This window comes from Diceros bicornis, chromosome 17 (genome assembly GCF_020826845.1).
Source record: "Diceros bicornis minor isolate mBicDic1 chromosome 17, mDicBic1.mat.cur, whole genome shotgun sequence".
Lineage (NCBI taxonomy): Eukaryota > Metazoa > Chordata > Mammalia > Perissodactyla > Rhinocerotidae > Diceros > Diceros bicornis.
In genome coordinates, this window is record NC_080756.1 from 55146724 (window position 1) to 55429663 (window position 282940).

Sequence of the window (282940 nt, forward strand, 5' to 3'; positions counted from 1 at the left end):
TGAGGTACTAGTTTTCACCATTTTACAAACATGCTGGTGCAGAGTGAGGCACAGGAGGTCTAAGTAACTTGCCCAAAGTCACAGAGCCTCAGGTGGCAGGAGGAGGGTCTCAACCCAATTCGCTAGCGCCCAGCCTGTCCCCCACCCATGGATGACAGGAATGTTGTTAGTCATCCTGCCACTTCCTGGGGACTACAGGAGGTGGGCAGCACCCTCATTTTCCCGGTTTATTTACTCTATGGTGCTTACTGTGTAACATTGGACGTGGTTCTAGCCCAATCTATAACGGACCTAATATAATCCTTGTAAAGAATTTGGGAGCTGGGGACTAGCATATCCTCAGTTTGCAGAGGGAGTAACTAGAGCACAGAAAGGAAAGACCTCGGAGCTGCGAGGCAGAGCTGGAGTTTGCACCCTGGCCGTTGGGCTGCACACCATGCTCTCCACTAGGGCTGCTTCAGAGAAGCTGGGTAACCAGTCAAAGCCATATGGACTTGGTAGCCCAACTCTAAAAGCCCTGACTTCCTGTGCCAGTGTCACCTTCCTGGGGCTGCAGACAGCATAGCAGTGGCCAGGTGGCTCCCATGTTCAGCCTCCAGCAAGTAATCTGGGGCTGGAGCATGGCGAGAAAATGGCCTGGCCCCCTGAGGGGGTCAGCTGGCTTCCTACAGCACCCAGAGGCCTTGGACAGACTTCCTCAGAGGAGCAGGGCCTGGGCATGCCCCTCCCTAAGGGAGGCTTTCAGTCACCTTGGCTCTGGTCGCTGCACGCCAGGCCTTTGGGTGCTCTGAGCAAGATCTATTTTACCTTGGCACTTGCCCAGCTTCCCTCCCCTTTATCCTAGACTCCGGAGTAAGACAAAACAAAGAGTTGATGGGGTATAGTGTACTTTATTGATGGTACATGACACGGTAGGGCTCCCCAAGCCCTCCCCTTCTTCAGGGGGTCTGAGATGGAAACTGGAAGTTGGGAGACTCTCAGTGTGTTAGGGGCTCAAGGTGGGGCAAGGACTCCCAGCAGCTGAGGTCATCTTTCTCTTGCTGGGGTGACTGGTGGTCCAGGGGGCTCTTACTCCTTGGAGGCCATGTGGGCCATAAGGTCCACCACCCTATTGCTGTAGCCAAATTCATTGTCATACCTGGAAGGAGATCAAGAGTTAAGGGGTATTTTCACAAGCCAGCCACCAGAAGGCGCCAGACTCACTCTGTTAAGCATTGTCCCAGACCCCAGCCACATACCAGGAAATGAGCTTGACAAAGTGGTCATTGAGGGCAATGCCAGCCCCAGCATCGAAGGTGGAAGAGTGGGGGTCACTGTTAAAGTCGCAGGAGACAACCTGGGGAACAGAGGGCAAGTATGGGAACCCAATCTTGCTCAATAGGGCCAGGCGGACACCAAGTTCCCTGTCCTATCAGTACCTGGTCCTCAGTGTAGCCCAGGATACCCTTGAGGGGGCCCTCCGATGCCTGCTTCACCACCTTCTTGATTTCATCGTATTTGGCCTAACGAGGTAAAAGTGAGATGATATTCATGTTCCAATCTTGCCACTGTTCTACCAGAGACATAAACCCCCAGCCCCACAAAGCTGTTCCAATCCCTACGTACAGCTTTCTCCAGGCGGCAGGTCAGATCCACAACCGACACGTTGGGGGTGGGGACACGGAAGGCCATGCCAGTGAGCTTCCTGTAGACACAGGGAAGCAGGGTCAGCACCACTCCTGGCTCCCCAGATCCCAGGGCAGAAAAGCAGCAGAGAGACTCACCCATTCAGCTCAGGGATGACCTTGCCCACAGCCTTGGCAGCGCCAGTAGAAGCAGGGATGATGTTCTGGGCAGCCCCTCGGCCATCACGCCACATCTTCCCAGAGGGGCCGTCCACGGTCTTCTGGGTGGCAGTGATGGCATGGACGGTGGTCTGGAAACAGGGAGGGAGTGAAGGTCCCACATAATGCTCAGCATGTCACCCACTCTTCAACCTTCCTCCTCCCCTTAGGAAGAATTAAGGGTTAGAGTGACCCGAGCCAATCCCTTGGAACCCCCTGTGTCCCACAGCCCTAGACTATGTTCTAAGGAAACAGAAGGATCCAATTCTGGGTGAGAAATGAATGTGCTCTGGTCACTTTCTCCACTCATACCATGAGTCCCTCAACGATGCCAAAGTGGTCATGGATGACCTTGGCCAGAGGAGCCAAGCAATTGGTGGTGCAGGAAGCATTGCTGAAAAGAGAGAAAGAGCATTCCATCTTGTAACATGTAGTACTATCTGACCACTCCTTCATTCCCCTCTCAACTCCCCTCCGCCATGCTCACCTGACAATCTTGAGGGAATTGTCATACTTCTCATGGTTCACACCCATCACAAACATGGGGGCATCAGCAGAAGGGGCAGAGATGATGACCCTTTTGGCTCCACCCTTCAAGTGAGCCTGCAGTAGAGGAGGCATTACAAACCCAGGTTCTATCTTTCCAGGTTGAAGCCAGCCCCCTGCCCCCTTTCTGCTACACCAAATCTCAGGGTCAACTCCCCCCTCTTTAGCCTCCCTGCCACTCACCCCAGCCTTCTCCATTGTAGTGAAGACACCAGTGGACTCCACAACGTATTCAGCACCAGCATCACCCCATTTGATGTTGGCGGGATCTCGCCTACAAAGGACGACAAGACAAAGCTCAGGGACATGAGGTACCACGTACCCAAGGTGGTCACCCCATTCTAGTACCTCCCCAAAGGCAGATTTCTTCTTCCTGTTTCGTCTTCCATACTTACTCCTGGAAGATGGTGATGGCCTTTCCATTGATGACAAGCTTCCCGTGCTCAGCCTTGACTGTGCCATGAAACTTGCCATGGGTGGAATCATACTGGAACATGTAGACCTGGAGGAACAAATGAAGGCATCAAAGGACTGTGCTTCAGCCAGGCTCTGCTCCCCATACCAGCTGCATGGGCGGCACTCACCATGTAGTTGAGGTCAATGAAGGGGTCATTGATGGCGACAATATCCACTTTGCCAGAGTTAAAAGCAGCCCTGGTGACCAGGCGCCCAATACGGCCAAATCTGAGGGAGACAAAAGGTGAGAAGGCATGAGGAGGAGGAAGTACAGACTTCTACCCTATCATGTATGTAAGCAGCCCTAGGCCAACTCATCCTCTTTCAGAGGGAAGATGGCCATCCCACCACCAGAGAGCTCCAAGAGGTCTAATTTTATCTTCCTCCAGGCACAGCTTAGTCATAAAGTGAAGGCTCCTATCCTTTCCAAGAGGTGATCAGGCTCACAGACTTGCCCACCCCCTAGCCATCTGAAGTCCTTCAAGGAGAAACAGCAGTGCAGGGTACGCTGCTGCCATCCAAAGTTGGGGCACATGCCTGGCACATGGCATTCATCACCCCAGCTATCTGCCCTGGGAAGGCTTGTTCCTGTCTGGCCCAACTTCAGGCTACACCCTCTCAGGAGCAAGACTGTGCACTCAGCATCACCAAGCTCAAAGGGCAAGAGTAAAGGTCGCAAGTTAACTGGATGAGGAAAGCCCACCCATCTTCCAAGTCCCTCCCACAAAAGGGAAGGAGACAGGGAAAACATGGTTTCTCAAGCCCCTAATCCCTGGGCTCTAATTTGCTAAACTACCCGTCCTTCCTAGCTCTTTTCCAAAAATCAGGAGCAGTAGCAACAGATGTGTGTGGGAGAGAAGGAGGTGGAAGAGAGCAGACTGGTCAGGCCCCCAGCTGCAGAAAGGTCAGGCAGCTATATTTAACCTCAGATTAGGGTGGAGTGGGGATCTGGTTTCTGGAAGATGGAATAGGGAGAAGGGCAGGATTCCCAAGGCTCACAGACACCTAATCCTCCCAGTGACCTTTACGGCCTGGCCTTTGGGGTTGGGTCAGCTCTAGGCATGGATGAAAGAAAGGCGCTTCAGGGAGAGGCCGATGAAGAAAGGGGCTGCTGCTGCAGGAGCCATTTTGTGGTGGAAAATTTCTAACTCCCCATGACTCAGCTCCCCCAACATGGCACTAAGCCACCGCTGCCACAGCTCCCCCCCCCAAAAAAACATGCAAGAGGATCCCCATAAATCCCCGTTTTTGATCCATCAGAGAATCATCTAAGAAAAGCATTATCCCTGAGGGCAAATTCAGCTGGTTGTTTAAGGGATGGTCCAGGGTTAATATGGTCCCAGTTCTGAGGTCCAGCTCTTTTGAAAGCAAGAGCGAGGAAAGCCTTGCCTCACCTACTTTACCGGATAAAGGCGACTCCACCCCATAGAGGCAGGAGTTGGAGGGTTAGTCACAGGCAAGGGAGGAGGAGGAAGACTGAAGAGCTAAGGCAGGTTTCCTAACGGTGGTTCATTCATTTCCTTCCCAGTTGCAACATGGCGGCTGGGTTACCGCAAATGAACCCTCCCACGCTGTGCCTTCTGCATCCCCCTGCTGGGCCTGGGCCTGGCTAGGTGAGGGGAAGGAGGCTGGTGGGGGGAGAGGCTCCTCTCCAGCACATGACCTCGCAGGGCGCGAAAGGAAAAAAGAAGCCCCAGCTAGGAGATTAAGGGGATGGGTCCAAAGCAAGAACTGGGGACTCGTCTGCCCATGGTCGGTGGAGTGGAAGACTCCGGGCAAGCTGTCCCTGCAGGAGTGGAGTTACAGCAAGCGCAACAGCTGGGGGCGGGAGACACGAGGCCCTTTGAGGCGGGAGCCTCTGCCAGGTCTGAGCGCTGACCTTGAGTTCTCCTCGGTGGGGTCGCTCGACCATCCCACCCACCTTCCCCACCCGCTCGCAGAGATCCGGGTAGGGCAAACTGCTGGGGGCCGCAGAACTCAATGCCCCACACCCAGCCCATTCCCGAACTCACCCGTTTACTCCGACCTTCACCATCGTGTCCCGGGGACGCGGCTGCGGGAAGAGGAAGGCGAGCATTAGCACGCGGGGGCGGGAAGCGCTGGAGTCCGGCCGTCGCCCTCCCCGCCGCTCCCCTCCCCCATGCGTCCATTCCCAACCCGCGTTTCCGCACGTCCGGCCCCTGCAATGCGGAGGCCCGGCCGCGCACACCCCGACCCCGCACCGCGCAGCCGAGCTCCTGGCCTGCGCAAGCCCCGCGCCCCTTTCGGAACAGTTCCTGAGCCCTTGGTGGCCCCGCTTTGCCTGTTTTTACCTAGCACTGCGCAAGAAACACGGCTATCCGTGGACCGGGCAGGAACAGAGAGCACAGTCGCACACTGCTGTCCCAATTTATAGAGGCGAGGGAGGGGGGCCGGGGCGTGGCGACGCGGCCCCGCCTCCTGCCGGCCCCCAAGTGCCGGCACTGGGGCGCAGAGGCCTGAGCTACGTGCGCCCGTAAAACCGCGAGTAGCCGGGCCTGCCTTTTTTTTTTTTTTTTGAACCCGCCGGCTCTTCAGATGTGCCCGCACCACGCGTGTGGGCTAGGGACAGAGAGGGGGAGGGGACTGAGACTGGCCCAATGGGGGAGGTGATCGGTGATGGTGCCTAGGACGGGACTGTGGCATGAGGAGACTGTGGACTCGAGGACAGTGGTCCTGGTGAGAACTGAGGATATCCAGGAGCCAGGGAAGTTAAAGTTGCTGCACGGATGAAACGGGAAGATTTTGGGAGCTGGTGGGATGAGGAATTGGAGCCGGAGCCCGGGTCACGTTGGCGGCTGCACACTGCCACCCCCTCCCCCTTCTTTCCAAGGCTGAGGCACTTCTCCTCGAGGCTCTTCGGTAGTGACATAGGAACAGCCAAGTAGAAGGCCGGGGAGGGGCCAATCCGCCTTCTGCGGGGCCCTTCCCAGCCCCCACTTCCTCCTCCCCATCTCCTGGCTCCAGGCCTCTCTGGGCCGGGGGCCTGGGCTGGGCACTGGGCAGTGGGGCCTGGAGAGGAAGGAGGCTCAGGAAGATGTTTGCGGGGGGGAGGGTTTCTGCGCTGAAGGTCACGCTGTCCTGCAGCTCGGGCAGCCTGGAGACCTGATAATTGGGGCAGACAAACCAGGCCCTGTGTGCACCAGATGCTCTCCCCCAGGCCAGGGCCCCAGCGGGAGGACGGATCACTCTTGGGGGCTGGGTGGTGCCTCCCACAAAGTGTCTCCTGGGAAACCCGCGTGCCGCGCCGCCCAGGCTTGGAGACAATGCCCCTTTCACCCCTCCAGCCCAAGGCAGAGAGCGGGACGTGAGGGCGGAAGTCCCTCCCCACTCTGGGACGTGCGGCCCAGCCCTGGAGCCAGGGACTCCCCTTCACTGGCTGCGCCCGCCCGGGGCTGTTGGGGGCAGGGTGAGGAGTCCAGAGTAGGGAAAAAATGGGAGGTCTTGGGTACATGGTGGGAACAGGTCCCCAGCCCCTTCCCACACGTGAGGTAGAGGAGAGGATCCATTCCCCTCCGCGAGGGGTCAGGATGCCTGGCTGTGCCAAGTTTGTGAGCTGAGGTTGGAGAAAGGACTGCTTCTGAGCACGTGAAAGGAGTGAGGGTTTAGAAGGGGGTGGGATGGAATGGACGTTGCCTATCAGCAGGTGCTGGGGGACAGGGATCCTGGGGCCTCTTTGCTGGCCCAGCGTAACCTGAGACCAGCCCCCTTTTCTAACTGACAGGCTAAGTTTAGCCCGCCTGGTGATAACCTTTGCTTAAGAGGCAGAGAGGACGCTGTCGCACACCCAGACTCCAGCCCCAGTCCTTTCCCTTTCTGGGATTGCCCTCCCTCCTTGGGGCCCCAGAGCCACGGCTGTGCCTGTGCCTGTGCCTGGCAGCCATCTGCATGATTGGTGCCCAGGCTTTTCATGAACAGCAAGAACGGGGCCAGAGGGCACCTAACGGTGAGAGGAGATGGGAAGCGCCACACTGCAGAGTCTGCTGAAGTGGACTCAGCTGCTCCTGTTCCATTCCTGCTCAGGCTCCACCAGGACCATTAACCCTTTCCTGACAAGGGCCTTAGGAGCCCCTCCATGTTCCTGCACCACCCAAAGCAAGTGTCTGAGGTACTGTCTTCCCCTTCGCCTCATGCTTGTCATTTTTGATTATTGTTCTCTGCCAAAAAGAGGGAGCTCAGTGCCCAGGAGCACTACTGACGCAGTCTGCTGTTGTCATGACAGCAAAGACACCAGTGTTGTCATGACAGCAGGCTCCCTGCCTCCTGCTCCAGGTGACTCAGCAGAGAAGACGTGGGGAGGTGGAGGGGGTGGACAGCTTCAGGTGGCAGCACAGAGCAGTGCCTGCACCTGGGGGGGCCCGACTTCCTGCAGACCCTGGAACATGGGGAGGAGTCCCTGGGAGACACAGTCTCCAGAGACATTGTCTAGAGCTGGAGGGGATCATGCCCTGACCTTCCATTAGCCTGGCCAGGTCCTCAGAGGTGGGATTAGGGAGCACAAGTGTGGCCGGGGACGGACACACAGAGGATGCCAGCCCTTGGTCTAGAGCAGGGTTTCTCAACCTCAGCACTATTGATGGCCATTTTGGGCTGAATAATTCTTTGTTGCGGGGTCTGTCCCGTGCATTGCAGGATATTTAGCAACATCCCTGGCTTCTACCCACTAGATGCTGGTAGCATCCCTTCCCCCTAGGTTATGACAACAAAAAGTCTCTAGACATTGCCAAATGTCCCCTGGAGGGCAAAATACCCCCCAACTTGAGAGCGCTGATCTGGAGTCTAGACACTGCATAATTCTCCAGAGTGGAGCAGTCCTGTCACTTATGCAGAGGGCCGAGGTCGAGAAGGGAAGGATGAGGCACTGAGGGGCACGAAGCATATCAGATCTTGAGAGGGGCCCCAGGACTCCTTGGCTCTTCTCTTCCTGGACTGATAACCCTCTCTCTGCCACCTGCATCTGGGCTAATGTGAAAGATGAAACAAAGAAACGCTTAGGAAAAATGTCTAAAAGTATATAAAAACATTTATTCATTAGAAAACAAGCAGACTGGCAAACATATATTCCCATGAAAGCAGCTCAACTCGGTTCAGTCAGGCAAGTGTAAGAGAAACGGCTCACATTATAAAGACCACTTATGCATTAAAAAAACAAGGAGACAGGCAAACCAGTATTTTACAAGGAGAATGGAATTCAAGGTCACCCACAAGATTCCCTGCACAGCAGGGATGGGAACAGGCTAGAGGACCCCTAGGACCTGTGCCTGCGAGTCCATGCTCTGCGGATGGGGGTTGTTTTCTTGGGTGTCTCGTCTTCTGTCATCTCTGCTGAAAGCTCTATTCAAAGAATTGGAGGAATTAGAAAAAGCTGAGTCACAAAGATGGTGAAAAGAGATCTCAGAGAACAAATGGGACAGCCCCAGCCCACACTGCAGAAATAAAACCTGAACTGCGCCTGCACAGGGAGGAAAACGCCCTCAAGCGAGCGGGTGGAGACTCTACACAGCAGGACCCCACCAAACCAGCCCCCCCCAAGCTATGTTCCTCCTGGGCTGGGCCAGGAGGGAGCACTGTACCTTCCTCGCTGGACTCATCACTCGAGAAGACAATTCTGGATTTCTTTTTTGAAACTGGCTGCCGGGTGTTTGGATGCCGACGGGTAGTACGGCGGGGCTCAGGTGTGACAAAGTCATTGTCCCAGGCTGCAGGAGCCAGATGCTGGTGCCTAGAGGCTAGAAAAGGCAGACGCATAAGTCCACAGAGAGAAAAAAAGGAGCCTCTCTAAGAAGTGGGCCTGGTCTGGTCTCTCTCCCGTGGGGCTGCCTCACGTACCAGCGGATTGTTTCCTGGCTGATGGGGCTCGCTGGCTACCTCCCTGGCCACTCTCAAGTTCCTCTATTGCATCCAGCCCTCTGGTGTGACAGGCCCGAAGCTTCTGCTCAAATTCATCTAGTATAGCCTAGAGGGAAAAAGAGAGTAAGAGCAGGCCTGGAAATATAGTTATTTCTATGATTAAAAAGAAACAAGGCCATGAAAAGACAAGGAGGAACCTTAAATATACATTACTAAGTGAAAGAACCCAATCCGAGAAGGGCACATGCTGTATGATTCCAACTATACGACATTCTGGGAAAAGGCAAAACCGTTGCAACAGTAAGAAGATCAGTGGTTGCCAGGGGCTGGGGGAGGGAAGGATGAACAGGGGGAGTACAGAGGATTTTTAGGGCAGTGAAACTATTCTGTCTGATACTATATGGTGGACACAGGTCATTACACGTTTGTCTAAATCCACAGAACATACAACACCAGGAGTGAACTCCAGTGTAAACTATGGACTTTGGGTGCTAATGACGTGCCAATGTAGGCTCATCGATTGTAACAAATGTGCCACTCTGGTGGGGGAAGTTGACAATGGGGGAGGCTGTGCATGTGTGGGGGCAGGGGACATATGAGGGAGCTCTATACTTCCCACTCAATTTTGTTTTGAACCTAAAGCTGCTCTAAAAAATAAAGTCTATTAGAAAAAGAGATAAAGAAACAAAGAAGCAGGAATTGGAGACAGAAAGACTGGTCTCAGGTCGCTGTGGTTACTTGGTTGCAATCAAGCTGGGAGGAGTCAGGCAGCACCCTGGGTGGCTCCCAGAGCCTCAGAACACAGCTGCCAGCCCCAGCCGTGTGAACCAGCACTGGGATGCGGCAGGCGCGCTCACCTTGCCCTCAGGCTTGGCCCCACGCCGCAGCTTGCTCACAACCGACAGAAAAGCACTGAAGATGGACTCATCCGACAGTTTATCTCCAAAGCAGTCAAAACTGTCCAGCATCTTTCGGAGGCCTCGCTCTGTGAGGGGCAGCTGTGACACACAGTAGGCCAGGTCCCGGTACTGCCGTTCGGTTCTGTGGATGCAAAAGGCTTTGTGAGGAGCAGCGAGATGCAGGAAGAAAAGGCCCATCCTTCCTCATCGTCCCCCACAGCCCTTGGGGCTCCTCTCAGCACAGAGAACCCTGTAGGCAGGCGGGCGGCATACCGGGCGGTGCGGAAGCGCTGACACAACTTCTCTACCAGCGTCTCAGTCTGCTTGTCCTTGGTGATGTAGGAGAGGAGCTGCCTGCAGGAGGAGAGGTGGATGTGCCATCTCCCAGGGCGGCTCTGTCCCCATCATTAAGACCACCCTGTACCCTCTCCTAGCACCAGCATCTGTCATCTTTTTGCCTTAGAAGAATCTTCTGCCTGCCTCACCATTCCTCTCGTACCCTCCTGAAGAATTTTCACTGTGAATGGAAATTTATAACAAAAACAGCTGCCATCTAGTGATTACTACTATGTGCCTACCACCATGTTAGAACTTTACCCTACTAAATCTTTTCAAGAATGAAGGGGCAAGTATTACTGGTCTCATTTATATAGGAGGAATAGGCACAGAGAGGTTAAGTTATTGCTGAAGGCTATACAGCTAAAAAGTAGCAGAGCTAGAATTCAAATACAGGTTTGTCCGATTCCCAAGCCTGTGCCCCAAGGTCCAGGGAATTATACTTCATGATGGTGTGGAAAGGTTCTTCCTCCACCCCTCCCTCAGGGTCTGACAGGCGGCTGATGATATCTGGAAGGAGATTATAGATGGCGTTGCCCTGTAAGAGAGAGTCATGTTAAAGAGAGGAGGTGACCTATATGGTCCCTCCCTCAGCAGCAAGCCCCGAGTTGCTCGCTGCCTCTCACCTTGTGGGAAAGCTCGTTGAAGAAGTTCTTCGCCAGGGCAGCAATATGAGGCACGGGGTCGATGAGCAGCACAGCCATCTCGCTCACCTGCCCCTTCACCTTCACCATGTCCTTTAGGATCAGGAGGCTCATCACCAGCCCTGCTGTTTTCCGCACTTGCTGAGCTGGGTCCCGGAGGCTAGGAATAAAATCTCAAGTTACTGGGCCCAAAACTGTGGGCTTCACCCGGACACTGGCAGGAAAAGCCCTCAGTAGGGATCTATTACTCCTTCTTCATGTGCCTTTCTAGAAGCAGTTAGAAAGCCGTCTAGAGTTGAAAGCTGGGATTGGGGAAAGAGGCCAAGTTTGTAGCCAAGGCTTTAGACAGTGGCATTAAGCCCTTTGGGGCCATCCTTAGCCAGGGCCTGGACAGGTCAAGTATCAAGTAGATGTTCAAGGAATACAGCTTTAGTGATTCCCATATTGACCTAACTACAGCCTCCCAGGCAGGGAAGAGCTGGCAGGGACTGCTAAAGTGCTGTGCGGAATCACTTACCGAGCATACAGATGAGGTGTCCAGGGGTCCACCAGGTTGGGGAAGCGGATGGCCAGATCCCCAGTAGCAACCATGAGGTTAGACCGGACAATGGGGAGTGAGGACTTTTCTAGCATGGTGAACAGAAGACGAAGCTGGGAGTCACAGAAAGTGGCACTAGGGGCAAGGAGAGGATCATCAGGGAAATCCGTACCATCCCCATCCTCCTTGGGAAGGCAGTACCAAGCCCAGGGCTTACCTGATCATGCAGAACTTGCCCAGAGCAAGTGAAGCAGCTACAGAGAGCTCTGGGTTGCTGTAGAGGCCAGGGTTGTTGCAGACTTTAAGCAGAAGTGGAACGAAGGCAGCCAGTATCTGTTTGCCTGGTGGAAGAACAACTCTAGGTTTGGAACAGGCTCTCTCAGTTGGGGAGAAGGTCACTTAGCAGTTCTTACCATCTAACAGTTCCATCTCACAGATGCTACGGATTAGTTCTGCTTCTGTATCGTCAGCAGTGGCCCCGACCAGCCCCATCTCCTCCTCCATGGTAGTCTCAGAGCCTGTGTTCTAATGGGAAAGAAGCCACAGATCATGGGTGATCAGAGACAACTTTTTGTTAAATTGAAGTATAACTGACACATAATATATTAGTTTCAAGTGCAGCGACAACATTTTTGATTCCAGCCTATACTTCATTTTGCCTGAAAGGATCTGAGGAAAGGTAATTCTGCAAAACCATTCATAGAATTGTCAAATGTGTCTGTAAGAGGAAGGACTCTTGCATTAAACAGGAAAAGAACTAGGTCCCTATATTTATTTTTTGTGAAGAAGATCAGCCCTGAGCTAACATCCATGCTAATCCTCCTCTTTTTGCTGAGGAAGACCGGCCCTGAGCTAACATCTATTGCCAATCCTCCTCCTTTTTTTCCGTTTTTCTCCCCAAAGCCCCAGTAGATAGTTCTATGTCATAGTTGCACATCCTTCTAGTTGCTGTATGTAGGACGCCGCCTCAACATGGCCGGACAAGCGGTGTGTCGGTGTGCGCCTGGGATCCGAACCCGGGCCGCCAGTAGCAGACTGCGTGCACTTAACCGCTAAGCCATGGGGCTGGCCCCCTTATATTTGTTTTTAAATTACCAAAGCATATTCCTACATCTCTTAACTCATCCTCATAGAAGCATATAATTTCCTGTATACTGTAAACAGAGGGATCAGGCCAGACAATGGTTCAAGGTCACAGAGGTCAGACTGTATCCCACTGCTGGAAGGCTCTGTGCCTTATTTGTCTGCAAGACATCACTGCCTCTAATAGAGAGAACAGAGGTCCCCATCAGGTGGGAGGCCCGGTGACCAAGGCTGATGGGAAACGGGGTGGGTGCGTGCATGTTCTAACAACACTGCCCCAGGCAGAGCCTGTATTTTATGCTGAGGTCCTAACTTGATGCTCTGTATTTACATAAAACTTTCCTTCCTCAGGTGACCATGGACAGACTGTTCCATCTTTGTTCTCACTAATCTTTCCCACAGTAGTAGCAGCAAGGAGGCAGTGTCCTCTTCATTTCATTTAATATGAGAGATGCAGAGATCCCCAGAAGGAAATGTGAATGACCAGAGGTCATGGAACAAATCTGGGAAATGAGTAGGACATGAACCCAAACGCCCAGGCACTCCCATTCACCTTCTCCTTTGGATTTTTAGTCTTATGCTCCTGTTCCTCCCGAAGGACTCGGCGCCGACAGAGCTCTCCACTCACAGCCTGTTCCAAATGTACCAGCTGCTGCAGGGCCACATCCCCAGCCAGGGACAGCAGGTTCATCAACAGGAAAGTGGGGAGCATGGGGGTGTCCTCTGGAGGAGGGCGAGAGGGAAGGCAGGGAGAAAAGACATAAGCAAGTGTCACAGGACCCTGCATCCTGTGTTTACTGATCTTCCCCTCGCTTGTGTGCTACACAAACTAGTGAAAAAGCAGGAGACAGGGTGGGAGGATGGTGGTGTGACTGGACCAAAATGAGATAGGAAGTGTGGTGGCAGTGGCTTCTGGCCCGGCAGGGAAAGCAGCAGAAGCTGGCTGGCCCATGGGGCCCGTCGCCCCTCTTGCCCACTTACTCAGGTCCTCCTGGGTGCTGCTCTTCTCCTCCAGCTTCTCCTGGGCCTGCTTTGCACAGCCCTGCAATATTTGGGCACAGATCCCCTCAGGGCCCTCTGCCAGTTGGTAAATGAGGGTCACTGCCACCTCTTTGAATGGGATCCAGAGTGGGTCTGAATGGACAAAGCCTGCATAGAAGAGGGGAGAAGTTGCCCACTGCAGACAAGGACACGATTCTGCTCAAGGCCCTTCGTGAGAGCTCACCTTTTGTGACCATATCCCGCAGTCGCTCAAACAACCTGTGTTCCTGAGGCAGCCGGAAGGGTGGGTGACGTTTGCCCAGAGAAGGCTGTGGGGAACAGGATAGATAGAATGTGAGTGTGTGTTGAGGGTGGATAAGAGGACCCCCACTCTCCTTAGTTTGAGTGTAGCCACCCCACATACCTTTCTCCTGTCAGAGATGTTGGCAATGGCATGGCACACCTGCTGGGCCAGCCTATAGTCCTGTGGAAGCTTCTCCTCCAGCCCTATGCTCACCAGTGTGTCTAAATTGCTTCCCACAATTTCTGGTTTTCCTCTGGGGAAGGAAGCCAGCGAGTTAAAGCTAGTCATGGACAGACCTCTGTGTGGGGGACAATGCCACAGGGAAAGTGTCAGCACCCAATGGCAGGGTTTCGAGAACTGTGGAGCACTAGAGAGGCTCTGACACAGGGCTGGCCCCTTGGATCCCTCTTGCTGAGTACCACTATTTCTGGTAGGCAGTGGGGCTGGTACTATCACTATTTTATTTTCCATTTAGGTAGCCAACTCAGCTGCAGAGCTCAGCTGGGCCTGACTGCTATTACTGAAGGAAAGGGACCCTTCTCAGACCCTTCCTTTCCTCTCTCATCCTCCTGCCGGTCTGGACCTGAGCCTCACCGTGCCATCATCCCAAGAAGCATGATGGAGGAACAGCGCTCCAGAGGAGAGCACGCGACCTTCTCGGTTGCCCGCTCCCACAGCAGCTGGGTCACTGCTGGTCTCAATTCATCCTTCTGCACAAACTCACAGAGCTGAAGAGAAAAGAGAAAGGGCTCAGGCCAAACAATAACAACTCCCCTGCTCCTTGGTCCACTTCTCTGAAGAGAATATTGAGAACCTGAAGTGGGTAAAAGCAAACTTAGGAATGAAAAAGGGACGAGGCGGCTCAAAACGTACAGCAGGGGCTTGGGGAGGTTCTTCCGTCTCTGCTGCTTTTCTACTCGCCTGCCTTCCAAATGACATTTACTAAGATGACATATTCAAACTGACCTTGTGGAGTTCCATGTGCATCTATAGTGCTGACTGCATTCTGGAGATTTCTAGTAGGTTTTCTTGCTGTTACCGTAAACTCAACATGTCTAAACTGGAAGCCACCATCCTTCCTTGCCTTGTCATGTTGCCAACAGCACCAACACCCTCTTAGTCACATATGCTTGAAACTTCAGTCAACTAATGTTTTTGTCTCACTTAGTCCTACCTCTTCTTCGTTTAAAATTTGTCTTCCATTAAGTGCAATTCTATAGTTTTTCCTCCCACCCCCGAGTCCAGCCCCTTGTCATTGCACACCTACAGCAGCCTCCAGGGACCTCCCTGTTCCTAGCCTCTTCTCCACCCAGCCTATATGCAACTGCTGAATCGGTCTCCCAGACACCTATTCCATCATGCCACACCCCTGCTCATCACTTAGAAATAGTGCTCCTTTGCCTGCTGTGGGGGCTGCTGACTGGCAGCCTATGAGGTCTCAGGCCCATTGCCACCAGCAGGAGAGAAATGGGGCTCGCAGCAGCACTCCTCCCAGTGGAAGCTGGTGGTCAGCACCACCTCCACCGTCGGTCCCCATATCCAAATGCTTCAGAGCAGATCTGCCTCACTAAAATGCTGGGGTCCCTAACAAGGTTCAAGTCCCAGATGCTTGAAAGGCATCCAGGGACCTTCACAATCTAGTTTAACCTATATTCCCACCTTTATTATCTTTTCCAGATAACAGTTTTGAGCCAGAACACAGTCTTCCTCATTCTATAACATAGGCATTGTTCTTTCTTGGCTTTCCCTCCTTTCTTTAATTCTCTAAATCCTACTCCTCAAGAGCCAACCTAAGCCCTACCACGTTCAGGAAGCTTCCTTGACCGTTCCCACACACACCCCTCTCTTTCCCACTCTGTGTTCGTCAACATAACACACAAGTTAAGAGTATGTTTTCTGGAACTCTTACTGCCTGACTGAACCTCAAACTTCGCCACTAACTAGCTGTAACCAGCCAAGCTCCTCCAGCTCTCTGTGCCTCAGCTTCCTCACTGTAAAATGTAGGCGATCAGAACGTTACCTCACAGGGTGGCTGTGAGGGTTAAACAAGCTCATATAAGTGCTGAGAACAGTGCCTGGCATATGCTAAGTGTTATCATGGCTATATTACCATTGCTACTCTAACCATCACCTGTGCCACTGATTCTGGCATGTAATTATCTGTCTGCTGCATTGTTCTACAAATAGACAATGTTCTACAGCTACCAAGTAGACTGTTGCTTCCTTTTAAGTTGGGAACTTTAAAGCAAATGATCTTATACTTCCTTATTGGGTTGAGTAAACTGTCGAACACACAGCAGTCACTCACTAATACTTGTTGAATGACTCAAGGGAGAAGAAGTGAGGAGACTTACAATTTCCTCAAGACACTGAATGGTTCGGGCTGAGGCATCCACTAGCAGCAAAGAGAGATTGTGAATCAAAGCCTGGGCCTTGGCTCTGTGGGTGGAGCAGAGATTGGGGGTCATTCAAAGATTGTTAAACTGAACCTGGTAAAGAGGTTATTAGAGCTAATCCTACCACGGTTTCAAATAACTGGGTAGGATGGGCTTCACTGGAAATTCAGCCCCACCCTCAGCCCCATTACAGACCCGCCTATGGATTTAGAACTGCTCTAGAAGGATGTCTCCCCATTCTTTCAGGAGACTAGAACATTGACCTCAGAAAAGTCAGCAAAGGCAAAAGTACATCGCATACCTGGCAGAGTCCCCTTTGGGGTTGAGGTAAAGTTGGCGGTAGGCATTAAGCACAGCTTCCCGGACACCAGGCTCCTTAGACCAGATAAGAGGCAGCATGTGGCGCACCCCAAACAGGGCCTGAGGTACCCCAAATTGGAACACCATCACAAAGAATTCAATCACCTCCTGTACCACTGAAAGGACAGACACAAATGTTACTCATCTGCTTGGCAAAACTGCCCCAATACTCAGAGATAGAACCTTTCTTAACGTAGCAACACGCAAGTGGAGGCCTGCCTCATTTTCCCTGAGAATGTCAACTCTTCCTATAATGCCCTATCATGAGATACTATATGTGTTAAAATATATAAGCTCCATGCGGCAATACAAAGCAAACGAAAATACAGAATCCCTGACTTTTAAAGGACAGGTATCAATAAAATAGGGACAAGACTGGTTTTTCCAACCCCAAGACCCAGTCCTTACAGAAAGGGACTTGGCATACCTGTGGTGGTATTTTCATACATCATCTTGCTGATGATGCCAATGGCCTCTGTAATCTTCCGAGAGAAGCTATAGGCATCCTGCAGATACTGCACCAGCATCTCCTGCTTCACCAGTTCATCTTTTTCCCTGGATTTCTCAGGCTCTGACACATTGGGCTTGTCTCTACAGTCAGTCTGTCCTGGTCCCATGTTCTCTGCAGACCCCTGGGGAGTCTTCTCCTGTGTGGAAGCTGCTGGGCCTAGGAGTTAGAGGATCACAGGATGGGTTTTGTTCAGGGGTATATGGGGAAATCCAACAGCTATAAACATCCCTGGATATTTCTTTCCACAATAGGAAGGTATAAATTTAGAACCTATTCTGAAATATCTTAATTCACTTCTCAAAGAATCCTAAAGTCCTCTAGGGTTTGGAAACACCCTTTCACATCCTGTGACTATCAATCTTAGGCCCATGGGCTGCTTCCATTCAGGAGCAGAAGCATAGGCAACTCCCCTCTGGCCTCTTTCAGCACCAGATTCTGCTTGCCAGTGTCTGGCATAAAGTAAATGGTCCAGAAGTACTAGCTGAAATGTTTTATCTGGTGACTGAAGAAGGAAAGCAATTACCTTTGAAGATAGTTCCCAAGAGATTCAGGAACCTGGTCTTTGACTCCTCTGGGTCCATTTGACTGAAGGGTTCAGACTTCTGGAAGTGGCCTATGGCTTCTCGAGTGAGAATGATGGCCCGTCTGAAAGAGCATAAACCTGTCACCATTTGGCACCTATGCGAGCGTTACTACAGCCTCCTGTAAGGGAGCCTACCTCATGATGCCACCAAAAACCCAGACCCACTGCCCCAAAGAAAAAGTTGAAAAGCACCTACACTAAGGGGTGGAGCTCAAAACACTTCTCCTATTTCTGAAGTGACGAGGCTTTATGACAGTCTTCAAGAAACTCAAATAAGGCTTTTTAAATTAAAAAAGTCACAAACCTACTCCAAACATTTGTTTAAAAACTTTGCTAAGTGAAAGTCTGGAAAAAATAAACTTTCAATAACTGGTTAATTTACAGTACATCTATACAATGGGATTCTACAAGCTATAAAAAAATAATGAAGCAGCTATTTATATATAAATATTAAATAATACTGAGATACACAGTTAAGTGAAAAAAGCAAGGTGGTAGATCAGTGGGTAGAGAATTCTATCACTTGCGTAAAAAGGGGGAAAACAAAGCACACGTTTGTCTGTACATCTATAGGTTATCTTTTAAAGGACACTCAATAAACTACTATTGCTGCTTCCCTGTGGGACAGGGAACTAAGTGCCTGGGAAAAAACACATTTGGAAGGGATTTTTCATGGCATGTCCTTTTTGTAATTTAAAATTTTGTACCATGTGAGTGTACTGTCTTAATTTTTTTAAATTAGATTTCTCCTTTTAAAAAAACCTGTTTTTAAAGTTAAACCATTAAAAAAGTTATTTTAACAAGTTTTGTTTTAACATATGTCTAAATTGGTAATTGGAAGCCAAAACCTCAGTTACTAAGAATTTAACCTAGCATAGATTGTTGAGGATTTCTGAAGGAGGAGTTGACATCTTTAACATGAGAAGAAGCCTTTTCCTAACTGATAGGACAAAATACTAGAATGCTTAGAGAAAGAACAGGCAGTTATAAAACTACAGTCTCTCTTCATGCTTTAGCAAAGAGAGACATAAGGGAGTTAGCCAATGAGCCACCTTCTCTTCAGCCTTTTTGAACAGCCTAATTAGGTAAGAAGTAAACAAATAATTTGTGGCTGAGATTTAAGAACACCTGTTGACAGCTGTAACGGCTTTTGTTGCCAAGCTGCTCTGAAGTTCTAGAGTCACAAAAACACTGGGAGAAATCTTTTCTCTAAGATCAGGCTTCATACTAGGTTGATTTAAAGATTAAAGTAGGATTAAGCAAGGTTGATATTAGCTCACAGAACTTATTTTTTATTTTACTTTTTCACAGAATTTAGAATTAGAAAGCCATTAGAGATCACATGATCCAATCAATTTCTTATTTTACAGGTAATGAAACCGAGGCCCAGAAAATTTAAGTAACTTACTTAAGCTTACACGACTAGAATTATACTTACAGGCATTCTCCTTCAAATAAAGGAGGACTTTTGTCATATTTAATTACAATCTAATATTGTTTACATTTAGTTGTTTTAGTAGTTTCTTTAAACACGTGTAGAAGTAGAAAAACATGCTTAACTGTGGACTATGCATAAATCTGGTGTTCGGACCATAACTACAACGAAAACACCCACCATCATCTGGTGGGGGCAGGCCCAAAGTGCAGTTCATTTTAAAGAAATATTGTTTCTCAAAGGTTGACTCTAAATCTAAACAGGTCATTAGAGAACACGTCACTCTTTCACATACTTGTAACTAGCTTTGGCAAGCAACCGCCGGATGCGTCCTTTCACCTCCTCAGGGGTCTCTGTATTAGCAATTTCCTCAGGAATCTCCTCTTCCTCCTGGGGAAGCTTGAGCAGCTGCTGCAGGGTGGACTCCAGCTCCGGCAGCATGGCTTCCCACTCCTCCTCTGGGTCCAGCACTGCAGCTGAATGAGAAAGTCTCACTGAGACTGACTGCAGGGAGGCGGCTGGTGGGGGAGGACTCCTATGCAGTAACTACTCACAGGTGGCTGCCGTTCGCCTCTGGGCCCTCATCTCTTGTAATTTCTGGGTTTCCTTCTGCAGTGGTCCAGCAAGGTCAGTATCACTAAGCTATCAGGTAAAATGCACATCAGGGTCACCAAGTCACATAACTTCACCCCTGTTTCCATTTAATGACTTGGGTGAACCAAACCTACTTACCTTGCAGGAAAAGGGATTATTGGCGAGAAAACTGGCCAGCAGCTGGATGGCATTTTTACATACTAGCACTGACTTGTCTGCCAGACGTCCCACTGCTAAGGCCACGACTGCCTGGAAACGTGTCAGGGGGAGAGCCTATGTGGGGCAGGAAGAGAAGGATCAGCTCACATCCCACCTCATCCATTCTGCTCAAGATGATCTTGAAGTAAACTCTGAATGAGCTTCCCACTCATTCTAAAGAAACTTTTCTATGGGATATAAAATAGTTGAGTACTCTTTGTAGTAGTTAAGACAGTATAGTTCTTAAATGGAGCGAGGCATCCTTGTCCTTGGTAGAGGAAAATCTTTATTACTGGTAGGAACAACCTGAGTTCTAGACTCTTCTTTGCAACAGATATTTTTCTTCAACATTGGATTCCCTTTTCTTTGGCCTGTACATAGAGGGGTACCACATGTCTTTATCATCTAGAAGGTTGTTCACCTTCTGCTGGACGATTCGGGTGAAGAGTTGCAAAACACGGCTCCGCACAAAGGAGTTGACATCGTGGCCATGGGCTTGCAAGGTGTCCAAGAACTGATCTCTCGTGTCTCGGGCTGCTTCCTCCAGCTGATCACCTTTCAGAACCTGCAGTACCATCTCTGCCATGGCTGCTAGCACAGCATTGCGCATCATGTAATTCTAAGAGAGAGAAATCAAGTCGGTATGAGCCTCTGCACTCCAATACTCTCTCTCCTTTCCTTAAACTCTTGTGCCTGTCCAGGCACACAGAAGGGGCAAGGCCTTTAGTTAAGGTAAGCTTTCTTGTCTTAACTATGACTTTCTCTGGTCAAATGCCTAAGTATTCACCCCCAAGGTCACCGGAAAAAGCTGAATCTCAGGGGGGCCTTGTTTGCTTAGAGAATATAGGGATAAAATAAATAAGAGCCCAAAACAATTTTTCCCCATAAACCTCACCCAGGTAACCATGGTGGGAGCTGAATGTGAAATCACATCTACCCACCAATGCACATTTGAAAAGCATTAATTATCTTTCATCTGAGGTCTCAAGGCCTTTGATCCCTACTAATAAACATCTCCTTCCCACATTTTACTGACAGAGAATGAGACACAGAGAAACAGAAATCAGCCCTAGGGTGACAAGCAAGTCCATGACAGAATCTGATGGAGAATAGGGTTTGGAGTTTTTGCCAGGCCAAGAGCCAGAGAATGGGGTCTTGCACAAGAAGTTCAAGTAAATTAGACTAACGAGTAGACTGTCTTTGTCCTTGATATTCACCTAGGAGTGCTCTGCATCTGTTTGGGAAGCAGCCAGGTTAGCCTTCAGGGATGAGGGAGAATTGAGCGAGACGACATGAGTTGATTTGAGGACGCTCATTGTTTGGGGAAAGCAAGGTGAGCCAGATGGTAGGAAGAGCCTTCATCCTGAGGAACGGATGGGACTCAGAATCACAGCTGAGGCCCTCTCATCAGATTTCAGCTGTGGCACTATTGTCTCCCCCACCAGACCTGATAAAACCAATGTGATATTGAAATGGATTAATAAACGGCTCTTTTTTGTGTGTGTGTGTGTGTGAGGAGATCAGCCCTGTGCTAACATCTGCCAATCCTCCTCTTTTTTTGATGAGCAAGACTGGCCCTGGGCTAACATCCTTGCCCATCTTCCTCCCCTTTAATAATTTTATTTATTTATTTGTTTTTTCCCCCAAAGCCCCAGTAGATAGTTGTATGTCATAGCTGCACATCCTTCTAGTTGCTGTATGTGGGACGTGGCCTCAGCATGGCCAGAGAAGTGGTGCATCGGTGAGCGCCCGGGATCCAAACCTTGGCCGCCAGCAGTGGAGCGCACGCACTTAACCGCTAAGCCACGGGGCCGGCCCCTTCCTCCACTTTATATGGGACGCCGCACAGCATGGCTTGCCAAGCAGTGCATTGGTGCACTCCCGGGATCCGAATCGGCGAACCCTGGGCCGCCGCAGCGGAGCGTACGCACTTCACCGCTTGCACCACTGGGCCGGCCCCTAAACGGCTCTTTATTCAATAAACTTCATCTACTTCTCTACAGGAAGGAATTGCCAGTGATAAGCTTAGCCAACTTGACTTCATGTGAAAGCTACCTTCTTGTTAAGAAACAGCCATTCAACAATAGACTTAAAACCTCCAGAAAAACCTGAGATCCCCAGGGGACCACCTACCTCTCCATCCAGATGATCTATCAAAATGCACATGCTGGACATCAGGATGGCTGGGATGCGTTCTGCTAGTTCTGTCAGGAAGGCTGCAAAGCCCTTTGCCCCTGAAGGGTCCCGACTCAGCTCCTGGGGACACTTCTGTCCAATCTCTCTACACAGGGAAAAAAACACAGGCATAGCAAGGTAACTCAATTATTCAGTTCCCAGTAAGGGACGGTAAGACTGGTATCTAGTATCTGAAGGAATCTAGTGTTGCACAGAGAATATTTCCAATCTTTCTTTATCTTTTCCCTGAAGGAAATGAGAATTAGAAACTTAAAGGAGGAGTCACCTTACAATCTCTCCCACTATGCTCTTCATTCCATAATCAGTTGCCCATAGACTCACGGCCGCTACCAGTACAGATGCCAGGTGTTCAAAGTGCTGCAGCATCTGAATGATCTTCACAGTGGCACCTGCGGAAGTACTAAACATCAGAAATTACCAGCAAAATGAAATAGGTGGGCCAAAGCAGAGGGCTCACTTACTGAGCATATGGTTATAACGTGTCAAGGCTACCCCTAGCAGGCGTGTGATGGCTTCCCGGGTGGGGCGGTTCTTCTGGTGACTAATGGTGGGGTTCTCCAGGAGGCGGTAGCAGCAGCCAGTAACCAAACTGAGAAACGAAGAGAGTGAGATGATGGAATCAGCTATCTGGACTCAATTATACTGGGGCCCTGCCTCATTCATTCTATCTCTACTGTCCCCAAAGTTTTCTTCATTTTATCACCTTCTACACCAAGTTGCTTTGCTTTGCCAACCCCAGATAGGTACTCAGTCCTTCAAGATTATCAATGTTCAACTAGTTGTTATGCCTATACAGACACTGAATATATATATGATAAAATACTGGACAAAGTTACCAATGACTTCTCATTGTTAATAGAGTGGTCAATGCAGTCCTCATCTTTTTTACCCCCTTTGGGTGAGGAAGATTGGCCCTGAGCCAACATCTGTGCCAATCTTCCTCTACTTTGTATGTGGGATGCCGCCACAGCATGGCTTGACAAGTGGTGTGTAGGTCGGTGCCCAGGATCTGAACCCACGAACCCTGGGCCGCCAAAGTGGAGTGTGCTGAACTCAACCACTACGCCACTGGGCTGGCCCAAGGCAGAGCTCATCTTTTTTTTTTTTTTTAATTTTTATTTATTTATTTTTCCCCCAAAGCCCCAGTAGATAGTTGTATGTCATAGCTGCACATCTTTCTAGTTGCTCTATGTGGGACGTGGCCTCAGCATGGCCGGAGAAGCAGTGCGTCGGTGCACACCCGGGATCCGAACCCGGGCCGCCAGTAGCGGAGCGTGCACACTTAACCGCTAAGCCACGGGGCCGGCCCCGCAGAGCTCATCTTAATTGACTTTTCAGCTGCATATGACATGGTCGATCACCCCTTTCTCCTTGAAACATGCTTCATTTGGCTTCCAGGATGCCAGTGTCCCTTCTTAGTTTCTTTGGCTGGTTCCTCTTCATCTCCTCACCCTCTTAATGCTGGAGTGCCCCAGGGTACAGTCCTTGAATTTCTGCTCTCTTCTAGCTACACTTACTGACTTAGTAATCTCATTCAGTCTCATGCTATAAATACCATTTATATAAATACATTCTAGTCCCAAATAGGTACCTCTAGACCAGACCTCTCTCCTGTACCCCCAATTTGCACATTCACCATCTGAATCTGACAACATTGCCTGGATGTCTAATAAGCACATCAAACTCTGCATGTCCAAACAGAACTGTCCCCCCAAAACACGTCCCCACAGCCTTCCCCATATTTCAGTTATTAGCAACTCCACTCTTCCAAATGTTTAGGCCCAAACCCTGGGTGAGTCATACTTGACTGCACTCTCCCTCAAACCTCACACACACTCATCAGCTCATCCTGTAAGCTCTAGCTTAAGAAAAAAAAAGTACAGAATCCAACCATTTCTCCCATCTCCACTGCCACTCTTTGCTCTAAGCTACCATCAATGTCTTGCCCAAGTTATTGCAACAGCCTCCTAACTAGTTTCCCACTTCCCTCTTTTCTCTCCATAGTCTCCACAGCCAGGATGATGCTGTAAAAGTGCAAGTCAGACCACCTCACTGTCCTGCTCAGAACCCTTCAGATGCCCCATTTCACTCTGAGAAAATGCCAAAGTCACCATAATGATCTGCACAGTATGGCTCCCCACTGCCCCCCTGACCTCACAGCCTATCCCTCCCACCCTGTCTCAGCTGCCGTCTCTCTGGCCTCATTGCTATTACTTGTACACACCGGACACACTTCCTCCTCAGGGTCTTTGCACTTGCTGTTTCCTTTCCTTGCTCTTGCTCTGCTTCCAGATATTCTCATGGCTCTCATTACCTCCTCTGGGTCTTTGCTCAAATGTCACTGTCACAAAGAGGTCTTGTGAGAACAGCTGATTTAAAATCACAACCCTCAACCCTCATATACTACTGGTGGGAATGCAAACTGGTGCAGCCACTACGGAAAACAGTATGGAGATTTTTCAAAAAATTAAAAAATGGGGGCCGGCCTGGTGGCATAGTGGTTAAGTTCATGTGCTCTACTTCAGCAGCCTGGGGTTCGCAGGTTTAGATCCTGGGTACAAACCTATGCACCGCTTATCAAGCCATGCTGTGGCAGGTGTCCCACATATAAAGTAGAGGAAGATGGGCATGGATGTTAGCCCAGGGCCAAGCTTCCTCAGCACAAAGAGGAGGATTGGCAACGGATGTTAGCTCAGGGATAGTCTCCTTCACAAAAAAAATAAATAAATAAAAATAGAAATACCATATGATCCAGCTATTCCACTTCTGGGTATTTATCCAAAGAACATAACACTAATTTGAAAAGATATATGCACTCCTATGTTGATTTAAGCAATATTCACAACAGCCAAGACTTGGAAGCAACCTAAGTGCCCATCAATGGATGAATGGGTAAAGAAGATGTGATATTATATATATGCAAAGAAATACTATTCAGCCATACAAAAAGATAAAATCATGCCACTTGCAACAACATAGATGGACCTTAAGGCTATTATGCTAAGTGAAATAAAATCAGATGGAGAAAGACAATTACTGTATGACTTCACTCATATGTGGAAGATAAACAAACAGATACAGAGAACAGATTGCTGGTTACCAGAGGAGGAGGGCGAAAGAGGTAAAGAGGCACATATGTATGGTGACAGTCAGAAACTAGACTCTTGGTGGTGAACATGATGCAGTCTATACAGAAGTTGAAATATGATGATATATACCTGAAATTTATATAATGTTACAAACCAATGTGACCTCAATAAAAATAAAGAATAAAATTACAATTTTCTTCCATCAAACTTCCCATCCCCTCCTCTATTTTCTCCACAGTAATAAACCATAAAACATACTATATATTTTACTTATTTTAAAAATTCTCTTCTGCTCTATAATGTAAACTCTAAGAGGGCAGAAACTTTGTTTCCAGTGGCTATAATGATACCAGCCACGCACCTAGGAGATTCTCAGTAAACATTATTTCATGAATGAATAAATGGGTATTAGAGATGAGAAATTCACAGCAGTTTCTAACATTTCATTATCTACTTCCTAACAACTCAATGTTATGAGTATACTTCTATGTATTACAGAGAACTGAGGCATGAAATGAAGTATTTAAAAGGCATATTCAGCAACAGAGTCCTCATTCCTCACAGTTCAGTATTATCTGCAGCCATCTTAACTACCCACCTGACAAATTCCTCTTCAATTACTGAGTGGTTCCACAGGTGACGAATCTCCAACTGGAGCAACTGTGTTAAAAGCTGAAGAATTGGTTGTCTCTCTTCTTCCCAGTCAAAGCCATGGGCTGCCTTGGCCCGAGATTTCCTACCCTAAACAAAGTTCACGTATACATTTAGAAAAACAGAAGGAAACAAAGAGGGTCAAGATCTGCCAGTCTGAGTGTCCAAAGTATCCAGTATCAAGACCAGGTAGAAGGTAATACAGAAGTGTTACAAGTTGCAAAATATAAAAGAGCTGCTTGTCAGGGAAGGATATGTTGGGATACTTTTGCATGCTTCCTCATAAACCTTAAATATGGGCAGACAGGATTCTCAGACTCACTAGATTCCCTTCTTTCCCAGCAATTCCCTCATCCCTCCAGGCACTTAATAACTGAACCAGGAACTCCAAATTACCTTCCCACCAAGGCCCAGGTCCACAAGACTTGTCTGGCTGCTCATGGTCTCAAAGGATTCCAAGAGGCGGATCAGAGCATAGCAGTTCATTTTGAGGGCATTTAGGTGGGCGCTTCTATCGGATACACTCAAAGTTGTGTCATCCAGGACAGCAGGAAGTTCCTGGGAGTGGCGGGATACCACTGCAAGGGGCAGAATCTGGAGTTGGTTTTGTTCACTTTCCTCATATATCCCAACTTCAAAACACCCAGCACTCGCAGCCATCAGATTACCAAAGATCTGTGTTTCATCTCTCAGTGGCCATAATATAAGCTAAGTCCTTTGGGACCCCTAACCCCATACCCTGACACGCCCTGTCCCCACTCTCTCACTCTAGTTACCAGAAGTTCTCCCTGGCAACTGGAAAAATCACCTCTATTAAAGAGAGGTAATTCAAAAGTAGGAAGAATTTCTTGTTGGTCTGCCCTTACAGCGAACAAACATAACTCTGTATTGCCCACCAAGATTACAGACCTTAACAGGTCAAAGGTCCCCAGGCTTAGCCAAACCAACTGAATCACTACAGCCTTGATATCATCATGTGGCTGATAAAATGTAGGAGACAATAAACAAACAAACACCTTCCATCCCCTTCCCCCTGACCCATAAACACCTTTTATCAGGAATTCCAGAGTGTCTTCCTTGAGGCCAGGATCTATACTTCGAAAGTGACTATGAGGGAAAGAAAGTGTGGGGGTGAGACAAGACACTGCAGAGCCCGTTCTAACAGATCAGATCCAACCTGAAGAATCTAATGCTTAAAAATACATGTGAAATTGCTCAACTGAATAACCCAGTGGCAAATTGGGGTAATGCTCATCAGTGGAGATATCAGCACTCGGAACCAATTATTAGTGAACCTATAATCTGGAATTTCAAGACTAACATGCAAAGTTGGGGCAAATAGCCACCCGTTCTTTTTAAAGTACCAGCCAGGTATTTCACTTACTGTAGAATGCTGTAGACAGTATCAAAATGCTCCAGTATAGCCAGGGGCCCCTGAGCTCGGAAGGCAGCCTGAAATGCTATAAAGATGAAAGAAACTAATTAATACAGAGGGGAGATGCTTTTTTGGCAAATTCTATTCATGGCAGAAAATGGAGTTAACTGCTTTTATTGGTAGAATCTCAAGACGAAGAATTCACATCAGTGAAACCTATTATAACAACAATATCTTACATTTTGTCCTGTTTTACAATTAAAGCCATACTTGGATTTCACCACATCTCTGAGTTAAATAAACCAGACAGTATTATGCCTATTTTATGGGAAAAGAAATTAAGTGTCAGAGTAGTTATGTGACTTGTCCAACTTATAGTAGTTAGTAGTGAACACCAACTCAGGATCTTTTTTTTTTCAATTTTGAAATTACAGAAGTGGCCAGAAACAGTACAGAGTTCCTGTACTTGTCACCCAGATAATGTTAACATCTTATATAAGCATAGTATAAGGATCTATTCTAAACCAAGAAATTAACATTAATTAATTTAATGCTATTAACTAATCTACAGACCTTATTTGAATTTTGCCAGCTGTTATATTTATGACCTTCTTCTGGTCCAGGATCCCATCCACGTTACCACAATGCATTTAGTTGTCATGTCCCCTTAGTCTCCTCCACTCTTTGTCTTTCGTGATCTTGACACTTTTTAGCCAGTTATTCTGTAGAACGTCCTGTAATTTGGGTTTGTCTGATATTTTCTCAGGATCAGAATGAGGTTATGCACTTTTGGCAAGATTACCGTGGAAAGGAGGTGGGGTCCTTCTGAGGGATCACACCAGGAAGTACACGATGTCCATGCCTCATTACTGGTGATGTCAACTTTGATCACCTGGTAGTGTTTGCCAGGTGTCTCCACTGTAAAGTTACTCTTTTCCCCTCTGCAGTTAATAAGTATTTTGTGGGTAGATACTTTGAAACTACGCCGATATCTCATCACATTTTGCCCACTACCTTAAGCATCTATTGAGGATTCTTGCCTGCCATGATTATTACTGCAGTGTTTACTGACGGGTGATTTTTCTATCTCCATCATTCCTTCTACACTTACTAAGAGGAATGCCACTGTAAGGATGAGTACTCCCTTTCCTCTCGTTTATTTATTTATATCAAAATGGACTCATGGATATTTCTTTTATTCTGTGTTTTAATCCATTCCTATTACTATTTATTTTGTTGCTCAAATTGTCCCATACTTGACCACTGGGAGCTCTTCAACTTGGCCTGTGTCCTTCTGACATGCTCCCTTCACTTGTGCACTTACTTTCTTGTACCACAAGATGTTCCAGCTCACCTTGTACTTTCCCTGGCCCTGTCCTGCAATCAACATTCTCAAAGGAGTCCTGGTTCCTTTTATGGAGAACAGTATGTAGAAACCAATTCTAGGCACTAGTTAGACTCACTGCTATTGGATTATCATTGCTTTTAGGCCTTCTCAGGAGAGAAAAACATGTCTGAACACACACACACACACACACATGTACACACAAACATACACACCTCTGTATCTATTTTTATTTCTGTGTATATATTCAAAAACATGAGTTCATTTGTGTATTTGCTTAATCCTAGTATACACATAAAAAAGCAGTTCAGCATTGCTAATCCACATCCCTGTAAAAAATAAATTTACTAACTAGCTTACAATAATTGTGTAAAGTTCTTTTGTATACAGTATATAGTCAAAATGTTGCTTCTCAAAGATGCTTAGGTTAGTTCTTTTCTTCCCCACGCCTTTACTGCGGATTATGTCAAACATTTGCAATACATTTAGGTTCATTTGTTACTACTTATATTACATTTTGAAAACCAAGCATCTTCTAATTCTCAAACTCAGTGGTCTTTTCATCCTGGCTGTACTGCTTCTAGATAAAAACTTCAGTATAGGGCCGGCCCCGTGGCTTAGTGGTTAAGTGCGCGCGCTCCGCTACTGGCGGCCCGGGTTCGGATCCTGGGCACGCACCAACGCACCGCTTCTCCGGCCATGCTGAGGCCGTGTTCCACATACAGCAACTAGCAGGATGTGCAGCTATGACATACAACTATCTACTGGGGCTTTGGGGGAAAAAAACGAGGAGGATTGGCAATAGATGTTAGCTCAGAGCCAGTCTTCCTCAGCAAAAAGAGGAGGATTAGCACGGATGTTAGCTCAGGGCTGATATTCCTCACAAAAAAACCCCAAAAAAAACAAACAAAAAAAACTTCAGTATAAAGAGGAGTAGTCTAATTATGTCTTACAACATGCAAGAGCAGCCAGGCAGTACAGGAGTTAGATAATTTTTGAATTATCTAACTAAAGTTGTATACCTAGCTCTTTCTGTGAGGGAAAGAATTCAAGCAAATTCTTCCTTTCTGCAATACCAGGTTGGTTTGCCTGGCAAGTAAAGCTTGAACCTTGTACTCCATGATCACTGTTGGCGCTGACCTGATCTGTTATAGCGTTACGCTGTCCAACTACAACCTGGTCCTCCACGATTTTTAACAAGCTATTTTATTCCTTCAAGTCCTACTGACTCCCTAGCAGTACACTCATAGCATGTTCGTTTCTTTTTTTATGCTCTTCTTACCCTTTGCCTCTTCCCCTTTAGTACATGACTGCTTTCTACTTTACCAAAAAGAATGAGACCCAAAGCATGGCTCCCTCACGTTATCCTGCCTTCCTAGCAACAAATTATTCTGCTAACATCTTCCCATTCTTAGCTTCAGTCTCAAGTGAAGAGATTTTCTCCTCTAAAGCTAACCTGCCCCACTGCCCCAAAAATGTATCTCCCCTTTCACCTTTGGTTTTATCCTCTCCAGGAACTGCTCTTATCCTGCCAACGTGCTCAGGTCTCCCTTCTTAAAACAAACAAAAATGCTCACTGCCTTTCATTTGACCTTGCTATCATATCCCTTTTAAATTTTGTCTAATCTTTCTCTCAATTTCCTGAAATCTAGTTTCTGAGATTGTCCAACCCAACAAGTGTTCTCTCAAAGATTATCAATTACCTATTTTTTATTACAATGAATGATTCTCTCGGTCCATGTTCCTCTTTAGGTCTCTGAAGCATTGCCCATTGATCTGGTCTAGAGTCATACTGCTTTAGGTTTACATTTGGTTTGAACATTTACTAGGCCAAGCTACCTAGCCTCCTAAGTCTCAGTTTCCTCTTCTGTAAATTGGGAGTAATAACAGATCATACCTCATAAGGCTTTCCAGAATTTTTTGGTAAAGATTAAGTGAGGTAATCCATGGGAAGCAGTCAGAACAATACTTAGCACAAAATGTAACTCAGTATATGTAAGCTATTTACCACTGTTACAAACCTCCTGTAATCTGGAAAATACAGAAAAACGGAAAAGAAAAAGAAATAAGCACTGTTAACATTTGGCTAATTTTTTTCAGTCTATTTTCTGTGTGTTCTGCTTTTTAAAATCTGTATTACAATAAGGATATTATAAAAGCTTTGTAAACAATTGTTAATGGTAGCATAACATTCCATGGAGTGTACATATCTTAATTAACTTACTATTCCTCTATTGTTAGACATTATGATATTTCTAATTTATTTTGTGAGGAAGATCAGCCCTAAGCTAACATCCATGGCAATCCTCCTTTTTGCTGAGCAAGACTGGCCCTGGGATAACACCTGTGCCCATCTTGCTCCACTTTCTGTGGGACGCCGCCACAGCATGGCCTGAGAAGCGGCGAGTGGGTGTGCGGTCGGGATCTGAACCGGGGTGCCAGCAGCGGAGAGCATGCACTTAACCACTCCGCCACAGGGCTGGCCCCTCATATATCTAATTTTTTCCACTAATTAACAACACATTTGCTCCCCTGGCAAACCTGGATTAAATCCAGTTGACTGCTTACTCCATTCACATAACCACACAAATAAAAATGGCTTGAAAAAGACACACAACCATGCTGACCATTCTCCCTTTAAACTCATGACTACTAACCTCGAGTGGGCCCTTAGTATTTCCTGGTAAGCCTATTACAAATTCCCAGGCCTATTCACTTTCCTCTAGGCAATTATTTCACACCTTTCCTCTGCTGATAACATCAAGACCTTCTTCCCCAACTCACCCTCAGTTAAAGGCTTCACTTCTTATCTCACTGAGAAAATAGAACTAGACAGAAGAGAACTTCCAACTGCCCCAAGCTCTATATTTTCCCACACTACCGGCATCTGTGCCCATATACTCTGCCTTCTCTTTTGCTACTATGGATAAACTGTCCATGCTCTCATAAAATACAAAAAAAAAAAAAAAAAAAAGGAAAAGAAAGAAACAAGCACTGTTAACACTTGGCTAATTTTTTCAGTTTATTTTCTATGTATAGTATTTCCACTGCTGAGGTCATATCACCTATTCACTATTTACTAATAAAAGAATCTCCTCTCCCTGTGCACTAGATCACATACTCTTACCTACTAAAGGATATTGCTCCAACAATTGTTCCTTCTCCCTCCAGCATCATCAGCTTTTCCCTCTCTCTGACCATTCCTATTCAGCATATACACACGTAATGCTGCTTAGCTTACCACAAAAATTTTCCCTTGACTCTACTTCCCCCTCTAGCTACCACCCCATTTCTCTGCTTCTCCTTAAAGCAAAACAACAGGTATCTAAGCTCACCATCCCTAATCTTTCTCCTCCCATTGTCTCATAAACCTATTCCAATCAGGCTTTTGTCCCCAGCACGCCTCTGAAACAGTTTCTATCAAGGTTACCAGCAATCGCCACATTGCTAAGTCCAGTATTAACTTCCAGTTGATCTCTCCTTTCCTTTTTGAAATGTTCTCTTAATTTGCCTTCCATTTAGCTCTTTGGTTCACTTTTTGCCTCAGTGACTGGTCCTTAGTTTCCTCTACTGGTTCTTTTTCATCTTCCCAGTCTCTAAATGTTGGACTGTCTCAGGTCTTACATCTTCAAATCGCTTCTCTTCTCCATCTACATTCACTCCAATCTCACAGCTTTAAATGCCTTCCACACACTGAATATTAAACCCCAAATTCTTATCTTCAGCTGGCACCTCTCCCCTGCACTCTACAATCATCTAACCTACAGTCTAAACCTGCTCCTCTCATAGTCTACCCCATCGCAGCAAACAACAACTCCATTCTTCTAGTTGCTCAAGTCAAAAAGCCTTGTAATCCTAGATTCTTCTTTCTCCAACCCTATAAATTCAATCCATCAATAATCTTGTTGGCTCTACTTTCACATATATTCAGAATATATTTTATGATCACCTCTGCTGCTATCACCTCAGTCAAGCTACCTGGTATTATTGTATTAGTCTCTTAATTGGTCTCCCCGCTTCTTCCCTTGCCCCTCCTAGTCTCTGCTCAACTCAGTAGACAGGGATACTTTTAAAACATCACACCATGTCATTCGGTGCTGAAAACCCAACGGCTTTCAAATTCACTCACACTGGAGCTAAAGCGGTCACCATGACCTATCAGGCTCTAGATCAGAGCTTCTCCAACTTAAGTGTGCATCCGAATTACCTTAAAATATGGATTTTCTAATTCAGTAGTTCTGGGGTGGGTCTTCATCCTGCACTTCTTTTTTTTTTTTTTAATTTTATTTTTTTCCCCAAAGGTCCAGTAGATAGTTGTATGTCATAGCTGAACATCCTTCTAGTTGCTGTATGTGGGACACAGCCTCAGCATGGCCAGAGAAGCAGTGTGTCGGTTCGCGCCCGGGATACGAACCAGGGCCGCCAGCAGCGGAGTGCATTCACCTAAACGCTAAACCACGGGGCCGGCCCAATCCTGCACTTCTAATAAGCTCCTAAATCATGATTCTAAGGCTGCTGGTCTGAAGACCACACTTTGAGGAACAAGACTCTAGAATAATCTGCACCACTTCCCACCTGACCTCTTTTTTTCCTAGCCTCCTCCACTCCAACCATACTGGCACTTTCCCATCTCAGGCCTTGGCACTGCTCTTCTGTCTGCTTGGAATGCCATTCCTTGAGAATCTGCACAGTCTTCACTTTTAAGGTCTCTGCTTAAATGTCACCTATCAGCAAGCCTTCTCTAATCATCCAACATAAAATGCCAGTCCCTACCCTGGCACACTGTATCCTTTTTATCTTGATTTATTTTTCTCCTTAGCACTTAAACAACCATCTGACATATTCCATATTTATTAATTACTTGGTGAGAGCCTTGAGAGAAAGAACTTCGTCATCTTGTCTGTTTTGTTTACTGTTGTATCTCCAGTGCCTAGAACACTGCCTGGCAAATAGCATATCATTAGTAAATACTTGTTGCACAAATTAGATTTTATCTTGTATATTTATAGTAGAATTTGTATTTAGGGTTCTAAACACCAAAAGCAAAGCAATTGTCAAAAAAAGAACTCTTAAAGAGAGTGATCATCCATTTAAAAAAATAATGCATTATAATAACTGAACAAGAGTTTGCTATCTTGTACAGCATGTGCAATTGGTGATACACATATCCACACAACATGGAGAGAACAGTTTATCTATGGACATTGTTGGCTGGCCACCCATCAGTCAACCTCCACACTCCAGCTTGTTCCTTGCTTACCAAATGGTGATATGCCCAGGTTTGGGGAGGCTCCTAGGTAATAATCTTGATCAATTTAGCCAATCTGGGTAATTCTATTTCCCTTACCAGTAATTAGTTAGGGAAATAGGCACATGATCCAATTCTGGTTGGGAGGCTTCTGGTAAAGTTTTAAAAAGAGAAAGAAGAAAGGAAAAAGAACAAGATAGGAAATCCCCTTTTCTACCTCTGGACATGAGAGCAAAGAGCTGCCACCTGGCAATCATGATGGGACGGCCAAGAGACAAGCTGGAGTTATATTATCAAGCTGCTGCATTAACCACCCCTTCTTGTTGTAGCAGATAATAAATGCAGTAGGTTATTATCCCTGTCTTTACAGATAAAGAAACCGAGACAAAGAGAATAAGTAACTTGTCCAAGGTCAGAGTGGTAGAGCCAGGATTCAACTTCAGGCAGCTTGGCTCCAGAGTCTTAGTCTCTACTCTATGTACCCCTCCAAAGCAACCTAACGGATACAAGACCATTTCCAATAAGTACAGTGACATTACAGGTCTTGCTGATAATGCATAAACTGTTCTGGGTCATCTATAGGTTTCAACAGGTAATTGCATTGTACATATACTGTACAGTGTTCCAGCTGTACATATACATTATGTTTTTTTGGATTATTGAACACTCTTGGAAACAAGAGATCTAGACTCCAAAAAAGTGTTACCTGAAACAGGTCAGGTCAAGTCCCAGACATTCTGAGAAAGCTATCTTCTCCTATAATTCTTAAATCCACCAGGACTTTATTTTGGCATATGGTAAGAGATAAAGATCTAAAATAATTTTTCACCCCAAAAGTAACCATATACACCAAGACTGTTTACTGAACAACTGAGAGAAGGTAGTCAATGAGTGTACTCTTCCTGTACACAGTGCTAGGGTGAAAACAGTACGGAATAGGAAAGACGTTCCTTGCCCTCATGGAGCTTAGTGGTGTAGTGGAACAGAGAGACGATAAATTACATGTGGGAGGGTTGTTCTGAAGTGCTAGGCACAGCGGCAGCTATGGAGTCTTACCTCTAAGCTGTGAGGGAAGATTTCTGATGGACAGTACCTCTTGAACAACATACTGATTCACTCCTCCACTTTTCAACAATTCCTCCGGGGATAAGGGCAGACGGAACTCAAACAGTTGGGGAGACATCCTTCTCCCACTGGCTCACCTGGCTGGAAACCAGACAGCCAACAGGTCAGGGTCTGTATTTAAGGCCTTTTTACCTGGTCCCATTATTTCACCCCCTCTTCCAACATATAATGCTTTTTCAGTCTTACATCAAGCTGATAACATTATCTTAGAGGATGTGAGATGGACCCTGGAGTAGAATCTAATTTCTAGTTGCAACTCAGCCACTTGGTCATGTCACTTAACCCCCTGGGCCTCATCTGTAAGACAGGATTACTAATCTTTGATTACTTTACAAAGTTGCTTTGAGGATCAAATGAGTCAAGGGGTATGAAAGTGTTTAAAGAACTGTAAAGTGGCATACCAATGCGTTAAGTTAGCATTATTATTTCTGTTTTTATGGGCAAAACTTAAGTATAGAATGTCTCACCTGAGGCCAGAACAGCGGCCCAGCACGGGCTAGTGGGTTTCCTGGCTCCAGATGGGAGGGTATTAACACTTACTGCTTGTTTACTCTTCGCCAGATTTTGCTGGGCTATTTGAATATATCATATCTGATCTAATTCTCCAAACTCCAATCTCATGGAATGCAAAATAATACAAGCCAATTTACAGATAAGGAAATCGAGGCTAAGAAAGGTTTAAGCGATTTGCCCCAATTCCGCTGCAGATGCCAGACATCCTGTTTCTACCACATCGTTCCGCAAGGATACATCCACCAGACCGCCTGCCTCTCGCACGCTGCTACCACCGCGGCCCACTGCCCCGGACCCGATCTTCCCGGCCCTTCATTCCCCGCTCCCCACTAACATCACACCTTACCCGAGAACCTCACCCTCCGTTCCTCCGATTCGGGTTGTGGGGCTGAAACAAACGAGAAAACACGGGGTGCACAGTGCGCACCAATCAGTTAGGCAGCACTCAAGAAGGCAGAGAAACCGGCCAATCCCCGGCAGGCGGAGGCAAAAACCCGTCTCAGAGCCCCGCGCCGCGCGGGCAAAACCGCAAACAGGAGTTCAAAACTCAACGGCCGCAAGGGGGCCAATCGCGACGCTCGCTGCAGAAACAGGCCAATCACAGCGCAGGAGCCGGAAAGCCCGGCGGCGCCGCCGAGGGAGGGGCGGGGCCTAGACTCGGACTCCAGCCCCCCGTCCCCAGCCCCCCTAGTCCTGCGGCTGCCTCCCGCCCACTGGGTCCTCCTCTTCCCCGGTCGGTGGGGAGGCGGCCCGGGCAGTGCCTGCCAGAAATGCCGCGTATCAAGGTGGGCAGTGGTAGTGCCCCTGGGATAGAGACCCACTCAGTCACCCCCAGGACAGGCGGCGAGTCCAGGCCGGGAGTTAGAAGGTTTAGGCTCTAATCCAGGTTCCGCCATCTCGTCTGCTGTGTGACGTCCAGCAGGTCACTTCACTCTGAGCCTCAGATTTCCTCCCCAGTAGAATAGGGCTAATAACAGCTACAGCGCAAAGCTGCTGTGAGGCACAGAGACAGGAAGCTTTGGGTTCCAGGTTCTGGACCCTCATCTCCCTCACAGTTGAGGGATGCCCAAGGAAACAGGAAAGGGTGAGTTTTCTTGAAATTCAGTTTTGAGGCGCCCTGCATAACGACGAGATGAATCCCTGAGCAAGCCTGGCGCTCCAGAGCTTCCGGCGCGGAGGCCGGAAGCGCCTAGGCGGGCGGGTTGGAGGCGTGAGGTGTAGAGGCCTCCGCGAACCGGAACCCGGAGGGTGGGGCTTGTGGTGGGGGAGGCGGGGTCAAGGCGGGCCCTGCGCCCGGAGCTACCTGGGTAAAGCCCAAGATGGCTGCCTCCGTGTAGTACCCGTGTGAGGTCGGCTGGGGCAGTCCCGGTGCTTTCCTTGAAGACTACGTCTGGCCCTCGCTCTTCTGCGCGTGCGGTGTGCTGTTGTAGGGCGGAGACGAGAGCCATGGCAGGGAGCCTCTCTTGGATGGCAGGCAGGGCCTTAAGGGGCTGGGTGCCCCTGGCTTGCAGAAGCTTCTCTCTGGGTAAGTGGCTGATGTGGAAAGACGTCCAGAGAACTGCTTCTCAGTAAGCGGCTCAGATTTATTCCCTTTCTTCCCCATCCCTAGGTGTTCCTGGATTGTTCCATGTAAGGGTCACCCTCCCGCCCCCCAAAGTAGTTGATCGTTGGAACGAGAAGAGGGCCATGTTCGGGGTGTATGACAACGTTGGGATCCTGGGTAAGACTCGACTTCATGGTACAGGATTTCAGAATGGCAATTATGCCGTAGCGACTATCTTTTTTTCACCTGTGTAGGAATGGTACCTTTGTCAGTCGTAAGAGCAAACACTTGTGTGGCTGTTTACGTTGTGTTCTGCACTGTTCTGAGTGCCCTACATGTATTAACTCATTTAATCCTCATAATAACCTTTTCACTTTACAGGTGAGGAAACTGAGGCACAGCGAGGTTAAGTAATTTTTCAAAGCTAGTAAATGGGAGTGTAAGAATTGAACCCCAAGCAGTCTACCTCCAGAGTGTGTTCTCTTGATACTGTAGTGTAATGTGTCTTGTCTGTGGGTGTTGCTCAGGAGGATGCAACTGTGTGTTGAAAGCTTAGCTGGTGGAGGGTGGGTTCTCTCCTCTTGGAGCTAATATGTTCTCTCACATTACACAGGAAACTTTGAAAAGCACCCCAAAGAACTGATCAGGGGCCCCAGATGGCTTCGAGGCTGGAAGGGGAATGAATTGCAGCGTTGTATCCGAAAGAAGAAAATGGTTGGAAATCGGATGTTCATTGATGACCTGCACAACCTTAACAAACGCATCAGCTATCTCTACAAACACTTTAACCGACATGGAAAGTATCGGTAGAAGAGAAAGCTGGGAGCTGTGGAAGAGGCACATCTATCCCCCAGCAGAAGAGGGACAGTACTTTCCCTTAAGAGGAAAGGGATTTGTATGCTCTCTGTAATAAAATGGAGCTTCTTTGGAATCTGTTATCCACACACTTTGTTTTCCTCTAGATGCTGTTTTTACCTGTTCATCTAGACTATGCAGTCTGACCCTTCCCTAAGTCTTAGGTTTGGACTTCACCACTTGCCCTTTGCAGTCTAGCCATACCTATGGCCTTTAAAAAAGATTATTGTTGGCATTTTTGGACATTTGGCCCTTCATGTATAGAAAGTGGTGATTTTTTTTTTCCGCTTTTTCTCCCCAAAGGCCTAGTAGATAGTTGTATGTCATAGTTGCACATCTTTCTAGTTGCTGTATGTGGGAGGCAGCCTCAGCATGGCCGGAGAAGCGGTGCATCGGTGCACGCCCGGGATCCAAACCCAGGCCGCCAGTAGCGGAGCGCACGCACTTAACCGCCAAGCTACGGGGCGGCCCCTGAAAGTGGTAATTTTTTTTTTTTTTTTTTTTTTTTTTTTGTGAGGAGATCAGCCCTGAGCTAACATCCGCCAATCCTCCTCTTTTTTTGCTGAGGAAGACGGCCCTGGGCTAACATCGGTGCCCATCTTCCTCCACTTTTATATGGGACGCCGCCACAGCATGGCTTACCAAGCAGTGCGTCGGTGCGCGCCCGGGATCCGAACCAGCGAACCCCGGGCCGCCGCAGCGGAGCGCGCGCACTTAACCGCTTGCGCCACCGGGCCGGGCCCTGAAAGTGGTAATTTTTAATTGCCCCATAATGCTGTTATGTTAAATGTGCTTTTACAAACCTTTCCATACTGGAATGAAATGTAGTAGAAAAATGGAGTTGTACTTCTGCACTATTCTCATAAAAAAATATTGGGTAACTTTTCTCAGCTGAGAACTGTAGGAAAAACAAAAAAGCATAATATATCCTTCCCATTCCCTCCATATGCTTTTCCAGTTAGGGGTATCAAGTTATATTCTCACATGTACACTTCAATATGAGGCATTAAGGACCATATGAGTGGTTTGAAAGGGTGGTTCCCCAGCCTGACTGATCATCAGAATCATCTGGGTGGTTTAATAATTTCAAAGGCCTGGGCCCTGCCCCCAAAGATTTGTGATCTGTAGAGCTGAGCTGAGTCTTATGCATCTGTGTGTGTTTTTTTAATAATTACAAAAAATGTATCTATACAAACAACACAAAATTTAAAAATTACAAAAGGGTAATCAGATGAAAAGTCTTCTCACGGCCTGTTTTTTTGTGCTTTTCAGAGGCAACTACTCTTACAAGTCTTTTTAATCCTTCTGGACGTACACTATGCATGTGAAGTTTATTAACTATCTCCTTTTAAAAAAAGATTCTGTGCACACTGTTCTGTACCTTTTTCACTTAATATACCTTGGATACTGTTTTATATCCTCACATTATGTACCGTAATGATTTAACTAGTTCCATTTTGATAGACATTTAGATTGTTTCCAGGCTTTTGCTTTTTCAAAGTATGACTCCCTTAAATTTAGGTAATTCTAATTTTAAAAGCAGTCGGGTGAATTTAGCAGTGTGTGGAAAGCACTGATGTGGACAATAAATGACCTAGATAAGAGAATATATTTGGCCTAATCGGGAGAGGCTTCATACAAGAGATTGGATTTCAGTAAGCAGAGAAAGCATTTCCACTGGGGCAGAGACGAGTGATGAGTGGTGTGTGGTGAGAGAACACAGATCTGTTGGGAGGTGGCGAGGTAGATCTAGCTAGAATGAAGTAGGACACTATCTGCTCTTCTGACTTTTAAAAACTTGCTTGGCTGTGAATCAAGTAAGTTTGACATTACCCAATTGAGAGGAGAAAAATGTCGCTGCAATTTCTACAATCGTGTATTGATTAGGGTTAAATTTAGGATGTCTGCAGTGCCTAAAGTAGACTCTCAATAAATATTTGCAGAATGAAATAAGGAAAGTATTTGATGTATTGCTTTTAAAGAAATCTTTTATGTGGGTTAAAAGTGCTATTTGTGTTTCTTGGAGGGTTGATAATGGCTAGTCTCTGGTATAGGCTATTGGTGAATATGGCCTTTGGAATCAGACAGGTCTGGGTATTACTGCTTTGGAAAATGGAAGAAGGAAAGGGAATGCCTTTTAAGGTCCCTTTTCTTTGATTTGTCTGAGGCTCTAACTCATAATATTTTTGCTTTTTGATTTTACTTGGATTTATGTGTCTTTGTGTCTGTCTTCCCCATTAAGTATGCCTCATCCCCACTGAGGGCAGGGACTGTCTTGCCCTTATTTGATAACTGCAGTAATCTAATATCTGGTCTCTGTGTACTGGCTCTTAATAGGCCCTTGATAAATATCTCTAGGAGTCCTTCATTCAACAGCCATTCACTGAAGGCCACCAGTAGGTGCTAGGGATACAAGGAAAAAAAAGATACTACTCCTGCATTTAAAGAATTCTACTTAGTGCAGGAGGCACACAAAGAAGAATAATTATAAAATTCATTATATCATGGCATTTATTTTTTTTATTTTTTATTTTTTTGTGAGGGAGATCAGCCCTGAGCTAGCATCCGTGCTAATCCTCCTCTTTTTGCTGAGGAAGACGGGCTCTGAGCTAACATCTATTGCCAATCCTCCTCCTTTTTTTCTTCCCCGAAGCCCCAGTAGATAGTTGTATGTCATAGTTGCACATCGTTCTAGTTGCTGTATGTGGGACACGGCCTCAGCATGGCCGGAGAAGCGGTGCGTTGGTGCGCGGTGCGAACCCGGGATTCAAACCCGGGCCGCCAGTAGCAGAGCGTGCGCACTTAACCGCTAAGCCACCAGGCCGGCCCCTATCATGGCATTTAAAGCTTGTTAATACCTATATACATAAGTATAGAGAAGAGGGACACATCTCATCCTGGGGGAGCAGGAGTGGGGGTAGGGAAGGCCTTCTGGAGAAGGCCATTACTGAGTTGTCTTAAAGGAGTAGAAGCTAGCAGGTTTTCCAGGCAGATGAAACAGAAACAAAGGTCCAGAGGAGAGAAACAGCATGGTGTGTATGGGAAAGCTGTGAGTGGTATTTATTGGTGGAGCTAAAGTGCATGGCAAAGATAGGGCAGGAGATGGAGGCAAGAGTTAGATTGTGAGGAAGACTCTGAAGAGCTGTTAGGACTTAGCCTGTAGTAAAACGGTGCAGCTACTTTGGAAAACTATTTGGGAGTTCCATAAAAGGTTAAATATAGAGTTACCATAAGACCCAGCTACTCCACTCCTAGATATATATCCAAGAGAATTGAAAACATGTTCACACAAAAACTTGTACACGAATGTTGACAGCAGCATTATTCATAATAGCCAAAAAGAAGAAACAACCCAAATGTTCAACTGATGAATGGATAAACAATATGTGCTATATCCATACAATGGAATACTACTCAGCCATAAAAAGGGTGAAATCTTGCCATTTGTGACAACATGGATGGACCTTGAGGGTACTACACTAAGCAAAATAAGTCAGAGGGAGAAAGTCAGACACCATATGATCTCACTCGTAAATAGAAGATAAAACAACAACAAACAAATACATAGAGACAGAGATTGGATTGATGGTTACCAGAGGGGAAGGAGAGAGGGAGGAAGGTGAAAGGGATGATTAGGCACATGTGTATTGTGATGGATGGTAATTAGTCTTTGGGTGGTGAACATGATGTAATCTATACAGAAATCGAAATATAATGATGTACGCCTGAAATTTATATAATGTTAGAAACCAATGTTACCTCAATAAAAAAGAAAAAGAAAAGCAGGTAAAGAAATATAGTATGAGAAAATTTTCATTTTCACACAATAGGAACCACTTTTAGAGGAGAATACACGTATTTTTTGAAGTAAAAAACAAACAAATTCTTTGGAATATGATACTGCTATGGAGTCTGCCCAAAAGAACCACATCCCTGGCAAATTGATTGCACTTTACTGATGTTACCACATCAATAACCCCAAGAAGATATGAGAGTTAACAAATAATATCATATAATAAGTAATTTGAATTTTTCTAGTAGTTACATTAAAAAAGTAGAAATAAAGTGAAATTAATTTTAATGTTTTAACGCCAAATATTATCATTTCAACATGTAATCATTAGTATAACTATTAATGAGATATTGCATATATTTTTTTAAGCTAAGTTTTAGAAACATGTGCTAATGACTATTGTTTTGGACAGTTCAGCTCCAGAATGTTCTGGGGGAAAAGGAAAAAATTCTTTCTTCACACACACAAAAAAAAAAAGAAAGAAAGAATGAGGTACTGATACATACTAAAACATGGATGAACCTTGAAAACATTGTGGTAAATAAAAGAAGCCAGTCATAAAAGGATACATATTGTACGATTCCATTTTTATGAAATGCCCAGAATAGGCAAATCTACAGAGACAGAAAGTAGGTAAGTTGTTGCCAGGGGATGGGGTAAGGGGTGAGGAATACGAGATGATTGCTAACAGGTGCAGGGGTTCTTTCTGGGGTGATGAAAATGTTCTGGAATTAGTGGTAATGGTTGCACAACCTTGTGAATATAAAAAAACATTTAATTGTATACTAAATGGGTGAATTACATGGTATATGAATTATATCACAATTAAAAGATGGAGTGGAAGACTTGAAGATTTATTTCTAAATTAAGCTTTATTTTTTGAACATCAAAGTAATATGTGCATATAGTTAATCAAAAAGAAGGGAAAGTTGTATGATGAAAACAGCAGTCCCCTGCCTCCCCGCTGTCTACCCTCTAGACTATCTTCCCAGAATGAAAAGCCTTCACTTCTTTGAACGATTCTGTTATTTATCATCATAATTTGAAATAATATTCTCTATTGTTCTGGATGATTTATCAGCTTCCTCTTATGAAAGATGAAAGTTTAGCTCTTCATGATTATCTCAGTCGATATAGAAAAGGGAATTGAAAAATTCAACTCCTATTTATGATTTAAAAGAAAACCTGTTAAACGAGGGACAGAAGCAAATTTCCTAAACTTGGTAAAGATTATGTACTGGAGGTCAACAACAAATATTTAATAAACATATATTCCCATTAAGATCAGCAACAAGACAAGGATGCCCACTATTCCTGCTACGCCTTAATAACTTAGCACTGAAGGTCCTAGTCAATGTTGAAAGAAAGAAAAAGAAAGAAAGAGGAAGAAAGGGAGAAAGGAAGGAAAGAAGGAAAGAAGGAAGGATATGGATATGAAGATTGGAAAGAAAAAGATCAAACTGTGATGATTTACAAATTGTATGATTTTCATTGTCTAGAACAGGAATCTTTAAAATTTAGTGCTGAGTGGAAAAAAGAAACAGAATGAAATTTAAAACATGATATAATTTATGTAAATTAAAAATACACACTTTGCAAAAATACAAAATTATAAGTATCAAATAATTTATAATGTTGTCTATGGTTTGAGAGGGAAATAAGGAAAAAGGGAATAAAAACATGAAACAAGGCAGGTCCTTCTAGGGATAAGTGAAGATCATGCATCATGAATTGAAAAGTATGATTAACTCTCCCTTCTGTACCTGAAGTCCCCCAGAAGAACAGTGTTCTATTTTTGTCTTTAGGGTGATTCATACTCTAATAAACATATATTTATTTACTCCTGTTGGTTTCTTAAACTTTCCAGCATTTATAATGAGTCAAACATTTTAGCACACTCTCAAGTCACTTTTGGTATTCCCACCACCTATCACACGTTTGTGTAATGTACACGTATAATATGTGTATAATGTTTGTTGTTGGCTTTAGGGTATATATGCTAGTTCAAGATAGTTGTATTAGTTTTCTGGGGCTGCAGTAATGAAGTACCACAAGTTGGGTGGCTTAAACAACAGAAATTTATTGCTTCAGTTCTGGAGGCTAGAAGTCTGAGATCAAGGTGTTGGCAGCGTTGCTTCCTTCTGAGGGCTCTGAGAGAGGATGTGTTCCATGCCTCTCGCCTAGCTTCTGGTAGTTTGATGGTTATCTTGAATGTTCCTTGCCTTACAGACATATCAGCCCAATCCCTGCCTTGATGTTAACATGGCATTCTCCCTGTGTGTGTGTGTGCATGTGTGTGTGTCTCCAAATTTCCCCATTTCATAAGGACATGAGTCATACAGGAGTAGGGGCCCACCCTACTCCCTTATGACCTCTTCTTAACTAATTACATTTGCAACAACCCTATTCCCACATAAGGTCACATTCTGAGGTACTGAGGGTTGGGACTTCAACATAAAAATTGTTGGAGGACACAATTCAACCTATAACAATAGCCCTCACTCTCCCCAAGGCATTCTCATGCTTTTGTTGTTGTTAGTTCACGAAATTCATGATTCCTTATAGCTTCTATAGATTCTCCAGGTTTGATTTTGGCAGAGGAAGCCATCTTGTCAGGAAACTGCATTTACACTTCCCAATTCTCTCCTTTCTTATAGCCTCTATCACTCACTCATCCTCATTATGGTTATATCAGCACTTTGGCTTAAATGAGTAGATAGTGTTTACATTATTAGGGCTGTGTTAATATTGTTTGCTGCTGAACCAAGTGGTACACTGTGAGACAGTATGTTTCTTATTTAAAAAACTCTTGGGGCCGGCCGGGTGGCACAAGCTGTTAAGTGTGCGTGCTCTGCTGCGGCGGCCCGGGGTTGGCTGGCTCAGATCCCCGGAGTGCACTGATGTACTGCTTGGCAAGCCGTGCTGTGGTGGTGTCCTATATAAAGTGGAGGAAGATGGGCACAGATGTTAGCCCAGGGCCAGTCTTCCTCAGCAAAAAAAGAGGATTGGCAGATGTTAGCACAGGGCTGATCTTACAAAAAACAAAAAACAAAAACTCTTTATGTCTTTATTGAGATACAATTCACCCAATTCAATGGCTCTTAGTATGTTCAGAGAGTTGTGAATCCATCAACACAATCAATTTTAGAACATTTACATCATTACCCCAAAATCAAACCCCACAACTCTTAGCTGCCACCCTAAATTCCCTGTCCCTCCCAGTTCTAGGCAACCACTAATACAATTTTACTCCCTCTAGATTCTTATTCTGGATATTTCCTCTAAAGGGAATCATACAATATGTGATCCTTTGTGACTGGCTTCTTTAGCTTAGCATAGTGCTTTCAAGGTTCATCCATGTTGTAGCACATATTAGCACTTCATTCCTTTTTATTGCTGAATAATATTCCATTGTATGAAGATACCACATTATATTTGTCCATTTATCAATTGATGGACATTTGGGTTGTTTCTGCTTTTTTGGATATTCTGAATAACGCTGCTGTGAACATTGGTGTACAATGTTTTATGTGGACATTTTCATTTCTCTTGGGTATATACCTAAGAGTGGAATTGCTGAGTCACACAGTAACTCTATATTTAACTGTTAGAGGAACTGCCGGGCTCTTTTCCAAATTGGCTGCATTATTTTGCATTCCCACCAGCAGTGTATAAGGTTATAATTTCTTTATATCCTTGCCAACTCTTGGTACTATCTGTCTTTTTGATTATAGCCAGTCTAGAGGGTATAAAGTGATATCTCATTGTGGCTTTGATTTGTATTTCCCTGATGGCTAATGACGTGGAGTATCTTTCCTTGTACTTATTAGCCATTTGTAAATCTTTTTTGAGAAATGTCTATTTAGATCCTTTGCCAATTTTCAAATTGGGTCATTTGTCTTTTTATTATTGAGTTGGAAGAGTTCTTTATATACTCTAGATGCAAGTACTGTATCAGATATATGATTTGCAAATATTTTCTCCCATTCTGTGGATTAACTTTTTACTTTCTTTTTTTTTTTAAAGATTTTATTTATTTGTTTATTTTCCCCCCAAAGCCCCAGTAGATAGTTGTATATCATAGCTGCACATCCTTCTAGTTGCTGTATGTGGGACACGGCCTCAGCATGGCCGGAGAAGCGGTGCATTGGTGTGCGCCTGGGATCTGAACCCAGGCCGCCAGCAGCGGAGCCCACGCACTTAACCGCTAAGCCACGGGGCCGGCCTTTACTTTCTTAATCATGTTCTTTGGAGCACAAAGCTTTAAATTTTTTGATGCCCTGTTTATTTATTCTTTTGTTGGTTGTGCCTTTGTTGTCATATTTAAGAAAACATTGCCTAATCCAAGGTCATGAAGACATACAGCTATGTTTTCTTTTAAGAGTTTTATAGTTTTAGCTCTTACATTTAGGTCTTTGATACAGTTTGAGTTAATTTTTATGTATGGTGTGAGGTAGGGATCCAATTTCATTCTTTTGCATGTTGATATCCAGTTGTCCCAGCACCATTTGTTTCCCCATTGAATGGTCTTGACACCCTTGTTCAAAATCAGTTGATATAAATGTGAGGTAACTTTTATTTTTTATTGACCTTTTGTTTTTTCTTAAGTTAATAATTACCTCTTTTTTTTTTTTTTGTGAGAAAGATTGGCCCCAAGCTAACATCTGCCAGTCCTCCTCTTTTTGCTGAGGAAGACTGGCCCTGGGCTAACATCTGTGCCCATCTTCCTCCACTTTATATGGGATGCTGCCACAGCATGGCCTGACAAGTGGTGCGTTGGTACACGCCCGGGATGCGAACCGGTGAACCCCGGGCCGCAGCAGCGGAGCGCGCGCACTTAACCACTTGCGCCACCGGGCCGGCCCCACCTCTTTTTCTTTTAAATAATTTTTTATGTATCTAGCTCAGATTTTTTCCATATGTCCCATCAGATCTGTAAAATACTTGTTCATATTATTTCTCAAATATTTAAACATGTCAGAGACTTTATCAGTTTTTTTCCTCTGGAGACTGTTCTGCAGTGTTTTCCATCTTCCTACTTCAGTCACGACAGGTTGTTTCTGGGTCTGTGGCATAGCTTTAATTCCAAGATTTTCTTTTACCACTTTTGTGTGTGGCTCCAGCATCCCATTGCCTAGATCTATTGCCTTTCTCTTTCCTATTTACCAGAGCACATCTGGTAGTAACCTACTTGGAAAGATAGGTAAAAATTTTGACTCCTCACATATCTGAAAGATGTCTACATTCTACCTGTGTCTTTTATTGATTGTTTGGCTGGTGTAGAATTCTGGGTTAATGATCATTTTTCTTCAGAATTTTAAAGGCACTGCCATATTGTCTTCTATCTCCCAATACTGTATTGAGATGCCATTTTGATTCCTGTTCCTTTTTTTCCCTCTCTTTTTGAAAGCTTTTAGGATCTTCTATTCTTCCCTAATATTCTGAGATTTCACAAAGATGTGTCTTGATGTCATTCTTTTTCTTTCATTGTGCTGGGCACATAGCACACTATTTAATCCAGACAGACTTGTTCAATTCAGGAAATTCTTCTTGTATTTCTTTTATAATCTCTCTCCCTCTCTCATACCATGTTTTCTCTTTTTGGAACTCCTATTAATTAGACATTGGAGTATTTGGCTTGATTTTGTAATTTTCTAATTTCCTATCTCTATCTCTGTTGGCTCTTGCTCTTGGTACCTTGTGCCTTATTTGTTTGCAATTTTGACCACAATTTATATTTCTTGGAACTGTATCGGTGGAATTTCCCCAAGGCCTAGATTGAAGATGAGATCATCTGGAAAGGATTTCCATTGCTTCTGCTGGTGCTCGGTGGCACTGTCAACCCAGAACCACTTTAAATTCTTGCCATTTTGTTTTTAGAACCAACGAGGAATTCAGGCAGAAAAGCTGCAGCTTGTGGTTATAAATTCTCCACAAATATTTAAAAGGAAAAAAAAAAAAAGATTTCCAGTAGGCACCTAGGTTCCAGAAAAGCAATTTTCTATGCCCTAGGTGTTTGAGTGTTAGCATATTTTAAATCCACTCTCACAGGAGGATATAGTCCTTTGGGGTTCCAGCTCTATGGTAAGAGCCTTCTATTAGATTTCCAACCTTGGGCAAGCCCTGGACTTTGTCTCCTATTCCACAGCGGCACTCTCTGAGGCCACCACGCCTAAATTCAACTTTTTAGCAAATGCCCTCAAGGCAAAACAGGCTTCAGTGCTCAGCTTACCTCTCTGGTACCAGATTTTACTTAGTTTTTGGTCTTTATATAGTCTTTATTTTCTTGCCAGCTCATAAATACATCTTTTTAAATGACCTTTTAGGCAAAGGACCTAGAATTGTTAACAATTTTGAAAAAGAGTAAAGTGGGAGAATTGATCCTACCCACTGTTAAGCTTTACTGTATAGTTACAGTAATTAAGAAGTGTGTTATTCGTGGAAGGATAGACATATAGATCAATGGAACTGAATAGAGAACCCAGAAATAGACCCGCACAAATATGCCCAACTGATTTTTGAAAAAGGTGCAAAAGCAATTCAATGGAGAAAGGACTGCTTTTTCAACAAATGGTCCGGGAGCAATCAGACATCCATAGACAATAAAATGAACCCCGACCTATACTTCACACCTTACCCAACAATTAACTCAAAATAAATCATAGATTTACATATGAAACATAAAACTATTCAACTTTTAGAAAATAAAATAGGAGAAAATCATCAGGATCTGGGGCTAGGCAAAGAGTTCTTAGACTTAACACCAAAAGTGTGATCCATAAAAGGACAAGTTGATAAGCTGCATCTTAAGAAAACTAAAAACCTTTGATCTATAAAAGATCCTATTAAGAGGATGAAAAGACAAATGATACACAGGGAGACACTACTTATTTGACAAAGAACTTTAGAATATTTAAAGAACTCTCAAAACTCAAAAGTAAAAAAATGAACAATCTTATTAGAAAATGGGCAAAAAACACGAACAGACCTTTCACCAAAGAGAATATACAGATGGCAAATAAACACACTAAAATATTTTGACATTATTAGCCATTAGGGAAATGAAAATTAAAACCACAATGATATATCACTACACACCTATCAGAATGGTTAAAATAAGATATAGTGACAACATCAAATACTGGTGAGGATGTGGAGAAACTGGATCCTTCATACGATACTGGTGGGAATCAAAAATGGTACAGCCACTCTGGAAAATAGTTTGGCAGATTCTTATAAAACTAGGCATGCAATTACCTTACTACTCAGCAATTGAACTCCTGGGCATTTATCCCAGAGAAGCAAAAATTTATATTCACACAAACCTGTACATAAATCTTCATAGCAGCTTTATTTTTAATAGCCCCAAACTGGAATCAGCCCAAATGTCCTTTAACTAGGTAAATTGTTAAAACAATTTGTGGTATATCTACAACATGGAATACTACTTAACGATGAAAACTATTGATACATACAAAAACTTGGATGGATTTCAAGAGCATTATGATGAGTGAAAAAAAGATCCAGTATTAAAAGGTTACATACAATATGATTCCACTTATGTAACATTCTTGATATAAAGTTATAGACATGGAGAACAAATTAGTGGTTGCCAAGGGTTAGGGATGGGGGTGGGTATGGCTATAAAGGGGTTGCACAAGGGAACCTTATAATAATGCAATAGTTCTATTCCCTGACTGTGATGATGGTTACAGGAATCTACACATGTGATAAAACTGCATAAAACTATACATACACATGAATGCACGTAAAACTGACAAAATCTTAATAAGCTCTGTTGGTTGTAACAATGTCAACTTCCTGGTTTTAATACTGTACTGTAGTTATACAAGATGTTACCATTGGGGGGAACTGGGTGAAGGGATATAGGGGAGCCTCCTTGTACTTTTTTTTTTGCCACCTCATGTGAATCTATAATTTTTAAAGTTTTAAAATGCCTTACTTTTAAAAAAGTTCAGTGATTTTAAGTTTTTTTCAGGGGAGAGTTGGTGGGGATACTTAGGTGTTCATACTGCCAGAAACAATTCCTCCCATTCTTTTTGTCTTTGAGGGTTTATAATTTGTTTTCAATTTTTACAAATTGTCATTTTGATGTGGTTTCAGGAGGGCGATGGGGTAAACACGTATGATCAGTCCATTATGTTTCTAAGAGTACTGGCGTAAGGATTTTAAGCCGGGTTGTGACATTTGGATAGATCACCCTGGTGGTTTCTTAGAAGATGGGTATGAGGGAGGGCAAGACTAGAAGCAGAAAATTACATTTCATTGATTTTAAGAGGCTTTTTTTTTCATTTTAATATCTGAATTGGGATGTTTTACTATAACGATTAGCCAGACAGCAGTCATACTGTATTTGTCATACCTACTCATAAGAACCAAAACTTGCCAAATGGGTGTCTGAGGCTTGGAAGAAAATTCCAGAGACAGAAGAGGAACACTCTTAAATGCTACATCACCAAAGCCCTTGATGGCAGGCACAGAGGACTACGTTGTGTGGAAAACCATGGACATCTGAGTCAAAAAATGAATCATTAAGAATCAGCCTCTGAATGCGAAGTTTTAGGAACAGTGTTACCATGTTATTCTTTTCTATTTTCCTTTTTATGCATGCACGAGAGTGAAATACGATAATCTGTATCATATAAACCTACACTTCCAATAAACATAAAGTGAAAATTCTAAGTGTTAAGAAAGCATTGTGTCACAGGTTATTTGCTACCTTTTCTTTTAGCGGGACATAAAATAATGCCGAGTTTCACAGCTGACGGGTCTAGGCAAGGGCTAATAGTCTGAAGTTGGACAGAGATGAGGGGAGAGAATTCCTGAAATACTAAGAAGAAAGATCGACTCGACTTGGTGAATTATTAGAGAAGGGGTAAAGATGAACTGGGAGGAAATCTAGGATGGTTCCAGGTTTCTGGTTTGGGCAACAGAATCGACGTGATAACCTGCTTGAAGGGACAGGAGTCGGTTTGGGGGCAAGTTCAATTCAGGATACACTGCGCGAGGGGCTTGTTGGCTGTGTTGAAGTAGAGATGAACGAAACCTCTGCATCTGCTTTGGTCGGACCGAACCCCGCGCCCGGGACTCGGCCCCGTAAGCCTTGGCTCTGCCTGGATAGGTTCTGTCTCCACAGAGCCGCTTGTCAGGGGCGGGGAGGTAGGGTGTAGCGCCGGCCAGGTCTAGGCGCCAGGGCTGTGCGCAGACCGCCGAACCTCCGCCTCTCCCAGGACTCCGAGTAGCTGCGACCGTGAGCCAGGACCCGCCCACGGCTGTCGGCGGAGGCGGCGTGATTGGCTGGAGCCGCCGGCGCAGGGGCCGTGGGCGGGCCCCGGCTTCAGGGACTGCTGCGATTGGCTGGGAGGCACCAAAAAGGCCTAATCAAACTGTTGGAGCCGCCCTTCCCGAGGGTGGTGTATATTTCCGCCCCGCCCCGTCGCTTAGTTAGACAGGTAAGCAAACTGTAGTTTGTATTGTCGGGATGAGAGAAGAGCTGTGATTGGCCAATTTGCAGGGGCGGGGCGGGCTCGGCCTTAGCGGGCTTCGCTTCGGCATGACGCCTGTCCTGGGTGCCGATTGGGCCGCGGGATGTTAGCGTTCTCCAGGAGGCGTGGCCAGCACTAATAAAGACAGGCACCCGCGCGTCAACCGCAGTCTGTTTCACCGCAGCTGGGACTCGCGGTGGTTGGTGTTGTGCGTGGTTCGGCAGTTCCGTCGACTTCCGCCGCAGCGCTCCCCTCCGCCAGGTGTCTCGCCGCAGCCTCGGGAGAGGAGACGGACCCCTTCTCCCTCTGTCGAAATGTGAGTCGACTCTGCTGTGGGGGCTCGACACCTCTTTGCCAACTCTCACCGCCAGCGCCGGACTCTGCGGGACGGAAAATGGCGCATTGCAGCAGCTGCGGCGACGCGGGGAACTTCCATCGCGCGCCGCCCCCAGACCGGGCCACTCTCGGGGGGGGGGGGCGTACCCCATTCCTGCACCAGCCACAGCCAGAACCCCGCGGGCGGGGCAGGGCCGTGGGGGTCCCACATTCGTTGCACCTCTTTCGCCTGCTGGGCGTCTCATTCCGCTCTCAGTATAGAGGAGTCCGGGAGAAGGCAAAGGTGGGGCATAAAGACATCGGGGAGGGGGCTCGAGGCCCTTTCTCGTCGTCTGATTGAATCTGTACTTAGGGCCTATGGAAAGACAGTTATGGGTGCACCTGCCAGTTAGTTGCTTGGGTTGCCCTGCCATCTCTGGATTTGTGAATGCCCCTCACCCCAGTTGTGGCGTGTACCCCCTCGCCCCCCTTGGCAGTGAGCAGAACTCCGGAAACTTATCTGCCAGCTCTCTGGCGCCAAGTGAGCAGCTCAGAAAGACTCAAGGGCCAGTGGCATGTGGTTCCAAGCAGCCATTCATCTCAGGGCCACCCGTTATAGGAGGAGGTGTTTGCCTGTTATTGAGTCTTAGCCAAGTATTGGGAAGAGAAAGGGAGCTGAGGATCCCCACCTTCCCCCAACACATTCAATTTAGTCTCTGACCATCTTCGACATTACCCCATCCCAAGATCCTGAGGGAGAAATATGGGTAGACAAATGAAGTACTTCCCTGATAGGACCACAATAATGGAGATTTTTCTTTCTTATAACTGCCTGGAGTCCTGGTCTGGTCCTAGATATATTTATGTTGTTTCTCTTAGTGACAAAAAAGGGAAAAGATTTACTTTTGTTACATAAGGGTGATAACTATCCCTGAATATTTTACTGCTGAGTATTCCCAATTCCCAACAAATAGTAAGTGAAATGGTCCCTTCAAATGCTTCATAACCATTTCCCTTTTTCTCTATTTGACTTTTGCAGTTTTGACTGTATATGATATTCTGTGCGTTTTGACCAAGCCCTAGGATTTCATTTGTTTTCCTTTGGGGGAGGGGGATCCATCTCAGCTGACTGGTTCCCAGTAGCACCCATGTGGGATGAATGGAAGGAGATGGAGAAAGCATCACGAGGTCTCTGACCTTAATCTTGTCATTGGTGCCACCATCCTGGACTGCTTCCAAGACCAAACACTGGCTGCTACCTACTCATTGAATGTTCCACCTTCAGTCGGAGAACCAGATTGCTTAGCTCAGTAGTAGCACAAGAGTCTTGTGGCTTCCATGGCTTTGTATCTTTCTTTCGCCTTATTTGTGCCTTAGAAAGAAATGAGAAAGCCATTCCTTAAATGAGGATGAGTCGGGTGTAATCTGCTAGTATAGCCTCTCTGAGGGGTTATTCTCTTATCTTTTTAGACTGAAAGAAATTCACTTAGGGAGAAGGAACTTCTGGGTATTAGTTCTGTTATGAGTAGTCAAGGCGTTTCCTTTCTGGTGACTTGGTGATGGTTTAATCCCTAGAGCATTTGCTCTTGGACTGCTCCTATGAGGTATGTTTTGTGAGATTCTGCTTCTGTTTGAGGAGTTCTTTACAAGGAGTTCTTGTAATTTCTATTCTCCATGAAATTTGAGAGATCTCCCTCCTGCCATTGGGTTCTTCCTTGGGAGAGAAAAATCTCATGCCATAGTTTAGACTTCTAGGAATTCTTTAGGAGGTGAATTTAGCTTCCATGTGTTTGGACATGAAAAGGAGTTTATCATGAAGACCCCACATTAGATTAATCCCTTCGAAGGCTAAGGGAAAGAGAGAATGATCTCTGTGTGTAGTAGTGTAAACCAGGACTTCTCTGGGACATAATGGAACTAGGGGAGTCTCCTGAGACTCAGTGCCAAATCTAGAAAAGGAAGGGACAGAATGTCTATGATGCCTGTACATTGAGGACCATTTCCCATATTTTTGCTTCCTGTCTGTGCTCTTGGAACAGTTTCAGAACTAACACAATTGCTTTGGGACCCAGTTCTAAGTGAAACTCCCATCTTCTCTGCCAAAAACAAAGCAAGTGAACAGTCCTGATTCCCTCCACCTACATAGGCTTAGCCTTTGACTCTCAAGTTGTCCTTATAGCAGCCCCAATATACTAATCATTGTTGAAACATAACCAGTAACTGGATCCCCTTAAGCAGAGTCTGTCAGCTTGCACTTTCTTATTATATTTAGGCTTTGCAAAAAAGAGCTGTTCAGTCCATAGGCTTGTCCCGAGGGTTTAGTCTTCTCTATGAATTTCTCCTAACCTGGATTGGAGGTTTCCAGTCTGACTTTATGTGAAAGGCTTCTGATGGTCAGGGAAATGCCATTTAGGCCAAGGCTGGCACATCTGTCCCTGTAGCTGTTGTCCCAGAAGACATGTTTGAGTTTGGGTCAGAGGGTAGCCCAAACAAGATCTTGATGCCACCCTGGATGTCCCTAAGCCCTGACTAAATGTTGTTACAGGATCTTTCATCTTTTGCTTCTTGCCTCGGTGCTGCATCTCCCTACTTGGCATTGCCAAGGAGCTAGAATCCCTTCTGTTTGCATATAACCTGATCACCAGTGTTTTGGTGGTATGGCACGAGAATGCACGTGGTCCTTTCTTGTCTCGATTACTTTGTGTACTCTGTCCACTTCTCTCCACAGGTCTGCTCCAGCTCAGCCACCCACCGAAGGGGCAGAAGAGACTGCCCCAGGTGGGGGTCCCCCTGGCTCTCCTCCTAATGTGACCAGTAACAGACGACTACAGCAAACCCAGGCACAAGTGGAAGAGGTAGGTGGAGAGCTTTTTCTCTGTGAGTTTCCAAATCATAGAAGTTTAGAAACTTCTCTTTTTCATAGAGGGGTAGTTATAGGCTCTGGGAGGCAAGGCATCCCTTACAGTTACGCAGGGCCAGACTTGTGATTCCTTGGTCATTGTTCTTTCCCCTGTCTCTAGTGGGGATCTTAGCGGCTTTGTTTCTGCTCCCCCCCAGGTGGTGGACATCATGCGTGTGAATGTGGACAAAGTCCTGAAGAGGGACGAGATACTGTCAGAGCTGGATGACCGAGCTGACGCCTTGCAGGTGGGAGCATCAATATTTGAGAGCAGTGCTGCCAAGCTAAAGAGGAAATATTGGTGGAAAAACTGCAAGGTGAATTTTCTTGTCCTCTCCCCCTTCTTTTCCTGAGCCTCAACTCATAGAAGGCAAGAAAACCCTCAGGTTCTATATACCTTCCCTCTAGTGGCACAGGATCTCTGCCCTGCAGAACTCTTAGGGGGAAATGGTGAAAGCCTCCTTGAGGTGCGTTACCCTGATTTGGCCACCAGGGTAGGCTAGAGTATTCAGAATCACTAACTGGGAGCCATGATAGCCTGAGAAATTTGGAAATGGTTAGTCAAGCTGTTTTTCCCCAAAGGACCCCTGGAAAAATTCTCACCTGGCCCTTCCTCAGACACATCCAACATCAACACAATGGCTAGGGCAGATATATATTTAAATACCTGCAGCTTTTAGGAATGAGCTGAACACTTCATGATGAAAATCAACCAATTGACTAAAGATCCCAAGTCTCCACCTCCATTAGAGTTCCTTTCAAAACCTTCAGGCAACAGGAACTAAGCAGAAGGGAGCAAGCTCTAGATGCTCTGGTGTTTCTGAGATGCTCAGCTGTGGTACAGGGGTTACTGTCTGATGGGGAGCATGAAGGTTGGGCCGTCCTCGAGAGGCCTGCAGATCTCCTGGGTGATGTGTGGTTTCTTCCACTGTCCCAAGGATGGAGGAAGTACTGTTCCCACATCTTGATTCCAGGCTCCTTTCTTCCTTCCCTAAATCCAAAGGCGCATTTTTTTGTCATTGTTTCCTCAGATGATGATCATGCTGGGAGCTATCTGTGCCATCGTCGTGGTAGTTATTGTAAGTAAGTATCGCTGAGGTTGCTGGTGGGGTGAAGAGGTGGGAAGGTCCTGGAGTCTTCTCCCAGCCCCGCCTGCCTGGGGAGTGGGGCTGCTCTGACTGAGGTATGGAGATGGCTGCTGTGGGATCATCACCTGGTTCAGGAGGGAGGAAGGGCAAAGACAACGGACTTCCTTGATGGACAAGCCTTCCCTCTGCAAGACGCTGTGGGAAGATGGTCCCTCTTGCTCTGAGGAAGTGGGACTGTGCTGTTTGTCACTGGCTTGGGTCAGAGGGAGACCAGGGGAATGGAACGCCCACCACTGAATGTCTAGTAACTTGATGTAATTTGCCCTCTTGTTTTCTCCTGTCTCTTTCTCTTTTCCATCTGGAACTTCCTGATTGCTGTGTCCAGTCTACTTTTTTACTTGAGAATGTGCCACCCCTTCCCTGTTCTCCATTGCCATCCAAACTCAAGTCCCCTTCCCTCTGCTTGCTCTCTCAACAAACTTCCCCGTCTACCTTCCTCCATCCCAGCCCAAGCTTCTCCACCACCCATTCCTCCTTTTTTGTTGCTTTCATTTGCACTATGTCCCTCAACACTAGAAATGCTGCTCATGGCGCAGTCTTGAAGTAACTACCTGAGGAGCAACAGCTGGCGCCTCCTTGCTACCTCCTTCTTATGTACTCACAAGTTCCCCCAAAGCCAAGGGAAGGGGAAGGAGTGTAGCTGAGGTGACATGCCCAAGAAGTGGCAAGATCAGGGGAGGAGAAGGGTATCGGTGCCTATGGTGTTACCAGGAAAGGCCAGGCTGCTGGAAGGAGGAGGCTGTGAACAGCTGGGAAAATGGCAGCTCACTCAGGGCTGCCCTGGTCACGTGGGGCTCTTCCCCTCTGCCAGGCCTGAAGAGGATCCTGGGGTGGGCCCAAAGTCCAGCTTGGTCTTGGTGCAATACGCTTTTAGAAAGTAAAACCTATTTTTTGGAGTTATTTCTAATCTGTTAGTCCAAGATTTTCTGTGTCTTCAGGGATCTTATGGCCTTTTACTTTTGTTCTCCAGAGACCTGGAAAACAAGTATTAATTCTGAAAATACTGGGACTCTCATTCCCATCCTAGAAGCAGTCCCACAAGCTTGTAACTGGAAGGGGCTGTCTGTTGTCCACATTTTCTGCAGCATTCTGTATTGTTCATGAGAGCACCAAATAATGTGATAAAGCCAAAGTTTGGGACGCTGTTAGTTTTAATTGTTGGCTTAGATAAAGAGGGAATGCCTGTTATAGAGAAACAATGAGTTGAGGGCCTCATTTGAAAATGAGCTCGGAGGAAGCCACTTCTTGCTCTCTTAAGGAGGGTCCTGTTCTTCCATTCCTGTTGATAAGGGAGTGTGAGGGTGCTAGAAGTGAGGATCTTAGACTTGCAGGGTCCTTTCCTCCACACCACCCCCGAGTACTTGCCGGGTAGGGATGAGGCAGGAGGTCCTTCCTGAGGCCCAGCCCATTCCTAATATTTAGAGAAGTCGTGGGCTGGGAGGCGGGACAGTCTGTAGACAGGTATGCTTGTGTATTGCTGTGCTGTTATGGGGCCTTCTCATCTAGAGCCACCTCTCTGTTCTTCCTGCAGTACGTGCCCCTTCTAAACCACCCGTACCCATCTGAATTCCACTTTGCCTCCTTTCCTTTCCTCCTCTTTGCATGGTTTGTGGGTGCGGACAGTGGAGTCTGAGGATGGGAGCTACTCAGCCTGTCTTGGGGGCTACTGCTGGGCTTCAGGACAGGGTGCTGAGTGGGATAGACCGAGGTGTGAGGGGAGGAGGGCAGGCTGGTAACAGAACGGGGACGTCCATGATCCTTTATTCTTCCATCCTCTGGAAGCAAGCAGGAAGAGGCTGCGGCCAGGCTGGGCTGGGTCTGGATGCTCACTTTCCATGCAGCAGCATTTCATCGCACAAAACCATCCTTCCTCTCCCTTCCCCCGTTTCCCACATTCCCTTCGTCCTGCCCCAGGGCAGGACTGAAGAGCTGGAAGAAAGCAGTCAGTGTACCCTCCCAACGGCCCCCCTCGAAGGTCTCCACTCTCCTCTGGGCTCCTCCTTGCCTAATGCAGGGGGTCACCGCTGGAGAAGAACCACCACTGTCCTCGATGTATCCCAAGCCTGGAGCAAATTCACCCTCCTGGCCCACCCAGCCCTGTCATGGGAATTATTTCCTGGGTTTCCATCTCTCTGAGGCTCACCAGAAGTAGTTGGCTTTGTTCTTTTGGGGATGTCAGCCCTTCTACTTTCTTTCTTACCCCTCCCTGTACCCTCTTCTGTGTCTTTGCTGTCCCCCTTCCCTCCCACCTCCCATGTGCATGAGCAGATATGCAACTAAACCCTGGGACTTTGCAGTCAAATGAAGCCGAGCTTCCCATATCCCCTCCTTCTTTGGTTTGCCATGAGATGATGTGGGGTTTCCACTGTGTGTCTGTCATCACCTCGTCGTCTTTTTTCCTAACCCCAATCTCATACTTGTATGGAATGATAACAGTTGTGTTTCCACCAAAGGCATGTGGCATATTTATCAATTTCATGTATTCTGAACAAAGGCAAAAAATACAAATTCCTACCACTAAACTGACTTGGTTGTTGTTTGGGTTGGAGTAACTGAGGAGGGGGAGGGGAAGTGTTGTTTCTTTCTAGTAGTCTGATGTTGCTTTAGGCCGGAAGGGCTGGCTTATGTGTGCTGTGTGGTCTTCTCGAGATTAAAGATCTGTGTGTTGGCAGAGGAAGTGGTCTCCGCTGTCAGCATTCATACCTGAAGCAGCCAGACTCTTCTAGGTGCTGGTGAGAGGAAGCGATGACAGGAAGTTGAGTGGGCATCTCACGCTAACAAACACGGCAGGTTTCCTCAAACATCTCCCATCTACGTCCTTCTAGGTCCTCAGCCTGTACCAGGGGCCATGCCCGGATGAGGCCTCCAGTGAACACGCTCTGTCCCCCGTCCTCCTCATGTACAGTTTTCTGCTGCCAGTTTCCACTGTATTGACCAGGCACATTTTATTTTTATTTTATTTATAATTTCATTTATTTATTTACTTTTTCCCCCAAGGCCCCAGTAGATAGTTGTGTGTCACAGGTACACATCCTTCTAGTTGCTGTATGTGCGACGCGGCCTCAGCATGGCTGGAGAAGCGGTGTGTCGGTGCGCACCCGGGATCTGAACCCGGGTCGCCAGCAGCGGAGCGCACGCACTTAACCGCTAAGCCATGGGGCCGGCCTGACCAGGCACATTTTAGAAATGAACAAGCAGAGAAATCTCTTCCCTGCAGCTCAGGGAGTGAGGAGTCTGTAGGTATCCTGAAATACTCAACACCTGTCTAAGGGAGAACCTTAACTGCAGCTCAAGGTTACACAGAGCAACTGAGAGGGAGCCCCAGGGCTGCCTCTGAGGGCCTTCGTTTCACACCGTGAACACCTTGCAAGTTGGAGTGGCTAGGCTTGGGGGCGGGGCTCAGCTGGCTCCAGTGTGGGGAAAGACAGGACAGTGGAAAAGCTTTGTCTCTGAGGCCACAAGGGGCTTTTATTTGGACAGCTTCAATATTTGGGTGCGGTGGCCCACCCCCTACCCATTTGCCCCACTGTCCCTCACTTGCTCCTTTCTTGATTTCTTCCCGTTTTCCTTTCCTACCGTTGCACCTCAAATCTGGCTCATGTTTTAATCTCCACCCGGACATCCTGCCTTCCTGCCGCCCTCTCACGTCTTCATGTCTTCTCCCTTGGGGGTCAGCCCAGGGACACGATGCGGGAAGGCAGAGGCCCACAGCCAGTGCCCCATGATCTGCACCTCCTTCCTGCCTTTCTTGTGGCCTTTTTGAGCTCTGGGACTTGGTTTAGAGTCCTTCTGGGAGAACGTGACTATTCTTCCTTTTTACTCTGAGGTAGGAGAGTGGCTGCCAAGAGGGCCTCAGATCTTAGTGAGGTAGCTAGGAGAAAACAAGAAGGAACGAGGTTGGTTTCAGTTGGGGTAACCCAAAAGCCGGGGGCTGTAGTGGGGGGGCTGGCTGGAACTCAGGACGCTGGGGCTTCATGCCAGGTCTGGGTGGGGAGGTGGTCAGAGCAGGCTGATCTACACGTGATGTGGGTCGGGGCGGCCGAGGGCAACCAGGCTCTTACCTTGCCATATCTGAAGCCCCAGGAACAACAGTGCAAGAAGGAAGAGGCTGCTGGCAAAAAGGACTCCAAAGGCCATCCTCTTCTCTGTAGGTGAGAGCAGTATCGGCAGGAATCAGTGGGCAGGAGTCCTCTCTGAGCCCACGCCCACAGCGTCCACCCCACAGGAGGGACAGAGGAGTGGGTGTGAGTGAGTCCCTGGTTGAGGAGCTCATATCGAGTGTTCTGCTCTGGGGAACTGGACACACAGTACCACTCGTACTTGCTCAGGGTTGTTGGATGTTGGTGTGTTACTCCACACAGAATAATCTACCTCTTCCCACCGCGGGACAACATTTTTTTTTTTTTTTGAGGAAGATTAGCCCTGAGCTAACATCTGTGGCCAATCCTCCTCTTTTTTGCTGAGGAAGATTGGCCCTGGACTAACATCCATGCCCGTCTTCCTCTACTTTATGTGGGACGCTGCCACAGCATGGCTTTGATGAGCTGTGTGCAGGTGTACCCCCGGGATCCGAACCTGCGAACCCCAGGCTGCCAAAACAGAGCGGGCAAACTTAACCACTGCACCACTGGGCTGGCCCCACAACATCTTTTAATTGCTTTGCAAGAGAGATTTAGGTTAGATTAGTTGTTGGCGGTTAAACTGGAATTTTGTAAATAGCTGGGGAATGATGTGAGCTGAGACAAAACCCCAGTTTTTGGGAAGCTGAGTCTAGTGAGCCACCAGATAATGCCCAGTGCTCCTGGATATTTGCATTTCTAGTGCCGATTCTTTCCTGTTTGAAACCTTGCAACGACATTCTGTGGCTTCAAGATGAAATTCCAGCTTGAAGGCCCATTGTGATCTGCCCTCTAATAGCAGTAGAGGGTTTCAGGCTACAGGGGGGGAATCAGGCTGCCTATCTTTCACATTTTCTCTTTTACCACTTACTTTATCATCTGTAAGTGCCAGTTAGCCATCTCTAAGACAGGAGGCATGGTAATACCTGCGATCATACATCGCAGTGCTTGGGACAGTGTGTGGTTCATTAAAGGCTCCATCAGTGGAATCCCCTGTCAGACCTCCGAGCCACTTCCCCTTTCCCAGACACCCATGGCTCCAGCCTTGCAGTTCCCCAGATTCTCTTTGGGTTGTTCTGTAATCTGGCCTTCACGTGTGCCGTTCTTTCTGTCTTGGGTGCTCCCTTCCCCCTGAGCTAGCTAACTCGGCTTGCATGTCTTCCCTGGCCGTCGTCCCTGACTGCCTGGTCTGTCCCTCCACCAGACTCCTGAGGGCAGGATCAGGAATTACTCAACCCTGATCTCCAGCTCTCGGCACACTGCCTGATACCCTGGACCCTGGGGTGTAACGAAGTCTCGGCATGTGTGGTGGCAGCTGGGGAGGCTGCCACCTTGGGAAAGAAAAAGCTGGGACTGTGCTGTGAAAGTGCTATGGGAAGCAGAACAAGATGAAAGATGAGCTGAGGGTACGAGAGCCGTGAGCCCAAGTATGGAGGTGGGGAAAGGAGGGCATTCCCAGTTACCTGGTGGGGCAACCCAGGTGCTGGCCTCAAGGGGCTCCTCCAAGGAGATGTGGGTGACCTGGCAGGTGTAGGTGGCGCCTGCAGAGCCAGGTTCTGCCATCAGGGAGGAGGAGACGCTATAGGTGCCTGCTGTGCTTTGTCGGAGGCTGGAGAAGGAAGCACCAGAGACTGGGACGGGGGCTCCACCTGGCTCCTCTCGGGTCCACGTCACAGCCACATCCAGAGGATAATAGCCAGTGACGATGCAGATGAGAGTGGGTGTCAGAGCTTTGTTTGCCAAGCTTAGTCGTACTTTGGGGGAAGCTTAAAGAAAGAATGAGGAGTAAGATTCCAGAGGGATCCAGTGGGACAGCAGAGTTGCCTAAAGCCTTCTCTTCCTGCTGAGAATGAGAGGAGATGTGGAGGCTGAAGTTTCCTCCTCAGTGGCATGCCAAGGAGGGTTTGAGGGGCCCACCCTGGATGCAGGCCATCAGGGGGTACATCTTCCACAGGTAATTGAAAAACAATAGTAAAACCAGCTAAAGGCTGGCTTGCTTCTTATCATCACCATAAGCCAGTGATTTTAAAGGATATCAGTGATGAAATACTCCTCCCAGTCAGGGCTGCTCCCTCTGCCCCTCCTTGCTTTGCTGCTGCTCCTCCTTAGGATGTGGTCCAAAAGGGGTGATTGGAGACAGCCAGCCAGGGCAGGGCAGCAGGAGGATCCTGGGCTGGGAAATTTCTTGATGGAATTATCCTGGAGTCTGAGGGGAAACAATCTGATGCCACCTGTGCTTCTAGGTTGGCGATGGCATTTAGGTTGTGGGAATACAGTCTGTCTCTCAGGAAACTGCCCCTGTATTTGGATTCCATTCTGGAAAACACTCCCAACAGGCATATCCCTTCCCCTCGCCCCAGGATGACCGCATCCTGGCCTCACCTTGGACGTGGAGCTGGATGATTTGTTGAGCTTGGTACAGAGTGGTGGTGATCAGGCAAATGTAGGCCCCCTCGTCCTGCAGGGTGAGGCTGGGTAGGGTGAGGGAGGCGTCTCCGGCCATGAGTTGCTGCTCAGGCTCCAGGGTAGCGCCCTCTCGCTTGGCCTGCCCCTGCCCCTCAGTCCAGCTGTACACCAACTGGCCACTGCCCTTATGCTGCAGCCGCCACTCCACGCTGGCGAGGTCCAGTCCTGGGGCCCGGGAAAAGCCACAGTGCAAGGAGGCTGAGGACCCCAGCAGGAAATTCAGGGACGGGGTCCGTGTTGTCACCTGGAACTCAACTGTGGTGAGAAAAAGAGGAGTGATTATGGGCTACTTCCTCCTCGAGGTCACATGATCTCTGAGTTGTGGGCATACACCTGCCCCTGCCTCCTCCCTTGGACAGTGAGGCCAGTTGAGTTCATTTCCCATCAGATGGAACCACAAAGAAATGGGGCTCTGGAAAGGCAGTGTGGCACACATGGAAATCTTAACGGTTTTGGAGGCACTTACCCCTGGATAATCTGAGGAAAGCTATGGACTTCAAACCAGAAAAATACACGTGCAAAATTATGGGTTCCTGTTGACCCCCAGGGGAGAACCACTGGAGTAGCACAGAAAGCTTTGGAACCCAGGTTCTTCCACTTACTAGCTCTGTGACCTTGTGCAAGTCACTTAGTGTTGCCAAGTCATCTGCTTAAGGCAAGGCTGCTGTGAAGACCAAATAGGACTCAGAGTTTAAAAAGCGCACAATGTAGCATTTGTGCCATACGTGCTGAACCTGAATCTAATGAGGAAAACAGACAAATCCAAATGGCGGGGTACTCGACAAGACAGCAGGCCTGGACTCTTCAAAAATGTCAGTGCTCTGAAAGACTGTTCTGGAGTAAAGGAGGCTAAAGGCACAAGACACCTAAATGCAATGCACGATCCTTGTTCGAATCCTGGACTTGAAAAGAACCCCAGAAAGCTATAAAGAACTTTACTGGGGCAACTGGAGAAGTTTGGACTTTATATTTGACATTATTATTGTATTAATTTTAAAGTATCTTATTAAGTACGATGCTCAGTGGTGACCAAGCAGTGGTGGGGGAGGTGGGAACAGACTGCCCTGGAAGGGAGAAGTATTTATTGCTAATATTGTTCAGAATTGCCAGTGTAGGGTAGTGGTGAGAATATGTTCTTAAATTCTCTACACACTGCACTCCCTTATTGCCTGCACCACGGTAACCACTCCCCACCTTGTTTGCTGTGAGGTGAGGGTTTTGTGATTATGAAGGAGAATATCCTTGTCTTTGGTTATAAACTGACACATGCTATACATGAAAGCATTTGGGGTGAAGTGTTGAGATTCTGCAACTGACTTTCAATTAGTTTGGGGGGGAATATATATATATATATATATATATACACACACACATAGAGAAAGAGAATGTGGCAGTGTTAACAATTGGTGAATCTAGGTGAATAGCATACAGGTTTCATTATATTCTTTCACCTGTTTTGTAGGCTTGAAATATCCCAAAATAAGGGGGCAACACCTATCTATGCCAGGACTATGGTTGACACTGGACAGACATGAGGACCCCTCTTTTCCAATGTAGCAGGATAAATACAGGTTCGACCACAGGTAGATTCGAGTGTTCAGGGGCTTTCTAAGGATGGGACAGTAGCCACCTAATCTTCTCTGGACTTGGTCGTCTCCTTTTGGAGGCAAAATATTGGATTCGATGAACTCTGGAGAAATCATCATGTTCCCAATTTCCTCTGCCCTCTGGGATGTGCTGGGTTGGAGAGGGCAAGGACTGGGTTTTACTAATAAGAGATAATGAACAAGTTCTGTGTCCCTCGCTTTGATCTAATCATCTTGAAGCACCAGACCAGGCTGGCTTTTCACTGGGAGAAAACTGGTGCTTGGCCCAAGAAGATTCGTACGGACAGCCTACATGAATAGAGCATCACATGTCTTATTTCCTCAGGCAACCCAGTAGGGGAAAACTATTCCCATTTTGGGTCCTTAGGAAGAAAGGACCAAGGCCTAGGGGACACCTTGAGATGACCGATGTGGATGGAGGTGGACTTGCTCCCTTCTCCTATGCCCCCATCTCTGACGACTTAAGAAAACAAAACTTTCTGTTACTTTTAATTTTTTCACCTGCAGTCTGCACAGTCCCCTGGGGGCTCAAGGGCAGGTTCAGCTTGGGGTGCAAGACAGCCGCATTCTCAGCATCCCTGAGAGTCTTCATCACCATGGAGACACTAGGTCCCCCTCCAGACACCTGCACGTTGGTGATGAACCAAGCTGCTGTCTCAACAGTGGCCTCTTGTCTGGCCTGGAGAAAATAGTGGGAGATCTCACAGGTCACCTCCTTCCCGCTGCAGTCAGCATGGAGCAAGGCCTTGGCTTGGGGGATCTGTACCAGGTTCACTGGGGAGAGAGAAGGGTGGCACAGAGGTCTCATTGGATTGAGAACACCTGGGCCCATGGGAAGTGGGTGCGGGTGTATTTGGGAACTGGGCTGTCCCAGTGGAGGGAGCCCAGAAAGACTGGGACACAGGGTGGAGGGATCTTACCTGAGGCCTCGAAGGTAACAGGTGGGTCATCTTTGGCCAGTGTGCCCCCTTGGAAATCCGTGAAGCCTTCCAGGGAGCCATCATCCAGCACTGGCACCTGCCTCAGCACGAGCAAGGCCTTCACCATGTTCCCACTGCTGGCAAAAACTCCACGCTGCCCACTTTCCTCCACCAAGAAGCAGTCTAAGACCACATCCACTGCCCGCCACTGCCTGTCTGCTGCAGGGAGAAGGCTGGGGTGAGCACTCTCTTGTCCAGAAAGTTACTTCTGTGCTCACCCCCCCCTCCCCAAACTGTGGAGTCCTCAAGGGGCAAAAGTTGTCTTCCAGGGGGCTAGCTATCTCTATATCCCTCTCTTCTCCTGTCATCCCCAAAACCAGCTTTCTGGGAAGCACCTGCTACTCCAGGTACATACTTCTTGGTGTAGGTACATATTTCTTGGTGTGAATTATTTGAACTCTTGGATTTGCCTTGCTCAGAGGGGTTTATGTTTTTACTCTTATTTGCAACTATTGAATGAAAAACTCTCTCTTCAGTCAAAGGGATTCTCAGCAAAAGCAAATAAATGAGCAATAGTGCCACTGGGGGACCAGACAGGACGTTTGTATTGCTAGGGGCGTTGGCAGCCATCTTAGTTTCCCCGCCAGCCCACGAGGTCTCTCTGCTTTCTGCCCTTACAGGTAGCCATCCCCTCCCCCACTCCGGGGTCGCCCCCATGTGATTTCCTCGCCAGGGAACCCCTATCTATTCTGAAGGTGTCCGCTCCCAGGCAGGGGCCCTCCCGTAGCACAGCGGCCCCCCACCACATCCACCGAGGAGGACTCTCTTCATTAGGCCCCTTCCCCACCGAGTTCTTAGCCTCTCTCCCCACCACAGTGGGACCTTACTTTGCCAGCCGCTGAGCCTGTGTTCCGAAGGGCTTGGAAGGCGATTGGAAGCCCTCCCCCCCGCCGGCCCTCCCCACTCACCGGGCGCCGCCGCGGAGAGGGCCAAGCAGAGCAGCAGGCACCAGCCCTCCGCGCCCATGGGGGCTGCTCCCCGGCCCCTCCTCAGCCACCCCCTTCTCCGCAGCCTCCCCGCTTGCAAGGGCCCGGCTGGGAAAGAGGGGCTCTCCAACAGCCCTTGCTGCCCCACAGCTTGTCGCTTTCTCTTCTGTCCTCGGCCTACTTTCGCTTTCACTTTGGGGCAATGTCACCGCGGCTGCCTTTGCCTCTGGGTGAAGCCATTCGTTGCTGGTGCCAGAGACCTGTTTACAGTTCTCCTTTCTCGGGCCCGCCCCTCCCCCCATCCCCTGGTGATTTCAAGACCTCACTTCACCGCATGCACCTGTATGCTCCCCATCGACCGCAAGAAAGTGGAGATAGAAGCACCAGAAAGGGGGGCGGGGAGAGTGAAGCCAGAAGCAGGGTCCCCGGTAACCTGGGGACCTTTCCTCATTTTCTGTGGGTGCCACGCGCACTCGCCCCCGCCTTGGGCGGGCCCGCACACAAGTCTGCACTGGAGAAAGCTCCTCCTTCAGATCCCTGATGGTGAGATGAGGCTGGGCGTGGCCTGCGTGCTGAGGTTGGGATTTCAGAGAGCGAGCTGGAGAGCTGCAGTGTGTGGCAGTCTGTCACTTTATTTTGCCGAGTTTCTAGGTCAGCGAGACAGTACGCGGGGCTTTCATAGGCGGAAGTGTGTTTTCCAACTAGAGCCCCAGCCCTCCTGGGGCACGGGGGTGAAGCCGGGTCGGCCAGGACACACTCGGCCTCCTGCTTCCCACCCTCCACCTCGTTCCCATGTGTCCTCATCGTCGCCCATCTCAGAGAGGCACTTTCTCAAGTCTGCACACAGGAAAGGGTCCGGTCTCATTTCCCCGGATGGCCAGTGGGGTGGGGTGGAGGCTAAGGCTTTGTTGCAGTGATGACCCCCTACTTCTCCGAGCGCTTGCTTTCTCAGGCGTAGGAAGCTGGCTCTGGTTTTCGGTAATCCTCCTGGATGGGGAAGGCGCCGCCCTCTTCCTCCCTGGGGCAGCTGTAAGGAAGAGGCTCTGCAGGCGCCACTGGACTTTCTCCTTTGTCTGCAAAAGGAGAATCAGATGAATCTTGGCCGCGGTGGGGGAGGGGTGAAGGGAGAAGAGATAAGCAAAGGAGGGGCAGCTGGGGCGGGGGGTGCTGTCGCGAGGGCAGCAGCTAAGAGGAGAGGAAGAGCAGGTGGGAAACCAGCGTTGGTAAGGATGGAGCTAGGGAGGCTTCCACGAGGTTCCAGGCATGGGTGGCAGAGCTGAGATGGTGGGGTGCGGTGCAGGGACAGGATTGGAGACCTGTATTTTGTCTCTTACTTAGTCGGTATTTTCTTTGTTGATAGAGGAACAGGGCTCCGACCACGGTGAAAGCAAGAAACATTCCAGAGAAGATCACAAAGATGCGGATGCATTCTGAGTTGCACAGAGACCTTTGGGCTGTGATAAGCCGGGGCCATGCAAGAGCTTTTGGGGAGGGCCTAGCCCTTGACTCCCCTCAGCCCAGCACTCCTCTCTCCTCTCCCCCATCTTCCTCCCCCACCCCCACCATTGGACCCATTCCTTTCCTAATCCCTAGACTCTGCTTCTCCCTCTTCTTCTTACCCCTACCCCTAGGAGCTTTCTGGCTGGCTTCCCTCCTGTACTATCCTGTATGCTTTCTCTCTGGGGGTGGGGAATGGGGAGAAAACTCACGTGGCCAGTGGGTGGAGAGAGCTGGGGCAGTCAGCTGCCTGAAGTCAGCCAGAGTCTGCACATGCCGAACAGTTCTGGCCTCTGGCATCTCTGGAAAACCATAGACAGGGTGAACAGCAGCAGGGAAACCCATAGGGCACAAGGTTGGGCTGAAGGCCGAAGAGGCCTAAGAGGCGCTGGAAGGGATGGGAAGGCAGACAGGCTGACCAGACAACTTATGTGGGCGTGGGTGCTCTATGGGGGTGCTGGTTGGGGTGTGACCTTTACCCCCGTGACTGCACAAGGGGTTGCCTGGAACTTACTTTTGGCGTAAGGTAAGTGGGTGGGTTGTGGGTGTGGGCTTGGGCCCTGAGATGGACGAGGGGTCAGCGAGGGGTTTGCAGGAGGATCACACTCGGTACACTCCTTGTCTTTGCACTGCCAGCCCTTGGGGCAGGCACACTCGGCGTTGGTGCTGAGGGTGCAGTTTCGAATGAGAAGACCTGGGGACAGAGGGGAGCCCGAGGAACTCAGATGCTCAGGCCTCAGAGACCTGCAGGGTCTCCCCCAGCCGCCATCCCAGGCCCACCTCCAGGGACGTGCTGCCCTTTCCACTCCCACCCCCTCCACACGGAGGCCTGCCTCTCCATCACTGTCACCCAGTGCCTTTGCCATTATTATTATTGTCATTAAAGAAAAAACTTGGACCTTTTAGGAAATTCTTGGTTCAGAAATAGGAACTATGAAAAGCGGAAACAGCTTACATGATTTTCTCTTACTGATCCTTTAATAATTTCTTATCGAAGTATAATATACTTACAGAAAGATACACACGTCCTAAATGTGAAGCTTGAGAAGTGCTACAAATTGGACTCCCAGGTGTAACCACCACCAGATCAAGAAACAAGATGACCGGCAATGTTCTCTTCCAGTCACTAGCCCCCCAAGAAGAGCCACTCGCCTGACTTCCTAACACTACAAGTCAGTTTTGCCTATTTTTGTGCAATAGACGTGGAATCATGCGTGTGTGGCTCATTCGTGTCTGGCTGCTTTTACTCAACTGTTTATGAGATTCATGCGTATTGACGAGTGTAACTACAGATTCGTTCATTCTCATGTTGTATCATACTCCATTGTATGATTATACCATGGTTTATTGATCCATTCTACGGTTAATGGGCATTTGGGTAGTTTCCAGTTTTGAGCAGTTAGGAATAGTGTTGCTGTGGTCCCTGATAGGTTTTTGACTTTACTAGAGAGTTACTTGATTACTGACAGTCTTTGCCTTTAAAGTGTACATTTTATTCAAGTGTAGAGGTCAGGTGCTGGTGGCTGCCCCTCAGTTCCGCTGGGGGAGGTGGGTGTGAGGGGCACTGGGCTGGGCTGGGCTCACAGCAGGTTGGGGATGAGAAGAGGAGAGTGGTTTTGGGGAAGGCAGCAGCACCTGGAGGTGGGCCAGGATCGAGTGGGAGCCTCATGGGCTTAGGGCAGCGCGCACACGGGGCCCCAGGGAGAGGAGCCCTGACAGGTGGAAGAGGGGTGCAGAAAGGGAGGTTGGAGGATGCCAACGACTACTATCAACTCCTAATGATTTCTTCAGCGAATGCCTTTTGTCAGGAAAGGGAGAGGGACACAAATTCCTTCTTCCCATCCGTATGCCCCTATGGCCTCTTCTTTCTGAATTCTGACTCGTAACTGCTGCTAGAATTTGGTTTCCTTGTGGCTTACCAGGAATTGTGAGCCAACCGGGACAAGGATCTGCAAGGGAGGAACAGTGATGCGGGGAGTGAACGGTGGTGGTGGAGAGGGGAAGAGGTAGGCAAAGGTGAAGAAGATGGAGGAGGGGAGATCGTGAGTGTCTCTGCCCAGAGGGAAGGTAGGGGTTAAAGAGGCTGGGATTGGTTGAAATGCCGTTGTTTTCCATGATGAGTATCCAGAGACCTCGGAGTTCTCTTCGCTGTGTATAGGCTGTGCACAAAATTCCAAGCTGGTTTCAGGCACTTCTCCATCTTACAGATGGGAGTACTGAGGTCCAGAGAGGGCCAGACTCATTCAGCCTCCTCCCCCTCACCTCACCTCTGGCTGCTATTCCCCTGGAGCCCTGCAGTTAGGTGCTCCCTGAGTGCTTTGGGGATCTATGGGCTGAGTCTCACAGAGAAGGATCACGGACTGGGCTGGTCTGGAACATAGCGAAGGGAGTGAGGACTGCTCAGTATTGGGAAAAGGCCTTCTGGTGGGGCCTGCAGAATGAGTGGGGGAGCTTCGATTAAGGAAATTCCAGCCCTGCTGAGGTTGCTGCCAAGAAGAGAAAAGCGTCCATTAACAATCCTATTTTTAAGTGGACTGAGGAAGACTTCTTGTGTATTTAAGATGTTGCTCATTTGCAATGGCAAAACCTTTTATTTAGTTAGTTTTTAAAGAATACAGTATAAAGAGGCCTAGTGAGACCAAGTGCGTTTACGGGTGCGTAGTGTAGTAGTTAAGTTAAATAGTCCTCAAAAGTGTCCTGCTGGAGAACATTTGTTCAAAGGGGCCATTTTAAAGTCTGCTACTCTAGTATACTGGGACATAATTTCTGAAATTCTAGCTAAAATGGAGAAGTAATAAAAGAATTCATAACACAGCTGCAGATATTACACTTCTTAATTTAAAAAAAGATGAAATTACAAAATAAATAGAATCACAGGCCACATACATATTCATTTTCCTAAATTGGCTTTTGTGCAAAAAAAGGGTTGTTACCCACTGGCTGGTATTGTTATTTCCTTAGAAAGATGTATTCCAAGTTCCAAACAAATGTGCGCTTTAGACACAACCAGTTCATCGGTGGGGGTCGCTCAGCTGAAATCTGGGTCCTAGAGCCACTTACCCCTCTTTATTATCTTGATCCTAGCCGTAGACCCATTCTCAGCAGTACCTCCAGTCCTGCTTACCCCTTTCCTGAAACACTAGAGTTCTCCCCACAGCAGTACGTGCCCCGCCCAGGGCGCCCCAGTTCCCAGCATTGGCTCCACTGTGTAGCCTTGAAGTGACTGAAGCTCCCACTCCCTCTCCTCTTTGCTTCTCCTCACCCAGCTGTGCCACCTTGCTCCCCCGAATGCTTGCCCGTCTCACCAGAGTGACAGTGCCGACAGCTCTCACAGTGGGGCCGGGCGTGGTGGTCTGGTGAGAAGGAGACCCCTGGTGTACACGGATGACACTGAGTAGCCTTTCTGTGTTGGTCACAGTTCTTCACGAGGAACGTTCCTGTGAGCAGATGTCCAGGGTCAAGGCCCAAGGAAGGCCGTTTCTCCACCCTCTTCGAGGTGGTGCTTCTGGGGCACTGCAGGATTCCTCTCCTTGCTCAAGCTCAGACTCCCTCTCTGCTTCCCTCCACCCCAAACCCGGTCCTGTCTCCCGCACTCAGCTCGCCCCTAGCAAGGCCGCCTGTCTTACCTGGCTCACACATTGGGCAGCACAGTTCTCCCGGAGCCCGGTAGTGCCTCTCTGGACAGCTCTTGGGGGCTGGGGTAGCTGAGAGCCCCACCAGGGTCCCCAGAACCCACAGCCAGCAGGGCGGTGGCCGGGCCATGGCTCCTGCCCAGAGAGCTCTTCCTGTGCTCCGGCTGCCCACTGCTGGCCTCTCTGGACTGGCACCTCCCCAGCGGGGTGCTGGTGGCACTTCTTTGCTCCTCCTGGGCAGCAGCTGCAGGTGGCAAGCCGATCTTTGATGGCAGTTGAAACTCTATTGTGGCTGTTTTTTTTCTCACAGCAGCAACCTCCACCCCCTCCCCCTTTTCCGTGTGCTGGGTGCTGGGTGCTGCGGAGAGTACTAAAGGGCAAACTCTTCAGAAGACCTGCTGCTCTTCAAAGACGCCCCCTCCAATGCGCCAGCCTCTCCTCATGGTCTCTCTTGTGCTCCTGAAGAACTGAACCCATCTCTGCTTGCCTCTTTTACAGAATGTTAGATGTGCACGGTCACTCGCCTCTCCTGTTCATGTACTTGTTCACAGGATGCCCACGTTGCCCCCCTGTTCACAGCTTACAAGCTAGTCTACACGTCCCCTCGCCCATCCCCACATCTCTTCTTTACGGAAGCAGTTTAGAGAAAAAGGGGAACCAAAAGTTTTGGTCCACAAACTTTTATCTGAAACTCTTGAGGTCAGGTAAGCTTTAGAATTCAGAATTTTTCAGATTTGGGGAAGAAACTAGCACCACAAGACACCCTCAGAGGGCTGGGGTAGCACTCACAATCAAGCACATTTCTGCTGCAAAACTATTGAATGTTTAAGTGGAGTGAAGGATAACTAAAACTAGCCTTGCATCAACTGAGGTCTGGTTTTATGGCCAAAAGAGTTTGCTACGGAATTGTTGGGAATTGCAAACAAGGGACTTAAAACTGTGTCTCTCCTCTGCTGGACTCTGCTACATATGATCTCATTTCATCTTCCTGCCAGCCTGTGATACAAGTATCACTCACTCCCACTTGGCTTTCCCTCCTCACCTACCACCATCTTTATCCTCCTCTCCCCACCTCTGGCTGTGTCAGTCCATCCCTGGTGTCCTGGAGCACCCGGGGCATCTCCTCTCCCAGCCTTGGGCACTTGGGATTAAAGGTTGATTCCTATGGGTCATCTCTTCTGTATTTCCGAGGTTTTCCCAGGAAGACTGATTTGGGGATGCTGGAAATAGCTGGACTTTTCCCTCTAAGTCCTGGGCACACGTGGGTCAGACATCTTCTGCTTCCTCTTTCCCTAGGCACTGAGGGGTCGGGGGCCTTCTTTCTCCAGGCCAGTTTTCATTCAGGGGCTTTGTAGTTGTTTCCACACTGCTCATAAAATGTCACACCCCTGTGATCTCACCTGCTAGGTCTGTTCTCTGTCTCACTCTTCCGTTTCCTTTCTCTTCATTTTTTCCATCCTCCTGCTTTCCCCCTACCCCCTCTCCTCTTCAGGAGGGTCCTCTCAAGTGGGAAGCCACACATGGGTGTGATGTGAAGAGTTACTTACGCAAAACCGTCCTTTCCACTATCTGGCAGGGTGCCTGAATTCCCACTCAGCACGGGGGTCTGAGGATTTTCCTGTCACGAACAGCCCTGTCGGGTGCCCAGATTGTGGTCAATATCTTTACTGTTACTCTTGAACCTCAAGGTGGGCCCGGGGTGTTTGGGCCCTGTGGGGATGGATGAGACCCTAGAGGAACAATGAGGTTGGGACCTTTAGGGAGAAACTTGCCGAAAGGGGAATCAGAGGACACCGAGAGGACTAACAACTTTGGCTGGACCCTGAGATGCCCTCCCATGTGAGGCCTGCATTCTCTGTGCCAAGGCCCATCTCCCTCCTTCTACTCATCACTTCTCATGGGGGAGAGGGCAGGAGCAGGTCTGCCTGGCTCTCCTGGAGTACCCCTGGCCAGGAGGAGGAAAGCCAGGTTTCCAGACCTTACTCTTCTCTGGGCAAATGGAGTGACCTCATCTCCTACCTTCTGTGCTGTTTGCATCAACTTCTGGTGAGCCTTGGCCTGTCCTAGGCTGGATCCCTGGACAGTCCCTTCCTCTTGTCTCCAGGCCATGTGCATACAACCTGCTGACCTCTCCCTCGAAATCTTCTACCACCGCTTTCTCTTTTGGGGTTCAGCTTCTCCCCACACTGGCTGGTGCAGAGACACATGGTCTCTTCTCAACAGCTCCCTCCTTTGCTTGCATCTCCAGAGACAGGCCCACAGAAGCCCTTCTCTTTTGATGACTTTCATTACTTTTGAGAGGGCCTGACCAAACCCTCAGTCTGGACCAGTGACTGTAGCCTGGATGTCAGCTGGGTCACTCTGCTCCTGAATATCTAGAAAAGATACTCCTTGCCTTCCAGTCAGGGCAGGTCCCGGGCAGAGTGAGGAGGAGGCGGGGTTGTCAACTGGCACAAATTCCAGTGGGTTATGGTCACTTCTGGTTCTGATTCCTCTTTCAGCTGAAGACCTGTTCTTACCTCTTTGCTCCTGGCTGGTCCCTTACCTCTGTTCTGCCACAGGACCCAAATTTGGGACAGAGGCTTTCCTCCAAACCAACTGTAAATGGAAGGCTGTTAGGGGTGGCAAAGCTGTTACTGAAGCTTTATATATCCTAAGGGTACAACTTAAAATTGCATTTTGGATGTTCTTGTTCTTAATGGTCCTTCCCATCCCAGAGATTTGTCAGTGCTCTAGCTACCCTACAAAGCAGTGAGGGCACTGACCATCTTGCTGACACCTCTCTCTCCTCCTCCTTCCTTTTTCTGTCACAGACTGCCTTTCAGAAATTTTCTGTCAGGCAGCATACCTCGTCTCTCTTCAGCCCTGAATCCTAAACTCAATCTTGGCCCCTTATAACTCTATAACCAGTTAAAGTACTCAGGGGATCTAAACTCTCCAAGGTCTTTCTTTAGAAGGAAGATTTGTTATATTACATAGATGTTAGAAATCACTGTTCTTGAGCCTTATCAACCAAGCCCCTCAGTTTTTCTCGCCTTCTTCGTCCCCCACTCCATTCCTTCTTCTTCTGCTCCTAGTTTCTTTGATGACTCCCACCCGTGCCCCCACCCGCCACCCTTTAGACCCTCTTTCCCAGTGAGCATTTGAGAGACCAACTGGGCAGGACAGTGGGGTGAGCTGGTTAATGAGGGTCTGGGTACTCACATTCCAGTTCTGTAATTTGCATTCCTGGGACTCCTCGGTCTGGGTGACACAGGGGACTGACCAACTGTGGGCGTTTCTTCCAACCTCTGACCACTTTTGAGTATCTCAGCCCCAGCTCCTAGTGTCTCCTAGCACATAAGGCACTCAGTAAGTATTAGATGGTCCAGGCGCAGCCTTGTTCCTTGACAGTTCTATTCGCAATTATAAAATTAAAATTTCAGGGGGCCCAAGGCCCATTGACCTCCTAAATGCCACTCCTCATTCATCTGACAAGTATTTGTTGCACATCCATTCTGTTCCAGGTACCAGCTAAGTAATGGGACACAAAGATGAAAAAAAAAGCACATGGTTTCTGCCCTCATGGAGTTGACACACCAGTGAGAGAGTCAGACCTTGATCAAATAATCTCAAAAACAAATGTCAAATTATTAGTCATGGTCATTATTGCAGCACCATGGAGGGGAGAGTCAGGGTGCAACAGAGGTGCCTGTCCCCTAATAGGGGGACTTGAGGGCTAGGGAGTGCTTCAGCCAGGAAGCAAAGTCTAACTGAGATATGTGGGCGCTGACAGCTCCCCCCTTGTTTCTTCCTTTGGTTTGGGTTTCTAGACACCACCCTATCCTCCTTCCTTTGACCACTGCTCTTCTTCCATCGATGGTAGTTTGTCTTTTCTTATACACAGAAGATATAAAATAGAGATGATCTGTTCCTTGAAAGCTTGGTAGAATTTATGCATGTGTGTATTTTGAGTGTAGTTTTTCACTACTGATTTAATTCAAGTTTTCAATTTCTTTTAGAGTCAGTTTTGGTAGGTTATATTTTTATGGGAGATTATCTATTTAATGTGTTTCAGATTTATGGGCATAAATGTTTAAAATCACCACTAGGTCTGTAATTATTTTCCGTTTTTCATTCTCAATATTGTTTATTTGTTATTTCTTTATTTCTTCTTGATGTAGTTTGCCAGAAATATGTCTAATTTGTTAATTTATGCTTCAAAGAACCACTTTTTGATTTTGTTGTTTCCCTGTTTGTTTTCTTTTTCATTTTATACACTGGTCTAATTTTTTAAATTATTTCCTTCCTTTTACTTTCCTTGAGTTTATTCTGCCATTCTTTTTCTAACTTCTTGAATTGGATGCTTGGTTCATTAATTTAAATTTTTCTTTTCTAACATATGCATTTTAGGCTATAAACGTCCCTCTAAGAACTACTTTAGCTACATCTCACAAGTTTGGCTATATTGTGTTTTCATTATTGTCAGTTTGTTATTTTTTCCATTATTATTTATTTTTGACCTATATATTATTTATAAGTACATTAAAAAATTTCCAGACTTATGAGGTTTAAAATTTTTCCTTTTTATTAATTTTAATTTTATTTTGTGTGGTCAGAGAATGTCATCTGTTTGTGTAATACGGTAGCAGAATGTTGACCACCCCAATGGTGTCTGTAGCCCTGGAATTGAATATGTTATGTTACATGGCAAAAGAGAATTAAAGTTCTAGATGAAATCAAGGTTGCTGATCAGTTGACCTTGAGATGGGGAGATTATCCTGCATTATCCTGTGGACCCAGTGTAATAGCAATGGTCCTTATAAGTAGAAGAGACAGGCAGAAAAGAAAGAACCAGAGAGGCATCAGCATAAGAAGGATTCAGCCTGATGCTGCTGACTTCGAAGATGGAAGAAGAGGGCCATGAGCTGTGGGTTGTGGGAAGCCTCCAGAAGCTTGGAAGAGTGAGGAAACCGATTCTCCCCTGGAATCTCCAGGAAGAAACACAGCTTGCTGACACTTTGATTTTAGCCTAGGGAGACCCACTTCAGACTTCTGACCTACAAAACTCTGATAGTAAATTTGGGTTCTTTTCAGGCACTAAGTTTGTGGTAATTTGTTACAACAGCCATGGAAAACTAATACGTATAGATGCTCTGGCATTTGTTTTGAGATTTACTATGTGGCCTAGTATGTGGCTGTAAATGTCCCATATGTAGTTGAAAAAAATGTATATTTCTAATTCAGTCATCTCCAAACTTTGTTGATTTTGTACTTCATCGATAAAATGGTTTTGAGCGTGTATCCTCAAATATATACAATATTTTTAAGTAAATTATATTCATAGATTATGTATTTAAATATAAATTCTAGGGCCGGCCCTGTGGCTTAGCGGTTAAGTGCTTGTGCTGCGCTGCTGGCGGCACGGGTTCAGATCCTGGGGGCGCACCAACGCACCGCTTCTCCGGCCATGCTGAGGCCGCGTCCCACATACAGCAACTAGAAGGATGTGCAGCTATGACATACAACTATCCACTGGGGCTTTGGGGGAAAAAATAAATAAATTAAAAAAATAATAAATATAAATTCTATGTAAGTATATATAGATATTTAAAAAAGATAAGATAAAATTACAGTTACATATAAAATATAAAAAAGATGAGATAAAGTTGGGGAAAACAATATTTAAAGATAATATTATTTTTACTTATTTACAACATAAAAGACCTTTTCACTTTCACTAAAATATTAATATATAAAAAAATTTTATACAATATAACAATATTTAGTAATATATTTAGTAAAAGCAATGTGATTTAATGTGTTTCATTATTTTTAAAATATCATGCTTCAATTTTTTATATATAGTGACTAATTGGTCTGGGTCTAAGTTCAAATATTTGGTTTTGGTGACTGACTTAGATGGAAAAGGTGCTCCAGGTCAGACTGTTTCAGGTGTGTTTTCTAATTTTGAACCACCAGTCCTTCAACCAGGCTCCGTCTGTTGGGATAGTCAGTGGCCCAGGTCGAGGGCATGTCAAAGCGGTTTTGTAGTTCATTTTATCAGACACTCAAGGGATATAACTGACCAGAGACCCATTTCTATGTTATTTTCTCAGAAGCAGAGGAGGTTTCCAAACCATGTGGATCATATAAATTTGTACCCTAAACCTGGGTGGGCACAGGCTCATGCTTATAAATTTTCAAAACAATGTTTTCTCCACGCAGGAGGCAGACAGAGACAGACAAGCTTCCTTGTTGAGGCTCTATGTTGGTGAGTGGGTTTTCCTAGATTTCTGTTAAAGTTTTCTAGCTTTATGTGGAAGGTAAATTTTCTAGTAGGGCCCAAGGTCTTCTCTTCGGGACCTATGTGGGCATGAAAACCTCAGCCCCAGGTGACGTGAGCCCTCCATTGGCTGCTCATGTGCTCACCCCAGCAATTTCCAGTTCTGCCTCTCTGGCCTCTGGCATTTCCCTTTCTTTGTTGAGAGCTTAACTCTTCATGTAAAAGAACGTCACGTAGCTTTTGTTGCAGGAGCTGGAAGTCCCATCGTCACAGGTGCTGGTGTGGCCCTCTCCTCCCTGAACACTCTCTCTTCTTTAGGGCTTGTCGTCATGATTTTATGATAATATGGCTTAAAGAATTAATTTTGGTTTAAGGTCAAGCTAATTTCTGAAATCAGATATTCTGTAAATTGACACTTATAAGGTTTGAGTGCTAACTACTGAGGTTTTCTGACTGTCAGTCAGGTAGCCAGCGAGGGGCAAAACCAGTAAAAATGGAAATTCTCAAAGACACCAGGGCAAGGGGGGAGACCATGAGGGTCCTGGGCCCCAAACCCACTGAGTGGGGAGGATCCCGGGCAGGTGGAGAGAGCATGGCTCTCAGAATCACACAGATTGGTGGTCCAAAAGCATTTCTGCCAGTTATTACTTGGATCGTCTCGGGCAAGTCCCAGAGCCCCTCTGAACTGAGTCTGCGTCTACTTGGGGATAGTGTCACGTACCGTGCAGCACGTTGAGAGCTTTAAGCATAACAATATAAATGAAATGCCTAGCCTCCTTTGAGTACTCAATAAATGTTCATTCTTTCCTTCTCTTTCTTGGTGTTTGAGGCTGCAAGTCCCAAGAAATGGGGCTGAAGGAACAGCTGGTTACCCTGGGAACGAAACCAAAGGAGCGTGAAAGAGGCAGAACAACCTGCTGAACTGAACAAGCTGTGCATGTGCAGCATGTCTGCTCCATGTATTATTCCTGCTCAGGCGGTCTTCATGATACAGAGAAGGGATTTTGTAAGGGTGTGGGGGCCGATGCCCCTCACAGCGGGCTCCTGGGCCCTGGCATTCCTATTTGCCCTTTTTCTGAGTGATTCCTCTTGACCACCCAAATGAGTGAAGGCTGTACACACAACCAGTCTAGTGATCTTCCTGAGGGGGAGGCAACTCCATGATTTCCCCAAACTTTCACCAAGTCTAAAGCACTGAGAGTCTGATGAGTAATTTGATGCCTTCATTTCCCGTTCTGGCCTATGGGAGTGTCATCTGAGCCCTATCTCTTAGGGCCAGTTCACTTTCCTGTACTGTCTGGTACTGTACTGTCCAGCCAAAGCTGGATTGTTAAATTTTCAAGACTTTTGTGAGCTGGTTACACATTGGTAGTTTGAAATTGGCCGTGGTGGGTATACGTACAACCGTGTAAATCAGCAAATGTTACAAATCAAGTGTTCTCCAACCCAGAGAGCTGCCTGTTAAAAATTCACCACCACATCACTTCTACTGGCTCACTAAGGCTGGGCAGTAATTGTCTTTAGTCCTTTTTTGGATTCTAAGGAGGCAGAGTTCTCTCCTATCTGGGCCCCAGGCCCTCTCCTTCTGGCTTCTAGATAGAACTATTCACGGTGAGCTTCTGTCTTGCTACCCAACTAGCTTAGGATCCCAAACTAGGAGAGCTGGAAGCAAGTTTTCTGATCCTGTGGGTCTACTCCCTCCTTTACAGATCTCAGAGCCGCTGGCCCAGGAGGCGAAATGACTTGCTCTTTGTGGCAGAGTTGGGAGAGAATCCAGGTCTCCTGGATCCCAGTCCACTGCTGACTATAGCACATACAGAGCTGGAACATATTGGGTGCTCAGTGTCTGTATGGGACTGAATTTATACTTGACAATACCTTCTGAACTCAGCCTGCAGACAAGTCTCAGAAGCCCTTCCTGTACTTTCTGCTTCCTATCTCACAGAGACTGTTCTCTACCCTTTTGCTCTGTGAAACCATTCCAATTTCTTTTTTTTGCTTTTCTTTTTCTCAATTGAAATTTAATTATACAAGTAATACATTCATATCATTTCTTTATAGAAAATTAAACCAGTAAAATCCATCAATTCCACCAGTAGTTATCGGCACTAAGAATTCTTGCATACCTGCCCCGGGAGACGGGTACAAGAATGTTCAAGCACCACTATTTGTAACAGCAAAAGAAAAAAAGAAAAGAACCAATAGGTCCATAAATGGTAGATTGAATAATAAATTGCAGCATATTCACCCAACGGAATATTCACTCAATGGAACACTTTAAAGGAATGAAAATGAATGACCTACATGCAGCCACATCCACTAATATGGATAAGTCTCAAAAACATTACATTGCACAACAGTGTGAATGTACTTAATGCCTCTGAATTGTATGCTTAAAAATGATTAAAATGGTAAATTTCATGTTATGTATATTTTACCACAATAAAAACTAACACATAAATAAAACCATAATATTGAGCAATATTGAGTGAAAGAAGCAAGCCACAGAAAAGTACATGAGTAAGATTCCATATGTATATGAAGTACAAAAATAGGCAAAAAACAAGTTGTGGTTCCTGGATATCCACATAGATGGTAGAACTAGAAGGAAAAGAGTGGTGGATGCAGTCTAGAGCTGTTCCCCTTGTTGGGGAGGAAGGGCACGATCAGAAGGCTCCTAAGGTTCTGCTAATGTTCTGATCTTAGCATAGGTTTTCATATTGTTATTTCTATATACTATTTTGTATATTTGATATAGTTCACTATAAAACTTTTAAAAATATAAATTATATATATATTTATATAAATAAGTAAATAAAATGTCTGGTAAAATCAACTATGAAACCACTTAGAAGGGACGTGCCCTCTACCTGGGCCACTGAGTATCCCAACAGAAAAAACCTTGTTGATGCACTCACAGTTTAAACTTAGAAAACACACCTGAAACAGTCTGACCTGGAGCACCTTTTCCATCTAAGTCAGTCACTAAAACCAAATATTTGAACTTAGACCCAGATCTACTAGTTACTATATATAAAGTATTGAAGCATGATATTTAAAAAATAATGAAACACATTAAATCACATTGCTCTTACTAAATATTGTTATATTGTATAAAATTTTGTTATATATTAATATTTTAGTGCAAGTGAAAAGATCTTTTATGTTGTAAATAAGTAAAAATAATATTATCTTTAAATAGTTTTCCCCAACTTTATCTCAGCTTTTTTTTTTTTTTTTTGGTGAGGAAGATTGGCCCTGAACTAACATCTGTGCCCATCTTCCTCTATTTTATGTGGGACGCCTACCTCAGCATGGCTTGATAAGCGGTGCGTAGGTCCATGCCCAGGAGCCGAACCTGCGAACCCCGGGTGGCCGAAGCGGAGTGTGCAATCTTAACCACTATATCACCGGGCTGGCCCCAATCTCATCCTTTTTTTTTTTTTTTTTTATAATTTTATTTATTTATTTTTTCCCCCAAAGCCCCAGTGGACAGTTGTATGTCACAGCTGCATATCCTTCCAGTTGCTGTACATGGGACGCGGCCTCAGCATGGCCAGAGAAGCGGTGCATCGCTGCGTGCCCGGGATCTGAACCCGGGTTGCCAGCAGCGGAGTGTGCGCACTCAACCACCAAGCCACGGGGCCGGCCCAGTCTCATCCTTTTTAATTTAAAAAATTAGATGGCCCGCCCCGTGGCGTAGTGGTTAAGTTTGCATACTCCGCCTCAGCAGCGTGGGGTTCGCAAATTCAGATCCCACACCATACACTGCTCATCAAGCCATGCTGTGGAGGCATCCCACGTACAAAATAGAGGAAGACGAGCACAGATGTTCGCTCAGGGCCAATCTTCCTCACCAAAAAAAAAAAAAAACCCCACAAAAAAAGAAAAAAAATTAGAAGTGAAAATGGAAAAAAAATTGAACAATTATAGATAAGACTCAAATTCCCTTTGATCAACCTTTCTTCCCCACCCCGGCCCTGGTTCTCTCCCTGCCTCCTCAGAGGTAATTGTCGTTTCAGATTAGCAAGTATTCTTCCAGAATTTTCTCTAAACAAACAAATGAATTATATGTGTATGTTTTTTATTATTTTAGGAACGTTCTTGGCCAAAAATGAGGGAAGATCCCTTCCCCTTGTTAGGCTGTATGTTAATAAACAGGTTCTTTTTATACAGCAGGGAATGAAAGTTCAGAGCCCCCGAGACAGACATCTATCAGTAAAAAATCAGATGGATTTTCCTGCAAAGTCTCTTTTATTTTCTACTTAAAATGTTGTTAAGCAATAATCAAATATTTCTCACTCTGATCTCAGTCCTCCTACTAAGGACCCTCTGCTTGAACTTCTTAGAGCAGGGAAGACCCCCCGTCTCAGGAGAGGTGGGCAAAAAGCCTCAGGTACAGAATGTGACCACTGCTTCTCCCTGGTGAGGGGCTTCCCCCCTCTATTACACCTGATGTGACTGACAGTGAGGACACCCAATTCTAACTTTCCCTTTCTTATCTGGGGCATGGTGGGTTACCTCTCTTCTCTAAGGGAAATACTACACAAGCCTGCAGTAATTCTCCTGACACAGAGTAAGAAGTGAAGCCTAAAAAACGAACCCTGCATCAGTTCTCTCCACTCGTTAAAAAAATGCACTCTTCGAAATGAAACAGCCTAAGCCTGGCAATTCCATGTTCTTCTTGTGTTGCTTTTTTTTTTCTTTTTAGGTGAGGAAGATTGGCCCTGAGCTAACATCTGTTGCCAATCTTCCTCTTTTTGCCTGAGGAAGATTCATCTTGAGCTAACATCTGTGCCAGTCTTCCTCTATTTTGTATGTGAGTCACCGCGACAGCATGGCTCCTGATGAGCGGTGTAGGTCTGTGCTTGGGAACTGAATCTGAGCTGCTGAAGAGGAGCATGCTGCACTTAACCACTAGGCCACAGGGGCTGGCCCTTTGTGTTGCTTTTTAAAGTCCATCTTTTTCCAGATAAAGAGAGGATTGTTAATTGGCCTAGCATCTCAGGCTGCCAGGCAGAATTCTCCAAGGACCCCAGCACACTTATGTTCTGAGTTTTATTTTGTTTTTTCATAAATGATATATAGTATTCTATATCCTTCTAGAATTTGTTTTTTGCTTTTTAAGTCTGATAATATGTCTTGGAGATCATTTTTTGTTATACATCTAGAACGACTCCTTTTGTTAAATAGAGAATGGATGTGCATAGGCTTTTTAGCCATTCTCCTATTCATGAATACTTAGATTTTTCCCCAACATTTCATTATTACAAATGGTGTCACATAAACATCTTTTCCTTTCCTGTGCATGTGGGAGTGTCTCTTTCAGATAAATACTGGGCACTGGAATCGCTGAGTCATAGGATATGCCCATTTTTCACTTTTATAGACACTGGCAAGTTGCCCTCCAAAATGGCTCTGCCAATTCACACGCCCACCAGCAGTGGAATGAGGGCACGTATTTCCTCACATCCGGCTAGCCTTTCGTATTAGCAAACCATTTTTGACCATCTAATTGGGGGAAAATGCCGTCTCATTGTCCTTTCAGCATCCATTCCTCTGATTACCAGTGAGGCCGAGCATCTCTCTGTGGCCACTGGCTGTTTGTATTTCTCCTTTCTTGACTAATGTCTTTTTATCCTTGCATCACCACCAGTGTGCTAAAGTCCACTCTTGGCTCTTTCCTACAAAAATCCTCTGTTTTGTAACCCAACCTGCAGGGCCTCTGCCAATCCTGTGGATCCCTTCAGAGGTTTGCCATCTGCGCAAGGGGCTGAGTAAAGCTCTTTGTGGTAGGGGAGAGGTCATTCCTGCCCCCTCTTACAAACCTCAGGAGACTTCAGACCTTCGCGGAGATGGTATCCCTTATCTCATTTGTAAGATGGCACTTGGGATTTGGGTGACCTAGACCCCAATTCTCAGCACTAGATGCCTCCCTAAGACTACACTGACCTCCAGCCCAGACTGAAGCACTCCTTGGTACATGTTGACTCTTTTTAAATTGAGATAAAAATTCAACATTTTAACCATTTTATAATGTACAATTCAGTGGTTTTTAGCATTTTCACAAAGTTGTGCAAATATCACCACTATCTAATTTCAGAACATACCCATCTCCCCTAAAAGAAACCTCATACCTATTAGCAGTCAGTCCCACTTCCCCCTATCCCCCCACCCCCTCGCCACTAATCTATTTTCTATCTCTATGGATTTGCCTATACTTGATGTTTCATATAAACGGAGTCATAGAATATGTGGCATTTGTGTCTGGCTTCTTTCACTTTAGCATAATATCTTCAAGGTTTGTCCATGTTGTAGCATGTATCATTAGTACTTCATTCTTTTTTGTGTGTGTGAGGAAGATCAGCCCTGAGCTAACATCTGATGCCAATATTTCTCTTTTTGCCGAGGAAGATTGGCCCTGGGCTAACATCCATGCCTATCTTCCTCTACTTTATATGGGATGCCGCTGCAGCGTGGCTTGACAAGTGGTGCGTCGGTGTGTGTCCGGGATCTGAACCCGGGTCGCCAACAGTGGAGCGCATGCACTTAACCCCTACACCACTGGGCTGGCCTCAGTACTTCCTTCTTTTTTATGGCTGAATAATATTCCATTGTATGGATATATCACAATTTGTTTATCTATTTATCAGTTGATGGACATTTGGGTTATTTCCACTTTTTGGCTATTATGAATAATGCTGCTATCAACATTCATGTGCAAGTTTTTTGTGAACATGTTTTTTGAATTCTCTTGGGTATATACTTATGAGTGGAATTGCTGGGTCATATGGTAACTCTCTGTTTAACTTCTTGAGAAACTGAGAAACTATTTTCCACAGCACCATTTTACATTCCCACCAGTGGTACATGGAGGTTCCAGTGGCTCTACATGCTTACCAACATATGTTAATTTCCATTAAAAAATTATAGCCACCCTAGTTGGTATGAAGTGGTATCTCATTGTGGTTTTGATTTGCATTTCCCTAAGACTAATGATGCTGAACATCTTTTCATGTGCTTATTGGCCATTTGTATATCTTCTTTGAGAAATGCCTATTCAAATCCTTTGCTCATGTTTAAATTGGATTATTTGTCTTTTTTGTTGATTTGTAAGAGTTCTTTATGTATTCTGGATACTAGACCCTTATTGGATAATATGATTTGCAAATATTTTCTCTATGCTATGGGGTATTTTTTCACTTTCTTGATAGTGTCCTTTGATATAAACAATTTTTTAAATTTTGATAAAGTCCAATTTATCTATTTTTTCTTTTGTTGCTTGTGATTTTGGTGTCATATTTAAGAAATTTTTGCCTAACCCAAGGTCACACAGATTTACACCTGATTCTTTCTAACAGTTTTATAATTTTAGCTCTTACATTTATTTCTTTGATCTATTTTGAATTATTTTTTTCAATTATTTATTTATTTATTTTTTTCCCCCAAAGCCCCAGTAGATAGTTGTATGTCATAGCTGCACATCCTTCTAGTTGCTGTATGTGGGACGCGGCCTCAGCATGGCTGGAGAAGCGGTGAGTCGGTGCACGCCTAGGATCCAAACCTGGGCCGCCAGCAGCGGAGCGTGCGCACTTAACCGCTAAGCCACGGGGCCGGCCCTATTTTGAATTAATTTTTGTATATGATTTGAGATAGGGGTCCAACTTCATTCTTTTGCCTGTGGATATGCATTGTCTCAGCATTGTTTGTTGAAAAGACTGTTCTTTTCACATTGAATGGTCTTGGCACCCTTGTCAAAGTCAATTGACCATAGATGTATGGATTGATTTCTGGACTAGTCTATTCCATTGATCTATATGTTTGTCCTTAGGCCAGTACCACACTATTTTGATTACTGTAGCTTTGTAGTAAGTTTTGAAATGAGGGAGTGTGAGACCTCCAGCTTTGTTCTTTTTCAAGATAATTTTGGCTATTCTGTGTCCCTTGCATTTCCATATGAATTTTAGGATTAGCTTGCCTATTTCTGTAAAACAAGGGAGTTTGGATTTTGATAGGGATTGTATTGGCTCTGTAGATGAATCTGGGGAGTACTGTCATCTTAACAGTAGTAAGTCTTCCAATCCATGAACACGGGATATTTTTCCATTTATTTAGGTCTTCTTTAATGTCTTTCAACTACAACGTTTTGTAGTTTTCATTGTACAAGTCTTGTACTTTCTTCATTAAATTTATTCCTAAGTATTTTAGCCAGCCCTGGTGGTTAAGATTCCGTGTTCTCACTGCTGCAACCTGGGTTGGTTTCCTGGTCAGGGAACCACACTACCTGTCTGTCAGTTGTCATACTGTGGCGGCTGCGTGTTGATGTGATCCTGTAAGCTATGCTACTAGTATTTCAAATACCAGCAGGATCACCCATGGTGGACAGGTTTTAGTAGAGCTTCCAGACTGTACAGACTAGGAAAAAGGACACGGCCACCCACTTCCAAAAAATTGGCCATGAAAACCGTATGAATAGCAGCAGAGCATTGTTTGATATGGTGCCAGAAGGTGAGAGGATGGCACAAAAAGATTAGGCAGGGTTCAGCTCTGCTGTACACAGGGTGGCTAGGAGTCAGAATCAACTTGACGGAACTAAGAACTAAGTATTTTATTCTTTTTTGATGTTGTTGTAAATGGAATTGTTTTCTTAGTTTCATTTTCAAATTGTTCATTGTTCATGTAACACGTTGACTTTCAAAGGAGGCAGTTGTTTTCTCCACAGAATTGGAAGTTGATGCCTTGGGGTGTGGGTGTGTTGCTATTACACCCAGTGGGCTATTGCTTGGGCTTACCTGTGACTTATCTGAAGTCACAGATGGAGAGTTTGATTCTGTGACGCAAAGGGAACATATCTGACTCATCTTTCCCACACTCCCTTTGCTTCTGACGTCTCCCTCGACTGGGAGAGGAAGACAGTGGGTTAGTGCCAGGGGCCTCCCCCTCTCTCCCAGCTGCTTCCGATGAACCTTCTCTCCTTCAGGGCTTTTGGGGGCACCTCCAAAGGCATTCCTGAAGGGCAAGGGCTGTGGCAAGGGCTTCTCTCTTACCTACAGTTTGGGCCAGAATCCTGCCTCCTTTGATGGGCATGTTGCCCCATAGATGAATGTTAAAGGTGACAGGCACAGGCATGGTCCTGGAGGCTGGTGGAGTCAGAGGAGTCTGAGGAGGGAGTATAAGGATCAACCAGATGCTGAAAATCTGGGAAGTGGAGGACCATTCAAGGTAAATCTGTGCTGCCTGGACCATGTCCGAGGCCATTTCTGTGCTTGATCGCTTGCTAGCTGGGCCAGTTGCTCAAGCTGTGGTCTGTTTCCACTGTAACATGGGGGTGGTGATGCTTACCTCACAGGGTGGTTGTCAGCAGTTAAATGTTGTAACATAGGGGAACACCCTGCACAGGCCTTGATGCAGAAGGTGCCAGTAAATGTTCCTTGGAGTATGAATTGATCATCAAGCTCCTTTCCTTCTTGGGGTTGGGGCAGTATGAGAGCTCAGGAATCCTGAAGTGGCACAGAGCTCATAGTAGAATGGAAAGAGTGGAGAATTCCAGCAGGAGGAGGTAAATGGGAGGCATATGGGACAAAGCTCACCTTAACTAGAGCTTGGAGTTCGCAATGAGAGCTTTAGGATGGGCCATGGAAGCTTCTGGGGCTGAGGAGACCCCATCACATTTTCACGCCAAAGGAATGGGACAGGCTGGCTAGGGGCAGCTGCAAGAAGCAGGATATTGCAAATTTGTGTGTTTTGATATTAAAGGGCACAGGAAAAAGTCTATGCATAGTTACTAGAATTTTAAGCAAATATTAGTTTATGAAAGTAATCAATTTCAAAATCTAGTTTTCTTTATGCTAAGTTCAAATTACAAATTTTATTATTCCAGTTTGAATCTAATAAAAATTTGAAAATCTTACTAATTGCTTTTCTTTAATTTCAACCTATAGATTTTTTTTCTTTTTGGTGAGGAAGATTAGCCCTGAGCTAACATCTGTTGCCAATCCTCCTCTTTTTGCTGGGGAAGATTGGCCCTGGGCTAACATCCATGCCCATCTTCCTCCATTTTATATGTGGGATGCCTGCCACAGCATGGCCTGACAAGAGGTGCGTAGTTCCGCGCCGGGGATCTGAACCTGTGAACCCTGGGCCGCCAAAGCAGAGCATGCAAACTTAACCACTATGCCACCAGGCTGGCCCCTCAACCTATAGATTTTGTTTGACTATTTATAATATAGTAAAACAAAGACAATGGTCTTGACTTTTGGGGGGCATTTTTTTATTGTGCTAAAATACGTATAACAAAATTTGCCATCATAACCATTAAATATGTTTACATTGTTGTGCAACCGTCACCACCATCCATCCCCGTAACTCTTTTCATCTTGTTGATAAATAAATGACAAGCAATAGGATATATTGGAGTGTATGAGGAAGCAATTTGGTGTAAAACTAATTTGGCCTGAACTTGTTTTTCCAAAAGGGCCTGATGTGGCCATTGAGCATGCATTGTATGTCTGCTTTAAGTATTTACTATGTCCCAAAGACAAGAACAATGCCCGTAAAGATAAGGATGTAACTGCCCCCACATTGGCATTTCCTTGAGGATAAGCATCTCTCCCTAAACTAAGGATTGATTGCTGGCCTGTCCTGTGACCACCCAGCTGCTACCTGCTGTGTTCATCAATTGCTGTGTGAAATACTGTGCCAGCAAAGCAATCTCATGACCATTGTAAAAGAGACAATCCAATCATATGTGATATGTCCTCTTTGATGGTATATAACCACTCTGTACACCACCACTTCTTTGGAGTGCTCCATTCCTTTGTGAAAGGACTCTCCTGGGCTATATGGTCCTCAGGTCTGGCTCATAATAAACTCACCCCAATTTTGATTTATAGATTGGTTATGGATTATTTGCATTGATATTGTAAAACTGAAACTCTTATATTCATTAAACAAAAATTCCCCATTACCCCTTCCCCCCAGCCCCTGGCAACTACAATTCTACTTTCTGTCTTTATGATTTTGACTAGTCTAAGTACCTCATGTAAGTGGAATCATACAGTATTTGTCTTTTTGTGACTGGCTTACTTCACTTAGCATAATGCCCTCAAGATTCATCCATGTTGTAGCATATTGCAGAATTTTCTTCCTTTTTAAGGCTGAATAATATTCTGTTATACGTAAATACCACATTTTGCGTATCCATTCATCTGTCAATGGGCATTTGGGTTGCTTCCACATTTTAGCTACTGTTTAATACTGCTATAAACGTGGGTGTACAAATATCTCTTTGAGACCGTGCTTTCAATTCTTTTGGGTATGTATCCAGAAGTGGAATTGCTGGATCATGTGGTAATTCTGTTTTTAATGTAAGGAAATGCCATACTGTTTTCCACAGTGGCTGTACCAGTTTACATTCCCACCAACAGTGCACAAGATTTCCAATTTCTCCAAATCCTTGCCAACACTTGTTTTCTGTTTTTTTGATAGTAGCCATCCTAATGGGTGTGAGGTGGTATCTCATTGTAGTTTTGATTTGCATTTCCCTAATGATTAGTGATGTTGAGCATCTTTTCATGTGCTTATTGGCCGTTTGTCTACCTTCTTTGGAGAAATGTCTATTCAAGTCCTTTACCCATTTGTGAGTCAAGTTGTTTTTTTTTTGTTATTGAGTTATTGGAGTTCTCTGTATATTCTGGATATTAATCCCTTATCAGATATGTGATTTGCAAATATTTTCTCCCATTCTGTGGGCTGCCCTTTTACTCTGTTGATAGTGTCCTTTGATACACAAAATTTAAAAATTTTCATCAAGTCCGATGTGTTTATTTCTTCTTTTGTTATCTGTGCTTTTGATGTCATATCTAAGAAATTATTGCCAAATCCAATGTTGTGAAGATTTTGTCCTATGTTTTCTTCTAAGAGTTTTATTGTTTTAGGTCTTACATTTAGGTCCTCGATCCATTTTGAATTAATTTTTGTATATGGTGTAAGGGTCCGACTTCATTCTTTTCCGTGTGGATATCCAGTTTTCCCAGCAGAATTTGTTGAAAAGACTGTCCTTTCCCCATTGAATGGTCTTGGCACCCTTGTCAAAATCATTTGACTATATATGCAAAGGTTTATTTCTGGGCTCTCTATTCTGTTCCATTGGTCTATATATTTGCCTTTATGCCAATACCAGACTGTAGCTTTGTGGTAAGTTTTGAAATCAGGAAGTATGAGTCCTCTAGTTTTGTTCTTCTTTTTCAAAATTGTTTTGTCTATCTGGAGTCCCTTGAGATTCTATATGAATTTTAGTATGGGTTTTTCTATCTCTGCAAACAGTGTCATTGGGATTTTGATAGAAATTGCATTGAATTTTTAGATTGCTTTGGGTAGTATTGACATTTTAACAATACTAAGTCTTCTAATCCATGAACATGGGATGTGTTTCCATTTATTTATGTCTTCTTTAATTTCTTTCAGCAGTGTTTTATAGTTTTCATTGTACAAGTCTTTCATCTCATTGATTAATTCCTAAGTATTTTATTCTTTTTGTTGCTATTATAAATGAAATTGTTTTTATAGTTTCCTTTTCAAATTGTTCATTGTTTCTGTACAGTAATGCAACTGAGTTTTGTGTGTTGACTGTGTTAAGGTGGTTTCCTTCTTTTTTTTTTTTAATATATATTTTTTTCTGTTTATTGCAGTAACATTGGTTTATAACATTGTATAAATTTCAGGTGTACATCATTATACTTCTATTTCTGCATAGATTACATCATGTTCACCACCCAAATACTAATTACAACCTGTCACCACACCCATGTGCCGAATTATCCCTTTCGCCCTCCTCCCTCCCCCCTTCCCCTCTGGTAACCATCAATCCAATCTCTGTCTCTATGTGTTTGTTTAAACCAATGTTACTGCAATAAACAAAAAATTGAAAGAAAAAAAAAAAAAGAAAGGTGGTTTCCTTCTATTCCTAGTTTGTTGAGTGTTTTTATCATGAAAGGTGTTGAATTTTGTCAAATGCTTTTCCTGCATCAATTGAGATGGTCATGTGGTTTTTTTCCTTCATTGATGTGGTATATTACATTGATTGATTTTCATGTTGAATGATCTTTGCATTCCAGGAATAAATCCCACCTGGTCATGATGTACAATGCTTTTAATATTCTGCTGAATTCTGTTTGCTAGTATTTTGTTGAGGATTTTTGCATCAATGTTTGTAAGGGATATTAGTCTGCAGTTTTCTTTTAATTTCTTTGTCTGGCTTTGGTGTCAGGGTAATGTTGGCCTCATAAAATGAGGAAGTGTTCCCTCCTCTTCGTTGTTTAGAAAAGTTTGAGAAGGATTAATATTAGTTTTTCTTTAAATGTTTGGTAGAGTTCATCAGTGAAGTCATCAGGTCCAGGGCTTTTCATTTTTTGGGAGATTTTTGGTTACTGATTCAATCTCCTTGCAGTCACATGCCACATAATGATGTTTTGGTCAACGACGGACCGCATATATGATGGTGGCCCCATGAGATTAGTACCATATAGCCTAGGTATGTAGTTGGCTATACCATCTAGGTTTGTATAAGTATACTCTATGAGGTTCGCATAACCACAAAATCACCTAACGATGCATTTCTCAGAACGTACCCCTGTTGTTAAATCATGCATGACTGCATTAGTTATAGGTCTATTCAGATTTTCTATTTCTTCATGATTTAGTCTTGATAGGTTTTGTGTTTCTAAGAATTTGTTCATTTTATCTAGGTTATCCAATTTGTTGGTGTACAGTTGTTCATAGTACTCTCTTATAATCCTTATTATTTCTGTGGAATAGGTAGTAATGTCTCCACTTTCATTTCTGATTTTAGTAATTTGAGTCTTCTCTCTTTTTCTCTTAGTCCATGTAACTAAAGGTTTGTCAATGTTGCTGATCTTTTCAAGGAATGAACTTTTGGTTTCACTGATTTTCTCTATTGTTTTTCTGTTCTCTATTTTGTTTATCTCTGCTCTAATCTTTATTATTTCCTTCCTTCTGCTAGCTTTGGGTTTAGTTTGTTCTTCTTTTTCTAGTTCCTTAAGTTGTATAGTTAGGTTGTTGATTTGAAATTTTTCTTGTTTTTTTTTAATGTAAGCATTTATAGCTATAAATTTCCCCCTTAATACCACATTTGCTGCATCCCAAAAGTTTTGGTATGCTGTGTTTTCACTTGCATTTGTCTCTAAGTATTTTCTAATTTCCCTTGTGATTTCTTCTTTGATACACTGGTTGTTTAAAAGTGTGTTGTTTAATTTCCACAATTTTGTGAATTTTCCAGTTTTCCTTTTGGTATTGATTTCTAACTTCATCCTGTTGTAGTCAGAGAAGACACTTTGTATAATATCTATCTTTAAACTCTATTGAGACTTAATTTGTGGCCTAACATATAGTCTATCCTGGAAAATGTTCTGTGTGTACTTGAGAAGAATGTATATACTGTTGTTGGATATTCTGCATATGTCTATTAGATCTAGTTGGTTTATTGTGTTGTTTAAGTCCTCTATTTCCTTACTTATCTTCTGTCTGGTTGTTCTACCCATTATTGTGAGTATGGTATTGAAGTCTCCAACTATTATTGTAGAACTGTCTATTTCTCCCTTCAGTTCTATCATTTTTTGCTTCATATATGTTGGTCTGTCATTAGGTGTGTATTTGTAATTGTTATATCTTCTTGCTATATTGAACTTTTTATTGATATATAATGTCCTTCTTTGTCCCTTGTAACCTTTTTTGATTTAAAGTCTATTTTGTATGGTATTAGTATAGCCACCCCTGCTCTCTTTTGATTACTATTTGCTTGGAGTATCTTTTTGCATTCTTTCACTTTCAACCTGTTTGTGTCTTTGGATCTCAAGTGAGTCTCTTGTAGACAGCATATAGTTGGATCATGTGTTTTTATCCATTTTGCCAATCTCTATCTTTTGATAGGAGAGTTTAATTTATTTACAATTAAAGTAATTACTGATAAGGAGGGACTTAGTTCTGTCATCGTGCTATTTGTTTTCTGTGTGACTTATAGCTTTTTTTGTCTCTCATTTCCTTCATTCCTGTCTTCTTTTGTGTTTAGTTGATTTTTGTAGTGAAATGTTTAAATTCCTTTTTCATTTCCTTTTGTGTATATTCAATGGCTATTTTCTTTGTAGTTACCATGGAGATTACATGTAACATCCTAAAGTTATAACACTCTAGTTTGAATTTACCCTAGCTTAACTTAAATAACACATAAAAACTCTGCTCTTTTAGAGCTCCATCTCCACCCCCTTTCAGTTGTTAATGTCACAGAATTACATTTTATACATTGTGTGCCCCAAAACAAATAAATAATTCTTTTAAATGTGTTAGTCTCTTAAATTATGTAGAAAACAAGATTTGGAGTCACAAACCAAAGTTACAGTAATACTAGCTTTTACACTAATAATTCTTTTTTTTCTTTAAATATATTAGTCTCTTAAATCATATAGAAAAGAAAAAGTGCAGTTACAAACCTCTCTTATGATAATACTAGCTTTTATAATTGCCCACATATTTACTTTTATTGAGATCTTTATTTCTCCTTGTGGCTTTGAGTTACTGTCTAGGGTCCTTTCATTTCACCTTGCAAGACTCCCTTGAGCATTTCTTGCAGTGCAGGTCTACTGGTCATGAACTTCTTCAGCTTAATTTGGGAAATGTCTTACTTTCTTTCTCATTTTCAAAGGACACTTTTACCATATATAGGATTTGTGGTTGATAGCTTTTTTCTTTTAGCACTCTGAATGTATTGGCTCCCTGTCTTCTGGCCTCCAAATCTTCTGATGAGAAATCTGCTGATAATCTTATTGAGCATGCCTCTTATGTGACAATTCACTTCTTTCTTGCTGCTTTCAGGATTCTTTCTTTGTTTTTGCCTTTTGAAAGTTTGATTATAATGTGTAGGTCTTTTTGAGTTCAACTTACTTGGAGTTTGTTGAGCTTCTTAGATGTTTATACTCATGTCTTTCATCAAATCTGGAAATTTTTCAGCCCTTATTTCTTCAAATATTCTCTCTGCCCCTTTCTCTCTCTCTCGGCCTTCTGGGACTCCTGTGATGTGTATGTTGGTCATTTTGATGGTATCTCACAGGTCCCTTAGGCTCTGTTTGCTTTTCTTCAATCGTTTTTTTTTTTTTCTGTTCCTCAAACTTGGTAATTTCCATTGCCTTTTCTTCAAGTTTTCTCACTCTTTCTTCTGCCTGCTCAAATCTGCCTTTGAATCCCTCTAGTGAAATTTTCATTTCAGGTGTTGTACTTTTCAGCTCCAGAATTTCTTTTTCGTTTCTTTTTAGGTTTTCTATCTCTTTATTGATATTTTCATTTTGTTCACACATCATTTTCTTGCTTTCTCCACATCTTCCTTTAGTTCTTTGAGCATCTTGAAAACACTTGTTTTAAAGTCTTTGTTGAGTAGATCTGCCATTAGGTCTTTTTCAGGAAAGTTTCTGTTGATCTATTTTTTTCCTCTGAACGGGCTGTACTTTCCTGTGTCTTTGTAAGCCTTGTGATTTTTTGTTGAATACTGGACATTTGAACCTAATAATGTGGTAACTCTGGGAATCAGATTCTCCTGCCTCCTCAGGGGTTGCTGTTTTTTGTTGTTGTTTTTGGTTTTGATTGTTGTAGGCTGTCTCTGTGCTGAGGATCAGTCAGAAGTGTAAACTTAAGGTCTTTTCAGGTCTCTTATGAGCCTTTCCCTGGGCATACATTGTCACTTTCTAATTTCCCCCATATATGCAGTTGATTTTGAGTGTCTTAGTCTTTAATGTCTGGCTCCTGAAAGGGGAAAAAGTGAAAAGTAAAAAAGGGGATAAAAAGGGCACCAGCTCTTTAAGTGCCCTGGAAGTCTTTTTAGCCACAGGGGAGGGCCTTACAACAGTTGGGGAGGTTCAACAACAATGGCCGCCTGCCTCTTTGTCTGCCCTTCTGTGATCAGAAGCAGCAGTCACCCATCAGAGCACAGATTGCCAATATTTAGAAGACAGGGTGATATTTGCCCTGGCTCCTCCAAGCTGTGTGCAGGCTGCTCTAGAAACATGTTTACAGCTGTCTGCCGCATGGCTGGGGTTAGGGGACGGGTAGCTGCTACTGTGCTAATAGCTGAAATTGACCAACATTAACCATAATTTACTATTCAACTTTTCCCTTGGAAGTTGCAAGCCTTCAACAGACTCTAGAGTTCCTTAAAATAGTTACATCAGACAGATTCTGCCAGTGCAGTTGTTGTCTAGGAGGGGAGCCAGATGCTCCCTATTCCACCATCTTTCTAGAATCCTCCCAGTAATCTTCACTTTTTAAAATTAGCATTTGATTAACTTAAGTTGAACAATTTAAATTCTATTAACAATCAATTCCCTTTACAACTATAGTCCACTGAATTCCTTTAAATATTTTAAATTGCGTACCTAAATTTCACATATTTGATTTTCTTTTTAAGTGCTTAGATGCATGAGTGGACAGGCTTAAGACTCTAACAAGAAAAAAAACTTCCTAAATACTTTCTGTAAGTCTAATAAACGTTTGGATATAGTGAATCATAAGTCCCTCAAACATTATAATTTTGTTTACAGTCAACACTTTTTTATACCCTTCAACATAGAATCATTAATTGAAAATCAATTACACATTTTTAATAGAATAATGAGGCTAATCTTATAGCTCTACTATGTTAACTTCTTTTAAGCATTACAAAAACTTTAAATACCAATATACACAGATTGTCCCAATGATTAAAACTTATTTGAAACTTAGCATGAGTTTGATTTGCTCCATCACTTTTTTTTGTGGGGAAGATCAGCCCTGAGCTAACATCCATGCTAATCCTCCTCTTTTTGCTGAGGAAGACTGGCCCTGAGCTAACATCTATTGCCAATCCTCCTCCTTTTTTCCCCCCCTTTTTCTCCCCAAAGCCCCAGTAGATAGTTGTATGTCATAGTTGCACATCCTTCTAGTTGCTGTATGTGGGACGCTGCCTCAGCATGGCCAGACAAGCGGTGCGTCGGTGCACGCCCGGGATCCGAACCTGGGCCGCCAGTAGAGGAGCGCGCGCATTTAACCGCTAAGCCATGGGGCCGGCTCCTGCTCCATCACTTTTGATTTGTGTCGTTTAAGGTTTGGTCAGAGAAGCAAAACCACCATGAGTGATATGGATTAAGGAACTGGTGAAGCAGTTGCCTTTGTGTCTGTGGTGGGCGTGAGATCACCATAGGTCAGTGGGGGAGAAGTGCTGAATATATAGTGGGGAAGAACAAGGCCACAGGTATCTGTATCTGTCCCTTCCCACCTCTATTCTTGATGATTTGGGTTGTCTGCAGAAGGACCTGGCACCCTTTGCCATGGAGATGCACACACGCCTGGCCCAGCATTTGGAGAAGCTGAAGGAGGAGATCTGAGAGGAGCTAGAGGCCCTGCAGGACTGGCTGCTACCCATGCTGACAAAGTGAACCAGCAGAGCAGCGGTGATGTGTGTGAACTGCAGCAGCCTCTAGCACCCCACACTGACCTTCAGAGCACAGTGGCTGCTGCTTCAATTCTGCCTTTCTACCTTTCAAATCTCACACGTTTCTCTTGTGACCAACCCTAACTTGGAACCATACAGGGAGGGAATTCTGAGAAATGTGGTTTCATTTTAGCTAAGCTGATGTAGTACAACCTTCCTGGAGTTAAAAGGACACCTGTCCACTAAGGAACAGTTTTACTATCTCGAGTGGACAATGTGTGGACATGATTGTGATTACCATCTCAAGAAGGGTAAAGTTGTCTATTTGTTAGAGACTTGAGGCTAGGATGCCCGACTGGGGCCCACATACATCTAGGTGAGTCTTCTCAATTGAGTACACTAAATTCCCTTAAATGTTTTAAGCTCTATTTATAAATTTAATATTTTTGATTTTGTCTAAGTCCATACCCTTTTGATGGGTTTAGATTTGCAGCCTACCTTCTGGATCCAAACTGCACCCTCACTGGAGTCCATGACAGTCTGGGCTCCTCACCCAAGCTGCAGCTGCTCTTGGTAACTCTTCCCTTTGGCCTAAGTGAATACTGATCCTTTCCTTATTCTTCTTGTGTGAGTGAGTCACACCCCTAGAGATGTTTTAATGACATCTCATGGGCATCTGCATACCTCTGCATGCTCTGCTCACAACCCTGACATCACATGAATGACTCTGAGCACTGGGTGAGGACCCTGCAGGCCCCCAGGAGTAACTTCGGGGAATGAAGAGCAGAAGTGTGTGTGTGCCGTTCGCCCAGGATCCGGATCTTCACAATTCAAATTACACATCCAGGGCAGACCTGGGGAGAAATGTGGGGTTCAGAGTCACCTCTAGGGAAAGGACTGAAGCCAGCAAGAACCATACACAAACTTTGCACTAAAAAGAGTGACAAGGCCGCCTGGGTGACACTGAGTGTGGGTAGAAGGGACTCATGGGCCAATTGTAAAACCAGGAGCTTCCAGCTTCCACAGGAGCTTTTCTGCTCTCCCTAGTCACCCTCTGTTTGAGCTGAGGCAGGATGCTCCTTGTCTCATCTGTCTGGGCTTTGGGTGCCCCCTTGTGGCGGAATAGTGATTCTGGTCTTCAGAGGGTCTCATGACCTCTCAGGAACCCAATCTTCTGGCTCCAAAGCTGTTACTGTTAAAACTTAAGGGCAGAGGTGCCAGGTGTCTGACACCCCCCCCCCCCACAAAGCTCTCCTGTGTCTGCAGAGCAGGCTGAGTGTTAGCAGGTCCTACGGATTTGGGGAAGCCCCTAAGGGAGGGCCATTGATAAGGGCAGAGGGACTCAATCCCGAGGACACCAGTTTGTGGCTGAGGAATTTGTCTTTAGTATAATCCAAAAGGATGCACCAGAGAATTATCTGATCTTAAAAGCCCCTGCACTTTGCAGCCTATTTTAGTCCAGACTCTAGACCAGTGGTTCTTAGATTTTTGGGGGTAAAGGGGATCCTCTGAGAACCTGAGGAAAGATGTTGATCTTCCTTTAGAAAATGTACATGTACACAAGATTGTGAATAGAATTTCAGGGAGATAGTGGACTCTTTGAGGATCCAGGGATCCCTATAGTTTGTAAAAGCCTCTCCTCTAGACCTCTGCTTCTATTAGTGTCTCAGAGGCTTGTTGCCCTTGAATAGATTTGCTGCCCTTCTGAGGAGAGTGACGATGTCCACTTAAGGAAGAGATCTCTGGAGAGGGAGGAAGGACTCAGGGTAAAATTTCTTCTCATGAGAGAAGTAATATGAGCCTCAAAGAGGCTAAAAAGCTGAGAGCCACCCCCATGCGTGGTGGTTAAGTTCAGTGTGTTCTGCTTCAGCGGCCTGGGTTCGCAGATTCGGTTCCCAGGCGTGGACCTACACCACTCGTCAGCAGCCATGCTGTGGCAGTGACCCGCACACAACATAGAGGAAGATTGGCACAGATGTTAGCTCAGGGCGAACCTTCCTCAAGCAAAAAGAGGAAGATTGGCCAGTGGATGTTAGCTCAGGGCAAATGTTCCTCAGCAAAAAAAAAACCACACAAAAAAGAGGAAGATTGGCAACAGATGTTAGCTCAAGGTGAGTCTTCCTCAGCAAAAAAAAAAAAGAAAAAAGAAAAAAAGAGGCTAAAAAGGTGCCTTGTGTTGAGAAACAGATGTTCCTTTTGTGAAAATATCCAAGAAAGACAAATAACAAAAATAGGAAATTCACATAATGAGATGAAAAGCAGACTACTCTCTGCAAGGGTTTCCTAAAGGAATTCCTCTTTTTTTTTTTTTTGTGAGGAAGATCAGCCCTGAGCTAACACCCATGCTAATCCTCCTCTTTTTGCTGAGGAAGACCGGCCCTGAGCTAACATCCATTGCCACTCCTCCTCCTTTTTTTCCCCAAAGCCCCAGTAGATAGTTGTATGTCATAGTTGCACATCCGTCTAGTTGCTGTATGTGGGACGAGGCCTCAGCATGGCCGGAGAAGCGGTGTGTCGGTGCGCGCCCGGATCCGAACCCCGGCCACCAGTAGCGGAGCATGCGCACTTAACCACTAAGCCACGGGGCCGGCCCTAAAGGAATTCCTCTTAAACTCTATTTTAGATGGTCTCAAATGTCTCTGAAAGGTTTCCAGAGGCAAGGCAAAATATCTAAGAGATTCAAAAAACTTATACTGGTCTACCTCTAGAAGAAAACGTAAAAACACATTGATCCATGTCCGTTTAAGACACCTTTAAAATCCCTTTAAAGGGATTTTCTTTTGTTTGGGTGCTATTCATTTGCTCACTGAATATTTACTTAATGCATATTAGAAAAGAGAATTTTAGAGGTGGCAGGAACTTCAGGCATCTCTTATTCTGATTTCTTTATTCTCAAACAAGCAACATGAGGACCAGAGAGGTAAAATGCCGCTCATGCATTCCTTCATGCACTCATTCAAGTTTATCGATCGCTTCCTATGTGTCAGGAACTGGGCTTTGTATGCTGAATAAAGGAGGAAAAACACTGAGAATAATCTAATGGGGTAGAAAGGTATGTAGATAAACAACCATAATTCAGTAAAGATGATTGCTTTAATGGAGGCTGTTCGAAAAGCAGAGGAAGCTTAGCAGAAAAATCAACTATGCCTGCGACGATAAGATGACATCACAGAGGAGGGAGCATTTGAGCTGTGACTTGGTGATGAGTAGGGGTTTGCTAGGTGGGCTAGCTGTGTTTGTTCCAGGCTTCAGAAATGGTATGCAGGTTGGTCAATGCAGTATGGTGCCAGGCCAGGGGATAAATGGGAGCTGAAATCCAGCCTGCACTCCACTGGGAGGAAGAGGCTCCTTTTCCTAATTGGCACAGAGGCGCAGTGTGGGCTATCAGTCCTGAGATGCGGGCAAAGGCATAGAAATGGACCAAGAGCAAGGTGTGTTTTGAGAACCATTAGTTCACAACTGCTAGTGTAAAAGCACAGAGTGAGAGATGATGAGCCTGAACTGGTGAGTGAGGCCAGGTCGTGAAGGGCTTTGTGACCATAACACTAGTAGGGGTAATGTCGGGAATGGATCCAGGTGCCTTCCTTCCAGACCATTACTCTTTCTGCAGCACCAAATTGCCTCTAACTAGGTGCTGAGCTCTGCACTGGGTGCTGGTGAAGATACAGGCCTTGCCCCCGGGGGTTGCAATCAGGGAAGAGTGGGAGACCTGTGGACAAAGAGTGATAATAGTAAAATGTGATAAGAAACCAATAGAAAGAGAAGAAGGAGCACAGGGCACAAACTCAGCCCCGGAGTGACTTGCCTCAGGTCACGTGCTGTTAGCCAGGATTCAAGGTCAGGGCTGTCTGACTTCAAAGCCTTAAAAATGCCCACACTCTTCACCTTGACAGTCCTGCTCTACGAATCTGTCGCGGGGAAATAAAGGAAGAAGTGTGCAAAGATTTAGCTATAAGGACGGTCGGTGGAACATTTTTTATAACAGCAAACATTTTTTTTTTTAAAAAGGAAACAATCTAAATGTATAACAATAAAAGACTGCGTAAGTGTATTGCGTTAAAAATTATGGAATATCGGGGGCCAGCCAGGTGGTGTAGTGGTTAAGTTCGTGTGCTCCACTTTGGCGGCCCGGGGTTCACGGCTTTGGGTCCCGGGCACGGACCTGCACACCGCTCATCAAGCCATGCTGCAGTGGCGTCCCATATACAAAATAGAGGGAGATGGGCACAGATGTTAGCTCAGGGCGAATCTTCCTCAAGCAAAAGGAGGAAGATTGGCAACAGATGTTAGCTCAAGGACAATCTTCCTCACAAAAAAAATAAAATAAAAATTATGGAATATAAAATAGCTATTAAAATGATGTTTTAAAAGTAAATTTATTAATAGGAAAAAAGCTTCAATATGTTCTTGAATGAAATAAGCCCATTAAACCACATACTGCATAATGCAGTTTTTATAAGTGTATAGAAGAATTTGTACCTGGTAGGGCATAGTAGAGATTAACATAGAGATGTGATGATGGGTGACTTTCATTTTATACTTTTTGCTAACCTGAATCTTCTAATGTTTTCCTGTAATGAATAGGTCTCACTTATGCAATAACAAATAAAATTACAAGAGAGGATTTACCAAGAGTTTCTATCTCCTCTGGAAGATCGGGACACCTGTTAGGATTAAATAAGATAAAGCATTTAAACATTCAGCCCAGGGCCTGGCATATAGTTAAGCATCATTCAATATTAGCGACTGATGCTACTGTAATAGCCACAACATCATCTACACGACTACTCTAATTACTAGACCTGTTACAACAACGGTACAGCTCCTACGCCATCACTATCACTGGCTCTGGTTCAGGGCCGGGGCTTGAAACCACAGAAGGGACAGGCTGGGGCTGTGATTTTGGTTTTCAAGACACAGTCCAAGATAAGAGGCTTTGCTCCAGCAGTGACGTTTTGATGGGAGGCAAAGTTAGAGATTAGAAAGTGAAGTAGAGACTCAGTTATCAGGCCAGCTCCTGGCCTTGCTGATGTCAGGTTGAGTGCCAGAGTGCTGGGCTGGAGCTGAAAGTGCCTCCGCTTCAGGTCGGGGCAGCCTTGGGCCGAAGGCCTGGGCATGGGAGCGGGGCTGCGGAGGCTGGGAACTCCTCAGAGAGCCTCATAATGTGCCTCACTATTATTGCCACGAAGGCCTAGTCACCCTTGCCTTTGTCTGTATTGCATCTGAACACATACCAATTGAGAATCCTGCTCCTCCTCTCTTGAGTCCGCCCCAGTGAAAATCTTGCCCACCAGAAAAGATCACCCTGACTCTTTGTACCACTTCATCTAAACTCTTACCCAGCTGAGGGTTCTTCCAAAGCCAGACCTTATCCAATCTTATCATCACTTCCCAAGTCTGCAATCAGTTGGTAGTGCTCTCTGAACTCTTTATCTTCTCCTTCTGAAATTGTCTACCACTCCACAGCATCTTAGCCCAAGTCCAACTCTTGGCTGTTTAATTGATTTAACAGGATCTCTAACTCTTAATACCTCACAGATAGATGATTATGCATTCTCCATCTCTGATAACATTTTCCAGGAAGATTTGCAGTGTGGTAGGATGCAGAAGCACCTGAAAAGAGCTTGACTTTTTTTTTTTTTTTTTAAAGAAGCTGACATTTGTTTTGAAGTGTAACTTACGTACAATAAAACACAAATTTTAAGTGTATAGTTTGGTGAATTTTGACAATTGTATACAACCATGTTACCACCATTTCAATCAAGTTATGGAATATTTCCATCACCCTCGGAAGTTCCTTTGTGTCCATTTTCCAATCTATCTCCCCCACCCCCCAAATACAGCCATTGTTCTAATTTTTATCACCATAGATTAGTTTGCCTGTTCTAGAATTTCATGTAAATGGAATCACTATTTTTGTCTAACTTCTTTTGCCCAACATAATGTTTCTGAGATTCATCCATGTTGTTGCCTGTACTTATAGTTAATTTCTTTTTATTGTTGATTGTATTCCGTTGTGTGACTATATGACAATTTGTCTATTCACTTGGTTGTGGAAATGTAGGTTATTTCCAGTTTTGGGCTAATATTAATAAAACTACTGTGAACATTCTTAGACAAGTACTTTGGATATATGTTATTATTTCCCTTGGGTAGGAGTAGAATAGCTTGGTCATAAGGTAGGTGTATATTTAGCATTTTAAGAAACTCCCAAAGAGTTTTCCAAAGCAGTTGTAACATTTTAAACTTGCACCAGCAATTTATTAGAGTTCCAGTTGCTCCGCATACTTGCTAATATTTGGCGTTGTAAGCGTTTTGAATTTTAGCCATTCTGATGGGCGTACAGTGGTATCTCACTGAGAGACCCTTGGGTTGTTTAGAAGTATTTTGCTTAATTTCCAAATATTTGGGGATTTTTTTGAAAGCTTTTTATTACTTATTTCCAATTTAATTCTGTTGAGGTCAGAGAAAATAATCTTTTAAATTCAGTCCTTTCAAATGATTGAGATTTGCTTAAAGACCTACCTATGATATATTTTGGTGAATGTTCTATGTACATTGAAAAGAATGTGTAGTCTGCTCTTGTTGGGTAGAGTGTTCTATGAACGTACATTAGGTCAAATTGGTTGATAGTGTTGTTCAAGTGTTCTATATCCTTCCTGAATTTTTATCTACATAGTCTGTCATTTACTGAGAGAGGAATTTAAAGCTCTCCAACTATGACTGTTTATTTCTTCCTTAGTATTTTTGTTTCATTTATCTTGAAGCTCTGTTTTAAGGTGTGTACACATTTGGTATTATTAATTCTTAATTATTAATACTTAATTAATTCTTTTTAGTGAATCAACTTTTTTTATCCTTATGAAATGACCTTTTAAAAAAAAACTCTCTAATACTTATTTTGAAACTGACTTTCTTATGCTTAATGTGTACATGGTATATATTTTTCCATCCTTTTTCTGTCAACCGGTCTGTGTCTTGATATTTAGAGTGTGTCTCTTACAATTAGCATATAATTGGGCCTTGCTTTTTAAAAATCCAGTCTGACAATCTTTTACATGGAATATTTAATCCATTTACATTTAATACAGTTATCAAAATGGTGGGCTTTAAGTCCACCATCTTGTTTTCTAAATGTGCCCTCTGCAGTACTGCCCTTAAACAGAAGCAAGGCTGTCCAGGGCCCACACCTCAGGGGGCTCCATGCTTTGAAGTGCCTTCCTCAAAAATTTCTAAGTCCTCCTCCAGTGCCTTGGACCAGCCAGCCTGGCAGTGCCATCTGGGCAGGATGTCTCCAGACCAGACCTGGTCCTGTGTGGGTCCTTGACACCAGAATGGTGCTGAGATACTGGTTTTGAGTGGTTTTCACGTTGGACATAGAACAAGTTCAGGGGTCTGGAATGTTGATACAGCTCACTGCCAAACCTTGGGCTTGAGTCATATGTGTGGGCCTGTGCATTGGCTCTTCTCTGTCTGTATTAATATTGCGCTGTTGCCTCTACTCTGTAGCGCTCAAGGGGGCAGAAGTGTGGGCAGGCATCCTGCACCCTATGTCACCTCCCATACTCCAAGGGCAGTCAACCCACCCCTTTCGTAGGCTCTGAACTATGGGTCCTCTCTTGTCTCCAGTTGATATGGTGACATTGTGTGCTTCTGGGTCAGTCTATTTTTTGGTAACAGCTTAGAGATATAGTTCACATATCATACAATTCACCCATTTGAAGTGCACAATTTATTGGTGTTTAGTATATTCGGAGTTTTGCAACCATCACCACAATTTTAGAACATTTTGGTCATCCCCAAAAGAAAGCCTGTGGCCATTAGCAGTCACTCCATATTTCCCCCATGTCCCCAGCCCTAGGCATTAATCTACTTTCTGTCTTTATGGATTTGCTTATTGTGGACATTTCATATAAATGAGATCATATGATATGTGGTCCTTAATGACTGGCTCCTTTCACTTAGCATAATGCTTTCATGGTTCATCCATATTGTACCATATATCAATACTTCATTCCTTTTTATTGTCAAATAATATCCCATTGTATGACTATACCACATAAAATATTTTTAAAAACAGTTTTTACAGATATAATTCATATACCATGCAATTCACCCATTTAGCATGTACAATTCAATGGTTTTTCGTATAGTCATAGAGTCGTGCAACCACCACCACAATCAATTTTAGAACATTTTCATCATTACCCCAAAAAGAAGCACCGTGCCCCTTAGCTATCACTCCTCATTTTCCCTCAAACTCTCCTAGCCCTGAGCAACAGCCAATTTACTTTCTGTCTCTATGGATTTGCTTGTCTCAACATTTCATATAGATGGAATCTTACAATATGTGGTCCTTTGTGACTGGCTTCTTTGACTTAGCATAATGTTTTCAAGGTTCATCCAAACTTCATCCAAGGAATGAAGTTGTACTTCATTCCTTTGTGTTGCTAAACAATACTCAATTGCATGGATATACCACATTTTATTTATCTGTTTATCAGTTGATGGGCATCTGGGTTGTTTCCACTTTTTGGCTATTATGAATAATGCTGCTATTAACATTCTTGTACAATTCTTTTGTGTGGACATATGTTTTTATTTCTCTTAGGTGTATACCTAGGAGCAGGATTGTTGGGTCATGTGGTAACTTCATGTTTAACCTTTTTAGGAACTGCTAGACTGTTTTCCAAAATGGCTGACATATTACATTCTCACCAGCAGTGTTTGAGGTTTCCAGTTTCTCTACATCCTCACCAACACTTGTTATTGTCTGTCTTTATTATAGCCATCCTAGTCAATGGTATCTCATTGTGTCTTTACTTGCATTTCTCTGATGTCTAATGATGTTGAACATCTTTTCATGTGCTTGTTGGCCATTTGTATATCTTCTTTGGAGAAATGTCTGTTCAAGGCCTTTACCCATTTTTTAATTGGGTTGTTTGTCCTTTTATTACCATGTTGTAAGGGTTCTTTATATATTCTAGATACTAGTCCCTTATCAGATGTATGATTTTCAAATATTTACTCCCATTTTGTGGGTTATCTTTTTACTTTCTTGATGGTGTCCTTTGAAGCACAAACATTTTTAATTTTGATGAAGTCTGATTTATGTTATTTTCTCTTTTGTTGCTTGTGCTTTTGTTGTCATACCTAAGAAACTATTGCCTGTCTAAGGGGTAATGTGGATTACCCTTACATTCCTTCTAAGAGTTTTATAGTTTTATCTCTTGCATTTAGGTATTTTATCCACTTTGAGTTAATTTTTGTATATGGAGTAAGATGGGGTCGAACCTCATTCTTTTGCATGTTGAAATCCTGTTATCGCAGCACCATTTATTGAAAAGACTGTTTTTTCCCATTTGAATTATTTTGTCATCCTTGTCAGTCCTGGTCAGTCTTAAACCAGGACTGATGAGGGATGGCTGTTCCTTGTGTGACTGGCTCCTCGGAGTCTTGCTTCATAGTTCAGGAGTCAGCCAAGGATTTGAAGGAGTTTGTATGCTGATTTTGGGAATCTCCTCTTGTTCCTTCTTTCCTGAGAGTGCCCTTCAATTCCAGCTGATCTGACAGCGCCAAACTCTGACTCCTTAATAAGATTGCTGATTTCTTCTTGAGCTCTATCTATACCCCCCGCATTGTACCTCATAAAAACCTGTAAAAGCCAAATAAATATGAATCTCACTCAACATGTTTTCCTTCTTTTAAGCACTAAATCTCTTCCAGTTTCTGCCCTTTTGGTCACTCTCCAAAGTCTTCAAACAACTGTTTTTTATATTTTGTTTGGTATATATATATATTATTATTTTTTTTCCAATACAAGCTACTCTGCCATTATCAGAACACATCTGATCTTTCAACCTTGTCAGACTTTAGCTAGTCTGTGTACAAGAATATTGAAGGGCCAGCTGTTTTCTGGACTTTCTAGTCCAGTAAATTCTGGCAGAGCCTAAATATTAAAGAGAAATCAGTTCATTCATTCATCCTTCTAACACTCATAGATTCACTAAGCACGTCTGAGGCATTAGGCACTATGCTGGGAACAGGACTCTGTGAGATGTGATTCCTGCCGTCAAGAAGCTTACAGTCTAGTGAACAAACAAGCAAACATTGGTGTAGTGTTTAACAGTTATGAAGCATGTGTTCTGTCACATTTAATCCTCATTGCAACTCTGTTATTTCCCCCACTTTACAGAAGTGGAAACTCTTTGACCACAACCTCTGACTCTTGCCCAACCTCTCCTGCTATGCCTGGTCTTCACGCAGGACCGCCATTCCACTGCCTCCACCGCTTGGTTTTCAGCCATCAGCTCCTTCCATTTTCACTTCCCTTTCTGTCCATCTTAGATCTGACAGTCGACTACTATTTCTGTCACTATTGTGTCGATATTATAAAATCCCTTGCCTCTCTGACCTTTAATCACACCTTTGTGGAAACACTCCAATCCTGGATGAACTGAACTAGTTCCTTCTCCATGTGTGAAACTGGGTCTCTGAGTACCACTGGGCAGTCTCACATGTCAGCATAGATTCGTACTTCAAGTTCATGGTCACCAAGTGTGCCCTCAACACTGCCTGGCGATCCTGCTACACCTTCTGGCCAACCTGCTCTTTCCCTTTATGCAATAAGTATTCATACTTCCTCTATTCAAACTTACAAGTCCTACCGCATCCTCTTGCTCTCAACAGATGACTTGGCATCCATCTTCACCAAAAAACTAAACACCACCAAATTTACAAATACACCTGCGTTTGCACCTATCCTCACTCCTTTCCCTCCTTTACAATGGACAAAGGTCCCTCCTCCTCCTGTCTAAGGCCAATTCCTCCACACTGCTCTAAACCCTGTTTCTTGCAGCCTGCTCAGGATTCGTACGCTGTTGATTATTCCCTCCCTTCCGAGGCTTCAACCTCTTCTTGTCTTCTGGCTCCTTCTCCAAAGCTTTTAAATATGCTCAAGTTTCTCCTCATCTTAGAAAAATGCCTTCCACTCAATATTGTTAAGATGTCGTTTCTTCCCAACTTGATCTGTAGATTCAGTGCAATCCCAATCAAAATCCCAGCAAGTTATTTTGTGTATATTGGCAAACTGATTCTAAAGTTTATGTGAGAGGTAAAAAGACCCAGAATAGTCAATTCTGGGAAGAATAAAGTCAGAGGACTGACACTACCTGAACTGCAAGACTTACTATAAAGCTACCGTAATCAAGATAGTATGGGATGGGCAAAAGAATACACAGATAGGTAAATGGAATAGAATAGTGAGCTCAGAAATAGACCCACACAAATATAGTCAACTGATTTTTGGCAAAGGAGCAAAGGCAATTCAGTGAAGAGAGGATAGTCTTTTTAACAAATGATGCTGGAACAACTGGATATCCACGGGCAAAAAAATAAGTCTGTGTACAAGAATATGTACTGTGTAAAAGTCTGTGTACAAGAATACAAGAATGATTCCTTCTTCTTACATTTAGAAGACCTAAATGTAAAATGTAAAACTATAAAACTGCTAGAAGATAATATAGGAGAAAATCTAGGTGACCTTGGTTTAGCAATGACTTTTTAAATACAACACCAGAAGTACTATCCATGAAAGAAAAAATTGATAAATGAGACTCCATTAAAATAAAAAATTTCTGTTTTGTTAAGAGAATGGAATAGACTGTGAGAAAATGTTGGCAAGACACAAGTCTAATAAAGGACGTGTATTAAAAATATACAAAGAACTCTTAAAACCCAACAATAAGAAAACAAACAACCCAATTTAAAAATGGCCCAAAAAAAAAATGGGCAAAAGGATCTGAACAGATACCTCATCAAAGAAGATATAGAAATGACAAGCATATGAAAAGATGCTCAACATCGTTGGTCATTAGGGAATTGCGAATTAAAACGGGATACTACTACATACCTATTTGAATGGCTAAAATTCAAAACATTGACAACACTAATCGCTGGTGAGTTATATGGAGCAACAGGAACTCTTATTCATTGCTGGTGGGAATACCAAATGGTATAGCCACTTTGGAAGACAATTTGGCAATTCCTTACAAAGCTAAACATAGTCTCACCATATGATCCAGCAATTGCATACCTTGATATTTACCCAAATGAGTTGAAAACTTGTCTACACAAAAACCTGCACATGTATATTTTAGCAGCTTTATTCATAATTGCCAAAACTTGAAAGTAACCAAGATATCCTTCTATAGGATAAATAGACTATGGTACATGTAGACAATGAAATATTATTCTGCAATAAAAAGAAATGAGCTATTGAACCACAAAAATACATGGAGGAACCCTAAATGCATATTGCTAAGTGAAAGAAGCCAATTGGAAAGGCTACATAGTGTATGATTCCAACTATATGACATTCTGGAAAAAGTAAAACTATAGAGACTGTAAAAAGATCAGGGGTTGGCAGCGGTTTGGGGAGAGAGAGGGATGAGTAGGTGAATCACGGGGAATTTTTAGGGCAGTGAAACTACTCTATATGATACTATCATGATAGATACATGACATTATACATTTGTCAAAACCCATAGAACTGTACAATGTAAAGAGTGAACTCTAAGGTAAACTATGGACTTTAGTTAGTAATGATGTATCAGTATTGGTTCATTAATTGCAAGAAATGTACCACATTAATGCAAAATGTTAATAGTAGGGGAAACTGTGTGTGTGTGGAGGAGGAGAAAGAGTATATGGAAACTCTGTACTTTCTGTGCAATTTTTCTGTAAACCTAAGCTCTAAGAAGTAAAGTCTATTAATTAAAACAAAACAAAACAAAAACTGTCTTTCCTAAATTCCATGTCCCCCTCCAGCTATTGTCATTTCTCTCCTCCCATAATAGCCAAGCTTCTTGAGTTTGTCTAAGTAATATAGAAAATAATAATGTACGTTTATCAAGTGCTCACTATATGTGCTAAACAATTTTTAAAAAATTTTTATTTATTTATTTTTATTGCGGTACCATTGGTTTATAACATTATATAAATTTCAGGTGTACATCATTTTATTTCGATTTCTGTGTAGATTACATCATGTTCACCACCCAAAGACTAATTACAGTCTATCACCACACATGTGCCTAATCATCCCTTTCGCCCCCCTCTTCCCCTCTGGTAACCACCAATCCAATATCTGTCTCTATGTGATTGTTTGTTATTGTTTTTATCTTCTACTTATGAGTGAGATCATACAGTATTTGACTTTCTCCCTCTTACTTATTTCGCTTAGCATAATACCCTCAAGGTCCATCCCTGTTGTCACAAATGGCTGGATTTTATCGTTTCCTATACCACATCTTCTTTATCCATTTGTCCCTTGATGGGCACTTAGGTTGCTTCCAAGCCTGGCTATTGTGAATATTGCTGCAATGAACATAGAGGTGCATATATCTTTATGCATTCATGTCTTCATGTTCTTTGGATAAATACCCAGCAGCGGAATAGCTGGATCGTATGGTAGTTCTATTCTTAATTTTTTGAAGAATCTCCTTACTGTTTTACATAATGGCTGCACCAGTTTTCACTCCTACCAGCAGCATATGAGGGTTCCCTTCTCTCCACATCCTCTCCAACACTTGTTGTTTCCTGTCTTGTTAATTATAGCCATTCTGATGGGCGTGAGGTGATATCTCATTATAGTTTTGATTTGTGTTTTCCTGACAGTTGATGATGTTGAACATCTTTTCATGTGTCTGTTGGCCATCTGTGTATCTTCTTTGGAGAAATGTCTGTTCATGTCTTTTGCCCATTTTTAAATTGGGTTGTTAGTTTTTTTGTTGTTGAGATGTATGAGTTCTTTATATATTTTGGGTATTAATTCCTTATCAGATATGTGGTTTGCAAATATCTTCTCCCAATTGTTAGGTTGTCTTTTCGTTTTGTTGATGGTTTCCTTTGCTGTGCAGAAGCTTTTTGGTTTGATGTAGTCCCATTTGTTTATTTTTTCTATTGTTTCCCGTGCCTAGTCGGACATGGTACTTGAAAATACGTTGCTAAGACTGATGTCAAAGAGCATACTGCCTATGTTTTCTTCTAGAAGTTTCATGGTTTCAGGTCTCACATTCAAGTCTTTAATCCATTTTGAGTTGATTTTTGTGTATGCTGTAAGATAATGGTCTACCTTCATTTTTTTGCATGTTGCTGTCCGGTTGTCCCAACATCATTTATTGAAGAGACTTTCCTTTTTCCATTGTATGTTCTTGGCTCCCTTGTCGAAAATTAGCTGTTCATAGATCTGTGGGTTTATTTCTTGGCTCTCGATTCTGTTCCATTGATCTGTGTGTCTGTTTTTGTGCCAGTACCATGCTGTTTTGGTTACTATAGCTTTGTAGTATATTTTGAAATCAGGGAGTGTGATACCTCCAGCTTTGTTCTTTTTTCTCAGGATCCCTTTTGCTACTCAGGGTCTTTTGTTGTTCCATATAAATTTTAGGATTCTTTGTTCTATTTCTGTTAAAAATGTCATTGGAAATTTGATAGGGATTGTATTGAATCTAGAGATTGCTTTAGGAAGTATGGACATTTTAACTATATTAATTCTTCCAATCCAAGAGCATGGAATATCTTTCCATTTCTTTGTGTCGTCTTCAATTTCTTTCAACAATGTTTTATAGTTTTCAGTGTAGAGATCTTTCACCTCTTTGGTTAAGTGTATTTCTAGGTATTTTATTCTTTGTGTTGCAATTGTAAATGGGATTGTATTCTTAATTTCTCTTTCTGCTACTTCATTGTTAGTGTGTAGAAACACAACTGATTTTTTATGTTGATTTTGTATCCTGCAACTTTACTGTATTTATTTATTTATGAAAGTTTTTTTGTGGATTCTTTAGGGTTTTCTATATATAAAATCATGTCATCTGCAAATAGTGACAGTTTCACTTCTTCCTTTCCAATTTGGATCCACTTTATTTCTTTTTCTTGCCTATTGCTCTGGCTAGGTCTTCCAACACTATGTTAAATAGAAGTGGTGAGAGTGGGCAACCTTGTCTGGTTCCTGTTCTTAGAGGGATAGCTTTCAGTTTTTCTCCATTTAAAATGATATTAGCTGTGGGTTTTCATATATGGCCTTTATTGTGCTGAGGTACTTTCCTTCTATACCCATTTTATTCAGAGTTTTTACCATAAATGGATGCTGTATCCTGTCAAATGCTTTCTCTGCGTCTATTGAGATGATCATGTGATTTTTATTCTTCATTTTGTTAATGTGGTGTATCACATTGATTGATTCGTGGCTGTTGAACCATCCCTGCATCCCTGGAATAAATCCCACTTGATCATGGTATATGATCTTTTTAATGTATTGTTGTATTTGATTTGCTAGTATTTTTTTGAGGATTTTTGCATCGATGTTCATCAGTGATATTGGCCTGTAATTTTCTTTTTCTGTGGTGTCCTTGTCTGGTTTTGGTATCAGGGTAATGTTGGCTTCATAGAATGAGTTAGGAAGCTTCCCCTCCTCTTCAAATTTTTGGAAGAGTTTGAGAAGGATAGGTATTAAGACTTCTTTGAATGTTTGGTAGAATTCTGGTCCTGGACTTTTATTTTTGGGGAGGTTTTTTGATTACTATTTTGATCTCCTTACCAGTGATTGGTCTATTCAAATTCTGTATTTCTTCTTGATTCAGTTTTGGAAGGTTGTATGATTCTAAGAATTTATCCATTTCTTCTAGATTATCCAATTTGTTGGCATATAGTTTTTCATAATATTTTCATATAATCTTTTGTATTTCTGAGGTGTCTATTGTAATTTCTCCTCTTTCATTTCTGATTTTACTTATTTGAGCCTTTTCTCTTTTTTTCTTGGTGAGTCTAGCTAAAGGTTTGTTAATTTTGTTTATCTTTTCAAAGAACCAGCTCTTGGTTTCATTGATTTTTTTTCTATTGTTCTTTTAGTCTCTATTTCATTTATTTCTGCTCTGATTTTTATTATTTCTCTCTTTCTACTGATTTTGAGCTTTGTTTGTTCTTTTTCCAGTTTCTTTAGGTATACTGTTAGATTGTTTATTTGATATTTTTCTTGTTTGTTGAGGTAGGCCTGTATTGCTATAAACTTCCCCCTTAGAACCGCTTTTCCTATATCCCTTAAATTCTGGCATGTCATATTTTCATTTTCATTTGTCTCCAGGTATTTTTTGATTTCTCCTTTGATTTCTTCGTTGACCCAGTCGTTGTTAAGTAGCATTTTTTTTAATCTCCATATATTTGTGGCATTTCTGATTTTCTTCCTGTAGGTGATTTCTAGTTTCATACCGTTGTGGTCAGAAAAGATGCTTGGTGTTATTTCAATCTTCTTAAATTTATTGAGACTTGTTTTGTGGCCTAAGATGTGATCAGTCCTGGAGAATGTTCCATGTGCATTTGAAAAGAATGTGTATTCTTCAGTTTTTGGATGGAGTGTTCTATAGATATCTACTAAGTCCATCTGGTCTAGTGTGTCTTTTAAGGCCAATGTTTCCGTATTGTTCTGTTTGGATGATCTATCCGTTAGTGTATGTGGGGTGTTAAAGTCCCCTACTATTATTGTGTGACTGTCTATTTCTCTTTTTATGTCTGTTAATAATTGCTTTATGTATTTAGGTGCTCCTACGTTGGGTGCATAGATATTTGCAAGTGTTATATCTTCTTGTTGGATTGTTCCCTTGATCATTATGTAATGCCCTTCTTTGTCTCTTTTTACAGTTTTTGTCTTAAAGTCTATTTTGTCTGAAATGAGTATTGCTACTCCAGCTTTCTTTTCATTGCCATTTGCATGGAGTATTTTTTTTCCACCCCTTCACTTTCAGTTTGTGAGTGTCTTTAGGTCTGAAGTGTGTCTCTTGTATACAGCATATGTGTGGGTCTTGTTTTTTTATCCAAGCAGCCACCCTTTGCCTTTTGATTGGAGCATTTAGTCCATTGACATTTAATGTAGCTATTGATAAGTATGTACTCATTGCCATTTTGTTAATTTTTTTCTGGATGTTTTAGTAATTCTCTGTTACTTTCTTTTTCTCTTGCCCTTGGCTTTTGTGATTTGATGGCTTTCTTTAGTATTATGTTTGGGTTCCTTTCTCTTAGTTTTTTTTGTGTATTTATTATAGGTTTCTGGTTTGTGATTACCGTAAGTTTCATATATAATAACCTACTTTATAGCAATCTATATTAAGTTGATGATCTCTTTAGTTTGACCTCTTTCTACAAGCTCTACTCTTTTACTCCCCTCCTCCCACATTTTATGTTTTTGACATCGTATCTATCCTCTTTTTTGTGCGTTTGTATCTGTTACCCTCTTATCATGGAAATAGATAATTTTTTCCTATTTATGTTCTTCTCTTTCCCCCTTAAATGAGTCCCTTTAGCATTTCTTGTAGGACTGGTTTCTTGGTGATAAACTTCTTTAATTTTTGCTTGTCTGGGAAACTCTTTATCTCTCCTTCCATTCTGAACGATAACCTTGCCAAGTAGAGTATTCTTGGCTGTAGGTTTTTCCCTTTTAGCACTTTAAATATATTGTGCTACTCTCTTCTAGCCTGTAAGGTTTCTGCTGAGAAGTCAGCTGATAGCCTTATGGGGTTTCCTTTGTATGTAACTTGTCTTTCTATTGCAGCTTTTAGGCTTCTCTCTTTATCTTTAGTTCTGGACATTTTAATTATGATGCGTCTTGGTGTGGGCCTCTTTGGGTTTATCTTTTTTGGTGCTCTCTGTGCTTCCTGTACCTGGATGTCTGTTTCCTTCCTTAGCTTGGGAAAGTTTTCAGCTATTATTTCTTCAAATAGATTCTCTGCCCCTTTGTCTCTCTCTTCTCCTTCTGAGACACCTATAACATGGATGTTAGTGCACTTGATGTTGTCCCAGATGTTCCTTAGACTGTCCTCACTCCTTTTAATTCTTTTTCCTTTTATCTTTATGGGTGATTTCTTTTAGTCTTTCATCCCACTGGCTGATCTATTCTTCTGTTTCCTCTACTCTGCTTTTGAGTCCCTCTAGTGAGTTTTTCATTTCCAGTATTGTATTCTTCATTTCTGATTTGTTCTTTTTTATATTTTCCATTTCTTTGTTGATGTTCTCACTGAGTTCATCCATTCTTCTCCCAAGATCAATGAGCATCCTTATGACCCTTTGTTTGAACTCTTTGTCAGGTAGATTGCTCACTTCTGTTTTGTTTAGTTCTTTCTCTGGGGTTTTGTCCTGTTCCCTTACTTGGAACATATTCCTTTGCCTCCTCATTTTGCTTCTTTCTCTGTGCTTGTATCTATATGTTAGGTAGGTCAGCCACATCTCCTGATCTTGGAGAGGTGACCTTATGTAACAGATGCTTTATGAGGCCCAGCAGCATGCTTCCCTCTTCTCACCAGTTCCAAATGTTCCAGGAGTGCCCCCGTGTGGGCTACCTGTGTCCTTCTGTTGTGGCAGGGTTGCTCTTGCTGTAGGTACCCAGGGAGGCTGAGCTATCCCCCTGGCTGGCTGGTTGTAATGCTCAGCTGCGTGTGGCTGCTATGGACCCTTCTTTCTCTTTATCGCATGTGGGGGGCCCCAGCACACTTGGCTGCAATGTCTAATAGCACATTCCTGTTGCAGTTTTTCTGTTAGGTGCATGGCTGGTTGTTAGGCTCAGGAGCTTACAATTGCTGTAGACCTCAGGCCTAAACGCTCTTGTCAGCTCTCTCAGGATTGCAGCTGGGTGGGGCTGGCCCCAGGTGGGGGAGCACCCAATTGTTTCAGGTTGGGCCAGTCCCCTATATGGCTATTTGAGAAGCACAAGTCTTCTGCAGCTGACAAGCCCCACAGCCCACAGAGCCACATACACTGTCAACACAGTCCCGCCCTGTGTGCACGCCCCAACCCCCTGAAGCAGACCCAGTCACCCCATGGCAGATGCCCCATACACTCCACCAATGCCCCACACACTCTACCCGCTCCTGGTGCACAACCTGCCCTGCAGAGGTGGACCCACTCACCCAGCTGCAGAGAATCCAGGCACCTAGCCTATGTAGGCCCACAAGTTTCCCAAGGGCTTGTTGGGTGGGGCCAGTCTCCAGGGTGGGCTGCCTGCCCTGGCAGAGCTGGATTAAATCGGTGCTCTAGTGGGTGGGGCAAACCCTGGGCTGAGAGACCAGCAGCAGAACTCCAATGGTGTCTGCCAGTGGCTGTGTCAGCATGCCTGCACCAGGTCACAGCAATGGCTACCGCCAGTGTCTCAGTCACTGGAGAGGTCTCACCTCACTGAGATGCACCCAGGGCCTTTCTGGTGAGTCTCTTTTCACCAGAGGACTGTGCACCTTTCTTTCTTGTGGTTTTAGGTTGCTTTCTGAAATGGGTGAATTTGTGTGTGGGCCCTTTAAGAGCTGGCTTTTTTTTTTTTCTTATGTCTGATAGCTTTTCTGGGGGTATTCCCCGTTGTTGTTAGTAGCTAGCAAGGCCAGATATTATGACACTTGTTTTGGTTGTGCTGGGTCCAAAAAATGCTTATAGGGGCAATGCTCCCCCACTCAGATCCCCTACTCCTCCAGGGAAGGCTGCGTACCTTTGGATTGCTCGCAGGCGGCTGTGAGTGCTGCAGCTTGCGAAGGTGGCTTTTTTTCTCTCCAGAAGGGAATTTCTGTCTCTTCCACCTCAGTCAGCACTGTGGCTTGTTGCAGGGGTTCCTCTTATCTGGTTTTCAGTTCTCTCTCAGGGGTAATTGTTCCAAAAGTAGTTGTAAGTCTGTTGTGTCCATGGGAGGAGGTTCCGAGTCCCCCTACACTGCCATCTTGACACCAATGGTTGTGCTAAACACTTTATGTAGATTGTGGTATTTACTCCTCACGACAGTCTTATTGCATTGGTATTATTTTTATAGATTTGGACCTTGAGGTGTAAAAAGTTTGAGTAACTTGACCAACTTCACATTGTTAGTAAGAAGTGGAACCAGTATTTGAGGACAGGCTGCTGGATCTTAGAGATGGTGCTCTTAAATCACTCTACTCAAGGGCTCCATTTTCTCTCCAAGGTCTCAACATGGCATAGCTCTCTGGGCACCATTATACTGTAGTTTGTGTAAATGGTGCCTCCTGGAGCATAATTTGAAAGGTGTCTTTTTTTTTTTTTTTTTTATTGATGTTTTAATGGTTTCTAACATTGTGAAATTTTGGGTTGTACATTTTTGTTTGTCCATCACCCCATATATGACTCCCTTCACCCCTTGTGCCCACCCCCCACCGCCACTGCCCGGGTAACCACAGTCCAGTTTTCTCTGTCCATGTGTTGGTTTATATTCCACATATGATTGAGATCATACAGTGTTTGTCTTTCTCTTTCTGGCTTATTTCACTTAACATAATACGCTCCAGGCCCATCCATGTTGTTGCAAATGGGACGATTTTGTCTTTTTTTATGGCTGAGTAGTATTCCATTGTATATATATACCACATTTTCTTAATCCAATCGTCAGTCGAGGGACACTTAGGTTGCTTCCACTTCTTGGCTATGGTGAATAATGCTGCAATGAACATAGGGGTGCATAAGCCTCTTTGGATTGTTGATTTCAGGTGCGTTGGATAGATTCCCAGTAGTGGGATGGCTGGATCATAGGGCATCTCTATTTTTAATTCTTTGAGGAATCTCCATACCGTTTTCCATAGAGGCTGCACCAATTTGCATTCCCACCAGCTGTGTATGAGGGTTCCTGTTTCTCCACATCCTCTCCAACATTTGTTGTTTTTTGTCTTGGTGATTATAGCCATTCTAACGGGCATGAGGTGGTATCTTAGTATTGTTTTGATTTGCATTTCCCTGATGATTAGTGATGTTGAGCATCTTTTCATGTGCCTATTGACCATCTGTATATCTTCCTTGGAGAAGTGTCTGTTCATTTCCTCTGCCCATTTTTTGATCGGGTTGTTTGTTTTTTTGTTGTTCAATTGTGTGAGTTCTTTATATATTATGGAGATCAACCCCTTGTCAGATGTATGTTTTGCAAATATTCTCTCCCAGCTGGTTGGTTGTTTGTTCATCTTGATTCTGGTTTCATTTGTCTTATAAAAGCTCTTTAATCTGATAAAGTCCCACTTGTTTATTTTTTCTTTAGTTTCCCTAGTCTGGGTAGGCATGTCATCCGAAAAGATTCCTTTAAACCCAATGTCAAATAGTGTGTTGCCTATATTTTCTTCTATGAGTTTTATAGTTTCAGGTCTCACCTTCAGGTCTTTGATCCATTTTGAGTTAATTTTTGTGAATGGCGATAGCACATGGTCCACTTTCATTCTTTTGCATGTGGCTGTCCAGTTTTCCCAACACCATTTATTGAAGAGACTTTCCTGAAAGGTGTCTTTTATAGTTGCGACATGTGGTAGCCCTGCTTACCTCTCACCCAGCCTTTGTCTCACTCCATCCCATCTCTTCATTGCATTTGCTCTTGCTAAGGTCAATGACTACATTTTATTAAATCCAATGGGCACTTTTCAATCTTCATCTTATTTGAGCTCTCAGCAGCATTTGACATAGTTGACCATAGTTGACTCCCCTCTTAAAACACTTTTTTCCAGACATCGTATTTCCTTGGTTTCTTCCTATTTCTTTGACTGTTTCTTTTCAGTCTCCTTTGCCAGCTCTTCCTTCTCTATTTGACCATTAAATGTGAGAGTTCCACAGGGTCTTGTCTTAGGCCCTCTTGTCTTGTCACCCTCATGTACTCTATAGGTGTATATGCTTCAGTTGTCATCCATATATCCAGGATTCCCAAATTTATGTCTTCAGTCTCTTCAGCACCAACATTCGATTGTCTCACAGGTACCTCATACTCACATACTCAAAACCGACTCACATACTCAAAACTGAATCCTTCAGGTCCTTTGCCATACTTAACCCAAACCTGTTCGTGTGTGAAATATACATCCTAGCAGAACGTTGCGTAAGTGTGAATGGATAGTTTAATGAATAATTATAATGTGAAATGATTATGTAATTACCACCTACATCAAGAAATGGGGCATTATTGGAAGCTCAGAAGTCATCTGTGTGTCCATCTCCAATCATAATCAGCTTCCTCTTTCCTAGAGCAATGACTACGTGGTCTTTGGTGATAATAATTTCTTTGCTTTTTGTTATATTAGTTTCACCACTTTTGTATGCATCCTTAAACAACATAATTTAGTTTTTCAAACTTTATGAATGAAATCACATTGTATGTTTTCTTTTCTGTCTTGCTTCTTTTTCTCAACAAAATGTTTATGAGATTCACACTTACTGCCATGTTTCACTATAGTTCATCCATTTTTACTACTATATAGCATTCTGTTGTGTGACTATACCATTGCTTATGATGGTGAACACTGGGTTTATTTCCAGTGTTTGGAACTGGAATTATGAACTCTGCTTCTATTGACCCTATTGTGCATGCGTCCTAGTAGTTGTATTCATGCATCTTTCTTTTACTAGATAATGCAAACTGCTTTCCAAAGCGAATGAACCAATTTACACTTCCTGGGCAGTACATGGTAGTTCCAGTTGCTCCACACTTATCAACAGCAGTACTATGTACTGTCAGAGTTTTGAATTTTTGTCAATCTGGTGGAAGTGCTTTTATTTGTATTTCTCTGGTGTCTAATGAGGCTGAGCACCTTTTTATGCCATTTGGATTACCTTTCTGGTGAGGTGAGAGTTTAAGCTTTTGCCACCAATATGTCTGAATTCTCATTGTCTCGTAAATTTTTTTCTGGGTAATTCTTTACTGTCTTGTCATCATTCTGGTGCTTTTCCCATGATTTTAAAAAACAATCCATTACTTTTAATTGCCTTCAGCCAGAGGTTTGCACTGAAAAACCTAGTCTGTTATTACCGGAAACTGAAAGTTTTCTTTAAAAAAGTATTTTTAATGAAATATTTCTGGCATATAAAAAAGTGTGGATAATAATATAACTAATCACACATGCAACTATGAATCAGCTTAAAAAATGAAACATTGCTTGTAAAATTGAGGCTCTTTGTATATCTGTTTCCCCTCTCTTTTCCTCCAGAAGTAGCTAATATCTTGAATTTGGTTTCATGATTTCCATGCATATTTTAATAGTTTTTCTACAAATATCTCTATAATCTATATATGATATTTTTCCTGTTTCTTAATTTCATATAAATGGTATTAAATTGTATACATCTTTTTACCAACTGGCTTTTTTTTCTTTTTTGGCACCTCTCTCTCTCTCATATGCCGTATATCAACATGGGTAAATTTCAAATATGTATGTATACATATATTATATATATGTATATGTATATATATAAATACAATATAATAGTAAAAATTAAAGAACTAAAACTACAAGTATCAACTAAAACCAAAGCTACATGTATCAACATGTTGATACATGTAGCTTTAGTTCTTTCATTTTTACTGTTGTATTGTATTTATATTACATTGTATAAATATATCCCAATGTATATATTCATTCTGTTGATGGAGGTTTATATGGTTTTCACTTTTTAAACTATCACAAAACAATTCCCAAATCAACATTCTTGCATATGTTACTTTGTGCATGTGAACAAGAGTTTCTTTAGATTATATACCTAGAAATGAAATGTGCATCATATGTAAGAATGTGTATCTTCTGTTTTCCAAGAGATGGCCAAATTGCTCTCCAGAATGGTTTTATATTCCCATTAGCAATGCATGAGAGCTCTGGTTGCTCCAAATCCTTGCCATATTTAGTTTCATCAGATTTCTTAATCTTTACTAAATCTGATATGTGTTAAATAGTATATTGTTATTTTAATATGTATTTTCATGACTACTGGTGAGGTTGAGCATCTTTTCAAAATATTTTTTTGGCATTGGGTTTCTTTTCTTTTTCTTTTTTTTTTTTCTTCACTGAGGAAGACTGGCCCTGGGCTAACATCTGTGCCCATCTTCCTCCACTTTATATGGGGCGCTGCCACAGCATGGCTTGCCAAACGGTGCGTCGGTGTGCACTTGGGATCTGAACCGGTGAACCCCGGGCCACCGCAGTGGAGCGTGTGCACTTAACCACTTGTGCTACCGGGCCAGCCCCTGGGTTTCTTCATTAGTGAGTTGCCGGTCCGTATTCTTTATTTTTTTTTAATAATTATTTTATTGAGGTCACATTGGTGTATAATATTGTGTAATTTCAGATGTACATTATTATATATGAGTTTCTGTATAGACTGCATCATGCTCACCACCAATAGTCTAATTTTTAGGCATCACCATACATATGTGCCCCTCTACCCCTTTTGCCTTCCCCCCACCCCCTTCCCCTCTGGTAACCATTAATCTGTTCTCTTTATCCATTTGTTTATCTTCCACATATGAGTGAACTGGTGCATGTTCTTTGCCTGTTTTTCTGTCAGATTGTTTGTCTTTTTCTTACTAATGTATTTTTTTTAACATTCTGGATAGTAATTCTTTGTCAGTTATATGAATTGTAAATAATCTTCTCCCAGTCTGTCCTTTGTTTATAGTGTCTTTCAATGGACAGAAGTTTTACATTTTAATATAATCAAACTTATTAATCCTTCATAGTTTTCTAGTTCAGTAAGTGACAGCACCACCCACTCAGTTGCTCAAACCAGAAATCTGGGAGTCATCCTTGTCCCCTGCCTTTCCCTTACTTCCCACATCCAATGAGTTAGCAAGTTCTATTTATTCTATTTCCCAAATAACTCGGATAACACATTGTTCTTTTCATCCCCACTGCTGCCAGCCTTGCCCGGATGACCATCATCTCCTTCACCGTGACAGCAGTGCGCTCCTCCCGATGTTGCCACACCCTTCCTCCCTTGCTAACACCTAATCCATTCTCCCCACTGAAGTCAGAGTAACATTTTAAAGTTACATATCTGATCGTTTCATACCTCTGCTTAAAACCCTTTAGTGGACTTCTGATCCAAACTGAAATCCTGGCAAGAGTGTTGCTCCCATCTGTACAACAAGAAAATAGCTGGAAAAACTGCACGAGTGACTTTTCTGGATCTCATCAGAGAATTGCGGTCATAGGACAAACAATTAACCTGGAATCTAGAGAGAGACAGGCACCTACAGGGGGAAACAGGGTCTGAGCATTTGCTTACTTGAGAAAGAGGATTAAAATAGAAATTTTTAGCAAATTAATAAAGGCCTGCAGATTAATAAAGCTGCAGACATAGAGAGGTTTGCACTCTCTTTCAGGCTTTTCTTTCAGGAACCCCACCAATCACCTACAGGAAGATAGGAGATATGGAGGAGGATTCTGAGAAAGCCCCCCACCTCCAACCTCTGTGGTGCTGGCTGGGTGCAGGGAACAGATAGCAGCTGCTGTCAAAATTCCACCTCTCCAGGACAAGCTGTAAGAGGAAGGTCATCAAACCCCTAGGCTGAGGGCACTGATGGAACCCACTGAAATTGGGGGAGGGGAACAGGAGAAAAAAAGAAGCTCTTCCCTTGAGGGAGGACAGGAATACTTGCGAGCCCAGCAGTCCATCTGAAGGAGAGGCAGAAACACTTGTGAAGGCCACAACTCCAAGATCCAGATTCATAGTGTCTACCTAAGACTGCAGCTTAATCATAACACCATAAAACACATATCCTCCTCCACTTCCCACCATCACATTAACAGGCTTCCAGTCAAAGTAACAGTGGGATACACCTGAGAGAGCTTGCAAGACACAGACTCTCTCTGGAACAGCACAAAGGCAAGATGCAAAACCAAGGGGGGAGACAAAAACAAGGTATCACTAGAGGAGCTTGAAGTCCCCAGTGCACTGCAGGTAACCATAGTGAGAGCAAACTTCAAACCCAGCCCATCTCCCGACTAGGTGAACAGAAACTCCCACACTAAAGGGCTGGCAGAAGGAAAGGAATGCTCGTCTTCAAGCACAAAAAATATTTACACAAAAAATATTACAAATATTTACTGTGTAATACAGCACATCTAGCTTTCAACAAAAAATTGCAAGGCATATAAAAAGGAAAGATAAGACACAGTCTGAAGAGACAAAGAATCATTGGAATCTGTCTCAGATATGACATCAGATGTGGAATTTAAAACAATTATGATTAATATGTTAAAGGCTTTAATGGAAAAGGTAGACAACCTGCTAAGACTGGATGGATAATTTCAGCAGGGGAAACTATAAGAATCAAATGGAAATGCCTGAAATAAAAACATGATGATAGAAATGAAGAATGCCTTTGACAGGCTCATCAGACTCAATATAGACTCAATATAGTCAAGGAAAGAATCAGTCAACTTGAATATAAGTCTATAGAAATTACCCAAACTGAAATGCAAAGGAGAAAAGAATGGAAAAAGAAGTAAAGAAGAGAGCATCCAAGAATACCAAATGGTTTAACCTGCATATAACTGGAATTATGGAAGGAGAAGAAAGAAAGAATAGGGCAGGAGAAATGTTTGAAGAAATAATGGCTTAGAATTACACAAAATTAGTGACAGGCACCAAACTACAGATCCAGAAACCTCAGAAAACACCAAGCAGGATAAATACCAAAACAACAACAACAATGCCCCTCCCCAGACCCCACATTTAGGCATATCATGTTCAAACTGCTGAAAACCAAAGAGAAAGAAAATCTTGAAGGTAGCTAGAGGGAAAAACACATAATTTACAGGGGAACCAGGATAAAAATTACAGGAGACGTCTAGTCAGAAAACATGTAGGCAAGAAGAAAATGGGGTAAAATCTATAAAGCACTGGAAAAAAATACTGCCAACCCCAAATTCTATACCCAGCAAAAATATCCTTCAGAAATGAAGGAGAAATTGAGAGTTTATCAGATCAGGGCTGGCCCGGTGGCATAGCGGTTAAGTACGCGCACTCTGCTTCGGCAGCCTGGGGTTTGCTGGTTCGGATCCTGGGCACGGACCTACACACCACTCATCAAGCCATGCTGAGGCAGCGTCCCACAAAGAGCAACTAGAAGGATGTACAACTGTGACATACAACTGTCTACTGGGGCTTTGGGGGGAAAAAAGGAAAAAAAGGAGGAAGATTGGCAACAGATGTTAGCTCAGGGCCAATCTCCCTCAAAAAAAAAAAATAAAGAGTTTATCAGATAAACAAAAACAGGAAATTCATTGCCAGAGACCTACTCTACAATAAATGTTAAATGTTCTTTAGGAAGAAGAAATACTATAAAAGCCAGAAACTTGGATCTATACAAAGAAATGAAGAGCATCAGAAATGGAATAAATGAAGATAAATATAATAATTTTTCTTATTTTTAATTGCTGTAAAAGATAACTGAATGTTTAAAGCGATGATAGTAACAATTATTGTGTGATTATAGCATATGTAAAAGTGAAATATATGACAACAGTGGCAGGAGGGATGGGAGTTATACTACACATGAAGTAGTATAATACTATTTGAAGGTAGACTCAAGTGCTTGCTTCAGCTTGCACATATACTAAAAATTGAAGGTGGACTCAAGTATTTAAAAATGTATATTTCAAACCCTAAGACAACCACTAAAAATGTTAAAAAAAAAAGGTATAGATAGTAAGTCAATGGAGGAGATAAAATGGAATAAGAAAAAAAATGTTTAATTAAACCCAGAGAATGCAGAAAAAGAGGAAAAAAGAAAAAAAGGATAAATGGAACAAATAGAAAACAGCAAGCAAGATGGCATGTTTTAATCTGACTCTATCAATAATCACTTTAAATGTGAATTGTCTAAACATACCGGTTGAAGGCAGAGATAGATTACATTAGAAAGCAAGACCCAGCTATATGCTGTCTACAAGAAATTCACTTTAAATATAAAGTGTTCAATAGGTTTAAAATAAAAGAATGATGAAAGATTTACATGAAAACACTAACTAAAAGAGGGGCCGGCCCGGTGGCATAGTGATTAAGTTTGCACGTTCTGCTTTGGCGGCCCGGGGTTTACCAGTTCGGATCCTGGGCGTGGACCTACTCACTGCTCATCTAGCCATGCTGTGGCAGTATCCAACATAGAAGAGCTACAACTCTACAACTATGATACACAGCTATGTACTGGGGCTTTGGGGAGGAAAAAGAAAAAAAAAACAAAAGCAGGAGTTTGGCAACAGATGTTAGCGCACGGCCAATCTTCCTCAAAAACAAAACAAAACAAAACACTAACTAAAAGAAAGTTGGAGTGGCTATATTAATTTCAGATAAAGTAGACTTCAGAACAAGAACAGATCAGGGATAAAGTGGGATATAACATATTGATAAAGGGGTCATTTCTCCAAGAAGACATAATAATCTTAAACGTATATGCACCTAACGATAGAGCTTCAAAATACATGAGGCAAAACTAATAGATCTAAAGAAGAAATGGAAAAATTCACAATTATAATAGAAACTTCAACACCTTTCTCTCAGTAACTGACAGCACAGGTAAGCAGAAAATCAGTTAGGATGTAGATACTGGAACAACACCATCAACCAACTTGACCTAGCTGACATTTATAGAACACTTCCCCCACAGCAGCACAATACACATTTTTCTTAGATGCATATGGAACATTAACCAAGATAAAACATATTCTGGGCCATAAAACAAACCTTAACACATTTAAAATGATATAAGTCATACAAAATATCTTCTCAGATCATAACAGAATCATAGAAAAATATCTGGAAAGTCCTCTGATATTTGGAAGCTAAACCACACACTTCTAGATCACGTATGGGTCAAAGGGAAATCTTTGAACAAAATGAAAATGAAATGAAAATACAACATATTGAAATTTGTGGAATGCAGTAAAGCAGTGCTTTGAGGGAAATTTATAGCATTAAACACATATATTAGAAAAGAAAAAAGATCTAAAATCAATAAACAAAGTTCCCACCTTAAGAGAGAGAAGAGTGAATTAAATCTAAAACAAACAGAAGGAAAGAAAAAAAGATTAGGGTAGATCAATCAATTAATAAAAAACAATAAAGAAAAATCAATTAAACCAAAAGCTGGCTCTTTGAAAAGATCAGTAATCTTGATGAACCTCTATCGAGGCTGACCGATGGAAAAAAAAAGAGAGGAGAGAGGGAGAAGACACAAATTACCAATAACAGCAACGAAAGGGGAATAATCACTACTGATCCCACAGATGTAATAAAGGAATACCAGGAACAGCTTTATGGCTGTTTAGGGCCATACATTTGATAACTTAGATGAAATGGACTGATTCTTTGAAAGACACAAACTAGTAAAACTCACTCAATTGGAAACAGGTAACCTAAAAGAAATTGAATTTGTAGTTAAAAATATTCTGATTAATATAACTCCAGGCTGAGATTATTTCACAGATAAATTATACTAAACACTTAAGAAGAAGGAAGTAGTACCAATTCTATAGACTCTCTTTCAGAAAATAAAAGAGAGAACACTTCCTACCTAATTTTATGCAGCTAGCATTGTTATAATACCAAAATCAGAAAAAGATATTACAAGAAAAGAAAACTACAGAGACCAATGATCCTTATGAACATAGATGCAGAATTCCTCAACAAAATATCAGCAAATCAAATCCAGTAATGTATTAAAAGGATAATACACCATGACCAAGTGAAATTTATCCCAGGAATGCAAGATTGGTTAAACACCCAAAAATCAATCAATGTAATACATCATATTAACAGACCAAATAGGAAAAACAGTAATATTATCATCTCAATAGATGCTGAAAAAGCATTTGACAAAATTCAACATTCATTCATATAAAAACTTTCAGCAAACTAAGAATAGAGGGGAACTTCCTTAATCGAATAAAGAATATTTATGAACAACCTACAGATAACATCAAACCTAATGGTGACACACTGAATGAAGATTGGGAACAAGACAAGGATGCTTTCTCTCACCACTCCTGTGATGTAACAAGAAATATATATTTGGTCTCTGCTTCCAGTTCCTGACACAGATCTCTTAAAACCCTTGCAATCTCCTGAGTGATAGGGCTGCTAGGAGCATCTTTTGTTCTAATATTTGGTCTTTGGTTCCTGACACAGGGCTCCTAAAACCCTTGGAATTTCCTGGGTGGTAGAAGTGTCTTTTGTTCTAATGAGGTGACTCTTGGTGGGCTCCTGGATAGCTTCAGGATGAGAACTGGTCACCAGAAAGACTAAGCCATGATTAGAAGCTTGGAACTTTCAGCCATACCCACACATCCTCCAGGAAGGGGAGTGGGTCTGGAGATTGAGTTACTAATCGGTCATGCCTACATGATGAAGCCTCCATGAAAATCCCTAAACTATGGGATTCAGAGAGCTTCCAGGTTGGTAAATGCATCCATGAGCTGGGAGGGTGGTGCACCCCAAGCTCCATGGGAACAGAAGCTCCTGTGCTCAGGACTCTTCCAAACCTCACCCTATATCCCTCTTTATCTGGCTGCTCATTTGTATCCTTTATAATAAACCTATAGCAGCAAGTAAAGTGTTTCCCTGAGTTCTGTAAGCTTATAGCAAATTATCGAACCTAAGGATTGAGTCATGAGAACCCTTGATTTGTAGACAAGTTAAACAGAAGTGTGGGTAACCTGCTAACTCTGGGTAGTTAGTGTCAAAATTGAGTTAAATTTAAGGACACCCGGTTGCTGTCTGCAGAGAATTGGAGAATTTCTTGGTGTGGAAAACCCATACCTTCAGTGTTAGAAGTGTTGTGAGTAGAAACAGCCTGTTAATTGGTGTCAGAGAAGTGGGATTTGCTAAAACAGCCCTGACTCGCAGAACGTGTGGTTTAGGAAGAGAAAGTAAGAAAGGGTCGGGGATGAGGAACCTTTGATCGCTGAATGGCTACCTAGTCACTCGTGGTCTGAAACTGCAGCTGTGCTGCAATCAGTTACCAGTGGAATTTAGAAGTGGTGGTGGACCTGCTTCCCAAGGAGCTGGCTCATTGGATACATATAGAAATGCAAAATAATAAGAAGCATGCTAAATACAAAGTCCCTTGGTTACTGTTATCAGTAACAGTTAAAGTGAAAGTAAAAGAAAGTGCTGAGTTGGACCTTGAAGCTGGACCAAGCTCAGATTTAGGTCTGTCTGAGCTTCGGCCACTAGTCTCAAAGCTACTCGCAAAGGAAAAATTATGCCAGGACAACACAAAGTCCCTCTAAGGCCTCTGGTCACCAAGAAGGTAGTCAATATGGGGGAAGGACAAAACCAAGAAACTACTGAAACCAGGGAGTCTAGTGTGAAGGAGTTGTCTCGTTTTGTAGATTGGTATCATCAGCTTCCTGAAGGACCTTTACTGAAATGGATTGTAATTAATCAATTTAGGGGCTGTGTCTTTGGTTTGGAATGCTGCAGAGTGGAAGGGAATGTTTGAGTTGATACAGGACCCACAGTTCACTATTGAACAATCACAGATGGCTGTACAGGATCCAGAAATACGCAGGAGGTTTTCCCAAGGGAACGGCCAGCCTGGTGAACTGGATGAAAGCCACTGTAAAGTGTGTTTATCCTGAGAAGAGGGACTACCCAGCTCTTCCTATAAACACCGAGAGGAACACCCCAGATGAAGCAGCTGATATGCTTCATATACAAGGCATGCAATACTGGCTCTATGATGACTGGGATATGCACCCTGAATGTGCCCATTACCCAGGTTTTGGTAAATGCTGTGATTAATGGAGCCCTTTTGTATGGGCACCCCATATAACCTTATTGCTGCAAAATTGAACAACAATCCCAGAAGCCTTATCAGACTTGCTGTCTCAGCTTCCTTGTATGGTTCTTACTGGTACCAAGGCAATTAAAGTAATTAACAAGAAAAAGCAGAGAGATAGAGGGGAGCGTCAAGGGACTGTCCCAGCAGGGTAGAAGTCTTTAGATGGTTATTGTGAAATGGGATGAATGATGGTGGACTTCAATGGTGTTGAAACAAAGGTGTTGATACAGCCCTATTGAAGGTTGGGTGGACTAATGGGACCCCCTGCTGGTCCCCTAAAATTAAAAGGCCCCAAATAAGTCTGTTCCATTTACTCCAGTTTGTAAAAATTTAAAAAGCTGGAAGGCAAAGATTACGATGAGAACTGTGTTCGGTGATGGTTAGATAGTTTAATCAAGGTAAAGATTGACCTAGAGGCTGGGGTCTTCTTGGCTCCACCCCTGGCTGGGAATCCAAGGCTATGTGCACATGTGTGGGTAAAATGGCTGGGGGTCCGGGGAAAGAGATTTTCTGGGACTCCTTGACACAGGAGCCCAATGCACTGTGATTCCATAACCTGTGGGTGAAGTCTCATGGGGCTAAGATTAGATTAGGAGGATGTGCAGATGCAACAGTTGATGGAATTAAGATGACAGTTTGGATGAAAATTGGGATTTCTGAACAAACTTTATGTGAAGTGGTCACATCTCTTTTACCTGAATGTATTATTGGATGGATATTATGTCCTACTGGGGATTACTTCTCGTACCTAACATTGTAAAAAGAAGATATGTTAAGTCCATCCTCAGGCCAGTCTTGATTGGACATGCTAAATGGGAACGACTAGAGCTGCCTGAGCCCACACAGGTGGTTAATTTAAAACGACATAGAATATCTGGTGGGCAAAAGAGATTATCACTTTTTTTTTTTATGTTATGAAGTGTTTTTTTTTTCAGTTTTATTGAGATATAATTGACATACAGCACTATGTAGGTTTAAAGTGTACTGCATAATCGATACTGGCTCAATATAGGGTTGACATAGGGAAGCCATATTGTAGAGGGGAAACCATGTTGTGAGTTGGAATGACCTCTGACTAACTCTGGACTTTATGGCCCCTCTCAATTGTTATAAGTTGATACCTTTGTTCTTTTGAGTTCCTTAGGAATGTGATGTGATGACCCCCAGGTAGAGAGTCTATGCTAATAGCCATCATCAACGACAACTGAAAGATCAGGGTATAGGGTGTTGCTCCAGTCTCTGATGCATATCAAATAAAACAAAGGACTGCCAGGAACCAAGACCAGATGGATGCCCCCACCCTGAGACCAGATGCCTCCACCCAGTGATCAGATGGATGCCCCCACCCTGGGACCAGATGCCTCCCCCACTTGGAGACCAGCCCTCAATATAACTGGCCTGTAGTCTTTGTGCTGTAAGATGGTTCTTTGAGACGTTAGTCAGCCATCTTCCCCCTTGCTAGCAAACTGTAATAAATTGCCCTTTCTTTTTCACCATCTTGTCTCTTGACAATTGGCTGTTGTCTCGTGGCGAGCAGATCATGCCCTTTGTGCAGTAACATAATGACTTGACTTACATATATTGTAAAATGATTACCACAATAAGTTTAGTTAACATCCATCATCTCATACAGATACAAAAGAAAAGAGGAAAAAGATGTTTTTTTTTCTTGTGATGAGAACTTTTAGGGTCTTCTCTTTTAACAATTTTCAAATATACCAAATAGCAGTGTTAACTAGAGTCATCATGTTGTACATTACATCTCCAGTACTGATTTAGGAAGTTTGTGCCTTTTGACAACCTTCATCCAATTCCCCTACCCCTACCCCCTGCTTCTGGTAACCACAAATCTGATCTCTTTTTCTATGAGATTTTTTAGATTCCACATATAAATGAAGTAATACAGTATTTGCCTTTCTCTGTCTGACTTATTTCAATTAGCACAATGCCCTCAAGATCCATCCATGTTGTTGCAAATGGCAGAATTTCCTTCTTATTTATGGCTGAGTAATATTTCATTGTATATATTTACTACATTTTCTTTATCCATTCACCCATTGATGGACAACTTAGGTTGTTTCCATGCCTTGGCTAATACGAATAATGCTGCTATGAATGTGGGGGTGCAGATATCTCTTTGACATAGTGTTTTTGTTTCCTTTGGATATAGTCCCAGAAGTGAAATTGCTGGATCATTTGGTAGTTCTATTTTTAATTTTTAAAGGAACTTCCATATTGTTTTCCATAGTGGCTGTACCAATTTACAATCCCACCAAAAGTGCATAAGGGTTCCCTTTTCTCCACATCCTCTCTGGCATTTGTTATCTCTCATCTTTTTGATGATAGCCATTCTAACAGATGTGAGGTGATACCTCATTGTGGTTTTGATTTGCATTTCCCTAATGACTAGTGATACTGAACATCTTTTCATGTAGCTGTTGGTCATTTGTGTATCTTGTTTGGAAAAATGTCTGTTCAGGTCCTTTGCCATATTTTAAGTGGATTATTTGTTTTTATGCTATTGAGTTGTATTAGTTCTTTATATATTTTGGATATTAACCCCTTATCAGATACATGATTTGCAAATATTTTTTCCATTTCATAGGTTGTCTTTTCATTTTGTTGATGGTTCCTTTGCTGTGCAGAAGCTTTTTAGTTTGATGTAGTTCCACTTGTTTACTTTTGATTTTGTTGCTTGTGCTTCAGGTGTCACATCCAAAAAATCATTACCAAGACTCATGTCAAGGAGCTTTTTTCCTATGTTTTCCTCTAGGAGTTTTATGGTTTCCAGTCTCACATTTAAGTTTTTAATCTATTTTGAGTTAATTTTTGTGAGAGTTTAAGATAGGGATCTAGTTTAATTCTTTTACACGTGAGTATCCAATTTTCCCAGCACCTTTTATTAAAGATACTATCTTTTCCCCATTGAGTATTCTTGGCTTTTTTGTCAAATATTAGTTGACCATATATGCATGGGTTTATTTCTGGGCTCTCGATTCTGTTCCATTGATCTATTTGTCTGTTTTTATGTCAGTACCGTACTGTTTTGATTACTATGGCTTTATAATATAGCTTGACATCAGGAAATGTGATGCCTCCCACTTTGTTCTTCTTTCTCAGCATTGCTTTGTTTATTTGGGGTCTTTTTTTTAAAATTGAGGTATAATTGACTTATAAAATTTTATTAGTTTCAGGTGTACAATATGATGATTTTTATATTTATATATATTATGAAATCATTACCACAATAAGTCTAGTTAACATCCATCACCATATCTAGTAACAAAATTATTTTATTGTGATGAGAACTTTTTAGATCTACTCTCTTAGCTACTTTCAAATATATATTACAGTATTATTAACCATAGTCACCATGCTGTACATTACATCCCCAGGATGTATTTATTTTATAACTGGAAGTTTGTACCTTTTGACCCCCTTCACCCATTTCTCCCACTCCCCACCCCCTGCCACCAATCTGTTCTCTAGATCCATGAGCTCACATTTTTTTTTTTTGTAGATTTCACGTATAAGTGAGATCATACAGTCTTCTCTGTCTGACTTATTTCACTTAACATAATGCCCTCAAGGTCCATCTAATATTCGGAGTCTTTTGTGGATCCATATAAATTTTAGGATTGTTTTTTCTACTTCTGTAAAAAATGCCATTGGATTCTTGATACAGATTGCATTGAATCTATAAAATGGCTTTGGGTAGTATGGACATTTTTACAATACTAATTCTTCCAATCCGTGAACCTGGGATACCTTTCCATTTATTTGTGTCGTCTTCAATTTCTTTCATCAATGTCTTGTGAGATTACCACTTTAATTAACGACATACTAGAAGCTAGAGTGCTGGTACTGATGAATGCTCTGTACAATAGCCCTGTGTGGCCTGTGAAAAAGGCAGATGGCTCACGGAGACTAGCAGTAGACTACTGAGGCTTAAATAAAGTCATATCACCCATAGCCTTAGCAGTTCTGGACATGCTTTCAACAATACTACAAAAAATACAACAGGCTAAGGGAGACTGGTACTCAGTGATTGATCTTACAAATGCTTTCTTCTCTGTCTCAATATGGGTAAAGAGACAACCGCAGTTTGCCTTCACATGGTAAGGATCCCAATTTACATTTACTGTGCTTCCACAGAGTTATCTGCACTCACCAGCTTACTGTCATAACTTGGTCAGAAGGGATTTGGACTTGATACAGGTCCCGAGTGTAATAATGCACTATACTGATGACATGATGGTAATATGGGAAACTGAAGAGCGGGCTAGGACTGATTTGAATGCAGTGGTGACTCACATAACCAACTGAGGCTGGTTAATAAATCCAGCATAGATCCAAGGGCCTGCCCAAATAATAAAATTATTAGGAATATCCTGTGCAGGAGCCACTTGGGATATTCCACAAGCAACTAAAAATAAATTGCTGTCGCTACCCACCCTTAGAACCAAACAAGAAGCCCAACATTTGGTTGGCTTATTTGAATTTTGGAGAATGCATATTCCACACCTGGCTGTATTGCTAGCTCCTATCTATAAGCTTCTATATCAATACCTGAAAGAAAGCCATATTTGAGTGGGGAGCTGAACAAAAGCAGGCTATGCTGGAATTACAAAAAGCAGTAACTCTCTCAGTGCGTTTGGGCCCTTGTGATCCCCACTCAGATATGATTTTAGAAGTGTCTGGCACTCGCACTCATGCAGACTAGAGTTTAGGGCTACAGCCTGTGAGCACCTGCCAGAGGCAACCATTGAGATTTTGGCCCAGAAACCTAGATGCTGCTGCCCAGTGAACACTATTTGAGAGACAGTTACTAGCTTGCTATCAGGCATTAATTGAGACTGTCTCAGTGATTGGAAGACATAAAATAGTCACGAAACCTGAGATACTCATAATGTCTTGGGTGATGTCAGAGAAACGTCTAACAAGGAAGGCAGTGCCCAGAAGAGTTCCACAGTAAAGTGGAAATGGTTTATGCAGGAGTGTGCTACCAGGGGAATGCAAGGAGGCAGCCACCATATCCATGAGCAGGTAGCCTCTTTTCCTCTATGACTGACTTTGGAACCACCTGAGGAGCTGCTGGAACCCATTGCCACGTGGACAGTGCCCTATGAATAGCTCTCAATTGACCAACAAAGAGCCGCTTGGTGTATGGATGGTAGTTCCAAATGAATGGACAGTATTCTGTTTGGAAAGCCACCAATTAAGATGTTGGATGGAAAGACTGATTGAAGAAGGTCTTCTCTTAAAGGGCTGAATTACGTGCTGTTTTCTGGCAGTGATGAAAGAATTGAACAATGGTAAAAGCCCCTATGTTTGGGTTTTTACAGACTCATGGGGCAGTAGCCAATGGCCTGGCCATATGGTCAAAGGAGATGGGTAATGGAAAACTGGACTATTAAGGGGATGCCTGTATGGGACGTAGCCCTGTGGAACTCACTCTGGGAATTTAGGGGGTGCATTAAAGTAGGACATGTCAATGCCTTCCAGACTCAGAAAGTGATTGGAACCGCCAAGTGGACCTTTCAGTGCACTTCCTCAAGGCAGCCACCTGGGGGCGCTGCAGCAATGCAGAAATGGGCTGAATCTAAACACATTCCTCTTGCACTCTCTGAGGCACAAAAGACCAACAAGAACTGTTCTGTCAAGAAGAGGGAGAGAGACTGCAGATGGCTCTGGGAAAAATACCCTGGGAGGAAGACCCTGCACATAGCTGACAAGTGGATTACATTGGACCAATGCTGGTAGCCTTGGGGGGCTATAAATGGGTCCTAACAGGAATAGATGCTTACTCTGGACTGGGCTTTGCATACTTGGTGGTAGATGCAAATGCTCAAAATACTATTAAGGATTGTACAGAAGATACTGTACCAATTTGGGCCACTGAATTACATTTCTTCAGACCAAGGGATGCACTTCATGGCCCATAGTGTCCAACGGTGGGCAAGGAGATACACATCAAACGACAACTCATGCTGTCTATCATCCTCAGAGTAATGGTCTAGTAGATAATTGGAACAGGTAGTTGAAACATTTGCTATCTAAAATGGAGGGAGGTAAAGGCATGAGCGGCTGGCTTATGCGCCTTCCTGAGAGGAGGACTAAGGGAGCGACCACACTGGATAGAGTCCTCCAATTTTCTGGGGGATCTGAGGCAGAGGGAGTGGGGGAGGATGCTGGTGCGACTATACAATTGTCCCCCACATCACTGCAACTTTTTTTTTCTTATCTGATGCAGTGGTCCCAGGACCAGGGATGCAACTGCAGGTGCCGAGAGCAGGGATGATTCCTAAGCAAGAAACTAACTCAGAATTCCGAAGGGCCTGATGGGGTGGATTGTGACTTCACCCCGTTTGGCAAAGTCGGGGCTGACTGAATGCTGCTGTGTTGCCTAGTGGTTGAAATAGCCCACTAGTTCTGCACCTGTGTCACCAGCCCTATATGAGTGGGAGTGGACTGAGGGGGAGGCACTTGCTAGACTAGCATCGCTGCCAGCAATGTGGACCAGTATAGTGGCTGAACCTAATGTTCCTTCCAAAGGTGGAAATGTTTGGGTAAAAATAAATGAAGAGAAGGAGAAATAATAGCTGAGGGTAAAGGAATGATAAGTGGATTATGAAATGAGGGAAATCCAACATAGTATTAATACTTTAGGAGGCTCAGAGCAAGAGAATAATATTATCTCTAAGCACAATTATACCAGATGCATGAAAGGCTGAAGCTGTATGTTTGCTGAGACAATCCCTGCTTTGTAACCTGACACGGTCAAATGGCAGCCTGCAAACGCGAATGTCATTGCTCTGGGAGACATTCTGCTGATACGACATGGTTGTGAACTAGACCAACTGTTAATGACTAAAGGGAACTCTAGTAATGTGCTAGTTATCTTTTAACTCCTATTTTTCAGGCTACATCTATTGCAAAGGATGTTATTGGGGAAGGACATTCTGAGAACTGCTTCCTACTGGGACTTCACACCATGTGGTGTACAGCTCCCAACACACTGATGGCTCTGTGACTTTAAATCTTGATCAAATGCTTAGAAAGGTCCCTGGTTATAATGCACAGAATATAATGGCAGCATGCCCAACATGCCCCAGTGTGCTGTGCACAAACACATATCACCCTTGTTTTTGTGGATGGAAAGCTATTAAGCAAAACAGGGAAGAACGATGTGTCTCTGATGGGATTGAAGCAGTGGGCATCACACGGTAGATGGTAGATGCAAGTTCCCCCCGGGGAATGGCCCCACACTGAGACAAGGAAGGCTGTGGGAGGCTCTGGGGCATAGTCAAACTGAACTACATCTAGGTGTGACTATGACTCATCTAACTCCAGAATGGGGGACCCAACATTTTTGGGTGCAAAATGTGTATCCTAACTGTACTCGAGCTGTTAGTATACAACAAAAGCAACAACATGCATAGGGATTAAACAACACTGGCCCACAAGACAGAAAAGGGCCTTCAGGGAGATAGGTGCTGGTCTAGGTATCCTAGGACAGCTGAATTTGCTTTTTTTTTTTTTTTGCTGAGGAAGATTCGCCTGAGCTAACATCCGTTATCAATCCTCCTCTTTTTTTGCTTGAGGAAGATTAACCTTGTGCTAACATCAGTGCCAATCTTACTCTATTTTTTTGTATGTGGCATACTTCCACAGCATGGCTGATGAGTGGTGTAGGTCCGTGCCTGGGATCCGAACCCACAAACCCAGGCTGCCAAAGCAGAGTGCGCGGAACTTCAACCACTTGGCCGCTGGGCTGGGTTCTGAATTTGCTTTTAATGAGGAGCAGCATTCAGAGGAAAAAGATATATTTACTAGACTAGGCAGATTAGAAAGAGTTCTCTTCAGGAGGAAGGCAAATGATGGGAGTCAACCTGGGAAGACAGTGAGTCTTTAGCAAAGTGGGTCAGGCCAACTGAACAAATAATGCAGGATAATGCTAGAACGCGGCGTTGGGAAAGGGCTGTACCCTGACCCAACGGGGTCTCTCAACTATTTTAATACAGATGGAGGTTAAAGTGGCCATGGGGCATTGGCCCTCGATCCTAGCTGCTGAGGCTCAAGGGGCACACCTGGGGGAATTTTATGGCCTTGCAAACTTATGGAAATTCTCTGGGGGCACTTGTTTCACCCCACAATAGGTGAAAATAAAACATATCCTATAAGTATAGTTAGTAGGGATAGAAACTATCCTAAATGACACTCATGGAATAGAGACCAGTCTCAGACAAGCCTGTGAGATGAGGCCTGGTGATTGGCTTTGTCCCCAATTTCTTGGAACCCAGAAATAACCAAATCATGGCCAATTGTGACGACACCTGTTCTTAATGATATCTGCTATATGGGCAAAAGTAGATTCTGTTGGGAAGGCAAAGCAAATACCTCTGTAATTCTTACTGGTTTGGTCTGTGATGAAACGGAATTGTACGATGATCATACTGTAGTATGGTGTAATCCTGGTGGTGTTGGTAAGATTCAACTGCCTCATGTAAATGTCTTTTATGATAATATTAATATTGATGATCTAATGCATTGGGAGATTGAATTAAAGCCTCCTCAGGATGTAATATCCATGGAAAATTATTGGCCTGAGGAAGAACTAGATCTAGCTAACCATCAGCTAATTTCTGTGCTAAATAATTCTGCATAGCTTATCAGAAGGTATAAATAGCAGTAGATCAAGGGGGAAATAGAGTAACCAAATTAGTACAAGAATATAAAAATGTATGTAATTGTGTATGTAACATATTAGTATTTTTTCATCTATCCCTACTCCACACTGGCTTCTCCAAATGTTAGGCATATTCATGTTGGTACTACTGCTATTTTTGTTCTATAAATGCTATACCAAATGTAAATGCTCTGACAGGTGTGATCATTTTGCTGTCAGGAGTCTGTGGCCAGAACTCCTATTCAATATCATACTGGAAGCCTTAGCTGGTGTAATAAGGCATGAAAAGAAATAAAAGGCATACAGATTGGAAAGTAAGAAATAAAACTGTCTTTGTTTGAAGATGATATGATTGTCTATGTAAAATCCCAAAGAATCTACAAAAAGGTTCCTTGAACTAATAAGTAAGTTTAGCAGGGTCATAGGATACAAGGCCAATATACAAAAGTCAATCATATTTCCATATATCAGCAATAGACAATTGAAATTTTAAAAATATAATTTATAATAGTCCCCCCTACCCCCAGGAAGTACTTAGATGTAATTATAACAAACTATGTGCAGGATCTGTGTGCTGAAAACTACCAAGCACTGATGACAGAAATCTACAAGGATGTTAAATAAATGCAGAGAGATATGTGGTCATGGATTGGAACACGTAATACTGCAAAGATGTTAATTCTCTCCAGTTTGACTTGTAGATTCAATGCATCCTCAACCAAAATCACAGCAGGCTTTTTGTTTTTTGGGTAGAAATCAGCAAGCAGATTCTAAAATTTACATGGGAAAAGAAAGGGAACTGAAAGGGACTAAAAAAAGAACAATAGTGGAAGAAATTACACTACCCAATTTCAAGACTTATTAGGAAGCTACAGTAATCAAGACAAGTGTAGTATTAGCAAAAGGATAGACACATAGGCCAATGGAGCCAATAGAGAGCCCAGAAATAAACCACACAAATATTATCAACTGATTTTTGACAAGGATGCAAAGGCAATTCAACGGAGAAAGAACAGTCTTTCAACAAATGGTGCTGGAACAATTGGACATTTATATGCAAAAACAAAAAACAAAACAAAAAACTTCAACACATACCTCATACTTACACAAAAAATGATGACTCGTAAGCTTAAATGTAAAAAGTAAAACTGTAAAACATCTAGAAGAAAACACAGGAGAAAATCTGTGTGTCCTTGGGTTTGGGGATAACTTTTCAGATACTACGTCAAAAACACAATCCCTAAAAGAAAAAATTGATGAATTGGACCTTATCAAAATGAAAAACTTTTGCTCTGTTGAGAGAATGAGTAGACAAACCACAGTCTAGGAGAAAATATTTGCAAATCCCATATCTGATAAGGACTTGTATCCAGAATACATAAAGAATTCTTAAAACTGAATAAATACTGAATAAGGAAGCAAACGACCCAATTTAAAAGTTGGCAAAAGATCTAAAAAGACACTTGCAAAGAAGCTATATGGATGGCAAAAAGGCACATGAAGAGATGGTCAACATCTTTTGTCATTAGAGAAGTGCAAATTAAAATTACAATAAGGTACCACTGTTCACCTACTAGAATTGCTGGAATCAACAACAAAACACCACCAAACCCTGTGGAGCCACAGGAACTCTCATTGCTGGTGGAAAAGCAAAATGGGATAGTCACTTTGCAAGACAGTGTGGCAGTTTCTAATCATGAGAAAACATCAAACAAACCCAAACTGAAGGACATTCTATAAAAAACTGATTAGTACTCTTTAAAACTGCCAAGGTCATAAAAAATAAGGAAAGACAGAAACTGTCACAGATCAGAGAAGACTGAAGGCTCATGACCACTAAATACAATGTAGTATCCTAGATTGCATCCTGGAACAGAAAAAAGATGTTAGGGAAAAAACTGGTGAAATTCAAATAAAGTCCATGGTTTAGTTAATTAGTATTTCAACAATGTTAGTTTTTTGGTTTTGACTAATGTATCATGGTTGTGTAAGATATTAAAATAAGGAAAGCTGGGCCGAGGATATACCAAAACTCTCTGTACTACCTTTGCAACTTTTCTGTAATTCTAAAATTATTCCAAAGTGAAAAATTTATTAAGAAAAGAAACCCTGCAGTGAGAAATATACCCATTAAAGTGGCTAGTATTAAGATGACTGATAATACCAAGTTTTGCTGACTATGAGAAGCAATGGAACTTGCATGCATTTTAGGTAGGATTGTAAATTCCTTCCATCATTTTAGAAATGTTTTAGCAGTATTTATTAAAGCTATACATATTTCTGCCTTATGATTTAGAAATTCCACTTCTAGGTCTATACTCAAGAGAAATGAGTTCACACATCTATAAAAAGACATATACAAGAATGTTTGTAGTAATATTCATAATTGCTGAAAACTTGAAACAACTCTTAAATTGGAAAGAAGCAGGAGAATGATAAATAAATTTAGGTATATTCCTATAGTGGAACACTACATAGCAAAATTAAAAAAAAAAACCAAACTACTGATACTAGCAACAGCAAGGATACGTCTCAAAAATATGACACTGATCAAAAGAAGCTAGAAAAAAAGGAGTTACTACAGCATGATTCCATTTGTATGTAGTTCAAGTGTAGGCAAAACTAATTGATGAGGGTAAGTCATAAGTAAATAGTGGATATCTCTGTTAGATATCATGTATCTCAGATATCCTATATATCTCCCAGAATATAAACTGAGACTCAAGCAGTAAGGATTATTGAGTGGGGAGGGGCATGAAGTCTTCTTCCAGGGTACTGAAAATGTTCTATATCTTCTGGGATGGCAACATGGGTCTATACATATGTAACAATTCTTCAGGCTGTACACTTAAGATCGGTACACTTTACACACTGTACTCGTGGTCTAGTGGTTAACACTCAGCACTCTCACCGTCATGGCCCAGGTTTGTTTCCCAGTCAGGGAATCACACCGCCAGTCTGTATGTGGTGGCTGCACGTTGCTGTGATGCTGAAAGCTCTGCCACCAGCATATGCTGGTATTTCAAATACCAGCAGGATCACCCATGGTGGACAGGTTTCAGCAGAGCTTCCAGACTAGACAGACTAGGAAGAAGGACCTAGCTACCCACTTCCGAAAACACTGGCCGTGAAAATCCTATGAATAGCAGCGGAGCATTGTCTGATATAGCGCCAGAAGGAGAGAGGATGGCGCAAAAAGACGGGGCAGGGTTCTGCTCTGCTGTATGCAGGAGTCGGAATCGACTTGATGACACTAACAACAAACATACTTTACTATGTGTATGTTATGACTTAATAAAATGTGAATTAAAAAAGAATAAAAACAACAATGGGAAAAAAAAACTTAAGTGATTTCCTGTTGCTCTGAGGGTAAAGTTCAAAATCCCTATTGTCATTTACAAGTCTAAATGATCTGCTTCCTACCTACTTCTCCAGCTTCATCTCTCTATTCCCAAGCTCCAGCCAAACTATTCTTTCTATCACAGGGCCTTTGCGCATACCATTCCCTCCAACAGGAGAGCTCTTCTTTCCTTCCCCTCTTCGCTTAGCTACCCTTAATTATTCTTCAGGCCACATCTTAAATTTCCTCATGGAATCGTTTCCTGATCTTCAAGCTTAGATTAGATCTCTGACTATATATTGTGTTTCTCCTATAGTGCTTATCTTACTGTAATTATTTTTCAAGCTTCAGACGGTAAGGTAGCAGGTCTGTCTTGCTTGTTGTTGTATCTTCAGATGCCCAGTATGTAGTAAATATTCATTTAATATTTACTGAATGCTAATTTTGAAAGTGAGACTTAGATTACTTTAACAAAATGAGTAGTCCAGGGCCGCAGAGTATGAGCTGGGACCCAAGCCCATCAACAAATCCTGTTGACTCTATGTCCAAGGTATATCCCCAAGCCATCTACCTTTCCCCATCTCCCTATTGCAGTAGCCTTCTACCTCAACTCTCTGCTTCCATTCTTTATTCATTATCCATTGGATTATTATAAATAATAACCCACCACTATCTAGTCTCCATAGAGCAGCCAGATTGATGTTTTTTTACCATGAAAAGAGATTGTGCCTGTCCCTTGCTTAAAACCTTCCAATGGCTTCACTGCACTTAGAATATAACCAAACTCCTTACCTTGGCTTATGAAACCCTGTGTGATCTGACTTTCTGACTCCATCTGGAACCACTTTCCCCCTCACCCACCAGATTCTACCCTAGACTTGTAGACTCCTAATTCCTCTGATGTCCCAAGTTCCTAGGGCTTTTGCACTAGCTGTTGCCTCTGTCTGGAACATTCTTCCTCTTGCTCTTCCTGGGACTGGTTCCTTCTGGTTATTCAGCTCAGATGTCACCTCCTCAGGAAGGACTTCCATGACCACTCAAACTACAGTAGCTATTTAGTTACTATCACTTTCCCTATTTCACTTTTCAGCATAATACTTATTGTTCCTTGCTTATTTTCACTATGTGCCTCATCTCATGAGAGCAAGAACTTCGTCTCTTAGCTCTGTATCTTTGACAGCTAGAATAGTGCTTAGCACACAGTAGGTGCTCAGTAGGTAAATACCTGAGATTTAATGAATGAATGAATCCCTCAATTCCTGAGCTATTTCCAACATCACAGTTGCCGTCCCAGCTGTTGGCAACTACAGGTCGTTGAATCAGGTTTCTCCAGAGTCCGCTTAGAGTTGTGCTGCCCAGTACAGTAGCCATCAGCCACATGTAGCTATTTAAATATGAAATTAAATTAAATTTAAAATCGCCCATTGTGCTAATCACATTTCAAGTGTTCGTTAGCCACATGTGGTTAGCGCCTACCATATTGGACAGTACAGAGAATAATTTTTATCATTACAGAAAATTCTGCTGGACAAGCTTTTATAAATAGGACTAATCCTCAAGGGAGGCTTTAGGCCTCAAGGATGACAGTAATTGCCTTTGGGGTCTTGTTGCTCTGGAATGGCTTCTGCATAAATCATCCTGTTTGACTGAACAAGCCACTTTATCAAACAGGTGTTTTGAGGGTCACTTTGTAATTTGAGGATCTCAGAGGTATACTACTTGGAACTAGTAACTCTTTTCATAATAAGCACCTAAAAATGAACAGATGCCTAGAAGAAGATCTGTTAACATAGAACTATACAACTCTGTGCTGAGCGGAAGTGTGGGTGAGGGTGTGTTAACAATGGGTAGGGAAGTGAGAGGTGGGCAGTTCTGGATAGTAAACCAAATTAACTCTAAGGTATAATTCCTTTAGGATGGACGGTTATACCAGAAATGCCTTCAGCTATGAGGAACATGAAGCAGAGCAATATTATAGGCCAAGATCACTTAGGAAAATCTGAAATAAAATATTAGCAAACAGAATCTCAGAAGTACATTAAAAGAAGAATACACCAAGATCAAGTGTGGTTTATTCCAGGAAGGTAAAGATAGTTTGATATTAGGAAACTGATTTATGTAATCATCAGATCGACAGATTTCAGGAGAAAAATACTGTAATCGTCTCTGCAGATGCTTCAAAGACGTTTGTTTTCCTCTCATAAAAATTCAGCATCCATTGTTAATTTAAGAACTCAGTGAAATAGTAAGAAATGGATATTTCCTTAGCATAATGAAATAAATATATATCTATTTCAACTCCTGCTTAATGGGGAAATACTAAAAATATTTTCATTAAAATCAGGATCAAGACAGCGATGTCCATTAATACTATTACTATTTAACATTGTTCTGGAGTCACTAGGTGATGCATTTAGACAAGATTAAAATATATTAGAAGTCTAAAAATTAGCAGAGATTAATTTCATGTTATTGATAGGTGATAACCTAAGAGAATCAACTGAAAAACTCTTATAGATGATAAGAGAATTCAGTAGGTGGCTGGGTAAAAAAATTGAAAGACAGAAAAGATCCTATTTCTATAGCATTTCCAAAGATAAAACATCTAGGAATGAACTTAACAAGAAATATTCAAGATCTATATTTAAAAAACATTAAACATTAAAATACTACTGAAGGACACAAAAGGAATCAACAAATAGGAAGGTAAACCATGTTCCTGAAGGGAAGACCAGCACCAGGGAGATGTCACTTCTCCGTAACTAATCTATAAATTTGATGCAATCTCAACACAAGTACCAATAGGAATTTTTGGGGGGTACTAGATAGGCTGATCTTAAAGTCCATGTGGAAAAAGAAATAAGAAAATATAGTTAAGAAATTTTTGAAAAAGAAGATTAAAAGGAGCCCTAATAGGGCCGGCCCCGTGGCTTAGTGGTTAAGTGCGCACGCTCTGCTACTGGCGGCCCGGGGTTCAGATCCTGGGCGCGCACCGACACACCACTTCTCCAGCCATGCTGAGGCCGCGTCCCACATGCAGCAACTAGAAGGATGTGCAACTATGACATACAACTATCTACTGGGGCTTTGGGGGAAAAAAAGGAGGAGGATTGGCAATAGATGTTAGCTCAGAGCCGGTCTTCTTCAGCAAAAAGAGGAGGATTGGCAACAGATGTTAGCTCAGGGCTGATCTTCCTCATAGAAAAAGAAAAAAAAGACAGATCACAGGAAGAGAATTGAAAATCCAGAAGTGAATTCAAATTCATGAATGAATTTGGTTTATGATAAATGGTAGTGTTTCAAATTAGTGAAGAAAAAATCATTGTTCAATAGATGATTTTGGGAATAACAAGACAACATTTGGAAATTGTTCAATAGAAAAATAGTAAGAGAGATGAACAGTTAGTGGAAAATAAATTACAAATGACTCTTTAACATATGAAAATGTTCACTCACAATAAGAAATGCAAATAAAGATTACACTGAGATAGGGGGCCGGCCTGGTGGTGCAAGTGGTTAAGTGCGTGTGCTCCGCTTCGGTGGCCCGGGGTTCCCAGGTTTGGATCCCGGGTGTGCACTGATGCACCACTTGTCAAGCCATGCTGTGGCGGCGTCCCATATAAAGCAGAGGAAGATGGGCACGGATCTTAGCTCAGGGCCAGTCTTCCTCAAGAAAAAAGGGGAGGATTGGCATCAGATGTTAGCTCAGGGCTAGTCCTCCTCACCAAAAAAAAAAAAAAAAAAAAAATTACAGCGAGATAACATTTTTCACCTTTCAGATTGGCAAAGATCAAAACGTTTGATAGCACACCAAAGTTGGTGTTTGTGTGTGGAAATGGAAACTCTTAAAAATTGCTGATATTCAATCTCTATGGAGGGCAATTTGGTGATATTTATCAAAATAAAATATATGTACCTTTTGACCTCTAATTTTATTTCTAGCAAATGTTTTGGTAGCAATGCTCCCACATGTTCAAAATGACATAGATTATTCTTTTTTTTTTTTTTTTTTGTGAGGGAGATCAGCCCTGAGCTAACATCCGTGCCAATCCTTCTCGTTTTTTTTCTCCTTCCCCAAAGCCCCAGTGGATAGTTGTATGTCGTAGTTGCACATCCTTCTAGTTGCTGTATGTGGGACGTGGCCTCAGCATGGCAGGAGAAGCGGTGTGCCGGTGCGCGCCCGGGATCCGAACCTGGGCCGCCAGTAGCAGAGCCCGCGCACTTAACCGCTAAGCCACGGGGCCGGCCCGACATAGATTATTCTTAGAATTGTTTTTAATAGTAAACATTGGAAATGAACTAAAAATCCTCAAAGGGATCTAGTTAAATGGTGCAGCCATATAATGTGATACTCTGCAGATATAAAAATTAAGGATGAAGTTTTTCGATACTGATATGGAATTATGGCCAAGCTATTTTGGTAAATGAAAAAGGCAAGGGGAAGAATATACAGAAAACGTGTTATTGTTTGTGGAAAAAAGGAGGAGAGGAATATATGTGTGTATATTTGCTTGAATATGCATAAATTACCTCTGGGAAAGCAGCAGAAACAGTGACAGTGGTGGTTCCAGGGAGGGGACCTTGGTAGTTGAGGGACAGGAGTAAAAGAGAGACATTTCACCATTTACTCTTTGATACTTTTTGGATTTTGAGCTGTGTGAATAAATTACCTACCCAAAAAGAGGCAATAAATAAAGTTAAAACTAAAAAAGAAAAGGAAAATTTGACTTACTGTGATTTACACAAATGGGGGTTTGTTTCTCTCTCATAGAAAGAAGCCCCAAAGTAGGTGCTTACCGACTGTTGGTTCAGCTGCTCAATGGTGTCTCATGAACTTGGTTCTTTCTTTTCTTCCAGGACCTCCATCCTCAGAGAATTGGCTTTTTATCTTCATGGCTGTTTCTTCATGATAGCAAGATGGCTGCCATAGCTCAGGCCTCATGTCTTCACATAAACATCCCCCCAAAAAGAAAGAATGGACAAAGAAAATCAAAAACTTTCTTCTAATGGTGCTTTTTGTCCTGGGAAGGAAAACTTCCCTGTATATGTCGTTGGCCAGAAGTGGATCCCACGCCCATCCTAGACCAATTCCTGGCAAAGAGGAATGGGTTACTGGCCCCTGGGATTGGGGTAGGGGCCTCCCCTCCTGATATCACAGAGTCTCTGTCCTAGTACAGAAATGGGGTTCTTTTTTTTTTTTTAAAGTATTTTATTTATTTATTTATTTATTTTCCCCCAAAGCCCCAGTAGATAGTTTTATGTCATAGCTGCACATCCTTCTAGTTGCTGTATGTGGGACGCGGCCTCAGCATGGCCGGAGAAGCGGTGCGTTGGTGCGCGCCTGGGATCCGAACCCGGGCCGCCAGCAGCGGAGCGCGTGCACTTAACCGCTAAGCCACAGGGCCGGCCCAGAAATGGAGTTCTATTCCCATGAAAGGTGCAGAAGTCTGGTGGGTAGGTGGCAGAAAGTGTCCATCACAGCTGTCAATGTGAACTGCTTCATCTTTTGAAAAGAGAAATTCTTAATTACCCCAGACTACATACTCCTACATCTCCCACTGCTACTCCTCTATGCCCATCTCTCTCATGGACTGCTGCCTTAGCCTCCCCGCTGTCCTCCCGGCACCCATGTGGAAATTGGTTGGACTCAGTATTGGCTTTCTCCTCCACGTGCTATAGGAGTGGAGTTCTCAAAAATATATGAAAGACTAGCTGGATGTGGACTTAATTATCCCGTTATTAACTACTATTGTGTCTGGTTCCATCTTTTGAAGACAACAGTCAAGAGGCTGTCTTCATTGATTTTCCATCAACTTTCATTCGAGACAGGAGCTCCTCTCCATATAAATTGTGCTCTGTTGATGTGTCTTGGAGCGTGTGTTAACTCAACAGTGGCAAATAAGCCTGCGCAGAGTGCTGGGGTGATGTGTCCTCCAAAACTCATCTGTTGAAGTCCTGACTCCCAGAACCTCAGAACGTGACTGTATTTGGAGACAGGGCCTTTAAAGAGATAATTAAAGTGAGGTCATTAGGGTGGGCCCTAATCCAGTATGACTGGTGTCCTTGTAGGAAGAGAACATAGACGCACACGGAGGGAAGGCCACGTGAAGACAGGGAGTAGACAGCCATCTACATGCCCAGGAGAGAGGCCTCAGAGGAAACCAACCCTGCCGACACCTTGATCTCGGACTTCTAGCCTCCAGCACTGTGAGAAAATAATTTTGTGTTGTTGAAACCACCTAGCCTGCAGTACTTTGTTACGGCGACCCTAGCAAATCAGTGCAGGCAGATACAATCCTAAATTTGAATGGTGTCACAGAGGACTATGCCTTAGCACCATTTCTTTAAAAAATTTTTCTTCCTTTTATTTTGTCAAAAAATGTATAAAATTTGTTTTTTATATTAACACACTGGGACACATTAAGAATTCACGTTGTGTGGCTCTGACATACTGCAAGAGCGGGAGGATTTAACTCTGTCTACAGATGCAGCTCACCGTTATTCACTTCTCAGAAAAGAAAGCTAGATCTAACCCCTTCACCGTCAACCTTAAATAACCCATTGGCTTGGCTGGATCAGACGACTCCTGGAGTATGTGTTTTGTCGCCACGTTCTCTGGATGAGCCCCAGCAACAGACTCCTTAACATGAGACCCAGATGGTGGCCTTTTATGGAAGGAGCAGTCTGCTGGCTGCAGCTCCCCTCACAATCCTTCAAGCCAAGATTGTCTCTACCGGGCAGCGTGGGGGCCCAAACGTTTACTAATAAGAGAGCTTGAGAAGATTTCAAGTTCTTTTTGGGAAAAAATAAAATAAAACAAAAAGAAATAAATGAAGCAAAGATCACGAACGTTCCTTCTGAGTTGAAGGAGGCTGACCCAGATCCCTTCATCAACAGAATGCGAACTCAGCCTCTCACGCTTGATGTCTAAAGTGCGTATTTTTCCTTTCAACCAACCTTGCAGAACACTTTTTCACTTTACATTGTGGCTGGGGGTTTGAGGTTTGACTGAGACTTAGTGCCTGTGGGACATCCAGGTGATGATGATTTGAGAAAACCAGCCCAGGTGCTGGCCCGGTGGCGTAGTGGTTAAGTTCGTGAGTTCCGCTTTGGCGGCCTGGGGTTTGCTGGTTCGGATCCTGGGCGCGAACCTACTCACTACTCATCAAGCCATGCTGTGGCGTCATCCCACATAGAAGAGCTACAACTCTACAACTATGATCTACAACTATGTACTGGGGCTTTGGGGAGAAAAAAGAAAAAGAGGAAGATTGGCAACAGATGTTAGCTCAGGGCCAATCTTCCTCAAAAAGAAAAGAAAAAGAAAACCAGCCCATTTTACCTGTTTGAAGAAATTCTGTAAGGGTGTGGCATGTGAAGTTTTTACCCACGAGGCTTCTAGAGCCAGACTGACTGGGTGCAAATCCAAACTTTGCCATTTGCAGCTGAATTGTGCCTCAGTTTCCTCATTGTTAAATGAGAATAGTAACAGGAGCTCCCTCATGGGGGTGTCACGAGGATTACATCAGTTAACGTTGTGAAGCCTTCAGAACGCCGCCTGGCACGTTGTCGCGATGGCTGGCTAATATTGTTATTGAATACATGAATGAATTACGTGTTCCAGCCCCCCATAGAAATACCTTCGTGGGATTATATTTTCATGTTTTGACCTTTGCCTTTGACATTGCCTCAGTGGAATAGGGTTTCTACATAAATCCCAAGAAAATCAATGATCTAGGTCTCAATCTCCTCTTTATTTGCAGGTGGTTACAATTTATAAATATACTCGCCATTTTCCTCCCCCTCCAAAGCTCTGCCTATACCTGGTAACCCGACCCAAATCCCCAGTTTTTAGTGACTCCCCTTCCTCTCTAGGAACTCTAGTCCTCATGTGACTCCATCTTCATACAGGGTCTACCTCAGTCCACGTGAAGGGCGGGCCCTCAAATGGCCTCTGAAGCTTGGGGATGAGCACCACGAATCCATTAGAGGTCCTGGTGACGTCCTTGCAAGTGACCATGCGGCTGGCTCCCTTCTGTGCCATGCCTAGGGTGCAGAGTGCCATGGTGGGCAGCAGTCAGCGTCGTATGCCCTGTCCGTGCCTGAAGCTGAGCTGGTGCAGCCCCAGTGGGCAGGGGGTCTGCAATGAAGTCTCAGGCCTGCTCAGGCGGTGGTGAGAGTCCTGTGGTCGGCACTGCACCCAGCCAGTGCTTGGCCTTGCTCTCTGAGGCCTGGCCCCAGGCCCTGGCCTCCCCAGGCCCTCTGTCAATCCTGTGTGGATCAGGCAGCCTCGGGGAGAAGGTGTTCTTACACCTCCCTTCTCCTGGCTTTTCCCAGACACCATCAGGCAGGGGTGACAAGTTGGGTCCTTGGCCCTGTTAGAGGGCGTGGCACCCCAGTGTCTCTGTCTCAGCCAGGTGCCAAGCTTTGCCATCTTCCTGGTAGGGCGTAGAGAGCCCGAGAGGGCCAGGGGTACCCTCTTCGGGGATGGGGTACGGAGGCTCGGGGGGAACTGGCGGGTCTCCAGGGCCCCGTGCTCCCCCCAGCACTGGCCCATTGTAGATGTAGATGTTGCCAGTGACAGTCACAGACCCGCCGGTGACATGAATGCCATTGGTACCTGTGGAAAGGGAGGCAGAGTGAGAAGGGCGAGGGGGCACTGTTGAGAAAGAAAGGCCTGTGTGCCCCCAGCACCAGACCCCCTGCTTCCCGAATGCCCCTGTTCTTCCGCCTTCTCCCCTTCCCTCTCTGTCTCTGCTCCCATTTGCTACTGGTTTCTTGAGTTCTGCGTTCATTTCTCTGTCTCTGGCTTTTTCAATCTCTTCCTTCTCTCTAGTTGGGACACTCCGGCTAGCTGTTGGAGTCTCTGTCTTGTCTCTGTTTTCATCTTCTCATTTCCATCTTGCTCGCACTCTCTCTCCCTGCCAGCCGTCCCTCCCACCCTTCCCCACCCCTCTTCTCCCTGCCACCTGCCCCAGACTCACCGTGGGCCACCTGGCCTTGCTCTGGGAGCTCAGCCTCCAGCTCCCTGGCCTGGGCCAGAGGACTCTGCTGTTGTAGCACGTCTTCTTCCAAAGGTGGGGTCGTTGGGGGGAGCCCGGCCAGGGCTGGGGACAAGTCTCCAGAGGTGGGCAGAAGTGGCTCTACCAGGTCAGGGAAATGGGGGCTGACCCTTGGAGGATCCCAGCTTCCATCAGGAGCGTTAGATTCCTCTCCCTGAAGGAGAGAGGCAGAGAACCAAGCAATGACGTGGGCCTCAGGCCCATCTTTCTTTAATTCCCACGCCCCACAACACACTTAGGTAGCTCATTGCCCTTCTCTACTCCTCATCATTCTCCCTGCCTCAGGGCCTTTGCATCTGATGTTCCTTCTTCCTGGAGCACTCTCCCCTGGATATCCTGATGGCTGGCTCCTTCATTTCTTCAGCTCTCTGCTCAAATATCAGCTTATCAGAGAGGCCCTCTCTGTCCACTCTGTCTAAGATAACATACCCCATCCTCTGCCATTGTCACTCACTGTCCCCCTACTCTGCTTTATTGAGCAGTTATCACCACCTGATACATATTTGTTTAATGTTATTCTTGCTCCACTGGCATGTGAGTCCAGGAGAGTGGGTCCTTTGTTTTGCTCACTGCCATATCCACAGTGCCAGAACAGTGGCTGGCACACGGTGTGCTCGATAAATGATTAGGTGAATGAATGAAGGAATGTTGAAGCCTGCACGCTCTTTTCCTGCCTACCTCATCTGGTTCACCCACCCCCTCTGCCCCGCTGCCTCCCCCTCCTGCCCGCCCCCCGCTGCCTTCTCAACCTTCCCCGTTACCTCTGGATGCCTCTTGAGCAGGGATCCTGCAATGGAAAATTGGAAAATGAAATGGGTATGGGGCCTCTGGCAGGCCTCAGACACCCAGGCTTTCACCCTCCACACCCCACCACGATGTGTTGCTGCCCACCTGGGGGGCCCAGAAGGAACAGGCTACCAATACCCTTATCTCCAGCCTCAGAATGGGGGGCTTGATGGAGACACTGTCTATGTTGGGGGCAGGCATTGGGAGTCTTGAGGGTGTGGGGGGCCAGAAAGGTTGGCATCGGGGAAACTGAATATTCCCTCTAGCCTCCCTCTCCCATCGAGGTGGGGACAGATGCCCAGGCCTGCAGCCGGCTCCTTCCTACCTAGCTTTCTGCAGAGAGAGGGGTGGCTCTTCCAGGTGCAGGCGAGGACGGTGGTGAGGAACAGAAAGGAGACCAGTGGCAGCAGGATGGCCAGCACCAGCATAGTTCCTGCTGGGACAGCAGACAGGAGGGGGCATGATGACCCAGAGAAGGGCAGAGGGGAAGGGAGTTAAGGGACAGCTTTCCAGTTCTCTGGGCAACTCAGACAGAGGAAACTCAGCTTTTCCCTTCCAGTCCCACTGCAGTTCCTAAAGGCAGAATTACGGAAACTTCCCTTGGGTTACAGAGAAGGGGAACCAAGCTGGACTTGGGGAGGACCTCCTGACAGCCAGGATAAACTCTGTCCTGGATGGAGGTGTTTGGGGGTGATGCAGGTGCCCCCTCACTTAGAGACCAGGATGGGGATGGGGGCAGTCTCGTGGGTGAGGACAGGAGCTTGGACTGGTGGTTTTCAAGGGCTGGAAGTGGGAGGGGGAGGCAGTACAGGGAGGGTGGGGCTTGGGGTTGTAAGTAGACTCAGGCCACAGGGTAGAGCCATGTTTCTATGGATGTGCCCATCTTACAGAGAGGCCACCGTAGACGCTGAGATTGCCCCTCTGTACCTGTGGGGGTGTTTACAGGGGTGGGAGAGTGCGGGAGCCTCGCTTCTGAACTCTGCCTGTGGCTGCCTGGGAGAGGTTGCAAGGTCTCCACCCCCTTGCTCAGGGCAGGCTCCAGAGGGGAAGGGAAAGGGAGGCTGGGAGTTTGGTTTATCAGGCCCTGATACGTAGCAGTGGATAATTTCTGTCCTTCTATGGGCCTCAGTGCTGCCATCGATAGCATGGAGTCTACAGTGGCATCAACTACGCCCGAGGAAGGTGGGGAAGACTTGCACATCTGCATACTGGGAGTTTGCCCTTTCTGATACACATAACTCTGTGTTCTAAGAGAGGACAGAATGGGAGGCCTGGGGAAAATGGGACCTGGAGTCTTGGGCCCCTGGGTTCCTGCCCAGCTGTGTGACTTCTTAAGTCATTTCACCTCTTTGAGCATCAGTTTTTCATATATAACTCGAGGAGGTTAGCTTACATACTCTCTATAATGCCAATCAGATTTGATACATAGTTAAAAATCAATAAGAGGAAATGGGAAAATATTTATGATAGAGTTGAATGAAAAATCAGGTTACAGAACATTCAAATGACTCCTCTTTTAGAAAAAAAATGACATGTGTAGACATACATAGAAAAATGGGAGGATATGTTCAAAAATGTTGATTGGATATGCTAGATGACAGTGCTGTGGGTGACTTTGAGTTTTGTTTATCTGAATTTTCTAACTTTCTCCAGCAAGCATGTACCATGTCATGGGCTTCGGAGTAAGAAAGACATGAGTACAGGTCTTCATAACACCAGTTACCATGTGGGCAAGTCATGTAACCTCTCTGAGCCTCGGTGCCCTCATCCAGTTAGCGAGGGTAACAGAACCACTTCATAGGATCATTAGGAAGATTAAATTAGTCAGTGAATGTCAAGTGTTCACAGAGTGCCTGACACACCAGCTCTCAATAAATGGAAGCTACGGTTATAAATATTTGGTAATTTAAAAAAGTTAATCAAATAAACTCTCCCCCAATTAATAATGGTTACAGTCATTGGAAATATCCTGTAATAGTCTATTAGGCGAGGAAATCAATAACCCTACAGAAAAGGCCAAGAAAGAGTCCAGTGTGGAATCATCTCTCTAACAATGAAAGTGTATAATCCAATAAAGAGTTATTCAGTCTACTAAAATGGATTATGTGATGGTGGCATGTCCAAAATGATGACAATGATTTCAGTTACAATTACATCTCAGTGCAAGACTGTTCCTCAGCACAATATTATATATAATTATAAGTTATATGTATGATATATAACTTAAAAAGTGTGTGGGTGTGTTTGTAAGTAAACTGGCTTAGAGATATTCCAATTTCTCTTTAAGGAACTTTTCTTCTTGCCCCAATTCTGAGAGGGAAGGATTCGTCTTTTCCCCATTTTCTTAGAAGGTTGGAATTAAGGCATTTTCCTAGACGCCCCCTCCCACTGCCCCTCAGCCCTGGTCCCTCACCTGGCAACTCGGGGTTCTCTGACGGATTTCTGCAGCTGGTGTCAAACTGGGCGGTGCCTGGAGCTGCCTCCACCAGGCCCCGGTCCTCACACCTGTGGAGGAAAGGGAGGCAGGCCCAACTCAAGTGGGCTCATGGCTGGAAGTGGCGAGGCAGATCCCAGGGAATTGAGCACCGGGGTGGGGTTGTCAGCAGCCGGGGCTTCTGGGAGGGAGGGAGGATCATGGAGGGGGCACACTCACCTGGTATGGGGCTGGCAACGGGCGCTGGGGGAGGAGGTGTTCTGGAAGTACCCTGCCTTACAGGGAACACAGTTGCTGTTAGCCTCCCCGACTTCATCTGGCAGGAGAAAGGCAAGGCCAGCCAGAGTGAGTGGGCAAAGGAGCCTCTTGCCCAGCTGTGAGCTTCCTTTACGCCCACTGGATGGCCATCCCCGCTCGCCCACCCCATTCTGTAGCTGGCACCTTCCTGACCTCGCCATTGCCCGAGCTCCTCCAGTGCTGAGAGGAGCCCCCCTGAGCCCCTGCACTCGTCCCAGTTCCATTTCTCTGCAGCTCCCTTCTGTGAGCCTTTCACAGGGAGTGAGAAGAGGCACTTTATGCCAAAGGGAACTACATGGGGGCTCACCATGGACACAGTACCATGCTCCCTGCCCTCATTCAAAATCACCCCCACCCAGCCTCCTTCCTGCCCTCTGCCCTCAGTGACCTCTGACCTTTGGGTTCGGCTTCAGTGCCAGGTGGGCAGTCAGAGAGTGGCTCGCAGTGTACACACTCAAAGTTCCAAAGGACGCAAAATGTTCCTGGCTGGCAGCGGCACTGAGTTTTCTGTTTGCTAGTGCAAGGAGCAGTCTCCTCGAAGCCCAGCACTGGTGGGAGAGGGGAGAGCTCAGAGGAGGGGCTGGGCTCCAGGAGATCCCGGCCCGCCCCAGGCACACCCCACTCACTCTGGTCACAGGGCCGGCACAGCTGGCAGATGAAGAGATGGTTCCAGTGCTCGTTGTAGGAATTTTCGGGGCATGTGGCACAAGCTGTGTCCTGGCCATGGCTACATTCAGCTGAGACATGCGTGCCTAGAATGTGAGTGGGGCAGCGGGAGTGTCAGGGGACTGGAGTTCTTACCGTCCCCTCTGCCGCTTGCTGTGTGACGCTGGGCCTGTCCCTCTCGGTGCCTACATAGGAGCAATTCTCATTCCCCTTCTCTGCCAGCCAGTTTTCCTGGGAGATGGTGTCCATCCTCCCTCTGAGGCAGCGAGGTGGACTGGAGTCCCCTACAACCCCCCTCCCCTGTCCAGGCCTCCTCGGGACGTTGCTTCTCACCTGGGGGGCAGCGGGAGCAGCAGACCTGATGCTTGATCTCGTAGTATTCCTTTTCCTGGTCCCGGCAGGTTTGGTTCTCTGTGTGGTATGGGGGCACCTTCAAGGGGAGATGGAGGTGGGGGGAGAATTATTCAGGGGTCACTTGGGGAGGGCAGAGGGACTAGAGAGAGAGCTGCACAGACCCCTCTTCCCTACCCAAGCTTGGCCCCACCCACCTGCACGGGCCCTTCCCTCACCAGTCGGGGCTGGGATGCTGCCAGGACACCGCAGAGGCCCAGTATGAGTGGCCCCCAGGCCAGGCCGCAGGGGGAGGCGGCCCACGGCAAGCGCATGGCGGCCAGTCGGCCAGTCGACCAGATGGGTGGAGGCCCGGGAGGAAGGTGGGAGGCCTGGACGTCCTGGGCAGTGGTGGCAGCAGCCTCCCGAGCCCAGGGGCTGGGACACGGGACTGGCCGACGTGCCCCCGGGGGCCGGAGCCGCCGGGCCTGGCCTGGCCTCCGGGGCTCCAGCGCCGGGCTCAGGAAGTGGGAGTGGAGCGAGCCGGCCACGGGGCGGGGACAGGGAGCGCTGGGAGCTGAGGCCGGCTGTCGCAACCGGGAAGAGGAACAGGCTTGGCTGCCCCGACGCAGGGCGGGAGGGGGCGGCCGGGAAAGCACGTGAGGGCAGCAGGGCCGGAACCGGGCCTCCTCCCTTCTTCGGAAGCCTGACTGGGAGAGGAGGATGGCCGGGCCAGGCCGGGCCCAGCGGGCAGGAAAGGGCAGCAGAGCCAGTGGACAGTCCTCAGATGGGCCTCCCAGAGCCCAGCTGGGGCACAGCTGACCTGGGAACAGATGGAGTTTGAGACAGAGCAATATTCAGCCAGGCGTCAGATCTGAAAAATGGAGAGGGCTGGGCCTGACAAACATGGAGAGTGTGGAGAGCCACAGAGACCCACGCAGACAGCCAGAGAAGCCACATCTGGGAACCAGAAGTCCCAGTTGGCAGACTATCTGAACTCGCGGGTTCCTGTGCTGTTGTGTGATTTTTTAAAATAGGCTACAAAGCAATGACAAGCCAGCCAGCCCTCCCCTCCCCTGATCCAACCCAGTCCACACATCAGTGGATACAGGTCACCTACAAGACACTCCAGAGGGTGCGGCAGCCCCTGCTCCCCTGTCCTTAGAGAATGGGAAGGACGTGCAGACTGAGTTTCCCACGAGTAGGGGCCAGCTGGGCGGATTTGGGCAGCCACAGCCCTCAGTCCTAGCTTCCTCAGCCGGGAGCCTTTGAATCCTTCTGAACTGGAGGGAGCTGAGAGCCCATCGAGTCCAGCCTCCTCTCTTTAAGGATAAGAGGACTGAGGCTCAGCGTGCCATGGAGAGACCAGGACTCTGGGGGGCTTAGTCTGGTTCCTGCCCCCTTTCTTCCTACCATTTCCCTGCAACCCATTAACAACCCCCCCCCCAACACACACACCCTCGGTGACTTGCAGTTGCCTGCTCCCCCTGCCCCCTTATGCCAGGCTCTCTGGTCTCCAAGTTCCTGTGCTCTTGGCTAACTCCCACCTTTCCCTGAGGTTCACTTGGGCTCCGGGAAGCACCCCCACCCCAGGCTGCACAGCACCCCCGCGACTGCTCTCTGTGACTCCTGCTTATCGTCTGCCGCCCCAGCAGGCTGTGTGTGAGCTCTGCAATGGTCTGGACTGAATCTTTAAGTCGGGGTTCCCAGTGCTTAGCACAGAGTCTGGCACATACGACATGCCCAGTACATATTTACAGAGTAAACGAATGATGCCTTGCTCACGTGACATAGCCAGTCCCTGGCAGAACCAACCTAGAGTTCAGGTCTCCTGATTTCTGGGTCCCAGCTCATTCCAGCAACCACACTGCCTCCTTGTGACTCAGGGGTGCCTCCTTTGGCTTGAGGGGCCAACTTACTCTCCTGAGAAAGGTCACCTGGACACTGGTCCCCACCTCCTCCCTGGAGGGCCCTGTTCAGCACTCGTCCTTACCCTGGTTGGTCTGACTGGCTGGACAGGCTCTTGGTGGAGGAGCTGGGAAGTCCTGGTGCAGGAGTGCGCCCGGGGAGGAGGGTGAAGGGGCCGGCCTCACCTTTAGACATTTCACTCTCCTCCCCTGGTGCAGGCCTAGGACCTGTGCTCTGCTGGCAAATGTTTATACGGGTGGTCCAAGGCCACTTGGAAAGGGAAGAAATACCAGAACAGCACGCACTGCTCAGGGCTGCAGCTCTTTCCAGGTCAAGGGAATTGGGGGCTGGGATGGAACTCACCACTGAGCATTTAAATGCGTAAAAGTATGTGTGTGTAGTGGCCTTAGATCCCTTTTTCTCTTTTTATTCTTTATTATGGAAATTCACACATAACATATAATATACAAAAGGAGAGAAAATAGTATTGTGAACTCCCATGTACTCATTACCCAGCTTCAACTCAAGGCCAGTCTTGAGTTGAACAACCCTCCCCCCATGCATCTAATCTCCCCTTAATTATTTTGAAGCAAATTGCAGACATGTATCATTTCATTTGAAAATATTTCAGAATTTTACTCTGATAGGAACTCTTTTTCTTTTAATTGAGGTATAACATATAAACAATCAAGTGCATAAGGTACACTAATCTTATGTATACAGATAAATGAATTTTCACCTTTGTATATTCCTATCTCCCCAGGACATTTCCTGCACCCCAAAAGGTTCCTGCATGCCCTTTCTAGTCAAAGATCCTTGTTTCACAGGTAGGCACTATTTCAGATCCTTTTTAACTCCAGCTGGCTGAACTATATCCTTCTTTCTGCTGCCAGTCTTATGGTGTTCACTTCAGCCTTCAAGCACTCTCTGGGTCCTAAGGAAAGAGCCCTAAGAGCTGGACTTTAATCCTGGCCCCATCATTTCATCTCTGTGGGCCTCTTTTTTATGTGCCAGTCAACTGCTGGTTTGCTTGCAGATCTGTTTTCCACCCTGCCCCTGCTCTGCTCTGTAGCACTACAGGGAACTACATTTCCCAGGCTCCTCTTCCCCTTGGCTTCTGGGTAGGTTCATGCAGTAGGAAGACAGGTGGGTGGAGGACAGGTAGGTGGGAAGAGGGAAAAAGCCGGGCTATTTCTCCCCTCTTTGCTTTCTGACACCTGCAGTTGGTTGTGTTTCTTCCTTCCCTCCTTCCACAATCCTGTCTCCTACCAGGCAGTCCCCACTATTTAGTTCCTGCCAAACAGCTCTGGAGACTTCCGGGTCTATAATGCTACATTACCCTGCTGTCTTTCCCACCCTAGAGATGGTAGCTGCTTCCTGCTCTGCTATTTTCTGGGTGTCTTCACTGTCTCCTGTTGGCTTCTCAGCTCTTCCATCACCCACGTACCAATTCTCTGTGTTAAATTTCTTCCATTTGAAAGACTCAGAGTGTTTCCTGTCTCCCAGCTAGACCATGATTGACAAGTCTTATCAATAAGTAGTTATTATAATGCCTTCCCAACCTTCTCCAGGAGGATGAAGGGAGAGCCATAGGGGTGAGGAATCTACGAATTCTTTGCGGGCAGGCCGTTGTCTCTGCTTATTTCCTTTCCTGTTCTTCACCAGCTTCCTTAAAGTTTGACTGATTTCCACTGGGCAACACAAGACCCAGCTGAGTGCCCCATAGACTCCCTGAATGTGTGGGAATGGGCTCTCCTCCCAGGCCTTCTTCACAGGGAATTGCTGAGAGATCCTTCTTCCCAGAGGCCCATGAAGGATCCAAAAAGGGGGTTGGTGAGAATGAATTCTTCTAAATATTCTTTTTTTTCTCTCCTCTTCCTCACACTGCTCTTAGCGAACTGGTGCCCTTGGAAAGGGTCTGGTTAACACTGACGAATGTGGAACTGATGAGGGTTGTCTTTCCCCAGAGAGTTTGTACTTTCACTGGGGACGATCCCTTAGCCCAGGGGTCTCAGCTGGGGTGACTTCCCCCCAGGAGACTGTTGGCACTATCTGGAGGAGTTTTGATTATTACAATTCACGGGGTACCATTGGCATCTGGTCAGTAGAGGCCAGGGATTGGAAGAGGAATCCTGCCTTTGCCCAAAGGAATAAACTTCCAGTGGTGAACTTCTAAGCATCCTGCCGGTGACTGGACTAGGAGTGGCAGGGAGGGATTTTCTGGTACGTCATTTTAGGTTAAGGAGAAATTCATACAATATAAGTGCAGGAAAAAGGACCACTTTTTCCACAGTGGGTAGCCCAGTGTGGAGAGGCTGATTAGTTCTAAGTGGTAAGAATAAAGTGACTGACTTTGAGTGACTCATTTTTACCCTAGAAAGGATAGAAACTAAAATGGAAAAAGTGAAGGAAATTTAGATAAATTAATAGACCACAAATTAATGGGTTATCAGAGGAAATTAGGATGTTTGATGTTTTGGGGATGTTTTCTCATAGCATATCAGTCTCTGTCAAAGATAAACCTTGGTCTTACCCAAGATGCCAATTCTGCTGTCTTCTCAGAGTGGGTCAACACATAGGGACCACTACACAGTGGAGCAACCAAGATGAATAAGGCTAGTGCCTGTCCTCAGAGAACTCATAATATGGTCCATGCATATGTAAATGCACACACACACACACACACACACACACCAGGATAATAGTACACAGCTGTAAGTGCTGCCATGGAGTACACAAGGCTCTCTCTGGTGGGGTGGAGGACAAAGTGATTACTTCCATCGTCTCCTGTTCCCTAGAGAGCATGAGGCAGGAATACCCTTCAAACTCATAACCCTCATCCCAGTGCAGACCCTCTGGTTTCCCTTCTCTCCCTGTAGCCTCTGCACATTTTATGGCCACACCACAGGGTTAGAGGATGGCTGGTGTTGGAAGGGGGAAGGCAGCCTTGCGTGGGAAGGAAAGGCTGGGGCTCTGGGAGAGGCTGGGGGGGCTTCCAAGACAAAGTCTCAAGGCGCTGGATCTCCCACAGAGCCAGGCTCCACTTCTCTGGACCTGAGGGGAGCAGCGTTGCACTTGGAAAGGGAGGCTCAGCTCTCAGTCTGGCGCTGCCTGTAACCCCTGGGTGACTATGGGCAAGTCACTTTGCCTCTCTGGCTTCAGTTCCCACATGCGTTAAACAAGGGGCCGGATGCAGAGTCAGCTGGAAAGGGCCTTTGTGATTGTCTCGGCGGTCTTACCCACCCGCTCCTGCCCTTTCATTTCTCAGATGAGAGCACTGAAAAGGGCCCAGAGAGGTAAAGTGCCTTTTTCAAAGTAACATAGTGTAAAAGCAAAAATGGAAGTCATAGAATATCTATAACATGGTCCTATTTATGAAAAAACCAATGAATTTTGTCCAATAAATTTTGTTTTTAAAAAATACACGTAAGTCTATAAAAGCACACAAAAAGATACAGATGGATACATGGATTACAGTGGCTCCCTGTGGGCCAAGGGGTGGGAGAGGAATGGGATGAAGGGAGGCTTTTATTGTTCTGCATACTTCTGTATTGCTGGAAAATTGTATGGTGACAAAAATGTATTTGAGTATCATTTCTGCACTATAAAAGATAATATTTAATATGGAGCTCTGACAAAAGTACAGGTCTCAGATTTCTGTTTTTCTCACAACAACAAGCTTGCTCTGGCCTATTCCAGATCTAGAATGCTGCTGTCTCTAGGCACGGGCTGCCACCCCGGCAGCGGGTACAGGGAGACCATGTCCTCGAGCTCGGTCCAGGCCAGCCTGGCAATTCTTCTCACAGAGCCCTTGAGGTGAAAACTCTTTGCCATGCTGCCTTAAGCCAGTGACTGGATTTCAGGTACCAACCAGCAAATAGAAAAGGCAGAGAGGTGCTCCTCAGAACCTTCCAGATCAAACGGGCAGGGTGCTGCGTGCCCCGTGTGTAGGTAGGATCGTCCCTTTTTTAAGCACCTGGCTCAAGGGAGAAGGGAGCTTCTAGGGGTGTCTGCATTCTGTGGGAAGGTGGGGACAATGTCGAGAGCTTCTCTCGGAGCCAGGGAGATAACCCAGGCCCCAGATTGCTGATGAATCTGTGGATTCTGCGTGTGAGTGCATGAACCTTTCTGGCTTTCACAACCAGGTGCAGGGGAGACCCGATTCCCCATGCGTCTGTGGCTGGTGTGTCTCGGAAATAAATGGCAAAAGACCTAAATAGACAAACCCAGAGAAGAAGAATTCTGATTCTGTTTTTCACTCTGCTGTTATTGTTTTGTGTCCTCAGAAAACTGGCTTATCTTTGTGGAGGGTCTGTTTCTTCATCTGGAAAATGAAGAAGCCAGCCTGTCCCTTCCCAGGGGAGGTGTCCCAGCAGGTGTCAAGGGAGGCAGTGGGACTGGGCTTGGAATCCTGGTTGACTCCAGCTCTCACTTTAAGAGGCCACGAGAGACAGCCCAGAGAGGAAGCCACGAGACCGGTTTGTACCCTGAGCCTGGAGTACCTTGCTGCCCTCTCTGCCAGGTAAACTCTTTGTTGTTCTTCGAGACTCAGCTGAGATGCCACCTTCTCCAGGAAGTCTTCTTGAGTCACCTCGAGGTGAGTGCCTCTCCCTCCCTCCCCACCCAGGCTCCCTCAGCAGTTGGTTCTTATTTCTGCCACTAGAATCTTTATCTTATTGTACTGCAGGCCTGTCTTCTGCCACGTCTACATCAGTGCTCAGGCTGGGCCTGTGTCTGCACATCACAGGGACGCCCATGCCTGCTCCGCCGAGGAGGCGGGAGAAGCCAGTGAACACACTAGGGCTGCCTCCTGCGGGATCCACAAGTGGCAGACTTCCTGCCGACACATGCAGGGTGGGGGCTGTGTGGATGGGTCTCCTGTCCTGTGCCTTGCTGGGCCCTCTTTTTGGGCCTGATTCTCTGAACCTCCGCTCCCTGCTTGCTCACTGCTTGGCACTTCTCTTTTCATCCTCTTGTTGGATTAAGTTTGGGACAGAGATTTTGGAGGAAAAACACAGCCCCTACTAATGAGCTTTTCCTTCCTTCCAGGGTGGTGTCGACTTGGGCCACGCCCACCCTCTTCCTCCCGGTCATCTAGCACTGCCCTCACCCCTCCCTGCCCCCTCAGTGCCTGCTGTCCCTGGTGCTCCCTGGGCTCCGGGTCTGTGCCCAAGTGCCCTGTGCTGCCTCTCCGGTGCCCACATTCCTGCAACCCCGTGACCACAACAGAGGACATGACACATTCCTGGCCTAGCAGCCAATGGTGTAAAACAGAACAGAATGTCCCAGGGCCCCGCCCAGCCCCTAGCTTCACCTGGGCCCCTCCCTGGCCTGGACAAGGTAAGGGGTAGTGGTAAGGAGTCAAGTGGGAAGTGGATGGACGGGGCCAGGAAGTGTCCCCACTTTAGTGAGCAGGGAGGAAGCTTGCAGACACCCCTTCTCCTTCCTCTCCAAGATCTGGGAGTGAGGCTGACCCAGGGGTGCCCTTGGAGGGATTCTGCAGGGAGGGGATCCAGCTCTTGGAGGCTCACTTGGGGCTCTCTCTCCTGCTCTGCTGCCTGGGAGGAGAGAGTCCTTTGGGGCTGGCTCCTTCCTCCTCACTCTCCTCTCTCTGCCTCTCCTCCCCATATGCCCTCTTCCATCCCCCTCTCCCAGTTGTTCACCTGTCCTCCTCCACCAAGCTCCCTTTTTTTGCCTTCTCCTTCCTCCTGGTCCCCCTACCTTAGCCTCACCCATCCTGGCTTGTTCTTTTTCCTTGTTTTGCCCTCCTGGCATTGTGTTCAGGATCCTTCTCCTTGTTCAAGATCTCTGGCCTTCACCTGCCATTCTGTCTCCCAGTATCCTTGCCTGTCAGTTCTGCATCACTCCCCAGCCCCTTCTCTAGTTTCCCTTCAGGCCCCCTCTCCGGCCCCAGCACTCTCTGGTCACCTGCCCTCAGGAGCCCTCCTCCCTTTGGAGAACGCTCAGCTCTGACTCCTCCTCTGCCCCTCCCCCTGCCCTGCTCACCTTTAATTGAGATGCTAATGAGGCTTCAGCTGCTTCCATCCCCGGCTGGCGGGCGGCCGGGCTCCCTGGCCCGGACGCTGCACCTGTCAGGTGAGGGGGAGGAGAGGCCCGGCTGCCAGATTCAACTGGAAAAGAACCAGTCCCAGTCCAGCCACACCTGGGAGTGGGGAGCAGGAGGCAGCCCAGACCTCCTGGAGCCCTGCAGTCCTGGGACAGAGAGCGAGTCCGGACACAGCCCGAGGCCAGGGCCAGAGACAGGAGGAGAGAGCCCAGACTGAGAGGGGTAAAGGTGGGGAGGAAGAGGAAGAGAGGCAGGATCAGAGAGCCTGGCACACAGAGAGGAGACACAAAAGGAAGAACAGATCCCAGAAAGAGACCCAAAGAGATGCAGAAGGCAGAGAGAGAGAGAGGGAGAGGCAGAGACTAAGACACGGAGATCCTGGAGGAAGAGACCCAAAGAAAGAGACTGACCAAACAGGGCAGAGACTGACTGCTGTGGAGACAGAAAGGGAGGTGCTAGGAGGGAACCCAAAAGTAGCCTTATCAGGGAAGCAGAGGAGAGGTCACTCCAGGGAAGCCCAGCTCCAGCTCTTCTGGCCCCAACTCCAGCAGGTCAGCTGGCCTCTGGGAAGGTGGAGGGAGGGAGGAGTGGGAGAAAGTGGGCTCAGGGTGGGATGCGGGCATGGCCAGGAGCAGCCTCACTCTGGGTTCAAGATGACGATGGAGGAGGGCAACCCCACGGAGAGCCAAGAACTCAGCCCTGACCCTCAACCTCCACAACACCCCCAAGGACTCATGAAGGGAGACAAGCATGAGGAGCAGGGGCTGGGCTCTGAACCCACGGCCCCCCAGCAGCCCACAGAGGAGGAGGAGGCCCTGATTGAGTTCCACCGCTCCTACCGAGAGCTCTTTGAGTTCTTCTGCAACCACACCACCATCCATGGCGCCATCCGCCTGGTATGCTCCCAGCACAACCGCATGAAGACGGCCTTCTGGGCTGTGCTCTGGCTCTGCACCTTCGGCATGATGTACTGGCAGTTCGGCCTGCTGTTCGGAGAGTACTTCAGCTACCCCGTCAGCCTCAACATCAACCTCAACTCGGACAAGCTCGTCTTCCCTGCAGTTACCGTCTGCACCCTCAATCCCTACAGGTCAGTTGGTCCCTCCGTCACTTCCTGGGTGCCCAGAAGGGTAGTATGGAGGGTTCAGAGGTGCCCACTGGGCAGGCAGACCTCAGACCCAGGGGTAGGAGGCGACAATCCTGTCCGCAGGCAGACCTCCCTTTGGGCAAGATAGGGGGCCCCCACTCAATGGACTGGCGGCTCTGCCCAGTGGAACCTTCCTAGTGCTGTGGTTGTTGAACCAGCAAGCCCCTTCTTCCTCCCTCCCATCCCCCCCCCAAATCCCTCCACAAGTGGAAGAGAGTGCTGATGAGGTCAAGATGCTGATAACTCCACAAGGGCAGGGTAGAGATCATCCCCATCTCTTCCCTGGAGCAAGAGGAGAGCAAAGAACAGGCCTCCTCCGCCTCAAGGGAAGAGCCTGGTGGAAAGTTGAGGCCACTGAAGGGGCTGTGGCAGTGGGTGGTGGCAGGGGAATTAGTTTTGGAGAAAGCAAAGTCGGGGGTGGTGGCAAAGCAGTCCATGAGCCTTGAAGCTGGAGGTGGAGAGTTACAGAGCCAGAGGAGAACAGGACAGAATAGAAAGCAGCCCTTGTCAAGCTGTTTCCCCAAAGAGCCAGGTGACCCCTGCTGGGCTGCACAGCTCACCTGTCCAGGTGCCTGACTTAAGTGCTTGGGTGTGTCCTGAAGTTTTGGGTTTCATCACTGCTCTCTGCCAATTTTTGGTCCGGAAGCCAGAGGGAGTGGTAACTGTGGAGAGGAAAGGAGGTCAGGGCTGGGTGTTTATATATACCTTTTCTGTGTTCCCTTAGTCAGGCAATACCGTGGGAACACCTGTGGCCCGCCAGACACGATGCTAGGCACCTGGCAAATGGGCTCATTAATAATTCATACAGTATCTATGGGAGGCCAAGTACTTGGCTGGGTATTGAAAGATAAAGTCAGATGGAAGAGATAGGCATGTAAACAAGTAACTGCAGCACGCTGTGGTAAGTATCATAAAAGTCATGTGAGTTACAGTCTCTGCCCTCAAGGAGTGTAAGATTTATGAGCACATGTGTGTGTGATTGCATGAGTGTGTATGAGCAAACATATGGGGTATGTGTGAGAAGAGGGATGACTGGGTTGGTCATATATTGGGGGTGGAGGCCCCCATTCTGTCTGTCGTGTCCAGAGGTGCGTCATGGACTAATAAGGGTTGGGAGGTCCTGTCCTGCTGAGAAAAACTGCCAGCCCATCTCATGGATTAGTCTCCATACGATGCCCGGGGCAAGGGGCCCTTTACTCAGAAGGTGCTTCATGCACCAGACTCTGCTAAGTACCCTGCAGCATCTCCCTTGATCCTCCCAACCATCCTCCAAGGCAGGTACTATTATTATCCCTATTTGGCACTTGAGGAAACTGAGGCAGAGAGAGACAGGTCACAAGGTCACAGAGATAGTGACTAGCTGTGACTCATCCTCTGTTTGCCTGATCCCAAACTCCTGCCTCTTCTTAAAACCCAAGACGTGGGGCGTGGAATCAATGGAGTTTCCAGTCAGATGTTTACATCTCATTTCTGGGTTCTTGTCCATTCCTCTCCTTGGCCTCCTTTCTCTTCCCCTGGTGCCCTCGGGCTTTGTTCCTCTTCTTCCTGACCTCCCATCCCTGCAGCTCCCAGGCCCTAATATTTCCCCCACCTCCCCCCACCCTCACCTCCTCGGGCCATGGTGGAGGGGAGGGACACTGGGCTCACCAGCCAGCAGGGAGGGAGGGACAACAGGCAGTATAGTAGGCTGTCAATAAATATTTGCGGTTGAAAGATGTGAGTGGGAGATGGAGAGGGCAGGGGGCAACCTGTTGAGGCCTGTGTGTTTTCTAAGGTTCTGCTGGGTGCAGGGCCCTGGACAGTCCAGGAAAAAGCCCTGGGGAATGGAAACCAGAGGCCCTGCCTCCAGGGGCCTGCAGGTGGGGAGACAGGTGTCCACTCAGAAAGAATCCCTCCTGAATGGAGGGCTGTGCAGGACTCACTGAGGGGAGCACCTGAAGGGAGGTGAGTCCGGGAAGCCTCCCCGAGCAGGGGAAGGATGCTGAGCACCTACTGTGTGCTTGAGCCTGTGCTGGGTGCTTTATACGCAAGATCTCATTGAATCCCGACAAGTCTAGGAGGTGGGCATTATTATTATTTCCGTTTTGCAGATGAGGACATGGAGGTGAAATAATTTGAGCAAGGTCACACAGCAAGTAATAAAAAAAAAACAACAATAGTAGCCAACACTTACATAGTACTTAATATGTGCCAAACATAAGTTAAATTTTTATATTAAATTATTTAATCCTCACAGCAGAACTCTGAAGTAGATACCAGTGTTACTTTCATTTTATAGATGAGGAAAGTGAGGCCCAGGGAGGTTAAGTAACTTGCCCAAGTTCACACAGGTAGCAGCTGGTGAATCTGGGATTCACCCCCCACCTTGGAGCCAGGGTACCCCAGATTAGCAGCCGAGTCACAAACAAAGTGTGTTTGATTTCAAAGTGTGTTCTCCCATTGCACTTTAAAGGAGGGGCCAGGCAAAGGCATCCAGGGTTGCAGGGGGGAGGGGTTGGGGTGGGGGATGGGGGGTTGGGGTGGGGGTGGTGGGAGGCCATGGGAATAGCAGCAGTAAGAGGAGGGGTACTTGTCAGGGTGCAGGAGGGAGGCTTCCAGGGTTGTTGGTTCCTGTTCCAGGAGAGAGGCAAGGGTGGCTGGACAGGTTAATGCGGCCTGGCGGGTGGTGACCTGAGTGTGAATCACGGGGGGCCAGCTGCTGGCTGGCAGCAGGTGCAGGAGGCAGAGGGCGATGAGTGACTCCTACAGGGGAAGCAGTGGGGAGGTGGAAATCAGCAGACAGATAGAGGAGCTGGCAAGATAACTGGAATGAGGTGGTCAGACCAAGGACGCCTGCCTGCTGGCAGCTGGGCCCGGCCAGCAGAGGGGGAGGAAGAAGAAGGAGGTGTTGGGTTCCAGGCTGCTTTGTAACTTCCAGGAGAAGAGACAAGGGTTGGAGGAAGATGGGCACGGATGTTAGCCCAGGGCCAGTCTTCCTCAGCAAAAAAAAAGAGGAGGATAGGCATGGATGTTAGCTCAGGGCTGATCTTCCTCACAAAAAAAAAAAAAAAAGAAGGTACAAGGGCTGAAGACCTTCCACACTAAGCAAGGGAGTGCTATGAATCCAGTGTGAAGGGTCAGCCACCGCAGTCCCTTTCTTTCTGGTCAACAAAGGGTTTTTCTTTCACCCAAGGGAGAGGGCCAGTCACATCCACATCCACAGAAAACAGAGCCGGAAAAGAATATACTTTTCATCCAATCCCAGGAGGGATCTAGGCTGGATCTGAGGAAGAACTTGGGTTCTTAAACAACAAAGGAGGTCATGGAATCTTCCTTCCCAGAGGTGGCAGAGCGGGGAGCACTGCAGCAGTAGGGTGAAGGAGAGGGGCAATTCCCCAGAGAGAGAGGCTGCATGGAGGAAGGGGGGCTCTCAGCCAGGCTGTTTGTCCCTAACCCTGGTGGGGAGACCCTGTGCTCCCTGCAGGATCTGGACACTAGGCCTGGCAGGGACAGAGAGCCCGCACTCTTAGAGCTGACCCCTACCCCCCACGCAGTGATGGACTCTTTCTTGTGTCAGGAACCTCACTACCTCTGTGGCAGCTGTTGTTGGAAAGGTCTTCCTTAGGGAAAGCTGCAGTTTACCTCATCATAACCTCTACCCTTTGGTCCTGGTTCTGTCTCTTTGAAGCAACTCTAAAGACATCTCCTTCTTGACCCAACGGCCTTCAGTCCAGGTGCGCCCTATGACAGCAGTAACTGCCTTGCTGCTTGCAAAGTCCACTCTCACATTCTGATCTCATAACAAGCTTGTTAGATAAGGAGTCAGATGAGAAAACAGAGGCTCTGGGAACCTAAAGGCTTTGCAGAGGTCACCCAGCTGTTAAGTGGAGGAGTCAGAGCTGCAGTCTGGTCATAGGCTCCACTCTTGTTAAGACCACAAAGTCACATGGTAGATAAGGGGCAGGCAGTGCTCCTGTGTCTCCTTAGCTTTTTCTTCTCCAATAATAGTCGTAATAACAGTAACGATAATGAGAACAACAGCAGCAGTTGTACAGCACCTACATTGCCAGGTATTTTTCTCACTACTTTTCATATATTCACTCATTTAATCCTCCTAACAACCCTAGTACTATTAACACTCCCATTCGACAGGTGACGGAGCAGAGGCACAGAGAAGATAAGTACCTTCTCTAAGGCTAACATCTAAAAAGTGGCAAGGCTAGGAGGTGAGCCTGGAGAGCTGATTAGAGTGGTTCCTGTCACTTTTCCTTAGATGAGATGGTTTAGAACTCTTACCACCTTGGCTCTCTGTCCTCTGAACACTCATTGCTGTATGAACATCTGTTGCTCTTAAAATATCACAGCCAGGACTGAATTCCACATGTGATCTGAGAGCTTGGAACCTACTCTAGAGGGGCTGACTCTGTCCTCGGGGGGGCTCACAGGTGAGAGGCTGCTGGCAGGGCCCCTGCCTATGAACACATCGTGGGGCAGGCTGAGCTCATAGGGCCACATGTGGAGGGACTACACTGGGGCTGTGTGTTCATAGCCCCCTGGGAGACAGGTTGGAGGTGCTGAGAGTGGAGGAGAACAGAGCTGAAGAGGGTCCAAAGCAAAGGAAGTCAAGGCTTCTAGGTGGTCCCTGGAAGAAGGAGGGAGCAGGGTAGGTCCCCCGATGCACACTGGCAGGGGAAGAAGCTGGTGAGTTTCCAGCTCTGCCTAGTACTTCCAGAATGCTGATTGAGAATGCTCTACTAGGGGTCTCCAGGTGGGTGGGGTGGGGGCCTGCGCAAATCCCATGCTACCTGCCTGGTGAGCATGGGCTCTTCTGTGAGAGGAGGCAAGGGGAAAGAGGGAGGGAGGATAAGGAGACACAGACTGGAAGAGAGCAGACGTGTCAGCCTCCAAATCTCCCAGTGTCCCTGCCCCTGACAGTCTGTCCTGAACAGAGAAGAGGGGCTGGAGGGGAGATGGCCAGTTTTGGGGAAAGGAGATTTTGCTGCCCAATCTTGAGTGCTTCCAAGCCCAGAGGCAGAAGTAGTGGAGAAAGCAGGGGCCACGGAGTCAGACAGGTCTGGGTTTAGATCTTGGCTCCAGTACTTTCTAGCTGAGTGACGTTGCAGGAGTTGCCTAAGGGATAGGCCTCAGTTTCCTCAACTGTGAAATGGAGATAGTAATGCCCGCCCGATTGAATTGTGCAAGGGTTCACCCACCCACCAGTGTAGGGCTGCCTGCCAGAGAAGATGGGAGTGAAGGTAGTGACCATGATCTGGGTAGGAGGTCAAGGTTAGAAGGGCTAGACTGTCTTGCTGAAGCCCCTGCTGGCGTTTTTTTATCCCTTCTCCAGCCCTGGTCTCCTCTTGCCAGGGCCCTCCTGCTTGCAAAACAAGATCTGTTGTCATTAGTGGGGTTACCCAGTGGTCAATTCTTGTAGCTCTAGGTGTCAACTGAAAGGGAGGGAGAGATTTCTTTTCTGAAGGGGTAATATGGGAATACTTCCTGCCTTAAGCCAAAAAAAGGGAGAGAAACAGACCTTGGGGAGTGAGGACATTCTGTATGGAGCCTGGCCTCTTCTGGAGGCCTTGTCACAGGTAGGAGGTAGAGGGGGTGGTCATCAGAGGCCTCTCTGGAAGAGGCAGGAGGGAGTTGAATGAGAGGAGAGCCACTGAGGGGAGAGCCTGACCTAGGGACAGCCTGGGACCCAATAGGGAAGAGTGATGTGGCTAGAGAAACATAGACAGCTTGGAGCCGGTGATGAGAATGAGGGAGGGGTAGGAGGCAGAGGAGGGGCACAGAGGGACTTGAGACAGCTTGGGGGTGGTGGTGGAAAGGGAGGCCCAGCCTAGTGTGGTGGCTCATGTTGTGGAAATACTCCAGACAAGTTGGGGGACCTGGATTCTTCCTTTGTGACCGTGAGAAAGACACTTCAGTCTCCTGGGCTTCAGGCTCCTGTCTGTGTCTTCCTGATATTCGATGACCTCTTCACTTTGTGTCACTCAGTGTTTTCTCATTTAACCCTCTATGAGCTTCATGCAGTAGGCAGATCTAGTGTAATGCCCATTTTTCAGACGAGGAAACTGAGGGGAAGATTCAGAAAGGTTGGATTGTTTACCAACATTACACAGCTAGAAAGTGTGCTGCCGATTCGGGCTCTGGTGCTCTTTCTGGGGCACTTCGACCTAAAACAGCTGGAGCTTGCAGGGACAGAATGGAGGGTAGTGTGATGGTTAGACTGCTTTCTGACTCATTTCCTGGCCATGTGACCTTGAGCAAGTCACCATGCCTCAGGTTTTTCACCTGTATTTCACCTGTAAAAGCGTTACCTACCAGTGGCTAACAGCTGAATTACACTGAGGATTAAGTTAAATAACGCACCTTCTAATACCACAGTGCCAGGCTCATACTAAGTGCTCAGGTAACACTAGCTATTATTGTCATTCTTTTAATGACCAATAACAAACAAGTCTCGTGGAATGTCACACACACCTTCAACCTGAGCTCCATTTCTCCTGTGAGGGGATGAGGGCCAGCTGGAGCTGATTTGATGCCCATGGCCCAGCCAGCTAGCCTTTCTGGAGGCAGATAGAAATGGAGCCGAGTGCAGGAGGGCTGTGAGAATGTGGACTGGACAGTGGTTAACGTAGCTGCACTTTACAACCCCGGGAGGCTCTCGTAAAAACAACCTTGCTTGGGCCCCACTCCAGACCCGCTAAACCTGAATCTCTCCAGTGAGGCCCTGCACTGGTATTTGACTTTTTCTTTAATTGAGGTATAATTTACATACAATAAAATACACAAATCTTAGGTGCTTCTTGAGGTTTGACAATTGAGATACGGAACATTTCCATCACCTGGTGTCCCTCTGTAGTCAATTCCTCTCCCTCTCCCACTCTCACTTTCTGACTTCCATCACCATCAATGAGATTTGTCTGTGCTTTGACTTCATGTAAATGGAATCATACAATATGAATTTTCTTGTATGTGTGTCTGGCTTATTTTACTCAACTTAATGTTTCTGAAATTCTTCCATGTTTTTTGCCTATATCAGTCCCCCCTTTTTTTTTTTTTTGTGAGGAGGACCAGCCCTGAGCTAACATCCGATGCCCATCCTCCTCTTTTTTTGCTGAGGAAGACTGGCCCTGGGCTAATACCCGTGCCCATCTTCCTCCACGTTATAAGGGACGCCGCCACAGCATGGCCTGACAAGCGGTGTGTTGTTCCGCGCCCAGGATGCAAACCAGCGAACCCTGGCTGCCACAGCAGAGTGCGCACTTAACCGCTTGCGCCACCGGGCCGGCCCCTATATCAGTCCCTTTTTATTGCTGAGTGGTATTGATGGACATTTGGGTTGCTTCCAGCTTTTTGGCTATTACGAATATAACTACTATGAACATTCATGTACAAGTCTTTATGTTTTCATTGCTCTTCGGTAAATAGTTAGGAGTGGAATTGGGTAAAACATCCAGGAGTAAAATTGCTGGGTCATAAGGTAGATGTATATTAACTTTATAAGAAATTACTAAATGATCCTTCAAATCCGTTATGCCATTTTAGGCTCCCACCAGCAGCAATTCTAGTTGCTCCACATTTTCACCAACATTTGATGTTGTTGGTCTTTTAGTATTAGCCTAATGGACGTTAAATGGTACCTCATTATGGTTTAAATTTGCATTTCCCAGCGGACTAATTATGTTGAGCAGCTTTTCATGTGTTTGGTGACCATTTGTTTATTTTTTGGGTTCATTTTTAAAACAAATTTTTTTATTGTTGATTTGTAAGAGGTCTTTGTATTTCAGAATTTCTTCCTTAGATATTTTTTAGTCCAAGAAATTTTGCCTACCCCAAGGTCATGAAGGTATCTTTATGTTTTCTTCTAGAGTCTTTATGGTTCTGAATTTTATATTTAGGGCTATGATCCGTTTTGACTTGATTTTTGTGCATGGGCTAAGGTAGAGGTTGAGGTTCATTTCTTTTTTTCCATACAGTATCCAGTTGTTCCAGCACCATCTGTTAAAAAAAATTATTTTCCTCATTGAATTGAATTGGTGCTTTGGTCAAAAATCAGTTGACCATATATGTGTGAGTTTATTTCTGCACTCTTCCTGTTCCATTGATCTATTGTCTATCCTGACGTAAGCACTACACTGTTTTGGTCACTGTGGCTTTATAGTAAATCTTAAAGTCATGTAGAGTAAGTACTCCAATTTTGCTTTTCTTTTCCAAAGTTGTTTTGGCCATCCTCGATTCTTTGCATTTCCATATCAATCTTAGAATCAGCCTATCAATTCATCAAAAATGTCTGCTGAAATTTCGATAGAGATTGTATTTAATCTAAAGATCAAATTGGGAGATATCTTAAATATATCGAGTTTGCAATCCATGAACATATGTAATTCTCCTTTTATTTTGGTCTTTGATTTGTTTTAGCAGGATTTTCAGCGTAGAGGTTTTGCACATCTTTCATTAGATTTATTCCTAGTATTTCATGTTGCTTATGCTATTTAATATGGTGTTTTGTGATTTAATCTTCCAGTTTTTTGTTGCTAGTATGTAGAACTACAATTAATTTTTGTATATTGGTTTTGTATCCTGCAACCTTGTTTTATTTATTAGTTCTAGGTGTTTGTTTTGTTTTGGTAGATGCTACCCTTAAGGCCCTTTGCTCTGGACTTCCCTAATAGGCCCTGTATTGAGAAGAAGGAATGTGACGATTTATACTGGGCAGTGTTTAACTTACATTGTTGGGCCCCACCCGAAACATTAAAACTGAGTCTTTTGGTGGGAGGATTGAGGGGGCAGGGGAGTGTCCAGCCTCGGGTATTTTTAAAGTTCCTCGGGAGATTCTAGAAGTGCAGTTGAGAACCCCTGATTTAGAAGGTGCCGGGTGGCAGACAGGCCCAAAGTCCACCCCTGCCTGAGGGGGTCAGGAAGGGATGACCTGCGTCGCGGGGGCCGTGGAGTGTCCGGGCCCAGGCCGAGGCCACCCCCTCCTGCCTTGGGAAAGGGCAGACAAGTTCCGGGTTCCCTCCTAGGCCAGGGCGAGTGGGAGGAAAGAGCGCCTCACAGACAGGCGCCTCCCGCCTCTCCCTTACATAAACAGGCGGCAATAAATGCTGTCACCGCCGGGCTCACTGTCGCCTCCACTTCCCCCGCGGACACACCTGTCTACACCCCTCTCTCCCCCAGATAGCCCACGAGACACCACAGCTATTCCCCGCAGGCTTCTCCGGATGAACCGACCTCCCCGGTTACGGACGAGGAAACTGAGGCCCAGAGGGGCCAGGGATTCCCGCTAGGCCCCCCTAGTCCGACCCTATTCCCATCGCCCCTCCCAGGTACTCGAAAATTAAAGATGAACTGGAGGAACTGGACCGCATCACAGAGCAGACGCTCTACGACCTGTACAAATACAACTCCTCCAACACCCTCGTGGAACATCCCCGCGGCCGTCGCGACCTCAGGGAGACCCTGCCGCACCCCCTGCAGCGCCTGCGGGGCCCGGCCCCGCCTCAAGAAGCCCGCAGAGCCCGCAGCGCGGCCTCCAGCGTGCGGGACAACAACCCCCAAGTCAACAGGAAGGACTGGAAGATCGGCTTCCAACTGGTAAGGCCCCGCCCCGGCCCGAGGGCCCCGCCCCGCCCCCTCGCCCCGCCCCCTCGCCCCGCCCACTCTCGGGACTCCGCTCTCTTTCCGGACCCGCCTCTGCTGCCTAGCGATAGGAGGCGGGACCTCGTCGGCTTGCTGGCTAAATAAATAAATTAATTAATTAAATAAATGAATTGTGAACAATAAGATTGAACAACATCTCTTTGTGCTTCAGCTTGTGGGGTCTCCCTGCTGGGGGCCCCCGTGGGAGCGTGTAAGCGGCGGGAAGTCACATCTGTCGTGGGAAATGCACCTTTCTGAATTCCAGTCCCCACTGCTGGGACGCAGTCGGGGTCCTGCAGTGTGATGGGGAACTGAGGCTCTGCTGGCCTAAGACAGAGAATAAGGAGACACTAAAGGGGAAACTTGAAAAAATTGTTTTAAGGTTTAATTTTTTTAAAACTTAAATAAAAGGGAGAGTAAGAGGAAGTGGGAGAGAAGAGAGGGAAGAAGAAACGCCGTCTTTAGTGAGAGTGGGCCATGCTCAGGAGACCGGAGTTCCCGTCTCAGCTCTCTTGCTGGGAGGAACCTTCATCCCTCAGTCTTCCCGACAGTGAAAAGGGGAGAAGAATCCTTGCTCCACGCTCCTGAAGAGGCTGTAAAATGACATGCAGTGCGTGCACCTCCTCCCTGGCCTGCTGCTCCCTTAATCCCATGCTCTCCTCGGGGCTTCTCTTTCTCTCTGCCTTCTGTCCTTCCCGGCTCCTGGCTCCTCACCAGTCTATCAGTCCTCAGGACCCCAGACCACTCATTCCTTGACCTTGACCCCACCCCGCTGCCTTGACCTCCTCTGCTGCCAGCCCTCTGATGCTCTGTTCTCTGTGTCCAGTGCAACCAGAACAAATCGGACTGCTTCTACCAGACATACTCATCAGGGGTGGATGCAGTGAGGGAGTGGTACCGCTTCCACTACATCAACATTCTTTCGCGACTGCCTGCGGACACCTCTCTATCCCTAGAGGAGGACGAAGTGGACAACTTCATCTTCGCCTGCCGCTTCAATCAAGTCTCCTGCAACCAGGCGTGAGTCCATCCTGCCTGGCGTGTGCTCCCCACGGCTCTCCTTCCCTGGGTCAGCCTGAGGCCCAGCGTGGGTGGCACCCAGGAAATCCTTGTTCACTAAATAAATGCCCGTGGGGAGGAGGGGGCAGCATTGACCTCAGGTCCAAACCTCAGCCCCAGGAATCACCCTTCAGGACTTCTGCTGCTCCCTGAGGGGCTGGGTCTGAATGAGGCAGCTTGGTATGAGAAACCAAGGGCTAGAAGGATGGTTTTCTGTCTTTCAAAGGCCTCTTTCTCACTAGCATCAAACTCAAAAGTGCCTGGAAGACCATCTGGTCCCATACTCCCCTTTCTCAGATGAGGTGGGCAGTAGTGGTGTGGTGGAAACAGCATGGACTGAGTGAGATACTAAACCTGAGTTCCTGCTCTGGCTCTATTACTTCCTGGCCACATGACCCTGGGCATTTCACATCACTCTCCAGGGACTGTTTGTAAAACGGTGAAAAAATGAGATTCATTCAATGTTCATTCAACAAATATTTTTGACTGTCTGGGCTATGTGCCAGTCACTGTTCTAGGCATGTGGAATACCTCAAAAAGGAAAATATATATAATCCTTGCCCTGTTGGCACTTTTACTCCAGTGATAAAGAAGATGATTACACCCATCTCCAAGTGCATGAGATAACAAATGGGAGGGTACTTGGTAAACCGCCATGAATGATGGGTCTCTTGTACTCAGTGACCTGCTCTATGCCACCAGACCAGCCCTAGCTAAGGATTCTTCCCACTCTACCGCACTGCCCGCTAGGCATTCTTTGTGTCACGACTCCTGTCATAATGTCATTGCAAAGAGGTCATAGCAGCTTGCAGCTCTCTGAGGGCTGGGAGAGACTAGGAGTGAGGGAGGTTCCCTCTGTAGCCCTGGCCCCTCCTACCCCTGCCTTCCTCTCCCTACTCCTGCTCCTCGATTTTCAGGCGCTGTCTGCCTGCTTCTGCCTGGCTGAGGAAGGGTGCTGAGGCAGCGTCTCTACTCTGCAGGGAGCCCTTCCCTCCCGTGTCGCTGCAGACTGGTGTCAGGGCCTTGTGTCCCCTGCTTCTGCGCCACCCCTCACCTGGCACACACACTTTGCCTGGCACACAATTTGGTTCCTGTCTCTAGTCTTCGTGTTTGAGGACAGCAGCCACCAGCCGGGAAGAGAGACAGTACCTGCACTGGAGCCGCGGTCAGCCCACATCTGCCACCGAGTCTAAATGTCACTTCCCACCGTCCTCTCACTCTGCCTGCCTCTTGTCCTACCTCCCCATCAACGGAAAGTCCATCAGCTCAGTCTTGCCGCTTGGGTCACTTCCTTAGCTCAGAGCCTCATCATTTCTCTCCTGGGTTATTCTAACCCACCTGCACCACGTGTTTTCTGTCTCTAAATCCTCCCCTCGTTCTGCAGCCACAGGAAGCTTCAGACTTCACTGTTCTTACTCCACTTCACTGCATGTAACTGTTCCAGTTAGTCCTGTTTAATGTCCCCCAGTGTCTCTCCCGGCCTGCAGAATCAAGTCAACGCTCTTTGTCTTGACTTCCTCACCTCTCTCCTCCCCCATGGCCAACACTGTTTCTCCTTCTCTCTGTAATCTGTTCTTCAATAACAGCTTTATTGAGATATAATTCACATACCATAAAATTCATTCTTTTAATATATACAGTTCAGTAGTTTTTAGTGTATTCACAGAATTGTGCAAGTTACCACTATCTAATTTTAGAACATTGTCCTCACCCCCAAAAGAAGCCCTGTATCCATTAGCAGTCGCTCCCTCTTCCCTCCCCTCCTCCAAGCCCTGGGAACCACTAATCTACTTCTGTCTCTATGGATTGCTTATTGTGGACATTTCATATAAATAGAATCATACAATATGCGGTCTTTTGTGTCTGGCTTCTCTCACCCAGCATGTTTTCAAGGTTCGTCCATATTGCAGCATGTATCAGTCAAACTACATTCCTTTTATGGCTGAATAATATTCCATTGTATGGATATGCCACATTTTACTTACCTGTTCCTCAGTTGATGGACATTTGGGTTGTTTCTACTTTTTGGCTATTGTGAATAATGCTGCTATCAACATTCCTGTACAAGTTTCTGAATGGATGTATGTTTTCATTTCTCTTAGGTATGTACCTAGGAATGGGATTGCCGGGTCATATAGTAATTCTATATTTATCATTTTGAGGAACCACCAGACTGTTTTCCAAGTGGCTGCACCATTTTACATTCCCCACAGCAGTGTATGAGGGGTGCAGATTCTCTACATCCTCCACTTGTTATTGTCTGTCTTTCTGACTTGAGCCATCTTGATGAATCCCTATAATCTTAATAGTAAATTTATATAGCTCTTACTAAGTGCTAAGCACTGTTCTAAGTGTAATTTATCCTCATAACTCCCCTGTGAAGTAAGTACCAATATTATCCCCACTTTACAGATGAGGAAACTGCAGTACAGCGAGATTAAGTAACGTGGTTGGTCCCCCAGCTAATACTTGTTAGAGCTAGGATCCAGATAGAAGTAGTTTAGCTCTGGAGTCTGTGCTCTTAACCACCATGTTATACCGCTTCTCTTATAGTCTCATAATATGCTTAATGTATATCTCTTTGTATGTGTTTTTGCAAAATGTGTACGTAATGTGTACATAGTGTTGTGTTATATATCTCATTTCACCTTTTACTTTTTTTACTAAGCTCTATGTTTGTAAGACTCATCCCTGTCACTCCATCGAATCCATTGATTCCACCTGCTGTAAACAGCCCATGGTGTGCATCCCCCACATTGCCCCTGTGCCCTCTCCCGCTGAGCAGGGCTCACAGGCCGCTCAGGACTGGCCTCTGCTCCCTTCCGTAGCCTCTTCTTCCATCTCTCCCTGAAAGCAGCCTCTGCTCTGGAAATGCTGGCTTCCTAGCACTTCCCAGAATGTGCACCAGTATTTCACACTCTGCCTCTGTTTGTCAAGGCCAGTGGAGTCTTCCAGTTCATCTAGTTCCAATCTCCTCATTTTACAGATGAAGAGAATAAGCTTAGAAAAAATGACTTGCTCAAGGCCATACAATCAGAACCCCGCTCATTCCTGCCCTGGGATCTGATCTTCTTCCCCTCAGCTCCACGTTCTCACTGGTCTCACTCCCTCCTCTACTCTGTTCCCTTCCATTTCTCCATTTCATTCATTCAACAGATATTTATTAGCTATCTCCTACATGCCAAGAACTATGCGGTTAACCCAGAGATGATACAGAGATGAGTGAGATGTGGCTCCTTTCCTCGAGGAGATCACAATCCAAATGGGGAACTAAGATTTAGACGTGTAAGAAGCTAGGGACACTGCAAGAGTTTTCATAATGCAACATAGTGACACGAAAGAGGTTACAAGGCCAGTGAGGTCAGGTGCCCTGGTGGGAGGAGCCTGGGCTAGAAGGTAGATGACTTGGGCTTGAGTCCAGAGTTCATTATCACTGTGTGACCTCGGGCAGCTACTTGACCTCTCTGAGCCCCAGCTTCCTCTTCTGTGATGTGGGGATGATGCCCTCACAGGCTGTTGGTTGGAGTGACTGAAGTGGCATGGGTGAAGCTCCCAGTGCTGTGTCAGCACATAGCAGATGATCAGGAAACAAGCGTGCTGACAGTCTCACTGTCCCTGACCCCTACACTTTCCTCTCTCACTCTATTCTCTCTCTCTCCTGGATAGGAATTACTCTCACTTCCACCACCCGATGTATGGGAACTGCTACACTTTCAATGACAAGAACAACTCCAACCTCTGGATGTCTTCTATGCCTGGGATCAACAACGGTGAGCAACTCCTCATTCCCTCAGTCCTCAACCTCTGCCTCAGCCCTTCCCACAGCCCTGCACCCACATCCTAGAGACGCTGTGTGCTCTGGGCCTCACCACAACATGCCCACCTCTGTCCTGGGAGGAGTCCTCTCTGTTCTTTCTCCCCCATGGGCACCGCATTGTCCGTTCCAGGCGTGATGGGATCCTTCCTGCCTGCCCTCAGAATCCAGCTCATCTGTGCAATTCCTGGCCTTGCTCCCCTTGCAGCATTAGAGACTAGGCAGGGTGGGAGGGAGGGTTTCCATCCCCTAACGCTTCTCCAAGACCTTTCCCCTACTCTACTCCCCCAGGTCTGTCCCTGACGCTGCGCACAGAGCAGAATGACTTCATCCCCCTGCTGTCCACAGTGACTGGGGCCAGGGTAATGGTCCACGGGCAGGATGAGCCTGCCTTTATGGATGATGGCGGCTTTAACTTGCGGCCTGGTGTGGAGACCTCCATCAGCATGAGGAAGGCAAGGACACTGCCTGAGGGAGGAGAGCCCCAGATTGCAGAGGGGCAGGGAGAGGGCATGGGAGGTGGACTTGACAGCCAGAAGACTGTGGAGGGAGGTCATGCAGACTGGGCTTTGAGCACGCGGATGACTTGAGGAGCAGAAATCGGGGGCGGGGGGCTGGCAGAGGGGCATCAGGAAGTAGGGACCTGAAGAGTGGACCTTGGGTGACAGTGCTGAGAAGAGGTTCAAGACATGCTTAGGAGTCCAGGGGATGCCTGGGGCCCAGTGTCCTTGAAAGTAGCACAGGGATGGGTGTTTGGGCCACTGGGGGCATGTTTTGAAATGGTGAGGCAGACAGGAGAGGCTGGCAGGGTAGGAGATACAACCTGGGACTGAAAGAAGACAGAGGATTCAGGAAGAGGTCTGGGCCACTTGCTCTGACCTCTGACCTCTGACTTCTTGGCGTGTGTGGGTTCACAGGAAGCCCTGGACAGACTTGGGGGCAACTATGGTGACTGCACCAAGAATGGCAGCGACATCCCTGTACAGAACCTTTACCAGTCCAAGTATACACAGCAGGTGAGGCCAGCCGGTTTCTATGGCAGCCATCTCCCAGGCCTACACTGTTGGTCAGTCAAAGCTGGAGGGCGTGTGAGTGTGTGTGTGTGTGGGGGGAGGACCAGTGGAAAGAGGGATGGAGGCTCAGGGCAGAGAATTGTTTGTCCTTCCCTTACCTGACTCTTCTGGGCTGTGTGGGGGAGGGCAGGCCTGAACCCCCTTCCCCTTCACTCTCCTCTCCTCCAGGTGTGCATTCACTCCTGCTTCCAGGAGAGCATGATCAAGGAGTGTGGCTGTGCCTACATCTTCTATCCGCGGCCCCCGGGTGTGGAGTTCTGTGACTACAGGAAGCATAATTCCTGGGGTGAGACTCCAGGGAGTCCCGGGCCTGCCCCATCTGACCCCAGGACTTTCCCAGAGCCCTCTCCTCTCAGCACCCCGTCTGTGGGGCGGCTTCTGGCTCCCGCTGGCCCTGACTAACTCTCCCTCTCTCTCATTTTCCAGTCCTCGGACTTGCCTCTCTCGGTTTCCTTTCACTCTCTGTCTCTCTCCTCCATCTCTGTTCCTCCATCAGAGCTTCTCTCTCTCTCTGTTTTGGCCTCTGTGTGTCTGTAAAGGAATGGCCTCATTTAAAAATAACTTCGGCAGGAGGAAGGAAGAGCACGTGAGGAAAACCTCCCGTGCTCTACAGTCTGCCTGCTGAGGTTTCAGTGCACGCTCTGTATTAGCCTCTGGTCTTGCTCCTCAGGGCCCGGTGAGCACAAGACAGCTCGCTGGGTGCAGGAAGAAGATATGAGAAGTTATATGCATCTATCTCATTCCCTGACATCTTCCATTTTATGTGTTTTATAATGTACATATGTATCAATTCATTAGTAGCTCATATGTAATTTATAAACCAAATATATATATGAGAGTTGTTTAAGAATTTTTTACCTACAGGAGGGCACAATCAAAAAAGTTTGGAGAGCACTGGATTCACTTCCTTATCCTGGTCTGGAAGCGACAAATCCCTTTTCCTTGTCACAATGGCTGAGTCATTCAGCAGGGAAGCTGTGTACGAGGAAGCTGAGAGAGAGAGAAAATCCCAAGCTAGAGATTAGAGAATGTGGGGCTGGCGTTCCTGGTGCGCATCCTCTGATCTGGCGCATCTGACCAGGCCCCCGGGCTCCTCCTCCCGGGCTCCCCCAGGCCCAGCGTGCCCAGAGGAGGTGGGCACGGGCTACTGCTGGAGGAGATGAGCCTTCACGCCTCTCAGGGGATATGGCAGGGGCACTGCGGGCCCCAGAGTTTAGTGTCTGCCGGTCTTGGCTCTGTCTGTGATCTTTTCTGCCTCCTTTCTTCCCTGGGTCTGCTCCTCACAGCTCTCTCCCCTGCCTGTGCTTTGCAATCGTGGCCTCCCGGTTCCTGTCTCGCTGACCTTAGAAGATCATAGCGCATCAGAGCTGGAGGGAAACTCAGAGGCCATGTGGCCTCACCTTCTCCTTTCTCAGATGAGCAAGCCGAGGCCCAGAGGGAAGACGTGACGTCCCAGGACATGCACAGCCGGGTCGCCCGGCCCGCTGCTTCCCCTGCTCCCAAACAATGATTGCTAAGTGGTGCTGAGTTTGAAGATTGGTGACGGAAAAATAACAATGCTGATTCCTGAGAAGCTGTGAGGATGAGGGAGAGGAACTAAGACAAAAAACACAGTCTGCAGTTTCCTGAGGACTGCTTACTCCCCAGAGAAAAGCGTCCAGCTGCTTCCCATTCTTCCTAATTAAAGATCCCCAGCCCTGGTAGATGGAGGAATTTGGGTCAGAAACAGAGAAGGACTTCCGGACTGGGTGACTAAAAGTAGCAAGAATGACAAAATAACCTTAGAATTTGGGAAATAGGGGAGAGGGGGGATCCATAATTCTTTTTTTTTTTTTCTGGTAACAGCTTTGTTGAGATAATTCATATCCCATATAATTCACCCATTTAAAGTGTGCAATTCAATTTTAATATAGTTTTAGTTTTTAATCTAGTCACAGAGTTGTGCAACAATTGCCACAATTTTAGGATATTTTGATCACTCCAAAAAGAAATTTTGTACCCATTAGTACTACCCATTCCCTGCACCCATGGGCCCTATCCCTTCTCCATCTCCCTAACTGACCCTGGCAACCACTAATCTACTTTCTGTCTGTATAGCTTTGCCTATTCTGGACATTTCATATGAATGGAATCATACAATATGTGGTCCTTTGCGACTGGCTTCTTTTATTTAGCATGATAATGTTAAGGTTCATCCACCTTGTAGCATGTATCAGTACTTCACTCCTTATTATGGCTGAATAATATTCCATTGTACAGCTATACCACATTTTGTTAATACATTCATCAGTTGATGGACATTTGGGTTGTTTCCACTTTTAGGCTATTGTGAATAATGCTTCTGTTACATTTGTGTGAACATATGTTTTCAGTTCTCTTGAGTATATACCTAGGAGTGGCATTGCTGGGTCATATGGTAACTTGATGTTTAACATTTTGACAAACTGCCAGACTATTTTCCAAAGTGACTGTACCATTTTACATTCCCAGCAGCAATGTATGAGGGTACCAGTTTTCTCCACATCCTCACTAACACTTATTATTGTCTTTTTTTATTATAGCCATCCTAGTGGGTGTGAAGTGGTATCTCATTGTGGTTTAATCTCTTTATTCTTACACAACAATTGTTCCCATTTTTCTTTTTGATTTTAAAATTTTTGTCCATATCCTACACATCTTTACATAGGAGTATCCTGTTTTACTTTATTTTCCTCACTTAGCTTAATTTCTTAAATATTTCTTGGTGCTGGCACTCAGGAGGCATCTCTAATGCTACATAATACTCTTGGGTGGGTGCCCAGGGATCTTGGGAGACCTCTTGGGTGTGGGGTGGAGAAGGTTGAAGTGCCCTAGGGAAACGGGCACCTCTCTGCACCCACAGGCTACTGTTACTATAAGCTCCAGGATGCCTTCTCCTCAGACCGCCTGGGCTGTTTCACCAAGTGCCGGAAGCCATGCATGTGAGTGTCCCCTTCCCCTGGGGCGCAGGTTGGGCAACTGGCTGCTTGGCTGGTAGAATATGGGATACTCAGCTAAGCCTTTGAGTGGGAGAGCCCCACCCCATCACTGAACACCTTTCCCCATCCCCAGTGTGACCAGCTACCAGCTCTCTGCCGGTTATTCACGATGGCCCTCAGTCACATCCCAGGTAAAGTGGGGGAGGGATGGGGGATGTATGTGCGTGGCAAGTGTGTGTGTGTGTGTGTGTAATGCTGTGGTCTTCTCTGGGTGTATGTGTATGGGTGTGTAAGCCTGAAGACTATGAGGGTGACCCCATTGACACCCCTGTTCTTTCCCAGGACTGGATCTTCCGGATGCTCTCCCTACAGAACAATTACACCATCAACAACAAAAGGTCAGTCCCGGGAAAGGAATCCTTGGGAGGGAAAAGGAACTGGAGAGTGGAATTGCTGCAGTTGTTTGGAGGAGGGTGTTTGAGAGGGTCCCAGAAGTTAATCGTCTGCCATTTCTTCCCGCCCTCTCCCTTACTCCAAAGAAATGGAGTTGCCAAACTCAACATCTTCTTCGAGGAGCTAAACTACAAAACCAGTTCTGAGTCTCCCTCTGTCACGGTATGTCCTGCCTCACTGAGCCTGTGATCCTCTTGGGGGTCTTAGGGGGGTGGCTGTCAGAGAAAATAAGGGGTTGCCTCTGTGGGGCCGGAAGGGTCTGGGCCTTGATGATAGGGGACCAGAGAAAGGGGAGGAGGCCGGGGTGAGGTTGGAGGGTTGGAAGAAGGGGAGCTCTGCTGAGGGATGATGTCTCTGGGGGCAGTGGGAGGGAAGGGTGTGCCAGATGGGTATGCCTTGGACAGAAGGAGTCCAGGGGGCCACCAAGAGGCTGAGAGGGGTGAGTGAGGGCCTCAGGTAAGGAGGGATGGGGCATCCCTGCTGGAGCCCACCTAGGGCCCTCTGCAGTGGTCAGTGTGCCTCTCTCCCTTACAGATGGTCACCCTTCTGTCCAACCTGGGCAGCCAGTGGAGCCTGTGGTTCGGCTCCTCGGTGCTGTCGGTGGTGGAGATGGCCGAGCTCATCTTTGACCTCCTGGTCATCACATGCCTCATGCTGCTCCGGAGGTTCCGAAGCCGATACTGGTCTCCAGGCCGAGGGCGCAGGGGTGCCCAGGAGGTGGCCTCCACTCCAGCTTCCTCCCTCCCCTCCCATTTCTGCCCATACCCTGCATCCCCCTCCTCATCCCCACCAGGCCCTGCTGCCTCCCCGGCCTTGACAGCCCCTCCACCTGCCTATGCCACCCTGAGCCCCTGCCCATCTCGTTCCGGCTCGGTGGGGGCCAGCTCCACTGCCTGTACTCCCAGGGAGCCCTGAGGGGGAAGGAGAATGTCCGCCTGGAAGGCAGGCGCTTCCCCTGTGGGAGGCGACCAGCCTTGACAGGATTAAAGAATGTCTTGGGCTTCCTCTCATAGCTGCCCAACTGCCTTTGGTCTGGGGGAGGGAAGCAGGATGATGAGGGGCCACATGTTCTCCCTGCCTGGAGAACAGGGGCCAAGGAAGCTGCCCAGAATTGACCTGGCTCCTGCCCTGTAGCCCCTGGTCCTGCCTCTAGAACACTCTGGTTTCCCCTCCCAAGTGCAGACAAGAAAAGTCTCCTTTTCCCTTGGATCAGCCAAGCCAAACTTGGACCTTTGACAAGGAACTTTCCTAGGAAACAACTGATGATTAGAACAAAACAAACAAGGGCAGACAAAGGCACGCGCAGGTCTCCTACCCAGAGAGGACTGAAGCCAGCCCCACACTGGCCTGGCCACACTGCTTTCCAGTGACACAGACATATGCTCCTTTTCTTGAACTTGGGTGGGGAACCCCACCCGAAAGCCCCCCTGGTTAGTTCTTGGGCAGTTCTCCCTCCCTGACACCCCAGGGCAGGGGCTGGAGCAGAGCAATGTAGTAAAGGCTTGGCCATTCCCGGTCGGCCCCAGGACTCTTCTAGCCTCATCTACCCCATGCCCGCACAGAGCCACACCCCAGTGCCTCTCCCCTGTGTCTTTCATTCTTCTGCATATTTGCTCAAACTATTTCCTCAGCTGGAAGTTTCCCCTACCATCTGCTGGAGAACTCCTATGCATCCCTTAGAACCCTGATCAGACACCACTACTCCTTTGAAAGCTTCTGCCCCATCCTGTCTTCTCCGGAATTGATCACTCCCTTCTCCTCTGGGCTCATGTAGCACACCATAACATCTACTGGAGTGTTGATGTTGCATTACACTTTCTTGTTCATTTGTGTCTGCCTCCTCAACTAGACTGTGAGCTCCTTGTAGTCAGGGACTGAGTCTTGTTCATTTATGTATCCTCAGGGTCTAGCCCAGTGTCCCGCTTGGAGCAAGTAGGCCGGTATTCAATAAATGTTTTTTGCATAAAGAATGTCTGGAGACCTGCATGAGGGCACAGTGAAGGGGGTAGGGAGTGGACACAAGTTCCTAGGTCACTGCCCAAGTTCCTGGGAGGTCTCAGGGTGGGGGGAGTGGAGAGACTCCCATACCCCTAGGCTTCACTATGGAGGTGAGCATTCTTCAGGGGCCTTAGGAGAGACAGACTGTCCTGCTAGCTCCTCCATGGGCGTGGCTGAGCATCTCCTATGGACCCATCACCATGTTAGGGTGGGAGGGCGAAGACATGGTGCCGTTCTGCCCCCAGGAGACCTACCAGGCAGTGCTTGGGATGACTTGCCCCCGTCCACTGTCTGAACTTCCTTTTCCTTCCCAACTTTAGTTACCGTCATCAGTAATCCTCCTCTTCAGTCGCTGAGTACCACTCACCACCCAGCTGCAACATAATGTCCTCATCTGCCCACCTCCCCATCTACTGCCCGGTAGTGGTGGAGGAGAATGAGACCCGGGCCAGACAGAGTCTGAGGTTCTTCTGGAACCTCAAAGCCTCATATATTCTCATTCTTGCATCATCACAGAGAGAGCAGCAGCAAGACTCCTCCCAGCTTTCAGTAAAGGAGAAATTGAGGGATGTCTGAGTGGAATCCCTGTTTCTTCTCCCACTCCACTATCAGACATGGAACCCAGAAGTTACTCTTCCTCATCGTCTTTGGGGACCCACGCCCTGCTGCCTTGGTCTTACTCCCCTCAATTATAATCTGCCTGTCCGGAGGAGCCAAGCGAATCTTGGGGAGAGAGGAGGAGATGGTGAAGGGAATGGGGAGGTAGAAAAGGGTGTGATCAGGAACTGACGTGATGACTTCTTACTTCCCTTTCCTGGACTCCAGCTGATGAGGGGAAAACAGTGGTGTCACAACAGGCTCCTCTGTCAGAGCCCCCAGGTTCAGCCTGCCCTTGTCTGCTCTTGGCCACAGCCTAAACTCGGTCTTGCCCACCTCATCCCCAGCTCCCTCTCCTCTGGTGGGGTGGGCAGGACCTGTGGACAGAGCTGGATCTATTATGGATGACAGCAGTCAGCTACACCACCCTTCCGCCCCCTCCCTCCCTCTGCCCCCAACCCATGCTGGAGTTTCTCCTGGCTTGCTGCATTCCCACCTTCTTTCCATCCCTTATCTATGCGTTACCCTGGAGGTTTTTTTTTTTTAAGCTTTAAAAATAGTTTAATTCCTCCTTCACAAACACACGAGCCTCCTGACCATTATGTAAGGCACCACAAATTAAATAAAAACTTATGTTAGAATATATTTGTCTTACATGATTCAAGATAAAGTGGGTTTTAGAAGCAAACGGATGCCACTTAGGGGGCTTGGGAGGGGATTAGGGGAGGTATCAGGATTGGGGGGGGGTCACGCGTTTTTCTACAGTGTTTATTGAAATAGGCAGTAATCAGCACAGTGTACATCATATGAGCAGTCATGCAAAATTAGCACATCCAGGAGAGGTTGTGCTGTGTCTCATAGTTTCTCTCTGGGGTTATCAGAGTTAAATATTATTCTTCCTAGATAAGAAAGGGTTTACATTGTCTCCTTTTCCTCATGGGGGTTAGCAGGAGAACCCAGGTGTCCTTCTAGGACCCACCTTGTCTCCCTGTGACACATGGAGTCGGAATGACAGCCAGGGCTAGGGCCCACGTCACCCCAACTTGGAGTTCAGTGCCCTTTTGATCGCTCTCTGCTGCTGTGGGGTGTGGTGACATGCGAGGGGGAGAGGGATGTCCCTGCTGTCTGAAGCTCTTTTCTCCTCGTCCTTTGCTCCACAGCCCTAACAGCCAGTTCCATCGTCCCCTAGCTTGCCACTCTTCTAGTTCTCCATCTCTCCATTCTCATCCTCACCATATGACTTCTTCCCCTAGAGGGATTCATGTTCTTGTTCTCACCTCCTCCATGAGACTAGTTAGCTTTTCATCTTTCTAGATCTACCCACCTCTCATCATCTTTTCTTGTTTTTAAACAAAACTTTATTGAACAATTTAATACCACATTTCTCAAAACTTTAAACTTACTGAGTAAATAAGCATTTATCCTAAACAACGAAAGAAATTCTCCTTTTGTGCCAGACTATCTATGTGTAATGGCTTTGACAGTTGGCACACACTATTAAAAATCCCTTATAACATTAAAAATAGGACATTGGAAGTTATTATTAATTCGAACTATTAATATTGCTACCACTTATTGAATGCTTAATATGTGGCAAATACTTGCTAAACATTTTACATGCATTTAATCATCAATGCATAGGATGTGAGGGGTAGGTTTCCCACTTTTTAGTTGAGAAGCCTGTGGCTCTCCTTGCTTCTTCACATTGGAAATGGGGCACCTGACTCTTGCACTTGATTCTAATGACACTGCTTCTTCAAGAGCTCTGCTTTGGGCCCACTCATACTGTACTTGGAGCCTCCCTGTGTTGGAGGAGAGCTCCTTCCACTGCGAGTCCAGCTTCTTCAGAAGCTGGAAGATGGAGTGCAGTGAAGTCAGCCAGAGGTGGGGGCAGCCAAGCTCCATTCTCATCCAAAGATGCTCTACCTTTGGGATCAAAGAGGGGAGGCCAGGAAGAGCCAGGGAGAGTGAACCCTCTGGAGTGGGGATCAGCAGTGGATCAAGGGGAGAAGGGTCCATGAGCTCTGATTCCAAGTCACAAAGCCCTAGGACCCCACTCCTCTCGGGTCTCCCTGCACTTCCAGCAACCTTAGCAGCTGAAGGACGTCGGCCTGGGCTGGGTATAGGGAAGGTCATTGTGCCCAGAGGATGTTCGGGTGACCATTGTACTCTTGTTGTGAGATTCATCTGGGAGATGTCCTGCACAATAAGGGTGACATAAAATACCCAAAAAGCCCAGGGCATGGGGGTCTGACTCAAATGGACAGATGGAAAAATGGCAATGTGTCTATCATAGCAAAATGGGCCCTAGACCTGAAGTTGGGGGTCCGGGTCTCAGCTGGCTCTGTGGGGAACATGCCGAGGGTGTCTTTGGGCCTCAGGTTCTCATCTATAAACAAGGGAGCTGAGCAGATTGTCTGTAAATCAATTAGGATTGATGTATCAGAGTATTTGGGAAAGGGGCACTGGGAATGTACTAGCAACACCTGATGGAGGTATCTGTAATTTCCAAAGCGTTTTCACAGATATGATCTCATTGATCCTCACGACATCAATTTCCCAGTCCCTGGGCTAGGCATTGTTCCTCTCGTTTAATAAAGAGGAACGAGGCTAAGCGGAGGTTGTCCGTGCCGAGGTTCAACTATTGTTTGGAGGCTGAGCCGGGATCCGCAGCTGAGCCCCAGGGGGAGACTGGAGGAGAACCAGACTGGGAGCAGGTGTCAGGGCCCCTGTCAGGGCAGAAAACTAGGGTTAGGATTTACTCTGAGGATTGGGTTGGAGGGGTAAATTCCCAAGAAAGTGCGAGATTAGGGTGTCAGTGGTGAACTCTGGGGAAAGGCAGAGTTACTAAGGCACAGTGAGTACTCATCCCGCAACAGCACTTATCTTCCCGTCTCGTCTCAGTAAATCCTCCCGGCAACCCTGGGACACAGGATCTCTCCATTTTGAAAAGTGGAAAACAGGCTCAGGGTTTAGGTTGTCTGTCCAAGACCACTCAGCTAAAAAGTGGAAGAATCTGAACGGGAACCCAGGGAATTCGACTCCCTGGATCTTCCTGTGCTGAGCATTTGGGAAAGGCCCGGTGAGAGGGGGAGGGAGGGCGTTCATGGCATCTTGGTGTTTGGCTGGGAGTGGTCTGGTTGGTGGGTCGGCACACGGCACACGGCAGCTGGATCCGGGACTCCAGCGCCTCTGACTGAGCCACAAAGGGTTAAAGAACCTTCGCCCCCTCCTCCCGCCTCCTCCCGCCTCCTCCCACAGCTCTTCCTGTCCCGCTGTTGCAACACCCCTTCTGCACTCTCCTCTCCCCTCCCACCTCCTTTCTCCTCCTCTTTGCTTTAATGTTTCGGAGTTCTTCGGAACTGCGTCGGACTCAGGCTCCACTTCTGGCCTTCGGGGTTTGCGGTCCCTGGGACCAGGCCGTGATCTCCACAACTGTCTCAACCTTCAACCCCCTACCCAAGGTCCAGGCTCCTCTTGGGACCTCCAGACCCGCACATCCTGGGACTCTGTTGCCGCCGCTGCCGGCCGCTGCCGCCACTGCTTGAGCCCCGATGGGGGAGTGAGAGGCCACTGCTGGCCCGACATGGGCCTCCCCACCGTGCCTGGCCTGCTGCTGCCACTGGTGAGACCAGGGACAAAGGGTGGAGTGGGCTGGTGGGCGAAGGGCACCGTGGGGCAGGAGTGGGCCTCCGCCAGGAGAGGGCTGAGGCCTGGCCTGGCCTGGCCTCGGCCTCAGGCCTGCGTGGTCTAATCTCAAACTCTGCCAGAAGTTCAGGTCTGTCCATTCATCTGCCTGCCCTGGGTCAGGGGCACGGGAGAAGTTTGAAAGGCAGGGAGGAAAAGCCAGCCCCGGCCTCTGACAGCCAAGGAAGTTGGCTGGGGCTGGGGGTGTCTGGGAGTGTAGGGACAGGTGAGCGGTCGAGGGTGGGGCAGTTTGTAGGAAAAGGAAAGGAGTGGAAGAAGGAACGTTGGTCCTCTCAGAGTCCAGATGATTCAGGATTCTGTCCGTTTGGTCAGCTGGCTGGCCCGGGAGTATGTTGAGCTGTGGAGAGGGGAGGCTGCCCGTGGCTCTGGCTGAGCAGACTCTGTTGGGGGAAGGAGTTGGATGCTGGTGAAGTGGGGGAAACTGAGTCTGGGAGAGGTGTTGGGTTGGTGGGGTAGGTTTGAGATGCTGTGTGGTGGGGGGTATTTGGGAGTGGATGGGAAACTGGATGGGGGCAGGGCAACCCAGTGGAGAGCGTCCCCAGTGCCCTCCCCAGGCCCAGGCCTCCCACCTGGGGGCATTCTTCACCCTCTGCCTCTGGCTCAGCTTCTAGGCAGGTGGCCTCTGGTGGCCTGACCCTCTCTAGGTAGCTAGCACCATCTCCACCTTGTCAGTGTCCCTGTGCCTGCCCTCCAGCCCCCTCCCCACAGTCCTAAACGACAATCCCTCTGTTTCTTCTACAGCTCAGTTTGGGGAAGTTGGTAGAAAGTTGTTTTCGTCACTGGAAAATGTCCCTGTCTCTTGCCTCAGCATTGTTTCCATGTTCCTTGATCTCCCCCAGTCTCCTGGAGTCACACTGTGCAGATACCTGGAGCCCCCTTTCCCCGCCTAGTTGGGTGGACTTTCCCCGGCCTGTGTTGGCCAGTTTCCTCTGGGTCCCTTCCCCTCCCTGGCCCACCCGCCGCTTCCCCAGCTCTCCTCTCCTCTCCTCTCCTCTCCTCTCCTCTCCTCAGGGTCTTACACTTTCTCTCCTAATCATTTCTTCCTTTTCTGTCAGGCCCCTCAATAGTCTCCTTAGACTTCTCAGTCTCCTTTTAGAAACCCTTTCTCTCTAGTTCCCCCCTCCACCTCTCTTCTCTGCTCCAGTCCACGTTTCTAGCCCCTAATTCCCCACGCAGCACCTCTCTCTCTCACGGTCTCACTATGCTTCTTCCTCTCCCACCTCCTGTCTCCCCAGTCTCATCTTCTCTTCCCTTCTCTCAAGGCTGTCCTTCTCCCAGCCCCCCAGTCCGGCTGCCCTGTCATCTTACTTTCGTTCTCTCTTCGGGGGGTAGATCACTTGGATTCAAACCCTGGCTCCCTCACATACTAGCTGCCTGAACTTGAGCCGGTTATGTAACCTCTCCAGGCCTTGGTTTCTTTATCTCTAAAATGGACATAATAGTCATAAGCTCATAATGTTGTTTTCAAGATTAGATAGACTGATATATATTAAGTATTCAGTTATATTAAGCGCCTGCTCTGTGCTGGTGTTACAGCAGTGAACCAGATCTCTGCCCTCATGGAGTTTACATTCTAGTAGAGGAACAGGGGTATAGCTAACAGAAAGCACACGATAAACATGAGCTTTTGTATTGTTAGTATTAGCAGTGTTCGCAGTAATTAGTCGGTGGCTACTGTGTTTGGAGAACAGAGGGTACAGGTAGGCTGAAGATAAAGGAAAGAGCCTAGGGGCTGGGCTGATCCAACCCAGGTGGGGTTATGGCTGCCAAGGGACAGAAGCTCAGTCTGGAGCTAGAGGGGAAACAGGAGGCAGGCAGTGTCTGGGTAAGTCTGCACATGAGCTTTCAATTTCTAGTACCAGTGGGTACTAGAGAGCACACAGTATGTATGTGTGTGTATGTTGGGGGGGAGGTGGGGAAGTATACAGCAGAGACTGTGACAAAGCAAATGGGATTTTGCTGCTCTTAAAGAACTCACAGTCTAGGAGCCAAGATAGCTTACAGCAAAACATGATTTCAGAACAACCTGGAGGAAAATATCCACAAAAGCATTGTGATGTGGTGCCCATCGATGGAACATTGATGGGAGGCAGAACTGGAAAGAGGAATAAGCACAGTCCAGCTGCCTTTTCTTGCTTGTGGGATCTCGGCTGTAGTGCTCAGTTCCAGGAAATCCATGCACTTTCCCAGGCCAATTCAGGAGTCCTTCGCCACACGGAGGAGTCCCTGCATACATCGCAGAGCCTACAATTGACTGTCTCTGACCCAACTGAGAACTCTTGAGAGCATGGGCAGTGTGTTCATCTCTGCATCCCTGGCAGCCATACAGGACCTTGCGCATAGACTGTGCTCCTTAACTATTTGTTGAATGAATGAAGGAACAAGGGATTTGGTCAGATGGGATGAGGGGGAAGAGCCTCATAGAAAAGTGGATTTGGAGCTGATATTTGAAGTCCTTGACTCGCAGGTGGTTAGAAAGAAGGGAGACAGGTTTGAGGGAGAGTAGAGAATGGAGAGATGGGATTTTGTGTTGGGGTTGGTGGTGATGGCAGGAAGCTGAATACCTTGGCTGGAGTGGAAGGACCATGTTGGGGAACAAGAATAAATGAGAATGAGAAAATTGCGGGGCCGGCCCCGTGGCATAGTGGTTAAGTTCGCGCGTTCTGCTTCGGCGTCCTGCGGTTCGCTGGTTCAGATCCTGGGCGAGGACCTATGCACCACTTATCAAGCCATGCTGAGGCGGCATCCCATATAGAAGACCTGCAACTCTACAACTATGGTACACAACTATGTACTGGGGCATTGGGGAGAAAAAAGAAAAAAGAGGAAGATTGGCAACAGATGTTAGCATAGGGCCAATCTTCCTCAAAAAAACAAAAAAAACCCCACACACACAAAAAAGAGAGAGAATGAGAAAATTGGAGGGAGTGGGGGAGGGGATGAAGAAAGAATCTTGAAAGTGGTCCCAGGTGGAGGAATTCATTCATTCATTCAGAACGATTCTCTGAGGGCCCGCTGCACCGGGAATGTGTTCAGAATGGCAGTGAGGTTGCTCTGCAAGTACTTGTTCAGGGAAGAGGTGACCCTTGGAAATGGTGTTCGAAGTCAGGCCCTGGAGAGGAAGATTCCCACAAATGTGGGTGCAAGTTGAAGCCTGAACACAGATAACAAAGTGTGTAGGATGGATTGGAGCAGAAAAGAGGCAGGGCAATTGGCTGGAAGACAGTTGCAATAATCCAGGTGTGAGGCAACCTGTGGAAATGAAGAGGTCTGAGAGATCACACAGGAAGAACTGGCAAGATGAACTGATAGACAGATGGCAGCAGGGGTAGGGACGGGGGCCCTGAGGAGAGAAGGGTGGCAAAGTTCTCGACATTGGTGCTGAGCATTTGGTGGCGTGACATTTGTCTAGGCCAGGAGATTGATAAATTTAGTTTGGGGCCTGTTAAGGGTCCGGGGAATAGCCAAGAGGAATGTGCATCTAACAGGCTAGAGCAGATGTTCTCAAACTCTTATCTGCCTCCGTATCATTCATATGTGCCGCATTCACTCATCAGTGATTCTCAAAAGGAGAGGAACACTTGTCAGAATCTCCAGTGAGGGTGTGTGATGTGGGTGGGAAGGAGGGAGGATAGTTTGAGAACTCTCCCCTGGAGACAAATGTATTCCTACAGGGGAGCACTGACTCCCTACTTCCCTCATTGGCTTCCATGGGAGAGGGAGACAGGTCAGTCATTAGATCGACCAACCAATCCATGTTTATTTTGCTTCTCTAGTTCCGGTTGCTGAGAAGATACCCAGAAGGATAAGACACTATCTCTGACCAACACATTCTTTCTGATCTCTCATCTTCGAGTTTATGGTCTCTTTGGGGAGATCATATCTACTCACCCAAGATAATTATATTATGATAACAACACAAAGTAGATATAGTTAACTTATGTTATTAAAGTTCACAGGGGGCTGAGAGTCTAATGAGCTTGGGTAGGGGAAGTGTCATTAATGGAGGGCTTCAGGGGAGGGAGGAGGGATCTCAGCTGGGCTGTTGGAGGACAAGCTGTCATTAGCGCCCCAAACACTATGACATTAAGGGAACAAACACATTTTAATTTAGTGAACAGATTAATGCGGCGAAGGGAACAGCTAAGCCATCCCGTGAGGTGGCTGGGTCGGAGTTAGACCACAGGGTCCTCTCAGCATCTCCGCCCCACTCTGCAGCCCCAGCACAGGAAGTCACACTTGAAAGCCTCCCCAGGCGGAAGTTGTGGAGGAGTTGGAGGGGTGCTGGGCCACCCCCTCAACTGTCTCTCCACAGGCACCCCCCAGTTTCCTGCCCTTCCCCTGCTCCAGGAGACAGGCACTGAGCTGGGGGCTGGGCGCTTAGAGCTCACCTGTTTTTGCTGCAAGATGCAGGTTGGCTGCTAAGGACCAAGCTCATGGGAGCCAGCTGGTGCCAAGAAATGGTGGCTACTGCGGGGGAGCCCGAGGGTCTTGGCTCCTAGGGATCAGAGTGGGCTGGCTGGGGCACTGCTGAGGGTCCTGAGAGACCTGGGAAATAGTGCTGGTTGTCTTACATCCCTTCTTGCTTGCTCCCTCATTCCTGGAAGTGGGTGTTCAGGGCTCTGGAGTTTTTCCTGTGCTGCCAGTGGGCTTGGGGGAGGGCCTGTGGAGACTCCGAACTGGCCTTATTTCCTAAGGATTGTCTGGGGACCCCAGGGAGGTCCCCAAACCCAACGCCACTGGCCAGAACCAGCCAGGCTGTGGGAATGCAGTGAACCCCGGGTGGGAGGGCAGCCTTGGTTTGCTTCCTTCTGGAACTGGGGAGTGTCAGGGCGCTCCTTCGAGAACCCAGGGAATGGGTTTATCTGTAGGGGACTGGTTGAACTGGAAGGAGGAGCCAGGGCGGGGCCTAGTCTAAAGGAAGGATGCTGAGGAGTGAGAAGGAGCTGAGTGGCCCTCAGGGAGGGTTGGGTAGTGACCTGATGGGAGGAAGCCAGGGGTCGGCAGAGACTTCCCTTTGGGATGGAATGGGAGAGGGAGCCATTTCCCGAAATACACAGGCCAAGTGGGACAGGGGTTCATTGCCTGGCTCTTATGAGAAGAAGGGGGAGGAAAGGGGTTCTGACTGGAGGGAGAGAGGGGTCCATAGGAGGAAGGGATCAGATGGGGTCCCAATTGCTGGCCAGTCCCTTCAGTCGTTCTGCTGACTCATGACCCTTGAGGAGCTGGGGAAGCGGGCCGGTTCCCTCTCCCCTCCCCTGGATTCCCTCCCTCCCTCTGGCCTGAGTCACTGGGCGGAGCTGCTGGGAAAAGATTTCCCTTTCCCGGATCCGACTTAACCCCCAAAGTGCTGGAGAGGGAGGAGGACTCATGCCCTGAGAAGGCCCCTCTCCTCCCTCTGGGAAGCTTTGTCCTCACCGGCCAGCCTCCCTGAAAAGCTCCCCCCGAGTCTGTCCCGGAACTGGAGCCCCCCAGTTCTTCTTCCTGACTGTCTCTGCGCGTTGGCTTTGCTCCAAGCCCCCTGGACAGATTCCGAGTGCCAGTGAGCTTAGGTGCTGTGAGCTCTTCTTCGGGGAAAGGAACCACACTTTCAGGTTTGGGAAGTTCTTCCCATAACCAGCCCAAACTCTTCCTGCTGCCCTGGATGCTCCAGTCCTGTTCTCAGGGGAGATGGCACAGTGCTGCAGCAGGCCAGGGAAGCCTGAGGCCCTCTGAGTCATGGAGCGTGCCCCTCCCGGGTTGTTGCTGTGTTTCTGAGTGTGGCTTCCCCTGTTCGTGGCTGAGGCTTCTGGGCTGCTGCAGCGTCTCCCAGCGGCTGACTCAGGGTGTCACCTGCCTGCCTGCCTGCTCTGAAGACATGTGGAGCTGTTGCGGCTGCAGGGGGCTGTTGCAGGGGGGCTGTGGGCTACAGGGCCCTCCTGTCCTGGGCTGGGGATTCTGTGATCTCACTAGTCTGTTGTTGCTCCCCACTATTTAACATACTTTGCCGACATCCTCTTATCTTTACATAAAGCAGCTCTTTATAGCAGAGGAAAAAAAATCAAGGCCCAGGGAAAGCCAGAAAGAGGCTGGTAGGAGGTCAAAGGGCAAAGTCTGGGTTGGAGCTCAGCACTGACTCCTGGCTTTGTTGTCCCTGCCTCTGAAGCCAGGCCTGGGCAAGGGACTCAGGTGCTGTGGGCTTGGCCGGAGGCTGTAGAACATGCCTTCCAGAATGCCCCGACCAGATCCCCCCAATGTGCAAAGGGCCTCTGGGCTCCCTGGCACACCCTCAGCTCCTGACGTGACGGTCTTGGAGCCAGATCATCAGCCTCTGCCCAGCTCTAGTTGCCTGTAACCTACCTGCCTCTGCCCACCCTGCCCCCACCTAAACTTTGTCACCCACCCACCCCATCCCTGATCCTGAACTTTCCCTTTTACTCCCCTCACCATCCACCCTGGCCAACCTGGGGTATCTATGCAGATTCAGTGGTGGAAGGGGACACAGCAGTGTGGAGTGTGAGGGTGGGATCCGGAGTGAGGTTCTGATACAAATGTACAAAGAAACTTCCTTTGCTTCTCCCACTCCCCAGGAACAGTGCCCACAGGAACATCACTCACCTCCACCCCAATCTGACTTTATAGAAAAACTTTTTACTGGTATAACATATAGTACATGAAAGGGCACAGATCCTAATCACTCACCTCCGTGAACGTTCCCTAAGTGAACGCACTGTGAACACAGCCTCCAGGGGAGAAACACTACCCGGTCTTGAGGGCTGCTTGTTGGGAAGAAGGGTCGTAATTGAGGTAACCTGCCAGTTCTCAACCAAAAACACATTTCTGGAACATCTGCCCTGCGTCCAGCACTATTAGCTGCTACGCGGAAATAGGATAAGATACAGCCGGGGCCTGGGGTCTACTAGCCTTGACTTGGAGGGACAAAAATGAGCACACAGGACAATTAGAGAACAATTAAGCACCAGCTCTCCCGGTGCCAAGCGTCTGAGCCTGGAGGAAGGACCAAGTGTGAGCAGGCTGGGGAGAACGTTCCCCTGAGGAAGGACTGAGCTGGGAAGGTGTTAGATTTGCTGCCTCTGAGGCTCCCACCCCTCCCTCTCCTGATGGGGTCTCCTCTATCTGATTCTTCCCCAGGCGCTCCTGGCTCTGTCGGTGGAAATACACCCCTCAGGGGTTACTGGACTGGTCCCTCCCCTCAGGGACAGGGAGAAGAGAGACAGTCTGTGTCCCCAGGGAAAATACAGCCACCCTCGAAATAGTTCCATTTGCTGTACCAAGTGCCACAAAGGTACGAGAAAGTGGTAACGGTTGAGTCTTCTCGGTTATGGGGCCCTGCTTCTTCCTTTGCTTTTTCTAGATGTTCTAGAACCTGGGGTCCCTGACCCCAAGTCTCCTGACTTTGCTGCCTCTCCTGGGCTGGGATTTTCTCCCTCCTTTCCTCTCCCAGAGACTTCCGGGAGGCGGTCGTGGCTGTTGCATGGGGCTCCTTTCTTGAACTCTCAGCTGCAGCCTAACCCTGACCCCTGATCACAGGGACCTACCTGCACAATGACTGTCCCGGCCCGGGGCTGGACACGGACTGCAGGGAGTGCGAAAACGGCACCTTCACTGCCTCAGAGAACCACCTCAGACAGTGCCTCAGCTGCTCCAAGTGCCGGAAGGGTGAGTCTCTGGCGGGGGCTCTAGACAGACCGAGTCCAGTGGGTGTTAAGAGAGGTGTGTGCCTGTCTACACGGGGGTGGGAGGGGGTATGCAGATCTGTGCTGGTGGTGTGGGCAGGAATGCGTGTGCATATGTGAGTCCACGGGTGTGAGCATGTGATACAGAGGCACACACACTGTGGTGATGGTGGGGCTCACACCCCGTCTGCTCTCCTCACCAGAAATGTACCAGGTGGAGATTTCCTCTTGCACGGTGGACCGGGACACCGTGTGCGGCTGCAGGAAGAACCAGTACCGGAATTACTGGAGCGAAACTCTTTTCCAGTGCCTGAACTGCAGCCTCTGCCTCAACGGCACGGTGCATCTCTCCTGTGAGCACGGCTCTCCTGACCTCTGCCCTCCCCCCCCGCAGGGATGGGCCCTGGCCCAGGAGGAAGGTCACCACCTTTCTGCACCCCTGCCCCATGAGGCAGCACCTCCTTTTCTTCCCACCCCTGCCGTCTGTGGACCACCTCCACGCTGGCGACTCCCCCACCCCCACTGGTCCTCAGGGGGCGGGGCAGTCCTCCTTTAGCTGTGCTGCCTTCTCCCCACAGGCCAGGAGAGACAGAACACCGTCTGCACTTGTCACACCGGGTTCTTTCTGAGAGGGAATGAGTGCGTGTCCTGTGTTAAGTGAGTATCTCTGCCAGCTGCCGGTCACCAGATCGGGGGGCGTGGGGTGGGATGGGCAGCTGTGGGTGAGAGCCACCAGCAGGGCAAGCGAGACACCCCAGGTGCTCTGGCTCCTACGGGCTGTTTGAACGGGAGACACTTCATGTCAAGACACCAGACAGTCCTTCTCCCTCCCCCCAACTTGTTCATCAAATCTTAAGAAGTCTTTGAGGACAGAGGCTCAAACCCCAAGGACCTGCAGTTCTAACTTAGACATTTAGATTCTTGGGGGACAGGGTCCCCTTGATTCTAGGATACACACTTTTACATCTCTGAAATCAGAGTGCATCTTACAACAACTGACAATGTATCATGGTTTACCTGGCAGCCGTGCATGTATAGCTTGTAAATAATGGTGCCTCTTATTGTTGATGGCATCTTAGGTTGGATGCACTATGATTTTCCCTCCCTGCTCCCTTTGACCAGGCCTCCTTACTCCTCTGGCTCCACAGAGGTTGTTCTTGCATACTTGCTTGCAAAGAAGAAACTCTGAGGGATCTAAAGTTGAACTGACTTGGGTTTAAATCTCAGCCTACCCACTTACTGGCTGTGTGACCTTGGGCAAGTTATTTAACATCTCTGAACCTTAGGTTTCTTATCTTAAAGCAAAGATAATCACATCCACTTGGTGAAGTTGTAAGAACCACAAAAAATAGCTACGAAGTATCTGATAGGAAACTATTTTCTTTTTCCCACTAAGTTTCGCCTCTTCTTGAGAGAGCTTTTACCCTCATTCCCTGCAGTTCTCACCATGAGCTGGTGAGATGGGCAAAGATGCCTTTTGCTGCTTCCAGGGTCCTGCCGAGAACTCACCTTCTCAAGTTCCGCCTAGGCCCCGATTTAGTTCTGTTCATTCTGTGCTGCTCAGCAACAGCTCCCAACATGGGCAGGTGTGCTTTTTCTAGAGTACTCTCTGGCTGCCCCCAGCAGTATGTATTTTTAAACTTTTCACACGAATGTTTGACCCATCTCTCAAAGTCAGGGATTGTCACTAGCAGTGTCACGTCAAGAAAGAGCTCTCTATCAAACCTCTCTTTGCTACAGGATTCTCCTCAGTGAAACAACGATAAAATACCAATTGAGTGACAACTACCATTTATCAAGTTCTTACTATGCCAGGCATAATTATCTCACTTCGTGCTCCATCCTGACAGGTGGGCAGGATCCCTATTTTACTGAGGAGGAAACTGAGGTGTCCAGGTTAAATGACTTGTATGAGCCACACTATCAGCCAGTGAGTGGGCTGGAATATATACCTGACTGCTTTGACTCTTTTTCTGTACAGCCTCTTCAAGATCAATTCCAGTTCTAAAATGAAATGGTTCTGTCTTTTACTTATGTTTCATTCCTCTACATCAATTCCCAAGATAGGTATAATTTCCATTATATCCAGATATAGCTAAAATAGTGGTGAAGCAAAGAATTTCCAACAATATAGGTTTTTTTTTTCTTTCTTTCCCCTGTGTTCTTCCCATGGGAGGGCCCCTATTCACCTGTGCTCTCTCTTCTTTTAGCTGTAAGAAAGACACGGAGTGCACGAAGTTGTGCCCATCCCCAACCCAAAGTGTGAAGGGCCGACAGGACCCAGGTGAAGAGAAATAACCCGGTGCCCGTGCTCACCTGCCCTCTCCCAATCCCGGCCCCTCTGCCCACCCATCAGGCCCTGCCACCTCCCGCAGCCCCTCTCCTCTCACCACGATCTGCTTTGTCTCCAGGCACCACAGTGCTGTTGCCCCTAGTGATCTTCCTTGGGCTTTGCCTCTTATCCCTCCTTTTCATCGGTTTAATGTGCCGCTACCGACGGTGGAAGCCCAAGCTCCACTCCATTGGTGAGTGGGGCCTTTGGGAGGCAAAGGGGTGCGGGTGGGGATGTGGGAGGAGGTTGGGCAGGAAAGATGGACAAGCATGGAGGGAAATGAGGAGCGTCCCCTTGGTTCGCTGCCCAGGACTCTGTTGGCAGGAGGTGGCCCTGATGGCTTCTGAGAGGTCATACTGCATCAGTAGTTCTCTTGTCCCTGGGGCCACTTAGGCCCTGAAGCATGTCACCACAAGTCCCCACAGCCAGCCGCACTAAGGGCACCAGGGCTGAGAGAGGAAGTGAAATTTGTGACGCTTTGTTCCTTTTTTCTCAGTTTGTGGGAAATCGACACCTGTAAAAGAGGTAAGATGAAACCAGGGAACTACCCCCAATCTTCCCTGACTGTCCATTATAATCTTGTAATACCCACATCACCTGGAATCACCCTTCACCCTTGGGCTCCCCTAACTCCCTCTAGCCCAAACCCCCATCCAGAATAAAGAGGGCCTGGCTGTTTTTCCTCTTCCCTACTAATGCTGTGCCTTCTCCCTTTCAGGGGGAGCCCGAGCCCCTGGCCTCAACCTCAAGCTTCAGTCCCACCACGGGCTTCAGTCCCACCACGGGCTTCGGTCCCACCACGGGCTACAGTCCCATGGCCGGCTACAGTCCCATCTCCAGCTCCACCTTCACCCCCAGTCCCACCTTCACCCCCAGTCCCAATTTCACTCCTGGTGACTGGCGCAACTTCAGCGCTGCATCACCCCCCAGAGAGATGGCTCCACCCTACCAGGGGGCTGGCCCCATCCTCACAGCAGCTCCAGTCTCCACCCCCATCCCCACCCCTCTTCAGAAGTGGGAGGACTGCGCTCACGCGCAGCGCCCAGACAGTGAGTTCCTCGCAGCGAATCCCAGCTTGGGGTGCGGGTGGGCGGAGCTCCTAGAGGGCTAGGGGCGCAGGTGGGCGGAGCTCCTAGAGCGCGCGTGCGCGGGGAGCGTGGCGGGCCGCGGGAAGAGGAGAGAAGCGGAGCAGGGTGGGGCGGCCCTCGGGCAGCGCTGGAGGCTTACCACCGCGCTTCCCCGCAGCCGACCCGGCCACGCTGTACGCCGTGGTGGACGGTGTGCCCCCGTCGCGCTGGAAGGAGTTCGTGCGGCGGCTGGGGCTGAGCGAGCATGAGATCGAGCGGCTGGAGCTGCAGAACGGGCGCTGCCTGCGCGAGGCGCACTACAGCATGCTGGCGGCCTGGCGGCGGCGCACGCCGCGGCGCCAAGCCACGCTGGAGCTGCTGGGCAGCGTGCTCCGCGACATGGACCTGCTCGGCTGCCTGGAGGACATCGAGGAGGCGCTGTGTGGCCCCGCCTCCCTCTCGCCCGCGCCCCGCCTTCCCCGATGAGGCCACGCCCCCGCCCCCTTGGCAGGGGGCTGCCCAGAGGACAGCTGCTTTCTGCCCCCGGGCAGTCCGGAAGGACGGTGCAAGATGCCCTCTGGACCCCCTTATTTCTGGAGAAGAAGGATCTTGGAGGGGCAGGCGTGAGCTGGCAGCCACTTCCTTGGTGCTACTCCCTCAGTGTACATAGCTTTTCTCAGCTGCCTGAGGGTCAGCCGTGTTTGTGTGTGTGTGTGTGTGTGTGTGTGTGTGTGGTGGGGGGGGTGCGTGTGTGGTGGTGAGAGAGGCGTGGGGTGTGTGTTCTCGTGAGAGAGGCTGAGTGTGCCAGGGTTGTGGGGGTAAAAGGCGCCATGCCTCACTGCCCATTTTGGGTTTGGAAAACCCAGCAAGGATGCTTAGGGGCCCCTGGTTGGTCCCTGAGCGTTTTTCACAGCAGATAAGCAATCTTTGTATCAATTATATTACACTATAGAAACTTGGCACCCCTTTGTCCCCTGCCTGGACAAGCACAGAGTAAGCGGAACTGTCCAAAGGCAGGGGCAAGCACAGAAGGATGGGGCCTCCGGCTGGAGCTGTGGACTTTTGTAAATACACTAAACCCTGGAATTAAAGCTCTGCTCTTGGAGGCAGTGGTCTTCCTGAGTGGTGGGAGTGGGAGGCTGGGGTAGAGACCTGAGTCCTGATGGGTGGGATGGGAAAAGCCCTGAGGTTGGGCCAGATACCCCACCACCAGGATGCCAGCTGACAGAGGAGTAACCTGTGCTGGTTCTGTGACCCCCCGCACTGCCCCCCCCAGATTCTCTTTCTTCCCACCCTCATCTAGTGATGGCTGGGCAGTCATTTTTATGCACAACTTTATGTCAGGCTCCGGTGTTTTTATGGTACATAAATGTACAGCTCTTGACCCCAAAGTCCTCAGAGCAGGAAAGCAGGGTGCCTGGGCCAGGCTTCTTAGTGGGAAGTGTAGTCCTTGAGGTAGAGTCCAGGGGTGGGGGTGGTGACCAGCACTTTTGGGGAGAGATTTCCTCCAGGAGAAATGCCAAAGGTCCTGAATGTTCCTCACACCTCTCTGAAAAGAAAGGAGGTGGGTATTAGGTAAAGTCAGAAGTGGGGTGAAGGTGAGGCTAAGGGCCCTTCCCTGCCAAGGCCCTGCTCTGGTACTGCTCTCCTTCTCTACTGACCCCCTCCCCACCGACCTCCTACTCTGGGACCCTTCCCGCTCCACACCAGCTTTCCCCTCTGCTCCCTCCCATGCCACCTTCCCTCTAGCACTTACGATGTGGACAGTGGCGTGTCCAGCTGTATGATGTGGGATCCACGCATCCTCTGCAGTTGGGCCCGAGTCAGCTTCCGAGGCCTGCTGTCCCCAGGCTCGGGGACACCCTCAATCCTTTGGCTGGCCAGTTCCTCCCGGATCTCTCTGAGCATGTCCTCAGCACGGAGAGGGCGGTGGGAGTGGGTGCAGCCAGGTCCTAGGAAGAGGGGCCCCTCTTCTTCCTCATCCGCTGAGGACTCCCAGGGGCTTCCCCCGGCAGAGTCAGTGTGGGTTGGGGAGGGCGGGAGCTGCCCCCGAAGTCGGGCCCTATGCAAGGTTTCCACTACCACATTCCCTCCCACCAAGGTCCCATTTTCTGCCTCAGACCAGGTGGGTGCGTCTCCCCTGGGAGGACTGCCTTCTCTTTGGGTATCTTCCTCCGGCAGATCAGGGGCACTTCGGCGTTGGGGAGCTTGGGGGTGAGGAGGCTGGGGGCGCAGAGGAACATCTCGGAGGTCCAGGGTGGAGAAGGTAAGGCGAGGGTCCCGCCGGAAGGCCCGCGAGCGTAGTCGGCTCAGTGGGGAGTGGGACTCCTCGGGGGAGCCTGAGATCAGAGTGCCATAGCCAGAGTCAGAGGTATCATCTGGTCCCGAGGGAGCGTCTTCATCCATGTCTTCTGTCACCACTAGGTGGGGGATGATGCTCAAGAACTCAGGAGTCCTACAATGAATAGTGAGTGGTAGGAGTCAGGTGCTGAAGGGTCAAGTTCAAGTCCGGGAAGTCTCCCTTGATCACTCCGTCCAGAAATGGCCCCTCCTCCAAACTTATTTCAGTCTCACCCTTTATACTGCACTGAGGTTGTTTTTCTCATCTCGCTGGCTAGACTGGAGGCTCCTCTAAGGCATTTAAGCCGTAGGCCTTGGTCCCTGCAGGGCCTTGTATCAAGTAGGCACTCAGGTGTTTGCTGAGGGGTTCCTGAGGTTATCTGCCAGAGGATCTGTTTTCTCCTTAACCGTGCTGCTGAACAGCTGTGTTATTCTGGACCCTCTCATGCTCTCTGCGGTTTTGGACTAGCCGAATCCTGCAGCTGTGACATTGTGCAAATCTGTACTGGCCTTCAGTCTCCATTCCTGGCCTGGGGATCCTGCTGCTCTCAGGGAGTTCACGTCTCTTGTGCCTGTTTCCTTCACGCTGTGCCAACCTTAGGCTGGCTGACCCCTTAGGCTGTCCCATGCGGCCCTTCGCTCGGCTGGTGGCAACCTGTTCTACTCCATCCTGTAGCCTGGGTTCCTCAGTCTATTCCCAATCCCCCCAAAAGCTGTATTGCCATTTCTCAGCCTTGTGGGTTCCTCTTTTCTCCCTCCCTGCCTGCAGCCCCCCTACTTTGGGAGCCCCTGTGGTCCCTGTGGGTCTTACCTCCCCTCTGCACTGCTCTGAGAGCCCTCTGGGGAAGGCGTGGAGGGCCTGGTGCCTGGGGACTCCTGGTCCCTGTCCCGATAGAGGGCCAGGAGCTCCCTCTTCTGTTGGACGTATTCCTCTGCCTTCAGCTTTTGCAGGGTGACCTGGGGTGGGGATACTTTCATTAAGAGCTCTCACTTATTGAGCACTTGCTGTATGCTGGGCACCATGCTAAGTGCTTTACATACATTATCTTATTTAATCTTCACAACAACCCTGTGAGGCAGACATTATTTTTTACTCCTACTTTACTACTGAGAAATGGAAACTGAGGTTATGTAACTGCCAAGGTCATGCAGTAGGAAAATGGGATGGAGCCAGGATTTGAACTCTGAGCTGGTCCTGGGGGTGGGTGGGGTGAATAGAGGGCGTCTTTTCCTACCTGTACAGTTCTTCCTGCTTCTCATGTCCCTTTGGCAAGCTCTGTATCCAGTCTGTCCCCTCTTTCAGGAAGCCCTCCCTGATTGGTAGTGATGGTGGTATAAGTGCTGGGCCCTCAGGTTACTCTTTCTCCTACTACCAGCTTGGGCAGGGGCAGGCTCTGTCCTGGGCTAAGGACTCTGCTGCCCTTCAGAGATGAAAGCAAGACCGTCCCAAGTGGAATGGAAAGAGGATACAATATACAGTTATGTGTTGCTTAATGACGGGGATACATTCTAAGAAATGCGTCGTTAGGCGATTTTGTCATTGTGCGAACATTATAGAGTGAACTTACACAAACCGGTACACAAACCGGTAGACAGTATAGCCTACTACACACCTAGGCTATATGATACTAATCTTATGGGACCACTGTCGTATATGCGGTCTGTCATTGACCGAGACGTTATGTGGCACGTGACTGTATTTTCTGTCTTTCTCCCTCAACATTTTCGTACCGGCGGCATCAGAATAAAATAGTGACATCTGAGAAGTGGTTTATAAAGCCCCTCCACATGCACCCGGTCATTTGATATACACCATCACCCTGCGGGGGGTGGAAAGCATGGCTATTAGCCCATTTTACAGACGAGAAAACAAGAGAGATGAAGGGACTTGCTCAAGGTCGCACAAGCTGAGAGAAGCAGACCTGGGTCTGCCTTTACTGTGAGTCCTAGTTCAGCAACTATGCTGTTTTTCAAGGGCGACTTTGAAGGGTAAGCGTTCCTACAGGACAACATTCACTGGGGGAGGAGGAGGGGGAGGGAAGGCAGCAGAACCGGAGGAGATTCAGGTCCCAGGCAGAGGCTTGGCAGAAGGGAGGTGGTGGTGGGCAGGCAGACATCAGTACTCACTGGAGTGGCCGTATTGTTGTTAAAACATTGAAGTACTTCCACGCTGGTAAGCAAAGGTCTGCTGTCGGAGCCTCCACTTCCCTTCCCCAGGACTACCGCGTCCCCCAAGATCCAGCAGCTAGAGGGAGAACATCTGGCACAGCAGGGGACCTAGGACCCCCCCCCCCACAATGCTCCACTCTGATTGATTTGATGCCCATGCCATATTGCTTATTAAATATTTTGAATATCTCCCCAGCTTGAGGTATATGAACCAGCAACTTGTGAGCTCCTGGACCTTCCCAAAGCCCGAATACAGGGGGGTAGCGGGGTCAGGACAAGAGACATGGATGTGGAGAAATGGATGAACAGGGGTAGGAAAATGACATTAAGCTTATATTTCCAACTCTCCTTGCCCTGGCTCTCCAGTCACAGTCTGGTGACTGGAGTCACCAGTGCAAAGATTCTTAGCAGTCTCATCAGACTGGGTCTGTGGGCCAGAGCAAGGGGTGATGGTGCCTGGGGGCAGGAAACCAGCACAGGCCAGATCCTGTGACCTCCTCCCTCATCCCCAGACCTCATCTCCCAGCTGTGCGTGAGGAGTGTAGAGAGGAAGTAGGAGAAAGCAGGGCAGGAGAGGCCAGGGCGGGGCTGGGGCAGCCTGCTGGTCCTGCTGAGATGTAGTGCCCTTTTGCCCACATAATCCAAGTTCAAGTTTGTGTTTTGGATATCCAGGATAGGGATGGTGTGTGGAAGAAAAGAACTGGAAGGAAGTGGGGGTTGTCCATAAGGAATATCTAATACCAGCATCTCTGCCAAACTTGCCCCTGGCCCCACCGGGGGGAAGAAGCAGGGAGGTGGGGGAACCTCAGGTACCAGGGGGTGGGGCTGTCTGAAGTGCCCCCCAGCCACCCCAAAGCCTCCCAGAAACCCTGGGAGGATTTTCTCAGCTTGGGTAAGATGAGAGACATGTTGGGGGCAGGGTGGGAGAGGAAGAGGAAATTGGGGCCTGAGCCAGAATGTGACACCCCTACAAAGCTGGGAAAAGGAAGGGAGGGCTTCCCCAGCACGATTCTTCTTCCTCTGCCCTGGTGGAGAACTGAAGTCTTGAGAGGAAATGCCTCCCCTCCCGCTGCCTCTGGAGCGGCTCCCAGATTCACCCACTCTCCTCCCAAAGTCCCCCGATATGGACTAAAGCCCATCTCTTGAAGGTGGCACAGACTCTCTGAGCAGCAGATGCTGAGGCATTTCCCCAGCCAGAATTGGCCCTGCCAAGGCCCCACCGACCAGCCCTTTCTTCTACTGATGACAATAACAAACATTTATGGAGCGTCCATTAAGTGCTGGGCCTGGTCCCAAGCAGCTGACAAACATAATTCTCCCGTCTATACCGCATGGTGGTTCCCATCATCACTGCAATTCCCCAGATGTGGACCGGGCTTAGATAAGTGAACTAACTCCTGCAAGAACACAGACAACAACTGAGAGCTGGGCTGGGGCGTGCCCTCGGAGCCTGGCTCTTTCCCTCTCGTTTCTTGGCCTCCGCCTCTGATAGCTTTCTGTTCCCGTCACTGGTTCCTTTTCCTCTTCCCAGCCCCTAAATATGGGCATTTCCCAAGATTCAGTCTCTCTCCCCTTGAGAAACTCATTTTCTCTAAAAGCTTAAGCCATCTTGGCCAGACCCGCGAGGAATAAATCTACATCTACGTTTCTGTAAGGGGCAGAAAAAACAGTGTGACCCCTGGGGGCTGCTCTCTCAGGGGACCACTGGATTTTCTACTGTGCTCTTCAGTTTACAAAGACTGATGGCAATAGAGAGAAGTATTCCCCAAGAATCTGGTGTGAGACAAAAGCAGGACAAACTAATTTCAAGGTTTCAGGGTTCTTTGCTTTGCAAAGGGAGGCGAGGAGATTGTGCCCTGCGTGGTAATGGATCAGAAATGACTTCCTTACCTCTCCTAGCCAGGAGTAGGACTGGGGGGGGCTACACTAGTTTGCATAATAAAATACCAGCAATTTTTAGTGGTCTCCTGGGGGTTCTAAAGGGAGAAGTGTCGGGGGGAGGGGGCGTCATGGGACTGGGGACAAAAGGAAGAGGAGAAAAGTTCTGATGCTGTGGCTGGTAAAGAAAGGAGTCTGCCTGTCAGTAAGGGCCCCCACCTGCTGTCCTGGGGAGGCGGGGGGCTTCAGGAACCCTGAGGCTTGTTTCCAGTTTTGTCCTCTGCTTCCCACTTTCGAAGCCTCAGTACAACTCGATTAACCACTAGAGTGGTGCCAGTTGCCAGCCAGTCTGGCCTTGTGGAAACTGCGTTTGGGCTGGAGAGACTAGTGTGGAGAAAAGGTGCCTGCCACGCAGAGAGAGGGGACTGTGAGCGGGCCTGAAGCAGGGGTCAGGGCACATGGGAGACCACTCTTGTCACAAAGACCACCTCCACTCCCCACTCCTGTGCCCTACCTCTGGCTTCCTGAGAACTGTCACCATCTTGTTTGGGTATTCAAAGAAGTGGCAGCCCCGCAGGACTGGAGGACACAAGATCTTGAGGTTCCATCTTTCATCCTTATTTCTTTTTTTTTATGGAAAAAACCTCATATTTATTTTCTATTACCCTAATTCAGAATTTTTAATACAGTGTTTAAACCAAGACTAAGCTCTGGTTTTCCTTTTCTCAGATAAGCTCTCCACATTTTGATACGATATCATAGATAAGATTGTGGGAAGAAGGCTTAAAATTATTTAAAGAACAAGACTATTTTCACACTTTCTCAGAAGTTTCAGAAGACCTAATAACCTAAAGTGCTAATCGACAAATCATTGTTATCTATTCATTAAAGCGAGCCCTACGAGAACAATTAATTTGATTTAAACTCTTTAAAAATAATGAAGTTGCATTGTTTAGAAATAGTCTACACTAAGATTTCTTTCCTTGTTCAAATGCCTTTTCCTTCCTTTTTTAAAAAATTAAGGTGTAATTGACATACAACATTATATTAGTTTCAGGTGTACAATGTAATGATTTGATATTGCTATATTACGAAATGATCACAACAAGTCTAGTTAACGTCAGTCACCATATATTGCTACCAATTTTTTTTTCCTGTGATGAGAACTTTTAAGATCTACGCTCTTAGATCTGAACTCCAGATCTCTTTCCATATTTCCAAAAGCCCCTAAGATGTCTCCACTGGGCTGTCTCCCACCGCCTCATTTCCTAAGTGCTTCTGTTTAAAATTAAATATCACCACCCTAGCTCCACTCCTCCCAGGAAGCAACAACCAAACAAATAGGTTTCTCTTCCTAATAATTTCACTTCTGTCAGGGGTGCCTCTGCCAAGGCTGTCTTTCTGTCAGGAACCTCGGGACGTAAATCATCCTTTGTCCCTGCGGACCTGAGTTACTGAGCATTTACTGAGAGCTGGCACCATGCTGCCTGTTTAATCTGAATGATTCCTTTGACTCTTCCGTATGAGGCAAGGACTTTTATTATGTATATCCATTTTCAGGTGAAGAAATGGAAGCTCAGGGAGGCCACATAACTCACCCCAGGTCACCCAGGTAGTAAGAGGTAGAACTGGTGTCTGAACTGATATTTTCATGCATTCCGTCAGTATAGGCTTTTAACCAGAGTCTCCCTAAGGTTCTCCTGTCTCTTCCTTCTTCTTTAGCTCCTTTCTTCTCCATTTTTTTTCCTTTTTTTTTTGCAACATGTCCCTAAAGCCAGGGCACTAAACCTCAGTGTTTCACAGCCACACTAGTACAGTAAATCTCCTGCCACCAATCTCTCCCTCCCCCAGCCCACCTATCACTCTGCCACCTGACAATTCAAGATAGAACACACTGATCTCACCATGGCACGCCCTTGCTCAAGAATCTATGGTGGCTCTCTCTTGTCAACCCAATTCAGTTCAGTCTCATCCAGTCCACACTATTCTGTAGCTCTTGGGGTCCTGCAGAACCTGGCCTCTCATCACTCGCTCACACAAACCCTTTGCTCCAGACTCAGACAGACATGGTCACTGTCCCCAAATAAATCCAGTCCAACTGCCCCCTTGAGTCTTCCGCTTATGGTCTTCCCCATCCTTAAAAGTCCAACTCAAATCTCCACTCTCCTTTGGCCATTCTGCTCCTCTATTGGGTTGAATAATGGCCCCAGAAAGACATGTCTAGGTCCTAACCCCAGAACCTGTGAATGTGACCTTATTTGGATAAAGGGTCTTTGTACATGTGCAAAGATCCTAAGTTAAGGATCTCAAGATGAGCTCATGTTGGATTTAGGGTAAGCTCTAAATCTAATGACTGGTGTCTTCATAAGAGACAGGAGAGGGAGACTTGAACACAGAGACATACAGAGAGGAAGGACATGTGAAGACAGAGGCAGAGAGTGGAGTGATGCTGTCACAGCTAAAGGACACCTGGAGCCACCAGAAGCTGGAGGAGGCAATGACAGATTCTTCCCTAGAGCCTTGGAGAGAAAGTGTGGCCCTGCTGACACCTTGATTTCCAACATCTGGCCTCCAGAACTGCGAAAGAATAAGTTTCTGTTGCTTTAAGCCCAAGTTTGTGGTAACCAATAAAGCTGCGTTTGGATCTCTCTTGGTTTGAAGTCCTCTAGCTTTTATCACATACATCTGCCTACGTCACTCCCCTGTTTAACACCTTCACTGGCTCTGTGTCATCTATAGGACAAAGTTCAAGTTCCTTGTATGGCATGCAGAGATGGGCATGATCTGGCGGCGTCTACTTCCTAGCCTCTCTGCTGCTATGCCTGCCCTTTTGCTCTATGCCCTAGAAATACGAGCTACTAGGCTAGTTGTTCTCTCAACACACAACTGTTTCATATTTCTGACCTTTGCACATTCTGCTTCTCCATTTGGAATACTTTCCCACCCACTCTTGTTGATGTGCTCTTAGATATCCCACAAACGGTGCTCAGACAATAGCTCCTCTGTGAAGGCTTCTCAGTGTACCCTCCCTCTGCACCATCCCTTTCGAAGCAACCCACCAGACAGAATGAAATACTCCCTTCTTGGTCCTAGTTCCATTCTGTGTACACATTTCTATTATTTGTATACTCATTTGTCTACCTAGGCAGCAGTGCATATTCCTCAAGGGCAAGAATGGTGTCTTATTCTTTCTGATTGCCTAGCACCTAGCACGTGCCTGCACCCAGCAAGGGCCCCATTAATGTCTGTTGAATGGAAGATGAAGTGTAGAAGTTAATTGTTTCAGGGTATAATTGTTTAGGGGATGCTGTCTTGGGCTCTCCCAGTGACTAGCATACTAACTTGCCAAAGCCTTTCTTCCATGGATGGTCAAGGCTGCGTCTCTCTCTTGAGGGCGCGCCTAAGGGGCTGGAGGTCCAGGCTGAACCTGCATGGAGCCCAGCCTCTCCTCCTATTCCCCTTGTGCTCCTATTTCTGAGCTCCAGGGGCCCATACCTTCCTTCCTCAGGCCTGTTTTTCACATACCTGGGCCTGCTGGGTCTTCTCTAGCCACTGGGCACGGTCTGTGGCACTGGGACAGTGCACTATGAGGGCACTGGAGACACACTGGAATTCACTGAGATGGATCACCAGGAAGCTGCCTGGGTGGAGGAGAAGATCTGCTTCAAGGGCTGGACCTTATTTGATCCCCATCCCGCCTCCTCCTTCCACTTGCCAAGAGGCAAGGAGAAGGAAAAGGTCTCTGCAGGAGACATACTAGGGTCTCGGAGTGGTTGGCACACAAGCTTCTCCAGCATGAGTGGGGGGCGGATAACCTTGGCTTTATCTGCCTTGCGTTGGTGCTTGGTCACCAGGAGCACGTCAGAGAAGAGGAACAGGTACACGTCCAGCTGGGGGCATGCATAGGAGAAAGAGATAAGGGTCAGCTGAGCAGCGGGAAGGGCTTGACAGGGATGGGGCTCAGGCGCGGGTGTGCGTGCACATGTGCACAGGGACAAGTGCAGAACTGTGGAATGCTAGAGTTGGAAGGGGTGTCAATTTGGCCCCATCTCTCACTTTACAGGCAAGGAAAGTGGCTGACTCAGGGACACGCAAACAACCAGAGCTTAGCCAGAACCACGTCCTCTTCCCAATACACGCACAGACCCACAGTCTGTGTATGTGGTCACAGTATGTGACCCACAGTCACATACCTCTTCTCCCATTTCCAACTTTTCTGACTCTTATCCTGTCTCCCATTACCTCCCTCTTCTTTCTCTGCAGTTCATCTCCGCTCCTCCTCACATCTCCCTCACCTTTCCTTCTCGCCCCTCCTTTACTCGGACGGGTCCCTCCAGCAACAGCTGCCTGGTGTGCTCAGGAGCAACTCCCAGCATGGGCAATGTCAGGTCCAGGGTGGAGAATGGACGCAGGTTCTGAGAGACACAGATAGAAGAGGATCAGGGGACTGGGTGGGGTTTGTCTCTACCTGTCAGCCAAGGTGGTTCTTGGTTCTGTCACCAGCACCTTCTCTTCCCATCCTTCCCCATCTTGGACGGAGAGGGAGCATCCCAGTGCCTCCTTTTCACTCTTTTGAACTCTGTCCCTTGGATTCTCACACCCTCTGTGGCACCTCTGCCCCTTCCCTTCCAGGCTTCTGCTTCATCCGTTTGCCTGGGGACCCTGCTTTCCGAGCCCCTTCCCTCTGCCCTCTCTCACCTTCTCCACCTCCTCACTGGACGGCTCCAGCACCTCATAGGGCCCAATGCGTTGGGCTGCGGCCACCAAACTCTCCTGCTCTTCGCCCTGGCGGACCTGCTTATTGACGTGTCGCAGGAATGACTCCACAGCTGCAATCTGGGTGAGGGTGGGGGTTGGAAGAAGGAACAGCTCAGCTCCTCACCCTGTCCATCCCACCAATCACCGACAGCCACAGCATTCTAACCTAGGCGGCCAGTCAGTGCCACACTGTGACACACGTACGAGGAAAGAGACCCACAAGAGTTCCTGGAGATCAGTTCCCACGCAGCCCCCAACTCCCAAGGGCACTGCCAGGCCCCCTACCATGGCATGCAGGGCCTCTTGGGCTCGCGCCTCGGGGGTCCTCTTTAGCACGGCCTGGAGCAGCAGTGGGTACTTGGTGATGCGCTGGTGGGGCTTGATGAGCAAGTCACCCAGCGTCTGCCTCCCCGAGCGCTTGTGCTTCTCACACCACTGCCAGGGAAGGTGGGCAGGGGGTCAGGGCTCTGCAAGCTTCCTCCTGCCCCACCGTAGTGATGAACTCAGCCTTGGAACCAGTAGAGATCAGGGATGACCTGGCTGTCTAAGTTCCCATCCCCCTTCCCTGCAGCCCCCTCCTACCTGCACGAAGGTGTGGAAGAGTGGGTTGTTGTCTTGCTGCTCCCTGGCGTAAGCCATGGTCTGCTTTACTCGCAGGCAGTACTGGACGTAGGGCTGAAACCGCTGGCTGAACTGGAGGGACAGATACGGAGGGCGAGGAGCAGGCAGGGGGAAGAAGGTCATGAGATACAGGCTCCAGCTGCAGAACACAGGGAGCAGGGAAGGGAGAGAGCCTCTCATAGACCCTTAATCCAGCCCCTGCCAACCCCCACCTCCCATGATGGCTCTCCTCCTTGACTTCTGGCCCCCTCCTCTGGATTCCAAGGAGGACTGCAGGTTCTGAGACGTCCCCCCACTGCTGATCTCTGAGCTCCCACCCACAGCCCCTGCTGTGCCCTGCTGCTCTGGACTTACTCCCACCATCAATAATTCAGCCGGAATGTTTTCAGGACACTGCAGATCCCATTTCACCCAGGTGGTGGGGTGGTTACCTGGGGCTTGCCCAGAAGCCCTGCTCCTGTGGAAGGGGGCCACCTAAGGCTCAAGGGAGACTGTCCTCACCTCTCTACCCCATTCCAACTTAGCAAGGCCCACATTTTCCTGGTTGGGTACAACTGTGGAAGAAAGTCTGATCCTAGGCCTCTTGCTTTCTTGTATCACACTTCCCCATGCTCCAGGTGCCCCTGTGCCCTTTCCACCTCCTCCTCCCACCTCCTAGGGGACGCCTCATTGAGGTCTCATTCTTGCTTCCAGCTGTTTATCAAAGGATCTCCGTCCAAGAAGGAAGATTTTATAGTTGCCAAGAGCTTAGATGTAACTCTTCCCTGAAATAGCTGCATTATCATTTCATAAGGGTCTCCAGAAGCCCAGAGAGCCTTTGGAACAGAGGTCATACTTGTGGAATGAAGGGTAGGAGGTGAGGTGATATTTGGGTGAGGGGCTGTGCCCTTGGACCCTCAAGTCATGGAAGGATTCCAGCCGCATAGGCATGCCCTGCATATAGGACCCCACTGGGGGCTCTCCCAGTCCTGCCCCATCCACACACAGCCCTCCACCATGCCTCACCATCAGAAAGCCATTCTGCAGGCTGACAGGGTCCAGAGGCTGGCCCGAGGCTCGAGTCTCCTCCAGGGTAGGCCCCAGTACCTCTTCCCAAAAGCTGTGGTGGGCTCGAATCAGGCTGGGGACATTTCCAAACAGGGTCTCAGCTGACACCTGGAGGAGGGAGCCAGACTTAGCCACATGCCTTGGCAGGTCACCATCAGGCAGCCCTGGCCATGGACAAGTGAGACCACTAAGCTTGGATGGGGGTCGGGTCCGGGGGGCAGCGGTCTGCTTGGAGCAGGAAGGGGAGTAGGGAGGGCAGGGGGTGTCCTAGAAAATGGAGCAGTGGAAATTCAGATTGGGCAGCCTGGAGGGCTCCCTGTGACCCCACCCCCACTCCCCGGGCTCAGAGCTGGGATGTACCAGACACTCCTCCTGAGCACCCACTCACCTCATTCAGCAGTCCCACTCGCTGCAAGTTCAGCAAACCGGCAGCTAGGAGCTGGATGCGGGGAGAGACGAGGGTCTCAGCACCTGACCTCCTCCTCTTGGGACCCCAGCCCAGCCCTTCAACACATTCCCATCCCCAACTTCAGTACTGCTAACCTCTCTCCCAAGATCCCCAGGTCTCAAATCAGGGGCACCTCTTTGTATCCTTCCCCTCCCCCCCCAGCAACCCTGCCCTTTCTGGTCTGGGAGAACGGGGGATAATGCGGGGGACAGGGGAGATGGCTGAGGGTAGGGCCAGAGCTGGGTGGGAGGCTCACATCCGTCATGATCTTGAGCTTTCGCACGTAGATCAGCTCGGTGGTCAGTAGCTCCCACAGCGCTTCCTGCTGGTGGCAGAGCTCCCGGCTCATGTCCTGGGGCGGGGAGAGGGCTGGTTCAGTGGGGGAACGATGACAAGAACAGCAGCTACCATTTCTTAAATGCTACTCGCTCTACTTCATAGATGACCTTTTAATCCTCAAACCAGTCCTCCAATGTGTAGGCGGTGTTATCCCTATTTTACAGATGAGGCGACCGAGGCTCAGAGAGGTCTGCTGTCTTGACCAAGGTCTCACTAGTAAGTGGCAGAGCCAGGATTTGAACCCAGAGCAGGATATCCCCAAATGCTTCCCCTACATGACCCCACTTCCCGAGGCCTTTCCCTCGGGAGGAGGCAGAGGTGAGACGCGAGTGTGTGTGTGTCTGTAACACCATGCGGACAGACACTGTGTTACAGGCCCACCTTGTGCCCAGGCACCAGCTCCTTCCAGGACTTCTCCATGGTCAGGCTGCTGTCGCGGCCCTCTCCTATCTCCCAGTGCCGCCGGTCCTCAGGGGGCAGGCGGGGCATCCCAAACATGCTGAACGTATGCAGCCTCACCTCCAGCTCGTGGGCCTTGGTGACTTCCTGGAGGAGCCAAGAAGGGGATCAGCCCTGGCCACATGCTGGGCACCCAGGCCACCTGGCCAGGGAGGGCTGTGTGCATGTGTGTGTGCATGTGTGTGTGCGTGTGTGTGTGTGTGTGTGTGTCTGGGAATGGGAGGTGGCAAACAGCACTGCATGTGAGTGGGGACATGGAAGCCTGGGGGACAGGGATCGGCCTTGGCTGGGATTACAGGGGAAAGGGTGTTGCTGGAACAGGGATGGAGAGGCACCCTGGTCTGCAGAAATGTCCCTGGACAGAGGGGTCTGACCTAGGATCCCTGACCAGAAAGGTCCCTTCCAGAGGTGTCCTGAGACAGAACCCTTCAGAGGGACCTTCAGGTGGAGACCAGAACAGGACTCAGGGAACCAGTGGTCTCAGGCCACATTTTGACATTTGCCCATGAAATACACATTTTTATGAGGCGGCATGACAGAGACGTACCCCTGAGAGCTAAATCTGGCTTCCTGGAGGGGCTGCCCGTGATCTCAGCTTGGATCCTCTGTGGAGGATGTCACAGCTCAGGTGCGAGCATGGGGATGAAGGACAGGGACTCCTTACCTTGAGTTTGGGGGAGTGAGGTGGGCCAGCCCCAAAATAGACTCCATGCCTCTTCTCGGGCTCTGGTTCTCGCAGCCTCATGGGAGACAGGCCTCGGGCTTGGCCGGAACCCTTGGTGAAGGGGACATAGTCCTGGAGGCGTCGGCGACTGAGATCCTGGGGGAGGAGCGGGGGCAGTTCTGGGGTGCCTCCCTTCCCCTAGAAGTCCCAGAGAGCTGGTGGAGGCCAGGCTTGGCTCTAGCTGGCGTCCCCCACCCCTGCAAGTTGGGCTGGCTCACCTCTCCCCTCAAACCAGTTTGGTGTGGAGCCACTCCTGCCCTGAGTCACAGAGGCTGCTGCCAGAGAGGCCTAGTGACTTGGGCAAAGACATGCCAACCTGACTCCCCGGGGGCAGAAGCAGGCCCTCCTCCAGAGCAGCAGCACAGGCACGCACATGCCTGGGCTCTGGCGGGTATACCCCCATGCCTGCCCACTCACACGTGTGCTCCCTGTACCAGGGCTTGCATGCACAACGCACGGTGCACACTGCGCTCTGGGTCCCTCACAGCTTCCCGTATCTGTGAACAGCCTCCCTCACACGTGGGGACGAGAGTACACACATGTGCGGCCTCCCCCCCAGGGGCATGCAGCCTGTGTCCTAGCCAGTGGGACTGGCTACCCTTCCATGTGAGAAGTTGAGGCCACGGCCACAAGTCTCCTCCCAGGCAGGCCTGGTCACATTCCTTGACCTGCCTGTGGCCTGACTTACCCCACATACTTCCCAGTCTCCCTTCCCGCCCTCAGCCTGGGAGAGTCCCCAGCTGTCTTCCCAGTCTCCCAGTGCCAAATCCTCCTCCAGTAAGGCAGGGGATACCCCCAGCCGGAAGCACAACTCTCCTCAAGGTGGAGGGAAGCCTGGAGGCTGAGGGAAAGACCGCTAGGCCTCCACACCCCTTTCCTTGGTCAGCATTGGAGGTGGGCCAGGAGGGTGGAGCTGGGGTGCAGCCCCACACCCCTCCCCTACTTGTACAGTAGGGACACCCTGAACCTTTGCTCTTCCTCCAGCCCTGACTCAGAGGGAGGCAATTCTCAGGGACCCCACACGCTCCTCCCAAGTAGAGGCGGGAGTCTGGGAGGTGCCAACCTCAGGGTTTGGTGACCTTCCCCCCAGCTCCGTGCCTCAGACTTGTTTAACAGCAGCTGTCTGAGAGCCTGGCTTCTCCTGGCTCTCTGCCTCGCCTGCCCCAGCTGTCTGGGATGGGTGTAGAGTCCTGGGAGCCTGGCCCAGCACCACCCTCCTCCCACTCATAAGCCAGGAGAGAAGGTAGGGGTGAGGGATAGGAATAGAGCAGCCCACGAACCTGTAAGGGGACAGAGACTTGCAAGCCTGGATATCCTCCTTCCTGCCCCACCCAGGTCTTTTGGGGCACAGCCTGGACTCACCAGCACGAGGCCTCCTCGGGGACAGAGACTGCCAGCAGCACTCTGGGTGGAGGCCCGATGCCGGCCCCCATAGGTCTCAATGCGGGAGGCCACAAGTCCTTGGAGGGGACCCTCATCTGCAAGACGAAAGGCCTGCATCCCTTTTCTCCTGGGTCACCTCCAAAGGGTCATAACTCCAATGTCCAGAAGAGAGGGGTCCCTTGAGGCTGCAAAGAGAAAATACAGGGATGGAAGGGCCAGCCTTGATCAGTGGGTGGCACCAGGCTGGAGATCAAGGCCATGGGGATGGGGAGGGAAAGAGGATGGAGTGGGAGAGGAGGGGGCCAAGGGCTTGGTCTCTTGTTGGGGAAGCATGGCGGCCTCATCTATGACTTGGTGGGGGTGGGGTATGCCCCCATATGCTGGGTAGAAAGCCCCTTGGAGCTATACCTCCTCCCTCAAACGTGCGCCTATTTGGGGTGCAACCTCCCACACTGGCCTCATAGGGTGCTGGAGTCCTAAGAATAGCTGGGAGCAAGGGTCACAGACAGGTCTCCAGCTTCCTGGAGGCCCCCTGGGAGGATTCCCCTTGCACCTAGCTACACCATCCCCTTCCGCATAGTAGCGTGGGGAAAAGCTGTAGGGAGGCCTGGAGGCAGGGGGCTGGAGACTGCTGGACCTGCCACCTGTTTTTGTACAGCTTGCAAGCTAAGAATGCTTTTTACATGTTTAAATAGTTGAAAAAAATCAAAAGAAGAATAATATTTCACAACACATGAAAATTATATGAAATTCACATTCAGTGTCCATAAATAAAGTTTTATTGGAACATGGCCACACTTATTTACAATTGTCTGTGACTGCTTTCCTGCTAGTTGTGACAGAGACAGTAAAGTCTTCAAAGTCTGCTACATTTACTATCTGGCCCGTACTGATGTTTGCCTGCCCCTTCCCTGGACCCTCCTGGCCACAGACAAGGAGGTGAGGGAGGGACAGCTGTCAGGCCGCTGGCTTAGAGATGGGCCAAGTGGAAGTAGGCTATGCTTCGTCTTCTCCAGCCTCTGGGAACACCTCCGCGGAGCTGGCAGCCCACTGTGGGGCTCCATCCCTTCCCCCTAACCCTGGGTAGGGGACCCACCCTCCGAGTGGGCAGGGCCAGGAGAGGAGAGGCCTCCAGCAGGTGCTGGTCCCCTCCAGGTGGCCCCGAGGCCCTTGCCCAGCCCTCCTCTTACGGTTTCTCTGATTTATGAGCAGCAGAGGAAAACGTTCATTGCCTCCCAGGCTCCCTTCCAAAAATCCTCTCTCCAAGGGCTGTCTTCCTCTCCCTCTTCCTACCCATCGTCCTTTTTGGCTTTGACTCGGGCTGCGCTTCCTCTCTCGACCCCCGCCCGGTGCCCCGCCCCCGTCCGCCCGGCCCTCCCGCCGCTCACCTGTGCGCGCAGGTGTCCGGGCGCCCACGGCCCGCGCTGCCGGCTTCCGCCCGCGGGGCTCCCGGTGGCCGACCGCTCCCGCAGCGATGCCAGCCCCGCTGCCGGCCTGGGACCGAGCGGCCCGCGGGACCGAGCAGCGCGGGGACGGGCCGGGAGGGAAGGTGGAGGGAGAGGCGGGGACGCTGGCTGGCACCGCCCACTCACGGCGGGCACCCGACCGGCCGCGCAGTGCGGACGTCTGTGGGGCCCTGGGGACCCAGGGGCCCCTACCCGGGACGCGGCCACCACCCTTCCCCCGCAAGGAGAGCCCACTTGGCAGGACCCTCTCCCCCTATTTCCTTCGCCCCTGAACTCACCACCCAGCCGGTCCGGGCGGATGGGCTGGAACCGCCTGGCGCCCTCCCCTCCCGGCCAGACCCCCGAGGGGCCAGAGTAATAAAGCAGAAATGCGAGGCTGGGCGCCGCCGCAGGAAGAGGGGAGGGCAATGACCGAGTGATCTGGGGCAGGTGCCCACCTCGCTTTCTGCGTGCGGTGGGTGACCGGCTATCCCCGCCTCCCCTTGCCTGTCTTCCTCCTTCAACCAGGCAGGGGAGCAGGACAGCCAGCAGAAGGGGTGTGGGGCACAGGTGTCCCCTCCCCCCGTCCCCCCGCGGGCATTCACACCGCTCTCTGCCCTCGGAGTCCAAAGTGTGACCCTTATCTCTCCCTTGCCTGCCCTGGCCGTCCGGTGGAAGGCTGGACTTTGCCTTTGCTCCAGGGATGGCGCCTGGTGCCAGGCTGAGGCCTGACCCAACGCTTCTCCCATTACCTAGGACTGGGGATGGGAGAGCAGGGGTATCAGATGGGGCACCCTCACCCTTCACTGGCAAACGGGCACACTCCAGGCTTCACAAGGGCGGTCCCAGCACCATCAGCCGCTGCTAAAATAGACACTGTTCAAGAAAGGGCACTTGCTGGGCGTTCCATGAAAGGATCACATTTTCACATCCCCAAATCATGACACATCCTCCAACAGAAACGCTACATATTGGGAATCAGAAGTGTCCATGGATGTGTGGTCTTCAAAATCTTACCATCAGGAAGCGCAAGACGGTGTAATGGGGGTGGGGCAGGCCTGAGTGCCCTCCCCTCCTGTGGTCTCCCCTCACCCCATATCAGCATGCAGTGATTGATACAACTCCTTACATTTGTAGAGCACTCTGAAATTCACAAAACACTTTTAAAAGCATAATCCCATTGTATCCCTAGGGGAGAGGGTCTCCATTCTCCTCTCCTGTCTGGCATATTAAACACAGAAATGATCCGAAGTGTCCTAGTCCTCGCTCTGGCTCCGGTGACTCTGCTTTGTTTGGGAGAGGAATCTTTATCATTTGATTGTTTCTGATTTTGTCCGCCCTCCTGGTATTTGCCCTCCAATAATTTCTTTTTCTGAGCTTGCTGTTACATGATTGCTCTGTTAGTTCAGAAGAGTTCTTTGTACGTCTAACGCTCTACATCCTACCTCCTGCTTCCTGCCTCCCAGTAGAGTGGGATCAGTTTTAGGGAGAGAAATTGAGTGGGGCAGGAATGCAGTGGCGAGAAGCACTTTCCTCTTCCCGATATCAGGGGGTGTGTGTGTGTGTGAGTGAATGAGTGTATGAGGGGGAGAGGGAAGGGGAGGGGGAGGGGAGGGGGAGGGGGAGGGGAAGAGGGAGCGATCCACGATCCAGGGATGGCAAGAGCAGTCATGAGGGAAAGAGAGCTAATAAACCAGGAGATGGGGGGCCAGCCCAGTGGCGCAGCGGTCAATTGCGCGCTTCAGGACCGGGGTTCACAGGTTCGGATCCCAGGCGCGCACCGACGCACCATTTGTCAAGTCATGCTGTGGCGGCGTCCCATATAAAGTAGAGGAAGATGGGCATGGATGTTAGACCAGGGCCAGTCTTCCTCAGTAAAAAAAAAAAAAAAAGAGGAGGATTGGCATCGGATGTTAGCTCAGGGCCAATCTTCGTCACAAAAATAAATAAATAAACCAGGAGATGGTGATTACTGGCAGTATTAAATGACACCCCAGAGATATTAGTATTAAATGACACCCCAGAGAGAGCCGGTGCCAAGGGCCCCTAGCTTATCCTCCCAATGTCTCCCAGAAAGAGGAGAAAGGAGGAGTAAGGGGGAGATTGAAATTGAGAGAACATCAGAGACAAGCCTGGACTTAACGGCCTCTGGGGTGAGCTGGTTAGACTGGCCCAGTGGACAGGAGGAAAGTTAACCCTTTCACTCCTCTCCAGGCTGAGATCCAATCTCCACCCACCACTGCCGCAGGGCCTGTCTTCAGCCTGTCTGGGAGGAGAGGTTCCCAGGGAAAGCTGGAGTCTAAGAGCTGGAGGTGTGGCCTGGAGAGCGCGGGCTGGGAGGCGGGACTCCTGTGTTCTGTTCTGTTCCGGCCTTGTCGTCAGATGGTTGCTCTCACAACCTCTGTTTTCCCTGGCTCCTTCATGCTGTGGAGAGAAGACGCCTGCGACAGGCTGAGAGGGGACACAGCTCAGGGAGCTGAATGAAGCCTGAAGAGTTGGGAGGCTGGAGGGCTGGCCTCTGCTGAGTGGCACTGGGGACCCCTTGGCCCTTGGCCCAGAGAGGGACACCTGGATACTTGTCCTTCTTCCTGGCTGGCCCCAGACTTTCCTCACATCTCTAGCTTGAGTCCCATCTCTCCCCCATGCCTCAGTTTCTCCCCTAGTGCAGATACCCCTCATCAGGCCCCTGGCTTGTCTGCCCAAGATAGGAGCTCTGCGGATCAAAAGCCTCTGTCTGATACATCATGAGGGCAACATTCTGGGGCTGACATAGGGGGCCCCAAGTCCCTTCTCCCCTCCCTCATAGGCAAGAAGTTCAGGGAGACTCACCTGAGCCCTGAGCTCTGCCCGGGCCACACCTTTCAGGGCCAGGAGGGAGGCCGTCTGGGTTAATGAGATGCTAGCAGGCTCTAGCAACAGGAGGCAGCTGACGGGGTGTGTCTTCCTCGCCCCAGAGTAGGGGAGACATGGGGAAGTTGAGGGCTGGAGTAGGGAGGCACCAGGTCATGTGAGGCAGATAAAACCAGGAGGCCAGGCCACTGGGCACAGCTGCCAGTACCTTAGAACAGTGTTCATCTGTGCAACGTACTAGGAATATACAGACTATATATTTCTAGCATGAGGAATTGTCCTAATCCTACTATAACAGTCCCTGACTTCTGGGAGATTACAGACTAATGGGGAGTCAGACAGACTAATGGTGAACAGAACACTGATATATGTTACACATATAAGGAAGGAGCCAGGACCTGTGGGAACACTTTGGAGGGACTAATAACAATATAAGGAAGCCAGGGAAGGCTTCACAGAGGAGGTAAACTTTGTGCTGGGACTTTAAGGATGAGTAGGAGTTTGCTGGGCCCTGAAGGAGGAAAGGGCATTTCTGGAGGAGGGAACAGCATGAGCCAAGACAGAGATGTATTTAAAAAGAAAGGGGGAGGGCCAGCCCCGTGGCTTGGTGGTTAAGTGCACGCACTCCACTACTGGCGGCCCGGGTTCGGATCCCGGGCGCGCACCGATGCACCACTTGTCGGGCCATGCTGAGGCGGTGTCCCACATACAGCAACTAGAAGGATGTGCAACTATGACATACAACTATCTACTGGGGCTTTGGGGGAAAAAAGGAGGATGATTGGCAATGGATGTTAGCTCAGAGCCAGTCTTCCTCAGAAAAATAAATAAATAATAAGAAAGGGGGAAAGGGCAGGCTTTCCCAAGGGCCTCCTGAGAGTCTGCCCGGAGGGCTTCCTGGGCACATCCCACCCTCCAAGCAGCCGATCTCTGGGGGGCAGTTTAGGAGGACAAACTGTCTTCCTGGTGTTCAAGGACCTCCCAGTATGACCCTGAGTCTACTTTCCACCTTCACGGGCTACTCGCCTCCTCCACCCCTGGAGGTGGCCATTCTCTGGATCTGCCCCAGCCTCCCTGATTCCATGCCTTTGCTCAGGCACTCCTCTCAGCTGGCATAACATCTTTGACCCTTGTCCTCCCGTCTCCACTTCTACCTCCCTCACGGTCCTCCACAGGGACTGCTGCCTTCAGGAAACTTTTCTTGATAATCCCCAACCAGAGCGATCACTTTCTGCTGTCAACTGCCTGGGCCACTACGTTTCTTTAAAAGGCACCACTCTTATTCTGCCCACTACTGTTGCTATTTGTGTGGAAGCCCCTAGCATAGGGGCTGGCACAAGACTGGCAGCCGGTGCTTGTGGAGTTGAACCACATTGACTTGCTAGTGAGCCCGGATAGGACTGACCCGTAGGCAGACTCGCCAACTCTGTCATCTCTTGACCTCTGCCCAGAGGAGCAGCCTTTGGTTTTAGACACCTGGAATTCTTCCGGAACTTCAGTTCGGCATTCCTGCTTCATTACTATAGTTTCAACATTTGCTTGGTGCTCCTTCTGAAGGTTCCTGATCCCTTGGGACAAACACGCTGTGTAAGTTTTACCTTGCATGCCACTTGTGATGGATTAGTAATGGTTTCCCTAGAATATTATGTTAAGAAGGATTCTGTGGATGATGGGGGGGTGGTGCTCAGAAGAAAGAACGCTGAGATGGCTTAGCAATGTCTGCCTTGGGGGCAGGAGGGGCTCCTTCTGCCTTAGTGTGAAGAGGTTAGTTTATTAGATGTTTTTCCAACATATTAAGCCAAGACTGTGAGAGTGTGGGCTTTTGCCTGAGGAAAGCTGAGGAAGAGCTGAGGGGAGAAAGTGAGTAGAAGAGGAGCTGAGGGCTCCAAAGGTAGATTGACCTTCTTGGGATTTCCTGGGGCAGACCTTGGCATCAAGTGTCTGAATGTCCAGGTCTGTGCTCTGACTATGTTCCCTCCTGCTCTTGACATGATCAGTGGGCAGAGGAACTGTGGAATCTTAGCCAGACCAATAGGGCCTTCATGGCTCAGGATCCCTGGAAGGTTCCTTAGCAGACGTGGCTAGGGCTATGACAGTGAGTCCCTCGCCTGTGCGAATGTTCCCTACTTCTCTCTCCTCCTAGGCAGCTCAGGCCTTCAAGAATGGCAAGCAAGAATCAAAAGTGAATAATCTCTAGAGGCATTTTATTTCATGTCTTTCTACCTTCGCCCCATTGCACCTGGGGGCCATGGTCTCTCCTAGTGACATCCCCTGGAAATGCAATTAGATTTGACTTGGTTGTGGGGGCCAAGTGTGGACAGGCCCCCAAGCCCTGGCTTTTCCCAGTTGAATGGGAGACATGTGGTCTTGCAACCCAACGTTCCTCCCCATGCAGGAATGCTGGCTAATGTCCTTGGCAGATGTCCTCGCCTCTGTCCCCTCCAGCAATGCTGCTCCCAGAGTCTGTGCCTTTGTTCAAGTGGCTTTGACCAGTGAGATAATGGTCATTCCCTTCAAGCCTCCTTCCTCCAAGTGGTCATTTGATTTCCTTCCTTAGGTCTGTGTTGACACTGGTTCTCCACCTCCTCAGCCTGAGCACGTGTAGTTAAGAATTTTAAGGCTCCAGGTCAGTCCTTGCAAATGTTTTCAAAACTAGAACATCCATTATGGTCAACTTCTACTTGCTCTGTAGCCTTTGTCACTTAGTCCAGGGTCACAGTCATCCTTTGCTTGCAGCATGTGTATTTTGAGGCTCATTTGCCCAGGGTGACTGACTGTCTGGGCCCCTCATTATGACACGTGTCGCCCAGCCCAGGAAGATGGGCAGACATTTTACTCTTAGAGCAGATGCTAGCCCAACAGTCCTAAATCATTATTTCGAATTTAATTTGACAACCCTGACTTTCAGGAAGTTCTTTCTCATCTCTGACCCAAATACCTCCAGCTCAAGCTTAAAGTAATTTCCTCATGTTCCAGGGAATACCCTTCTCTGTAACATGAACTCCTCTTTGGATAATTGAACCACAATTATCCAGAACCACAATCTGGACCCTGTCATTTTAGCAGGATCCAGAATCCCTGGATCCTTTCCCCATCCTTCAGAGACCCACGTTCTCAGTTTGGGTTCATATGGGCGGGCACCTAGGTCTCAGGAACCATCCTGTGTGCCAGGCATGGTGCTGGATGCTCAGTGTAGACTAATCAACATTCTCTTTACTACAACCCAATGGAGCAGGTCCTATTGGTATTATCCCATTTGATAGATGCAAGACTGAATCTCAGAGGTGAAGTAACTCGGCAAAGGTCACAAAGCCAGCATGTGGAACAAGCTGGGATCCAATCCCCAAGTCTACCGAGGCTTCAGAGCAGGCATTTGGTCCAACTACTAGCCTCCAAATAGGAGACCCCTGTGAGCATTTAGGAGATGTCTTCCTCTGAGCTCACTCCCATTTATGCTGGTCTCTACCCTAATTTTGCATTAATCCTTTCCGTCTGCCTAAATGACCTTCAGTCGTGGCCTTATATGCGCTTTATTGCTCTTGGTTTAATGTCGGTGTCTTTGTTCAAAGGCAAGCCCTTCACAGAGGCTTTTGGGACAGGCGGACTTGATTTCTCTGTCTCCATCCTTGTATGTAAACTGAGGATAATAATACCACATTTTAGGATCATTATAATAATAACAGCTAACTTTTCAATAAAGCAATTACCATGTGCAAGGCACGATTAAGCAGTTGACACGATTTATTTCATTTAATCATCACAAAAACCCCTCTAGGAGTTAGATATTATCTTCCCATAACAGATGAGGAAACAGACTCAGCAAGGTTCCAAAACACCTGCAAGACGGAGAAGTCAGCCAGCAGAAAAGCCGGGATTTGAACTCAAATCTTTCTCCCTCCAAACCCTGCCCCTTTCACCACTATCCTAGAGGAGAAGGAACGGTTGTTGTGTGTAAGCCTGCCACAGGGCAAGAAAACCAAAGAAAGCTGACTGCCGTGTTTCGATCCCAAAGGTCCTCTCAGCATTCAAAGAGACAGAAATCTAACTCACAGCCTTGAGAAGTGATGCTGGGCTTTGCTCAAGGCTGTTGTCTGGGAGCACAGGGTCCCGCGGCTTACCACACAGCAACATTTCCTTAAAAATGCGTCTTCACACATCACTCCCTGTCCCCAAAATATCACTCTTCAGAGCATCTGTCCAAACCTCTCCCCTTCTCTTCCATCTCCTTCCAGCCCCTCTTCCTGATCTCTCCCTCCCGTGGCTCCATCCCCTTCCTTTATAAAGCCAGCTATGCTTGTCATCCCTTTGGCAGCTCTGTCCGCTCTTCTGCCCAGTAAAACCAAAGATTTTTCCGGGAACCCACCTTGCTCAAAAGGTGGGTAGTAAACTATAAGAACTGAATATGATTGTCCTTGGCACGCTGGGCACTCAGTGCGCGTCCAGGGCAGACAGAAGGAGACCCTAAGGAGCTGAGGAGACCACTGAGAGGGGATTTAGAAGACCACTTTTCTCATGGGTCCCCTTGACCTCTCTGTTCTCCTTCCCCTCCATCAGTGCCTGGGGGAGGGAGAAGAATTGGAGTTATTTGTCCCTTCTTACTCACTGACTCAACTCTGCACATCCTGCAAGACGCAGATCACTCCCCGCCCGAACCTCCTGACCTCTCCAGGCCATGGTTTGTCTGGCCTTTATTGTTAGCAAACTTTCCGTGGTGGGTGTCTCATCTCCTTAACTAGTCTGGAAGCACCTTAAGAGTAGGACTTGGGCCGGCCCCGTGGCTTAGCAGTTAAGTGCGTGCGCTCCACTACTGGCGGCCCGGGTTTGGATCCCAGGCGCGCACCGACGCATCACTTCTCCTGCCATGCTGAGGCCGCGTCCCACATACAGCAACTAGAAGGATGTGCAACTATGACATACAACTATCTACTGGGGCTTTGGGGGAAAAAAAAGGAGGAGGATTGGCAATAGATGTTAGCGCAGAGCCTGTCTTCCTCAGCAAAAGGAGGAGGATTAGCACAGATGTTAGCTCAGGGCTGATCTTCCTCGCACACACAAAAAATAATAAATAAAAAATCTATTAAAAAAAAAAAGAGTAGGACTTGTCCCTCCACCGTGCCCATCAAGGTGCTGGGCACACTAATTGATGGAACATGAATAGATACTAACCAAAGATTTGGTAGAGAGGTGACTGCGGGATAATGGTTAAGAGTGAAGTCTCTGGAATGTGCATCCTGGCTCCATCATTGTGGTAGATCACCCTGGGTTCTCCTGCCTCTGTGGATCTATGCCACCTGGGACCATCCTCCACACTGACTCTGGGCTTGCTTGGCCTGGTGATTTGCTTTGGCCAATAGAGTGGAAGAAGTGACGATGTACTAGCTCCAATCTTAGGCCTCAAAAGGCTTTGTGCGCTTTCATTCTCTCTTAGAACCTTCCCACCATCATGAGAACAGGCCCAGGATAGCCTTCTGGAGGACGAGGGGCCACATGGAGGAGACCCAAGTCATCCCAGATGAGGCCTTCCTAGGCCAGGCAAAGGAAAGCTGCCCCCTGGCCACAAATGCATGAGTGAGCCCAGCTGAAGTCAGCCTTGCCTGGCCCAAATCAGCAGAACCTCCTAGCTGACCTATAGACTCATGAACAAAAGTAAATAATTATTATCAGCCTGTTATTAGAGGTTTTGTGGATGTTTGTTGTGCAGCATTAATGTGGCAATAGATAACTGATACAAACATTTACCAACTCTGTGACATTGGGAAAGCTATTTAATGTCTAGGTATCTCAAATTCTTTGTAAAGTGGAGTTGTAGTGGACGCTGCTGACAGCCTGCAGCTGAGTTCCTCTTCCAGAGATTGCCTCAGCTGAAGAGCTGCTCACCAAGGTTCTGGCGCCTTCCCTGGGGCAGCCTGCATCCAACGGCCGGCTGATGTGGAAGTAGAAGGGTCTGGCCCCCTTGTTCCAACTGGGACCTCTGCAGGGCTATCCTAGCTCTGGAGCTGCCTGTGGGATCTGCTAAGGCCTTTGTTGTGACTGCATCATCTCCCTCCTTCTCCCTCGGCCCAGTCCTGCTTCCTTTCTCCACCAGAGGGATTGAATCCAAGAGTGCTTCTAATAAACCTCTTCCATTCATATCTCCATCTTGGAGTCTGATTTCCCGGATCTCCCCTGTGAGAGGGGATGCAAGTGACCACATGGCAAGTTCTGGCCAATGGGATGAAAGCAAAAGACTCACATGGCAGTTTCCTGAATGTTCCTTAAGACTGGTGTCTTCAAACTTTGTACTTGTTAGCACTACCATAAGAATTTTGGAAAGCTATATACATCCTTGCATATTTTTTTAGATCTAAAACTTTTCTTTATAGTTTTAAACGTAAGTTTTAGCATATTATCAATATTAACATTTAAAAATAAAACTATTCACTTTTATTTTCACTTTTTATTTAAAAAATTAAAATTTATAAAAAATTTGCAAAATAATATAGTGATTTCTTGTATACTTTTTTCCTAGATTCATCAGTTATTAAAATTTTGCCCCATTTTCTCTCTCCTACACTCTCTCTACGTATCATTAGAATTATTATTAGTGTAAAATTGATCAAAACATAAATATATATATATATATATTTGTGTGTGTGTGTGTGTGTGTGTGAGGAAGATCAGCCTTGAGCTAATATCCATGCTAATCCTCCTCTTTTTGCTGAGGAAGACTGGCTCTGAGCTAACATCTATTACCAATCCTCCTCCTTTTTTTTCCCCCAAAGCCCCAGCAGATAGTTGTATGTTATAGTTGCACATCCTTCTAGTTGCTGTATGTGGGACGCGGCCTCAGCATGGCCGGAGAAGCGGTGCGTTGGTGCGCGCCTGGGATCCAAACCCGGGCCGCCAGTAGCAGAGCACGTGCACTTAACCACTAAGCCATGGGGCCGGCCCCTATAAATATATTTTAAAAAGAAAAATTTTACTGGAATTGTGTTTCCCTGATGGGACAGGCGGAGCTTCCCCTCGATTTCCCGAAATTCTTCAGAGAGGCAGCAGAGTGCAGTTCAGCTCAGTGTGCAGTCAGGCAGCTTTGATTTGAATCCAGGTTCTGCCACTTATTAGTTGTGTGGTCTTGGGCAAGTTATTTAATCTCTCTGTGCCTCAAAATCTTCATCATAATAGTATCTATCTCATATAGTCCTGGTGAGGACCAAATAAGCTAATATTATAAACAGCTTAGAACATTTCCTGATATATTATAAGCACAATTTGTGTTTATGATATAAATAGAATGCATCAATGGGCAAATAATTATTTATTGTTAGAAAAACTAGAGTTCAGAGCAAATTAACAGGAGATTCTATCGCTAGTAAGTTGGAGTCTTACAAATGATGCATTGATTGCTGTTAAATGCATTATTTGCAGGAGAATCACATCACATTGTTAAATTAATCTAATAAGGACATAGTAGGAATGTTCTTGGAATGGTAGGAATAAGCCATGAGCCAAAAAGTGATTGATGATTGACAGCAAGCAGGACACATGTACCCAAATTAAAAAAAAAAGAATGTGACTTTCCATTATCCAACAATTTGGAGGCAAAAGTTAAGGAAAAATTTTTTTCTACAAGTCAACAAATGTTTACAAAAATATAAAACACTATAGTACCTCTGATATATGTTCCTCTTATTTAAAGACGTCGTGTTCATCTGTTGTAAGTAAACGTGAAACTTTTCACTTCCTCCTCTTTGAAGTGAGGTATTTCCTCCTCATGCAGATATGCAAAGGAGACCAGACCCAGGCAGGACCCCTGAGGGTGCTGGCCAAGCTCTTTCTCCCGCCCTGAGAACCAGCGAGGGCACGGACGGCGTCACAGCAGATCGGCGTTGCCCAGATGCTTTTTAAGAATCACGAATAGGGGCTGGCTCCGTGGCTTAGTGGTTAAGTGCGCGCGCTCTGCTACTGGCGGCCCGGGTTCGGATCCCTGGCGCGCACCGACGCACTGCTTCTCTGGCCATGCTGAGGCCACATCCCACATAGAGCAACTAGAAGGATGTGCAACTATGACATACAACTATCTACTGGGGCTTTGGGGGGGAAAAAAAGGAGGAGGATTGGCAATAAATGTTAGCTCAGAGCCGGTCTTCCTTAGCAAAAAAGGAGGAGGATTGACATGGATGTTAGCGCAGTGCTGATCTTCCTCACAAAAAAAAAAAAAAAGAATCATGAATATTTTTAAGATAAATAGATAAGCCATGAAGCTCTGCCCTGAGTTTGTCACCTGCATGATATCAGGTACCATCGCCTTCAGTATTTCACTGCTTTGCACTCAAGGGATTCTTCCTCAGGAATCAGGCATTCTTGGACTATTTGGGGCGTATGGAAACATACTGCGATCACTCCTGCTGCCCCATTCTATGATGTATCTGAATCCAGAACATCTCAACATGGGCCAAAATATCTTCTTTTTAATTTCACATTGTGCCCATAACAAAAATATAAACATGACAGAGAAGACATGAAGACCTGCCACAGGTTTGGGGTGATTTGATGAAAAGAGGATTCACCAAAACCTACGTTGTGGTGTCTTCTTGCTTGGGGCCACGACGCTTTCACCCTCCAAGCATTACATGTTAATAAAATTCGGGAGTGGAGAGGGGCTGAGGCCTACCTACAGTGTTGGACAATGGCACAGATTAGTTTTTAACATCTGCCTCCTCTATTAGACAAAATTATTTTCAGTAGTAATCATGAAATGAAATGATTACATTTCACGTTTGCCCTTACCAAACAAAAACAGTCCAATTTGCGATTTGTCCTCCATTTCAGTATTTTAGGCACAAATAGGAAATCCAAGTAGACAGAAGTACAATAACTCGATTTCCTTCGTTTTTATAATCATATTGCTGACATTGTGTCCTTTGAATCCACTGTTTCAACGCAGAGATGTGTGCTTCCCAGGGACAGAGGCCCAAGCTGCGTGAAGGGAGCTCAGAGGCTTCCAAAGGAGGGGCCCTCACAGCCTCACTCTGGAAAGGGGCACATGGGGCCAAGTCGGCGGGATCCAGGGGCTCACTGTATAATGGGAGTTTCCCAGATTAAATTCTACGTAGAATATAAAGTTTCTTAAAGGATAAGTTATAAAAATAGGTCAATTTGAAGTTTACGTATCTATTATTGAAAGTCAATGGTAACCAAGACGTAGAACTTAGACCAAAAAAATATTTTTTCAGGGAGGAATATTTTATCACTGTTGTTTAGATGTGCTGGCCGAGGTGATAATAAAGAGCAGCCGGCTTCTGGTTGATTACTGTTTTAAAATTCTCTACAGACAGTGCACCCTATTGCCTGTCCTTGTTGGGGGCTGTGGGGACAGTCCCTGCTATTCTGCTCTTGCACACTTTTGATAAGAGGTCTAACTTTCTTTTATAAAGTGGTACAACGGTGGCTCATGTCAACGGACGGGGGGACAAGAGCTGACAGATGCCTTGACTGAAGGCAGGAGTATCTTAGGAAGAGGGCTATAGGGAATTTGACTTGGTGGAAACTGATTGCCTTCCAACTGTGCTGAGTACTCCTTGGCAGATTTAACGGCCTCTTCACTTGTTCCTGTCTCCATCCTGCTGTCTGGAACTCAGATGCTGCCGTCTCGGACCACGAGGCTGAGGGACTCACCCTAGGGCTGGCAGACTGGGAAGGAGCCTGGGACCCTGTGGAATCCATGGAGAGCACCCTGTATCTCCAGACTTTACTGGTGTGAGAGAGAAATAAGATTCCATCTTTTGGGGTGACTTCCAGGGATCAGAGAAGGCCCTGACATTTAAAAGGCCTGAGATCTAAAGGATGAATAGGTGTTTTCTGAGTAAAAAGAAGAGGTAAGAGAATTTCAGGGAGTAGGAAGCTCAGGTAGGAAAGTCAAGAGCCAAAAGACGGCAGGGTGAGTCTGAGCTTCAAAGAAGCTCAGGACGGGGGAGCTAAGCATTCAAAGGATCTTGGGGGTCTTGAGAAGGAACTCCAGAAGAATGGCAAATGATTTATCTGTGCTTGTTAGCATTACCTAATATCACAGTCCGGGAGCTCTGCTGTTCCAGGAAGTTCTCAGAGGCCAAACCAAGAAATCCAGGGCCGAGGCCTTCCCAGGGTTGCCCCAGGCAACTTCTGTTAGTAAAGAATCCTGTTTACTACTATCTGACTCATGGACACCTGTGGTTTCTATGGTTGCCACCAACAATGAAGCATAAATCCATTCCCAGAGGGTGGGGTCTCAGGGTGGGGCTGCCCTCTCCCTTTTCTGATTCGGAACCCAGCAGAACTTCCCAGCCTATAGCAGAGGTGATGTGGGGACAAAGTATCTTTGTCTGTAGAATCTCAGGTGTGGGTTTCCTTGCGAGGGGATGAGAGAGAGGCTGGGGCAAGGAGCCGAGTGAGGTTAAAGGGACAAGTCTCTGCAGACGGGCCTAGGGGTACGTGCAGTGTGTGAGAGAGAACTATCAGGCTCCAAATTGATCAGAAGCCCCGCTCTTTCCAAATAATTATGGCAGGACCCCAGGAAATGGAGAGAGAGACAGAGAACCTTGGGGCACAGAAGGGTTAGAGCAAGATTTGGGGGACCTGGCTACTTTCCTCACCAGGGCCAAGTGGGGTATGTGCCCCAAGATGGTGTGTTGGGGGTCGATAAGCCAGATTTACAAGTGCAAATCTAGAGGGACCAGGATGTTTGACAAATGGAACACAAAGAAACCAAAAGAAAGGGAACCCAAGGGACAGATGGCTTTTTAAAAGATTATCTCACCCTATTTTTGTTGCCGTTGAGTTGATTCCGACATCTAGTGACCCAGAACTCTGCCTGGTCTTTTTGACTATCCTCCCACCTTCCAGTGCTATATCAGACAATGCTCCGCTGTTATTCACAGGGTTTTCATGGCCAGTTTTTTCAGAGTGTGGCCAGGTCCGTCTTCCTCACTTGTTTTACTCTGGAAGCTCTGCTGAGAGCTGTCCACTACAGGTGACCCTGCTGGTATTTGAAATAGCGGTGGCATAGCTTTCAGCATCACAGCAACATGCAGCCACCACAGTATGACAACCGACAGATGGGTGGTGTGGTTCCCTGACCGGGAAATGAACCCACACAGGGGCAGTGAGAGTGCCAAATCTTAACCACTAGACCACCAGTGCTGGTTATCTCATCTTATCATTTGCACAAAGCCTTACAGGTTACAAAACACTTGTGCATGCATTTTCCCATTTGCTTTTCACAGAAGCCCTGTGAGGAAGCCAGAGCAGGAAATATCAATCTATTCTAAAATGGGGAGACCAAGGCTTACAGAGGTTGACAAATATAGCCAAGGTCAAAACCAGGACAAAATCGAGAACTCGTGGCTGACAGTCCAGCACTTTTTCTGCTAAATCAGTGTTTCTCAAACTTGAGCATCCATGGACCATTTTAATGGGTGTCTGGTACATGCAAGGTGCCAAAAATTTTGATAAATTTTAAATTGTTGCAAATTTTAAAATAATGCAAGAAAACATTTAAAAAGTAACAACAATGGTTTTGTTTTAAATCAATGAGAAAGATATTATTTGTAATCTTCACTAAAGCATTTATATTCAGCTTGATGTCATAGCTCAAGTCCTGTATCTAGTCAGTTTTTTTCCTAACTATCTCTACTAAATTAGGAAAACTTAAGGACTAACATCAAGTGCTTCACCAGACAGTCTTGGGTACGCAGATGAAATGTGAACTCAGAATTGTGGGGAGCATTCTCTGTGGAGATGGTTTGCCTAACTACCAGGACCTAAGTCTGCAAGCATATTATGCTCAAAAGTTGGAGGATTGACTGTTTTAACCTGGAAGGTGGGTGCAAATGGATTCCTCATCCAATCCTTTGCGTTATTCAGCTTTGGAAGGTACTACTTCCTGTCCTGATGTAGAATTTCACGTGCGTTTTTTTTTCTTTCTGAGGACTATGTGCCCTGAGCTAACATCTGTGCCAATCTTCCTCTATTTTATATGTGGGTTGCCGCCACAGCATGGCGGCTGACAAATGATGTAGGTCTGAGCCTGGGAACCTGGACCTGGGCTGCCAAAGCAGAGCCTGTGGAACTTAACCACTACGCCATGGGGCTGACCACCCTTTTCTTTGTTTTTTTTTCTTTTAAAGACTTTGTTTAATAGGTCCCACATTTTTTTTCCATATATATATATATATATATATATTTTTTTTTTTTTTGCAAGGATGATTGGCCCTGAGCTAACTTCCGATGCCAATCTTCCTCTTTTTGCCGAGGAAGATTGGCCCTGGGCTAACATCTGTGCCCATCGTCCTCTACCTTATATGGGACACCACCACAGCATGGCTTGGCAAGCAGTGTGTCGGTCCTCTACGGGGATCCGAACCCCGGGCCACTGCAGTGGAGTACGTGCCCTTAACCACTACGCCACCGGGCTGGCCCCACCCTTTTTTTTTTATTGTGGTAAAATATGCATAACATAAAGTTTACCATTTTATCAAAGTGGTTTTAAAATATACCCAATAATATGTTTTTTATTTCTTTCTCAAAAACAATTAAATTTTGGGAAATAGTAAAACTTTGATGATGCAGCTGTGCCAGAGTTCTAGCTTTAAGAAATCCTGATATTTTATCCCCAATATTAAAACTGTGAAATTTTGTCCTGAGTGATATGTTCTGATATATCACTGAGGTACACTACTTGAGCAAATCATTTGCAACTGGAGAAATGCTCTCTATTAGCACTATCAATGTCATGAAGTGTCACCCACGTTTCAAAAACTCATGTAATGGGAAGGAAAAAGTAAAACTTTCTTTATTTGCAGATGACATGATCTTACATACAGAAAACCCTAAAGAATTTACCAAAAAAGAAAATGATTAGAGCTAATAAATAAGTTCAGCAAAGTTGAAAGATATCTGATCAATATACAAAAATCAGTTACATTTTTATACATTAGCGATGAACAACCTAAAGTGAAATCAAGAAAACAATTCCATTTATAATTGCATCAAAAAGAATAAAACACTTAGGAATAAATTTAACCAAAGAAGTGGAAGACTTGTACACTATGAAACACTGTTGAAAGAAATTAAAGAAATTCTAAATAAATCTAAGGACATCCCCTGTTCATTGCCTGGAAAACTTAATATTGTTAAGATGGCAATACTCTCCACAGTGATCTACAGATTCAATGAAATTCCTATCACATCTGCTTTATTTATTTATTTATTTATTTATTTATTTATTTATTTATATATTTATTTTCACAAATGGGCAAGTTGATCCTAAATTACATATAGAAATGCAAGGGACCAAGAATAACCAAAACAATCTTGAAAAAAGAAGAACAAAGTTGGAGGACTCACACTTCCCACTTTCAAAACTTACTGTAAAACTACAGTAATCAAGGCAGTGCGGTACTGGCACAAGGATAGACATAGATCAATGGAAGAGAATTGAGAGTCCAGAAATAAACCCGTACATTTATGGTCAATGATTTTTGACAAGGGTGCTAAGACCATTCATGGGGGAAAGAATAGCTTTTTCAGCAAATGATGCTGGGACAACTAGATATCCACATGCAAAACAGTGAATTTGGACCCTTGCTTCATATCATACACAAAACTTAATTCAAAATAGATCAAAGACCTAAATGTAAGAGGTAAAACTATAAAACTTTTAGAAGGAAACATATGTAAAAGTCTGCATGACCTTGGATTATGCAATGGTTTCTTAGATACGACACCAAAAGCACAAGGAATCAAAGACAACGATAGATACAGTGAACTTCATCAAAATTAAAAACTTTTGTGGGTCAAAGGACACTAGCAAGAAAGTGGAAAGACAACCCACAGAATGGGAGAAAATATTTACAAATCATATATCTGGTAGGGGTCTAGTGTCCAGAGTATATGAAGAACTCTTACAACTCAACAATAAAAAGATAACCCAATTGAAAAATGGGCAAAGGATTTAAATAGACATTTCTCCAAAGAAGATATAAAAATGGCCAAAAAACACATGAAAAGACGCTTAACATCCTTAGTTCCTAGGGAAATGCAAATCAAACCCAGAATGGGATATCACTTCACACCCACTAGGATAGTTAAAACAAAAAAAAAGCGGGGGGCAGGGGCTGGAATAACAAGTGTCGGTGAGAATGTAGGGAAATTGGAACCCTCATACATTGCTGCTAGGGAGGTAAAATGGTTCAGCTGCTGTGAAAAACAGTTTGGCAGTTTCCAAAAGATTAAATATAGAATTACCATATGACCCAGCAATTTCATTCCTAGGTACATACCCGAGAGAACTGAAAACATATGTTTACACAAAAACTCTTCCATGAATGTTCATAGCAGCATTATTCATAATGGCCAAAAAGCAGAAACCACCCCACGTCCATCAACTGATGAATGGATTAACAAAACGTGGTGTATCCACACAACGGAACGTTATTCAGCCATAGAGTCAGAGTGAAGTACTGACACAGCTACAACATGATGAACCTTGAAAACATTGTGCCAAGTGAAAGAAGCCACACACAAAAGGTATTATATGATTCCATTGATATAAAGTGCCCAGAACAGGCAAGTCCATAGAGACAGAAAGTTAATCCACAGGTGCCAGGGGATGGAGGGAGGAAGGGAATTTGGACTAAGCGCTCATAGGTACGGGGTTTCTTTTTGGGGTGATAGAAATGTTCTAGAATTAGATAGTGGTGATGGTTACACAACATAGTGAATATACTAAAAACCACTGAAGTGTACACCTCAAAATGGTGAATTTTATGCTATGTAATTACATCTCAATCAAAATGGTAAAACAAAACAACAAAATTTATGTGAGCACCTTTGCTCTCTAGAGTCAGTGAACTTTGCAGGGGTTGAGGGAAGGACGCAGTTTCTTGTAATTGCTGCCAATTCTACATGAACACATTGAAAAGAATGTATGCTTAGTGACTGCAATTTGAATCATGGTGAAAATATTTTCTATTTCCTTCAACACTGAATTGGGTTCAGGAAGTTTACTGAGAACTGTCAGTCATTCTCTGTGAAGTAAACAGTGTTTGAACTGGCATTCATGTGATGATGATCATCATCATAATAATTAACCTTTATTGAGTACTTTCTATATGCCAGACATTGCCCTAAATCCTTTCTATGTATTTCTTCACTAACCATTGCCGCAAATGTATCAAATAGGTATTATTATTATTACTATCACTGTCATTCCCAATTTTCAGAGAGAAAAACTAAAGCAGAGAGAGGGACAACCTCTTTTATTAGAATTTCAACTCCCTGCCTTCTTGCTCCCAAAGCCAGTGTTTCATCTGTATTGATTCCAATGTGTCTTTTTCGCTCACAAAATAATCTCTAATAACACAAAATATTTTTCTCTAGTAGTAGGGAATTTTAGAGACAAGCAGAACAAAAATTCATTGACTACTTTGCCATCATATATGTTTTCCCCCTTCTAAAAGCTATCTCACAGTCTGTATAAGAGGATTTTAGCCAACCGTAAAGAGAACTGAATGCCAGCACGCATGCATGAAGGTGGTTGCTTGCCGTTGTTATGTGTCATCCGACAGTGACATTTGATAAAACTGCCTTCTAAGTATTGATGTCATGAACGTCACTCATGGTGTGTCTGTCTTCTCTGTCGTGGTGTGACTTGTACCTGTATTTGTTCTGAGGAGTGAGGGCAACTTTGAGTCACGTGCTATATTCTTGGTACCTTTCTCTGTCTTTGGCACAAAATTAAATTTTTCTTCTGGGAAATGCTGTTTTATGCTTCTTGTGGAAAAAAATCAGTAGGCTCTGACTGTGACCAATACAAAATCTCTGATGACTTTGAGCCAGGATTTGACATTTCGCAGCTGATAATGCCTTGGGGACAAGAGATGACTAGTCAATAAAACTCAATTTCCAGATAACCTTTGTGGTAGTTCCTATTTGCAGGTTTTTTTTTTTTGCTTATCGTGCAAAATAATCACTCTTCCATTTTCCTTCATCCCCGGTACCTATAGACATATCCCCCCTAAAATCCTGTTGCCTGTTTATGGATGACACTGTTCTGAGTTGTCAGATCTCTATTTCTATTTTCATTGCTATTTTGTCTTTCTTTCTTTTTTTTTTGGTGAGGAAGATTGGTCCTGAGTTAACATCTGTTGCCAGTCTTCTTTTTTTTGCTGAGGAAGATTGTCCCTGAGGTAACATCCGTGCCCATCTTCCTCGGGATGCTGCCACAACATGGGTTGATGAGTGGTGTGTAGGTCCACGCCCAGAATCCGAACCTGTGAACCCTGGGCCGCCAAAGCAGAGCGGGCGAACTTACCCACTACGCCACCGGGCCGGCCCCTTCATAGCCATTTTTATGAGTCAATGAAGCACTTTTGAGCCATTAATGACTTTTTGTAATTTGGGGATATAACATAGCACAACAGTATGAACACATAAAGCACATTTTAAAACACAAACAAAAACATAGGTATGACAGGAAAATAAGATTAGCCAAGGTAAACTGCCCCCTTTAATTAAAGGAGTCCTGAAAACTTTGAGTGCAATAATTATTAAGAATGTAATAATTATTAACACAACGAGACTTCTGTGATAGCCACAATCAGTGTCATATTTCAAATCTATAAAACACGGGGAACAAAATCGTTGATCACTTTTTCCCTTGAAACTACCAGGCTGCCTGAGGACCCATTGATAAAACTGCCCTTGGAAACATTTCACTGCTCCAAGAGATTTTAAATTCCTAAGAGGACGGCTGTGAGGAAGATGACTGAAGGACAGATAGGCGGACAGAGGCCATCTGAAGTGTGGAGGGACTTTCCCACAGAATCCTGCCTTTCCTCCTCTGGCCTGGGAGTCCTATGCCATAGCTAAAGCCCACCACCAGAGGGCACTGTAGAACCAGGGATGCCAGCCTTGGACGAGGTGGGTCTGTTTAGAGTTCTTATTCTCCTCCAGGCATTCTTGAACAGCTACCCAACCCTCGGTTCTTTAACCATATTAATTTTCTTTTTTCCCCTTATATTCACAGTTCTTAACCTGGTGACTGTGGTCAGGCTTCTGATGGTCAGTGAACATCTAGAATTTATATGTAAAATATGCATGCCTGTGATTAGCTGCATTTTTCTATCTAGAGGGAGGTTTCATAGTTTTAACCAACCTCTCAAAGGGATTTGTGACCTCCCCACCCCCAAAAGCAATAGCATCCTCTTGAAGGTGTAGAATACAATGAGATTAGGTACTAATACCACTGCTTTCTACATCTTCAAGCACTTGATACGTGTTATTTAACATAATCCTCAAAACTACCTTGCAAGATAGCCCCATAAAGAACTGAAGTTGAAAGAGGTGAAAGCACTTTGCCCAGTCACACAACTACTAAGTGGCAAGGCTGTGATCTAACTCCAGCAATGGCTGACTCTCACTGTGCTGTTGCTACAATGAGAAAACAGTGAGAAACTCATTCGTTGATCAGCAAAGATGTAGGAGATACTGAGTGTGGTCCAGCCATGTGCTGGGTTCCGGGGTCGGAGGGGGGAGTGAAGAAGCCTTGCTTCCTGCCTGCTGGAGCTCAGGCCTGAAGACGGTGGCGGTGGTGATGGTCATGTTAGTGGGAAATGGACGGTAAACAAATAAGCATGTAATTGCAAATTGACAAAAGTACTCTGAAGGAAATAGACAGGGGACGGTGACACAGAAAAATGGGGAAATCTACAGATAGGCTGGCCAAGGAAGGCCTGTCTGAGGAAATGGCATGTGAGCTTAGACTAAAGGATGACAGAGCCTGCCGTGGGGACAGGTGGAGACAGAACTTTCCAGGAAGGGAGAGCCTGGCCTGTGTATTCATTTGAGAGGCAGCCGGTGGCTAAGCAGGGGACCAGGAGCAGAGGTGAGGGTGACAGGGAAGCAGAAGTCATTGGGGCTTTCTAGGCAAGGTAAGGAATTCAGATGTTACTCTCAGAGACGTAGGGAGCCATGGCAGGGTTTAAAGTAGGGGAGAAACACCGGCTAATTTATGTCTTTCTTATTTTATTTTCAACTGTAAAAATAAACACATAACATAAAATTTTCCATCTTAACCCTTTTCTCAGTTTACAGTTCCAGTAGTAAGTACATTCACATTGTTGTGCAATCAATTTCCAGAACTTTTTAAATTTTGCATGACTAAAACTCTATACCCATTAAACAACAACTCCCCATCCCACCCTGCCAGCCCCAGACTGGCTTATTTTACTTAGCATAACGTCCTCAGGAGTCATCTATGTTGTAGCATGTGTCATAATTTCCTTCCTTTGAAGGTGGAATAATATTTCATTGTGTATACATACCACACTTTTCTTATCCCATCATCTCTTGATGGACACTTGAGTTGCTTCCACCTCTTGGCTATTGTGAATAATGCTGCTATGAACATGGGTGTACAAACATCTCTTTAAGATCCTGCTTTCCATTGTTTCACTTTTCTTTTTTTTTCTCATTTTTTTATTGATGTTTTAATAGTTTTTAACATTGTGAAATTTTGGGTTGTACATTTTTATTTGTCCATCACCATGTATATGTCTCCCTTCACCCCTTGTGCCCACCCCCCACCCCCATTGCCCCTAGTAACCACAATACAGTTTTCTCTGTCCATGTGTTGGTTTATATTCCACATATGAGTGAGATCATACAGTGTTTGTCTTTCTCCTTCTGGCTTACTTCACTTAACATAATGCCTTCCAGGCCCATCCATGTTGTTGCAAATGGGACGATTTTGTCTTTTTCTATGGCTGAGTAGTATTCCATTGTATATATATACCACATTTTCTTGATCCAATCGTCAGTCGAGGGACACTTATGTTGCTTCCACTTCTTGGCCATAGTGAATAATGCTGCAATGAACATAGGGGTGCATAAGCCTCTTTGGATTGTTGATTTCAGGTGCGTTGGATAGATTCCCAGTAGTGGGATAGCTGGATCATAGGGCATCTCTATTTTTAATTCTTTGAGGAATCTCCATATCGTTTTCCATAGAGACTGCACCAGTTTGCATTCTCACCAGCTGTGTATGAGGGTTCCTGTTTCTCCACATCCTCTCCAACACTTGTTGTTTTTTGTCTTGGTGATTATAGCCATTCTAACGGGCGTGAGGTGATATCTTAGTGTTGTTTTGATTTGCATTTCCCTGATGATTAGTGATGTTGAACATCTTTTCATGTGCCTATTGGCCATCTGTATATCTTCTTTGGAGAAGTATCTGTTCATTTCCTCTGCCCGTTTTTTGATCGGCTTGTTTGTTTTTTTTTTGTTAGTTGTGTGAGTTCTTTATATATTATGGAGATCAACCCCTTGTCAGATGTATGTTTTGCAAATATTCTCTCCCAGCTGGTGGGTTGTCTGTTCATCTTGATTCTGGTTTCGTTTGTCTTGTAGAAGTTCTTTAATCTGATAAAGTCCCACTTGTTTATTTTTTCTTTAGTTTCTCTAGTCTGGGTAGGCATGTCATGCGAAAAGATTCCTTTATGACCAATGTCAAATAGTGTGTTGCCTATATTTTCTTCTATGAGTTTTATAGTTTTAGGTCTCACCTTCAGGTCTGTGATCCATTTTGAGTTAATTTTTGTGACTGGCGATAGCAGATGGTCCACTTTCATTCTTTTGCATGTGGCTGTCCAGTTTTCCCAACACCATTTATTTATTTTTATTTATTTATTTTTTATTTTTTTAATTTTTTGTTTATTGCAGTAACATTGGTTTATAACATTGTATAAGTTTCAGGTGTACATCATTATACTTCTATTTCTGCATAGATTACATCATGTTCACCACCCAAATACTAACTACAACCCATCACCACACACGTGTGGCAAATTATCCCTTTTGCCCTCCTCCCTCCCCCCTTCCCCTCTGGTAACCACCAATCCAATCTCTGTCTCTATGTCTTTGTTTATTGTTGTTATTATCTACTATTTAATGAAGGAAATCATACTGTATTTGACCTTCTCCCTCTGACTTATTTTACTTTGCATAATACCCTCAATGTCCATCCATGTTGTCACAAATGGCTGGATTTCATCGTTTCTTATGGCTGAGTAGTATTCCATTGTGTATATATACCACAGCTTCTTTATCCATTCATCCCTTGATGGGCACTTAGGTTGCTTCCAAGTCTTGGCTATTGTGAATAATGCTGCAATGAACACAGGGGTGCGTGTATCCTTACCCATTGGTGTTTTCAAGTTCTTTGGATAAATACCCAGCAGTGGAATACCTGGATCACATGGTAGTTCTATCCTTGATTTTTTGAGGAATCTCCATACTGTTTTCCATAGTGGCTACACCAGTTTGCACTCCCACCAGCAGTGTATGAGAGTTCCCTTCTCTCCACATCCTCTCCAACACATGTTGTTTCCTGTCTTGTTAATTATAGCCATTCTGACGGGCGTGAGGTGATATCTCATTGTAGTTTTGATTTGCATTTCCCTGATAGTTAATGATTTTGAACATCTTTTCATGTGTCCGTTGGCCATCTGTGTATCTTCTTTGGAGAAATGTCTGTTCAGGTCTTTGGCCCATTTTTTAATTGGGTTGGTAGTTTTTTTGTTGTTGAGGTGCATGAGTTCTTTATATATTTTGGAGATTAAGCCCTTATCAGATGTATGGTTTGCAAATATCGTCTCCCAATTGTTAGGTTGTCTTTTCGTTTTGTTGATGGTTTCCTTTGCTGTGCAGAAGCTTTTTAGTTTGATGTAGTCCCATTTGTTTATTTTTTCTATTGTTTCTCTTGCCCGGTCAGACATGGTGCTTGAAAATATGTTGCTAAGACTGATGTCGAAGAGCGTACTGCCTATGTTTTCTTCTAGAAGTTTCACAGTTTCAGGTCTTACATTCAAGTCTTTAATCCATTTGGAGTTAATTTTTGCGTATGGTGTAAGGTAAGGGTCTACTTTTATTTTTTTGCATGTGGCTATCCAGTTTTCCCAACACCATTTGTTGAAGAGACTTTCTTTTCTCCATTGTCTGCTCTTGGCTCCTTTGTCAAAGATTAGCTGTCCATAGATGTGTGGGTTTATTTCTGGGCTTTCGATTCTATTCCATTGATCTGTGTGTCTGTTTTTGTGCCAGTACCATGCTGTTTTGGTTACTATAGCTTCGTAGTATATTTTGAAATCAGGGAGTGTGATAGCTCCAGCTTTATTCTTTTTTCTCAGGATTCCTTTAGCTATTCGGGGTCTTTTGTTTTTCCATATAAATTTTAGGATTCTTTGTTCTATTTCTGTGAAAAATGTTGTTGGAACTTTGATAGGGATTGCATTGAATCTATAGATGGCTTTAGGAAGTATGGACATCTTAACTATGTTAATTCTTCCAATCCAAGAGCACAGAATATCTTTCCATTTCTTTGTGTCTTCTTCAATTTCTTTCAGCAATGTTTTATAGTTTTCCATGTACAGCTCTTTCACCTCTTTGGTTAAGTTTATTCCTAGGTATTTTATTCTTTTTGTTGCAATTGTAAATGGGATGGTATTCTTAATTTCTCTTTCTGCTACTTCGTTGTTAGTGTATAGAAATGCAACTGATTTTTGTATGTTGATTATGTATCCTGCAACTTTACCATATTCGTTTATTACTTCTAAAAGTTTTCTGGTGGATTCTTTAGGGTTTTCTATATATAAAATCATGTCATCTGCAAATAGTGAGAGTTTCACTTCTTCCTTTCCAATTTGGATCCCTTTTATTTCTTTCTCTTGCCTGATTGCTCTGGCTAGGACTTCCAGTACTATGTTAAATAGGAGTGGTGACAGTGGGCATCCTTGTGTGGTTCCTGTTCTTAGAGGGATAGCTTTCAGTTTTTCACCATTGAGGATGATATTAGCTGTGGGTTTCTCACATATGGTCTTTATTATGTTGAGGTACTTTCCTTCTATCCCCATTTTATTCAGAGTTTTTATCATAAATGGATGCTGTATCTTGTCAAATGCTTTCTCTGCATCTATTGAAATGATCATGTGATTTTTATTCTTCATTTTATTAATGTGGTGTATCACATTGATTGATTTGCGAATGTTAAACCATCCCTGCGTACCTGGAATAAATCCCACTTGATCATGGTGTATAATCTTTTTAACGTATTGTTGTATGCGATTTGCTAGTATTTTGTTGAGGATTTTTGCATCGATATTCATCAGTGATATTGGCCTGTAATTTTCTTTTTTTTCTGTTGTCCTTGTCTGGTTTTGGTATCAGGGTAATATTGGCTTCATAGAATGAGTTAGGGAGCTTCCCCCCCTCCTCAATTTTTTGGAAGAGTTTAAGAAGGATAGGTATTAAGTCTTCTTTGAATGTTTGGTAGAATTCACCAGGGAAGCTGTCTGGTCCTGGACTTTTATTTTTGGGCAGGTTTTTGATTACTGTTTTGATCTCCTTACTGGTGATTGGTCTATTCAGATTCTCTACTTCTTCTTGATCCAGTTTTGGAAGGTTGTATGATTCTAAGAATTTATCAATTTCTTCCAGATTGTCGAATTGGTTGGCATATAGCTTTCCATAGTATTCTTATAATCTTTTGTATTTCTGAGGTGTCTGTTGTAATTTCTCCTCTTTCATTTCTGATTTTACTTATTTGTGCCTTCTCTCTTTTTTTCTTGGTGAGTCTAGCTAAAAGTTTGTCAATTTTGTTTATCTTTTCAAAGAACCAGCTCTTGGTTTTATTAATTTTTTCTATTGTATTTTTGGTCTCTATTTCATTTATTTCTGCTCTGACTTTTATTATTTCCCTTCTTCTACTGATTTTGGGCTTTGTTTGTTCTTCTTTTTCCAGTTCCTTTAGGTGCATTGTTAGATTGTTTATTTGAGATTTTTCTTGTTTGTTGAGATAGGCCTGTATTGCTATAAACTTCCCTCTTAGAACCGCTTTTGCTGTATCCCATAAATTCTGGTATGTCGTATTTTCATTTTCATTTGTCTCCAGGTATTTTTTGATTTCTTCTTTGATTTCTTCGTTGACCCAGTCGTTGTTCAGGAGCATTTTTTTTAATCTCCATGTATTTGTGGCTTTTCTGATTTTCTTCCTGTAGTGGATTTCTAGTTTCATACCATTGTGGTCAGAAAAGATGCTTGGTATTATTTCAATCTTCTTAAATTTATTGAGACTTGTTTTGTGGCCTAGTATGTGGTCAATCCTGGAGAATGTTCCATGTGCATTTGAAAAGAATGTGTATTATTCTGTTTTTGGATGGAATGCTCTGTATACATCTACTAGGTCCGTCTGTTCTAGTGTATCATTTAAGGCCAATGTTTCCTTATTGATCTTCTGTTTGGATGATCTATCCGTTGGTGTAAGTGGAGTGTTAAAGTACCCTACTATTATTGTGTTACTGTCTATTTCTGTTCTTATGTCTGTTAATAATTGCTTTATATATTAGGTGCACCTACATTGGGTGCGTAGATATTTACAAGTGTTATATCCTCTTGTTGGATTGTTCCCTTGATCATTATGTAATGCCCTTCTTTGTCTCTTTTTACAGTTTTTGTTTTAAAGTCTATTTTGTCTGATATGAGTACTGCTACCCCAGCTTTCTTTTCATTGCCATTTGCATAGAGTATCTTTTTCCATCGCTGCACTTTCAGTTTGTGAGTGTATTTAGGTCTGAAGTGTGTCTCTTGTATGCAGCATATATATGGGTCTTGTTTTTTTATCCAATCAGCCACCCTATGCCTTTTACTTGGAGCATTTAGTCCATTGACGTTTAAAGTAGCTATTGATAAGTATGTACTTACTGCCATTTTTTAACTTTTTTTTTCTGTGTTTTAGTAGTCCTTCTCTGTTCCTTTCTTCTTCTATACAGAATTGATGGTCTCTTTAGTTTGACCTCTGTCTGAAAGCTCTACTCTTTAACTCCCCTCCCTCCCTCCTTTTATGTTTTTGATATCTTATCTAACCTCCTTTTTGTGCATTTGTATCCATTACCGTCTTATCATGGAAATAGATAATTTTTCCTATTTGTGGTCTTCTCTTTTCCCCTTAAATCAGTCCCTTTAACATTTCTTGTAGCAGTGGTTTCTTGGTGACAAACTCCTTTAACTTTTGCTTGTCTGGGAAATTTTTGATCTCTCCTTCCATTTTGAATGATAACCTTGCTGGGTAGCGTATTCTTGGCTGTAAGTTTTTTCCTTTTAGCACTTTAAATATATCATGCCATTCTCTTCTAGCCTGTAAGGTTTCTGCTGAGAAGTCAGCTGATAGCCTTATGGGGTTTCCTTTGTATGTAACTTGACTTTCTCTTGCAGCTTTTAGGATTCTCTCTTTATCTTGAATTCTGGACATTTTGATTATGATGTGTCTTAGTGTGGACCTCTTTGGGTTTATCTTGTTTCGTGCTCTCTGTGATTCCTGTACCTGGATGTCTGTTTCCTTCCTTAGGTTAGGGAAGTTTTCATCTATTATTTCTTGAAATGGATTCTCTGCCCCTTTGTCTTGCTCTTCTCCTTCTGGGACATCTATAACACGGATGTTAGTGTGCTTGATGTTGTCCCAGAGGTCCCTTAGACTGTCCTCACTCTTTTTAATTCTTTTCTCTTTTACCTGTTCAGCTTGGGTGATTTCTTCTAGTCTTTCATCAAGTTCACAGGTCCATTCTTCTGTATCCTCTACTCTGCTTTTGAGTCCCTCTAATGAATTTTTCATTTCCAGTATTGTCTTCTTCATTTCTGATTGGTTCTTTTTTATATCTTCCATTTCTTTGTTGACATTCTCACTGAGTTCACCTATTCTTCTCCCAAGATCAGTGAGCATCCTTAACACTCTTTGTTTGAACTCTCTGTCAGGTAAGTTGTTCATTTCTGTTTCACTTAGTTCTTTTTCTGGGGTTTTGTCCTGTTCCCTTACTTGGAATGTATTCCTTTGCCTCCTCATTTTGCCTCTTTCCCTGTGCTTGTGTCTACGTATTAGGTAGGTCAGCTATGTCTCCTGCTCTTGGATAGGTGACCTTATGTAAGTGATGGCTTAGGAGGCTTCCAGTGTGCTTCCCTCAGTTCTTAATGTTCCAGGGGTGACCCCTATGTGGGCTACGTGTGTCCTTCTGTTGTGGCCTGTTTACTCTCCCTGTAGGTGCCCAGGGAGGCCGAGTTATGCTCCTGGCCAGCTGTTGTAAAGCTCAGCTGCTTGTAGTTATTGTGGGCCCTTCAGTCTCTTTATCAGGTGTGGGGAGCCCCAGCACAGTTGGCTGCAAGTTCTAATACCACATTTGTGTTGCAGTATTTCTTTTAAGTGAGTAGGTCCCCAGTGTGGCAGCTTGTTAGGCTCAGGGCCTTACAATTGCTATAAGCCTCCAGCCTTTAGGTCTCTTGTCAGCTCTCTGAGGATTGCAGTTGGGTGGGGCTGGCCTCAGGCACAGGGGAACCCAATTGTTTCAGGCTTTGGAAGGTGGGGCAAACCCCCTATGTGGGTCTTTGAGAAGCACAAGCCTTCTGCAGCTGACAAGCCCCACCACCCACAGGTCCACACACACAGTCAACACAGTCCTGCCCCGTGTGTGCACCCCGACCTCCCAAAGCGGACCCAGTCTCTCCACGGCGGGAGCCCCACACACTCCACCACCGCCCCACACTCTCCACCCGCTCCTTGTGCACGCCCTGCCCCACTGAAGTTGGCTCAGTTGCCAGGCTGCAGAGAATCCCGTCACCAATGTATGCAGGCCCACAAGTTGCCTGAGGGCTTGTTGTTGGGTGGGGCCAGTCTCTGGGGTGGGCTGCCTGCCCTGGCTGAGCTGAATTAAATCGGTGCTCTAGTGGGTGGGGCAGACCTGGGCTAGCAGGCCCCAGGGAGAACTCCAATGGCGTCTGTGTCAGCACGCCCACACCAGGCCACAACAATGGCCGCCGCCACTGTCTCAGTCCTTGGAGAGGTCTCACCTCTCACCGAGATGCACACAGGGCCTATTAGGTGAGTCTCTTTTCACCAAAGCACTGTGCACCCTTCTTTCTGGTGATTTTAGGTTGCTTTCTGAAACAGGTGAGTTTGCGTGTGGGCCCTTTAAGAGCTGGTTTTAATGTCTTTGTGAACCAGCTTTTCTGGGGTTTCCCCAATGTGTTAGTAGCAGGCAAAGTCAGATATTATGCCACTCATCTCGATTGTGCTGGGTCCACAAAATGCCCACAGTGGAGGTGCTCCTGGCTCAGGGCCCTGCTCCTCCAGGGAGGGCTGCCTACCTGTGGGCTGCTCCTGGGCGGCCGTGACGCTGGCGGCTTGTGAAGGTGGCGTTTTTCATCTCCAGAGGGAGTTTCTGCTTCTTCCACCTCAGTTAGGACTGTCTGTTGTTGCAGGAGTTCCTCTTATCCAGTTTTCAGTTCTGTCTCAGGGGTAATTTTTCCACAAGTAGTTGTAAGTTGGCTGTGTCCGCCGGAGGAGGTGAGTTCAGAGTCTGCCTACGCTGCCATCTTGACTTGTCTCCCCCAACACCATTTATTGAAGAGACTTTCCTTTCTCCATTGTATGTTCTTAGCTCCTTTGTCGAAAATTAGCTGTCCGTATATGTGTGGTTTTATTTCTGGGCTTTCAATTCTGTTCCATTGATCCGTGTGTCTGTTTTTGTGCTAGTACCATGCTGTTTTAATTGCTATTGCTTTGTAGCATGTTTTGAAGTCAGGGATTGTGATCCCTCCTGCTTTGTTCTTTTTTCTTAGGATTGCTTTAGCTATTCGGGGTCTTTTCTTGCCCCATATGAATTTTAGTATTCTTTTTTCTATTTCTGTGAAGAATGTCATTGGGATTCTGATTGGGATTGCATTGAATCTGTAGATTGCTTTAGGTAATATAGACATTTTAACTATGTTTATTCTTCCAATCCACATGCATGGGATATATTTCCATTTCTTTATGTCGTCATTGATTTCTTTCAATGATGTCTTTCAATATTTCATTGTATAGGTCTTTCACCTCCTTGGTAAGATTTATTCCTAGGTATTTTATTCTTTTTGATGCCATTGTAAATGGTATTATCTTTTTGAGCTCTCTTTCTGTTGTTTGTTATTAGCATACAGAAATGCAACTGATTTTTGTAGATTGATTTTGTACCCTGCAACTTTGCTGTAGTTGTTGATTATTTCTAATAGTTTTCCAACAGATTCTTTAGGGTTTTCTATGTATAAAATCATGTCATCTGCAAATAGTGAGAGTTTCACTTCTTTGTTACCTATTTGGATTCCTTTTATTCCTTTTTCTTGTCTAATTGCTCTGGCTAAAACCTCCAGTACTATGTTGAATAGGAGTGGTGAGAGTGGGCAGCCCTGCCTCATTTCTGTTCTCAGAGGAATGGCTTTCAGTCTTTCCCCGTTGAGTATGATGTTGGCTGTGGGTTTGTCATAAATAGCCTTTATTATGTTGAGGTACTTTCCTTCTATTCCCATTTTGTTGAGAGTTTTTATCATAAATGGATGTTGTATCTTGTCAAATGCCTTCTCTGCGTCTATTGAGATGACCATGTGGTTTTTATTCTTTGTTTTGTTGATGTGGTGTATCATGTTGATTGATTTGTGGATGTTGAACCATTCCTGCATCCCTAGTATAAATCCCACTTGATCATGGTGTATGATCTTTTTAATGTATCGCTGTATTCAGTTTGCCAATATTTTGTTGAGGATTTTTGCATTTATGTTCATCAGCGATATTGGCCTGTAATTTTCCTTCTTTGTATTGTCTTTGTCTGGCTTTGGTATCAGGGTGATGTTGGCCTTGTAGAATGTGCTAGGAAGTGTTCCATCTTCCTTTATTTTTTGGAATAGTTTGAGAAGGATGAGTATTAAATCTTCTTTGAATGTTTGGTAAAATTCACTGGAGAAGCCATCTGGTTCTGGACTTTTATTTTTTGGGAGGTTTTTGATTACTATTTCAATCTCTTTACTTGTGATTGGTCTATTCAGATTCTCCATTTCTTCTTGGTTCAGTTTTGGGAGGTTGTATAAGTCTAAGAATTTATCCATTTCTTCTAGATTGTCCAATTTTTTGGCATATAATTTCTCATAGTATCCTCTTATAATCCTCTGTATTTCCATGGTATCCCTTGTAATTTCTCCTCTTTCATTTCTAATTTTATTTACTTGAGCCTTTTCTCTTTTTTTCTTAGTAAGCCTGGCTAAGGGTTTGTCTATTTTGTTTGTCTTCTCAAAGAACCAACTCTTTGTTTCATTAATCCTTTCTACTGTTTTTTCGGTCTCAATTTCATTTATTTCTGCTCTGATTTTTATTATTTCTCTCCTTCTGCTGACTTTGGGCTTTGTTTGTTCTTCTTTTTCTAGTTCTGTTAGGTGTAATTTGAGGTTGCTTATTTGGGCTTTTTCTTGTTTGTTAAGGGGGGCTTGTATCACTATGAGTTTCCCTCTCAGGACCGCTTTTGCTGAATCCCATATGGTTTGGTATGGCATATTTTCATTTTCATTTGTTTCCAGATACTTTTTGATTTCTCCTTTAATTTCATCAATGATCCATTGGTTGTTTGGTAGCATGTTGTTTAATCTCCACATTTTTGTCTCTTTCCCCATTTTTTTTTCATGGTTGATTTCCAGTTTCATAGCATTATGGTCTGAAAAGATGCTTGTGATGATTTCAATCTTCTTAAATTTATTGAGGCTTGCTTTGTTTCCCAATATATGGTCTATCCTTGAGAATGTTCCATGCGCACTTGAGAAGAATGTGTAGTCAGCTGTTTTTGGATGGAGTGCTCTGTATATGTCTACTAGGTCCATCTCATCCAGTTTTTCATTTAAGTCTACTATTTCTTTATGGACTTTTTGTCTGGATGATCTATCCATTGATGTAAGTGGGGTATTAAGATCCCCTACTATTATTGTGTTGTTGTTAATGTCTCCATTCAGGTTTGTTAATAGTTGCTTTATGTACATTGGTGCTCCTATGTTGAATGCATATATATTTATAAGTGATATGTCTTCTTGGTGGAGTGTCCCTTTTATCATTATATATTTCCCTTGTCTCTCTTAACCCGTTTTATCTTGTAGTCTACTTTGTCTTATATGAGTATGGCAACACCTGCTTTCTTTTGTTTGCCATTAGCTTGGAGTATTGTCTTCCATCCTTTCACTCTGAGCCTGTGCTTGTCTTTAGAGCTGAGATGTGTTTCCTGGAGGCAGCATATTGTTGGGTCTTGCTTTTTAATCCATCCTGCCACTCTGTATCTTTTGATTGGAGAGTTCAATCTATTTACATTTAGGGCAATTATTGATATATGAGGGCTTAATGTTGCTGTTTTGTCACTTATTTTCCAGTTCTTTTGCATTTCCTTTGTTTCTTGTCCCATTTGTTTCGGACTGCCAATTCAGTTTGGTTGTTCTGTCTTATGACTCTTCTAGTTTTCTCTTTGTTTATCATATGTGATTTTGTTTTGATTATTTGTTTAGTGGTTACCTTGAGGTTTGTATAAAAAATCTTGTGTATGAGATAGTCCATTATCTGATGGCCTCCTATTTCCTTATACTAAGTCAATTCAATCACTTTCCTCTTCCCCTTCTAAGTCGTTCTTGTTATACCTTATTCTATCTTGTGTTGTGGGTGTGTTTTTCTGTGATGAGGTTAAATTTATTTTTGGTGAATTCCTTCCTTTGACCTTTGATTTTGGTATTTAATTGGTTGCTAACCTATTCCAGTAGTTTTTCTTTTCTTTTTAATTAATGTTTTGGAAATGATAATACATGAGTTTGGTACAAATTTCAAATGATTCAAAATCAGTCTGGCTGGAGTGGAGAAGAGATTAGGGGCAGCCGAAGTGCAAGGATGTTACACGGTCCAGGTCAGAGATGGGGTGGCCTGTCCTGTGGTCGGTGGGCCTGCTGATGGACAACAGTGGACAGTGTTGCTTAGTTTTTGAAGTCCTGGGAGGCATTCAAGTGACGAGGTCAAGTAGGCAGTTGGGTTGAGTCTTGTGGGCAGGAGGGAGACTTCAGGAGTCACCACGATGCAGATAGTATCTACCATCACAGGGATGGCTAAGACGGTCGAGGCTGAGCGTAACGGAGAAGACGGGGGCCTAGAACCAGATCTTGATGTTGAGAGCTGGGGGGGAGGAGGCGGAAGCTGAAGAGAAGACAGAGGAGGGGGAGGAGAGGCAGGAAGCATGGCGCCCAGCTGCCGAGAGAGGAGGGCATGGTCCACTATCAAGTGGTCTGCTGTGATGACCCATGGGAAGGGGACCAGCATCCACCGGGCCGGGCAGCATGGAGCTGTGGGTGACTTGGACAAGAGCAGTTCCAGCTGAGAGGTAGGGGAGAGGCCGACAGAAGAAAGAACAGGTGAGGGAGTGCAGACAAGAAAAGCAGGCAGCTCTAAAGGATGGTAGGGAAATGGGGCAGCCCTGAGCGAGAGGGATGTGGGGAAAGACAGGGGGGTTTTAGTGGTTGTTTTGGCTTTTTAAAATGCTTTTGGTACAAGACTATGTTTTGATGCTAAACGGAATGCTCTGGTGGGGGGAGAGTGACGATGCAGTTGGTGGAGTGGGGATAACTGAGGGGAAGGCGAGAGGATGGTGCCAGGGCTCCTGGGAGCTGCTGGCCTTCGGGAGGAGGGACCCTTCCTCTGTGGCATCAGGAGAGAAAAGAGAGATGGGGTCTGGTGTAGATGGGTGAACAGGAAGTTGGGGAAGCTCTTGTCTGATGGCTCTACATTCTGGTGAAGTGAGAAGAAAGCTGTCAGGTGAAATTCTGGAGGGGGCAGGGGGCCAGGAGCAGTTTTGAGGAGCAAGGAGAGTGGGAGAGGGAGCTTACTTCAAAAACATCTTAGGATGGTTGGATGCTATTGGAGCCCTGGAGGGTGGTGAGCAAGAAATCGCAGTGCCCCATCCACCTGGCTGTGTGTCTTCTCCAGTAATGCTTGGCTCTATTGGTGCAGCCCAGAGTAGTTCAGTGAGGGCTGAGGTTTGGTTAGGAGAGTATGATGGGAAGCAGAGAGAGAGAAGGGGACTGGGGACTTTTGCAAGGGAGTGAGTCCAAGGAAGATCCATTGACTCTCTGCTGGGTGGAAAGACAAGAGAAGCCAGAGGACGGGCAATGGGCTGGAAGTCTCTGTGACACCAAAGAACTGGTTCAAAGGCGGTCCTTGGCCAGAGAGTGGGATGATAGAACGAGTGCCTGTGGAGGTAGGGCAGTTTCAGGTAAATGATAAGATCCAGGTGTGGCCCAGGAGTGGGAGGCTGAAGTGGAGGAAGCGGTCATCCGGAAGAGAGCCAGGAACGGAGAGGCCACGGTGATGGGTGGGTCACCCACGCGGATGTTGAGGCTGCCTGGAGGAATGAGGGGTGTGGGGTGGAGAGCAAGACATGAGCCAGGAGCTAAGTCTTCAGGGAAGGAGGGGAGTGGCCGGGAGACCAGCAGGTCTCCTTGCTGGGAGGACAAAGTGCTAAAGATGTCTGAATTCTCAAAGAATGTTCATAAGGGAGTGGTGAGGGTAGTGGTGGGAGGTAACATCTGGAAGCATCCATGAGGAGCCAGGAGGACGCCAACCTTACTTCCTGCCCCTGAAGTATATGGGGAATGTGAGAATAAGATCAAGGCTAGATTTGAGGAAGAATTTCTGACCTTGACAAGGTAGGTGGCATGAAGACTGGCAGCTACAGGAGCCCTACGAGGCGTCTTTTCTTCTGGAGAGGTTTAGGAGAAGAACCAGCCACCACCCCCAATCCTTCACTCCTCCATCTCCCAGTCTTTCTGAGGTCTCTTAGGGTCTGTCTGGCCTTGTTTGGTGCAGAGGTTTCATTCATTCAACACGAATCAATTGAGCCCCAAGATATGTAGACACTCGCCATTCTAGGCCCTGGAGAGACAGCAGCGAACACAACAGAGACAAGAAATCCCCTCCACATGGAGCTGGCTTCCTAGCAGGGGGATTTGTTTAGGTTTGCTCTTGATGTGAAAGCTATCAGTAGGTTAAGTTACTCACGGGTGCTGGGATCTGGATGTGGAGTGAATTACGAGAGGGAGTCACTTTTGTCGCTGGGGGCAGGGAGAGGTGGGGGTGACACTGGAGGGAAGTGGAAAGAGTGCCAGGACTTGGTGTCTAAGGCCTGGAGCTGTGCGACCTTGAACACATCATTTACTTTTCCTGAAACTTGTCCTGTTCCCTGACCTGTGAAGTGGGGGAATAATCCTTCCTTCCCTGAATTGTTGTGGAATTAAATGAAAGTGTTCCCTAAATAATTAAGTGGTCTACAGATTGTCATTAGGCCACTACTTAAGTCTTCATTTCCTTCTCTGAGTATGGGCACATAATAGCACCCACCTCCCCCAGGGGGGTTGTATAAATAAAATAACATGCACAAGAGGCTTAGCAGTGTCTAGCACATGGCACTGGGTACATGCTGGCACCATCATTAATCGCCTGTTCATCTCCAGTGAATTCTTTGCTGTCTCAGGACCAAGCTCCACCAGGAAGGGGAAATGGGTAACTGTGCCAGACTGAGGGTTGGGAGCAGGTGCTGGCGGCTGGGCGTGGAAACCGCCTGGGCTTGATGTGTGGGGCAGGCTGGGCGCTCACTTTTAGTGTCTTAGTTCCTTGAGGGTTAAGGAGGAGGAAGAAGCCCACTGAGGAAGTCTTGTGAGATCTCTAGGGGTGAGTATAGTGGGAGGAGAAGTGGATGGGGACCTGCATTCTTTTTGCCTGCTTCCTTTCCCCTGCACTCCAACGTCCCTCAACTGGTCATTCATTTAGTACATTTTTATTGAGGGCCTACTATATGAAAATACTGCCCTTAACGGTGGGGATGGGGTGGAGAACCAGAAAGACGGGGTCACTCTTCTCAGGACCCGCATCCCAGGTTGGGGCAGATCCTTGATCACCTTGATCATCCCCCTGGAAGCCAAGAGCTATTTCTGGTCTTTCTTCTTGGGGGCTGGGGTGGGTGGGTAGGCCGTCCCAGTTTCCAGCTCCAATTTGGCCTGGGCTTGGGGTTCCCAGGAGAAGGCCCAGAAACTTGTGGGCAGAGAGAGAGAGAAAAACAGAGAGAGAGAGATCTCTCCCTCCGACTTTTTATTTTAAAAATGCTCATATCTATAAGAAAATGGAAAAAAAAATCCTACAAAGACTTCCATCTAGTCTTCACTTAGATTCCCTAACTGACAGCATCTTGCCCGAGCTGAGATGCTGGGAGCCAGCGGGAGAAAGGGAGCTGGAAAGGGCGCAGAGGCGGGCAGGAGCCGGGAGGGGCGGGGCGCGCCGCGGGCTGGGTGGGGCAGGGACCCCGGCTGCGCGCCTTGGTGGCCGCGAGGGGGCTCCGCGGGGCGGTGGGAGGCGGACAGAGCGCGCCCCGTGGGGCCGCGGCCCGCGGGTGAGTCACTGCGGCGGTGGGAGGATGAGTCAGTCCCCTGGGGCTTCCTGCGCCCGCTCTGTCCCTCGCTTCGCCCCCGCGCGGCCGCGCCGTGGCCGCGCGCACGCAGCTGACCCTGGGGAGAGGGCTGGGCCTGGGGCGCCGCCCTGTCGCTGTGCCCGCGCTCCTCGGCCGGCCTTCTCCGGGCCTCGTCTTCGGCCCAATCCAGGGGCCCAGGCCTTCCCCGAAGCCGGGCTCGGCCTCCCGATCGCCCTGCTCCGAGCGGCCGCCTCCTCCGGTGTGTGCGCCGGCCCGGCGGTCTGCATTTTCTCTTTCTGCGGCCAGAGCTTCAGGAAGAAACTTCGGGCTCATATGGGCCCTCGCCGCTCCCGGGGTTCCCTGTCCTCCAGGAGACAGGCGTCCTTTCCGGGCGAGGTCAAAGGGCGGTGCTTGCGAGCCCGCCGGAACCGAGACACTGCCTGCTCTGGGGCTGGGCCCGGGGGCATTTCCTGCAGCTCCGGGGGTGGGTGGGGTAGCGGGGTGGGCCGGGGTCCCCCGCCCTCCCGTCGGTAATTGCTTCCCTCAAGAACCGGGTTCAGGGACCCCTCTTTGGCTTGGCCCGGAATCCGCGGGCCATCTCTGTGCCAGGGCTGGGCTGTGGGCGGCACGGAGGGAGACGTGCCCGCTGCCAAGCAGCACGGGAAAGAGCCTGGCTGTTCCCTGGGTGTGCCGGGGTCTTTGCGCCTTTTCTCAGAGTAAGTCAGAAGGACTGCGGACCCATGGGTCCTAGCTGCGGGTTGAAGAAGGGGCCCAGAGAGGGTCTGGCTCAGAGCCCTAGGGTGTTAAAGCTGCCAGAGACCTTGCAGAGCCTCGGTCGTCGGCCTGGCTTTGAACGAAGGGCAGTGACTTGTCCAAAGCCTCCGAGAGGAGGCCCACAGCTCTTGGGTCTGGGCCTCCCACTCACAAGGTGCATGGAAAGTGCCTAAAACAGCGTCTGGCACACGGCCGAAATACATAATGTATAATAAACTATATATATACATTTAATAGCTAATCTTTATACAGCACTTCCTGCGTGCCAGGTATTGTTCCAGGTGCTCATTATCTCATTTGATTCTCACGACTACACTAAGAGGTAAATACTATTATTATCCCCAGATGGCAGCTGAGGAAACAGAAGCTCAGAGAAGTTAGGTAACTTGCACAAGATCACACAGCTAGGAAGTGTGGTGTTGGAGTTAAATCCAGATGCCGTGACTTTAGAGGCTGTGTGCATGAGACTGACGTCAAATATTGGTGGAGTCCAGCAACCTACTGTGAGGGTTTGCAACTTCAGGGTATCTAAAGAGCAGTGTTAAGCGCAGTGCTGGGGGGAGGAGGCCTGCTAAGCGCTGCCCCTCTGCCCGCCCACCTGAGCTCTGTAGTTGTTCCCCCCGGGCCACAGGGCCAGAAGAGAATCCCTGAGTGGGCCTCCTGTAATGTTGTTAGCCACTCCTGTTGCCAGGCCCTGGTCTCTACCCCTATCGCCCTGGCCCCCACCGCCCCCACCGCCCCCACCGTCCCTGCTGCTGGTTCGGTAGACCACACTTGCTGCTTTGGGGAAAGTTGCCTTTAGCAAAGTTGAGTGCAGCGGACTTGGGGCTCATTGGAATCACTTGGGGAGCAGGTTGAGCATACAGATCCCCAGCCCATCGGAGAGTGCTGATTCTCCACCTTGATTGTGCATTGATACCCAGAGGACTGGAAGAAAGTGCTGATGCCAAGGTCCTACCTTTTAGAGATTCTGATTGAACAGATCGGGGGGTCCCCGGGGCATCGGGGTCCTGGTGTGCAGCTGAGGTTGGGGACCGCTGCTCTGAGGACTGGGTCTGTAGGGTTGAGGTGGCCCTAGGAATCTGTACTTTTAAGAAACTGCTCGTGCAATTTTCTTGTGCAGCTGTGTTTGCAAACCTCACTGTCTTCTAATTGGCTCTGAAGAGTGTCCCAGATTCTTCCAACGGGAGCACCTATGTCACGTGGGGGAGCTGCTTCTGAAGGAGTCACGTCCCTTCTCAGGGTCTCCCGGCACTGCCTCGGTTTAAAGGATTTCTCTCCTTCCCAGGCACTGGTATTCCCACCCACCCAGTGGGCTGCATTTCTTGCAAGTCCTGGGCAGGGCAGTCACTCCTCTGAGCTTGGCACCTGGCGCTGGGGCTTTTGAACTCTGGGGGCTCAGACCAGCTGAGCTGGCAGCCCAAGGACCTGAGTGAGCCCGCATGTCCGTCTCCTCTCCCCAGGTCTCTGGTAGGCTGCGTTATCAGACATGTGAGCTGGGTGGAGTGACTGCTTCCTCCCCCCTCATGCTGTTTGTCCCTCTCTTCAGTCTCGTGTTCTGCCCTGGAGTAAGTTATGTCTGTCATCTCCCAGCTTGATAGCCTTTTTCACTTATCTTTGGATACTAGATATCTCCTGGATACCAGGTGCACACACTAGGTGGTAGGCTAGGAGTCTGGAGACCTGTGTGCCCTGGCTCATGTCACTTAGCCTCCCTGACCCTCAATTTCCTCATCTGTTAAATGGGCTGATGTGTCCTGCCACCTTACAACATTGCTGTGTGGTTCAAATAAGATAATCTGCGAAGATGTGCTCTGGAGACTGCAAATGGTGGCGCCAGTGTTATCCATAGTCACTGAATGGGATCAGCTGAGCTTTCTTTTTCCTGTTGGCAGAGTGGGGGGTAATTTGCCCTTTCTTAGGGAACACCCAAGACCTCACAGCTGCTATTAAAGTCCCCAACAATGGCATATCCTAGAATCGTGCCTCCCTTCCTCGTTGAGTCAGAAGGTTCTCACTGAGAGCCTACTGTATGTGCCCAGCACGGAGTTTGGTGCGAGGGGATCCTAGGCTGTTTGTTGGGAAGAAAGGCAATCCACGTAGACAGAGAAGTGAGTACCGCTGGGTGAGAGCAGAGCGCTGTCAGCGGTGAATGCTTTGCCATTTCAGAGGGAGAGTAGCATGAATGGTCAGAGAATAAATACTTTATGCAGAGGAGGAACCTGAGCCCGAGGAGCCCGACGAGCCCGACAAGCCCAGAGGGACAGGTTGGAATTGGGTGGGGGAGAGGAGGATGTGGGCACAGGTGCCCTGAGAGGGGCTGAGAGCTGGCGGGGGAGGCCTGAGGGAGAGAAGGTTGGACTGTGGCCCCCTGAACCCGATTTGTAGAGTAACCCAGCTCAGCAGGACTGACCAGGGCATGGAGGCCTCTTAGACACCAGCATCAAAAAATGATGTCATCAAGCAGTCACCCAACAAGGCTGTACCCCTTCCCCTCCTTGCCTTTGCTTCTCTGAGCGAAGAGGCACATCCTTCCAGCAGTCTCCTCTGGGGGAGGCCTGGTGCCCTAGAGTCGGCCACTCACTGCGAACTGTTTTTGATGCATTTACAAGGAAGGATGAATAAAAGCCCCTTCCTCCGATCCTGCTGGCAGGGGCAGAGGCAGGGCAGCCACGGTTGGATGTGTCCTTATGTTGCCAACACAGGACAAGTTGCTTGTTGACAACAGTCTAAAGGTCACCCCTCATCGATAGCTCCCTATAATCCTCTCTCCACCTCTCTGGGTTCCCTGGCCCCCTGTGCCGCCTCATTCTCTTCCTTCCTCTCCATTTCCTCCCTTCCCGACATAACGTGGTCTGTCGCTGCCCAAGTGCCCCTCCAGAGGGGCAGCCCACCCTCCGCCCGGAGCCACCATCCATTGTTCTCGTACAGACTGTCTTTGGGAATGGAGGCAACGTGGAAAATCCCTCTGTTTGGGGCCGAGGAGGAAGAGAAGAGGGATGGGAATGGAATGGGTGGGTGGTGGAAAAAGTGACTTGCATTCATTCCGTGGACGTGGGCCTGGAAGGCAGCTCAGAACGGTTGCTGTGGTGATGGCCAGACAAGCACACGGCCACTTCCCCTCTCCCAGAACTGAGGAGTGTTTGTTGTGCCTTTGCCTCCCTACTCTGACACTCTCGGGCCCACACCTGCTATGGAATTCAGACCCCCCAGGTTCAGCTGCTCGTGCCTCGGTTTCCCAGCCTGACCTAAGGGAGATAAAGAGAGGGTGCTGGATATTCCATCTGCCCCTCCAGACCTGCCGTCCACTCTTCTCCACCTGCTCTGCGCCCCAGCGGGCCGCCTCTACTGGGTTCCCTTGCCCTCTGGCTTCCTGTCAGCAGATGGGAGGCACCAGCAGGCCCTGGAGGGTGAGAGGAGATTGGGATGGGCGCTCCTTCCCCTGGCTCACTTGCTGCTGGGCTGCCGGTGGGCAGCATTCTTCCCCTGAGGACCCCAGCTCTGGGCAGGCAGCCCTCCCCTGCAGCTCCAGGCCTTGCTGGCTCCTGCTCTCCTCCCCTGCTTCCTCATGCCTCAGAGTGGCAGTGGCTTCCAGCTTTTGCCCGGCCCAGGGGGCTGCACCATCCCTAGGTGGTTCCCCCCGACCCTGCCTGCCCCTCTGTAAGTAGCCCTTCCACAAACTCCTCAGTCACCACTTGTGGATACTTCTCTCTGCTGCTGAGACCTTGCCTGATACAAGAAATGTCCTAACAATGAGGAAGGAAGGCGGTTGTCTCAGGACTGACTTCCTTGTGGTCAGGGCTCCGGCAGTTGTAATCTGAGATGTACCCAGAAGGCTGCCCTGGCCAGAAAGAGCCAGGCTGAAATCCTGATGTTAGAAGGCCATTTCTCTGGATTAACAAGTTTCTCTGTAAAGCCCCCACATTCCGTAAGAAGATGAGCACATTATCTAGTCATTCATTTCTCAACATGCATGAGTTTCTGCAGATAAGCTTGACCACAAACTTCAAAAATGCAAGGGCTGTGCCTGTCTTCACTGTGTAGACAGGGGTGGCATGGGGCCTAGTAAAGAGTAGGGTTAAATAAATGTCTGTTAAATAAATGTATTCACTATTCAACAAATGTTTCTTCAGTGCCTACTCTGTTCCAGCCTGTTCTAGGTGCTTGGGATACATTAGTGAACAAAACAGACAGAGATCTCCAGCAGGCAGAGAGACAGACAGACAATAAATTATATATATGTATACCTATACATATATGTGTATATATATAATGTTGGAAGATTATGATATACTTTCTATATATTATAGAAAATATAAAGAGTGAAGTAAAGGAGACCTGGAGTGCTGGGGACAGGTGTTATTGAAATTTTATGTAGGCTGGTTGGATAGGCCTTGTTGAGATGGGGACATTTGTGCAGACTTGAAGGAGTGGTCAGGGAGCTCTGCAGCTCTCAGGAGGGAAGAGTGATGCATACAGAGGGAATAGCCAGGGCAAAGGCCCTGTGGCTGGAGCCTGCTTGGCACCAATCAGCAAGAGAAAAACGGCCAGTGTGTTTGGAGTGGAGTGAGCAAGGGGGAAGTGGTTTGCTGTGACATCTTCTTGCTTCCTTTTCTGGGTTTGACCGACCTTCAGGGTCTCTTGCCGCAGCCCTTAGGCTTTCAAGGCCTGCCACCCCCTCTGGAGAGCCCCACTGAACACCGTAACTCCGTCCCCATTGCTCTAGGTAGCCAAATCTCCTCCTGTTTCCTTAGTGTATCTGATCTTAGAGACAGTTGACAAGGAAAACAAAGGATCCTAATAAATGAGGTAAATGTGGCTCCTAGGAGTTTTTAAAGTGGATATGTTATAACCAACCCCACTTTGGTGAAATTTAATGCAGTGTAACAGACTGTATTAAAAATAATCAGGTACTGGGGCTGGCCTGGTGGTGTAGCGGTCAAGTTTGCATGCTCTGCTTTGGTGGCCTGGGATTTGTGGCCACCGGGCGCGGATGGGCACACTGCTTGTTGAGCCATGCTCTGGCAGCGTCCCACATAAAGTAGAGGAAGGTGAGCGTGGATGTTAGCCCAGGGCCAATCTTCCTCAGCAAAAAGAGGAGGATTGGCAATGGATGTTAGCTCAGGGCTAATCTTCCTCACAAAAGAAACCCAAAAAGCCCAAGCCAATCAGGTACTGTCTGGCCCAAGATGGTGACATAGGAGGCTCCTGAACTCACCTCCTTCCATGGACACACTGAATTTACTGCTACACATGGAACAGTTCCCTCTGAAAGAAATCCAGGAATCAGTGGAGTGACTTCTACATATTGGATGAACAAGAAAATACCCACATTGAAATGGGTAGGAAAGGCTGAGACACACTTTCGCCATAAACCCCACCCCAGCACAGTGAGATGCAACTGGGATGGAACTCATAACTCCCAGCTTCTCCCTGAGGAGTGAACAGTTTGGACCCAACGTCTAGCCCTTGACTTTTAAGACTTCCGCCTGAGGGATGGGCTCCCAAAACATATACCTCTGAAAGTCAACGGGGCTTGTGTCCACAGGACCCACAAGACTACAGCAAACATAGAAACAGTTCTTGGGGGTGCTGGGGTGACATCAGCATCATGGTGGAATGAGTTCCTTTGTCTCTCCTCTCTAAGTTACAACCAGTAGGACATCCATTGACCAACAAAGGACTCTCTGCACAGCATATCAGAATGCCTGAGAGATCCACACATCTATACATCTGAAGGTGGGTGGACTGGAGCTCTGGGAGGCAGTGGATCTAGGGGAGCAGCCCCTTCCCTTTCCCGGGTGACGGTGATCCAAAACGTGGATACCTCTGGCCGTGGTGGTGGTGCCCTGACCTGAGGTTTCAAAAAGTGCACAGGTGCTGGAGACCAGAGGCTGCAGGAGCAGCAATGGCACTCACGGCTTAGCCCCGTCCCTCCCCCAGTGGTGGCAGATGGTGCCCACGACCTGAAACTTCAGGAGCCACAGCGGTGCCGGCGATCCAGGCCCAAGTGATGGCACACCAGACCCCAGTTCAACCAGCGGGGGGGCTGCATACAAGACTCTGGGTCCTTGGCAGTGGCAGCAACACCTGTGAACGCCCCAACAGTGATGCTGCCAGCACCCCCGGATAAACTGGGAGCAGCAGCACAGGTGAGGCATGTGGCAGTAGCACCCGAGCCTGTGGAGAGCCAGTGGAGGAACATGAGACCCAGGCAATGCTGGAAACAGCAGAGGTGCTTGCAGGCCAGTGACCCCTGTGGCACCTGTGATTGCAGTGACATCATAAGTAGCAAGACACCAGCAACCTCAGAGGCACCAGCAGCACAAGGAGGGTACCAGTGATGCCCCTGGCAGAGGCGGTGGAGGGTGGAAAGTACAGGCTCTTAAATACAACCAGAAGCAGCTCAGAATCAAAGTAACCAAAGTCTTACCCAAATAAGAAGGGCGTTTACTACCACAAATGCATTGGCAGAGGAACTACTCATCAAGCACCATGAAGAACAAACACCCATTTATAACACAAAGGCTAAAGGGAAAGAAAGCATCAAAAATAACTACAACTACTTTAATTTGGTAACAAACTCACAATAAAAAAAGGATAATTTTTGACAACAAAAACATAGAAGAAGAAGACGATGGAACCTGCATAGGCTGATGGAGATAAGATGCTATCAGCAGAAAAAGGACTGTCTCATCTATGAGATCTTTTATACAAACCTCATGGTAACCACAAAACAAAAAATCAGAGCAGAGTCACGAAACATCAAAAAAGAAGAAACTGAGAAACACATCACAGAAAACCACCAAACTGAAATGGCAGACAGAAATACAAGGAAAAGAAACAATGGAAATATAGAATAACCAGAAAACAAAAGATAAAATGGTAGTATTAAGCTCTTATATATCAATAATCACTCTAAATGTAAATGGATTTAATTCACCAATCAAAAGACACAGACTCAATGATATGCTGCCTCCAGGAAACACATCTCAACTCTAAAGACAAACAGGCTCAGAGTGAAGGGATGGAAGATGATACTCCAAGCAATGGCAACAAAAAGAAGGCAGGTGTAGCATTACATATGAGACAAAATAAACTTCAAGATAAAAAAGATAAGAGACAAAGATGGACATTATATAATGATAAAAGGGATGGTCCACCAAGAAAACATAACACTTATTAATATATATGCATCTAACACAGGATCACCAAAGCATATAAAGCAACTATTAACAGACCTAAAGGGAGAAATTGACAGCAACACAACAATAGTAGGGGATTTTAACACCCCACTTACATCAACGGATAGATCAGCCAGACAGAAAGACAACAAGGAAACATTAGCCTTAAATGAAATACTACACCAGATGGACTTAATAGATATATATAGAACATTCCACCCAAAAGCAGCAGAATACACATTCTTCTCAAGTGCACATGGAACATTCTAAAAGTTTATAGCAATACAGACCTACCTCAAGAAACAAGGAAAATCTCAGATAATTTAACACTATACCTAAAAGAACTAGGAAAAAGAAGAACAAACGAAGCCCAAAGTCAGTAAAAGGAAGGAAATAATAAAAATCAGAGCAGAAATAAATGTAATAGAGACTAAAAAACAATAGAAAGGATCAATGAAATTAAAATCTGGTTCTTTGAAAATATAAACAAAATTGACAAACCCTTAGCTAGACTCATCAAAAAAAAAAAAAAAGAGAAGGCTCTAAATAAAATCAGAAATGAAAGAGGAGAAATTACAACACATACTACAGAAATACAAAGAATTATAAGAAAATACTATGAAAAGCTGTATGCCAACAAATTGGATAACCTAGTAAAAACGGATAAATTCTTATAATCATACAATCTCCCAAAACTGAATCAAGAAGAAATAGAGAATCTGAATAGATCAATCACAAATAAAGAGATTGAAACACTAATCAAAAACCTCCCAATAAACAAAAGTCCAGGACCTGATGGCTTCTCTGGTGAATTCTACCAAACATTCAAAGAAGATTTAATACCTATCCTTCTCAAACTCTTCCAAAAAATTTAAGAGGAGGGGATGCTTCCTAACTCATTTTATGAGGCCAACATTACCCTGATACCAAAGCCAGACAAGGACAACACAAAGAAGGAAAATTATAGGCCAACATTGCTGATGAACATAGATGCAAAAATCCTCAACAAAATATTGGCAAATTGAGTACAGCAATACATTAAAAGGATCATACACCACGATCAGGTGGACTTTATTCCAGGAATGCAGGGATGGTTCAACATCTGCAAATCAATCAATGTGAAACACCACATTAACAAAATGAGGAACAAAAATCACACGATGATCTCAATAGATGCAGAGAAAGCATTTGACAAGATTCAACATCCATTTGTGATAAAAACTCTCAATAAAATGAGTATAGGAGGAAATTACCTCAATATAATAAAGGCTATGGATGACAAACCTACAGCCAACATCATACTCAATGGTGAAAAACTGAAATCTATCCCTCTAAAAACGAGACCAAGACAAGGATGCCCATTCTCACTACTCTTATTCAACATAGTATTGGAAGTCCTAGCCAGAGCAATTAGGCAAGAAAAAGAAATTAAAAGTAACCAAATTGGAAAGGAAGAAATAAAATTGTCACTATTTGCAGATGACGTGATTCTATATTTAGAAAACCCCAAAGAATACACCAAAAAACTGTTAGAAATAATTAAAGAATACAGTAAAGTTGCAAGGTACAAAATCAACATACAAAAATCTGTTATATTTCTATACACTAACAATGAACTAGCAGAAAGAGAAGTCAAGAATACACTCCCATTTACAATTGCAATGAAAACAATAAAATACCTAGGAATAAATTTAACCAAGGAAGTGAAAGATCTATACACTGAAAACTATAACACATTATTCAAAGAAATTGAAGAAGACATAAAGAAATGGAAAGATATTCTGTGCTCATGGATTGGAAGAATAGACATAGTTAAAATGTCCATGTTATCTAAGGCAATCTACAGATTCAATGCAATCCCAATCAGAATCTCAACAACATTTTTCACAGAAATAGAACAAAGAATCCTAAAATTTATATGGAACAACAAAAGACCCTGAATAGCCAAAGCAATCCTGAGAAAAAAAGAACAATGCTGGAGGTATCACACTCCCTGATTTCAAAATATACTACAAAGCTATAATAATAAAAACAGCATGGTACTGTCAGAAGAACCCACAGATCAATGGAACAGAATTGAGAGCCCAGAAATAAAACCACACATCTATGGACAGCTAATTTTCAACAAAGGAGCTAAGAACATACAATGGAGAAAGGAAAGTCTCTTCAATAAGTGTGTTGAGAAAACTGGACAACCACTTGCAAAAGAATGAAAGTAGACCACTATCTTGCACCATACACAAAAATTAACTCAAAATGGATTAAAGACTTGACTGTAAGACCTGAAACCATAAAACTTCCAGAAGAAAACATAGGCAGTACACTCTTTGACACTGGTCTTAGCAGTATCTTTTTGAATATGAAGTCTTCTAAGGCAAGGGGAACAAAAGAAAAAATAAACAAATGGGACTCCATCAGACTAAAAAGCTTCTGCAAGGCAAAGGAAACCCTCCAGAAAATGAAAAGGCAACCCACCAACTGGGAGAAAATATTTGCAAATCATATATGCAATAAGGGATTAATACCCAAAATATGTAAAGAACTCATATGCCTCAACAACAAAAAAAATGAACTCGATCAAAAAATGGGCACAGGATATGAACAGACATTTTTCCAAAGAAGATACACAGATGGCCAACAAGTGCATGAAAAGAAGTTCAACATCAATAATTATCCAAATGGCTATTATTAAAAAGATGAGAAATAACAAGTGTGGGAGAGGATGTAGAGAAAAAGGAACCCTCATACACTGCTGGTAGGAATGTAAATTGGTGCAGCCACTGTGGAAAACAGTAAGGATATTTCTCAAAAAATTAAAGATAGAAATACCATATGATCCAGCTATTCCACTTCTGGATATTTATCCAAAGAACAAATGAAAACACTAATTTGAAAAGATGCATGCACCCCTATGTTCATTGCAGCATTATTCACAATAGCCAAGACTTGGAAACAACCTTAGTGCCATTCATCAATGGATGAATGGGTAAAGAAGATGTGGTATGTGTATACACACATACACACACACACACACACACACACACAAACACAATGGGAATACTACTCAGCCATAAAAAAGACAAAATCATGCCATTTGCAATAACATGAGTGGACCTTGAGGGTATTGTGTTAAGCAAAATAAGTCAGACAGAGAAAGACAAGTATTATATGACTTCACTCATATGTGGAAGATAAACAAGCAAACAAATATGTAGATGATATGAAGAACAGATTGGTGCTTACCAGAGGGGAAGGGGGTGCAGTGAAAGCGAAAGGGATAAAGAGGCACATATGTATGGTGATGGATGGAGAGTAGACTTTTGGTGGTGAACACAATGCAGTTTATACCGAAGTTGAAATATAATGATGTACAACTGAAATTTATATAATGTTATAAACCAATGTGACCTCAATAAAAGAAAAAGTTAACAAAGATAAGAAACAGTTATTAATGGACTGTCCCCCCAGGGCTCAGCTCAGAGGGAGCAGACAGAAATGCCCATTTCCCAGTCTTTCCCTGAAAGAGGCTTATTTGCATACTTTAAAAGCTGCTGCCTGAGGGTCAGACTTCTAATTTAGCACACATCTAGCAGCTGACTGTAATCCTCCCAGAAGACAGAAACCAGGGAGGGCAGAGGGCACCTTCTTCCTCTGGCCCACTTCAGGTTGTTGGTGTCTCCCTGGAAGGAAATTGTGCACATATTTGGTGCCCTGGCTTTTGCAGCTGCTGCCAAGAGGACACACCTCTTGATTGCCTGGCTCTGGTGGCTAGCTGGGCTTCTGTTCATGGATCCCACAGGACTGTAGCAAAAAAAAAGAAACAGTTTCTAACCAGCTCTCCTCCCAGAGCTCAGCTCAGAGGGAGCAGACAGCACTACCATCTCCGAGTGAGTCTTTCCCTGAAAGAGGTCTATTTGCATACTTTAAAAGCTGCTTCCCATCAGCCTGCATCTAGGTGCTGACTGAGGTCCTTCCCTTTGGGAAACTGACAGGTCTTGTCACACCCTCAACTACTGGGACCCACTAAGAACAAAGAAGGTGGCTTGGACCATCACAAAGGTTTGAGAGACAACCAAGAGCTCAGGCTGGGCTGAACAATAAGTTTGATTTCCTACATGAGACCGAGTGATCAAGACTGGGAGAAGTGGCTGCTTTCTCTACTGCACAGAAACTAACACAGAGAGTAAAACAAAATGAAGAAGCAAAGTAATATGTTCCAAGCAAAGAACAAGGTAAAACTCCAGAAATAGAGCTTACTGAAATGGAGATAAGTGATTTACCTGATAGAGTTCAAAATAATGGTCAGAAAGATGCTCACTGAGGTCAGGAGAGCAATGCATGAACAAAGTGAGAATTTCAACAAAGAGACAGAAAATTTAGGAAAGTACCAAACAGAAATCACAGAGCTAGAGAATACAATAACTGAACTGAAAAATTTAGTACAAGGGTTCAACAACATACTAGATCAAGTGGAAGAAAGGATCAGTGAACTTGTAGACAGAGTAGTGGAATTCATCCAATCAGAGGAGCAAAAAGGAAAAAGAATGAAAAAGAGTGAGCATGGCTTAAGGGCCTTATGGGATACCATCTAGTTGATGAATATTAGCATTTTAGGAGTCCCAGGAGGTGAAGAGAGGAGAAGGAGCAGAAAGTTTATTCAAAGATATAATGGCTAAAAACTTCCCTAATCTGGGGGAAAGAAGCAGACATACCCAGGAAACCCAGATTCCAAATAAGATGAATCTAAAGAGACACACTGAGACACATTATAATTAAATTGTCAAAAGTTAACAAGGAAAGAATCTTAAAAGCAGCAAGAGAAAAAACAACTTGTTACATACAAGGGAACCCCCATAAAACTATCAGCAGATTTTTCAGCAGAAACTTTGCAGGCCAGAAGGGAGGGGCATGATATATTCAAAGTGCTGAAAGAGAAAAACTGCCAACCAAGAAATGCTATCCAGCAAAGTTGTCCTTCAGAATTGAAGGAGAGAAAGAGTTTTCTGGATAAGCAGAAGGTGAAGTTATTCACCACCATTAGGCCAGCCTTACAAGAAATGTTAAAGTGACTTCTTCAATGAAATGAAAGGACACTAATTAGTAATGGGAAAACATATGAAATTATAAATCTCACTGGTAAAGGTAAATATAGCTAAATTCAGAATAATCTAATGTTGTAATGGTGGTGAGTAAATCACTTATAAATCTAATATGAAGGTTAAAGACAAAAGTATTAAAAATAACCCTAAGTACAATGATTTGTTAATGGATACACAAAGCAAAAAGCTGTAAACTGTGACATCAAAAAGATGAAACGTGTGTGTGGGGAGAGTGAAAACGTAGAGCTTTAGTATATGTCCAAAGCTAAGTTGTTATCAGCTTAAAATAGACAGTTATAAATATAGGATGTTTTATGTAAGTGCCTTAGTAATCACAAAGCAAAAACCTATAGTAAATACACAAAAGATAAAGAGAAAGGACTCTAAGAATAACACTAAAGAAAATCATCAGATCACAAAGAAAGAGAAGAAAGGAACAAAGGAATGACAAAACAGCCAGAAAACAATTAACAAAATGACAATAGTACGTTCATACCTATCAATAATTACTTTATTTTATTTTATTTTATTTTATTTTATTTTATTTTATTTGTGAGGAAGATTAGCCCTAAGCTAACATCCGATGCCAATCTTCCTCTTTTTGCTGAGGAAGATTGGCCCTGGGCTAACATCCATGCCCTTCTTCCTCTACTTTATTTGGGATGCTGCCACAGTATGGCTTGACAAGCAGTGTGTCAGTGCACGCCGGGATCCGAACCTGTGAACCCCGGGCCTCCAGAGCGGAGCACATGCACTTAACTGCTATGCCACTGGGCTGGCCCCTATCAATAATTACTTTAAATGTAAATTGACTAAATTCTCCAAACAAAAGACAAGAGTGGCTGAATGGAATAAAAAACAAAACCCAAGTATATGCTGCCTATAAGAGACTCACTTCAGCTTTAAGGACACATACAGATTGAAAGTGAAGGGATGGAGAAAGATATTCCATGCAAAGGGAAACCAAAAGAAAGCAAGGGTAGCTATACTTATATCAGACAAAATTTACTTAAAGCCAAAGACTGTAATAAGAGACAGAGAAGGTCATTATATAATGATAAAGGAATCAATCCTACAAGAGAATGTAACATTTGTAAATATTTATTCACCCAACATAGGAGCATCTAAAATACATAAAGTAAATATTAACAGACCTGAAGGTAGAAATAGACAGCAAAACAATAATAGTAGGGGACTTCCCTACCCCACTTTCAACAATGGACAGATCATCCAGACAGAAAATCAATATGGAAATGTTGGACTTAAACTACACATTAGACTAGATGGGCTTAACGGACATTTACAGAACATTCCATCCAACAGCATCAGAAAACACATTCTTCCCAAGTGCACGTGGAACATTTTCCAAATTACGTATTTATATATGTTAGGCCACAAAACAAGTCTCAATACATTTAAAGCAATTGAAATCATATTAAGCATCTTTCCTGATCACAGTGGTATGAAACTAGAAATCAATTACAAGAAGAAAACTGGAAAATTAAAAAATATGTGAAGATTAAACATTATGCTGCTATACTATCAATAGCTTGAAGAAGAAATCAAAAGAGAAATAAAAAATATTTCATTTATCTTGAGACAAATGGAAATGAAAATACAACATACCAAAACTTATGGGATGCAGCTAATGCAGTTCTAAGAGGCAAGTTTGTAGCGATAAATGCCTACATTAAGAAAAAAAAAAGATATCAAATAAACAACCTACTTTACACCTCAACAAACCAGAATAAGAACAAAGTAATCCCAAAGTTAGTAGAAGGAAGGAAATAACAACGATTAGAGTGGAAATAAATGAAATAGAGACTAAATAGATAATAGAAAAGATGAATGAAACTAAAAGTTGGCTTTTTTGAAAAGATAAACAAACTAGACAAACTTTTAGCTAGACTTGCCAAGCCAAAAAGATAGAGGACTCAAATAAAATCAGAAATGAAAGAGGAGACATTATAACTAATACCACACAAATACAAATGGTCGTAAGAGACTACTGTGAACAATTATATGCCGAAGAATTAGACAACCTAGAAGAAATTCCTAGAAACATACAATGTATCAAGACTGTATCATGAAGAAATAGAAAATCTGAGTAAGGAGACTGAATCAGTAATTGAAAATTTCCCAACAAAGAAAAGACCAGGACCAGATGCTTCACTGGTGAATTCTATCAAACGTTCAAAGAAGAATTAATACCAATCCTTCTCAAACTCTTCCAAAAAATGTAAAAGGAGAAACACTTCCAAACTCATTTTACAAGGCCAGTATTACCCTGATACCAAAACCAGACAAGGATCCTACAAGAAAATTACAGGCCAATATCCCTGATGAACATAGGTGCAAAAATCCTCAACAAAATATTAGCAAAACAAATTCAACAATACATTAAAAGGATCACATAGCACGATCAAGTGGGATTTATTCCAGGGATGCAAGGATATTTCAAACATGTGCAAATCAATGTAATAAACCACATTAACAAAATGAAGGATAAAAATCATATGATCATCTCAGTGGATGCAGAACAAAAGCATTTGACAAAATTCAACACCCTTTCATGATAAAAACTCTTAACAAACTGGGTATAGAGAGAACATACCTGAACACAATAAAGGCCATATATGCCAAGCCCACAGCTAACATCAGTTAAAAGCTGAAAGCTTTTCCTCTAAGATTGGAAACAAGACAAGGATGCTCACTCTTGCCACTTTTATTCAACATAGTACTAGATGTCCTAGTCACAGCAATTAGGGGAGAAAAAGAAATAAAAGGCATCCAAATTGGAAAGGAAGAAGTAAAACTGTCTCTGTTTGCAGATGACATGATATTATATATAGAAAGCCCTAAGGACTCTACCAAAAAACTGTTAAAACTAAAAAACAAACTCAGTAAATTGTAGGAAACAAAATCAATGTACAAAAATCAGTTGAGATTCTATACACTAATAATGAACTATCGGAAAGAGAAACTAAGAAAACAATCCCATTTACAATTGCATCAAAAAGAATAAAATTCCTAGGAATAAATTTAGCTGAGGAGGTGAAAGATCTGTACACTGAAAACTATAAGACATTTATGAAAGAAATTGAGGAAGACACAAAGTTATCCTGTGTTCATGGATTGGAAGAATTAATATTGTTAAAATGTCCATACTACCCAAAGCAATAAACAGATTCAATGAAATCCTCATCAAAATTCCAATGGCATTTTTCACACAAATAGACAAAACTAAAATTTGTATAGAGCCACAAAAGACCCCAAATAACCAAAGCAATCTTGACAAAGAAGAATAAAGCTAGAAACATCACACTTCCTGATTTCAAACTATATTATAAAGCTATAGTAATAAAAATTGTGTGGTACTGACATAAAAACAGACACATAGATCAATGGAACCGAACAGAGAGCTCAGAAGTAAACCCACATATACATGGTCAATTAATTCATGACAAAGGAGCCAAGAATACACAATAGGGAAAGGAAAGTCTCTTCAGTAAATACTGTGGGGAAAACTGGACAGCCACATGCAAAAGAATGAGACTGGACTCCTACCTTACACCACACACAAAGATCAACTCAAAATGGATTAAAGACTTGAATGTAAGACCTGAAATCATAAACCTCCTAGAAGAAAATATAGAGGATAAGCTACTTGACATCAGTCTTGGCAATGATTTTTTGGATTTGACACCAAAAGCAAAGGAAACAAAAGCAAAAAATAAACAAGTGGGACTACATCAAACTAAAAAGCTTCTGCTCAGCAAAGGAAACCATCAACAAAATGAAAAGTCAGTGTATGGAATGAGAGAAGATGTTTGCAAATCATAAATCTGATAATGGGTTAATATCTAAAATATATAAAGAACTTATACAACTCAATGGCAAAAAGAAACCAATGTGATTAAAAAATGGGCAGAGGAACTGAATAGACATTTTTCCAAACAAGACATACAAATGGTCAACAGGTACATGAAAATGTGCTCAACATCACTAACTATCAGGGAAATGCAAATTAAGACCATGGTGAGATATCACCTCACACCTGTTAAAGTGATTGTCATTAAAAAGACAAGAGATAGGGAGGGCCGCCCCGTGGCTTAGTGGTTAAGTGCGGGCGCTCCGCTGCTGGCGGCCTGGGTTCGGATCCCTGGCGTGCACTGACGCACCGCTTCTCCGGCCATGCTGAGGCTGCATCCCACATAGAGCAACTAGAAGGATGTGCAGCTATGACATACAACTATCTAGTGGGGCTTTGGGGGGAAAAAAAAGACAAGAGATAACAAGTGTTGGCGAGGATGTGGAGAAAAGGGGACACTTGTGCACTGTTGGTGGGAATGTAAATTGGTGCTGCCACTATGGAAAACAGTATGGAAATTCCTCAAAAAATTAAAAATGGAACTACCATATGATCCAGGAATTCCACTTCTGGGTATATATCCAAAGGAATGGAAAACAGGATATTGAAGAGATATCAGCACTCCCACATTCAGAGCAAGATTATTCACAATAGCCAAGATATGGAAACAACCTAAGTGCCTGTTGCTGGATAAATGGATAAATAAGATGTGGAACGTATACATATACAATGGAGTATTATTCAGCCATGAGAAAGAGAGAAGTCCTACTGTTTGTGACAACATGGATGGACCTTGAGGACATTACGCTAAGTGAAAAAAGAAAAAGAAAGACAAATATTGTATGGTATTACTTATATGTGGAATCTTAAAAAGAAAAAAAGTCAAACTCAGACAAACAGAGTGTGGACAAGTGGCTGCCAGGGGCTGAGGGGTGGGGGTAATAGGGAGAGATTGGTAAAAGTGTACAAACTTTCAGTTATAAGGTGAATAAGTTCTGAGGATCTAATGTATAACATGATGACTATAGGTGATAACAATGTATGATATAATTGAAATTGTTAAGAGAGTAGAACTTAAATGTTCTCACCAAAAAAAAAAAAAAAAAAAAAGGATAACTACATGAGGTGAGGGATGTGTTTATTACCTAGATAGGGAGTATCTATTACCTAGATACCCTTTCACAATGTATATGTATATCAAATCACCACGATGTGTATTTTAAATTTCTTACAATTTTCTATGTCACTTGTTCCCCACAAGACTGAAATAAAAACAATAAGGTACTGTATGTGTGTGTCTGTCAGTGTTCTTAGTTGAAAAATATAGAACTCATTCTTGTTTTGGTCAGAGAAGGAATTTATCTGAGGATATTTGATTCCCAGGGAACCTCCAAGGGGACCAGAGAACCTAGCTTGCAGGCTACACAGACCCTGTCTTTGACTCTGTCAGTGAAGGCCAACCACCATCTCTGATCATGGGCAGTGCACCTCGTGCTACCAATGCTGGTCCCCCAGACACTGGAACTTCCTCTCCAGAAGACCCCAAATGCCAATGACTCCATCCCCTCCATCACCAGCTGCATCCCACATGGTACCTGCCTCCCTACTCTTTCTTCACTCGCAACTTTAAACCTCATTTAGTTGCCTCTGGTTGGTGGATCCTGGGTCACATCCCTGCTACCTAGCTACACAGGAGGCTGGAAAGCAAGTTTTCTGGCTTCTACCTTGGAAAAGTGGAACTCACAAGACAGGAAATTCCGCAAACATAGAAAGGGTCTTCAAAGTTGTCTGGCAGCAAGAAAACCTGACAAACGCCCACCACTGTAAAGCTACGTGGGGCTGCGGAGTGGAGGTGAAGAGAGGGCCGGGGCTGTCAGTCTGTGTTCTCGGTGGCAGCCAACAGAAACTGACTCTGGTTAACTTGAGCAGAGGGAATTTATCACAGAGAAGACGGGAGAGGAGGGTGCAGGGAGAGAGAGAGAGATGGTTGGGGATGGTCATTTGTGGAGCATCTACTATGTGCTGTGTCATACACATTATTTCTTTTAATTCTCATGTTAACCTTGTGAATTAGGGATCATTCCTCCCACTTCACAGATGAAGAAACTGAGGCTCAATAAGATTAAGTGACTTGCCTAAGATCGTATAGCTAGTAAGTGGCAGATGTGGAAATAAAATCTAGATCTTCCTGGTTTAAAATCTCATACTGTTTCTGTGGTTTATTTTTCTCTATTTTTGTGTGCATGGATTGTCCAAATATTTTCACTACTGCTGGAGTCCTGGCAAAGGCAGCAAGTGGGGCAGCTGCCAGAGGCTGTGGTGGAGGAGGAGAGGAGAGGGAGGGGTGTACATGTGTGGGCCCTTTGTAGTCAGGTATTTATAAATCTAGACCTTTTCCCTTGTAACAAATATCAGAGATATTTCTTCTGGCTCTTAGACTCTGGAAGGTGTCCTCGCCTCTGTTCACAGGGACACATCAGGAGAGGCAGCGCCTGGGGGTCAGTTGGGGCCAGGCCAGCCTGGAGGGGTGAACTAAGGCTCCTGGACTGAAGGTGTCCCAGGGATGTTTTGGTATACCATATGACTGCCCGGCCGCAGCTCCTTCTGAGAGAAATTATCCTGAACCATGTGGCCCTGCCTCCTTTGGCCATGGATGATTGGTCCAGCATCAGCCCCCACCCAAGGACAGCACCACCACAGGCTGACCAAGACCAGGATGGGGCTGTCATATCAGGGCTGCACCCACATCAGAGTGATGGTGGTGGGCTGGGCCTTCTGGTAGAGGGGGCAGAAGCAGGAAGATGCCCAGAAAGAGCAGAACAAGAGGCAGCCCACCAGAAAGGTGACCCAGGCTCCGGAGTGGCCTGGTCCTGGGTGCTGTCCTCCTCCTGAATTACGAGGCCTGCTGTCTGGCTGTCCCTGGAATCCTTCAGACCCTCCTTGCTGTGAATTCCTTATAAGAATCCCCTCATTTTTAGACCTAATTGAGTGAGAGTGATTGGGGCAACCAAGAAAGACAAATGAGGACGGTCCTAGATGGCAGAGCCTGAAGCAGTCTGCCCTGCCACATTCACAGGGGTCGTGGCTTGGGGGCTGTGGCCAGCCACACTTGGGTCACTGGTTCTTTGGCTCATAGGGCTGCCTCAGGGCCAGAGCCTGATGGAGGGGTGAGAGTTGGACTAGAAGCCAAGAGGGAGAGAGAGAGGGCCAGAGGGGACCACAGGCTGGAACGGTGGGTTTTCAGTCACGACACCACAACGTGACCCAGCTGTGCGCTATGTCTTACTCATAACAGTCAAAGCACTGGTTTGTATTGTAAAGCATATATTTACTTATTTAACTATTTCAAAATTCAAAAGGCACAGAAGAGAATACATGGAGAAGTTCTCCTTCCTGCTCTTCTGGCAGCCCCTGTTGCTGAGTTTTCGGCATCCTTCCAGAAGTGTTTTATGCACGTATAAGCAAACACATTCACACACACATCCTTTTCCCTCCATTTATTACACCAATATTAACGTACTATTCCCATTGTCCGGTGCCTTGTTTTGGTCATTAGTGAATAATTAACTTTTCCCCTGAGTGAGAGCAGATTTGAGGTCATCCCCATAACAAGGTGGCCCTCGCTCACCTGCATTCCAAAGTGCCTTCCTGCCTTGGGGAGAGCAACAGCCTGGGGCTCGCTGAGGCCCTAAGGGAGGGTGCATGTGTGTGCGCGTGTATACACGGGTGCACGTGCGTGTGTGTGCAAGTGTTTATGTGTGTGCGTGCGCTTCCGGGAAGACCCACAAGAGAGCCCTAGTGCAGACGCTGCACTCAAAAAACCTGGATGTAGGTCTGGGGTCCCACTAACAAGTCTGGGGCCTTGACACCCCTCAGTCTGTTTCTTTTCCACAAAGAGGTATGACAAGAATATTCCTTGGGGTTGTTGAGAGGATGGAATGAGGGCATGTTGAGAAATCATCCTGTGAATTGCCAATTTCTATGGGGTGAGAGGTTATTCTCAGTCTGACAGATTCAGAAGGCATCTCCTCCATTTTCCCTTAGGGATGTGTCTGACCTCCTCTCCTTACCTCTCACTCACCTCCTCATTCTTGGCGACAGCATCATCTCCACCTCAGGGAGTGGAAAGAAGGTGGTTTCCTCAGTTTCCCATGCACACTCACCTGCCCATTTAGTGGTGTCAACTTAGAAGTGCAATTCGGGAGCCGCAGATTCGAGTAGAAACTCAAATGTGCTCTGAGGAAGGCAAAGGAGACAGGGACTTATAAAGACAAAAAGAGATAAACTACATGGGTTGTTTTGCAAGATCTGTGATTGGTGTCGGTGACAACAGGTTACTTCTTGGCTGAGGCCGTCTGTAAGGCAGAAAATTCTTATCTAGGGGAGTAAGCACATTTCTTGGAAGAAGGTCAGGATGACAGCCATGGAGCAGAGTTCAAAGGTTACATTCCACCTGGCTAGAGATGTGCAGAAGCCCCCCTTCCCTAATGGCCTCCCAACTGCCTTTTAGAAGCCTTGACCTATGTTCCTCCATTTTGTTATCGTCTACCGTGGCATTGCTCCATCTCACCTCCCTCCCTCCCTCTCTTGGATGCCTGAAACCTTCTGCTTCCTCTCACCACTCCCCAGATCTTCAACCTTTCTCTCTTCTCTGGCTCCTTCAAATCAGCACTTAAACAGGCTCAGATTTTTCCTGTCTTAAAAAGTAAACTTTCCCTTGACCACAGTTACTGTTTTTCTCTTCGGGTTCAGAGTCAACCTTCTTGAAAGATTAGCTTATGCTCAGTACCTTCACCTCCTCCAGTTCCATTCCCTCCTCAGCCCATCATATCTTTTTTTGTTTTTTAAATATTTCAGGTAATTTTTTTTATTGATGTTTTAATAGTTTTTAACGTTGTGAAATTTTGGGTTGTACATTTTTATTTGTCCATCACCATATATATGTCTCCCTTCACCCCTTGTGCCCACCTCCCACCCCCACTGCCCCTGGAAATCACAATACAATTTTCTCTGTCCATGTGTAGGTTTATATTCCACATATGAGTGAGATCATACAGTGTCTGTCTTTCTCTTTCTGGCTTACTTCACTTAACATAATACCCTCCAGGCCCACCCATGTTGTTGCAAATGGGACGATTTTGTCTTTTTTAATGGCTGAGTAGTATTCCATTGTATATATATACCACATTTTCTTGATCCAATCATCAGTCGAGGGACACTTAGGTTGCTTCCACTTCTTGGCTATAGTGAATAATGCTGCAATGAACACAGGGGTGCATAAGCCTCTTTGGATTGTTGATTTCAGTTTCGTTGGATAGATTTCCAGTAGTGGGATAGCTGGATCATAGGGCATCTCTATTTTTAATTCTTTGAGGAATCTCCATACCGTTTTCCATAGAGGCTGCACCAGTTTGCATTCCCACCAGCTGTGTATGAGGGTTCCTGTTTCTCCACATCCTCTCCAACATTTGTTGTTTTTTGTCTTGGTGATTATAGCCACTCTAACGGGCATGAGGTGATATCTTAGTGTTATTTTGTTTGCATTTCCCTGATGATTAGTGATGTTGAACATCTTTTCATGTGCCTATCGACCATCTGTATATCTTCTTTGGAGAAGTGTCAGTTCACTTCCTCTGCCCATTTTTTGATTGGGTTGTTTGTTTTTTTGTTGTTCAGTTGTGTGAGTTCTTTATATATTATGGAGATCAACCGCTTGTCAGATGTATGTTTTGCAAATATTCTCTCCCAGCTGGTGGGTTGTCTGTTCATCTTGATTCTGGTTTCATTTGTCTTGTAGAAGCTCTTTAATCTGATAAAGTCCCACTTGTTTATGTTTTCTTTAGATTCCCTAGGCTGGGTAGGCATGTCATCTGAAAAGTTTCCTTTATGACCAATGTCAAATAGTGTGTTGCCTATATTTTCTTCTATGAGTTTTATAGTTTCAGGTCTCACCTTCAGGTCTGTGATCCATTTTGAGTTAATTTTTGTGACTGGCGATAGCAGATGGTCCACTTTCATTCTTTTGCGTGTGGTTGTCCTGTTTTCCCGACACCATTTATTGAAGAGACTTTCCTTTCTCCGTTGTATGTTCTTAGCTCCTTTGTCGAAAATTAGCTGTCCGTATATGTGTGGTTTTATTTCTGGGCTTTCAATTCTGTTCCATTGATCTGTGTGTCTGTTTTTGTACCAGTACCATGCTGTTTTGATTACTATTGCTTTGTAGTATGTTTTGAAGTCAGGGATTGTGATGCTTCCTACTTTGTTTTTTTTCCTCAGGATTCCTTTAGCTATTCGGGGTCTTTTGTTGCCCCATATGAATTTTAGTATTCTTTTTTCTATTTCTGTGAAGAATGTCATTGGGATTCTGATTGGGATTGCATTGAATCTGTAGATTGCTTTAGGTAATATAGACATTTTAACTATGTTTATTCTTCCAATCCACATGCATGGGATATATTTCCATTTCTTTATGTCGTCATTGATTTCTTTCAATGATGTCTTTCAATATTTCATTGTATAGGTCTTTCACCTCCTTGGTAAGATTTATTCCTAGGTATTTTATTCTTTTTGATGCCATTGTAAATGGTATTATCTTTTTGAGCTCTCTTTCTGTTGTTTGTTATTAGCATACAGAAATGCAACTGATTTTTGTAGATTGATTTTGTACCCTGCAACTTTGCTGTAGTTGTTGATTATTTCTAATAGTTTTCCAACAGATTCTTTAGGGTTTTCTATGTATAAAATCATGTCATCTGCAAATAGTGAGAGTTTCACTTCTTTGTTACCTATTTGGATTCCTTTTATTCCTTTTTCTTGTCTAATTGCTCTGGCTAAAACCTCCAGTACTATGTTGAATAGGAGTGGTGAGAGTGGGCAGCCCTGCCTCATTTCTGTTCTCAGAGGAATGGCTTTCAGTCTTTCCCCGTTGAGTATGATGTTGGCTGTGGGTTTGTCATAAATAGCCTTTATTATGTTGAGGTACTTTCCTTCTATTCCCATTTTGTTGAGAGTTTTTATCATAAATGGATGTTGTATCTTGTCAAATGCCTTCTCTGCGTCTATTGAGATGACCATGTGGTTTTTATTCTTTGTTTTGTTGATGTGGTGTATCATGTTGATTGATTTGTGGATGTTGAACCATTCCTGCATCCCTAGTATAAATCCCACTTGATCATGGTGTATGATCTTTTTAATGTATCGCTGTATTCAGTTTGCCAATATTTTGTTGAGGATTTTTGCATTTATGTTCATCAGCGATATTGGCCTGTAATTTTCCTTCTTTGTATTGTCTTTGTCTGGCTTTGGTATCAGGGTGATGTTGGCCTTGTAGAATGTGCTGGGAAGTGTTCCATCTTCCTCTATTTTTTGGAATAGTTTGAGAAGGATGGGTATTAAATCTTCTTTGAATGTTTGGTAAAATTCACCAGAGAAGCCATCTGGTCCTGGACTTTTATTTTTTGGGAGGTTTTTGATTACTATTTCAATCTCTTTACTTGTGATTGGTCTATTCAGATTCTCCATTTCTTCTTGGTTCAGTTTTGGGAGGTTGTATAAGTCTAAGAATTTATCCATTTCTTCTAGATTGTCCAATTTTTTGGCATATAATTTCTCATAGTATTCTCTTATAATCCTCTGTATTTCCATGGCATCCGTTGTAATTTCTCCTCTTTCATTTCTAATTTTATTTACTTGAGCCTTTTCTCTTTTTTTCTTAGTAAGCCTGGCTAAAGGTTTGTCTATTTTGTTTGTCTTCTCAAAGAACAAACTTTGTTTCATTATTCCTTTCTACTGTTTTTTCGGTCTCAATTTCATTTATTTCTGCTCTGATTTTTATTATTTCTCTCCTTCTGCTGACTTTGGGCTTTGTTTGTTCTTCTTTTTCTAGTTCTGTTAGGTGTAATTTGAGGTTGCTTATTTGGGCTTTTTCTTGTTTGTTAAGGGGGGCTTGTATCACTATGAGTTTCCCTCTCAGGACTGCTTTTGCTGAATCCCATATGGTTTGGTATGGCATATTTTCATTTTCATTTGTTTCCAGATACTTTTTGATTTCTCCTTTAATTTCATCAATGATCCATCGGTTGTTCGGTAGCATGTTGTTTAATCTCCACATTTTTGTCACTTTCCCCATTTTTTTTTCATGGTTGATTTCCAGTTTCATAGCATTATGGTCTGAAAAGATGCTTGTGATGATTTCAATCTTCTTAAATTTATTGAGGCTTGCTTTGTTTCCCAACGTATGGTCTATCCTTGAGAATGTTCCATGTGCACTTGAGAAGAATGTGTAGTCAGCTGTTTTTGGATGGAGTGCTCTGTATATGTCTGCTAGGTCCATCTCATCCAGTTTTTCATTTAAGTCTACTATTTCTTTATTGACCTTTTGTCTGGATGATCTATCCACTGATGTAAGTGGGGTATTAAGATCCCCTACTATTATTGTGTTGTTGTTAATGTCTCCTTTTAGGTTTGTTAATAGTTGCTTTATGTACATTGGTGCTCCTATGTTGGGTGCATATATATAGCCCATCATATCTTTTAATCAAAGATTTATTGAGCTATCTGCGTCTGGTGCTGTTTTAATACTTGCATGTATTGACCCATTTAATCCTCAAAACAACAACCCAAAGAGGTAGGTACTATCACTAGCCCATTTTACAGATGAGGAAACTGAGGCCAGAGAGGTTAAGCATGATCACATTGCGTATAATCCACTCGCAGGAAGTAAGTGGTAATGCTAGTTTCAAAACAGGCCCTCTGCCTCCAGAGCCTGTGCAGTTAGCTACCCCATGCCCTGCCATTGGTGTGCGTTGGTCCAGTAAAACAGTTGTACAAGGTCCACAATGACCTCCTTCTCCATGCAATGGCACTTTTCAGGCATTCTCCAATATGAGTTTTCAGCTGCATCCCGATTGACCCCTCACCCTGCCTTGGGTTGGTACACTGGTTCCTTAAATCTTGGTGTTTCTCTTTCTCTTCCCATTCTGCCTGCTTTCCTTAGATGAGCTCATCCATTTCAATGATCATTTTGTGCTAACTGACTTCCCTCTTATCCCCTACCCAAGTCTTCCTTCTGACCCAAGACTCTTGGGTCTCATTGCTACTCATCATCCTCACTTGGATGTCACATAGATATTCACAATTGCCCACAACTGAATGTATGCCATGTTCAGAAGTTTGGATTTTTTCATTGGGGGAACAGGAGGCCATGGAAGGCCACTAATCAGGGGTGGGGGTGGCGTCTGATCAGATTAGTGCTTTAGGAAGCCTCCAGGCCTGCGCATGCTGCTCACTGGGTCGGGGGCCCTGCCTCAGTTAACTCCTTTATAATACCTTGGGTCTCAGCTTAAATGTCACTTTCTCAGGGAATTATTTCTAAGACCACTGCTACAGCTTCAGTGCCCCGCCGTGTGCTCTAGGGGTCCTCTTCTGCCTCGATTGGATCACTTCTTATTCTGGATAGTGATTGCCCAATGCTTGTCTGTGCCTCCCTCTCCCTCTATGTGACAGTTTGGTGAGTTTGTTTCCCTAATTTAGATCTGATATGCACCGTGGCTTGCGCACAGACAGCACTTCATAAATGTGTGCTGAGTGAGTTTTAATGACGCAGATCTGTCTGGAACTGTGGGAGGGAAAAGAATTGCAAGGTGGTGGTTTGTTCTAGAGAAGTCAAAGGGAGAAGCATGGACATAGAAACACGGGGATGCAAATAGCTGTGTGGGTGTGAGTACTGTCTGGGGTGTCTTACCTTCCCATCGAGGAGAAGACCATGGGTTTTGAAGTGCGGTGGACCTGGGTTCAAATCCTGGCTCCAAGGCATACTGCGGTGTGATCTAGAGAAAGTTCCTTAACCTGTTTATTTCTCATTGACTAAGTTACGTGAAACCACTTGGCATGATGCCAGTGGGCCAGGGCTCTGCTCCTGGTTCTGTGCCTAACCGTCATTGTGCAAATGGCCTCTCCTCTCTGTGCCTCTGTTCCCCATCTGCAAAATGAGAGCCTTGGCCAATGCACTTCCATGTTTAAGCTCCTTGGGTTCCATGTATACTTCTCAGATTTTTACCTCTGGACATTTGACACAGTGGGGAACATCTCTCCCAGAAGAAGAAGGTGGTGATGTTTCATCCAGCAATCCTACACCCACAAGGAGGACCGCCCCGCCCACCTGGAGGAGCACCCAGAGACGTTGTCTGTGCAGACTGCAGATGGAACAGTCTGACCACAGAGTCTGCCATTACCCCTCAAAAGCTGCTTGGGGATCACTTTGACTGGTTAGTGGTTACTAGCAGGGAGGCTGGAAGAGCTGATAAGACTCAAAGCTGATAAAACCCCACCCATTTTTGTGCAAAGCTTATTTCCTTTCAGCTTCACGGCAGCCCTGGGGGCGGTGACCTTGACTGAACACCTACTGCAGGCAGATCACGGTGAGGGGCTGTGTGAGTCAGGGTTCTCTGGGGAGACGTGACCAATAGAATGTGTGTATATATATCTAGAAAGAGATTTATTTTAAGGAAATGGCTCATGCAATTATGGAGGCTGACAAGACCAAAATCTGCACGGTGGGCTGTCAGCCCAGAGAATCAGGGAAGAGCTGATGTTGCAGTTCAAGTCTGAAGGCTGCCTGCTGCAGAATTTCTTCTTGCTCAGAGGACATCAGTTTTTTCCTCTATTCAGGTGTTCAACTGATGGATTGAGGCCCACCCGCATGATGGAGGGCAATCTGCTTTGCTCAAAGTCTACCAACTTAAATGTAAATCTCACCCAAAACACCCTCACAGAAACACCCAGAATAATGTTGATCACTATCTGGGCACCGTGGTCTAGCCAAGTTGACATATGAAATTAACCATCACAGGGGCTTTCTGTTTAAGGGGCCTTCTGTAAGGTAGGTGTTGGGGTCCCCATTTATGATGGAACCAAGTCTCAGAGAAGGTGAAGAGGTTAACTCAGAGACACAGAGCTATGGTAGCAGTCACCAAGGAGGCATCTCCTACAGCCTGGATGAGAGAATGCTCTCTGGGTAGTACCCATTCAAACCAATATCCAGGTGACCAGAGCAGAGACATGTGAGGTCACAATTAGAACCAGATGGAAGGTGCTAACACACTTTAACCAGAAAGGAGGCAGCTGGGTCAATACCTCACTCAATACCTAGATAAGATTGGCTTGTCCCTTCAGCCCCCATTGTAGAAAGTCTAGTGCCTTCTCCACGGTTCCTGAGATTGCTGGGGTGGAGGGTGGGATGCGTTCTCTTGGTCAGTTGGTCCTGAGTTCCCGCTCCTGCCCAGGCAGCGATCTTATCACCATCATCTGTGTTCTTCCTGTTTGTCAACCTAGCAACCTTTTTCCATTATTTCAAAATCCACTTCCTCCTGCCCTGCCGTGAGGCATCTGTGTTTGTGGCAGGCTTTCCTGATGGTCTGGGGAGACAGAGCGAATTTACAGAGCAGCATGATGACTGCAGATTGGATATGAGACTACATGTTCTTACAAAACAAGCTTCTCTTGGCCATTTCTACAGCCCGGGCTCCAGCTCTCTATGGCTTGGCATTCCTCCCCCTTCCCTCATCTTCCCTTCTCTTCCTTTCCCTACCCTCTCTTATCACTATCCTCTTCCTCTCAGAAAAAAAAATTAAATCCCTCCCATTTTCTTTTGCAGGAAAATCCTACCTTCTCTTGCCAGGAGGGCTTGTCTTGGCTCCAGGCCTCCTTCTGGGTGTCCCGGGGTGGACGGACGCTTTCTGAGAGGCAGCAGACCTCCTGCTCCCAGGTGCTCTTGGGAAGGCGGGGTCCAATTCCTTCTCCCACAGGAGCGGGATGAGGCAGTCTCTGAGGTGGACTCAGGCACCGCCCTTCCCAGCACCGGCCAGGTGAGAAAGCCTTCACCTGTCTAGCCTGTGGCAGGTGAATCTCCATTGTGAAACAGCTCCCCAGCTGGAGGCTGCAGGCTCTGATCCTGCACAATTGTGTGATTTGTCTTCCTCTGTGGCGGGTCCGCAGTGAGTGTGCGTCTGGCCAGAGGGCCGGGGGTCTGGTCTGGAAACCGCACTTGACGTTCTCGTGTCTGTCAGACTCTGTGCTCAGGTGAACACCTACCACGAAGTCCACAGCACCCCCTCCACTGGGAATGCTTCGGGCTCTTGTGTTTGGAGCTCCTCCTGCCTCTTGGGTATCTACATACCCTGTTCCCTGTTATGGGCATTGAAGGCTGGGCATCGAGCACCCTGGAGTTGAGATTCCCAGGCTCTGGAGGCCTTCGGGTTCCTGAGAGGTGTGTGGTACAGGAGGCTGGTGCTGTGGGCTTTGGAGGCAAATAGACATGGCTTAAATCCTGACTCCATCACTTACTGTGTGGATTTGGGCAAAATTACTTAACCTCTCTGAGCCTTAGTTTCTTCATTCGTAAAAACGTTATGAGAGATTATAATACCTCCCTCAGGAGGGCTGCTGAGAGGACAAGAAAAGGTAAGATGTGGCAAGCGCAAGAGCTACCTGTTGAGGTCAAGGTCGGGAGCAGGGAGCCTGGCCCTGCCCTCGACAGCCTGCAGCCTCTAAGAGGAGTGGGGCCCACCTGATGCCCCCACCCACCCTGCAGTCTGGTTTTCTCGGGGGCTCAGAAAAGCCCCTCTAGATGCCACTGGGAGATTTGATCTGTGGTTCTGCTCAAGGTCACTAAGGAGGGCAGTGGGGACTGTATCACCCGTGTAAGCAGTCATAGGTTTACGGCCTGAGCCCTGGGGCTCAGGAAGCTCATTTATGCAAGTCAAGATGCTCCACTTCCCTGAATGACACCCGGAAATGACCCAGCCTTGGGCATGGGCAGGGACCCCTCTGCTGCTCTCTGTGCCTTCCCCTCTATGTGAGCTGGCACCCTGCACTCAGGGGTGGGCAGCCTCTGTGTAGGTGAACACTTGTGGTCTCTTAGCCAGAGAGTGTGGACAGAAGAGCAGAGCAGGAAAATATCAAGCTCAGTGTACTCATTTGCTAATATTTAGTGCTACCATCCGTGTGCTGGTGGTACCACCTTTAGACCTGGGCCGGTCCCCATTTCCTCACTTCCTGCTCCAGTGTGCACTCTGACTCTCTACCCCATGCGTGGACTTCACCTGAAGAGCTCTGGGACTCACACCCAGGGGTCATCCTGGGGCCCTGTGGCCAGGCCTCAGTTCCAGAGAAACAACCTGGAGTCAGCTCGCTCCTGCTGGCTGGTGTGGGATCACGGGAGATTGGGCTGCTGGATGGTGCTGACACGCTGATTTTGTGTGACTCAGACTCTTTCTCTAGACAGGGGCCCAGAAGAGGAATATCTGCCCAGGGCCTTGCACACCCTGGAGGTGGCCCTAGTGCTGGGCACCTTGCCAGGCACTGGAACAAAACAGACAATGTCCTGCCCTCCAGGAGTTTATATTCTTGCTGGGGAGACAAATTGGGGTCATAGGGGCTACGAACAGAAAGAAAGCAAGTGAAGGGGGTGGACTGCAATGAGGAAGGCTAGTCGGGAGCCCTTGCTTTATGGCAATGTTCGAAAAGCAGTGAGAAATGTGCTGTGTATGTGTCGGGGAGCAGCTCTCCAGGCAGAAGAAACAGGAAGTGGAGGGGGGCTCCTGCTTGGCCTAAGCCAGAGGGAAAACTGAGAGGACAGAGAGGTAGTGGGGGCAAGATCGGGCAGAGTTTGTAGGTCCTTGTAAAGACTGACTTTTACTTCAAGAGAGATGGAAAGCCACTGGGGAGTTTGAGCAGAGGAGTATCTGATCTGACTTATATTTTTAAAAGCGTGACTCAGATTCATTCATGTTCACAGCTGTATAGTACTTCATCATGTGAAGAAAACAATTTATTTATCCGCTTTCCTGCCATGAGCTCTGGGGATGTTCTAGCTCTTTGCAATAATGAACAGCACTGTTAAGGACAATATTTATGGGGCCGGCCTGGTGGTGTAGTGGTTAAGTGCATGAGCTCTTCTTTGGCAGCCCGGGCTTCACAGGTTCAGATCCCGGGCGCGCACCAACGCACCGCTTGTCAAACCATGCTGTGGTGGCGTCCCATATAAAGTAGAGGAAGATGGGCATGGATATTAGCCCAGGGTCAGTCTTCCTCAGCAAAAAAGAGGAGGATTGCCATCGGATGTTAGCTCAGGGCAGATCTTCCTCACAAAAAAAAAATATATATATATATACGAAAGCGCAATATTTACACATCTCCTGGTGCGCCCATGTAAGCATTTCTGCTGGGCAGATACCTAGGAGAGGAATTACATCATCTTGTAATGTCATAAAACTATGTCAAATTGTTTCCAAGAGTGGTTGTACCTATTTACACTGCTACTAGCCATAGACAAGAGAGCCTGTTGCTGTATCTAAATAAGGCCTCTTTCCATACATGGTCTTGTCAGGCTTCATAATTG

General features: G+C 46.1%; 10 protein-coding genes and 1 non-coding gene across 26 annotated transcripts; 4 read left to right on the forward strand and 7 right to left on the reverse strand.

Moving 5' to 3' along the window:
• Positions 1–870: 870 nt before the first annotated feature.
• GAPDH (glyceraldehyde-3-phosphate dehydrogenase) lies at positions 871–5198 on the reverse strand. The gene is made up of 12 exons (XM_058558976.1): positions 5138–5198; positions 4838–4878; positions 2954–3053; positions 2765–2871; positions 2553–2643; positions 2311–2426; positions 2136–2217; positions 1764–1915; positions 1606–1684; positions 1419–1502; positions 1239–1336; positions 871–1138 (listed from the first exon to the last, which is right to left on the reverse strand). The coding sequence occupies exons 2-12, from the start codon at positions 4858–4860 to the stop codon at positions 1069–1071; spliced, it is 1002 nt and encodes a 333-aa protein (XP_058414959.1). The 5' UTR covers positions 4861–4878; positions 5138–5198; the 3' UTR covers positions 871–1068.
• A 2650-nt stretch (positions 5199–7848) lies between these two features.
• On the reverse strand, positions 7849–35789 carry NCAPD2 (non-SMC condensin I complex subunit D2). Of its 3 annotated transcripts, none has more exons than XM_058558947.1 (32): positions 35457–35789; positions 34516–34665; positions 26876–26951; positions 26540–26598; positions 25888–26069; positions 25439–25581; positions 22213–22340; positions 22017–22140; positions 21689–21836; positions 19977–20174; positions 19496–19630; positions 19318–19405; positions 19059–19239; positions 17269–17390; positions 16662–16901; positions 16176–16350; positions 15833–15917; positions 14073–14206; positions 13599–13731; positions 13419–13503; positions 13175–13342; positions 12747–12916; positions 11524–11635; positions 11328–11451; positions 11090–11245; positions 10555–10732; positions 10372–10466; positions 9866–9946; positions 9551–9734; positions 8673–8799; positions 8417–8572; positions 7849–8177 (listed from the first exon to the last, which is right to left on the reverse strand). In XM_058558947.1, exons 2-32 carry the CDS (start codon positions 34640–34642, stop codon positions 8092–8094), a joined length of 4200 nt encoding a protein of 1399 aa, XP_058414930.1. In that variant the 5' UTR covers positions 34643–34665; positions 35457–35789; the 3' UTR covers positions 7849–8091. The 3 variants fall into 3 exon arrangements, with proteins under 3 accessions (XP_058414930.1, XP_058414931.1, XP_058414929.1); XM_058558948.1 differs by having other exon boundaries at positions 19059–19233; positions 35444–35789; XM_058558946.1 differs by having other exon boundaries at positions 35444–35789.
• On the reverse strand, positions 26146–26472 carry LOC131416600 (small nucleolar RNA U85). Its single transcript, XR_009222619.1, has one exon. It is a non-coding gene; the product is annotated as a small nucleolar RNA U85 (small nucleolar RNA).
• Positions 35790–35948: 159 nt separating the features above from the next.
• On the forward strand, positions 35949–37571 carry MRPL51 (mitochondrial ribosomal protein L51). 2 transcript variants are annotated; one of them, XM_058558983.1, is made up of 3 exons: positions 35949–36181; positions 36707–36817; positions 37254–37571. In XM_058558983.1, exons 1-3 carry the CDS (start codon positions 36160–36162, stop codon positions 37448–37450), a joined length of 330 nt encoding a protein of 109 aa, XP_058414966.1. In that variant the 5' UTR covers positions 35949–36159; the 3' UTR covers positions 37451–37571. The 2 variants fall into 2 exon arrangements, with proteins under 2 accessions (XP_058414966.1, XP_058414965.1); XM_058558982.1 differs by lacking the exon at positions 35949–36181 and adding an exon at positions 36422–36622.
• A 13408-nt stretch (positions 37572–50979) lies between these two features.
• Positions 50980–146466, forward strand: VAMP1 (vesicle associated membrane protein 1). Of its 5 annotated transcripts, none has more exons than XM_058558998.1 (5): positions 50980–51110; positions 53838–53964; positions 54167–54325; positions 55040–55091; positions 143621–146466. In XM_058558998.1, coding segments are annotated over exons 1-5 (393 nt in total). In that variant the 5' UTR covers positions 50980–51108; the 3' UTR covers positions 143674–146466. The 5 variants fall into 5 exon arrangements, with proteins under 5 accessions (XP_058414981.1, XP_058414980.1, XP_058414983.1 ...); XM_058558997.1 differs by lacking the exon at positions 143621–146466 and adding an exon at positions 77477–79376; XM_058559000.1 differs by lacking the exon at positions 143621–146466 and adding an exon at positions 67764–67963.
• TAPBPL (TAP binding protein like) lies at positions 58288–65495 on the reverse strand. 2 transcript variants are annotated; one of them, XM_058558987.1, is made up of 7 exons: positions 65236–65495; positions 64268–64483; positions 63849–64121; positions 61657–61995; positions 60738–61040; positions 59218–59301; positions 58288–59027 (listed from the first exon to the last, which is right to left on the reverse strand). In XM_058558987.1, exons 1-7 carry the CDS (start codon positions 65291–65293, stop codon positions 58960–58962), a joined length of 1341 nt encoding a protein of 446 aa, XP_058414970.1. In that variant the 5' UTR covers positions 65294–65495; the 3' UTR covers positions 58288–58959. The 2 variants fall into 2 exon arrangements, with proteins under 2 accessions (XP_058414970.1, XP_058414969.1); XM_058558986.1 differs by having other exon boundaries at positions 64268–64486; positions 65236–65493.
• Positions 65790–70512, reverse strand: CD27 (CD27 molecule). 5 transcript variants are annotated; one of them, XM_058558995.1, is made up of 7 exons: positions 70377–70512; positions 70050–70187; positions 69441–69516; positions 67265–67455; positions 66963–67052; positions 66588–66707; positions 65790–66326 (listed from the first exon to the last, which is right to left on the reverse strand). In XM_058558995.1, the coding sequence occupies exons 1-7, from the start codon at positions 70510–70512 to the stop codon at positions 66202–66204; spliced, it is 876 nt and encodes a 291-aa protein (XP_058414978.1). In that variant the 3' UTR covers positions 65790–66201. The 5 variants fall into 5 exon arrangements, with proteins under 5 accessions (XP_058414978.1, XP_058414977.1, XP_058414975.1 ...); XM_058558992.1 differs by lacking the exon at positions 69441–69516 and having other exon boundaries at positions 65804–66326; positions 67265–67444; positions 70056–70187; XM_058558994.1 differs by lacking the exons at positions 67265–67455; positions 69441–69516 and having other exon boundaries at positions 70056–70187.
• A 30-nt stretch (positions 146467–146496) lies between the features above and the next one.
• LTBR (lymphotoxin beta receptor) lies at positions 146497–152836 on the reverse strand. Of its 2 annotated transcripts, none has more exons than XM_058558990.1 (10): positions 152578–152836; positions 152342–152438; positions 151969–152094; positions 151738–151890; positions 151265–151361; positions 151025–151116; positions 148937–149044; positions 148587–148612; positions 147748–147979; positions 146497–147383 (listed from the first exon to the last, which is right to left on the reverse strand). In XM_058558990.1, exons 1-10 carry the CDS (start codon positions 152671–152673, stop codon positions 147142–147144), a joined length of 1269 nt encoding a protein of 422 aa, XP_058414973.1. In that variant the 5' UTR covers positions 152674–152836; the 3' UTR covers positions 146497–147141. The 2 variants fall into 2 exon arrangements, with proteins under 2 accessions (XP_058414973.1, XP_058414971.1); XM_058558988.1 differs by having other exon boundaries at positions 152557–152836.
• A 7463-nt stretch (positions 152837–160299) lies between these two features.
• SCNN1A (sodium channel epithelial 1 subunit alpha) lies at positions 160300–183679 on the forward strand. 2 transcript variants are annotated; one of them, XM_058558985.1, is made up of 13 exons: positions 160738–160864; positions 161043–161403; positions 170775–171042; positions 171914–172107; positions 175813–175916; positions 176252–176415; positions 176878–176976; positions 177202–177319; positions 179915–179993; positions 180124–180181; positions 180333–180388; positions 180530–180605; positions 180978–183679. In XM_058558985.1, the coding sequence occupies exons 2-13, from the start codon at positions 161048–161050 to the stop codon at positions 181356–181358; spliced, it is 1953 nt and encodes a 650-aa protein (XP_058414968.1). In that variant the 5' UTR covers positions 160738–160864; positions 161043–161047; the 3' UTR covers positions 181359–183679. The 2 variants fall into 2 exon arrangements, with proteins under 2 accessions (XP_058414967.1, XP_058414968.1); XM_058558984.1 differs by having other exon boundaries at positions 160300–161403.
• Positions 183680–185655: 1976 nt separating this feature from the next.
• TNFRSF1A (TNF receptor superfamily member 1A) lies at positions 185656–198926 on the forward strand. Its single transcript, XM_058559004.1, has 10 exons — positions 185656–186663; positions 193878–194031; positions 194277–194405; positions 194626–194775; positions 195001–195079; positions 196633–196706; positions 196834–196947; positions 197251–197279; positions 197473–197803; positions 198000–198926. Exons 1-10 carry the CDS (start codon positions 186625–186627, stop codon positions 198305–198307), a joined length of 1407 nt encoding a protein of 468 aa, XP_058414987.1. The 5' UTR covers positions 185656–186624; the 3' UTR covers positions 198308–198926.
• A 168-nt stretch (positions 198927–199094) lies between these two features.
• PLEKHG6 (pleckstrin homology and RhoGEF domain containing G6) lies at positions 199095–215458 on the reverse strand. Of its 2 annotated transcripts, XM_058559002.1 has the most exons (16): positions 215376–215458; positions 213967–214172; positions 212545–212700; positions 211803–211967; positions 211339–211434; positions 211023–211073; positions 210593–210742; positions 209549–209659; positions 209252–209401; positions 208907–209044; positions 208504–208623; positions 207966–208098; positions 207734–207849; positions 200973–201118; positions 199578–200276; positions 199095–199370 (listed from the first exon to the last, which is right to left on the reverse strand). In XM_058559002.1, the coding sequence occupies exons 2-16, from the start codon at positions 214102–214104 to the stop codon at positions 199361–199363; spliced, it is 2379 nt and encodes a 792-aa protein (XP_058414985.1). In that variant the 5' UTR covers positions 214105–214172; positions 215376–215458; the 3' UTR covers positions 199095–199360. The 2 variants fall into 2 exon arrangements, with proteins under 2 accessions (XP_058414985.1, XP_058414986.1); XM_058559003.1 differs by lacking the exon at positions 209252–209401.
• Between the last annotated feature and the right edge of the window lie 67482 nt (positions 215459–282940).

Excerpts from the sequence above, each read along its gene's own strand:
- GAPDH (XM_058558976.1), bottom strand. The coding sequence starts at position 4,860 with ATGGTGAAGGTCGGAGTAAACGG. Across the intron at positions 1,685-1,763 it reads GTCATCCCTGAGCTGAATGG|GAAGCTCACTGGCATGGCCT; the intron begins GTGAGTCTCTCT and ends CTGTGTCTACAG. Across the intron at positions 1,139-1,238 it reads TTTGTCAAGCTCATTTCCTG|GTATGACAATGAATTTGGCT; the intron begins GTATGTGGCTGG and ends ATCTCCTTCCAG.
- NCAPD2 (XM_058558947.1), bottom strand. The coding sequence starts at position 34,642 with ATGTCTCCCCAACTGTTTGAGTTCCGTCTGCCCTTATCCCCGGAGGAA. Across the intron at positions 19,631-19,976 it reads CCCGAATCGTCCAGCAGAAG|GCTCTCCCCCTGACACGTTT; the intron begins GTGAACAACCTT and ends TGCCCCACATAG. Across the intron at positions 11,452-11,523 it reads TGAGATGGAACTGTTAGATG|GCAAACAGATACTGGCTGCC; the intron begins GTAAGAACTGCT and ends TTCTTCCACCAG.
- MRPL51 (XM_058558982.1), top strand. The coding sequence starts at position 36,544 with ATGGCAGGGAGCCTCTCTTGGATGGCAGGCAGGGCCTTAAGGGGCTGG. Across the intron at positions 36,623-36,706 it reads TTGCAGAAGCTTCTCTCTGG|GTGTTCCTGGATTGTTCCAT; the intron begins GTAAGTGGCTGA and ends CCCCATCCCTAG. Across the intron at positions 36,818-37,253 it reads TGACAACGTTGGGATCCTGG|GAAACTTTGAAAAGCACCCC; the intron begins GTAAGACTCGAC and ends CACATTACACAG.
- VAMP1 (XM_058558996.1), top strand. Across the intron at positions 54,326-55,039 it reads ATTGGTGGAAAAACTGCAAG|ATGATGATCATGCTGGGAGC; the intron begins GTGAATTTTCTT and ends TTGTTTCCTCAG. Across the intron at positions 55,092-56,938 it reads CGTCGTGGTAGTTATTGTAA|CAAGCAGGAAGAGGCTGCGG; the intron begins GTAAGTATCGCT and ends ATCCTCTGGAAG.
- TAPBPL (XM_058558986.1), bottom strand. The coding sequence starts at position 65,293 with ATGGGCGCGGAGGGCTGGTGCCTGCTGCTCTGCTTGGCCCTCTCCGCG. Across the intron at positions 64,487-65,235 it reads CCTCTCCGCGGCGGCGCCCG|CAGACAGGCAGTGGCGGGCA; the intron begins GTGAGTGGGGAG and ends TTCTCCCTGCAG. Across the intron at positions 64,122-64,267 it reads TGTTACCTTCGAGGCCTCAG|TGAACCTGGTACAGATCCCC; the intron begins GTAAGATCCCTC and ends CTCTCTCCCCAG.
- CD27 (XM_058558995.1), bottom strand. The coding sequence starts at position 70,512 with ATGGCCCGGCCACCGCCCTGCTGGCTGTGGGTTCTGGGGACCCTGGTG. Across the intron at positions 69,517-70,049 it reads GCACTGTCACTCTGGTGAGA|AAATTATGTCCCAGTATACT; the intron begins CGGGCAAGCATT and ends CTAGAATTTCAG. Across the intron at positions 67,456-69,440 it reads TGTTCTCCAGCAGGACACTT|TCTGTCCCCAGGTCTTCTCA; the intron begins TTGAGGACTATT and ends CTCGGGCTCCCC.
- LTBR (XM_058558988.1), bottom strand. The coding sequence starts at position 152,673 with ATGCGCTTGCCGTGGGCCGCCTCCCCCTGCGGCCTGGCCTGGGGGCCA. Across the intron at positions 152,439-152,556 it reads TGAGGGAAGGGCCCGTGCAG|GTGCCCCCATACCACACAGA; the intron begins GTGGGTGGGGCC and ends CTCCCCTTGAAG. Across the intron at positions 151,117-151,264 it reads CGTTGCCAGCCCCATACCAG|GTGTGAGGACCGGGGCCTGG; the intron begins GTGAGTGTGCCC and ends TTTCCTCCACAG.
- SCNN1A (XM_058558984.1), top strand. The coding sequence starts at position 160,967 with ATGACGATGGAGGAGGGCAACCCCACGGAGAGCCAAGAACTCAGCCCT. Across the intron at positions 175,917-176,251 it reads TATGCCTGGGATCAACAACG|GTCTGTCCCTGACGCTGCGC; the intron begins GTGAGCAACTCC and ends CTACTCCCCCAG. Across the intron at positions 176,977-177,201 it reads AGTCCAAGTATACACAGCAG|GTGTGCATTCACTCCTGCTT; the intron begins GTGAGGCCAGCC and ends CCTCTCCTCCAG.
- TNFRSF1A (XM_058559004.1), top strand. The coding sequence starts at position 186,625 with ATGGGCCTCCCCACCGTGCCTGGCCTGCTGCTGCCACTG. Across the intron at positions 194,032-194,276 it reads CTGTACCAAGTGCCACAAAG|GGACCTACCTGCACAATGAC; the intron begins GTACGAGAAAGT and ends CCCTGATCACAG. Across the intron at positions 196,707-196,833 it reads GAAGGGCCGACAGGACCCAG|GCACCACAGTGCTGTTGCCC; the intron begins GTGAAGAGAAAT and ends CTTTGTCTCCAG.
- PLEKHG6 (XM_058559002.1), bottom strand. The coding sequence starts at position 214,104 with ATGCAGGCCTTTCGTCTTGCAGATGAGGGTCCCCTCCAAGGACTTGTG. Across the intron at positions 211,968-212,544 it reads CTCACTCCCCCAAACTCAAG|GAAGTCACCAAGGCCCACGA; the intron begins GTAAGGAGTCCC and ends TGGCTCCTCCAG. Across the intron at positions 201,119-207,733 it reads AGAAGACCCAGCAGGCCCAG|GTCACCCTGCAAAAGCTGAA; the intron begins GTATGTGAAAAA and ends TCCCCACCCCAG.